A 248353-nucleotide genomic window follows, 5' to 3' on the forward strand; every position below is an offset into this window, starting at 1 on the left:
ACTTATCCTCGTCATTCTTAAAATGATACAAAGTGAAAAATTATTTTTGTGCTCTTCCATTGATCAGTGTAAGAAGAGCAGGGATAAATGCACATCAGGCGTACAATGAATAGCTCTCACTGAAACCATTGTAACCTGTGTTTTGTGACCCTGGTAGGCAGGAGTGGACTTGATGGCCTGTCCATATGGACATTTCCATGTTGTTCTCCACTCATTGCATTTCAGTAAGTGGTCGAAGTACTGTATTGGTTTGGCTTTTTGTGTTTCTCGATTGGGCCAAAAAGTAACTGTCAGAGGCCATTTGAAGGATGACTGTTTTGGGTGCTAACAGGTATGCCTTTCATTTGTGGAATTCCACTACTTTTTTTTCAGAACAAAAACATTGTTTCTTTACTTGTGAATTTTGTTTTGTCTCATCGCACGTTTAATGGCTCCTGTAATATCTTAATCACATATGGTCATAGTAAATCCTGATGTATATCTTACATTCATGTGTTTTTTAAGCATTAAGCTTTTTTTCCCCCTGAGTAAAATGTCCAATAAGCTTGAAAACTGATATTAAGGAATCAACTTCCATTGCCTTGATTATAACTGACATTATCATGTTCAACATGCACCTCATGATTTCTAGTGTGTAGCTTTGGGTCTGATGTGAAGTAGCAGAGGAGAGAGAAATTAGTTAAATTAAAATCAAATGGTGTAAAAGAAGCATAAAAATCCTGCTTGAATAATTCATATGAAAAACATTTTTATGTGAACTTGACTGCCAATGTATAGAACTTACAGACGAGAGAGAATTGTAAACTGATGATAAAGCATACAGAATAGCATGTTGCTTCACTCAGTGAATTTGAAATATTTTAAAGGTTTTTATGAAAGGCAACTGTTTAAGATCAGTCACTTTTCCTTTCAGAGAGCTAGTTACCTACTTTTCCTCATTTTCCTTCTTACCTTTACTTGCTTTGTCATTTTACTAACTTGAATTTTATCCTTTTCTCACAAAATTGCCTGCGTTGAGAAGGACGTAAGCGTAAAAAGCATAAAAAGCATTTTAAGAAACCCTTTAAAAGTCATGATCACTCAAAAGGTGGGTACAATGTAGCCTTCTACATTGCATATTTTATTTGCTATTTGGTTTTTAATAGCAAATGGGAAAAACACAGACTTCCAGGGCCAAATTCTTTTTCTCTGTTGTATAGCTGGAGTAATGCTATTGATTTCAATTTAGTGAAAATTTAGATTAACAGGCTGTATATCAGAATTTGGCCCATCCTCTGAATCTAAAACTTCAGTTAGCTTGGAATTTACTGCTGGAAAAAAAAGGCACAAGATTTTAAAACAAGGATTTTTTTCTTTGTGTGTATCAAACTATTTTCATAACGTGAAAGTAGTTATGGTTGTATACCAAGAGGCTTGTGATTCCCATATGATGTTGATGACACAACAGGAAAGCATTGTTTTTCTCAACTCCTCTTTTGTTAGTGTTTGTTATAAATAAATAATATGCTAAAATCCAAACAGAGTTATTGTAAGTAGGTAAGCTATCACAAAGTTTATAGAGGGCAAAATTCACATACTGTGATGTTAAAGTAAATGTCAGTGCTGAGACTTTTTCTTTCTTTCTTATGGATTGATTGTACATAAGGCAATAAGTATGGAGATTTTCAAAGGCATGGAGGACAGACAATTTCCCAACTCCTCTTGAAAGTGAGTGGGAGTTGGGAGTCTGTTTCCCATTTGTTCCTTTAGAAAAATCTCACCCATTGTCTCCTTAGTTTCAGATGGATTTATCTGAGGTGGAGGGGCAACTGGAAGGTACCTTCTTGGGTATTTTAGATTAGTGAATAGGATTATTTTTCATACCTGCGTGGTCTAGGTGGAAATGTGCAATATATAAATAAGATGGAAAAATGAATGATGTATGATTGTCATACAGCTTTTGTTTGCATACATTTCTGCTGATTTCTGCTCAAAGTTGCTGATGATGGGTTTGTTTATTTGAGATGACATGCTTTCCCTTGAGTGAGCAGTGCCTTCACGCACCTTGAATAGCAAGGCAAATGTGCACCTTTCCATTTTTGGACAAAATGCTGCTGAACCTTGATGTGTGAAGTTTTTTTTGAGTTGCAGATATCGTCACTCTTCTCTTGAAGTGAGCTATACAGTGTATGTATACTTGTGTCATATGGTTGATGTTTGTATGTGTACAATTCATAATCACTGTATATTCTATATTTAAGGGCAAATTAGTTAGAAAATAGTTGTCTGCAGGATTAAGCATTCAAATATTACATGAGGTTATATATGCAACCTTAAGTGTAGACTTTAGCCTGTCACTTGTACATGGGCGTGTCAGTATTTGATTTTTAAAAAATAATTTCTACAGGTGATATCCATGTTGGTTTTTGAGCATTTTCCCCTCCAATTTTTATCTGTTTAAATTTTCACAGTTGTGGGGAATTGGGAGGGGGGGGGTGTCCAGCAGTGTGGGAGAGCAAACAGTTGTTATTTAATGACAGTAGATGTTTAGATTTAGAAAATTAAAGCATTATGACTATTAAAACACAAATTGTCAACATCACATGTCAAAATACACAAAGTAACACAGGAGGCCATGTCTCATAGAATTCATCATTGAGGAGAGAAACACATTGACTGTGTAGCTGAGTCAGCTCTGTACACATGCATTGCAGCCTTGTTTGCTTAAACCACTACTTGTAAATGGCTTTAAAAGTCTTACTTGGAAGATAGACACTTATGTGTGCCAGTTGAACCCTATAACTTGATCAAATCAAAACCTTTTTTCCCAAGTACACACTCAAAAATACTTTCCCTCGCTGAGGAGTACTACTCTGCCAAATCGTACCTTTCTGCTCTTATGTATACCGGTGCTGGCGCTGTTAGGCTGTTTTAAAGTGTTGTTTTATTATAGGTAAAGCTTGTTCTTTCAATTTCTTATTCAAAATTGGGTTTGTTCAAACTAGAAAAAAAACTTTGGGCAGAGATTGGGTATGAAAACCTTCAGCCTGAAAGATGTAAGTTGGTGTGTTAGAAACAGCTGACTTACAGTGGAAATACGTAGCTGTAGTTCAGATTGTGTGTTGCTAGTTCTTTTTTGTTACTCTTCATGAACTAAAAACACACATTCTGAACATCAGTATAGGTAGAATTCTAATGATCTACAGAGAATTCAGCTTCTTTATATAAAAAGATGAACAGAGAGGTAGGGTTGGAAAAGGGTGGGAGAACTTGTCCACTTGCAAGGGATAAACTAAAGCTGCTGCTTTGCCGTGTCAAGGTCTGCTGCAATTCTTCGTATATAGATTGTCAACCAGCATAACTCTGTGTATCTTCAATATCTGTAATTCAAACAAGTTTTTTAATCAATTCTTTTGCAATTTTCCCATTTAAGCTTTTATTTTTAGTTACTTTTTCTGAGTTGCAATGGGCCATACACAATTTAGATTTAAATTTAAATGGCAATTTAAAACTTAAATGGCAATACTTAATGTAAATAAGTGTGTGAATTGTTGAAATGTGGTGAACGAAACATTGTATATTTTGTTTAGCAAAACATAATGAATACAATGAATGCTGATTTAAAAAAAAAAACCTTTTTTTTAGATAAGCCAAAGAAGAGAAAAAGGATACGTTCTTGGAGAAGCTGGCAACTCAAGTTATAAAAAATTTACAAGTCAAAATCACAGGCATTCATGTTAAATATGAGGATGATGTAAGTGCCCTAAACCTTTTTGCTTTCTCTTAAACCAAACTGCAACTGAGGTATCTCTCATTGTGACAATAGGCTATTTTTCTATTTGCACTATGTACTCCAATTTGAAGTAAATTAGAGTCTTCAGTCATCTTGAAAAAGCTTTTCATGTGTTTAATAAAAGCAAAAAAAAGAGAGACTTCCAGTATGACTGAAAACTTTAATACATTGTGATATACAGCTGGACTTGGCCCTCCAGTTTGGACAGTTGGCTGCTTTTCATGTATTTTTACATGCAATTGAAGCTGCTGATTGTTCAGTGTATTATGTCAGGAGCAGAATAGTAGGCATTCATTCTAAAAAAAGAAAAATTCACAAAGTTTTTAAGGCGTCTTTATACTGCTTAGATCAATAATGGAGGATTTTAATGTTAAAAACTTGACCTTTTTAGATATTTCTTTTTGGAAAAGAGAGGTTAGGAACTAACTGTGAAAGATACACACATGAAAAGAGGAAAAAGTTGTATTCAAGCTTAGAACAATGTCATCTCATCTCAAAATAGCTTCATTTCAGGACCTTTTTGAAGGTGAAACTTCAAAGAAGGCTTTAAAAAGCAGAATGGTGTAACTAAGACAGCTATTGGTTGGAGACAGTCTCCATGTGGTTTGTATGGAAAAGGGGGTATGGGGCGTGGGGTGAAGGATAACCGGTTGGACCTTACCAACTGAAAGAGAGCTTTTCCACTCAGTATTAGAGGCAAAAAGAGGCTAGAAATAGTCTTTCTAAACTAGTGGTTCTCAACCTTTCTAGACTACTGTACCCCTTTCAGGAGTCTGATTTGTCTTGCGTACCCCATGTTTCACCTCACTTAAAAAATACTTGCTTACAAAATCAGACTAAAAATACAAAAGTGTCACAGCACACTATTACTGAAAATGGCTTACTTTCTCATTTTTACCACATAATTATAACATAAATCAATTGGAATATAAATATTGTACTTAGATTTCAGTGTATAGTATATAGAGCAGTATGAAATTTTAGTTTGTACTGACTTCGCTCGTGCCTTTTATGTAGCCTGTTGTGAAAGTAGTCAAATATCTAGATGACTTGATATACTCTCTGGCTAGGGGTATGTGTACCCTGGTTGAGAACCACTGCTCTGAACTTGAATGAAGGGACAGATTCTAGGAGACCTTCCTAGAAGTTCCTGCATTGTATCAGATTTATCATGGGCATAGCTAGTTACAGTGACTTGTATGTTAGATTGAAGATTTAAATTTCAAGGCTACAAAATGGAGTCACTGTTTTAGGATGTGTAATGAGATGATAGGGGTTTGGTTTACTGCATAAAATAATACAATATTTAAATAAAATTTCCTTTTTGTCCTTTTCTGTTTGTAGATCACAGATCCCCTTCGGCCACTTTCTTTGGGAATGACGTTGAGTGAACTTAGTTTATTGGTAATGTTTTTTTTTAGCTCTGTTTAATTTAATTTAGTTTATGTTGAATAACACAATTACTGGATTTAGAACATGATACAGACTTGCTGAACAGTTTTAGAAACAGAATACTTGGATCAATTTACTTAAAAAGCTGTGTAGTTAGTTCAAAGTCAAACAAAAACACCATCTCTACAAATGTTATTCATGTTTTTGTGGTCAAACATGGACTGACAGCTTGAGGGGAAGATCTGTCTGGCCCAGGTTCTGTCATTTGACCTCATGCTTTAGATCATCTGTATAACTGGATAGAAGGAAGAGTTTACTGCTGATTTTGCAGGAATCTCTCCTAGGTAAAATAGGAGAAACAATTCCATGTTGGAGTGAGTATATTGAACACTTTTTTCTTAGGTCGGCTACTAGGTGCAAGGAATCCGTAGAAAACAAAAGTTCAGTCAGTGCTAGTTAACTGGAAAACATCTGCAGAAGAGGAAAAAATGTAAATGGATATTTTTGTTTAATACTGAACTTCAAAGGATGCACAGAAGTAGCACTGGAAAAATGCAAAAAGAAATTTAACTTTCTTTTTATCGCTGATCTGTTGGAAAGGATTAGTATTTTGGTATTAGATGAAAAATCTAGAACAGTATGCTGTGAATTCTGTAGAGGTGGAAGCTGGGATTGTCAAAAGCACAAGTTGGCATTGGCCACAATGAGAGCAAAGTGAGGTCAGCACTGAGGGCTTTTGCAATCCCCATTCTTAATCTTTGTATTCATGTTACTTAGACATAGGTCCCGAGGATATAATTGGCAATGTTGATTCTGGAGTGTACCGCGTGGTGTTCCTTATGTATGTGAAACTTGACATTTTTGTTTGAGGTGGCCTCTACATACTCTCATTTGTGGGAAGCACCTTCTCTTCTGCTGCAACTGAGTTGATGGAAACAGGTGATCCTTTGGATCACATGACTTGTGCCAAAGGGCATTCAGTTTTCTGAACTGAGATTACTGAAGTGTCATGTGGTTTGGATCACTCCAGCCTTTGCCTTCCTTTTGTGTGGTTAGCTGATGTAAGGCCTAGAATGACTTACCCCCTGCTGGGGTTAGGGTCGTTGGGACATTATTGATCCACAAATATCCCGGGTTTTATTGTTGCTCTGTAATATGGGTAAGTAAGGTTTTTTGCTTTTTTAGAAAGTTTGTTGTACACCTATTTTTAAACAAATACTGGACCTCTGTTCCTTGTGTATGAAAATGTCTTGGCCAACCAAGCCTCCGAAGATCTGGGTAGGAAGAGCAGAGTTCAGTTATGTTTGTCTTGCTCCTAAATGTTGTTGGGCCAGCATACATACTGGTTTGTTATATCTGTGGAAAGCCTATTCCTAGATCACTGCTTGGGTACATAGAACCATCCATTCCCTATTGCTGTGCCTTCGTCCGTGAAAAAGGCCTTAGAGCCTGTTGACTGTATCTGGCATAGGATTGGTTGTGTGGCCCTCTGAAACCAGAGAGACACTACTCTCCCATCAACGTTCGGTAAATCAGGATAAGTTAGGTACTGAAGAAACCAGTGCTAGGTCATGGGCAACACCTGGCTCTGAGAACTGGGAGCTGTGTGTCAGTTTCCATCAATAAATCCTTAATTTTATATATTTAACTCTGTTGTCTAAACTTGATGAACTTTGTAACTTGACACACACAAGTGTAGCCTTACGTGAACATATACCGTTCAACCCTTAAAAATGTATAACCCCCTAAAATGACATCTATTTAAACATCCATAATTATAGAGAAACTGGTTATAAACTTCTTGGGTTATGTAAGTTTTAAAATCCTTTTATGATAAAATGTATCAACAGGTTTTTTTGAAAGAAAGTTATGTCTGAGGGGCTCTTGAGCCTTGTAAATGGAACAGAGTTGAAACATGAAATACATCAACATAAGTGGTCAAACGTTCAAAACCAGCCAACAAAATTTGTTTGCAAAATTTGACCACAGGATATATATGCAGTTTTGAGAACTGGCTATTTTGATTTACTTTGTTTAAATATATGTTAGCATTGTAAATTCTGAAATTCTCAGTACACCACCAGGTTAGAAAGGATTAAATAGCCCCCTTGAAATGAATGTGTTATAATGAATTAAAGATGACTTTATGGAGAATCATTTCTAATATTTTTCATCTTCTAGACAACCAATGAAAACTGGACACCTTCCATTTTAAATGAAGCTGCAAAAATCATATATAAGGTAATATGTCAAAGTTCATTATTACTTAGATCAGGAGTGAAAATTGGACCAAAAATATCCACTGATGAACTGAATTCAGTAGTCCATAAGAGGGTGGGTGGGGGAACATACTGGCTTAATGAACCAAAATAGGGAAATAATGGTGCTGTAACTTGTTTTTTTTTATTGCTTTGTAGCTCTTCATTCACTATACCTTTAGTTGTTTTTCCTTTTTATACCTACTGAGAAGTAAAACCATGATTTCTGGTTAAATACAAAGCATTTGTTTTCAACTCTGGGTAAATGAGATCCTCACACTAAGCACAAACAGCAATCTTCATTAAATGAAGTACAAAATATTGTTAACCTCATGTACCTTCCAGTTTCTTACTCAAGGAGTCAAACATTGACATAAGAAAAAAATTTAACCAGACACAACTTGCATTCATTCTTTTACCCAACAAATAGACTTCAAGTACAGAAGTAGGAAGAGAAAGCAAGTTTTTTGAGCAATGCATTTAAATCATACTTGATGAAAAGAAATTACCATCAAAATGAGGGTCTTCACTTAATATGAAAGCTTATTTCATTAATACAGAAGTCATATTCATTATTTTTATAAATTGTAGAATCATTGAGATTTCTTTACTTTGCAGCTCCTGCGTCTTGATTGCCTCAGTGCCTACTGGAATGTGGACAGCGAGATGTATTATCATGGCTCCCGCGAACAAATACTGGTAATTTAGAAGGATACATACAGTAAATGGTTATATGATATAAATATCATATTACTAGGATAAGCTCATAGAGGGAGATTTCAAATGGAAAAACAGAAATTAGGTGCCTAACTACCATTTCTGATTGTAAAAATCTCCCTTGTAGTGCGTGTGTATCATGAAGTAAATTTTTAGGCAAAACTAGCTTAGCTGGGTGACTTTTATTTTTATTCCCCCACCCCACCTGCCTTCAATCATCTGCTAATAGTATAATGAATTTAGGAATGGTGCCTATTAAGTTACTAGTTGTTCTGTTGAATATTGAGTGTTATCCTATTTATTTATGGAATTATAAATATTAGCAAGTACTGTGACTGTAGAATTCACAATTCTGGACCATTCATTGTAACTTCTTATCTATTATATGATTGTTTATACTGTTTAAAAATTGATTGTGGGTTACCTAATTTTTTTCTCATCTAGTAACTTAACTTGCGCTTTGTGTTGGTTTCTCCATTCATAGTATTTTCAATTTTATTATGGTAAGACCTTAAATCTCAATCAGGGATCAGGATTTTATTGTACTACGCTCTCATCACAGCGTAAGCTAGCCTGTAAAGAGTGGTGGGAAGGAGATGAGTGTTGAAGTCGTGTCAAGGATCATATGACTAAACAAGGCCTACTAATGGGAATAAGAGCAGACTGTGGTGAGCAGATCATAGTGGGAACTCCTAGAAGCAGTAGACCTGGGAGATCAGAAGAAGATTGCAGGGAGAAGAGACCTGGGAGTCAGCTCCCCATCAAGAGTAGGAGGGCAGCCAGGAGGGTTGGGAGTGTAGAAGAGGCCTTGGGAAGAAGCAGGGCAGGTTAAGGCTATGCAGGCAGACAGTTTTGTTGTTTAGGGTTACCGTAGCAAAAGGTGGATATGGGTTCCCCTGTGCTGCTATGTTGGAAAGGATGCAGGGTCCTCTGCTGCTAGAGAGGATGGAGAGACTTATGCTGCCACCTAGTGAGGTGATACGGTAACACCTGTGAAAAGAGGACCATGAAGACACTGGTTAGAGCCCGGAGGAAGGGGACTGCTGAGAGTGTATTCTGAAAGACAAGCCAGACTCTTGAGGAGAAAGGGCTATGCCCAGCGAGACTGGGACAGCAGATTGGTTTCTTTGCACTTGGGCTTTACCCTGGAAGGGGTGAGTTTTTTGTGTCTTGGCCAGAGGGCAGAGACACCTCCAGCAACCTTTGAAAGCCAGGAGAACAGTTGATAGGGAAACTGAGGCGGTGGATGGGACCAAAGCCAAATCAGGAAGGTTCCATCTACATTACCTTACAGACAAGTAAGAAAGATACTCCTTGCCCCAGGGATCTTACAGTTCAGGTCTTGGACATGATGTGACATATAAACAAAACCAAATGAGGGAGGTGGGACTGTGAACTAACAAAATTAGATTGAGTATTAAAATGGAAGCCTATGTTTGCAGCTTGACTAACCACTGCCAGATAGAAGTGACTTGTAGCCATCACAGTAGAGGTAGTTTTAGAAGGGGAATTTAAAGGATGATAAGGTGGTGGTTTACAGATTTTGTTGGAGTTTTTTCCCAGTTGTAGGGATCATCATTAACAAAAAGATGGAGAGACTTGAGGGAAAAGCAGACAACTGGGTGGATGAGGCTGCCATTGTTGGCAGGGTAAAGATAAAGATCAACATCTTGGGAAGCTGGTATATATGAAAGATGGGGCTAAACAACAAAGAGCTTTAAAGTCAAAAAGAAGGAGCTTATGTTAGATATGGTGGTGGATGAGGAAGACCCAGTGGAGTGATGTGAGTCGACAGTTGGTATTACAAGACAGGAAGATGATCATAGCAACAGTATTTTGTATGCATTTGAGGAAAGGTATATAGCCGACATCAGGGCTTGGGAGGAGGAAATTACAGTAGTCGAGGTAACTGATGAGGGCCTGAAAGAGAGCCATGGACAGACAGACAAAAGGCTGAATCTCTGAAGTGGTATATGGATAAAAGGGCAAGACTTGAACATGGCTTGAATGTATGGGCTAAGAGAGAAGGCCAGATCTAAGTTTGTCTGGTGGTCTGGTTTTAATTCCTTTAAGTTACTATTTAAATAAGCAATACATCATAGAATAATGCAATTTTTATATACACAATTGTATCTGTATTAACTGGCAAAAAAAAGACTTACTGTGTTCTGTAACAGTTTCCCCTTTATTTCTTTGTAATATAAATACATTATCCCTTGGTAAGATTAACTCAGGCAAAAGGAGGAGTTGTTAACATAATGCAATAAAATATGAATCTAGTTGTGATAGTTTAATTGAAATAGAAACATAAATTGTCTATCATGCACAGTTATTTTCTGCTGTATTCATAATGTAGTATTGTCTCTTACAAAGCTGATGGTTAACTAGCTTCATTCATTTGAAGATTACATTTCTTCAGAACCAGTTGATAGATTTAAGAAATCCCATAGACTCTTCCAGGTTTTGAATCACAGTTAATTTGGGTTTTTGTAATAATTGTGACTATGGACAAATGTAAGCCTTTTTTTTCTGTGCACTTTCTAAAGACCTCTGATTTGCCAAATCACTATTTACCAGTAAGCAGATTACATCATATGGCTGTTTCAATAATGTGATTAAATGGGTTGCCTCATTTTTAAGTAATGACTAACAGATGGTACTTTGAGATTTGTTATTTAACTGAAGTAGTGCGTTGTTCAATATCTTGCAGTTTTATGGTCTTTTTTTGAAGTATGCTTTCAAAAGTACCATAAAGTAGTTGTACTTTGCTTTGAAAGATTTTGAAAACACATTGTCCACTGTCTGTCTAATTTTTTTTAAATTGAAATATTTTTCACTGATGTGATTTGACTAAAAGTCAAAACCTGTGTAAACGATTTATCTCTCTGTGCAGTTCATGAATGAGTATGATCCGTTCAGATAGATTCTTTCAATGTGAAGCTTATACATTTAGCTAACTGATGGCTTAAGAAATAGGTACTCAGAATACTCAACTTTCAAAAGCTTGATTGCATGCAAAAACATCGCAGGGTGGTGTGTGCATGGATACTAGCAGGAGTTGAATATAAATGGATGTTTCAAAAGGAGAGGTGGAGTATTACAATGGTGAGTGTGGCCGAACAAGCCTGTATGGCCAATCCTGTAGCTCCTTACTTAAGAAAGCTTTGCTTGTGTGCTTTTGCCTATGAACAATATGTGCTGGCAGGCAACATACTCCACATAGAGCCTGCAGGCAAGTTCTAGCTTGGCTCTTCAGTGTATCAGAACAGTAGCATAAGCACTGAATGTGCTCATTTGGGTTTTATCTAAGCACTTGATGACTGTCACATGAATATGGGTGACAAAATATAATGTAATTGAGGGTTTGATAGAACAAAAGATATTCTCTGGAGCTGGTCGGAAAACCTTTGTCAAGTGTTCAGTTAGAAAGTGCTATTTTGATTAAACCAAAATTTTACATAAAATCATATTTGTCTGGCTAAATTTCATATAGAAAAATGGAAAAACATTTGGAAAATGCCCCATTTTGATGTTTTCAGAATAAATTTCTGTTTTTCATTTTAAAATGACTTTTTTCAAAATCTATTTTCGTATAAAAAGGGTCAAATTTAAAACAAAATATTTCAGATTCATCAAAATGAAATATTTTGATTGTCTCAAAACAAATTTTTAAAATTTTGTTTTTGGAAAATTTCAAAGTTTTGACTTTTTGTCCTGATTAAGGGTGGGTGAAAAAAAATCACGTTTTCATGAGATGAAAAATCCAATTTCCTACCAGTGCTAGTTATTTACAAGTCCACTTAGCCAGTTGTTTGTTGTCCCATTGACCCCTTTTGTATCTAAGCGTACATAGTAAATATGCTTTTCCAATAGTAATTAATATTATATGCTAGGGCATAGAATCCACAAATTGCATTATCAGGAAATAGTTTTATTGCTGCACACATGGATTTTATAATGGGATGATTTGTGCATGGATTTTAACAGAAGAGATGTTGGAGGGTGGCTTCCAAAAATAAGTAACTGAGGTAGTCTATGTAATTAGGTTCACATATTAAAAAGGCGGGTTTAATTCTTGTGGGAATTGTTAAGTGGATATAGAAAAGTAGATCTGAAGAGCATGATAAAACTGAAAGAACGAGGTAAGCTGACTTCGGAGGAAATAAAAAATAAGGTGAAGGAAGAGTAGGAAACAATGGGGGCATTGAACTGCAAAAAAAAGATGTCAGGGGAGTGGACTTCGTATGATGTCATCCTCCCCACCTACTGCAACTCCTGTGATCATTACAGAATAGAAAACTGAACTGCCACAATATGAATAAACTTTCAAGATTAGATTAAGACCTCATTGCAGCATGAGATCTTTTGCATCTTTGCTAGGATAGAGACTGCTTACATATTGATCAGTCACAATCTCCCCAGATAATGGCAATTTCTCTACTTCGTTCTGTTTGGGAACCTCCTGTTGGCTTTCTTAATTGTTTCAAGGAGCAGAAATCCAATGCATGAAAGAGGGATGATTTATCTTGATGTGGGCGAGACGCTAGGTGACATTATTTTGTGCCTCACTGTTGGTTTCCCCAGAACTTATTCGGCAAGGTCATGTAAAAAGCTGTATTATATCACAGAAGACTTAGTACAACTTCCTTCACATGGGGAAGAAGCCAGGCCTTGGGGATTTCTGTCTAGGAAACTGATGTAGCAAGAACCTATTCTTCACTGGAATGTGTTCACACTCTGCTGACAAGTAGTTAATAGAATAATACTCCCCTGCTGCCTGCCCTCCTCCTCCAAATTCACCTGATACCAAATCCTTGCTTTAGTCAAAACCCAGCAATTGAAGCTTACATGCCTTGGCCATCATCTTTTTGATAGACTCAGTGCAGAAATATACCACCCTGTAAGTCTTAAGCTTTAAACAGTGTGTAATCATTTACTGGCATAATTTTCTCTTTTGCTTTAAACAGGTTATGAGTAACATTGTTAATTCTGTAGTTAGGGCAGCTAAATTTTTGGCATCTGCCTATCACCTAAATTGGCACATCATTTTGTTTTATTCCTTCATAGCATAGTTGAGACAAACTGTTTGTGTAACTAGTTTGGTTGTTCATCTTTCCTCCCATCTGTTTGTGTACTACGGCATCCCAGAGTATGTTGCTCTATGTGCTGCTGATGCTAGTTGGGACAGACTGAAAATATCCTGGACATACCGTATGGAATAAAGATAATCTTTACTGAATTAAATTAAACCTTATTGAATTAGGTTTAATACCTTTGGGGTCCATTGTTTTAAAAATGCAGTTGTTTGTGTGGATGTAAGATCATATGTAGCTTCTAGGGACATGACTAATGTGAATGTTTAGAACCCCAAAGAACTGTTTGGGACAATATGTGTGAAGTGAGTTTCCTAGGAAGTACTTGGAGGTACTTCGGAAGCTATACCCTGGGTGATACCCATTATCTGCTATTTATCTATTCCTGGAAACTCCAAGTCAGTGATCTCTGAACTGCATGAAAGATGTACTAAACTTCTCATGAGGGTGCATGATATGAGCAGAAGCTGAGCTGAACTTGAAACCACAATGAAACCCCTTAGGTGGGGTTTTGAAGGACTGCTCCTGCCAGAGCCCATGTTAGGGTTGAGGGGATCTCTGTTAAACTTATTAGCATGCAGGTAGATTATTTTTATTTGTTTTAATGCGTTTTCTCTATAGTTCTTTCGTTTTAAGAATGAAATTGGTTTGCATAGGAAGCGTTGTGTGGTATCTTATACTGTTGTCAATCACTCTGTTGTTAGTCTCTGAAGAGAAGGCAAGTGAAGCTTGCTTCAGGCAGCCTGTCTTTTGCTGGGAATAACACAGTGAAGGCAGGGAACTGTAAATCATGGAGATATGCTGCTCAAAAGTGAGAGAGATATGGGTCTCCACCCAAGGAAGACAACAGCTATGGAGCTTGGAAGCCTGAGAGTGGGTGTCCTTGTTGCACCACTTTGGGGAAATACAGGTGCAATTGCCCTGAACTGTGACACAACTCATTGAGCATGACCTCCAGGTGCATTCTCCCTTGCTGAAGCACTGAGCTGTCCAGATCTCCAGAATGGACTAATAGAGAAAAGATTAGGCAACTTGGTAAGTGTGGATGTAAAAACATAGCTGTGTGCACAAACTGGAGCATGGTGCTTGTAGCCACTAAAGGTAACAAGCCCTCTAACTGGTTACAAATACAAGGAAAAGTGTGTGCAGGACTCCCTGGCCTTTGTGTTAGGGACCTCACGATTCTGTGGTTGCAAAGTGGTCTGAAGGAAATGCAGAACAACATCAGAGCTCTCCATTTTTAGAGTAGAAATTTCTAGCTTTTATGTGAATGATGAAAAACTGAAAAATGTGAATCAATGCAGAGATGTCTTCCCAAACTTGCAGATGAGCTGAACCTGTAATTAAGAAGCATGAACTATCATATTAATTTTAGTCTCTGAAGTATATTATGATTACACTGATTTTACATGTCAAAATCGATGATTTTAGCAGAAACATCTAGCTAACAGGCTTACTTATCTACCATTACTGGAACGAATGGGAAAAACTAAGGGTGAGTGGTTTCTGTGAAGTCGCTGGGGTGGGGAATTATTCACCTAGGCAACTCTTATGCTACCCACCAGTGTTGTCACCTCAGACTCCTGCCCCTAAAGGAGAAAGTAAAGAGTAACACAACACTGCTTAAGCAAAATTAGTGCTCAAAGACTAAAGCTTCCGCTGCTTTTTGTGTGCAAAATAACTCAATGGGGCCTCCCTTCCTGCACCTCTCTAACTTTCATTTAGGCATTTTTTCTTTTAGCTTGCTTGTTGCTGCTATTCATTTTCCATTAATACTACAATATTAAAGGTGATGGAGAGAGAGAGAGAGGCACTTAAAGAACAGAACGATCTTTCAGCTGATGAAAATTTAAGGCTAAATTACTAAGCAAAGGACTCTTTTTCTGTCCAATTTTTAAAAAATCAATATTAATATAAGTTAAGCTTTGCAAAAAATGGAACAGTATATCAGGATTTTTAAACAGAGACAGATTAAAATACAAACTAAACAGAAATATCAAATTAAGCGTGTAAAATCAGTTTCCAATGAATGTGCTGGGTTTTTTAAGGTTTTTTTTTGCAATCCTTTTATTCAGTAAAACATATAGATCTGTGAAATTTGTAACAAGCTGTGTCACTCTTGAATTGGGCTGGTGAGACAGAAGTGGCTTCATCAGGCACCTGACTAGACATCTTACGCGTACATCATGATTGTGCTGCATGTTATTCAGAGAAAAACATCTAATTTACATAACTTTTAGTAAACCCTGTTTCCCAGAACACTAGTTCTTCCTTCTAAACAGGATGTTTGGGTCTTAATTTTAAGCTTTATTTTCAAGAGGTCACCTTGATAAATGGCTAATTAATCTGCTTTGTGTTAGTGACAATAAATTGTGTAATCCTAAGCAATCTGTCATTTTTAGAGCAACAGGCTTGGTGTTTCTAAGTAACAGAAGTATAAGGTTGTTTGCGAGATTGGTTATTGCATATTAACTATACCTATTTGAAAGTTAGCTTTCATTAACATAGTCCAGCAGACAGGATATATGACGAAATACAAATATTGAGTAGAAAGCTACCACATATTAAATTACAAATTAGCTTTTCAGAGGAAGCTGGGGAAGGGAACGTTTTGAAGAAATTTGTTGACAAAATCTCCTGTTAGTAAAAACATAATTTTTTTAAATATCTGGTTATCTTTCAATAAGGAAACACTTAGGTAAACTTGTAACATCAGGTAGGCAAGCATCAATGCATTTTTGTCTGAATTGTAGTTCGTTCTTAAATAGAGGATATTTGGGACTAAATATGGTTGTAGTTTGTTACTCAGATTATATTTGAATATGCTTCAAATGACTAATTTTCTTTTTTTGGAGTGATATAAAATACAGGTTCCAAAAACAAATTGCTACAGCTGTACTTGATTTTGCCTTTTTGTGATATTTTTAATGTAAAATCTTTAGTGAAAAACAATATAATGGAGTTTTCATACATATACTATTTACTTAAGGTATTTGAATTGTAAGAATATGATCAGGGTAGACATGAAAATCTTCTCTCTTCAGAATAAACATGAAAACAAGAAATAGAGTCCTCAGTAGCTACTGAAATGTTCATGCGGGGAGATTGAGAGACCCTCAAAGATGACAATTGTACACAATATAAGGTCCAAAAGCATCTGATCTGCTTAGTGAAAAGCTTGTCTCCTTCATCTTCCACTTGCGGAACCTACTCACAACGATATTTAGAAAGGAGAATTCTTTGCGGCAAAGGGGTAGAATCATAGAATCATAGAGTTGGAAGGGATCTCAGGAGGTCATCTAGTCCAACCTCCTGCTCAAAGCAGGACTAACCTCAGCTATATCATCCCAGCTAGGGTTTTGTCAAGACGCAGCTTAAAAACCTCTAAAGATGGAGATTCCACCACCTCCCTAGGTAACCCATTCCAGTGCTTCACCACCCTCCCAGTGAAAAACTTTTTCCAAATATCCAATCTAGACCTCCCCCACTGCAACTTGAGACCGTTGCTCCTAGTTCTGCCATCTACTACCATTGAGAACAGCCTAGTTCCATCCTCTCTGCAACCCCCTTTCAGGTAGTTAAAGGCTGCTGTCAAATCTCCCCTCATTCTTCTCTTTTGCAGACTAAACAAGCCTAGTTTCCTCAGCCTCTCCTCATAAGCCTTGTGCTCCAGCCCCCTAATCATTTTAGTTGCCCTCCGCTGGACTCTCTCCAACTTGTCCACATCCTTTTTGTAGTGGGGGGCCCAAAACTGGACACAATACTCCAAATGCGGCCTCACCAATGCTGAATAGAGGGGAATAATCACTTCCCGTGACCTGCTGGCAATGCTTCTACGAATGCAGCCCAATATGCTATTAGCCTTCTTGGCAACCAGGGCACGCTGCTGACTCACATACAGCTTCTTATCCACTGTTACCCCCAGGTCCTTTTCTGCAGAACTGCTGCCTAGCTCATCAGTCCTCAGTCTATAGCTGTGCATGGGATTCTTCCATCCAAAAGTGCAGGACTCTGCACTTGTCCTTGTTGAACCTTATCAGATTTCTTTTATCCCAATTCTCCAGTTTGTCTAGGTCCCTCTGTATCCTATCTCTACCTTCCAGGGTATTCACCACTACCCCAACTTAGTGTCATCTGCAAACTTGCAATCCGCCCCATCCTCCAAATCATTAATGAAAGGAAGTCATGATTTTAGCTCTGTTATCCTTGACCTACTGTGGTTTAAGAGTGTATGGAGAGGCACTCTGTTCTCAAACCTCTTTCTCACTCTGACAGGTGCTGCCTAGGACTGGACTTCATATCTCTTGAGATATTTCTGGGCTGTGTGGCACACTTCTGTATACCATTTTTAAAGTGAACAGGTGGTGACGGAGTTCTGTTACTATCTGTTGGAAATACCTTATGTATAGATAGCACTTACAGTCTTAACTTGAAGTGCATATAGTCGTACTGCCTGGGATTATTAGTGTAGTTTTGGTGGTGCTGGATAGATCAGGTATTCGGCTCACAATAGAGCAGTTGTGTTAGAGGATCATTTCTTAGTTTTTCTTAGCGCTTGCTGGTTTTTTTTATTTTGTTTTTACCCTTTGATACTTTGGGGCTAGCCAGGGACCAGTTATCCACAGGATATAAGTGGGGGGAATTGGTTAATAGTTCCTATGCTGAATATTGTATATGCTTTTCTGAAACCATGCTGCATCTGCGTACACATAGAAGCATATTTGATTCTGCAAAGACTCATGAAATTGCAGTGCGCATAATGGCACTTGTTTGGCATAAGAAATGTGTTACAGTCAGGTTGCATATCAGATGGTGCCCAAGTTATATGAGCATTTTAAACAAAAAAGAAAAATCTAAAGCTTCTCTGTGTCTTCTCTCCAATGTTTGGCTGTGATAGTCTTGGAACTGAGAGAAGCTCAATTGAATTAAAAGTTAAACCCTGGTTTAGGTAGAGAAAAACATAAACAGAAAGCTTGGTTGGAGAGCAGCAGTGTAAGAGGTAATGAGTTCTAAATAAACTGCTGCATTAAACTTCCTCCCATCTGATCTGCAAAATGACAGTGTGTGAACTTGAAACACAGGCTCAGTTTGACTTGATTAACAGCTCACTATGAACTTTCTACACCATCATATTCAATACAACCAACGCCTCATGAAGTTAAATTGTTTCCATTGGCAGGATCAGCTAAAAAGAGGAGTTCCTTCTAGCAAGAATCAACCTCAAAACTACCAGTATAGTAAGTATGGTGAAGAGTGTATTCATATACAGCAACTGTGAGTAGTTAGCCGAGCTTAGGGGTTTTTAAAATAAACGTTGGAAGTCAATTTTTGTGATAAATTAAAATCTTCTCTTAAATGAGACTTGTGATAATGCTCATGATTGTGGAGGGAGAAGAAGATAGGTTGTGCCATATTTTGTTTCTTTGCCATATACAGAGAAATTACAAGTTTTATCAGTAGGCATCATCTCATTCTCTTCCACTTCCCCCACTTTTTTGACATTTGCTGTTACAGATATTGTTTACCCTATTTTCATAAGTGACTCAGAGCTACTGTAAAGGCAGCCTGATATCACATCATGGGCCATGGGAAACCTGAAAAATTAGATGCTGAATACAAGTCTCTTCCTTCAAAAATAATAAAGCTTAATTCAAAAGATTGGAAAAAACAGAGGAAATGGTTCTTGTTAAGTCTTGAAACAGCTTCCACCAACTTCTTTGGTCCTCCATGGACCAGCAAAAACGGGAAAGTCAGGATTTGATATTCCTGAAATTTAAACAAAACATAAACCTTTAAAATAAATGCATACTTTGTCTATATGTTACGATGAAGCAAAAAGAGGCACAAATGCCAATCTTCCTCCTTGAAGAGTAAGCTTTATTAAAGCCAGTTTTCTTTTAAATGTATGCAATTATTAGTAGAGCTTTATAATCTGAGTAATTAGACATGGATTTAGGAAATATGTCATTTAAGCATAGACTCCTGCTTTGTGTAAAATGTTAATGCTGAGATAACAAGGTAATGGATGTCTAAAAATATTAGAAAGAGGGATAAGAACTAGGTCAGGTTGAGAACTTGCTGCTAGCATATCTCTTTTTGAAGAGATTCAGAGCCAGATTAGCTGTGTTGTGGATGTTGTAATCACAGTACACTTTTCAGTCTTAAAGAATAAAAATAAAATGAAATAAAAACCCCTGAAATGTGTGTAACAAGCTGACTTAGTCAGAGGTCCTCAGAGTGAGGCTTTACAAAGGCTCTGCAAATTAACCAATAACCCCTTTTTTCATGTGTCTGATACTAACGTAGTAAATGGTGTATTGTATTGTGGGCCCTTGTGCTGAATCTCTCAGTGTTCTTTAAGGAGATCATAAAGAGCATTGTGGGCTTCTGATAACTTAAATAACTTGATAAACCCATTACAAAGAGTACTGAGAAGTGAATCCATCTTTGTTCTCGCCTCTTGCACCCCAAATTTACTTAGCTGGATTTAAAAACACTTGTTCATCTACAGGAGTGTATTCCTTAATTGTGAAATGGTCACTTTTCCTTCTAAAGTCCAGTCTGTCTTGTGAAAACAAGTTAGATTGAGTATTTTTTTGGTCCCTTTCTCCAGACATGCTCTAGAGTTTCCTTCTTGGTAGCCAAAGTAGTCATCTTTTTCTTTGTGAACTCCTCATATAGTTGATTTGTCTATCACAGAAGCATCTGCCATAACATGCAGCTTTAATGCTTATAGTTTTCTAATGTTCTAATGTAGAACAGTTCCAGAGGGGTAGCCGTGTTAGTCTGTATACAGCAAAAACAACGAGAGTTCTGTGGCACTTTAAAGACTAACAAATTTAGTTTTTGTAGGCATAGGTAGAATGATACAGTAAATAGGAAACATAGATATACAAGTGCATAGAGAACAATGGGGGAGGTGGATGAAAGCCGGGTACTTGAAGGCTAATGACAGTCATTGAGTAGGAGGGCTCCTACTCCGACGAAGTGAGCTGAGTCTCACGAAAGCTTACGCCTACAAAAATTAAATTTGTTAGTCTTTAAAGTGCTACAGAACTCTCGTTGTTTTTAATGTTCTAACGATCATTGTGTTGTAATGATAGTGATAGTTTTAAAGGGGCACAGTCAACTTAAATAATATTTATCTGAAATGTTGACCTATTAGTGTTACAGGTAATGCAAGATTAACAATTTGTGAAATGTTTAACTAAGCTGAGCATCACCTGTTACAACTTGCGCTCTTGCCATTTTGGCATAAATATTAGGTTGATGATTTTCTATAGATAGAAAACTTAATAATTGATTTAGATTCAAATTGTGATTCTTAAATAGACCTACTATATTGTATTGTGTCCTGTTGATTACATGATATCAAGAGATGCTTCAGATCACCACCAGTGGCAGAATTTGTTTTGTAGCAGTTTTCTTCACTACGTTTTACTGATTTTGTGCCAGTCAGAACCATAGTGTTATACATGTTTTGTATCTTGAAGTTTTTAGGCCGGTATCAGCCTCTGCAAAACTCTATATCAACCCACATGCAGAAACTGAGCTGAAAACTCCAAAGCTTGACTGGAATATAGAAGTACAGAACATTGCCATTGAACTCACTAAATCACAGGTAAGTTGGCTATCTTTATTCTGTGTTTTAAAGATTGACATTGCTTACAGATATTTAACCAAACAGGTTTGTTAGTTATATTTGCACGTATGTCTAAACTACCTAGTGGTAACCCTGGGTAAATGTTGGCTTCTTTTTGTCTGTCTGTGTTGTAACAGACATTGCATGGTGCTAGATCATGACACTTGTACCCAGTGCTATCTGTGGGCTGACTATAGGAGAGATCCAGCTGATCTATGTTTAACACTTGTACATTGGCATATTTCCCATATATTTAGGGTGTCTTTCCTGCAGGGCTACTATATTTTTTGCCTTTGCCCCACCTTAACATGAATTTAGCACATTGAATCAGGCTTATGCATGTTGAGCATTTTGCTCATATTTTTGATAAGGCAAGCAAACAACTTTTTCAATCCAAGTCACTGTGTCTCCTAGTTTTTCTTTCTGATTCTTGCCATTGTCAGATACAGGCTTTTGTTTAGTATATGCAGAGTTTATGCTCATTTATAACTTGATCTTAGTCTAATTGAATGTTCTTGGTGCTAACGTTATACCACGCATCCGCATGTGCCTATAAACCTTAAATTTTCCATAATTTTAAATATTAATTTCTGGTAAATAATCAAAGCTGTGATCACCTATATAAAGGCATATGGTGGTGTTCAGTGGTCACATAGGACCTAGTTTCTGCATCAGTGATAATTCTAATAATAGCATGGTATTTGTCAAATGAGACTAGAGCACCATGTGATTGGCCTAATGCTATCTACATAAGTAGGAATGGCTGTATGCAGTTAACAGGGTGCCATGTTTTAGAAGTATCACATGTGGTTAGTAGGGTCAGGAAATAACCACAAAGAGCCATACACAGTCGTATTTAAAGTTAGAACTAAATAGCAGTCAATTTTTTTTTTTTTTGGTTCTCCGAATATTATGTAGAAATATAAGCACCTCACTAGGAAGAAGCTTATTACAGTATAAAATAGACTAGGACAATAATGTTCTGCAAGTTTAAGATGTATATGTAAGAGAACTTGAAGAAACTTACAAAGTTTAAGCAAATAGAATGGGCACCTGAATAAAAATACTGCAAAGATGTAACATTTGGGAGGCGGGCAATTTATTTTAAAGAGGCCAAGATGTATTTGAAATAATGCATGTAAATTAAAGAGAAGTTGAGGTAAATGAATAACAGAGAAATTGTAAATGCTGTTCACTGAAACAGTTGCATATGAGGCTTTTGAAGCATTTCCATGGAACATTAAATACAAGATGAATAGTGTAGAGAATAGATAGTACCTCATGTTTTGGAAGTTGGGCTTGATAACATGGGATACTTCACAGCCAGGACTTTGGGGTCGTTGCGTGACTGCACTGCAACAAATTGAAAACTGTAAAAGATTTTCAGTTGCATAGTCTTAGAACTTGGTCAAACTTTTGTGTTCAGACTGAGGTTTTTCAGGCCTGGTCTAGTCCAAGGGTGCAATCTTGTGGCATACAGGCTGTATTACAGAAAGGCCACAGGGAAATCCAGTAAATCTGTCTGTGGGTTCCAGTAAAACAACTGAGATGCATAGGATAGGGCATTGTAGGGAACACACAGAGTGGAAGTGAGGGAAGTGAAACCCATTTGAGAAGCTCCACCGCAGGGAATCAAGCACACTAACAGAAATACAAATTGTATTTTTTGATTGTGATTTAGGCAACCAACAGTTTATACCATATCACTGCTCTGGAGCAACGCACATGCATGCAGCTCAGTACTTTGTTACCCTCAGAGCATGTATTTCTATATATTTCAGGAAAGATTGCAGACAATTAAATAGCTCTAAATGTAACCTGATCATTGCATGTAATTAAACTATGCAAACCTCTGGTGGTAAGAAATAATGTTTTGTTTCATGTGTGTAGTACCTCAGTATGATTGACCTTCTGGAGTCTGTAGATTACATGGTTCGAAATGTACCATACAGAAAATACAGACCAGATGTACCTCTACATAAAAATGCCAAACAGTGGTAAGTTGCATATTGCCTTACAGAACTGCATTAAATTCTCAGGCTTTGTATTGCATATCCTGCAACTCCTGGATCACTATGTAATAAATGCCAAAAGCTTTCTTATGGGCTGTGATCACTGTTCGTGCTTTCTTTTCAGGATAGGACTATTTGTTAGCCTCTTGATTTTACTTGGTTGTTAATATGCTTTAAAAGTAGATGAGATGGTCTAAATACTACTTGTCCAATGTTAAGTCCTCACTTCTAAAGTAATGCTAATAAGGAAAACTGTATTTTAACAAGTAGGGAGACAAGGGGGTGAGCTAATGTTTTTTATTGGATCAACTTCTGTTGGTGGGAGAGACAAGCTTTTGAGCTCTTTTTCAGGACTGGGAAAGGTACTTGGAGCATCACAGCTAAATGCGAGATGGAACAGATTGTTTAGCATAAGTAGGTAGCGCATTCAAGGTAGGGTGGTCATTGGTCACATAAGGCCTCCTCCTCCCCTCCGCCCTCCCAAAAAAAATCCCAAACTAAATAAATGCCAAATTTAATTCTGGAAGTAATGGGGTGTATTCAGAGGAATTAAATACCTATCTTTTGTACATCACTTACTATTTGTTTATTAATGAAAAATGGGTTCCTAAGACTTATATTTCAGTCCTTCCTAAAGTTGTGTAGGTGAATAAACTTACCAATTCTTTTCTGTAGAACTTCTTTTGAGCTACTGGCAAAAATATTGATATTCTGAGTTTCAAATGTCTACTCTCAAGGAGAAATGATTAATTAGCCAACTCCGTGTTCTAACTGGAAGCTAAACAGAAAAATGTGGCAACTTGCTATAGCAACTTGAGGTTTTACTTAGAATATTTAATAGGTGAGCTCTTTCACATTGTAAAGGAAGAGACAGAAACAATTGATATAGAATGTCATAGCCAGTAGCTTTCTGCAAGCTTTTTAAAATGGGTATACTAGCGCATTTCAGTCAAAACATCCAAAATGTTGTTCCAGCCCTTTTTCTTTTGAGCAGAGTGCCTATTTTGCCAAGTTTTGTGTTGCTGTAGTCAAAAGGGTTAATTTTCAGTTGGTCTTGGATGAGATGGCTGAACATGAATAATTTGTGGTCTGATTTGTTGTTGGAACATAGATCTAGGTCAGTAGGAGGTCTGTTCTTTTTTCATCCAACTTAATGTTACGCTGTGTAACACCAGCTTCAGTTTTACCCTATTCAGAGTGAAAATATAGTTAAAAGCCTATAGCCTAGTAGCTAAAGATGGTGAGCACCTTGAGGTGAATCGAGGTGCTGGTGTGCAATACTTGTGAAAATCAGGTCATTGGTTTCATATTTAATTTCTTAAATGAAGCTACCTGCTGGAACAACTAATCTTCTAGTGTAACTAGAAGGGTTACAATTTGTTCAGATACTACGAACAAAATAATCAAATCTTGATTTACTGTTTTTTCTTCACAATTTAATTTTAAGTTGTAAATCATAAAATGTGACCAGAAATAATTAATACAAATGAAATTCCTTACAGGTGGAAATATGCAACTAACAGCATTCTTGAAGTTCATATCAGAAGATGCACTCGCATGTGGTTATGGAGTAACGTAAAACACCATAGGCAGCTTTTGAAGAGTTACAAAAATGTGTACAAGAACAAATTAACACAGAGCAAAGTATCAGAAGAAGCACAACGACAAATTCAGGTACTTGCTGTTAATATAGTGGTATATTTGACAGTGGAGTACATATCTTCACTATTGAATATTTTAGTCTATTTTTTTGTAACATCCCTCTGGTCAACCAGGATGTTAAATTAATTTCTTTCTTACTGAAAAACCTTGCTTAATATTCATACTTGACTAAAACTAAGGAAAAATCTGGAGTGTAGTGTTCTTTTACTTCTGCAATGTTTTTAAAATCAAGTATCAAGTATGTTTTGAAATAACAACCAACTTTTTATCTAGAGAGAGCGGGGGGGCCTGTTTCTTCAATATAAAATGTATGTAATGAAATGAAAAGTCAGGAATGGTAAATGTGTTTGTTAAAGCAATATGTATGAAAATGAAACATAACTTTCACAATTTGGTGTTCAACTAGCATATTAGTCATTTGGATAATGTCATAAATATTTCAGAAATAGAGCTTAAAACCCTGCGGTAGGTTGAAGTTCTAATTGCTGTTAATTTTTTTTGCCACTGCAATTCTTGACTTGCAGAAAATCAGAAAGTTTAGCTTTTTCTTTTCCCAAATACGTTTTAACTAAGATAATCAATTCTTTAAACTTAATAAGATAAAGATGAAGGCTGGCTGTTTTCCATACTGCACTTTAGAGCTTCCTTATGGGGGTACTTCATTTTTCAGCTCCAAAGCATCAGAAAACCTACATATTATTGTTAGTGTATGGACACTATTAAAAAGAATTTGTGAATTTCAGTTACGTTCAATTTCCTGAATTATAAATGAAATGCACTCCCAACCTTTATTGAACTGGAACACTGGTTTATTAAATACTCTGTCTTAAGCCAGCTTTTACCTCCAGTGACCTATTGCAGAATGATGAATTCTAAAAGGCAGAGGCTAGAAAGGAGACTTAAATGGATTTGTTGAATGGATTACTTCAACAAATTTTTGTTTTGTTTTAAAGAGTCCATAAGTTAATTCATCTTACACTAAAACAGGATATTTTTGTTTAACAGGATCTAGAAAGAGCACTGGATGTTTTCAACATCATTTTAGCAAGACAGCAAGCACAAGTTGAGGTAACAAAATAAATAAAAAAACAGTTTCTAATGTTTAATAGCAGGTTTTATGTATATGAAGTTAATTGCATGGCTTTTGGAGATTTTCTAACCTTCAGGACAGAGTTTACAATGTTTCACTGTTGTAATTTTACCTACATTATAGAATCATTCTTGCTTTTGCTGGAATGCTTCCTATGTTATGTTTTCACAGGTTGTTGTTCAGTCTTAAATGTTTATCAAGCACTGAGACGTCTAATGCTTTGGCTGGGATGGTGTCCCATAGCATGATATACCTTACTGTCATTTTATCCTGATAATACACCTAAATATGCCCCTTCCTTTATTCCATTGCAGAACTACTTATATTCTTGCATGACTTCCTAAATACTTGATCTCTATCCTTGATGTGTCATACTCCCCAAATATGTGACTGTTAGGTCTCTTTTCTTTATCACCCAGCCAAGTTTATGCCTATTGAGGCAGAGACGGAAGCAATGAGAGAGACACCAGAGTATGATTAAGTGCAGAGATCACAACAAGGAATCACTACCTGCGTTACAGTACAGAGTTTAACTGGACACCACTGACCCTGGGTTCTACAAACCTGAGGATATATATGTGGGCAGTGCCCTCTGTATCTCTACTGACCTGTCCAGAGACCCTGGCATGAAGCCAGAGTCTAAGCCTATTCCTTTCATCCATGCCCAGATGTAGGAGAGGAGAGATGAGGAGAATCCCATGCTCTGCAAGACCTAGAGGCATACCTCCTTATTGTGCCAATGTCAGGCTTGGGACCCATGCTCAAGCAGCCCATTGGGTTAGAGGGTACTCGAATCATGCCCTGTCTCAACCCACCCATGTCCTTGGAAACCATCTCAGGGGATGGCAGCTATTGGCTTACATCTGCTCTCACCCTGCTGAGCAGCTAGAGAGGAATCTGTATGAGGTTGACCATTTGACACCCTATCAGATAGATGTACCACGTCCTCTCTAAACAGTTCAGGAGTGGTATACTTAGGGCCAGAAGTTATCCCCTTCTTTTTTCTCCCCGCTTTAATTTTTTGTAGCTCTAACTTGATTTGTTTGCAGTTAGATTGGAATCTCTTTGGAGCAAGGAATTACAAGTAGATACAAGGGTCCAACACAGAATAAATGTCACATTAGACAGTGGAGCATTTTTGCCCCTTTAAAACATGGAGGCTCATGTAATAAACGCTTCCACCTTATGTTGTGACTTTGATCTCTTTCATTACTGAAAATGCCTGTACATCATTTGATATATCTGTTGTTTAATTTCTGGGAAAACGAAAGTTAATACAAAATGGCTCTAACATTTATGTTGATTTAACTAATGATCTTTGGTTTGTAGGTTATAAGATCAGGGCAAAAATTGCTGAGGAAGAAATCTGCTGATGGAGAGAAGAAAGGTGGAGGATGGTTTAGTAGTTTCTGGGGTAAGAAGGAATCTAGGAAAAAGGAAGATGAAGAATCATCAGTTCCTGAAAGTAGGTTTGAATTTAAATAGGTCATTTTCACATGGAGCTTAACAAATAGTTCTAATTTTTAATTCACTTGTGGATAGGGGACTGTCTGTCCAGCCTGGCTGTAAAAGGAGCGGGGGGGAAAAGGTAGAGGTGTGGAGTGCACTGTATTCTTGTGTTTAATTTTGAATCTCTGCTATTATATAACTGAATAGATGGTAGTAATTAAGTGAAAAGACAGTAATAAAATAAATCAGCAGATAAGCTATGGCCTATTGCAAATGATGTATGAAAATATTAGAATTGCATTGTAAAGAAAAATACTGAGTTTCTTATGATGATTGTAAAAGACAAGTATTAACTAGCAACTTCCTCTAGTGACAGTTAGCTGTTTGGGCCGGGAATTCTTAGGGTATTGCATGGTGCCTAGCACAATGGGGTCTGGATCATACCTGGGGCATCTCTGTGTCACTGTGATGCAAGTAACTTGTGTGTGCTTACACTATGCAGGTGTATATATAACTTACTAGCCTGTGGTGGGGGAGTATGAGTCACACTGCATAATTTAAAATCTTTTTGAGAAATACTTTGTAGCGGAAACTACATTGAGTGCCCTGGCAGCATGTGGTGTTAAGATACATCAATTTAATTAATTTTTTTTCCTGCACCGGTTATGGCAACTGATCTGAATTTGATTATTTTTTTTTAGCCATTGATGACATCATGACCCCAGATGAAAAGGCTAAGCTCTTTACTGCTATTGGATATAGTGACAGCTCTCATGATTTGACTTTACCTAAAAAGGTACACTGAACATTTTTATGAGGGAAGAACAAAATCTTTGTTTTCCTAGTATACATCAATAACACAGGAATGATGTTAGGAATGACTATATTTTGAGTGCTGGTCATTCAATGATACTGATCTACCAAAGTATATATTCATTGTGAGTTCATATTCACAATCTGTAGACTAAAAGATCATTATATTGGGCTGTATAAACATCTGGGCTTGTTGAGATTTTTGGTGTCCAACAGTTAAATGCATCCAGACAGATCACTCGTTTGATGTTACTATAAAAGTGTCTTAATGAAATCATTCATGTGTGATCTTATTTCCCAAAATAATGTGCAAATGGAGCAGAAGGAGCTAAAAGAGAAACTGCTGCTTGAAAGAGGAAAAATAAAAAGTTTGCTGCAAATGGGAAAAACAAAACAAACTCAAACAAACAAAACACCAACTAAAAATAGTTTGACCTCTTCAGTGTCTGTATTTCTTGCTGAGTGTTTGAAGGGAAAAACTTAAATAGAAGTTTAAACTTAGGATCTTAACATCAGTGCCGTTCGATGGTATTTAAATAAAACAATTATGTGTTTAGGTCAAATGTTAGTATTGTATTGTTGACTCATTGGGTCAGTGGTTAACCAATATTCAGGGCCTTGCAGGGTTGTTCCTGTTAGGATGAGACATTGATTATTTGAGTCAGGTATATTCACTATGTAAGTTTGTTGGGTTATAAAAAAGAAATATGCACAAGGTGCCATTTCCCTGAACACAATAGAAACAAACAGCAGCAGGCAGTTGAATTGCTCAGAATTCCTCAGGTCTGCCATTCCAGCAAGTTACGTGCATTGGAAGCTCACAACTCTTAGGAAGTTCCTTAAGAAGATTTTATTAGATGGCTTGTAGAATACAAATAGGGACCAAGGCTTGAAGAATAGGAGGTTACTTTTCAGTAACTGGAGGTTCTTTGAGATGTGTGGTCTCTATCTGAATTCCAAACCCACTCTCCTACCCCTCTGCTGAGAATCTGATAGGTCTGTGGTGGAGAAGGAACTGGAGATGTGACTGGTCCGCCCTGCCTTTTATCGCCTCAGGTGAAACCATGAGGCAGTACAAAGGCGCAGACACCACTACTTTGAAAAGCTCCAGCTCCAGGCGCATGGAGCATGCGCATTATCCTTAGTGGAATACAGATAGGGACAACACATCACAAAGAACTTGCAGTTACTGGAAAGTAACCTCCCCTTCTGTAGAAAAGTTTTCCACACAGTGGGGGAAAAGCATTTATTATTTAATCCTTGGTGATACTATATTCTGCCAGTATACTCGTACTTGGTGTTCATTGCTACCCTCTTACATTTCTCTCTCCACTGGTAGTCATGGTCCTTAGGTTAGGACTGCTGGTCATGTACTCACAAAAGCTTACTGATTATATGACTGTTTCTTTTCTGTCTTTGTATGGGAAGGAATGTTCCCATCCTCCTTTTCTTTTCTTAATTCAAATAAAGAGAAATTATTTCCTGTTGTTCTCAAAAAGGAAAAGTATGCTCTGATTTTCTGTGGACGCACTCAAACATAGGTCCCAGGATAGTAATCCAGTAACTTTCATTTACATAATTTTTCTTGCTGCTGAGGCTGACATACATATATGTAAATTATTTAAATCATTAAGCAAAATTAATGACCACACCTAGTAATTATATCTTTTGAGTTCAGTTAGCCATGGGATTATGAATTGCTCGTTTACATTGGATTTCCAGGAAAGTAGTGTGTCGACATCTCAAATAAAAATAATTACTGTTAGATGGAATTGATGTCTGTTCTGTCAAAGACAGGAAATAATCTCAGTAATTTATTTTTACTTGGAGAGAGGGGATGATGATTGAACTCAGTGGACTCGAACACAGGTTTCTTGCAGAGGTAACCAGGCAGTACGTTGGGCCACTGGATAGGCTTCACTAAAACTATATAAAACAGTGGGATATGTGGTAAATATAAGAAACTAGAAATTATCATGAAACATTTGTGCAAAGACTTTTAATCTCAATTTCTTTATCTCCTCAACTAGTATGTTGCTCACGTAATGACACTGAAGCTGGTAAGCACTTCTCTTACAATTAAAGAAGACAAGGATTTACCAGAGACGCTTAAAGTGCAGATAATTGATCTAAGCACGAAAATATCTCACAGACCAGGAGCACAAGCACTTAAGTAATTATATGTTTACTTTTTCATATTTATGCAATCAGTGATCAATTATATTTTCAGTGAGCTAATTTCCACTTCGCTTATCCTTTTAAACAGGGATTCTTGGACAAAGCAGTATATTTTATATGACCCTCTTTACTATGTTTTCCCAGGTTTTTTACATCTTAAAATTTTTTGTAGGTAAATTGAGGTTATAAGTATTGATTTAAAAAACTAAAGTTGAAGAAGTGAGCTGCGCTGGCCTGCCTGCCTAATAAAGACTCTTTTGGAGCCCTGCTTCATTCAGTGTTTAACATATATTTACCTTTTAGTTAAGCTAGCCATTCATACATGTGTAGCTTGTCTTCAAACCACATTTTGTTAAAAAGTGCTAAAAGTAATACCAAGACTGGCTTCACAGTCAATGCCAGATTAATTGGCCAGAGTGTCCCCTCTTTCCTCCCCCCAGCTAAGTTGGTTATCTTTGTTACCTTCAGCTAAATAAGTGACTAATACTGCTTTTGCACATATTCCTGTTTCACCTGAAAATCTCAAAGCACTTCACAAAGGAGATTAAGGATTAGCCCCATTTAAAGAGTGGTTGTATAATAAAATACAGAGTTTTGAAATAATAGGTATAATGGACAACGTGGCCTGTGTCCAGTATATAGGTCTGTTCTCAAATCAGAGTTCATTTCCCAGCTCTGCACAAACTTCCTGTGGAATTTCCACCAAGGAACTTACTTACTCACTCCCTTAGGTGCTGCATCTAGAAAATGGATCTGTGCATGCTTTTTCTAATTCAAGTTAGCATATTGGTGGTGAGAGCAGGAGAAGTAATTTTAACAGATGCTGGTTTTTTTCCACTTTTATGCAGAAGGCGGTATCACAGAATACCTGTTTTAAATATTCTGGTGTAATGTGGTTTCACTGGGCAGATTGAGGGACACATAACTAGGACTTGGCCCAAAAATAAAAAAGGAGACATTGGAAAATATAGTTGTCAATGAGGCTTATTCCCAAAAATGTGAAAGTGATTATTTTACTAATAAAATTTCATAAAAGAAAAGATGGATCTAATCTACTTTATAATAGGCCCATGATTATAGCCTTAGTTATGACACTTATATCTCCTTTCCTTTAAAAAGGAAAAAAAAAAAAAAAATCACATCTCTATGGACCTGGGCCTAAAACTGACTTCCCTGCTCATAAGTCTTCACCACTAAAACTGAATGAAGATCTTAATAGTCAGTTGTAGAAAACTATGTATTTTTTTCTAAGGTGCAACCAATCAACATAATCTCACATTCAGATATCTGGTTCCTGCTTCCACTGAAGTAAATAATAAAGAACTACCATGGATATCAAAGGGAGCAAGACTGGTTCCATAACTTGCAATCAAATCTGTAGGAATGGGTTCCAAACGGGCTGTCCTACATCATTAATAACTTTTTTCAAATATAGCACAAGTGTACTGTCTCTGCATAAGAGAATTAGTTACAGAGAATGTGATCCTGAATTTAAATGAAATTAAGTTTAGTTTAGCTGGTAAGGACATTAAAATTGCAGGGCTTAACTTAGTCTCCTGTTGAATTCTTCTCTCTGTGTAGCCTGTGCTGTCATTTAAACTGTTTAGCTTCATTTAACATAAGGTATTTCTTTCACACCTTTTTATATGCAAGAATCACCTAAAATCCTTTGGCATTAAGTTAGTCCTATGAATTTAGGATACTTCTTAAGAGAGTTCTGGCTAATGACTAGGTGCCCCCTGTCTCGTGTTCACTTATGTCTTGCCTAAAACACTGTGATTTTCCCGTTTCGATGTTGGTGCAAAGTGGAGTTGCAGCTTGTATTCCATTTATACATTGACATAATATACTCTTGAATATTCAATGAAAATTGCTTTAAAACATTTCTTGTCTTCATTTACAGAGTGGAAGCAAAGCTTGAGCACTGGTATGTAACTGGATTGAAACAACAAAACATTGTACCTTCTCTTGTGGCTTCCATAGGCGATACCAAATCATCTTTACTTAAAATAGCATTTGAGACAAATCCAGAGGATAGTACTGCTGACCAGAGTCTTATAGTTGAATCACAGCCTGTGGAAATCACATATGATGCTGTGAGTAATATTCAAATTAGAAATGTATGGGAACACCTTTTGTTCTCTCTCAACTTCATTGTCTTTGCATCTCCTTTCAAAGGCTATACCAAAATAGTTATTCATCTTTTCTTTAATTTTTTGCCATCTCAGTTTAATATTTAAGATATATTTAATTTATCTTTTGGAAGTGATGCACTGTGTATTGGATGATTATGTATAAACTGATATTATTTGTTTTTAAAGAAAACAATAAATTCAATGGTGGAATTCTTCCAGACAAGTAAAGGAATGGATCTGGAACGACTAACATCAGCCACATTGACAAAGTTGGAAGAAATTAAAGAAAGAACTGCTACAGGTAAATAGATACAAGTAACTACTGTTGATAAGTGAACCCTTAAATATTAGTAGAGAGTCTGGAGGCCTTAGTTTTTGTTACTAAACGTATTAGTTTTGGTATTGCAGTTTAAATAAATATCACACCATGGGATCTCTGAATCAAAATTGCTATGAGTTCTGTTTCTCTTGAGTCAACACAGAGATAAGTGATAAACCTCCAAAAAGAATGCTTTCTAACAATACATTGAAAAGTTGTCTTAAAAACTCATAAGATATTAGTATACAGAGAAGTTAACCAAAAAGATGTCTGTATTAAAGATTGATCACATTTAATGTGTAACTGCTTAAAATGAAAATGAATGACTTTTACCTTGGTATAGTATAGTTTGTTCCATGTCCCATACCTAATGGTTACAGATGTGAATATATTTTTTGTCTTTTAATCTATCCTTTTCCTTATTTAAGGACTAGCTCATATTATTGAAACACGGAAAGTCCTTGACTTGAGGATTAATCTGAAACCATCCTATCTTGTGGTTCCACAGACGGGTTTTCACCATGAAAAGTCAGACCTCCTTATTTTGGACTTCGGTACCTTTCAGGTATGCAATTGGTTTCCTCTAGTTTCACTTGAGTTCAAAAAAGAGGAAAATACTACAATTATTTTTTTGTTCCCAGAAGATGATTTTCTGTTGAATAAGACTGCCAGCCCTTTACATATCATTTCACTATAGTTACTGGTGTGGAGGATCGTTTTAAGACTGACAACAGTGCTGATCTGTGGTCGGAAAGAAGACAACTGTTTATAAACCCATTAGTATCATTTGCATAATGAACCTCAGTCATAAACACATGAATAAGAATGATCTAGAAAAACTATATTGCACTCTTTGTGAAATGTGGTTCCATATATCAAACGAGTTAAATTGTAAGAGCTATGTGATTTTTAGAGCCATATCTTTCACTTGTTCGTAAAGCACTGTGTGCCTACATTTTTCAGTTAAGTAGTCTTCCTTTTATTTAACCAATAAGAAGACTTAAGAAAAGTTACTGAGCTACTTGGAGCTGTGAAAGTTGATGCTATGGTGTTGCTGAAAAGCTGAAACTTGAAATCCCATATAAGTTGACTAATATATTTTCATAGACATGACGTGATTTATTTTACAAAAATCAAAATAAACCTTAGTAAACTTGCTCTATTTTCAGTTATATCTTACCTTTCATTCTGTTGTGCATCTGAAGCTGGTAAAATATCTGCTCCTTTGGAAGCTTTTCATTAAGGATAATGGTGCTGACATGATTTCTTAGATACCTCTTCTGATGTAGTCAAACCGAAAATTACAGACTGTAAAAATCTAGTTATTTTGCCTGTACTGAAATTAATAAAATTGTGTGTGTATAAATTCTGTGCTTTTAGTAGATGTACTTTTATTTCTTTCAACTGCTTGTTATCTGTTCCACCAGTTGAGCAGCATAAATCAAGGTGGTCATCAAGCTTCCAGTTTTTCATCCTTGGAAGAGATTATGGACAAAGCTTATGACACGTTTGATGTAGAAATAAAAAATGTACAACTTCTCTTTGGCAAAAGAGGTATTAAAACATAATCATTACCTAATCAAAGAACAATAAAAATGTTTAAATGTATATTAATAAATGGTGGTTTGTTCTTAAAGTAATAGTTAAATGTCATGTAAAGAAAGCACAAATTAAAACTGTGTAAAACTCCCATTACTTTGAATATTCCAACATCTTGAGTAAAATGACCATTTGTTCTCTGGAAATCTGTATTATTGCGGTACTCCTGCAAGTGTTAGCAAGTAAGTTAGGGTTTGGTAATTTACTATTACTCACCTATTGATAGGCTCATGATTTTGTTTTGTTTATTTGAATTAATAGTCAGCTCTGAGTAGCGACAAATATATATATGATTGTCTCTTATGATGATTTTCTTGTGGGGACACTTAGGTTAGGAAAAATGTTGTGAGGGAAAAGAAGAAATCTGACATAATGATAATGGCTGAGTCCATATCTCTCACTTCTGGGTTTCAAGGTTATAAGTGAAAATACTTTTTGGTGTTGGTCCATGCTAGATGCTGATAAAGCATGGTATTAGGAGTGGTGGTTTTCTGACCTGTGGAAGTCCATGCAATATCTTGCCGATATGAATCTAGGTTTCTGCAGTTCATTATATGGGCTGGGGTTTTTTTTTTACAGTAATTTTTACGTGTTTTTTCTGGATTATTTTTATATTGTCTCTTCATTACAAATTGAAGCTTGTTGGAGTTTAATTTTTAAATTGGATAAACACTTCTTCAGGTGAAGACTGGAAGAAGGCTCGATTTCAGCATCCGTCAGCTTTGCACATATTACAGCCTATGGATATTCATGTGCAATTAGCAAAATCAATGGTGGAGAAAGACATCAGAATGGCTAAGTAATGTATCAACACAATTAATTTTTGCTTAGTTATTTGTGCTTACTGGAAAAGAGCATTGTTATTGAAGCCCAATGGGACGAGATGAGTTTGAAGGTAGTTATATACCTGGTCTTAAGTTTCTCCTTATTATAGGCAAAGTCAATAGCTACACCTATAGTTTAGGCTGCCCAACAATTTACATGTTGCTTGTAACTTTGCCAAACTTGAATCATTTGGACTGAAACTTTCCATATTGAGTATTGGCTGCAGGCTAAGATTTTTGTAAAGTTTCTGCTAAAACAATCCAGCCTTTGTGAGAATCAGATGAAGGAAAAATGCCTTGTTTTGCCTCTATTAAATTGCTAAAGTGTCTCCATGCTTTTGAGCAAGAATCCATTCTCATGTCAGGGATGTGCTTTTTGCCCACATTTGGCTAGAGTTGTGAGCCTCTGAAAAATGGCATGTGGATACTTGTTAGCATTTGGCAGCTAAATTCTCAGAAGATTCCATCTGAATTGACTATGCTCCGTGTTCACACAGCTCCTAGTTGCCGACTGGTTTGCAGTAACCTATCCTTCTCAAAATGATTGCACATGTACATTCCAGTCTTGATGTGGGCACTGTCCTGAGCATAGTTGGAAATTTTCCACTCAGAGGTAGCCTTTCGGAAAGCTCAACCACACTTTGCTGTTGCACACCGCTGTGTGTAGTTATAAAGGGAAGAGCCTCTCCCAGCTTCCCTCAATTCTTTCTTACTGCCTGTGATGGTAGTTGGCATCTGTTGGTCTTGCTTTAACAAGTGCTTTCAGCTTGTTTTTTCTTGTATATAGTTGGTTATTAGGGTTAGTTAGTGTTTGTCGAGTTAGTTTAGTGTCTGTTAGTTTTTTCTTGGTTCCCCAAGTTTGGGGTTGCATTATTGATACTAAGGAATGTCTTGATCACTGGGCTTCAAGCCCCGCTTTTTTACAATGCCATGATTTTGTGATTGGGTACGAGACTTCTGGGACATACGGCTTCTTGCACATATGTAGGGTGGTGCGCCAGATTGCATCTCAGTGTTCTACAAGGTTGGCTGGCGTCAGTGTTTTTATTGAGCTACTGCCATCTGAACACTGTGTTCAGGGGGCCCCTTAGATTTCAGACTCTCTAGACTGGACTGTTGGGCAAACCCTGACAATGTTTGTGTAGAAGTTCATTTGTCCCCCTCAGCCATTACTCATGCTACTAACAGATGCATCTGTTTTAGGTTGGGGAGCTCATCTGGGTTCCCTTCAATTGCGGGGATTATGGTCTGCAAAGGACCTGATTCAGCAGGTAAAAGGAAGTTGAGAACTAACTGGCGGGTGTATCAGGTTTTCTTACCCAGTTTCAGGGAAAAGGCTTGCTCACTATCATAGACAGCGGCAATGTTCTATCTCAGCAAGCAAGGAAGTGCCCACTCATTCCTGCTCTGCCAACAGGCAGTTTCAGTGGGATTTTTTGTATTACCAACTCGATGTATCTCAAAGCCGCTTAGCTTCCGGGAGTGCAGAATGAGCTGGCAGATGGCCTAAGCAGGACATTTACAAGTCGTCATGAGTTGTCTCTTCATCCAGATGGAGCCAGGTCCATTTTTCCAGCCCTGCGGGGCTCCACGGATAAACCTATTTGCAATGAGATAAAACGGGAAATGCCAACAGTTCTGTTACCTGCAGGGTCACTGTCTGAGTTTCCTAATGGACACTTTCCTGTTGCCTGGAGAAACGATCTATTGGATGCTTTCCCACCAATTCCACTCCTTCACAGGGTGCTGCTAAAAAATCAGACTGAACCATGCCCAAATCATTCTTATTGCCCCAACATGAGCAAGGCAGCACTGATTGTCCGCTGTCCTGTCCCTTTTGCTGAAAAAGCTGATACTGCTTCCATTGGACCCTGATATAATTTCTCAAGACCATGGTTGTCAGCTCCACCCAAACCTACAGGGCAATCTTATGTGAAGTGTTTTTGTTCAGAGTTTCGTGCTGCAAATAATTCCTCCACATTTCTATCTAAAAGCACAAACTACACTGCTGTTCACTGAACAAAAACTTTCAAACATTGTGGCAGTTGCATATGTTTTAAATAAAGTAGCCCCAGGTGGGTTGTCCCCACATCTTAACTTAAGATGTATGTAGAGGCAGTATGTCCGGCTTGTGCGGCAAGGATCACCTTATGTTGTTCTCCAGCCATCAGGATGGGTAGCACAAAGAGTGAGCTGGGAGGAGGAGGGAGTTATGACTAGCCCTCTGGGCTTCAAGCAGGAAGGGGAAATGGGCTATCTGTGAAGTTCAGTGGGGGGGAAGAAATCTCCATTTAGCTTGGGTTTTTAATGTAGTTCCACTAATAGGAAGTTTTTGCTATGACTGTGTTAAGTATAGGTACTAGCAGCCCTGAACAAAGATGTCGGTATCGTCAGCTTCTTTGCTCCAGCAGTTAACCACATGTTAGAATTAAAAATTAGTAAACATCTTAGTATGTGCTGAAAAGCTGGCTTGCATGTAACTTCATCCCAATATTACACAGTGTGTAATATTCACATTGCCTTTTTTTTTCTTCTCTCCCCCCAGGTTTAAAGTTTCAGGAGGACTTCCCCTGGTGCATGTGAGACTTTCTGACCAAAAGATCAAGGGCATTTTTGATCTGATTGATAGCATTTCATTTCCTCAGACATCAACCATGTCAGTTCCAAGCACAAAGGTAAACTGAGTAGAATGATGGTAAAGTTAAACTAAAACATGATAATATAACTTCATAAAATCCTTTTAGTGAGCACTAAAATGTCAGTGCATTCATTTGTTTAGTATTTACAGAACACAGATATTGGTAGCTAAAAGAAGGGTACAGGATACCTGAAGAAAAATACAGTAAAATGTTGATGAGTTGCTGTAAATTATGATGAAGGTAGTCTTCAAAGTCTACCTGAACATACCCAGCTAGCCTTATTTGAATAGAAATGTATTATAATACCTTGATTTAAAAGCCCAAATTAAAATTTGGGTAGTGTCCACAAATGTTTTGGGGGAAGCAAGATGTATTTTCATGAGAATATAAATAAGCATGCTGAAGTAAAAAAAAAAAAAAGTTAAAATAGTAGATCAGTTTCTGTGCTTGGCAATATTTTTCTAGGTACCTGCTATCCCCCTGATTACCAATGTAAGAAAAGGGTTACTTGATACATCAATATTGCTGGAAGGAGTAGAGTCAGGTAAGAAAATATTTATACTAATTTCTAAAACTAAAAGTCTGTAATCTATTTAGCAACAACTGTGCTAGGTGTTTCTGATTGTGAAATGAATGTTCAGTGGACAATAGATACCTATGGATACCTATGAATTGCAAAATTTAAGGAGGTCTTGCAGATCATGCTGATATTATCTTAAGACACTAAGCTTGCTTTTTAAAAATAAAACATTAATTAGTTTCTTTGGTTTAGAAGATAGCTTTCACAATGTAAATTAATGTATGGAAGGCTTTCCTAATCTGAGATTATAGTCATTGAGTGGGATGTTAACTTGTGGTGTTTGGACCCTGACTGTCATAATCACTTTGCACTCATAATTACCATGTTTAGAAACTTGTAGGAGGTAATATATGAAGAGGTGTCAAACAGTCTAGGTAAATACAGAATTGATAATGACAAACAAATCAGTATGTCACGGTACTAGCCATTGCAAAGAACATTTGCTTGTTTTTATATTTGGCTGTCAGTTCCACAGACAGCATAAAAATCTTACATGTCCTTATTTCTTAGAATCTGATGAATATTTTGATGCCGAAAATGGTTTTTCAGTAACTGAGAAGGCTCTACTTCAAGGACATGAACTAAGAAACAGAACAGAGGCTATTAATGAGGAGTTCACCGACCTTCAACTGAAGTTTGAAATTAAAGAGGCATGTGTTTTTTCTTTAAATTGCATTAGTCCCACTTAGTCTGAAGGACCTTTGTAAAGCAATTATTATATGATCCATTATATGTCCAAGTGCACTCCCACTGGCCTAATGAACAACACAACATTAGTCAAGTGTAACTGCAGAAAATAATACATTTACTTTAGTACCATAATCCATCAGGCTTCCAAAGGGAACCATATGCAGTAACTTGATAGTGATGCCACATATGTAGGAGGAAGTTGAAACAGCAGGAGGGTCGTTAACCAAGAACCAACTCTAGGAGTTTGCTTCTGCTTTGTAACAGCAAAATTCTACTGAAAATATTTTTGTTCACCAAAAAATTAGATATTAGATTCCATTGCGTGCCCTTTCCATTATGCTTCAGGTAGTTCAGATCTTAACAGGCCTCCTTCCTTTTCAGACTCTTGTGCAAGAGTGCTATTTGTTAAGGAATATAAAGCAGTAAAGGTAGCAGCAGTTTCACTTTCCTCTTCCTGATTAAAAGAAAATGGAACATCAGATATGAAAAAAGATGATTTGATACCAGTCTGTTACTGATACTTGTGTAATTTTTACTCGTGTAGGTGGTTTTAGAACTTACAAAGCAACAGAAAATAGAGGAAACAATACTTGTATTTAATGTAATGCAGCTTGGAACAGAAGCTACAGTCAGAACATATGACTTAACAGCTGTATCTTACTTAAAGAAAATCAGTTTGGATTACCACAAAATTCAAGGTAACAAAAATAATGAAACAAAATGGAGGATAAGAGTAATAGTGTCTCTGCTTAGTAGACTTCATAGTTAAACCTTTTTGTACCAGGGCTTCGATTGCTTACCCTAACCTTTGAGAGAAAACTGATATAATATGACAGATAGGTTTGATATTTAGAATGAGCCCCTTCTCTTTTGAGGCTGCAGTTGTGAGGGCCCATATAGTTGTGTGCAGTTCTCCACATGGAACTTTTGTGCAGGCACAGTTGACATCCACCTGGTTTTCCGTGCTTATCTAGTAAATGAGTAATTAAATATCTCAGTTGTAGCTGCAAAATGGTGGAAGTCAAGGTTTAAAAATCTGGTACTTAAGCTTTGACACACATGCAAATTTTTAGGAGGATAATTAGCACTTAGAAAATCAAATCACTTTTTTTAGTAACATGTGACAATGTATCTGTTGTAGAGTGGGAAGGGGATTTATTTAAATTTATTCCAAAGAAACTCCTATTTATTGTTTATCTTACTGACAGTTCATGGAAAACCAAATGCAAGGACGGAATCATTGATACAGGATAATTCATGAGACTATCTCAGGAATTATGATTTCTTATATTTACTCTCAGTGGTTCTTTTACATACCTTAGGGAACACCATGATTGAGGCCAAGTAAAATAATCACAATTATTAACCATGGCTATTTTATTATTAAGGAAAGGAAAAGAAAACTTTCAACAAAACAGACCAGTGACAGAACACAACTGATAACTGTTTTGGTTAATCTAGGTACACAAGTGCACAGTTCAAGCTCTGTAAGAAGAACTTCCTAATACTTGTTAGTTAATTTTGGTGTACACAGTAAATGTTGTCCATGTTGCTGTCTTGACTACCTTGTGAATAAAGGATTCAGTACTGAGACATTTAAGCAGAACCTATTCCATTTGTTAATACTTTTTTTTTTTTCTTTTCTTTTTTTTTTTTTGACAGAATGCTTTGTAAAAGATTTTTCAGGGGCACATGTGAACGCTCATCACCCAGAACACATGCACTTCTAATGCAAAGGCATCTACCTTTCTTACGTGCTTTTCTAAAAATTACAGCCATTTACACTTTTTAATATTCTCATTCTTTAATATAAGTATTTTAAATATGGCAAAATAATAGGTACAAACCTGTGTAACGACCCACTATTGACTTGTCATTGCCTACCTAAATGCTCAACTACGGAGGTATACGTAGATTCTAGGTTATTGGTTCAATGCTTTTGGCAGAATCACATTTTAAATTGTTAAATAGAAAATTATGTCTGAGGAGAAGGGTTTCATAAAATCACTTCACTACTTACTTCAATATTGTGAAAGCTAACTTCTCAATATGCTCTCATTTGGTATGTTACAGGTAAAAAACAACCGCTTCACTTAATTAGCTCTTCAGATAGACCTGGATTAGACCTTTTGAAAGTGGAATATATCAAGGTACATGCTTACTATTGATTAAAATGATCTGTGAAGTGGATCTGATAACAAGTTAAAAATTTAGTATCTACACAAAACGTAAATGAGTGCAGTCTATACAATGCAATGGGTCGTTCAGTTTGTCTATCTTGAGCCTTTTATAACTTTTTTTTCCCTTTCAGGCTGATAAAAATGGTCCAAAATTTCAGTCAAGTTTTGACAACACTGAACAAACACTTCAGGTAAGTGAGTTTTTAAAAAAAGTGTCTAGTATTAGCCTCTTCACTTGGCAAGTCAAAGCTGAGACTCACTGAAGAGTGGCATGTTAGCCTGACTTCCCTAGCTAAAGTGGTATGTTCTCAATTCGAGTTAGGTAAATTAAGATAAAAATCCTAGTAACGACAGGGCAACTTGTAGTTTCAGCAGGTCAAGTTGAAGTCTAGGTTCCTCCATTGTCTTATCTTGACCTACAAACTGTTGTGAAAACTACCAGTTGCTTGGTCTTCACTAGGGTTTTGCTTCAATCTAGCTGACTCGAGATAACACACCCTTCCTCCTTCTTTACCCGCCTGTGGAAACAAGGCTTTGGAGTCCAGATTGCCGCCATACCACTCCAACCCTGCCTCTGACACATCCCTATGCTTAGGGGTTCATAGGAGACGGCAATAGTAGTAGCCCCAACTTAGGAAAATTCTCAGCTGCCCATGTAGGGCAGTTTTCGTGTCCCTATGTGCCACTCTGGCAGTGCAAAGAGGCCCAGCTCTCCCAGAAGCTGCTAAGTTGGGTATGGATCAGAAGTCTCATCCATTCCCTGCCAGTGAAGTGAAATATGTGCTTAAAAGTCTTACTTAAGGCACCAGTTTTTTTAAATGACTAGATAACTGTAACATTTGTCAAATAGAGAGCTCTATATTGATGCTAATTTTTACTCCATAATACAAGAACAAGGAGGTATTAAAATATAAAGGAACAAATCTAATTTTGTGAAAAGGAAATGAACAGCGTACACGTGACTTGTGGTACTCGCAATATACTTTGGTGAAATGTCAGAAGAGATTAAAACAACCTTAGAGGGGGAAAAAACAATCTCCAGTAACTGTGCCTGAGATTAAAAACTACAAAGCTGTCAGTTTTCTTACCTTGGGCATATTACCATTTCATGTCAGGTAGGAACTTGTTCCCTGATGTAAGCTGTGACTGATGAAAGGAGTGCATTGAGGATGAAAGCATCTTCTTTTGAAGCATTTGTCAGTTACTGTCAAACTGAAAATTTGGTTTAGATGGTTTACTAGAGTGCTTTAAATTGAGTCTGTGAATTCTGTTTGTTCCCAATTTAGATTTTTTAATACTTTTGTGAATCCTTCCATATATTTAGTTGAATTCTTGGGTACATATTTAGTGTTAAATCTTTACATTCCTTAATGTAAAACTGTGAAAATTTGTTTAAAAAAAAAAAAGGTGATAGAACTAAACTTAGGCACACTGTTGCATGGCTATATTTGCATAATTTTCATGAAAATGAAGAGTTATTGCTGATGGTTCACAGATGAATTAATCAAGCTGTGGCCTAATTAAACCACATCTCTTGCATCTTGTCTGCCTTTTTGCATTTCTGGGGCAACTATAGTGTGGTGTATGACTGGCTGATACATCTAGCATAGCACAGGTTTTTGGTAACAATCAGCTGAAATGTGTTTGAAAGCTTTATTTTGTCCAGCTGAGAACAGACCATTTAATAATGCAAGTGTTCCTCTGAAGAACTTTCTGGGAAGGTATTTTCTGCATCTTCTGGTAATTAATATTATGCATTTTTCCCAGCAGACTTAAGTTTTCAGTGTAGCAAAGGTTTTTTTTTGCATCAATTAAAGAGAACCAGAAAACACAAGCTTAAAAAACAGTGCAGGAGAAACTACTCAAAGGATATGCTGGAATCAACTAAGAAAAACCCCCCTCACAAATAGTCGAGTGTTTGATGTCTTTTTTGTTTAGTTGCATGTCATTTTGTTCTTGTATGATGGGAAGATGAAGCCAGATACTTATTGGTGATTACATATTTGTGTCATGTTCTTGTATTGTCACCCTGTAAACCTAAATCCCAATCCATTCAGCATCTCTATTCATGGAAGTGATCCACACAATAAATGAAAATGTTACCTGCAGTTTACTTTTTGTGATTAGGATTATTTTGTTTTAAACAGGTGGCCTTTTCATCATTAAATCTTCTGCTACATACACAGGCCCTTCTCTCTACTATCAATTTTCTAACAGCCGTTATTCCATCCAGCAGTCAAAGTACTAGTGATACAGGACATGCACAAACACAAGGAGAAAAGCAGCAAAAAGATACTAGTGTGAGGAAAGGTACAGTGAATGTTTTTGGCAACCCTAATGTTATTCAGCATGTCATTTTGGGTTGAAAGGGATAGATTTAAATTGTTAGATACTAAGTAATTTAGTTTTAAAAATCACTGCAATATTTGGTGTGAAGAAACAAGAAATGGTAGGCCAGTTCTTACTAATTGTTTCTCTGATGGCCAACTCAGGGGTGTTGCTTCCATTGTTTAGTCACAGGAGTTCTTTTACATAGCTTAGGAGACACCATCATCAGGATCAAGCAAAATAATGACAGTTATTAACTATGGCTATTTTGTTACTGAAGTAAGGAAAAGAAAACATTAAACAAAACAAATGACTAAGTACAACTGATAAACTGATTACTTCCATTACAATTTCTGCTGTATGTCTCTCCGTGGAGAGATTTTAACAGAGATGAGACCTCTGTCAGAACACCTCTGAGGTGTGCTTTCCTCTTGGTAAGTTAAATCTGAAGTATATTTTTCCTAAAGTTATTGTGAATCCATTCTTTAGTATATCCTTAGATAAATCAGAATGTTCATAGATGGGCAAAAGATGGAGTAATTGTAAGACAGTTGTGACAGAGGCAGCACTCTGTACCAGCTTCCCAAGAGCTATGAAATGCATGTGGGCCAAGAAATGGACCACTGTGGCAGAAGAGCAGTTTAAAGCTTAACTGATCTGTTTATGGGTGATAGGTTTGCGTCTTCTGCAGCGAAAGTTACTGCATAGACAGTTAACCAACTATGAGCATTTAAACTTCAGTGTTGAGATTACTTTTAGCAGTGAAAAAGCTGCTGGTTAATATAAATGTCAGTCAGCACTTTTATTGATCAACACACATATTTAGTCTCAAATTTTAAGAAAATAATCCTTTCTTATCCAAGCAATAAAATTAATCATGAAAGTAAGGCCACCTATACATAGTAGATGTGAATTGATAAATTACTGATGGGCTTTTGTAACTAGAAAATATTTATGAATCGCTATAACAACTCTGACTTTATAATTGACATTTTATATACAAATTACTTTAAACATTGACTGCATTTAAGCCTAATGTAGCCATGCTCGATTTCTCTAAAATGATATCCACAACAGGGAGCAAAAGTGGGTGTGCTACTTTAAACAGGGCTCCAGGCAACTGCTGGCATTTAAAACATGTCATATAGACTAGATCTGAGCAGGTTATGCTGCTTAAAATGCTATTGGTTATGTGGAACCCTGTCAAGATTAGCACTTCCATTGATGGTATAAACAATGATGATGAATCAGAGGCAGTGATGGTAGGAGTTCTTAAATTAAAAAAAAAAAAAAAAAAAAAAGATTAGTTTAGATACTCCCTTTGTCTGCTTGACAGGGGCCAAAGGGCTTCAAAATACATTTTAAAAAAACTGGATTATGATATTCTTTGTTATTTTTACTTAGTAGTGACCAAAATTACCAAGGATAAGGATGTTGTTGACTTCAAGCTGTTTGCCAAGTTGGATGCCTTCTGTTTAAATGTGTGTGATGAAAAGAACAACATTGCTGAAATCAAAATACAAGGTAATGGTGCTTGAGTAAAGACAGTGACTGCTAGACTTGTTAGTATATTAGTGGTCGTTTCTTGTATTGCTTTTTATGTGGTTATTAAGTATATCTTACTATGAAGGTGTGAACTTTCGTTCTTTCACTTTTTTGGGATCCATTTCTGGTGCTCCAAGTATATGTATACTGAAGCCATCTGGTGCCCCAAGTTTTAATATTTTTAATAATCACACATGATGTAAAATGTTTCCACTTTGTAACACGTAAATAAAGAAAATTTAACATACATTATCTGTGATGTAACTTTAAAACTTAATTAACTGAAAAATAATACCCAGCTTTTAAAAAGCATTTTTTATCCATAGATTTCAAAGCACTTTACAAAAGAGGTCAGCATCATGATTCCCATTTAAAGATGGGGAAACTCAGGTACAGGGCAGGCAATGACTTGCTTGAAGTGACCCATACGGATTAGAACAAAGGCCTCCTGAGTCCCAGTCTGTTCCTATATTCTCTAGACTACACTGCATCCAAACACATATAGGAAAAGACATGGGGAAGCAGTTCCATTAAACATAGCTATGGGTGGATTGTGGTGTTAAGTCAGAATGGAGTTGATACTTCTTTTGATTATAGAAACCATTGTCCATAGACTTTCTGGGGAAGCTTGAGGATGAAACTAGAAACTCTATAACTTGCTGTTACACTTGTAGTTAAACTTCATGGTACAATCTGCATTTGCATGGACATAACTGAAGGCAAGCAGCATGGGATCTGATTCCGAAGAGCAAAGAATACGTCTGTATCTTCTGCTGCACTGCTTACCTGGATAAAGCACTTTTTTGTTTGATTGGAGGTGACAATAGCAAGACAAGATGAAAAATACATACTTGTTTTTCTTCAGCATCATTACCTGCAATCAACAGAGGAATAAAAAAAGACTAATGGCATACATTGTTTTAAAAATATTAATTTCTTCAGAGCTGTCAGCGAAATTGATGTACTGTCTATCCTATATAAAACTACTAGACAAATATTTCTGAAACAAATAATGCTATTAGGTAATTTGGAATAGCATTTACCTCTCATTCCTTTGCAGGTCTCGATTCATCGCTTTTCCTTCAGCCAAGTCAGACTGTGCTCTTTGTCCGTCTTAAAGACATAATTGTTACAGACGTCGATTCAAGGACTATTCATAAAAAGGTATAATTCATGATAAAAGGATCTTCCTGTTTTACTTGATCCTTGGTTACTTTTATGTATGTAGACCAAATGTGACAGAATAATTCACCCCAATATCTTTAAATGTTTGATTTGCTAAGTTCTAACAAAATATGATGTTAGACACACAAAATGGATGAGGTAATACCTTTTATTGGACCAACTTTTACAAGATATTACCTCACTCACCTTCTCTGTCTAATATCCTGGGACCAGTAAGGCTACAGCAATGTTTCATACAAGGTATGATGTAAAATTTCTAGCGGGACCTGTGAAATGTGAAAACACTGATATTACATTTTTTTCAAATGTGTATTTAGTTCAGTGTGGTAGCACTCTGTCTGCTTCAAGCAAGCTTTAAATGCAGATCTGCAGGTGGTATTGATCTTGAATCAGAGAAACCTCAATTTGGCACAATAGCAGTTACAGTTCATGAGTCCTGAGTACCAGAATAGGCAGGGAATCTTGCAGGCTTCAATAAAAGTGAAATTGCAGAGTTATGTTTGGGCAATTGGTTAATGTCCTGTCTTCCTGGCTCAGAACACTGAGTTTCACAAGAAGTAAGTAAACTTGAAAACTTATTTAAAGTTTAAATACCTCCCCTATGCTAAGCTTATGGGAAGCTTTCACAAATCAACAGATAGATTTAAGACTAGTAGTTGGGAGATTTTTATGAAATATGGATAACTGTATGTTTCCTCAGTCTTGCTACCAGTTTCCTTCTTGCTGGACATAATAATTATAGTTATTTCTCCTACCATGGCAATAGCCATAATTTTTACATTTCAGATCATTACGCTGAATTGATTACTGTTTGTACTCCATTAAATAAAAAGAAATAAGCATTTAAATAAGTGATATTAAGTTTATTCTAAATATTTTACCTACAAGATGGAAAAGGACATGAAAACCCAGCAACATTGTAACTTGCAACTTCTCAAGGAAGATCATATTTCTTTCTTATTAGTGTTGTTAGTACAATAATCTGTATTGCTTTGTTCTATAAACGAAGAACATGTTGCAATATCAATATTATTGAAGATCTGAAACTTCAAATACATAAGTCAAGAAGTTCACACTAATAGCTCCCAGTAGCCTTATTTGTCTTACTGCATATGGAGTTACATTAAGACATTTAAAGTTGTGTTTAAAACAGTTAATGTGGAATAATAAATATTCTAATTGTTTGTCTCTAAACACTGAACTGCAGTGCTATGTTGTCATAGTTAATTGCATTTCCCCCTTGGGGAAAAAAAAAAAAGATAAAGGGGAGGAAAAAACTGACCAGATGCTTTATTTGATGAAGGATAGTCAAATATATATTCTGATTTTCACTCTGTGACTGCACATAGATCATTTTATAATTAGACTTGCTTTTAATTTGTATGCTTTAAAGAGTAAACATTACAAGCATCACTGCTCTGAGTTTGACAGGAGTGTGGGGCCTTTTAATGCCTTCTAATAGTTCTGGAGACTCAGAGGACTGTGAAAAAACAAACAAACAAACAAAATGATCACAATGCAAAACAAATCCTAGAGGATCACATTTTGTCTGCAGGTATCAGGCACAAAATATCTATGCTGCATGCAGGGATAAATGAGGAAAATGGTGTATTGGGCACAGACTGTATGTTATCATAACTTACTGATATTTAACCAGTTACTCTTGGACGTACACTGCAAATCAATTTCTTGTTGATGTTCATGCCAAGATTGAAGTTTGAATGTAGAAAAATTACTGGAGTATTGGAGTGCTGTGTGAACATCTGACAGTTAGATGAAAAATATTTTAGTGATCATACATCTGAAATGCCTTAAAGGAGTTCTTAACAAATTTCAGTACAGTTAAAATAAATCTCTGCTTTAAGTATGGGAAATTTTAGATGTAATTTTTTTGTATCTGTATACTGGATTTTGTGTAATTTAAAGGGTCCTTAATTTTAGCTGGAGCATGGAATATTTAAATAGATTTTGTGAATGAAGATTCCTAGCTTGGCTTGACTTCAATATTAAATGAGTTATAGACTATTGCATGCATGTACTGCATTAGAGACTATCACTGAAGAAGCTGAATTGCCTCCAGGTGGGCTTAAAATAACAATTATTTTGTGGCTATGAAGATAAATTAGCAGATGGATTTAATATTCAAAAATGGATGTGCACATTTTTTTAACTTAAAGTAAAACCTTTTGAGTACCCATTTCTGACTAATAAATATGCTTTGTCTGCTGTTGACATCTTTAGTGTCCTTCTACACCAATTTAGAAACCTCCTGAAGGGCACTGATGTGAAAAGTAGATTAAAATTTTGTTTTGCGCTGACTTGAGAAACGGGAATAGTGATGTGAGGATCCTGTACCTATGTCTTCTCCAGGCTGTCTCTATAGTAGGAGACGAAGTCTTCAGTTTCAACTTGGAACTGTATCCAGATGCTACTGAAGGAGAAGCCTACAGTGATATGTCCAAAGTGGATGGTATTGTCTCTCTGAAAGTGGGCTGCATTCAGATAGTTTATCTTCATAAATTCCTCATGTCACTTCTGGTAAGATCGCTGATTGTATTGAATTATCAGTTCACTGTTGTTTGAGTACCTCCTCAGTATGAAAGCCACTAATAGCTTGAAGTTGCCATTACAAAAAAGGACAGATTTACTGTTTTTAAATACATACTAGAAGGACAAAGGTTGGATAAAGCATTAATTTGTATTATAAATTCTTCATTTTAATTTCTGTTGGATTTAAAAAGCTGATGTTTATGTACAAGTGCTTGAAACTCCTTTTACAAAAAAAAAAAAATCTGGTGGCAATCAGAATTCAAGCAGTGTATTTTTCCTCTCTGAGCATCGCACACAATGACTTACATTCAGCATGCAAAACCCGACATTATTACACATTCTCTTCTCTTGCAGTTTATTAGTTCTCACATAATGTACAGCCCATGAGACTTTTCTTTTTGCTTTTCTGCTCTTCATAAAATTGATGAGGGTTAAATGTTTTTATCTAGTTTACAGGATTCAAACTATCTTTCATTAAGTGGCATATATGTACAAAGCTGAAGTCATTAGGACCTCTGTTCTCCATGTTTCACAACTGTTTCCGGAAAAATTATTTTTGTTAAATGCAGTTAATGAATATTGTTTATTTTAGCCACTTCTTGGGTTTCTTTAGCTGATTTCTGAGCAAAAGAGTAATGTTGCTGTGCCCTGAGGTTAATGAGTTTTGATTCTTTTCATGAAGGCTGGCTATTTGTTGACGTAAGAGTGAATCATGGTAAAGAATTAGATTTGTTACATTTGGATAAATAGCAGAGCTAGGTCCCCATGACTCACTGGTGAACATTGTTTAAATGCCTGCTTAGGCAGGACAAGCTGCTTACAGCACCATTATCGAATGAGTGTTCTAGAGTGTCCAGACGCCCAACTGTCTTATGCTCTGTAGAATGCGCTGTCTTAGAGATCTCTGGGGAAAGTTGATATTCCAAATGTTCTTTTCTGCTTTAACTAATGCACAGCATGAATTTTTTTATGTATTCTTTTTACAAGAATTTTACTAGTTAATTTGTGGTACTAATAATTCTGAATGTCCCAAGAAAATGGGAACAAATTCTTTTAGGAATAATAGAAATCACTGTACCTTGGTTCTGGGCAGAGATGTTCAAAGCTGAATGTTCAGTTTACATTAAAATGATCTGACTGCCTAATTTACGTTAAAACTGAGAATTGCGTGTCCAAATCACTTAAGTACCTGTGAAAATCTGAGTCCTAAAATACATTCATAGTTTAAAGAAAAATAACTACATTTAAAAAAAAAATGGTGGAATATTGATATGGACCTGCTTAAGGTGAAAACATTTAATTTTTTTGTCTCTGGAAATGAGGAAATAACAATTCTGATGAAGAGAGTAGTGACATATCAGTTAAACGTGTCCAGCGCAATATGATTGCTGAATCATCTTCTAGCATATGCATATGTCATCCTTCAGTATAACCTTAAGAAACAAATGTGCATTCTCACGCTGTGGATCACAGGCTTGGTTAAATCTAAAATTATTAGAATTGCCAGTCTTTTTTTTTTTTTTTTTTTTACTACACCTTTCCGGAAGACTCTGAAGAACCCTTCGTTTACTAAATTTTTAAAAACATAATAGAGGAAAGAGCATAAAACTTAATATTTTAAAAATTAGTTTTCAGTTTCACAAACTTGATTCTATTGTTGCCTGTCTGTTTTTCAATTTTTCAGTAGTAATTGTTGACCATATACCTACGCATTGATTTCTTGTGGTGAAAGGCACATAGCGTGGCTTGTCTTCTCACAATAAGGCTAGGAGTTGCTAGTGAATATGTAGACTATTTTGTGCCGGGCTTGACCTTTTTTCTCCTAGAATCATAGAATCATAGAATCATAGAATATTAGAGTTGGAAGGGACCTCAGGAGGTCATCTAGTCCAACCCCCTGCTCAAAGCAGGACTAACCTCTGAGCTTAAAAACCTCTAAGGATGGAGATTCCACCACCTCCCTAGGTAACCCATTCCAGTGCTTCACCACCCTCCTAGTAAAAAACTTTTTCCTAATGTCCAACCTAGACCTCCCTCCCTGCAACTTGAGACCGTTGCTCCTTGTTCTGTCATCTGCCACCACCGAGAACAGCCTAGCCCCATCCTCCCTAGAACCCCCTTTCAGGTAGTTAAAGGCCGCTATCAAATCCCCCCTCACTCTTCTCTTTTGCAGACTAAACAAGCCCAGTTCCCTCAGCCTCTCCTCATAAGTCCTGTGCTCCAGCCCCTAATTTTGGACACAATATTCTAAATGCAATGCCGAATAGAGGGGAATAATCACTTCCCGTGACCTGCTAGCAATGCCCCTCCTAATTATGCCATTGGCCTTCTGACAACCAGGGCACACTGCTGACTCATATCCAGCTTTTTATCCACTGTTACCCCCAGGTCCTTTTCTAGCTCGTCGGTCCCCAGTCTATAGCTGTGCATGGGATTCTTTCTTCCTGGAGGACTCTGCACTTTTCTTTGTTGAACCTCATTAGATTTCTTTTGGCCCAATCCTCCAGTTTGTTTAGGTCACTCTGCTTATCTACCACTCCCCCCAGCTTAGCAAACTTGCTGAGCAATCTACCCCATCCTCCAGATCATTAATAAAGATGTTGAACAAAACCGGCCCCAGGACCGACCCCTGGGGAACTCTGTTGTGGACATGGAGCCATTGATTATCTTGAGCCCTATGCTCTAGCCAGTTCACTATCCATTTTATGTTCCAACCCCTCTTTAAGCTAAGAATACTGTGAAAATATCCAAACTTGTTCACTGGAACTTGACCAGGCACACACAGGCCACTAACTTAAATTGATAATGTCCCAGAAAGCCATCCATTGAGGGACTGGCATCCTAGAAGCCTCCTTTCTAATATTCAGAGCTCTCTGGATTTGTCCATGGAGAGGAGACCTATCCTACAAACTCAGACACTTATTGTCTCTTTTCAAGGGATCTAAACTCTTTGCATGGGTTCTGGACCTAACCCTCAAAATGTCAGAGAAAGCCTAAAACAATTTTTTTCCTATTGCAATTTGTGCTTCCACAATAACCAGGAGACTTCACTCCCATGCTTCTAATATCACTAAATTGAGTAAGATCCTCTGACACTCATTTATTATCCATACAACTCTTAAACTTCATCTGACTGTACCAAGAGAGTAAGAAGTCCCACTCTCTTTTTACCCACCTGTCAAGAAGTCACCAAACTGAACAGCCTTTTTGTAAGGAATGGATGAAGCGGGTGGAGATGAGTATAAAAAAATGCTTAATTCTGATTGGTACCTACCTCCCTGATTGACAGATAACTGGATATATCTCATCTTGCAACCTATGTTATCTTGTCATGGAAAAAAGTTATCAGAGAAAAAACTTGCTTTTAACCACTAGTTTTACAATAGGAGAGCAATTAAGTTGTATTTTTTCTTTTCACTCCCCCCACCCCATATTTGTTACAGAACTTTCTGAACAACTTTCAAACAGCAAAGGAGGCACTGAGTGCTGCTACAGTTCAAGCTGCAGAAAAGGCTGCAACCAGTGTGAAAGATCTAGCTCAGAGGAGTTTTCGCCTTTTAATGGATGTTCATCTGAAAGCGCCAGTTATAATCATACCTCAGTCTTCGATGTCCTATAATGCCATCTTAGTAGATCTTGGTTTGATCAGGGTACAAAACAAATTTAGCCTGGTATCTGCTGAAGGCTGCTTACTTCCTCCAGTCATTGATAAAATGGATGTTCAGCTGACAAAGCTTAAGCTGTCTAGGTACTATAGTTTATTTTACCATCTTAAACTTGAACTGATAATTCAACAGTTAATTATTAGTAATTTACCTGCTACGAAGTTATTTAACAAAACTCCTCTGTAGTTTAGAATTCCATGTGATAGAACAAAATATTACTATTTCAATATTGCTTAAATTAGTTAATGAATGTAAGGTAAAGAGGTGGTGGTAATTTTTCCTATTTTAAAGATAAATAAAGCTGTAAATCATTAAATAGTGAGTTGAATGAGAATGAAAGGCAGCATCATCTTAAAGTGTTCTATTTATGAAAATGTAGACACGTTTCAAGAATGTTTTTGTATTTGAGCTGTAAGGTGGTTTTTTGAAATGTCAGAACATATAGTTTGTTTTATATGTTTGTTTGCTTCTTTCCTAGGACAATTGTACAGCCTGGTTTTTCACAGCCTGACATTCAGATACTTCATCCTATTAATTTGAATCTGTCTGTGAATCGAAATCTAGCTGCAACTTGGTATCGCAGTATTCCTGTGTTGGAAATCAAAGGGCATCTTGACACAATGAATGTAAGTGTGTGTGTATATATATATATATTTTTAAAGCTGCTTTTTGCTTGTGTTGTGTTGGTAGTGTGAACCTTTACATTGTTAACACTTCCATAAATATTCTCTATTTAAAAAAAAATTTTTTTAAGTTTGTCTATACAAGTTTTTTATGACCAAGAAGAGATTCATCATGTTATGCTAGCTTTAGTTAGAATTAAAAAAAAAAAAACTCTTTAAAAATATAGAACTAAAATGCTGTTTTTAAACTATTAAAGAAAATACACTGTAATCAATAACATATATACATTTATATACAAGCAAAATCAGATGAGCTTAAATCCCATAGCCATCTTTTAGAAAGAAAATGATGTAAATAAGACTGAATCCCACTCTAGGTAGTCAGGTTACTTTTCACAGTTCTAAAAGTCATTACCCAGTAACTTGTTTGTTTTTTTTGTTGTTGTTTTATTTTTCTTGGACGTTAACGTCCAGAACTGCATTTATGAGAGCCATCTTGTTGTGATGTTTGATTCTTTTTGACTGGTGCTGCTGAATGAGACATGATAAATAAACTATAATATATTCCTGCCATAAAGAGCTGCATTGCTGAGATAGTTGAACAGTAGCAGGCACAGATATATACTTTATTCTTTGAAAACATTAAGCTGTTGCTTTACAGATTATTGTAAGTCAAGAGGATTTGAATGTTCTGCTTAAAGTACTGACAGAAAACCTTGGTGAAGCAGATGAAATGTTAAGTAAAGCAAAACCAATAGCGCAGGAGGAAGGTAAGAGAATTTCTGATCCACAATCTTTCTTGTCTTATTTATGTATTCATACTGTTCATACTTAAACATATATTTGTAAGTAAAAATGTTGGAAGTAAAAATCAGATACGTACTTAACTAAAAATCCATGTGGAGTTAGCCAATATTGTCATTGTGACAGCATTTGTAATCAGAAATATTTCTTTCTTTCACTCATTACTGAAAGGCTCGGTTGAAAGAAGTTTTGTACATTTTCCTTAACAAATTACTCAGGCTAATTACAACATTCTTAAAATAAGCAAATATATAAAATAAGTAGAATGTGTTTCTTATGGTAAATGAATTATAGTAACACTTCTTTGAATGAAAGTAACAAATCATTGTAAATGGCAGGAAAAATTAAAGGATCTGAAATACCTGTGTCAACACAGAATGAGAGTTCTTCAGGAGAAAGCTTACCTGGTACAGCAAAAGTAGCATTACATGAAGATGTAACCAACATGCTCCTTAATTTTGAAATCAAAGAGGTACATATTTAACTGTACAATATCTTGTATGTGGCTGATGGAATGGACCAGATTTTGTATCCCGCTGTGGCTCCTTTAGGACAGAGTAACCATAAAGCCAGTTCAGGAGGATACTCAGATTGACCTTGGTTAAGGATATCATTGGTGGGATTTTACAGGTGTAGTGGCTTGGCTAAGTGGAATAGGGAGAACATTGCATGCTTAGAGAGAAGTATGAGAAAAGCATAGATACAGGCATGTTTGAGGTAAATAAGCAAGGTGTCAAGGCTGACATTGCTGATAGAGTAGAGTTCTGGAGGCTATAATTACCTGCTATAACCAGTGAACTACTCTATTGGAATACAGCTTTAATTTTTTTCCTCACTAGGTTGTAGTAACCTTAATGAGACAGGTGCAGAAGGAGGGACATCCCTTACATATCCTAACTGTGCTGCAGCTTGGAACTGAAACCAGAATTGGAAACCATATGACTGCAACAGCATATCTGAAAAAAATTACTTTGAAGTGCCTTGAATTTACTGGTATGTTCTTTATAACTTAGCGTATAGTACACAAACAAACACCACAACAATAAGGTTGCACAGTTAAAAATTTTAGAAATGAATTTCTACAGCAACATTAACTCCATGACATAGCCCTTATGTAACATTGCTGCAGTAAGTCAGACATTAATGGTCTAAGGGTTTATTCTTGATGTAAAAGTTAACTTGAGTTAATACACTTCAATTAGTTCAAATGGTGTCACTCCTCTCCAGTGAGAGCATCCACCCTGCAAAACAATACTTGAGAAATACAGAGTGATGAGATTAGCAGATGATGAGTTTTAACTCATGTTGCTGCATCCCCACTGCATTACTAGCTTGAATGTCAGTAGTACTGGAGCTTCAACCGTTTCTGTGGGGCCAGGTAGCTTGAGCTTAAAGCACCACTTATTTTGAACTAGATTGTTTTGCGTAAGTCAGGAGTCTGGTTAAGAGCAAAATTCTGGTGATAGCTTGTGGGAACAACACAACAAAGACAAACTGTCAATTGAATTGTGCAACATTAATATTATATAGTAATAATTATTTGATAGCATACCTTTCCAAAAAGCAAGTGCTAAGAAATTATTTTTCAGTAAAAGTTTGAAAGTTTAATTTTAATTGTATGACTTCATATCCAGCTAAAACACTACTTGTTAAGAGAGATATGTTCAGAAGAAAACTCCGGTATCTTCGGTTGCATCTCTTAAATGAGGAAAAATCCATGAATAAACTTGAGCCCCAAGGGAAGACCTTTTTTTTTTTTCCTAACGGAGTGTCTACACTGAATAAAATGCCCACCCGACTGATGTCCCTCGTTCCCTCTCTCCCTCAGAGCTCACTATGCTGTTTGTGCTGGTCTCTGCATTCACACTGACTAGCCTTAATTCGAATTAGAAAGCAGTGCAATGTGGATAGCTATCCCACAGTGCAACTAGCCACCATGGCTGTTGGGACGAGTGTCTTCGTCCCAGGATGCAACGCTGCTTCCCCACCTTTCCTCCCCACCCCCAAACAAACAGGAAAAGAATTTTTGCGCCAATTTTTTACTCCCTGCGATCGCCATTGCTGCAGAGACATGGAGCCAGCTCAACTCTGCACTATAATAGTGAATGTGACAAATACATCGTGGCTTGTCGTGGAGTACTTTAGAAAAAGAGCAAGAAGGCGAAGCAGATAAAACACCTATGTCACAGAGGCTCTGCTACACGCCATGGAGCAGAACAATTCACGATTGTTGCAGGCTGTAACGTGTCATCTGCAGTCCGTGGAGCGCAGGTTCTGGTGCAGGGAAACAAGCACAGACTGGTGGGATCACATTGTTATGCAGCTGTGGGATGATGATCAGTGGCTGCAAAACTTTCGTATGCAAAAGGCAACTTTCCTCGAACTGTGCTTGGAGCTGGTACCTTCCCTGAAGCGCGTGAACACTTGCTTGAGACAAGCTATGGAGAAGAGAGTCAACATCGCTCTCTGGAAGCTGGCAACCCCCGACTGTTACCGCTCAGTTGGGAATCAGTTTGGAGTCGGTAAATCTACGGCGGGCATAGCCGTGAATCAAGTGTGCGGTGCCATAAATAGACTTCTGCTATGAAGGCTAGTGACTTTGGGAAATGTGCAGGACATAGTGGAGGGGTTTGCCATGATGGGCTTCCCAAACTGCGGGAGGGTGAGGTGTGGGGGAGGCATTGGTGGGACGCACATTCCCATCTTAGTGCCTGCACACCTGGCGACTGAGTACATAAACTGCAAGGGGTACTTTTCCATGGTCCTGCAGGGGCTTGTGGATCATAGAGGTTGTTTCACCAACATCTATGTGGGGTGGTCTTGGAAGGTGCATGACTCTCGTGTATTTCTAAGATGCAGGTGGGCACTTTCTTCCCCGACCAAAAAATTCACATTGGGGGTGTGGAAATGCCTATAGTGATCCTGGGAGATCCTGCTTACCCCTTGCTCCCTTGGCTAATGAAACCATACACTGGTCAGCTTGACAGTGACAAGGAGTGTTTTAATAAGAGGTTAAGCAGTTGCAGAATGGTTGTAGAATGTGCCTTTGGGCGTTTAAAGGGCAGATGGAAGAGTCTCCTCACTAGGCTGGACATGAGTGAGAAGCGAAGGGTGAGCGGTTCCCCCTGGGTTGGGCTGTGGAGGCAGAAAGACTGGCCGCCAATTGTGAGCAGCCAGATGCCAGCACTATGCTGAGAGCTAACTGCGGAGCGCTTTGCATTAGGGAAGCTTTGAAAACCAGGTTCTGCAATGAGATGCAGGACTGATTTCTGTTCCTGTATGTTGTTTGCCTTTGATGATCCCCCACCCACCCCCCTTTGATATCCGAGCCTGACAAATCCCTTCCGAACAACATATGATTTAATAAAAAAACGTTTTGGAATGATGCAAAATTTTATTTTTTAACATTCAAGTCATGGGGGAACGGGGGGAGGGTTCATTCACTGTCTCCAGGGTAGGGTGGTAGCTTGCTTGCCAGCAGTCAGCGTGGCCACCACAGCTTTCTGCTCACCTCCATCGGGGTGGAGGAGAGCACGTACTGCATCCTGGACAATCTTCTTCCAGACCTATTGGGGACGGGGGACGGGGAGGGCGGCATAGCTCTTGGTTGTGAAGCATTATGGAGGGGCTGCAGTGGGACTCTGTCCTGTGTCCGCTCCTCCTGAAGCTCCAAAAGATGCCACAGCATGTCTGCCTGGTCCTGCAGGAGTCACAGCATCTCCTGCATGGTACTGCGATCATGCTCCTGCATTTGTATGTGACTCTCCGTGACCCTGTCCATGTTATGGGGCAAGGTCAGCCCCCTCGCTCTTTGCTGTGTGTCTGCAGCTGCTGAGGCATTCATGAGCTCTGCAAACATGTCGTCTCTGCTTTTTCCCCCCCCCTTTTTATAATCTGAAACCATCTGTTTGCAGCATTTCTTAAGGGTGGGTCCACTGCTGAGGTGTCTACAGAATGAAAGAAAAATAACAAGGTAGCCACAGTTAGCATAGTGAAGAAAACGATACAAATGTAACTATTTAGATAATGATCCCATGATACAATGTAGCATTTCCTCTCTGCTTGTTTTTTAAATCCTTATAGAGAGAAGGAACTGCGGATGGCTGGGGTGGGGGGGTTCTCTGTTTATATTAAAAACCCTTACGGAAAGGAACTATGGACGGCGTGGGGGAGGGGGAGGGGGGGAATATGCTTAAAACACATGAAGCCATGATGCTGGCTACCTTGATTGCAGAGAAGAATCCTACCGTGGAGGGAGGCATGAGGCAGCCCTCCCCTGAAAAGTTTTTCAAGGGTTAACAGATTACATACAATAAATTTTCCATGTGGTATCAACTGATGATAAACGTAGCATTTCTCATCACATAAAAAAAACCTGATCCCTGGGTAACCACTCAGTACAGTCAACGAAATGCCTGAGATCCCCTTTGTGCCCCCTCCCCCCCCACCCAATGTACAATGACAGAAATGCTAATAAGCAAGAAACAAAAAGTGTGAAGTGAGTGTGGACAGTAATGAAGTAGTGATTCTGAAAATGATGCCAGAATGGTGTAAAAGTAGCAATGGGAAGATGCACATTTTTCCAATCTGAAAACGTTTTCATGATTGAACATAATATAAAAATGACTAAGACTATTACTTTGATCAAATTAAATACAATTTTGTTTTCATTAGTTACCTTTTGATCTGTGGCCTTTAAACTGAAAACTACTACTTTCAATTATTTTCATTATGACATATTACTTGTTCATGTTCAGTAGCTGAGTCAATTAACAGTTATTTGCCCTTCTGTCTGCAGACTCAAAAGGAGATCCTCTTCATATTATTAATTCTTCAGAGGAGACTGGTGAACACCTTCTGAAACTGGAATGCATAAAGGTTTTAGTATTTTTATTTAACCCTCTGGATTATTTTAATTAGTTTTAGAGCCCTGATACTGCATTAAACTTCAAACGCCAGCCGAAGTATTTGTAGGATTGGGGTTCAAATTACCAAAATCCTGTGTCAGTTGTCAATTTTCAATAAATTGCAGAGCAGAGTCTAGCCATTGCCTCAATTTTGGGGTGCCTAGATGCACTCTCAAGGTGCATACCTTCTATTTGGCACCCTCCTTGTCCAGGCGCCTAGCCCTCTGGGTGCTGAACACTGACTCTTCACACCCTCTAGTGGTTGACTACCCCCTCTCCCAAAACTCCACCCAACTTTATGAAACTTCTGTCTTAAAATGTAATTCTTAGGTGTATACAGCTGTTGTGAAGCAGTTTACACACACACAGTTTGTACAGTCCAGCATCCTTATACTCTTAATCATGTAAAGCACAGGAGAATACAGATCATGTAAAACAATAAAACATCCTCAATGCAATGTCCTTCACTAGCTCACCCTGTCCTTGGGGCAGAGATCATCTGTGTTCTGTCAGGCAGGATCTTCCATGATTTTGCCTACTCTGGCCCTGCCGCAGCCTCTCATCTTAACCTGATGCAAAGTGGCTCTCTCTCCATGAGCGTTCTCCCCAGTTCCTCCTCATGAGTTCCTTTATAGTTTCCTGCTGGGGTCACCTGCTTCTTTCGTTTTCCTCCTAATAAGTTGGCACTTGCAAACTCCTCTTCCTTCAGACAAGAGGAGGAGGCGTCTTCTGCCAGTTAGCGCAAACCCATTGTCTCAAGGTATTTTATTTCAAAGAGTTGTTCCTTGAGTGCTGTAGTTTCTGGCCTGGCAGAGATGTGATATAACCTTGTTAACTGGTGGCTTTTCATGACACAAAAATTTCATGATGCAATTTCATAAAACCATCCCCAATTCTTCGTACATGGAACAGCGCTCTTTGCAAGGAAGCTCGGTGGAAGTGAATGGAACGTTTGCTCATAACTATTGGAATGACAGGTGTCCCTTTAATAGTGGTACTGGCTCAGTAGGGTTCACAGTTCATGGAGAATGACTCTGAACAAGGCAGCCTCTGAGGGGAGTGAGCTATGAATGTGGACTTAGTCAACAAGGGAAAACCTACAATGCAGAATATCCTTCAGAAGTTACATGGTTATTAAGGAGAAAGTCCAGGATACCATCTCATTCAGTGGTCCTTAAAACTAGTGCGTTCCTTTCTCTCAGTGCATTTCTCTGTCTGTCTCTTTAATCTGGAAGTACATAATTTTAACCTGCAAGAGAGAGACGATAACAAGCTTATCATGATATTTTCACAATAGCATCAGTGTGGTTTGTAGATGTACTTTAGTTCAATGGATTTGAAGGCAAGAAGGGCCATTATAATGGCTTATTCTAGCCTCCTAATTAAGACAAGACAGGCTGTAGAATTTCACCCGGTAAATTTGCTCATAGAACCCAGTAACTTAGGCTGGCAAAGGAGGTATTGTTTAGAAAGACATCCAGTCTTAATTTTAAGGTCTCTAAATGATGGAGAATTGATTTACATCCCTTGGTAATCTGTTCCAATGGTTAATTATTCTCTCGGTTAAAAATTAGCATTTAATTTGCAGTTTTAACTTTTTACTTTATCTATTAAAATACAGAGATTGTTACTGTGTGCTTCAATCTTGACTCTCTTCATAGGCTGATGCAGATGGACCAGACTTTACCACTACTTACAAAAGTACCAAGCAAGCTGTCAATGTAAGTGTAAGAACATGTACTTCAGTGAGCTTCATAGATGAGATCTTACATTAATATGTAACTATTTTGAAAGATTAACTAAACTATCTTTTTTAAAAATAGTGCACTTGGATTTAAGGTATAACTTAAAAAACGAAATGTCTAGAATTGATGTTTCATTTTAAATTGGAAACTGATGAATTTTTAATCTGTTCTTACCTGAGTGACATCACACCTGTCTCTCACAATAGTTATTGTGGGATGTGACATGCTACAAGTGAGAAGTATTGTATGCTGGAACAGTAAACTTGTTAATATATCAAGTGAGAAGATCTTTGTGGTAGAAAAATGAAAGTTCTTAGAACTAGAGTGGGGAGGAACAGTTCTGATGTGCAAATGCTCTGGACGGGGTGGCTTTTAAATCATGACCTGAGCCAAGCAGGCTCTAGCACTGTACTATCCCAAGTAGAATACAGGAGAGTGTCTGTAGAGAGAGAGGCCACTCCTTGATCATAGGAAGAGTCTCATCTGCTTCTTCACAATGTTTTCTTGGTGGATAGACTGCTGCCTGGGTGGGCTAGCTGCGTTCTATTTTTCTTGCCCCTTTTCGGTATCCTTTTGATGCAAGCAAGCAAGCCTTGTACACAACCCAGATCACATGGATTACTATAGTGAGCAGCTCTAGTGTGGGAGACGACTTGCTTCTTCTCAGGGGCAACTCAGGTTTTGAACCTCATTAAGTAATGAAATATGCACTTCAGAGATGGGGATGGGGGGTAGAGATCAGAAGGACCATGGTTGTCAATTTTGGGCAAATAGTTATATTATTAATACAGTACAAGGAAATACTATGCTATCTGACATTTTGTCATGTTTTAACAGTATAGATTTCAGTGGCAACCACTGAAGCTCGCTCTCTATTATGGATGCATTGCTTGAAGTCTTTTATTATCCCAGAATTTCACCTAGATGTAGTAGATACTCTAGACCAGTGTTTCTCAATTAAATTTGGTCACGGAACCCTTTTGTACTTGATAAATAATTGTGGATCCCCCCAAACTCTTAACAGTATTTTTACATATGCGGCCAAAAAAAATGTCGAAATAAGAAAATTATATACAAACAAGTAGGTCAGCATTTCGATACCCTCCACCAAAAAATCCGGGACATCTTCCCTTTTTCGGTGGCGCGGAGAACAGCTGCTCGTGGAACCCTAACAGTGTTCCCGCGGAACCCCCGGGTTCCGCAGAACACCGATTGAGAAACACTGCTCTAGACAGAAACATCTGCGTGTCCTTGTTTGTAATGTTTGCTGATCCTGAGCTGTGACATGGAGAAGGATGAAGCAGTATAAAGTCATATTAACACTGTTCATTATATTCACCTAGGTAGCATTAGTTAAAAATTCAGATCAAATAGAAGATCTTATGTTTGGCACAGAATGTAGTATAATGTCCTCTGTAGGGTCGTCTTGAATCATTCTAAGCTTTCATGTGACAGTGTTTTCACTCCTTTCTTTTGTATGCAATGCTATGTTGGGCTACATGAACAGAGAGTAATTAATTTTTCTAAATTTCTGTCTCTGTCTTTCTCATCATGTCAGGTGTCCTTTTCATCTTTGGATCTTGTACTCCACACAGAAGCCTTACTTTCCATCATGAACTTTGTCACATTCAGTCTTCCATCAAGTGGCCTTACCAGCTCTGATAAGGGATTTGATCCAAAACCTCAAAGAGGGGAACAAATGAGCACAGTTCTCAAAGCAGGTATCGTGATATTGGAAATTCCACATATTCTATTAGTGGTTCAATAGCATCCAGCTTCTGTTAATTAATATTGTTTGCAAACAACACAAAACTCTATGGCAGTTCATCTGGCAACATGTTAGTTGCACACCTGATTGTACATGGAAAAAGACAATAGTAAATCACAATACTAAATATGTGTTTTAACAAAAATCACATTAGCTGAGTTTCTAAGGCTAACTAAATCTTTTTTGTTTGTTTTTGGTTATTGCTAAACATGTTACACAAATACTAGTTGCATTGTTATTTTCCCAAATAGTGAATTCATTTTTATAGAAAATTATCTTGACTGGTTAATTTGCTTGACATTCACATCCAGCAAAAGTCTGAAATAAACAAATCTTGCTTTATCAATGGGTAAGGTATTTCATTAGAATGCATTAGTGAGGTTAGGTATGATCATTTCACACTCCAACTTCTCCCCCATTATATCTGGATAACTTTCATCAGCTGAATTAATTAAAACTGGTTACATGATAAACAGATTTCTTTATTTTTCCTCATAGGTAAACTAGTATCCTAATTGAATACTAACAGTGGTTGTGAAAAATGGATAGGGAGATTATAGTAAAAGATGACTTGTTAGGTATACCCCTCCATTGCATTTTTTCAAACACATAGCAATAAAGTGTTGGTAGCTTTTGACATCTGATTGAAAGTGATAGCATGGCAGTCTTGCCTTTTCAACTTAACTTCTATAAAATTTATTGGAGCTACAGAAGAATTGTCAGATATCCTCACTTGTCAAAATTCACCACGTTACAGTAGCCTGTAGTGTTTGTGCCACAGCCCTCTTGCTGCCTAACATGACAGTTCCAAACGAATGCTTGCATCTATTGAAATGGCCAAACTTCATTGTGTATTTGCCAACTTTCCCACTATAGAGAAACACAGGACATTTTGTGTAAGCTGCCCTTTATAAATTATCTGTATTGTGCTTGTATCTGTAAGGGCTGTCTGTAACTTTGTGACAGGGCATTAAAGAGAGTTTTGTTAGAAGACATCATGTTGGCCTTTAGGGGAGCCATGCTGAGATTGCTCAGTTTAGGTGAAACTGCAAAGAATGGGATAGGCAAACCCCCAAGTACAGGTGGCTATTTTTACAAGTTAGACATAGCGAGCTAGCAACAAGCAGCGTCTAATCACCTTACTGGTTATCCAGAAGCCAAAACCACAGTTCCCTTAAAGCCATCCAGCCCTCTGGCTTCTACCCAGACAGCCAAGTCAAATATGTTGGAAATTACTGAAAATCTTTGTACATGATATGTAAAAAAGTTCTACCAATACCAGAGGATTTGGACACATTATGAACCAGGTCAATGAATATTTCAGATCTTACCCAAATACTTGCTTAAAGGCAATGCTTATTAACTAAACTAATATTTATTTAAAAAAAAAAAGAGAGAGAGTATTGGTTAAAAGATCACTCTACACATAGGTGAGACTAAAAGTCCATAGGTCAGTTTCACAGTAGAGATGTTAAACTGATTTGCAAAGTTCTTTTAGGATCAGGTTTGTAGCAGTGGTGAAATAAACTGCTAATTTGCAGAAGTCTCTGGAAATTACGGTGTGGGGTCATCAGTCCTTGTTTAGAGCTTGGTTAGAACTCCAATCCAGAAAAATGAAGCAGGAAATGAAGATCAAATAGGCCGTGTGCAGAGTTCGTTCAGATTCTCCCATGAGAATTAATGGGGTGATCCACAGCATTCCTGGATATCTTAGTCTTGCGACTTGAATTCCCCTTGATAAAATCCAAGCAGATGCAAGATAAAAAGGATCAGGTCCCTAGCATATTTTATAGACGCTTGGCAGGCTATTGATTCCTCTTGATTGCTCTTGACAAAAGGTAACACATAATAGGTGCATAATAGGTAATCACATGTCTTTGAAGTAAAACTTATTTTCTACGCACACATCGGTAATTATCCCTTAAACAGTTAATAGTTTACTTAAACCTCGAAGAGAAATATTGACAATGATATTATGACACCCAGGGCTCATCTATGTTAATGTTCCATTTTGATATCTGAATCAATAGAACAATTGTAATAGACGGGAAAAACAGTTTATCTATCAAGATATATGTAAGCACAGACAAATAGAGACCTAACAATATACACTTGCATTTCAAAGCTCTAGCTTAAAAGACATGGCTTTTACGTATTTATAAGGAATGGCCCTAATTACCATTTGTAACTTCTGAACGTCCTAAAAGGTTGATTTCGAGTTATTTCAGCCTGCTTGTTGTTAACCCTTTCTGGCCATTTAAGGATTGTCTAGTTGTTGGGATTTTTTTGGTTTCTTTTTTTTTTTAGGGTTAATTTGAAGTCTGATGGTCTTGAGCTTAAATTGGCTGACTGTCCCAGTTGGCCTTGGCCTGTGTCTTAGGAGCTATTTTTCTCCCTACGCCTGAAGGGTTCCCTTCATGTCCAGGAGAGACGGTGCTGACAGTGATTTCTCACTACACTGTGAAGTGTAGTTTTCTTTCCTGAATATGTAAAGTATGAACTAGAAACTGTGTTTGGGATTATACTATTCTCAGAAAAATTTTCAAATGAGACATAAATATGGAAAAGGTAACCATGTTCTGTTGTGAAGTGATTGCTGTGTGCCTATGTTTTGATTGGCTGCTGTTCTTGTCCCAGAACAATATCAGTCTTCAACACAACATAATCAAATTTTGCTACAGCTTTGATCAAATAGATTGATTTCCAGGTGTTGCAATAGATAGGTAACTTTTGAACACTGTGTTTATATATAAACCTTAATTACTATAAGATTTGCATCTGTTCTATTACTGGGATGAATGTGCCTTCTTCTGACCATAGTTCTTTCTGCTATAAAGTATCTAGTGGTGTAGCCCATGATGATGATGATGATGATGTATATGACCTGAAACTCGCTGTGAAGTTGAATGCATTCAATGTTTTTGTCTGTGATCAGAAATGTAACATTGCAGACATTAGAATACAAGGTAAGTTATCAGTTAAGTATTTTGACTAGTAGAGTTTAAAGAGATGCATCCTGGCTTCCCCCCCCCTAAATTTGTACTAGAAGTTGTACATCAATTTTTCAGTAGCATTTATTTAAATTTTTAACAGGTGATGTGACAGCAACTGAGCATTAATCTGAGATTTTATAATAGCCAAGATATATGTGTGACGGAGGAAAATATATTTGGCGAAGATGCACAAATACTTAGTTTCTAATGGGGTGAATTAAAAAAACTTGAGTTACTAACTCACTAGACATACTATTAACTTGAAATTCTCTAGTAGTTTGGCACTCAACAATGCTAATAACTGGTACTCAACCCTGTATTTTCAGAGTAAATTAGAAATGATTTTGTCTCTTCGTCACTTCTCTGAGAATATGTGGTATAGGGCATAAAGTAAATTGTTGGATCAGAAATTCCTAAGGTTGAACGGCTTGTACCATTTTCGTTAAATTCCAAATAGAATGTATATCTTTGTTAATGTATTTATTTGAAGGTCCTATTGTATCAGAAATCCTTACTGTGTTTTATACCTGTTGTTACAATGAACTAAACTTGTATTTTTTCATAGGAATGGATGCTTCTGTTTCTATGAAAACTAAAAAGATAAAGGTTTTTTCCAGACTTGAGGACATCATAATCACAAATGTTGATCCAAGCACAATTCATAAAAAGGTGACTTGTGCAATGTAGATAAGATTATAAAAATGACGATTTCTTAAAAAATATATGACTAGATGAGCATAATGAATTGCTTAATACATTTTAGTGAGGTATGTATGTGGAAGACAAATGTGTTTGCTTAAAAAATTGTCCAGTTAAAAAACTTAGGGTAAGTAATAAAAAACTACATTTAAACCAGGGAAGGAAAATATTTTCTCTTGACTATTTCATGATTTGCTTAGGCTAATCTTCTGATATGCCGTTTGGTAAAATCACTAAAATCTCCAGTAAGCCAGAAATAGGCAAATGAGATGACAGAATTGAATGGATTCACTCAAACTGGTGTACCCAATGTATGCTGTATTAAACATGGAATCATAGAAATGTAGGACTAGATGGAACCTTGATAGGTCATGTAGTGCAGTCCCCTTCACTGATGCTGGGCTAAGTATTTTCTAGACCACCCTAACAGGTGTTTGTCTAACCTGTTCTTAAAACCTCTAGTGATGGAGATTGCACAACCCCCCTTTGTAATTTGTTTCAGTGCTTTAACTACCTTTTAAGTTAGGAAATTTTTCCTAATGTCTAACCTAAATCTCCCTCGCTGCAAATTAAGCCCATTACTTCTTGTCCTGTCCTTAGTGGTTAAGCAGAACAATTTATCACCCTCCTCTTTGTAACAATCTTTTATGTACTTGAAGACTGTTATCATATTCCCCCTTAATCTTCTCTTCTCCAGACTAAACAAACCAATTTTTTCAATTTTTCCTTGTAGGTCATGTTTTCTAGATCTTTATTCATTTTTGTTGCTTTTCTCTGGAGTTTCTCTAATTTGTCCACATCTTAACTGAATTGTGGTGCCCGGAACTGGACACAGTGCTCCAGTTGAGGCCTTATCAGTGCTGAGAAGACTGGAAGAATCACTTCTCATGTCTCGCTTACAACTCTTTCTAATACATCCCAGAATGATGTTTACTATTTTTTGACAGTATTTCACTGCTGACTTATATTTAGTTTGTGATCCACTATAACTCCCAGATCCTTTTTTGTAGTACTCCTTCCTAGGCAGTCATTTCCCATTTTGTATTTGTGCAGTTGATTATTCCTTCCTAAAAGCATTGTACTTTGCATATGTCTTTATTGAATTCCATCCTATTGATTTCAGACCATTTCCCCAATTTTAAATCATTTTCAATTCTCCTGTCTTCAAAATTGCTTGCAACACCTCCTAGCTTGTTGTTGTCCGCGAACTTTAAGTACACTCTCTATGCCATTTTCCAATATGAAGATATTGAATAGAACTGGACACAAGACAGATACCTATGGGACCCCATTTGATATGTCTCTCCAGCTTGATACTCAACCATTGATCACTACTCTCGGAGTATGGTTTTCCAACCAGTTGTGCACTCAACCTTACAGTAGGTTTGTCTAGGTGATATTTCCTTGGTTTGTTTATGCAAAGGTCATGTGAGACAGTATTAAAAGGCTCACTAACATTGAGATATATCACATCTGTTGGTTTTTCCCAATCCACAAAGCTTGTTACCTGTCAAAGAAGGATTTGGTTTGACCTGAAAATCCATGTTGACTGTTACACATCACCTTATTATCGTCTAAGTGCTTACAAAATGATTGTTTGCTCCATTATCTATCTTGGCAATGAAGTTACACTGCATGGTCTGTAATTCCCTGGGTTGTCTTTATTCTCCATTTTATAGATAAGTATTATATTTGCCCTTTTCCAGTCTCCTGGGATATCTCTTGTCCTCCATAAGTTCTCAGAGATAATCACTAATGGCTCAAAGACCTGTTTAGTGAGTTCCTTACGTATTCTAAGTTGTTTCATCAGGTTCTGCTGATTTGAGGACATCTTACTTGTCTAAGTAATTCCTAACTTGTTCTTTTCCAGTTCAAGCCTCAGATCCTATCCCATTTACATTGATGTTGACCACGCTAATAGTCAGACCACTGCTATTTTTGTTGGTGAAAACTGAAACAAAAAAGGCATTTAACACTGCATTTTCTGTTATCTTCCCCTCCTCATTAAATAATGGGCCCACCCTGACCTTAGTTTTCCTCTTGTTTCTAACATATTGGTAAAAGTTTCTTGTTACCATTTTTCTTTCTTTGTGCCTCGGGCTAATTTTGACCCTACATGCTTATGTGTATTTGTTATATTACTCCTTTGTAATTTGAAGTAGTTTCCACTTCTTGTATGTCTTTCTTGAATTTCAGGTCATTGAAGATCTCCTGGTCAAGCCAGGGTGGTCTCTTATCTTCTCATCTTTCCTCAGCATTGGGATGGTTTGCACTTGTCCCCTTAATAATGTCTCTTTAAAAAACTGCCAACACTCCTGAACTCTGTTTTATCCCTTAGACTTGTTTCCCATGGAATCTTACCTACAAATTCTATGAGTTTGCTACAGTCTGCTTTGTTGAAGTCCATTGTTTTAATTCTACTGTTTGCCCTCCTACCATTAGTTAGAATCATGAACTGTCATTTCATGATCACTTTCACCCAAACATCCTTCCACCTTCAAATTTTCAACCAGTTCATCCCTGTTTGTCAGAATCAAATCTAGAATAGGCTCTCCTCTAGTTGCTTCCTTCACCTTCTGCAACTTTTGTTGTCTTGAATGCATTCCAAAAACTTGTTGGATGATCTGTGCCCTGCTGTATTATTTTCCCAATAGATGTCTGGGTAGTTGAAGTCTTCCATCATCACCAAGTCACATATATTGCTTGTTAATCCACTTGTGGCTACATCCGAATTGTTTTAGACAGCTTGTGTTATGTTCTTAGGCTTTGACAGAATTAACTGAAGGTTACTACAGTATGCTAAAGTACATATATATATAATAAAATAGCTTACTTTAATTCTTCTAGGCTGTCTCCATAGTGGGAGATGAAGTGTTTCGGTTCAAAATGGTCCTTTACCCAAATGCTACTGCAGGAGAAGAATACAATGATATGTCCAAGGTGGATGGGAAAATGTGTCTAAAAGTGGGCTGCATTAAGATAATTTATCTCCATAAATTCTTCATGTCACTTCTGGTAAGATATTGTTATTAACATGTACAATTTGGTACTTTTAGTTTCAGTTAATAGTTTCTCACTGCCCAAAAATGCATGACAGAAACATGTTTTATACAGTGTTATAGCCGTGGTGGTTCTAGGATATTAGACAAAGTGGGTAAGGTAATATATTTTATTGGACCAATGTCTTGGTCTTGGTCTAATAAAATATTTTACCTCACCCACTTTGTGTCTAAGATAGACATATGTAAGACAAATTCTTTACCGTGAAGGCATGATGTTTAGAAGTTGCACCACCTGATGAGAAGTTGATAAATATGGAGGGGAATGATGAAGACTAAGAATGATATGGTGACTTAGTTTTGGTATGTGCAAATAGTTGAGTGTGAGTGTAAACCCTTCAGATGTAGATACCTAATCAGTGAAAAGTACTACTAGAAGTAAATGTACACATAGTGCATCCTGCTTTAGATGGATGTTCCAAGAAGTGTTGAATTCAACACTGAGTACCCATGAGTTAGAATCTTAGCTAGGAGATGATCATATAAGTGAGGCAGATAGATCGTCAGAATTGTGAACTCCGACTTGACTATATTTTAGCAAGGACCAGGGCCAACGAAAGGGCAAAGGGGGCCACAGTCAGCCCCAGCCAACACCCTCTGCCTCAGCAGCCCGCTGAGTGCCTTGAGCTTGTCAGCTGGTAGCCATGCCCCAGTCACCCACCCAACATCCTGGTGTGCTTCACAGGCACCCCGAGCCCAGGAATGAGCGAAGTGCTCTGGGCAGAGGCAGGTACTCCGGCCAGGCCCGGCCATTGCATTTAACAGTCCTGATCCCAGCATTGTCCAGGTGAAAACAGAGCAGCATTGATGAGCCCTGGTCCCTGGGGAGGGGGGGGGGTGCATGGAGCTGATACTCCAGAGGGCCTGATTGCCACGGCAGCTTCAAGTGGGAATGGTTGCCAACCTTCCAACTGCCCTCGGGGCTGGCCCCTTTTCCTTGCCCTCTGTCTAGCAGCTCCACTTTGCCCTCTACCACCCAACAGGTCACTAGGTACTTCTGGCTCTGGGCAAGGGCCATCGCTAGCTGCCATTCCATTGCTGTCCCCTTCGCAACACACTCCCATGCCCACCCCCCAAACTCCGCCCATGGCTGCGCCAGCGGATCACCCAGGACTGTGTCATGGCCCACTTTTGGGCCTCAGCCCACAGTTAGGGAACGCTGATGTAAACTACTTATTTTTGTGCTACACAAGATAATGCTGTTTTCCAACAGAACTTCCTGAATAATTTCCAAGCAGCAAAGGAAGCCCTAAGTGCGGCTACAGTCCAGGCTGCAGAAATGGCTGCTTCCAGCATGAAAGATTTTGCTGAGAAGAGCTTTCGTCTTTCAATGGATATCAACTTGAAAGCTCCAGTTGTGGTCATCCCCGAGTCTTCAGTCTCCCATAATGCTTTGGTAGCAGATCTTGGTTTAATCAGAGTTCAGAACGAATTTAAATTGGACTTTACAAATAAATCTTCTCTTCCTCCAGTCATTGATGACATGGATGTGCAGCTAACTCATTTGAAGCTATCAAGGTATAAACTACTGAGTTTCCATTGATACTGAATGTTTATAATTGGTTCTGGAAAACAATTTAAGTGCCAACAGTGCTCTGCATGGAGTTAGAAGATAAGGCCCGTGCCTTGAAAAATGTAATACCTAAACAGGTATTGTACAAATGATGGTGTTGGGGGGAGTGGCGAATATGCAACAGAAAGCAGTGGTTGATTGAGTGAAGAGACTCAATATGTGACTTGTTAAATTTGCTTTTTGTAAACAAACAAAAACAAAGACCCCCAAAAACATATTTAAAAAAAAAAGAAAAAATCCCTTTTAAAAAATTCCTGTTCTATTTAATGCTGTCTTTTTAGAAGACAGGAGTAGGATTCCAAGGCTTTCTGGAGGGAGAAAACTGTAGAAAATCAATTAAGCTCTTTTAAAAAAAATATTTAGCTTGGGCTCTTTGGAATTGAGACACACACTACAAAAGGCCTTGTGGCTAATTCGTAAACTTGAAAAATAAAATCAAGGCATTTTTCACTACCAGAATACAGATATACACTCACACACAGACTCACATCAACTATAGCATTTTATATATATGTATATTTTTATTTTTTGTGTCAGAAATGTAAAATCAGTAGAAATAAATTAATACATGGTTGTTGAGTAAACACTCCTGTTACGTAGAGTGCTAGAAATGAATGTATTACATACACTAGCCAAGAATATACGATTGTTGGCCTTGCCACCGTGGGTTTTGCTGACAGCCAGTGTTCACCTACAGTTATTGCACAGTGGTACCTGTGGTACTGCACTAGCGTGTACTTTACATAGAAAAGAAGTGCACAACTGCAGAGATTGTGTGATATCTATGGAAATGTTTCCTTGCTAGTAGCAATGTAATGGCGTGGCGCCCCCTTCTCATGAGTGCCCCCTTCTGGTCGGGTGCATCTGCATTTATCTCCGTTTATGGTGACCCCTTGTGGCAGATTTTCTGGCTGTTGTCTTCTAGTTGGGTGTGTCTGAAGTCTTTAAACAGTCCTGGCCCTGGTAGCAAGCTGTACCCCCACAGCTTCGTCCCTGGAGGCAATAGTTTCACACTCTCTGGGCCCTTCTGGCCCTAGCTCTCCTGCTGGACCAATAAGTACTTCAAATCCAGTTCTGGGGGTGTATCACTGTCCAGTTGTAGGCCACTTCCCCAGTGGTCTATTGGGGAAAACCAGGCCCGTCCACTACTCCAGGTCCCTGCCCAGGGACCCTAAGAATAGCAGCCATGTACTACCATGTCCCTTGAACGAAACTGTTTTCACCTCAGGGCCCTTTTGTGTTCATGTCCAGCAGCCAGCTAGGAGCCAGAATACATAAACTAAAACATGGAAGATATGGTTCTGAGTGTTAGATTTGAATGGATTTTATGGCTGCAGTCTCATGAAAAGGCTGAAGGACAATGCTCCAAGCTGTGATATTCGAGTATGACTTCTGTACAGAAAATCTGGGTTTTCACCTGCTCCATTCTCTTCTAATTTCCCAACTACTTACAAAGAAGTAGGGGCAGAACTGTACGTCAACAGAGATTCAGTAGACGTTACTTTAAGCTTTTTCTGTATGTTTTCAGGAGTATTATACCCACTGCTTCTCAACCAGATGTTGAAATTTTGCAGCCAGTAAATCTGGTTTTGTCAGTTCAGAGAAATTTATCAGCAGCTTGGTATCATGATATTCCAGCAATTGGGATCAAAGGAGACTTAAAACCTATGCAGGTAATGTCACAGCAAACTAGTTGTTGCATTTTAAGAATAGATTTTTGTAATGGTTAGGCAGAGCTTATAAACTTGTTTTGTAGCGCTTTAGGTTCTTGATACTTACAGAATACTGGCTTATTCAGTAAAAGAGTGTTGCTTGGCTGTCTCCCAGTCATGTACAGCTCCAGCCTGACTGTGATCTTGATGTGTGGTTGTGGTGCCTGGTGTTCTATAGCTTTGCTGTAGTTTAGAAGCCTAATACTTAGTGATCTGGATGCATGATACAGTAAGCAAAATAAAATGAAACCTGTATTTAAGATCAGCTGATACTGGCAGAGCTCAGATATCATAGTCTTGTGGGCAATATTGATCTGCGTGAGTTTTCCTTTACTAAGCAGCCACTTAACACAAGCAGACCAAACCTAGCTGCTTTATCATAGCAAGAAAGAAAACTGCTCTGCTAGAATCCAGAAGCTAGGCTGCAGGCTTTGAAGCTCAGCTTAGTTTGACTGCCCTGTACTATGCAGTTTTTTGAGTGAATGTTAAGCCTTTAACACTTTTTACTGTGTAAACAGGCATCATCAGACCTCAACTCTATCCTCTCACTTTCTCTCCGCCTCGTTTCACAGTATAGCAAGCATTCCACTTGAATGGCCTCAAGAGTCCCAATTTTAGCCAGGAAACAGAGAAGGGGTTGTCTGTACCAGTAAGGAACGGGGAATTGATACCTGAGGCCTTTTTGGTGAATGCCACCACAGGATTTTTCTTGTATTAGATTGATCTTTCTGGGATTTGAGATGTCTGTCCAATGGCCAGAATCTATCACTGGTGTGGCACAAGGTGGGATATATAGTACCAAAGGAGGCCCAGCGTAATTACTCAAATTTTGTAAAACCTAAATGTGTTAAAAGCACAAATTTCTAGAGACTTTAGGGATAGTCCTGTGAATGTATATTGCTGTTTCACACTTGTAAATGTCATGAATAATTATATATTGATATAAACTGACATTCTATTTTGCATTAGGATTCCTTAATGTTAAATAAAAGTTTACTCTTTGCTTAATAGTTTAACACTTCCTAGACTTAATGTTGCCTGCTTTGTCTTTTCACTGGCAAAGCAATTCCATTCCTTATGGAATTAACTTGCTCTTTTATTTAAATTGTTAAGCTATGTGGGGCCAGCAAACACTTGAAAGTGATTGATTAGGCTCTTTTTGTTTAACTTGTGTAATAAAAAGAAGCAAATATGGTATCTGATAAAAAAGGAAAAATATTCTTAATCTTTTATAATTTTTAGACTGTTTCAGCCAGGGTTATTATTTTTTCAACCAAATTGCAAACATGTTTACAAAGGAAACATCCTTTAATTAGATATGGCAATGTTGGTAGGAATCAGTTTAAAAAAAAAATCTTGGATAACATCGAATTAATTGGGTGGAAGAGTTTAGGTTGGCTAAATTGGGTATGACGTGGTAATGTTACTACTAATAAATAGGCGAGTTTTCAGTATGTGTTGAGTAATGTCTTCACTGAAAACAGTTGTGTTTGACAATTTATAGATTGCTCTCAGTGAAGATGACCTAACTGTCATCATGAAAATTTTGCTAGACAACCTTGGAGAGGCTTCTTCCCAGTCAAGTGCTACACAACAGACTCTTCAAGAAGCTCAGAAAACAAAAAAGGAAAAAGGTCAAAATGATTCTGACCTCCATGAAGGTACAATTGTAATCCAAAATTTGGATTCAGAAAATTAGATTTCAGAAAAAGAAGGGACAGCCTGCACAAACCTTAAACCATAAAACCAAGTAGATTCAAAGATGTACTTAAATGTGCGTGCGTTAGTATTTAAATGAAATATATGAGCACAAAGAGTCGAAGGTGTGAACAAGATCCTCTCACTGTCCACATGAAACAGCCTTAAAGTAGGTTTAGGTATACAGAGGTCTCAGCTTGCTCAGTATCACTGCAAACACACCTTTAAAAATCCTTTTAACCTTATATTATGGATACAGAAAAAAAGGAAAATCAGTTACAATATTTGAAATGTGAAGTATTAAGTAAGGGTTTCATTTTACTACCTTCTGTTGTTTCCTTTCACCAGAGAGAGTTTTTAGAAGGAAAACCCTCCTCTTTTGACGCTCTGTGACCATGTATACACTACCACTTATGTCAGCAAAACTTACGTCAATTAGGGGTGTCAGAAAAACACTCCCATGAGCTACATATATTTCATCCGCATAAGTGGCAGTGTGCATAGTGCTGTGTTGGCGGGAGAGCTTCCGCTGCTCGCTGAGGTGGTTTTCTTATGTCAAAGGGAGAACTCTCTCCCGTTGGCACAGAGCAGCTACACAAGATATCTTACAGTGGCGCAACTGCATCAGTACAGCTATGTTGCTGTAAGCTTGCTAGTAGTAGTAGACATGGCCTTAAATGGTACTCCAGATGGTAATAGCTGGCCTGTTGGGGAAAAGAGAAGAGGTTAGTAGAGATGGGCTGGAGCTGATGTTGCTGTTAAAATCTTACCACATTTTCTAGAAGACAAAATAAGGCGTGCGCACACAAAAGAGAAGCGAAAACAACAGCAAAGAGCGAAAAATTAAGCTTCTGGCTCAAGGAATTAACTCAGTTGTTGCAACCTTGCTGCCGAAGAGACATACGCACAACAATCTTAACAGCCATTCTGAGCACTGGAAAACTTGTGCCAGCATCTGACTGTTTAGAGCATTGCTTTTAATTGACTCTTCCTGGTCATAGGGTAACAGCAGTGTGGCAAAATACACAGTCTTGGCTGGCTCTGACAGACGATAATTACACAGTGGGAGAAAGGAGAAGGATAAGAAAGAGAAGAAATAAGGTGGGGCAGGAAAAGGACACATGGCAGAGAGAGAGACAGGCAAAGTCCCACAACCAGTAGGTGTATGTATGGGATTCAGCTGGTCTGATAGAGGTGGCGATGTTGTATGGGTGTCTCTCTCTCTGGCCTCATCTGGTCTGGACATCTCTCAGAAAAACACTCTGAGTCCCAGAAAATGATGAAAGTGGCCACCATGATGGTGTAGCTTGCTCCAGTAGCCATTATCTTTGCCAAATCTCTTTTTTTTAAAAAAGACCCCAGAAGGGAATGATGGGTGGAATAGCCCATCTTCTCATTTTGTCTACCAGTTAGGCCTAGGTTCTGACAAACCAGTTTTGATTCACTGATTTTTTTCAGTCTCACATTGTCTTGTTTACCAGGCAGGACCTTAACATAATCTTTACATTGTATCTGTTGGCCTTTTTGTTTGGACTAATTCAGTCTTAGCCTTCTGAACTTGAAAGATACTATTAAAACATCTTGGGACATACCTGAATAGATCTCTTGGTTTGTAAAAGCAAAATTAAGTTGCTGTAAGTGTATGAAATTTTCTTTCAACTTGCAGCTCCTGTTGTCACTTCAGGACCAATAGATGTTTCTACTTCACAGCCTTCTGTGGAATATTATGCAACTCTTAAATTTGACTTCAATTTTGAGTCACTTTCAATAGTTCTGTACAAAAGTGACCACAATCAGGTATGTAGGGGTACCTTATGAAAGCTGGGGGGGAAGAATGTCTTTTTTTTTTTTTGGTCAACGGAACATGTCAGTAAAACTCAAGGTAGGAAAAGAAAAACATTCTCCATTCCTGTTAACTTCGTATGACACCTTTGCTGCAGTACAGCTTATGATTTTACACTCAATTATTTATAAACTAGTTGGGAAAAAATGGTATGTACGTTTCCATTTTAACAAATACTACTAAGAATATGTTAAACTAGTGCATGTGAAAAATTGCATATTCGCTAATTTGAAACAAGATGATTTCAGTTCATACTGGGCATTATTATGTAAAATGGAAACTGAATTATTGTGCTAAAAAGGGCAATTCATTTAAAAACATTGCAGTGTTTAGACAAATGAGATGTAAAAGTCAGGCTAGTCCTGGAAAATGTGAAGTTTTGTGGGTGATTATAAGGCAAATGCTGAATCTGCTGTTACTGGCCCCTGGGGATGCCGTTAACAATTGACACACGAGAAGGTTTATTTTAAAATTAAACAAAAACTTTTACAAATGTCTGTCTTAAACATCAGACCTAATCAAAAATGTTTTTTCCCAGGTTATGACCTTGTAATTATTCTATTGCTCTGGATTTGTAGACACTGACACACACACACACAGCATAATGTGGCTAAATGCAATGCCCCCACCTTAATTTAAAACTATTATCCAATTGGAGTAACTGCCCCAAACTAATCTGCAGCATTGTTTAGATGCAGATAACATCAATAACCCAAGTAGACTGTAAATCTGAGGGTAATTGTGAAGCCATCCCTCTCTGACACCCCCAGGTATGTCCAAGGACTCCGACTAGAATCCAGAGTCGTAACTTGCTCCCTTTCTTTACACTAGAGGTTGGAGAGAGAAGCTGACAGAAACCACAAGCTGAGAGATGTAGATGCAGGCCCCTTCACTATGTAGATTGTATCTAGGACCAATGCCTAAGCAGGCTACTGGGCTACAGAAACCTCTGCCAAGCCCTTTCTAACCCACCATCTGCACTGGAATCTTCCAACATTTGGGACAGCCGTGATTTAAAACCCCCAAACCAGACCACCTAGATGCTAATGAAGCAAATATTTATCCTACTACAAGAATGATATACAGCTGGCATTCTGTACTTGGTCAGTTAGGATGTAGACTGGCTTTGTGACAGCAAAACATATAAACTTTGGAACAACTTTGGTTCCATTGGTCAGTGATCTCTAGATATAAATCATATGTGCCTGTAGAGGTGGTATTAGATCTGTCAGATGCTTTTGATATTGTTGATCATCAGATGGTGTTAACTCATCTATGGATTATGGTAGTGAGGAAGGCTGTTCTTAAGTTGGTTTCTTTTCTCCCCTTGGCAGTTGTGGGCAACTGCTGTTCTTGGCAGTGAGGTTTTTGTAGGATGTCATTCAGTCATAACTGATAGTGTGTGTGCACGCATGCACATGTGTGCAGCTAAGCAGTTTAGTAAAGAGGCTTGTTTTCAGTCTGCTAATGACACAAAACCGTGTCTCTATGACACACATGACTCAGATGATGCAGTTCAGCACCTTGGCCTTAGTTGCTGTCATCCATGCTCCAATCTCATCTAAACTAAGCGTAACTTACTATTCTCATATCTAAATCATGAGGTACGTTCAGTCTAAGCAGAAATACACTTACATTTAATCTTCTATTCCCGATTTTTCCATTCCCCATAATTACTATTTCCCACTGTTTTTTAGCAGTCCCTGCTTTCACTGCATAGTGACAGTTTACGCCTTGGTGAATTCAGACTACATCTCATGGCATCATCAGGGAAGATGTTTTCAGATGGTTCAATGGATATTAATGTTAAACTCAAGACGTGTACCCTGGATGATCTCAGAGAAGGAATTCAGAAAGTAACAACAAGGTTAGTTGAATGCATCACAATTGAAGAGCTGCACTGAAAGAGTTATCACTTGTAAATTACTTTTGAGCGGGATCTTGGGGTTAGCTGCTTTACTGGAATTTTATAAACAAACATTAGGTATAATTTGTCTGTTTTATATATTTTATGCTAAACCACAGAATAATAGTATGGACAAATGTCAAACTACAGCTGCTTATACCAGACACAGAAAAAGAAGTAAATTGGAGGCCTGAGTCTCTGGAACTTCATTAAGCTTGGATTTGCTGAATTGAGTTTAATTGAGTTGAGTTGAGGTTGTTTTGTGTACTAAAAGATTTCACTCAGATTTGCCTGTCATACTATATCAGTTTTTGAAATGTTGTAGTCATAAAATACACTAGACTTAACTTCTATTACTGTAAAACAGAATTCATACTTGTGCCTGGTTTCTTTACTTATAGAACACAAAAGGAATTAATTACTTTTGCGTTGGATGTATTGGGATAAGTGACTTTGAGGTGAAAGAACGCATTCCATTCCCAGTCACCGTCTCTATCCAAATTCTTCTAATGCTGTAAAAGTTAATTAAAATAATGCTTTTTATATTTATTATTTTCCAGAATGATTGACAAGAAATATGACAAAACAGATGATGTTATGATCGATATAAATTACAAGCAAGATGCAAATGGGATTGAAGTAGTTGCTATCCTTGACAAGCTGTATGTGTGCACTAGTGTGGAGTTTCTGCTAACAGTGGCAGACTTCTTCATTAAATCCATGCCAACGGCTTCGACTGAGAGGTCTACTCAGGTGCAGTTAAAGCATACCACTGGAAAGCCCAAACATGAAAAAGGTTTGCAAAAATGTATCTAGCTTTTTGAAGAGTCTCTAAAGGAAAGAAAACATCCAGAATCACATAACTTGCTGATCATCTTCTAAGATGCGTGAAACAGTATATCAAAGGGCACTGTTAAGTCCCCCAAAATAAAGATATATATTGTCAGTTAAGGTGCCAGAGATCAGACTGAACTGAACAGTAATCTTATTCCTCTAACACATGCTGTCTTACAACACCTCGGTATGTTCTCTAGAGGTCTTAGAAGGCTGGGATCAATTTCTGCAGTAACACAAAAAGTATTTTTCCCTGTCATAGTAAATTTTGTAAAGATAACTTGCATACTCATTTTTTTCCCCTCTTAGCAGTTGCTGTATATCTGCAGGCACTGAAAAAAAACATTTAAACATTAAAAGGAAGCACACTTCAATACCAAATGCTATATAGACCATTAGTCTAAGCACAGGTCTCTGCTTTTAAGAAAGCAAGAAAGTGAACACAGAAATGGCACACTTGAAATGCAGGTTACGAAGAGCATTTGACTCTTGCATATGTGCTCTCGGAGTGTAAAATTCCTCCTTGGCTAAAGAAGACTTGAGAACAACATTGAGTTCCTAACTGAAAATTTTGGGGGAATTTTTAGTTAAAAATCCAAAACCTACCTACTTTCCCCTCCCTGCTGCAATTTTAAGGCTCCAACACTACAATACGATTAAACAAACCGAAAAAAGAGGCAGTTTGTTTTTCAGAACATGTGTGGCCACACCAGCTTCAAATTACTTGTGATAGGATAAGGTGGCGTGTTTGTTTTTTAAATTTGTTTTGTGTTTTTACTCCTACTGGTCTAATACGATGAATAATTTCATTCTGTTCATAGGCCTGGGGTAAGGAGTTCAGGCTGTATTTTGACTAATTCAAGAATTGAGTGTTGAAGCTTTTCATTTAAAGCAATGATTTGCTTTTCTTTTACTTATGGTATCACAAGGCAACTGTTTCCCATGTCTTTGGATTCTCCACCTACAACACATGGAACTCCCTAACTTCAGTATAACCTCTTGTAGGGAGCATACTGGAGAATTTTGTGTTAGGTAAAGAGACCTGTTTCTGAGACATTTACTTATAAAGACTTGGAAATAAGAGGTTGAGTAATTTTTAATGTTAGCAACTACAAGCAGATGTTAAATAACAACTTTTCAGTGAGGTCTTTTTTTGTTTGTTTTTGTTGTGGTTTTTTTGCGTAAGTGATCACTTCAAAGCTGTGGTATACCCTGGCTTCCATTGTTTTTGGAACAAGCCTTTTCACGTACAGCTCCTTTTTCTAGCTGCTGTAGACGTACCGTTTATACGACAACATCTAGTAAATAACTGTGATAAAACAGTCACAGCAAAACATGTCATAATTTCAGGAAAATCTTCATGAAGTCCTTTTTTGGATCAGAAACTAGGAACCAAGTTATTTTGGATTATTTCTACTGTCTAAAATTACAATCCTTCTTAATCCACCATAAATTAATTATTGGATAGTATTTCTGATGATGGGGTAACATATGATAGTCTCATGTAGTTTAAGATCTAATGTAAGTATGTCTCTCAATATTACTTTCTTATTGCACAGAAGGTTCCTTATGGCAAAACATGACAGTAAAAGCAGTGATCATGGACCCAGAAATTGTATTTGTTGCCAATTTGACCAAGGCTGATGCTCCAGCATTAAAAGCTTCATTCCAGTGTGATTTCTCTTTGTCATCTGGCAAACTTGCACAAAGGATGACAGCTCAAGTGAAGGATTTAAAAGTGCTGGCCTGTGCTTTCCTCAGAGAAAAGCAGGACAAGAATATAACCACAGTAAGAAAACTATTAGCGTGCTTCACACATAAGGAAACTAGTGCAAAAACAATATAGCCTTTAATCAGTTGCACACCCTTCTCAAAAAAAAAAAAAAAAAAAAAAAAAAAAAAAAGGCTCTTTTCTAGGGGAACATGAAGAGATGCGTAAAGGATGAGGTGGGGGACAGGACAACTTTACTGTGCCCTGAAATGATAGCTGATTTGGGCTGTTTTGGCCAGAGGGGAGGGAGCAAGTTCCACAAGTGATGTGATGCTGTGATATTCTGCTTATCTTAAATCCAAGCAGTTGCAGCTTGAGCACCTCTGCTGATACTAGTTGTGTCAGTATTGCATGTGAAGAGAGGCCACATACAATAAAAACATTTAAGCTAGTATAGGTGGTGGTTCTGATTTTTACAAATATATACTGTTAACCCCCATTTCCTTAGCCCCCTTTCATTCCATTTGCTCACAGGCCAACATATGCTCCGTAAGTACCCCTCCAGTTGCTTCTTCCCTTCCTTCCCCATCCCCAAGAAAAAGGGAAGGTTCTACTTCAGTGGGACCCAGACTTCGAATAGAAATATTACAGAAAAAATTATAACAATATGGAGCATAAGCACATTCAGAGAAAGATTTCTTCTTAGAGAAGCTGATTATATAGTGAAACGTTCCAGAGGGGTAGCCGTGTTAGTCTGCATACAGCAAAAACAACGAGAGTCCTATAGCACCTTACCGACTAACAAATTCCTGTGGGCATAAGCTTTTGTGGGCTGCATCTGACGAAGTGGGCTGCAGCCCATGAAAACTTATACCCGCAGGAATTTGTTAGTCTTTAAGGTGCTAGAGGACTCTGGTTGTTTTTGATTATATAGTGATTTTTATTTAAAAAACTTGAGAAAGCTTGTGAGCTAAGGCTTGGGCAAAAAGCAGAAACTGATAACAAGCATATTGTAGATTGGAAACTAAAGTTACTAAAGATGAGTTAAAAATAGTTAATAGAAAACTATTAACTTCATATTATGGGTTAGATTTGAGTCTATAGGGTCAGCCCTGTGTATGGGCAACTGAAAACTGCATTACTATAGAAGTAGCACTGTGGAAGTCACTGGGCTCCTCTCATCTGCTGACAGTGTGGGGAGTAACTTGTTTAATCTCTCTTCAGGGAGTAGCTTACTCACCACTTGAATCTGGCCAGTTCTGTCCACTCCCTGCCCTTCAGTCCTCTTGCGTACAGGAAAGTATCTGGTGCACAACTGCTCTAGCTCCTGTCTCCATGCTGGCATCCCATGTTCGGATCGCTCCTGTGTAACCATATAAAACCAATATGGGAGGACTGTATTTCCCTGAAACAGCTACATAGCCCTGTGCTTCTTGCCAAGTGTTAAGTCTCCTTTGGTTACTAATTAGAAAGAGGTGGGGAAAATATTTTTAAAAAGTGGAAGCTTTGAATTAATTTATTTTATAACCGTAAATTCAAATTCTCCCCTCAGGTGTTACAGCCATGTTCTTTGGTTGTGGAAAATATGGTGCATGTTTCAGGAATACAAAGTATGGCAGTGACAATAGAAGAACTTATTGTAAAGGTTAGTAACATTGTTAAAAAGTTGACTTAGAAAAAACAGAAAAACAGACAAAAATTGTAACATGTTTTTTTCCTTTTATTGCTATCCAAAATTTCCGATTTAGATGACCAAAATTCTATGTGTAATTTTGGTGTTGATATCAGAACATTTTTGGTAATATCACTATCTATAAGCACTGATAGTTCAGAGATATTTTAAAATACAGTGTATTAAATTATTAATTCGTATCAATATATACACACTCACGTAGTAACCATAAAATTCCAAGTTTGAAATCTAGTTGATTAAAAAAAAAAAAAAAGGATAGTATCCTTGCTCCTGAGTTTCCAGACAGTCTTTTTGGTTTCACAATTGCTTTTTTCCTATTTTTTTAAAACAAATTTTCCCCTATTGCTGAGTGCAAGACCTATACCTGTAACTAAGTTTGTTGCTTTAAATTTATGCTCAGTTACTTCAATGCAAATGGCATAACTTGATAATTCTTAGAATGAAGCACTAATAACAATGGCAAAATACTGTTCACTTAATGGCTTAATCAGTAATTTAAGGATAGCTACAATAAGAATCTTCACTTGACATTACTAACTTTTCATTTTTCTATCATGTGTGTTCTTCTAATCACAGAAGGGAAACTGGTACATATGGTATATTACAGTAAATCTGATTTCACCTCTCGTCACAAGTATTGACAATAAAAATGTTGATGACTTGCCTGTTAAATTAATTTTGGGTCGAAATTCTGCAGAGTACGTACCCGTACTACACAATAGGTTTAGCTTTTTAAATAAACATTTTGTTTTTAACATAAATATTGACACTTTGACAAGGAATTGGGTAGTATTTTAGTATTTACTGAATTTATATTCACTGAATATATCAGAATGGGGGGTGTGTGTGTGGGGTGTGTGCGTGCGTGCGCTCTCTCTCTCTCTCTGTGCACAACAGTAAAAAAGTTAGGACTGTGTGAGTTAGAGTACCAAGAATACTATTACAACTCTGAGAACATGTGGAAAACCAGTGAGTTTTTTAGGAAATATAATAGATGGGAGACGCTTGTGCATGATGGCTGGTTTTTTTCTCTGAATTTAAGTTGTTACTTGTTAGTAAACAGGTACATGCCTTCTCTATGTGTTGGTGGATAACCTAGAACAGGTACCACATTTTTAGGATATATCTGCAGTGACCAATTATTTTCTATCTGGCTTACATGTAAAATAAAATAAAATAAAAAGAATTAAACTACAAATGAGATTCTTTATTCTTAAAGATTTCACCAATCATTTTGAATACTGTGATGACTATAATGGCTGCCATAAAACCAAAGGCAAAGGAAGAGGATTCCGAAGGGACAACTAGTGATTCTGGAAACTTGTGGGATGTGAAACCCATTAACCAGTGCAATGCTTGGTTCCTTGGTGTTGACGTAGCCACAGAAGCAACTGAAACTTATACAGACAGTGAGCATGCTCTGAAAAATGAGAATTTTGATGTAGCTATGAAATCAGTTCAAATCACCTTGGAGTGTGGTCTGGGACATCGCACTGTTCCTTTATTATTAATAGAATCAGCATTTTCAGGAACACTTAAAAATTGGTCTTCCCTGATGGGTGCCACTGCTGACATGACGTTGGAGGTAAGAAGGGTCAATTCATGCTTCCAAATTAAAATTTACAGGCAGAAAAATGTTGAAGTGCTACAAGACAATTGTTGCTTGATTTATTTGTAGTAGTGTTTAAAGTCCTCAATAACTATTGGGTTAGCATTGTAGTAAATGTAGTGTTGTAAAAATGCATACATAATCATAGTCAATACTCGCAAGAAGTGAGTCACATTAGATACAATATAATCAGTATAAGAACTGATAACAGAGAGGGAAGGGGAGGCAGACAAGATAAACTATTATAATGTAATATGGTTTCATAGTCTAGCAGTGTGTGTAGAATTTGTTGGTTCCAAAAATGTAAACAATTATATAAAAAATGGCCATCAAACAACGATCCTCTCCCTCTTTACTTCAACATTTTTGCATATCCCTTGGGGTCTTGGTGACCTTCCAACCCCATCCCTCTTAATGTGTATGGAAAAGGAGATCTTGGAGGTGTGCATGGTGTTCATGCTTCATGTATTTCTTAGGTGGTTTCCCTCTTTTCCATATAGGCTCTGTTTACACTGTGATTCCCAGCTCATGTAGACGTAGTAGCTCTAGTTCTCATTGAACTAGTATGTTGAAACTGGTAGTGTAGCTACGGCAGCAACAGCATAGGCTAGCCACCCGGAGCACCAACCTGTCTGAACTCGATGGGTGCATACTTTGGGCAGCTAGTCCATGCTGATACTGCCTGTGCTACTGCGGCTCTATTGCTATTTTTATCACGCTAGCTCAGTGAGAGCTAGAGCGAGTATATCTACACAGGCTAGGAATCACACCCTTAGCTTGGAGTGTACATGTAGCCACAGACTATCAAAAGCTACTGCATCTATCTCATGGTTAGCAAGTTCAAAAAATATTATCTATACCCACAGCTCCTTTTGATGAATTCTCCCCAGTTGGAGGGTGTCAAGTGTCACTTGGGGTTGGAAGGTCACCAAGACCCCAAGGGTCATCCCATGCTCTCTGCTGCTATCTAAGTGGCGGGAGTGGGTCTCTGCAGATGGGGAAGGTGAGAAAATCCATTATGTTAATGGACATAGGTTAATGAGCTGTACACTAGATATTCCTGTGGTTCAGGATTGTGAATATGCTGGCAGGGGTCTTTCTATTATCTAACCGTCTAATCCCTTTCCTCACACATCCCCTGCCCTGTGATCAATTCCCAGCCCCACCTAACAGCTCACAGAATCCAGAATTGCTCACAATATTGAGACTTCTGGGTCTCCAGGTGCTGTGGGAGGGGACAGTGGTTGCATTAATGAAACAGGAATTGACTAATAGACTAACTCCAATTACCAGAAGGTTCAGGCAAAGTCAGATTTAGAGCTAGTTTCAATTTCTAAATGCTAGATTCAGAAAGAAGTTTAATGCTATGAAAGGTAAGGAAACAAAGTTTGATGTGCAGTATGTTAGGCCTGTTTTTTAATAAAAGATATTAGTTAAACTTATTAAAAAGTCTGCATTTTTATAATAGTTCATATTGAACCCAATAAAAGAACCATTATATGAAATTTTGAGTTGGAAGAAATGCATATGCTTTCATAACATGGTAATTCGATAACTAGTGCAAGGACTGATCTAAAAATGTGCTTTGTTTTCAGATCTAATTTTAATTTTCTTTCAGGTTCATTATTACAATGAAACTTACGCAGTGTGGGAGCCTCTTATTGAACGAATTGATGGAGGAAGGAAACAATGGAATTTAAAGCTTGAAGTATGGAAACGTAACAGAAAATACATGAAATATTTATTGTGAATATATGGCTTTTTTAATGTGTTGATGCATTAAGATATTGACCCATGACCTTCCAAATGCTGTTGACTGAGGATATGTTGAGTATGTCTGCACTGCAATTAAAAATCTAGGGCTGGCCCATGCCAGCTGACTTCAGCTCGCAGGGATCAGGCTGTGGGGCTGTTGAATTGCAATGTAGACTTCGGGGCTGGAGCAGGAGCCCGGGCTCTAGGACACTATGAGGTGGGAGGAACAAAACAGCGCCTGCAAGCCTGAGTCAACTGGCATGGGCTAGCCATGGTTGTCTAATTGCAGTGTAGGCATACCTGGAGAGTCCTGTGAGGGTTGAAAATGTTGAATATCATTTGTGGAATTCTTAAGGAGGCTGCCTTCAAAATAAGTATAATGGCCTCTTACTTGTATATAATACTAAATGTGTCTTACTGACAAGAGAGGCAACAGAAGCTTTCAGGAGAACTTTCCAAGATAATAGTTACTGCTAACTAGCAATTAAAAACATCATGTGGAAAGGGTGAGTTGTAATTACCCATACTCCTTATAGATGCTGTTAGGTCTAGCTGGAAAAACATCTGCTGCCTTTGTGGACATTGCGGTGAGCCTAAGTCTACTGCTCTTTTAAACAACAGCCCAGTACTTTAAAGAGCTCTCACCTGATACTGGTTTTCGATTCCAATGAATCTTTGTTCCCCATAGACAGATTGTATCCCACTTTTTAAATAATGTTTGCACTCAGAAATGCTGAATAAAATTGATGTTTTAGTTCTTGAAAAAAATTAGATGTAAAAAAAAAATCATTTGACATGTGATGATGTGACTATGAGATATAATATTTACAGCCTCTTCCAGTTTCTGATGGTTTTTGGGAGCCTGGGTATTTAAGTTAAAAAAAATAATAATAATAATGTAAAAGCATAACAAAGAACTAGTCAAAACTAAAAGAAGTAGTAATAAAAACTGAAGGAGGCTAAAATAATGAGAAAAAATATTAATATCATCCAACAGTCAGGATACTAAAAACCACTTTAGGACAAAAAATGTGAGGAGATCTCTGGAGGAGAACTCTCCCCTAGTCTGAGCCAGACCGAATGCAGCAGAAAAGCACCTCAGGGGGGCTTAACTCCTCCTACTGCTAACAAGACCCTGGAGCCCAAGAAGGCATCTTGAAAAGGGAAAGGCCCAGCTGATAATGAAATGACAGAGGTGATGAGAGGACCTAAGTGCTGATGTAGACATCTTGGAAATTAATGCAATTATCACTTGAGATGTGAGAGCCTGAATATTGATAGTAATGTAAACACTCAGCCTTGCCTGTATTAACAGCTAAAACGCATTGAAATATTATCCAGAATGAAAGCAATAGAATCCACCAAATGTCCCTGTCTTGATATTAAATAAATAAATAAAATGGGGAACTTGGTTAGTCCTCATTGTCACCTTGCACCAGTATTGTCCAGATGGCTCATTAATTCATAATAAGCAATTAGTCATTCAGCACCAGATGAATAAATGTGCAGCAGGGTATGTGTTATGAAAGTGCAGAAAACGGTACTATGTTTGACTTTTAGTGTTGGTGGGTATGAAGTAAGTTATATGTACAAGATCAAATAAAAGGAATTTGCTAATCATTTCTCAAAAATATAACTACACATTTGTGAAGGTATGGTTTTAAGAGAAAATTGCAAACTTGCATAGACTACTTAATTCTGGAGAAAAGGTTTGCGTTCATATTTATTAAATTGGCAATAAGCATGTTTGATGCTGTTTTTTTCTTTTAGATGAAGACTAACCCTGCCCAAGATAAAAGTTTGATACCTGGTGATGATTTTGTTGTTCTTCCTGAAGCACAAACTGCAGTTAATATCTCTTCAAAGGGTACAATGAATATAACAATATCCAAATGTTGTCTTGCTGTTTTCAGTAATTTAGCCAAGGTAATTTTAATAAATACAGGACCTGTAGTGAATTAATTGTTTGTAGTGAATAAATTGTTTGTGGCCAGTCCTGAATTCTTCTTAGTAGTGCTCTGCTCTGCCAGTCAGAATCCACTCACTCATTTTCTTTCTCTGGCAGAACGGTGGTGGGATGAGTTCTTTCTTTTGCTATACAGTTGATCCTTCTAGCTATTAAAGAGTGAATTTGACTTGTTCAGAAAGAAGCCCGCTGTTCCCTTGACTTCAAGAGGGAGAAAATGTGGGAGGGAAATGATTGAGTGGGAGTCTTACAACTTAATCTGGATTGGTACAAGATACTATATTTGTAAAAAGAAGCAGTCCTTTCCCATGGTATATGGTTAACTTGGTCCCTGGTCTCTGGATAATAAGGTTGCCTTTCAATAGGCATACTGTGAAAAAAAATTACTTGGCCTTTAAATTTAATGGGGGCAAGCCTCTGCAGCCCTCCAGCATGCCAAAGTTCTATGATATTTTCCTCTCTTTCTCTTGAGGAGATAGGACGTGTTTGTAGGACATGTCCCCAAAGATGTTCTGTTGTATGGATATGGCTCACTGGTTATTCACTAAATAAATATAAATTGGGTTTATCTATGTAGGATGTAATTATATCAGGCTTACTATTGATAAATTAATATATAATTATTGTAGAAGTTATTGTAATGTGGGTGGAATTTACATTTTAACACAGTGAAAATGACTTGCATATTAATTTATATATCTTAATATATATTATATATATAATTTATAATTAATAATTCCAGATTCCTTCAAGATACTGAAAATTGCTTTTCTACAATCATGCTCAAAGCACATGCTTTGTAATACACAGTATATACTATTGGTTCTGTAAAGATCATAGTATTGTGTGTGAATGTTTTTGAGTTAGCTGGATAAGATGTTTTATTCTGTTATGACTACTATCCTTTAAAAATCTTATTTTGGTGCTTTCTTACAGGCATTTTCAGAAGGGACTGCCTCCACATTTGACTATTCTTTAAAAGATAGGGCTCCTTTTACAGTGAAGAATGCGCTGGGTGTCCCGCTCAAAGTGCATCCTAGCCTCAATCTTCGAGTGGTTGGTTCAACCTTGAAAGAAGATACTCATGATGTAGAAATTGGTCAGAACTTGGAACTGGAATATTCAGTTTTGGAACCTCTGCATCGAGGAAAGCTGTCTGCGTTGTACCGTCAAGAGAGTTGCCTCTTTGTGTTGAGCTTAGGTAGTGTGCAAGGGAGGACTGTTTGTAGCATTGTGCTTGGTGAAGAGATGCAGGGGGAGTTCCTAGAGTAATCCATGGGCCAAATGCCGTGTGGTCCAACTGAATTTCCTTGTTCATCTTGAAGACAACTGCTAGCCACCAGTTGCCAAGTGTCTTTACTCTTGCCCCTGTTGGATGTTTTCTTGAGCCAGGGTTGCCACTCCATAGTGAATTTCTCATAAAACAGACCTGGGTGCTGGGAAAAGAGGAATGGGAAAAATTCAAGTCCTGTTTCCTTTACTTCCCCAATAATAGAACTAAAGGCTGGTAAGAAGCACAGGCAGGTGAAGTATCTTGTCACTCCATAGGAGGACTAGGAGAGCTTGTGAGCAGGTGCAACTGCATTTCAGCTGGTTTGCTGACCTACCCAATGGTGCTCCCCCTGTTACTACTCGGTTTATATACCCAGAATCAAGCTCTTTGGGGATAGGCAGGAGTTCCCAAACGGGCAGCTGTGCTGGTCAATTCCTTGGAGGGAGTAGGATAATGCAGCTTCTATTACACTGACATTCCCTTATCTCCTCCTTACTAAGAATCTTGAGTTGCTTCTGGGTGAAAGATATCAATTCATTCACCTAATAAATAGGTGAGGGTGCCTCATTAGCTATATCCATTATGTAACAAGGATCTGTTGTAGAGGCTAGTGTATCATACCTGGTTTTCCCAGCCATTATTGACTTAAAACTTACTTTCAATTTTCCCTTCTGATTAACCATTTTTTAGTTACTGTGGCCCTGTGGGTTAATTTATTAAGTGGCTGGTGCTTGCTTGCTTGCTTGCTTTAAAATGGTAATGATTTGTTTTGTAAGTTTCCAGATTCACATAGCAGTGTTTGTTTTATAAAACAGCGCCTCTAGGATATACGGAAGTGGCAAACATCCCCATAGCAAAACCAGGCAGACGATTGCACAGCGTACGAAGTCCTCTTGTCGACCACTCGGACTCTGTTCTGGTACAGATAGATGCAACAGAAGGGAATAAAGTTATTACCATACGGTCTCCTCTGCAGGTAAAAACGATAATAAAAAACATAAAGTTAATTAAGCCCAAGGCCACTGCTTAGAGTTTGATTACTTCTGGGGAGTAACTTTGGCTCCCTTTAATACTTTTTGAGATTATTTTTCAGCAAAAGGCAAACGTAAACATATAAAGTAAAAGCAATTACTTAATAAATTTAAGTAATATTGCTTTACATTTATATTTTTGGTTGCAATTTTAAATGTGTGACAGGATTTGAATGGAGAAGTATGCATATGTTGGTATAAAAATCTGTTTTATGTTAAATAGCCTAGAATGGGTAGAAGTGTTATCTTGGTTACTTATCCCTTTATAGGTGTTAATTTTAAAATTATGGCTTAAATTGGCTCTACTGCAGCTCTAAGCTATATGTTTAGAACATGTAATTTGTACTGCAAGATGCAGTGTTTTCTTCCAAGGAAGTAATGTTAATTACATAGCTGGGAAGTAGCATAATTGTGGTGTTATTATTTTGATGTTTCATGTTGCTTCTTTTTGTTTATGTATGTATTAGTTACTTTCTGAGGGCAAATATTTGTAAGTTTTAGTTTGCAAAGGAGCATTTTGATTAGATTGTTACTAATTTTTATACATTATGTATAGTTCATATTTTCATTTTGAAATTTGTAAAATATATTTAATGAGATGTATAAATTTTTATCATAGATCAAGAATCATTTCTCTGTCCCGTTTACAGTCTACAAATTTGTTAGAGATGTTAGACTGATGGAGTCAATAGGAGTAGCTAAGCCTGAAGAGGAATTCCATGTTCCTTTGGATTCATACAGGTACAAACTTCTTCTGTTATGCAGAATCTTACAGTGTGTGATGTGAAATTACCATTATTTGAATCAAAATATTTTTTCCCAACTCAGTCCTTTAGTCTTAACAGGTACTCCTCATACTCATTTTGTACTGGGCTTTTGTCCTGGTCGAATTGGCAAAAGCACTATTCAATTATTTAAAAAAATAAACATCATTTGGCAACCAGGTGCATTAAAAAAGCCCCCAAAATAGTAGTAATGAAGGACAAATGTTCCTTCAAAATGGTTGCAATTACTAAAGTTGTGCAGTTACTTGCATTGCATGTACACAGCCATGGCTATAGTCATATTTTGTGCACAGTTACCCCCATTTACTTGCATGATCATAATTGCATTTGCAAATCTAACATTTATATAAATCGGGTCTGAAATAACTTGCGGTGAGTGGAGGTTTTTTAAGATCCAGGGACAAAGTCACTCAGTTATCTTTGGTAGGGATAGTGTAGCAATATTCCAGAGAAAAATTTGAATCTCATTGCAGGTAGAAAACTAAAATAACCTGAACATATAAATTCAAACTGCATATGTAGATGCTTAAATAACACATGAACCATTCAAGTATTTTTACATGCTTTTATTGGAACTCTGGCTTTTTCTGTTCTGTTTTTTTTAATAGTTATCTTTATCTCCATTGTTTCCTTCTTTGCCTCATTTTAACTCCTTTTTTCATTTATAGTGTATCTTATTTACAATGTGTTTATATTTACTTCTTGATGTTTATCATGAATTTCAGTGGACTTCAGGGAATATAGAAGCTTCTGTACACTTGTATGTTAGTGGATTTCTGGCCTAAACCAGATGTGATATTAAAACTGTGAGCCTTACTTGAGCAGAAATTTCAAAAGGCATCAGATGAAATGGGAGGTGCAGAAATGTTATGAGTCTCCATATGTCACAGTTCATTTAACCTCCCGTCATCATATGTCTGATGAAATACTCTTCAAGATGAATGATGTATCTAAAGAATCATAGGCTAAACCAGAATTAAACAATGGAAACAACTAAAGAATCAGACCTAATTAGAAATAAACTGCATTTAATGTCTCATGAGGGTTCAGTTTAACCAATCAGTCTCTGTTTACTTTACAGATAATTCAGAATTCATAGACTCTAAGGCCAAAAGGGACCATAGTGATCATATAATCTTACCTCCTGTATAACACAGGCATAGAACTTCCTCAAAATAAATGCTAGAGCATATCTTTAAAAAAACAAAAAACAAAAAACAAAACAAAACAAAAACCAAACCCCTCCAATCTTGATTTTAAAATTGTCAGTAATGGAAAATCCAGTATGAGCCTTGGTAAAATGTTCCAGTGGCTAATTACTCTAACCGTTAAAAATGTACCTCTTATTTTTGGTCTGAATTTGTCTAGCTTCAACTTCTAGCCCGGGAATTATATTACTCCTGTTTCTGCTAGATTGAAGAACCTAGTATTAAATATTTGTTCCCCAAGTAGGTACTTACAGAGTGTATATCAAGCCACTCCATAACATTCTCTTTTATCTAAGTAGATTGAGCTCCTTGAGTCTATCATTTATAAGGCATATTTTCTAATCCTTTAATCATCTCATGGTTCTTCTCTGAACCCTCCCCAATTTATCAACATCCTTCTTGAATTATGAACACCAGAGCTGGACACAGCAGTGGACACACCAGTGTCAAATATAGAAGTAAAATAACCTCTCTCCTCATACTCAAGTTTATTAATCCCAGGATTACATTCTTTCTTTTGCCTACAGCGTCACACTGGGAGCTCCCGTTAAGCTGATTATCCACTACAACAGCGAAATCTTTTTCAGAGTCACTGCTTTCCAGAATAGTTTTCCCCATTCTGCACGTATAACCTGTGTTGTTTGTTTCCCAGATGTGTACATTTACATTTAGCTGTATTAAAATGCATATTATTTGCGTGCATCCAGTTTACCAAACAATCTAGATTGTCTGAATAAGTGTCCTGTCCTCTTCAATATTTACCACTCCCCCAATTTTTGTGTCATCTACAAATTGTCTCAGTGATGATTTTGTTTCCCTCCAGGTGCTTGATAAAAATGTTCAATAGTGTAGGGCCAAGAACCTATCCCTGGGGGCCCCACTGGTCACAGACGTGCTTGATGATGACTTCCCATTTAGTTACATTTTGAGACCCATCAGTTAGTCAGTTCCTAATCTGTTTAATATGTGCTGTGTTATTTTATAACGTTCTGGTTTTGTAATCAAAATGTCATGTGGTACTTACAGAAATCTAAGTATATTATGTCAGCATGATTACCTTAATCAACCAAACTTGTAAGTTTGATTAGTCTGACAGGATCTATTTTCCATAAACCCATGCTGATCTGCATTAATTAAATTATCCTTCAGTTCTTCATTAATGGCTCCGTATCAGCTGCTATCCTGCCCAGGATCGATGTCAGACTGAAAGGCATCTAATTACCCATTTCATCCCATTTGCCCTTGGAAAAAGTTGGCAGAACATTAGCTTTCTTCTAATCCTCTGAAACTTCCCCATTGTTCCAAGACTTGTTAAAAATCTAGCAATCTCCTCACCCAGCTCTATTAAAACTGTTGTGTGCAATTAATTGGATCAGCTGATTTAAAAATGTGTAACTTCATTAGCTGCTGTTTAACATCCTCCAGAGGTACTAGAGGCATGGAAAGAGGTTATATCATCTGTTTTGTTCCCAGATATAGAACAGATATATTTATTGAACTCTTCTACTTTTTCTGCATTATTATTGATGATTGTACCATTTTCATCTAATAATGGACCCATACCATTAAGATTAGGATTCTTGTTGTTCCTAATGTATTTTAAAAACTCCTTATTGTACTGAACTCTGCTGGCCATAGATTTTTTCCTTGTGTCTATTTCCTTGGCTTCCCTTATCAATTTTCTACAGTTCCTAGCTTCTGGTTTGTATTTGTTATTATCTGTTTCCCCTTTCTTCCATTTGTTGTATGTTATTTTTTTATTTTTTACAGCTGCCTTTCCATGCCCACTAAATCAGTTCAGTTTTTTAACCACGATGGCCTTCTTTCTCACTTGTGGGATTGTGTCTTTTTGGACGTCCAGTAAGCTGTTCTTAAATGATTTTCAATTATCATTCACATTTTTCATTAAATTGTTCCTCTCAGCTGATTTGGCTTATAATTGTTTTCAGCTTTGTGAAAGTGGCCCTATTAAAGCCCCAAATATACATATTACTGGGCTTTATTCTGCTTGCACATTATAAGTGTGATCATGTGATGATCACTTGTACCTAAGCTATCATTAATTTTTAGTTCTGTGGTCTTTATCTGTTAGGACAAGAAATATAGAATTCTCCTGTGTTGGCTGCAACATTTGTTTCATCCAGGTTACAAACACTAAAGGATTAACCAACTTGTTATTAGTACTCCTTGTAGCATTAATAAGATTGCCTATGCATTTCCAGGAACATGGTTGATTATGTTACACTTCGGTAATCAGAGTGCGTTACTTTTCATCACATAAAGAGTTGGTCAGTTTGGGATTTCAAAGCTTTTTTAGTTACCCATTGTGATTAGGTTATTCTATTAAACTTTAGACTAAAATGAAATGTGTTGTCTATACGTGTGTGTTTGTGAAGGCTCTATTGGTTGTTTTTGTTTGTTTCCCCTCCATGTAGGTGTCATCTGTTTATTCAACCAACAGGAATCTTAGAAGGTCAGTTTAAAGAGTCCACAACTTACATTGCCTGGAGAGAAGAGCTTCATAGGAGCAGTGAAGTGAGATGTATATTACAGTGCCCATCTACCGAAGTAAACTTCTTGCCTTTAATAGTCACCACGACTGCTGTACCTGATCAACTAAACTTTATCGAAACGCACGGGGAGGACTGGGATCCAGCCTACATTATCCATCTTTACCCAACGCTCACTTTGAGGAATCTTCTACCGTACTCCGTGAGATACTTACTTGAGGTATGGAATTTAAGCAATAATGTGACTTTCAAAAATAAAGTTGAGGAAAGAGTTGAATGATTTCCATCTGTAACAGAAGATATTAACTTGTACATTCTGTTTGATGGACCTCAGGGCTTGTGAATGCAGGGACACTCAGGAAAGTTAATTCATATTAACTAAAGATGTGAATTTAAAGTGGATTGGCTAAACCACATTAAACCTCTGTGTGGGTGAATTAAAGTGAATTTGTAGTGAAATAAACTAAATCGAATTAAGGCTACTTTAATTCTGAATGGGAGCATCCACAGAGGGGTTTAATGCAGTGTAACTAATCCACTTTAAATTACACCTTTAATTGATCCAGATTAATTTTTCTGTGTCCGCATGCAGCCCAAGTCATAAATCTTACTCATGTTGTGCTGTATCCACTGTTAGTATTCATTAAACTGAAATAATTGTTTTTCTTCTATCCAAGTAATAGGAAGAATTTCATCTGTTTGCCATCCAGCTGTTAAATCTATTGAGACCTGAATTGCCAAACAGTTTGGCTCAGTTATCAGGATACCCTGCCTGTGACATGGCCCTGTAACTTAGAATTTCTTCAGACTCCTTCAGTATGGGGAGGCCATAGGCTTGTTTGCGGCACAGCCAAATTCAACTTTGCAAATAGTGCAGCTAGTAAATAGATTAGAAGTTGTGAGGCATGGACAGTTCATTGCCAAAATACTACAAAAATGAAGGCAAAAGCAGAGGTGGTGGATCTCTAATTGTCCTCCGTTGGCTTTCCAGGATCTAGAACTTGATAATGCTTTTCGTGTCTTGAAGAGAATGTCTTTTCCCTCCTTTGTTCCCCAAACTATTAAGCCTCATACTGTATTTCCCTGTCTTGATCTGCCTGAAGTGACTTGGTATAGAAAGGTTGGAATTAACAGAGAGAAGGGAATGGTAGCTGAACTGGTTTAAAAAAAAACAAAAAACCAAAACCATCACCACCCTGTTATTTAGAAACAAATAGCTTTCAATTTGTGAATCTAGACAGTATGTTCTAGTAGTTGGAGAAAACTTCATGGTTAACTCTCAGATCTTCCATGAGTTTTATGGGTAACTTGAGGCAAGTTCATTTAGCTACTGTGCTACCTGTAAAATACCTCTTTATCTGTAAAATAATTTTTAGAAAGGGATTGAATAAAAAACCCTTTTGTTGAGAGTTCTGTCTGTTTTAGGTATTTAAGCCAGATTAAATTTGTGATTTTCATCCCCTCTCCCCGCTTCTCCCCAGTCATTCCATCCTGAAGGCTGAAACATGGAGTTTGGACTTTAGACAAATATAGCTATTTAGAGAATGTTTGAAATAATAATATGATTGATTCATCACTATACTGTAATGTATTGGTTTGTCCCTGAATTATTGAGGCTGCCTGTGTACAGCTGGCAACCATGTTGTGCTATGTGTGTCTGTGGTCAAAGATATCCCTGAATGGAAACTCTCTTAGATCCAGTGAACAGATGAGACTTAAAAAGTAGAATTTAAGCCATTACACCCTTTTTGTAGTAACCACTGTTCAATACTGTATAATTTTTACCAGTAAGCCTCTTAAAATTGTTTGTTTTTATTTTAGGGGACAGCAGAAACTCATGAGTTGCTAGAAGGGAGTGCGGCTGATGTTCTTCACTCAAGAATCAGTGGGGAAATAATGGAGTTAGTCCTGATAAAATATCAGGGTAAAAACTGGAATGGGCATTTCAGAGTCCATGATGGGCTGCCAGAATTTTTTCCTGTGTGTTTTACCTCCAACTCCACAGATATGATGACAATAGATGTCTATGTACATGTTAGACGAGTTGGTAGCCGTATGATCCTGTCTGTGTTTAGTCCTTATTGGATAATCAATAAGACTTCCCGGGTTCTCCAGTATCGTGCTGAAGATATGCATGTGAAACACCCAGCAGATTACAGGGATACTGTCTTGTTTTCCTTTAAGAAAAGGAACATTTTTAGTAAAAACAAGGTATGCTATCTAATTTATTTTAAAATATCCTCAAATAAATAAAATAACACTGTTCATGCTTGGTCTTGAAATACCCTGCTTCAGTATCAATACTTGCTTTTAAAAAATCTACCAATGTAATATCAGTATTTTTGTTTTTTATTTCAATTTACGTCTCCTGGTTTGGGAAGAAAAATTAACACTAGTTTGTTTCCCTCTTGCGTCTTCCACTTCCCAAAGTCTTGGGGAAATAAGGGAGCAACTTGTGCAAGCGTTGCAACATTAGTTGATCCTGAACTGATACAATCTGGAGTGCAACTTTAAAAAAAAGGAAGTAAAAAATGTTGATAAACTTGAAGCAGTGCTAATCTTGTATTTACAAAATCATAATGAATAGAGTAGAAATTTTGGGGGGAACACTGTGTCTTATTGTGCGGGTTAGATGCTTTTATTTCTTTGTGGCTGCTTAGTTTCTTCTCATGTTGATTAGATTTGGAAAGGAGTACGTTAAGTGGGAGGGAGGGCAAGTTGCTTGTTTTTGATTTTCAAGGCTATCGTTTCTATTACAGTTGTTTAGAGTTATAGAGTTATTGTCAATTTAACAGACATTTGCTAGGCAAAGGGGGTTGAGTGATGAGCATTCCATTAGTTCCCTGCCTACACTACCTTAAGGGTACATTATATTGGATACATTAGTTGTGATTTTTTAAGAATAGGTGTTTCTGTGATAAAATAAACGAAAACATTTCTTAACATAACTCTCTATATTTTTAGATTATATAGGCCTTTAGACCTATTTTCTACTGCAGTGTACTTCTTTGCCAGAGCCCAAATACTTCTCTCCTACTGTTTCCTAACATCTTCGTTAAGCTGTCAGCAATAATAAGCATATAAGGTTTTTTTTAAATTTATTTAAAATGTTTTTTTCTTCTGTAGATCCAGTTATGTATTTCAACTAGTTCATGGTCCACTAGCTTCTCCCTTGATACTGTAGGAAGTTACGGATGTGTAAAGTGTCCAGCTAATGATAGGGACTATCTGGTAAGGCTTACTTTTCTGTATTTGTTTACTAACTTTTTTCTGAAGCTTAATAATAGTAGTAAAATATAATCCAACTTGATCTTTCATCTGCATTTCTTGGGTGTGTTGGTTGGTAGAAATGCTAGTGTGATTATGTTATCGTTTAGTTGGATGTTTGGTGGCCAGTAGTTATACCACATGGGGATTCAGGCCCAGTAGGTGAAAATACATGTTTGGATGCCCTTTCAGAGATGCACATACCATCTCAGATAATTTAGTACACCGATGGTCAAATTGCAAATACTTGATTTAGGCACTTGCACAGTGCCTATACTACAGGGGATCCTGGTTCATGACTGAGACTTCCAGGTGCTACAAATAATAAATACACAAATAATATGCATGCAGTTAAGTTTTTGTGCCAGTCTTTGAAAAATTAGATTGACTCTATATAGTGGCTATTTTAAAAAAAATTTCAAATAACTAAATAATATTACCTTGTTGTTTGCAGATATTGAAATAACTATCCTAGGGTCAAAATAGAAATATTTATAGAGAGATCACAAACATTTCCTTTTAAAGATAAAACTTTATTTTTCCCATCAAACCCAGACCACTCATCACTTTTTTAAAATAACCCTTCAGAACCTACACCCCGTACCTGGTTAAAGGCCAGATTGTTCTCTGGTTATTTTCTGTTTTTTTCTTTCTTGTGTTGTTCATCCAGGCTAAGTCCAAACCCTGGCACGTCTCTCCCAATAGCGTTTCTAAAATCTGACCTTTTTTCCCCCCTTTCTCTCACGTTTATCAAGCCTTCTTTCTCATGTCTTTATTCCAATAATCTTCTCCTATGTGGCTTTCACTTCTCCAATTGAATACAGAATACCACTGCTAAAATAATTTGCATCTCTTCTGTTGGCGATAGCAAACACTTTTTTGGGGATACAGAATGTCTGTTCTTTGGAGTTTGCGTAGTCCCTGGCACAGGTCCTGCTACTGTTGAGGCCTTGGGTACTACTGTTAAGCACAGGATAATGAATTAAATATGCAGAAGGAATAACGTTATGGGATTACAAGTAGTTCACCTGTCCAGTTGTTTTACTCGTGTTAAGCAGATGAAAATACCATTGAGAAATAGGCTTAGTTTAACCAAGTTATTTTCATTCAACAGGTTGGAGTTAGCATCAAAATGAGCAGTTTTAATCTCACCAGGATAGTTACCTTAACTCCATTCTACACCGTAGCAAACAATTCTTCCCTGGAGCTGGAAGTTGGAGAAATGTCTGATGGCTCTTTGTCAGCTCGTAACTGGAATTATTTCTCATCTTCAGAGGTTTTTCTTTGATTTTCTTTGTTTTTCTTGCTTTAGAAGTTTCTAAGGCAGATGAATGATTCTATATAAGGTGAAATATTTAGAAATAAATGCTCCTGTTTTTGTTAATCAGGCTGAGGTTTTGTCAAATTAATCAAGAAAGTTCAGTAGCCAGTCTAATGTGAGGTTCTTAGATCATCATAGAAAGAGAGACAGTATAAGTGTATATTGCTGAATGTCAGGGGTAAGGAGGGAGAGTATCTGAAAGACTAGTCCATATTTGTCATTAGCTAATATTTATAACAATATTGCTGAATTCTCCGCTGTTACATGTGTCCCTTGTTTGATTTTTTTTTTATCCAGTGTCTTCCATTTTGGCCTGAAAATTTGTCTGGTAAATTATGTGTTAGAGTGGTGGGTCATGAAAATGCATCTAAACCATTCTTCTGTAACGTACAGGACAACGGTACCTTGTTAAGTCTGGAAGAACTGGTGAGTCTTTCACTTTTACATTTTAAATAATTATATTTTCTATAATTCTATTACGTTTGTGGTGTTAAGCAATTTAGTGTAATTCCTTAGGGCTCATAAAGTTAGTCAGTCCCCTGCATTGAAGGCTGGCAGATAGATTTAAGGTACCTATTGAAAAGTCAGGGTGACTGTAGCAGGGTATGCAAACGAGTTTGTAATTTTAAAAATCCTTTTTCTTACATGTATGAAATTAGATGAAATTGATTTCTTCACAAGTTTATAAGGTACTGCACAGCTGTATTGATCTATCAATAGAATGGCGTTCTGCAGGTTGTTTACTTTATCTGCAGCAAGGTTTGTTGTGGTTTGTGGCCACCATGAAAAGAAGGGAAGATCACATCTGGATCTCAAATTCTTAAGATATTACATTACACCCTAAAGATATGTGTTGTAGCATTCTTGACCAGCAAATACATACAGGACAGTTATTAGTGTGGTCTAAAAATGGTTTCATTTTTAAAGTGATAAAATTTTGGAATTATTTGTATGTGTGTTATATGCCACCCTTAAATTCTAAGCAAAGAAGTGTTGCATGCTCAAACTAGTCATTCAAAACACAATTACTTAAAATATAATCTAAACCAAACACTGAATGGTTGAACAGATTTTTAGACATGTCATTCAACTGATTGTTGGGCATTGACTTGGATTACAGATTGTTGGGGAGAAACCACAAGTCACTAAGTGTATTGAGGCGCTTTCTGACTATTTTAAAAAAAAGATGTAACACAGGATATGTAAGAGTGTGATGTTTTTGACTCCCCATTTTTGTATATTGACCCAGGGGTGCAGGAACAATTCATATAGTGTGGGTGCTGAAACCAAACTGTAAACCCTGCATATGATGGAAACCACTTCAAGCCAGGAGGTTTGGCAGTACCCCCAGTTCCAGCACTCATGCCCTGATGTGCGACTTAATCTAAACTGTTGGGCTGTGCCATTCTTTGCAAATACCGAAGGCAGTTTGGATTTGTCTCAGGGATCTGGGGTTAGGCCACATCCCTTCTTTTCATCATCCTCTGTCTGTACAGTTCAAATAGAATGCAGATTTAGTACTTCCACCTTAATTTTATGTCATAAATTTGAAGTTAAATTGTCAAACAACAGAGTGTAAATCCTCCAGTCCCTTCTATTTCCAGTCTGCTTAGGAGAATAGGGCCACCAGCAGAATTCCTCTCTGATGACAGGGGGACTCTACTCTAACCACTCTACTCACAGAACAATAAAGTAAGCCTACAGTAATGAGGTGTATCGTCTGTGTGGGAGAATCCTCTCTGAAGCTACATATAGCGAGGGTTGCTACAACTGTTCTCAGTCCCCTAACCCTCATGTGACTAGGGAGAGCGGCTTTGAATTGGAAGACATATTGGACCCTCTGTTCTTCCCTCTGTGAGACAAGATTCCTGTAGAAAGCCTTCCCAGAAGGCAGGGAAGGCTTTCTCAGGCTTGATTGCTTGGGAGACTGATCCTTTTACATACCCAGGAAAGGGCTTCCTTACTCCTCAGAAGACATTGACCATCCAAAGGCAAAAGTGCTGATTCCACAACAAGCCTTAAAGCTTGTGAAACACCTGTGTAACCTGTGTAACTTAATCTCCATTTTAGAGGATTTTTTTCTCTTTGAATTAACTATTAAAGTTTTCTTTAGAATTAGTTTAACATTGCCATTTTTTATATGGGGAATGCTAACTTAAGCAATAAATATGAAGATTTGGATACATGTTTAAAATACTGAAGATGTTTGAGGTGAATATTTCAGCTAATAAAATGAAACAAATAATCTTAAAAGCTATTTCAAAGACTTAACCAAAAATCAGTCACAACCTACACTAAGATTACATTTGTAACTACCATATAATGGGTTAATAAATAGTTTAATGATTGGTTAATTATTTTTACAATTTGTTAGAATTCAATAGATCATTAGGTTGCTTATGACTATCCACACTACATACTATATGCATCTGTAACCTGCTTACAAAATCTTAATTTATGACATTTATAAATGGTTTATAAAGGGTACACCTTAATGCAAAGTGACTCAGTTAATTTTCAGTAACTACAATTCATATTTTATATTTAATAAACTATATACAGTGCAAGTCTTTATCTTCAACAGAATGGAGGCATACTGGTAAATGTGAACATTTCTGAACATTCTACAATCATAAACTTCTCAGATTACCATGAGGGAGCTGCTCCAGCTCTTATCATTAACCATACTCAATGGGACACCCTTAAATATAAACAGAGGTATGTAAAAGTAAGAAGTCTGCCATCTATATTTTCCAACTTTCATCCGTTTTTTACTGTTGAAGGAGAGGAACCTAAATTCTCATGTGCTTTCTTGAATGCAGTATAATGAGGATAAGAAATGTGTATTTTCTGGTGATGTTCCCAAGCTTCATTTTAAACTTGGCTTATGACATGCATTTCAGTGGTTTATTTACCTGCTTATTTTTATTTCAGTGGGTTACAGGCGGAGATGGAGTTAAAACCAAAGGAGGTGCGACTGTTTGCCTGGGCAGATCCAACTGGAATGAGAAAATTAACTTGGACGTATGCACAAAATGTTGGTGAACATGATCTGCTTAAGGTACATTTAAAAAACAGCCGAACCAGGTGGGGTAGGGGGAAGGTGGGAACCAAAGTAGAATCATGAGTTCACTGAGAGATTGGAGATATTGCCTAGTCTTTGGATATTTTTATTTTAAAATGTGATAGCTCTTGTTAGGTCATGTTTTTTGTTTCTGTACATAGGTAACATTTTGTGTAGTTGCTGTTTCTACTTGAGAGTATGTTGAAAAATATTGTAAGCTGTCTTGTGTAAATAGGGCAAAACACAGACTTGATGATAAGTATCCCAATCTCCTTTACCTGAAACAAACATTAGTCAGCCTAATAAGCAAGCTGTGTGTAAATGAGGAGTAAAAAAGGCAGAGTATTATTGCTGCTGGGACTAGAAATCTGTATTTGCTGATAACCTCTAAAAAGAGGAGACAATGAAAGAGGAAGTGGTGCAGCAAGTGAAGATGGTTAATCACACTCGTTATTCCTGTTTGGACTGCGGTAGGTGAATGCAGCACTTCCTGCAGTAATTTTTCAGAATATTAAATGTGTTTTTTCCTGGTTAGGGGAAATCACAACCCTGACTTCTTTCCCCTCACTAAGAGGAAACACTTCCATTGAGTAGGGTACTGCATTGCAGCAGTTACTCTCTGTGAGCTACTTTAGTGTACAGCAGCATGTATAACGTTCAGATAGGAAAGAAAAACGATTTAGGGTTGAGAATAGAAAGACAATGCTGAGACAGAAAACAGGAAGAAAGGGGAACAAAACTAAGGTGAAGACATAAACCTAGGAAAAGATCAAGCAAATCCATCCTGCCAGAAACAGCGCTTCATGTAGCCAGAAAAAGCTGATGGACAATTTTGCATGGGCAAAGGATTAGGTCACGTAGTCTAGGACAGGAAAATAGAAAATAACTGGAAATTTACAGGCAGAGGAGTAAAGGAGCATTTTTTATTGCAATGCTCGCAGGTGGAATTTATTTTTCATAGCTGAATTTTAGTAATGGTGATGGTAGGATTATTTTGTTTTGTTTTTGTTTTAAATTGAAGCACCTCACAATGTAAACATCTTTACGTATGGGAAAATTGCTACATTTTTTGTAACTTCTGACCTATTGAAACCTGTTCTAATGTATGTTAAGACGCATCTTCTCACCATACGGTTAGCATTGCATTAATTAAATTATATTAGCATTACATTAATACTCACCTGTGAAGTTACATTTCAAAAGACTCTTGCAACTGTCTCAGTTCTCCTTCATTCACAATTGTGTTCACTCTGAAAGAATTCTGAATGATAAGGGGACGCTATACCTTTTAAACATTTTTGTCTCTTTAATATTGTGATTACTATACTAAGGTGCTGTGTAATAGGGGGTTAATTTTTCTGAATGCTGTCTTTGTACTGCTACGGTCTTCCATTCGTGAGATTACCTTTTGCTTCTTTTTAAAAATGTGGATATATTATTTAGCATCTTAATGACCCGCAAGACCCTAAACACAAAAAACAAACAAATGTAGGGATTGTATAGGCAGGCCTTGGAGACAGAAGACACCATCCAACTGATACCTTACAACAAATTAAAGGCAATAATAAGGCACCTCATAAATTCTAATCTTTCTTTTTAATTTGGACTGTTGATGTATTTTGCTTGCTACTTGCTTTATTTTAAATTCAATTAAAGTACCTTTCTTTTTTCCAACTCAGGATGAATGTGGTCAGTTTGCTTATAATTCAAATACTCAGATACATTGGGTGTCCTTTCTGGATGGACGCCAGAGAGTACTGCTTTTTACAGATGACGTTGCATTAGTTTCCAAAGCACGGCAAGCAGAGGAGATGGAGCAACCTGATCAAGAAATAAACTTGTCACTTCATAGTCTTGGACTTTCTCTGGTCAACAATGAGAATAAACAAGAAATCTCTTACATAGGGATTACTAGGTATTGCAGATGAAAAGCAAGTTTGACTTTAAGTGGACCAAGGAGTAGTTTAGAGATATACTTGAATGAACTTGAAAACTGTCATTTTGAGGTGGATTATGCTGTTTGAATTGGACTTTTTTTTAGCACTATATGCTGAACTTTTAGAATTATATTTTGTCTGCTATTGTAGAGCTAGCAAGGGGAATGTAGGTTTTAAATGCCTGTCTTGTTACATTTCCCTAATTAACTTGACTTTCATTTGTGGACTCCAAGTTCTATTATTCCATTTGAGTACAGTAGAGTTATTGTAAAAACAATGAGAGTTCTGTAGCACTTCAAAGACTAACACATTTAATTTCAGCAGGCATAAGCTTTTGTGAGCTTCAGCTCACTTCCTCAGATGCAGTTGGTAGAAATGATACAGCAAATAGGTAACACATATAGTAGGCAACATTTACATATCCAAGGGCATAGATAACAATGGGGTAGGTGGATAAAAGCTGGGTACTTGAGTCCTAATGACAACCATTGAGTAGGAGGTGAGAATGGGTGATCAGAGCAAATTACTTCTTGTAGTGAGAGAGCCATTCCAAATCCCTGTTTAAACCCAGTTTGAATGTGTCAAGTTTGCAGATAACTTCTTACTCAGCAGTTTCTCTTTCAAGTCTGTTTTTGAAGTTTTTTTGGAGAAGTGCAGCAATTTTCAGGTCAGCGACAGAGTGCCCTGGGAGATTGAAGTGTTCTCCGACTGGTTTATGGATGTTATTTTTTATGTCTGATTTGTGTCCATTTATCCTTTTGCGTAGTGATAGTTCAGTTTGGCCAATGTACATGGCAGAGGGGCATTGCTGGCACATGATGGCATATATAACATTAGTGGATGTGCAGGTGAATGAGCCCCTTATGGTGTGATTGATGTGGTTAGGACCAGTGATGCTGTCACTAGGGTCGATGTGTGGGCAGAGCTGGCAATCGGGGTTTGTTGCAGGGATAGGTTCCTGGATTGGACTTTTTGTAGGGTGTATGGTTGCTGGTGAGTATTTGCTTCAGGTTGGGGGGCTGTCTGTAAGCCAGGATGGGTCTGCTGCCCACTGCCTAAGCGAGAGACTGATCATCTGCTAGGATAGGTTGTAGATCTTTAATAATGTGTTGGAGAGATTTTAGCTGGGGACTGTAGGTGATGACCAGTGGTCTGTTGTTTTCTTTGTTGGGTCTGTCCAACAAACGATGTCAGAGTTGTTATTGAGGCTGTGGATGGCGTGTGAAGAAGTGAAGAAACAAATTGACAGAGCCAGACGGGTATCCAGAAGTCACCTACTACAAGACAGAAGTGAGCTGAAGCTCACGAAAGCTTATGCCTGCTGAAATTAAATTAGTTAGTCTTTAAAGTGCTACAGAACTCTCGTTGTTTTTGCTGTATACAGACTAACACGGCTACTCCTCTGGAACTCTTCTAGAATTATTGTGTGACTTTTAAAGTACTCTGCCTTGTGATACACAACACAAGGTAAATTTTGAGTTGGTTTGTCAATGTGCATTTTAGTAACTTACTTTTACAATAGCAAATTAAATTTAGGCTGAAGTCACTCGTATATGCATGATTATAAACAATCAGTTCTTCTAATTCCTATTAATAATTCAGAAATAATTTTACTGTTAACTTGATTGTTTGTATTAAATCATATCCTATAAATCATATAAAAAAATTTGCCAAGATAGATGCACAGAAATAACAACAAAAGGACACCAGTAATTTGGGTCATATCTTCACTTTGTTGTGAAAGCAGTTGTAGAAATCTGTTTTCAAGAAAAGTCCATTTCATTTCTAAGTTTTATTTCCCCTTTCATCAGTCATTGACTTGGCAGACATAGAAGAAGAATTAAAATTTTGATATTAAATGAATGGAAATAAACATCAGAAACATGGGGATGAGACTTTGTGTGGTTCATAAACATTAGAATATTTGATGTACTCTACTCCAATGCATTTTTATTCAGAAATATTAATTACATTAATGTACTTATCTTGCAGTTCTGGTGTTGTCTGGGAATTGAAACCAAAGCAGAGATGGAAGCCATTTAATCAGAAGCAAATAAACCTGTTGGAACATGCCTATCAAAAATTCCTTTCTACAGGTGCCATGGAGGATCCACGCTGGGTTAAAATAGACAACAACTTTGAGGTATGCTTGTGGTTGTTCAATGTTAAATCAGTAATTTGATAGCAAAATTTGTATAATAATTTTCACCATATTGCTACCAGTAATAAACATACCAGTAACATATTTAGACAACATGTAAAAGTCTTCACTTGGGAAATGCCTTCTCAATGTATACAGTTGTACATTTAAGTGTGTTACAGATCCTCTCTAATCAGACATTTGTCAGATAGCCATAATAAACATGTTGATATTGATCTGACAGACACTGAAATTTCAACTATATAGTAGTTATATATTGTTTAGGATGCATCCAGTAAGACTAAACCATTGCAGAACTTGCAGGATATTTGTTTATGAAACCTTGTTGTGGTCACTGGATTCCCTCTATTTTAGGGCAGAGATGAATATAAAAGTTGACTAGTACATTACCACCTCTTAGTTAAAAATATGAGCTGTTTGATTTTGTGCAGTCTTCATCCTCAAAGAGATGCACAGATAAAAATTGAGGACACAGCATTATAGCTGTTAATGCATAGTGGTCTGAGGATAAAAATAGAATTACCCATTTTTACATTGTTGATTCAGAAAAAAATCTTCAGATTTTCAGGTATTATAACACCTCTCACTTGTGATTTAGATGTTTCTAAAGAACCAGTCATTTGTAGAACACTTAGATTCCAAGCATATTGGAATCGTTGAAACAATCTCTTAAAGTACTTAATAAGGCTAAGTAAAATAGAGACAAAACTCTTATGGATATACAGTATTATACACAATCTGACCTTTTCTTCTATTTTGTATCCAAAAAGATAATCTTTTATACGACCATAAATTATGTAGGATTTAAGTTTTTGTGGCACTTTGATTATTATTCTGTTTGAAACAAAGGACCCATGGGACAAATTTTTTGAGATTCAGCATTTTTGAGTTAAAATAATGGAGTGATGCAGGTTTTTTTAACTAATCACTGATCATTTCTTCAGACTATCACCCTACTTACATAAATGTGGCACACAAATTCAGTGCTGGAAAAATATTTCCATTTGCATGCATATATATTTAGTTCTGTTGACTAAAATGTTAATGATAGCTTAAATTGGGATAAGATTGTTCATAACTTCTCCATTCAACAGACTGAAGATGTGCAGCAAACTTAACAAAGTAAAATATGTTTTTTCTTTCCTCCTTTATAAGAAAAGGAAAAACGTAGTGTTGGCTTTTGCATGTCCAGATCAATAACCCTTCTATTATGCAACAATTAGAGAGCTCTGGAAATTCAATTTTTTTTTAATGCTAGTGTACTTTCTTTTAACTGATAAACATTCATTCATGTCTGGTGCGATCTATGAGCAATAACAGTAGTCAGATGGAACTAAATTGTATAATGTGTTTCTAGGTGAATTTTTGTAAGATGCCAATGAAAATGCACCTCCCAATCAAATGCAATATTCGACGAAACTTCCTATCAGGCATTCAGATTGAGTTCAAACAGTCTCCTCACCAAAGAAGCTTACGGGCACAGCTGAATTGGCTTCAGGTATCATTTTTCATTATTCACTGTAGACTGAACAGGAATTGCTTGTAAGAGTTGATATCAGCTCCACAGCAGGTGAGATCATCTGAAGCTGACAGTCCTCCTGTGGTAAAATAAGAAGGGGTATTTGTGGTGAGTAATCCTTTGATCTGGAACTCGCTATTAGCTTCACTTCACCAGGGTATGGATTAGATGACCTTAAAGACATGCTACAAGACTTTACTGTATCTGAGAATTTCACAGGCAGTGTGCTGCTGAGGAATCTGTAGGGTATAAAGAAGAGTGGGAGACATTATAATTGAGGCCATGATGGAAATCTTTTATTTTAAAAATAAATGTATTTACAATGTTTTTAACCCTTGTTTCCAGATTTGAGTTGTGTTAGTGTCTTTTGCATTTCGTTACGAGATGTCTCTTGTTCTCTGTCTAACGGTTCAGAGTCCACTCCTACAAGAATTACCTGCTGGCGTTTACTACTGTGAGCAGTCACAATCGAAATTATTCTTGGTAGTAATTGTTAGAAGGTTTGGACTCTTCAGTGTATTTGAAATCTCAAGAAATACTTGTGCAGTCAGAACATTTCCATTGTAAAACTTCTTCAGCGTCTAGATCTCACCTTTGCCACTCCCCATAATTACATACCCCTTCATTCACTGCCTTGAATTCAGCACCAAAGGTAAATATTTGGCAGTGCTCTTAAAGTAGAAATACGGCTATTAAATTACACCTTCTAGATTTTGATTACATACAAGCTTCGCAGATTCTAGTGTTCTAGAGTCAAAAGAAGAAAGGGAGAATATTTGTTAAAAGTCTTCTCTGAAGGGTAGATAATAATTTCCTAAAGAATGAGAAATAGGAGTTTGTGAAGGAAGAAAACGTGTGGTATTTAGGTGTTAATACTTCTGCAGAGAACCTCTCTTTAAATAACTAGCTGTGTTTCTCATAACTTCCTGCTTTTTCCAAATCCTGGGACAGTAGCTGCTGTTGGACTCAAGGCCATAGATAAAAGTACTTTTATATTCAGTTTCTTTTTATTTGCATAATTATATAAAAACCTCACAAATGTAAAAAGTTGAGTCCATTTGTGGTGTGAAATTTTAATAAAGCGGTTGAATAGTGTTTCTTATCTGTCAGCCCATCTCAATTAACTTCTTATTCGTTACATCACTTGGGTCATTTATAGCTTTGTGTTGGCATCAGCAGTTAGTGCTTGGAGGAGTAATACAATATGGTACCAGGTGTTCATTGTATGCCATGTTTAGTTAGAATCTCAAATCATAATATAAGGTGCATGTACTGGAATGGGACATGACTAGGCTGTTGAAAATAGAGTTTACGGAGACCACTTTATTTTATTTGAGCCAAATCCTGTAACACTTTTTTTTAAAAATCCTTCTGAAATAAATGGGAGTTGATTTTAGTGGGAGGCTTGCTTTTAAGTAATGGCTGCAAAATATGGCCCTTCACTAGTTAAAAAAATAAAACACCAACAAACAACTTGAGTGCTTTTAATAGTATCTAAACCCCTGCCTGTGCTGATATTTGAAAGCTTATTTGCACACTTCTAATCACAACTGTTGTTCTGATGGTCCTAACTGTTCTTGATAATCAGGTGCTGACGAGTCCAGATATTAATTTAAACAGAAAATAGGATTAAAAATGAGTACTTTTATTCCAAAACATCATCTTAATACCTAAATTGCCTAAGCCACCTGATGCTAAGCAATCTTTTATAAATCTTATTCTCACTAAAATACTGCTTATCTGGTATGACTCTGTTTCAGATTGATGACCAGTTACCTGGTCCAATGTTCCCAGTTGTGTTTCACCCTGTAGCCCCTCCAAAGTCAATAGCTTTGGATTCTGGTAAGTAAATGCGAGAGTTAACTAAAAATTAGCGAGCTGTGACATTAAATATTTTGATTTCACTGCAGAATGGAATCCATTATAAAACTAATTACTTCGTACATCCTTTTTAATTAGAGCCAAAACCATTCATAGATGTCAGCATCATCACTAGATTCAATGAGTACAGTAAAGTACTGCAGTTCAAGTAAGTAAAAGCATGTTATACCTTGCTTTAGAAATGTAATTCCTGTAGAGCTAATACTTTGAGCTTGTACTTTTGTATGCTACAATGCAATCAGAGTACCAGGTTTTCCAACCCAAGTATTTATCAAGTCTCAATATCATTGGTATCCTTCCAACATAAGTCAGCTTGATTAGATATTTAAACATTTTCAGAGAGTATTTGTGTTGTAAATGCAGGTTTTTTCCCCAGAAGCTGACAAATCCTGATCTCACATGGTCAGAATGAAGGTTGGGGGTCTGAAGACAATTATCCCATGGCCTTCACTACTATATCAGAATTTATTTCATATTATTAATGTATTATGCCTTTTGTGTTGAATTGCAGCTTAGTATTAATAGCAGATCTCTTCAGATGTTTTTCTGTTAGGCCCCTCCAAATATAAATTAGATGCTTTTAATACTCTACCAAAGCATTAAAATACAATGTAATAAGAACTTGAATACTTAGTACCCAGCATATGGTGGTTAATTTAAATCTGTATCTACAATGTCATCTGTGGTGATGTGTAAGAAAAAAAGTTGGTAACCATATTTTTCCTTTAATTTTTTCTTAGATATTTTATGGTTCTTATCCAGGAGATGGCATTGAAATTGGATCAAGGATTTCTAGGAGCACTTATTGGGCTTTTCACGCCATCTACAGATCCAGAAGCTGAAAGGCAAAGGGTAACGTGTGTTTAGGAAAAAAGTACTTACTTTGCTAAAACAGGTTTTATTTATTATCATGTGAATTAAATATTTTGAAAATCAAATTTAAAAAAAACGGAGAGCATCTTCCAGTCTGTAAGATGACTAGCACTGGAATGCTGAAACAATTGGGGAAAAATGTATATTCTCAAACTGAGGTATAGAGTTGGGTCCTCTGTTAGTTGGGGAGGGCTGAGTGGGGGTGGTTCCTAGCATTAGTAACTTGCCAGTGTTTGGGTAACTGGTATTCATAAAAATTATTAAAACGCTTGTTTGCACAGTCCATAATCAACTTGTGGATCTCATGACTGCAAGGTGTTGGGGCCAAGATTGAAGTAGGATGCATAAAATAATTGTATAGGGCTAATGAAAAATGCACAGTTAAGTTACATATAGTGTGTCTTCAATTGAACCTGTTAATAGTTCACATGTTAATTGACTGTCAGATTGCTGTAAAGTATGCATACTCATTCCACATCTGCTGCTAGAGAGCAGCAAGTGCTACTTGTGCAGTGTAAGACAGTACGTTTTTTGTCATCTATACATCTTCAGAAAGGAAAAGATCCCACATAATTTGTGTGAAAGGGTAGTTCCTGCACACTTAAAATGAAACTTTCAAGCCCATAAAGTTTCTTATTTCCAGATGGAACTGAAGGCCCTGTCTAATTGAGGAAAGAAGCTTAAGGTGAACAAAGACTTCACGGCAATCATAAGTGTTTATAATGTATATTCAGCGCTCCATCTCGAAGTAATACAAAAACTAAAGAATGGCAGAAAAATGTTGAGTGAGATGGAATAAATGTGAGAAGCTACATTTGTCATCAAAACAGGAAAATTTACCCATCAAAGGAAAAACTGAATAATAGGTTATCTAAATGGTGTTGGTTGGATAAGGAAAGAATGAGCATAGTTACCACAATTTGGTGTATGATGGATAATTAATGTACTGTACTTGTAGATTTGGAGGACATCTCTGCTACAGCTGTCTAAGCAGATGTGTAATCATTTTGCTTTTATCTTTTTTGATCTCATAGCTATTTTTTTTCCATTTTGAAGTCAGGAAACCAGAGTTTTGATTTAAAATTTTCTCTTTTACAAATAGACAAAGTTAATTCAGCAAGATGTAGATGCTCTTAACGCTGAACTGATGGAATCTTCCTTAACTGACATGTCAACCCTAAGCTTCTTTGAGCACTTCCATATTTCTCCAATTAAGGTATGTTGTAGAGGAAAATACTTTGGAGAAGCAAGAACCTAAAATAGTATTCTCTTAATTTCTCTGTCATGTTTAACTATTATTCTATATTCATAATGGTCAGATTAAGTAAATATTTTCTAGGCTTTCATTTTCAGTAATATGGTCCTGCAGGAATCCGTGACTTGTCAGAGTTTCGATACCTGGTGGAAATGTTTCTCAGTTAAGCTAGAAATCATCAACAAATATTTGTGTTATGTTCCATCTGCACTTAGTAACAATGGCTGTCTAAACAAAAAGATATAATGGGTGTCATATGGATGTTAAAACTAGGAAGAAAATAAAAATACTGACATATATAATGGGGGAAATGTTTGTCTAACGGCTGTGAACTATATCTGAATAAAAAGTACTAATCTTTAGTGATATTTCATGTCCTCTCATTTATTTCTCTTGTTTACCTTTTTATTTTAGTCACTGTAAGGGAAGAAAGATCACTAATGATTGTAGTCTAGTTCTGCATTCACCTGTAGTATTTTTCCTTTGCAGTAACGAGTTAATTGGTTACAGAAACCACAATTTTTGTAAAAAATTACATTTTTGGTCTTCACAGTATTTCAACCTCAAGTATTCAAAAATCATGACTCAGGCCCTCTAAAATATAAATGGCTTAAAAATTGTTACATTGAAAAATAATAAATGATCTTTGTTTCTTCTTATTGGGCCTTGTTTCTGAATCTTTAGGTTGTATTCGAGTCACATTCTAAGCGTTTCTCCACAATCATGAGGACTATAAACTCTTCTTAGTTGTCTTCTCCCCCAGATTAAATTAGTGATTCTAACAATCGCAAAGCTTCAGGTCAAAGTTAAGAAAAATACTAAATATCATGAGGCTAACAATAAAATGGTGGAAATTCCCTATACTGTAACTGATTCTTTAGATCCAGTTATGGAATTTGGTCATATACCGGTTGAATTTCATTGGAGGTGGCTGTGCCTTTTGGTCTTTCGGAGTTCTATCTTAAGGGTCTTGAGCTGCTTTTTTGGACAAGAAGGGCTGTTTTTTCTTTCCACCAACTAGCTTGGGAGGTTCCAATATTTTAAAAAAACTGGATTGTAGCAAGGGTCAGAAATTGAGTAAGGTGGGCGGTGGGGGGGGGGAAAACAATAAATAAAACTTAGGCAAAGAGAGAGACTGAGAAACTCCAAAATTAGGTTGATGTTGTAAGTTGTTTCTCAACATATTTGAAGTGATGAATATGGATAAAGGAGGCTCATAAGAGTTGCTCCTTGCTAGGGTAGAGAAATTCTGAAGAGTCCCGCTAGATGCTAAGCAGGTAGCTGCCTGAAGAGACTCAGAACTTAGCTCACGTAATGCCAGCACTGTGAAATGTGTAGTTCCAGAGAAGAATGCTGGGAAAAAAAGATGCTAGCTAAATTCAGGATAGTTAAAATACAAGTCTTCCTTGCCCATACTAAATTTCCATCAGGACCCAAATAAGTCACTTATCTTCCACATTATTTTCTGTCAGTGAATGTGATTAATGTAAGCATGACTTATGAATAAACTTTGGCGCTATTCTTATAATTTTATAAACATAGGATTTCATTTGTGTTTATTGTGCTTTGTGCACATGAGTGAATAAAAGAGCTCTTAAAGGAACTTGATCACTATTTCTTTAAGTGCATTGCAGGTATAGCTGTTTAAGTAGTGCACTTTTAAAAACCAAGTAAATAATTTACAAACATCATTGCTGGATTTCATACGTCTGTTGATTTCACTCTTTACAAATATTTTTGTCTTGTAGTTGCATTTGAGTCTGTCTTTGGGTTCAGGTGGAGAAGACTCAGATAAGGACAAAAAAGAAATGATCGCTATCCATTCGGTCAACTTGCTGTTGAAAAGTATTGGGGCTACTCTGACTGATGTGGATGATCTTATATTTAAGTAAGCTGATAGTTCTGTCTAATACCTTTTGACTGTTAAATTTGTAAATAGCATTAGTGAATTCTTGTAGGTATTTCACTTCTTCAGTCAGTAAATGATTGGTCTGTTTTAACTATTTAGAATTAATGTAATTGCCTTGTAATTGCATACGCTGATGTGCATATGAAGTGTGTGTGGGGGAGAGGGGTGTCTAAAAGTGGACCTGAGCTCCTCAGAGGAAGAAGATGAAGGGTATCCAATTGTTCTAAACCCTGGCACTGCATCTGTTGGTGGCCTTAGCTCCCTACTAATGTATAAAGTAGTGCTGTAGCTGCACTATTGAATAATGCACAATAGACAACTTAGGTTAGTTAAATAATTTTGTAAATGTAAATACTCTGATGCTAATCTCTAGCTATGAAGTCCATACTATGTATATTTTTTCAGCTGTTAAACCTTGCTATTTGTTTGTCTTTCAGGCTTGCTTTTTTTGAAATTAAGTATCAGTTTTACAGGAGAGAGAAGCTAATGTGGAGAGTTGTTACACATTATAGTGAACAAGTAAGTTTATCCAATGAATTCTACTTTTTAAATATATTTTTGGGATAAATATACCTGCCAGGAATGTGAAGCTTTTGTGAAATAGTTTATTTGTGTATAAACTGTTAGTTTTACAAATCCATTGTAATTTTGTGGCAAAGCAATAAACCTGAATACCATTACTTCAAATGGGTTTCAGTTGCAAAAGTTTCTGCTTTTACTTTGGCCCACCTGTGTCAACTACAGTACCAGGCTCATCATCCACCGTGACGTTCTAATGGAGCTACTTGTCTACATGCAGCATCTTTTCCCATAGCCAGACCCATTCATAATCCCTCAAGCAGAACATAATTACTCCCGTGCCTATGTAGTAGTGCCTTTATCCTGGTATATTGCCTTACGTAGTACTTCTGCTGAAACACTGTTTTAACACCATCTTACTTGTGCTTGAAAGATTTAAAAAGGTTATATGTTATGTGTTAAATCTGTATGTTACATAGATTTTAATTCTAACTTGGGTAGTACATTAAACAAGAGCTGATACGTGTACTATGTCCACTTTTGCTCTTCATTTAGTTCTTGAAGCAGATGTATGTTCTTCTGCTGGGTTTAGATGTCCTGGGAAATCCATTTGGCTTAATCAGAGGTTTGTCTGAAGGTGTTGAAGCTTTCTTCTATGAGCCTTTTCAGGTATGATTTCTTCTTTTAGGTCACTGTATTAGTCAATTAGCTATAAATTGATAAAATATGTTTGAACCCTGATGAAGAATTGGGAAATCATGACACTTGATACCCAAAGAAATCTCTTGTTAAAGGGTATGTCTGCACTGTAATAGAAGACCGATGGCATGGCTGCGGTTGGCCCAGGTTAGCTGACTTGGCCTCCCGGGGCTTGGGGGCTAAAAAACTGTAGTTTAGATGTTTGGGTTTGGGCTGAAGCTCAGGTTCTCAGACCCAGCAAGGGGAAAAGGTCTAGAGCCTGGATTCCAGGCTGAACTCAAACATCTGCACTGCTATTTTTAGCCCTGAAGCAGGAGCCCTGTGAGCCTGCATCTGCTGAACTGGGCTCTGAGACTCAGTGCCATGGGTTTGTCATAGTGTAGATATAACCTAAATAAACAGGTTTTGTCCAATGCACAGCAATTGCCATTTGATTCTTGAAGAGTTGTAGGATAAAGAGAGAGAGAGAGAGAGAGAGTGTGTGTGTGTATTTTAATTTATAGTAAATTTTATGTTTAGGGAGCTGTTCAAGGACCTGAAGAATTTGCAGAGGGCTTTGTGATTGGTGTAAGGAGTCTTCTTGGGCACACAGTGGGTATGTATCAGGTACCTTTATCATCACAGTTATGCCAAAAGTACTTGGGTTGACCTAGTTCTTGTACTGTATGACCACATGTCTTCGTAGAGCTTTTGCTATTTTTGTTTTGCTGAGAAGCATTTTCAAAACATTGATATGGGAATCATGGCAGAAATTGTGATAGAAAAGAACTGACTGAAGAGATCTCTGAGCTATTAGCAATTACTTTGAGAATTCATAGGGGATGGGAGACATCACACGGGACTGGAAAAGGGCAAATATAGTACCTATCTATGGAAAAAATAAAAAGGAATAAGGGCAACCCATGGAATTATAGACCAGTCAGCTTAATTTTGGAACCTGGAAAGATAATGGAGCAAATAAACAGCCAATTAGTTTGTAATCACCTGGAAGATAATAAGATAAGTAGCGGTCAACATAGATTTGTCAAGAACAAATCATGTCAAACCAACCTAATAGCCTTCTTTGACAGGGTAACAAGCCTTGTGGATAGGGGAGAAGCAGTAGATGTATATCTTGACTTCAGTGAGGCTTTTAATACTCTCTCACATGACTTTCTCATAAACAAACTAGGGCAGTATAGTCTAGATGAACCTACTATAAGGTGGGTGCACAACTGGTTGGAAAACTGTACTGCAAAGTAGTTATCAGTGGTTCACAGTCAGTCTGGAAGAGCACATCGAGTGGGGTCCACAGGGATCTGCCCTGCTTCTGCTTTTATTCAATATCCTCATAAATGATTTGGAAAGTGGCATAGAAAGTACACTTTTATAAAGTTTGCATAAGAAACCAAGCGGGGTGGGATTTCAAGTGCTTTGGAGCGCAGGATTAGAATTCAAAATGATCTTGACAAACTAGGGAAATGGTCTGAAATAAAAAGGATGAAATTCAATGAGGACAAATGAAGAGTACTATGCTTAGGAAGGAATAATCAACTGCACAAATACAAAATGGGAAATGACTGTCTATGAAGGAGTACTGCAGAAAAGGATCTGAGGATTCTAGTGGATCACAAACTAAATATGAGTCAGAAATGGAATACTGTTGCAAAAAAAAAAAGCGAACATCGTTCTGGGATGTATCAGCAGGACTGTTGTAAGTAAGACACAAGAAGTAATTCTTCCACTTTACTTAGCACTGATAAGGCCTCAGTGGTAGTATTGTGTCCAGTTCTGGGCCCCACACTTGGGAAATGATGTAGACAAATTAGAGGAAGTCCAGAGGAGAGCAACAAAAATCATACAAGGTCTAGAAAACATGACCTCTGAGGAAAGACTGAAAAAATTAGGTTTGTTTAGTCTGAAGAAGAGAAAACTGATGAGGGACATAAGTCTTCAAGTACCTTCAGGAGAAAAGATTCCCCATTGAAGGCCTCTAAGAAGAGGCAGAAGGTTGTTATAAAGAGGGGGATAAATTGTTCTCATTAGTCACAGAGGACAGGACATGAAGTAATGGACTTAAACTGTAGCACGGGAGATTTAGGCTAGTCATCATGAAAAACTTCCTAACTGTAAGGGTGATTAAGCAATTAAACAAATTATATAGAGAGGTGGTGGAATCTCTGTCACTGGGGTTTTTAGGAAAGGTCAGACAAACACCTGTTAGCGATAATCTTGGTAGTACTTAGTCCTGCTTCAGTGCAGTAGACTGGACTAGCTGACCTATCAAGGTTCTTTCCAGTCCTGCAGTTCTATGGCTCTGTGATAGGTGTTTGTAAAGTTGGCCAATCAGTCTTCAAGAGCGTTGTTCGTTTCCAAATTATTAACAGCAAATGTAATTAACTGAGAGTTCCTAGATTTCAGCATTGTAGAGAATCGCAACTAATTTATGAAAATGTAGAATGCACTGTGTCAGTGTTGAGATGATAAACCAGTGATAAGTATTAGACTTCCAAGACATTTTTTTGGAGCTCATGAAGAGTGTATCCAAAACCAACCATTGTTCTAGCTAATTTGTTAAAGAATAGATATTAAATACTGGAGCAGTGTAGTGGTCCCTCACTCTCAAATGGTGAAGGAGGCCAGTCCGCCTGTCTGCGTCAAGTATAAGCACTCAAGCTCAGATCCTGCTGGCGGGGCTGAGCAGTAAGCAGTCTATAGCTTGTAGTCTTCTAGCAGGGGCAAACAACCATTAACACTCTGAAGGTTCAGCCCCCGTGGGCAGGGCAGAACAGTAAACAATCTTTAGCTAGTGTCTCCTTGCTAAGACTGCTGACAATCAAGAGTCTAGGGCTCTGACCCACTAGGCAGGGCAGAGTTCAAGCGGTTATTAGTCCACAGCCTCCTGGCTGGAGCAGACAGCAATTAACAGTCTGTAAGGAAAGCTCTGACCTCTGGGTAGGACAGAGCAGGGAGGAGTCTTTAGCCTCAGCCTCCGTGCTAAGGCAGACAGTAAACACAGTCTGGGGCCCACAGTCTCCCGGCTGGGACAAACCACAAGGAATGCACAGGCCTTCTGGCCTAGGGGTGAACAGGATGCCACCCCGGGGTGGGGCTGGCAGCAGAGGGTAGGGGGACCTGGGCCTACCCTGCTCCACCGGGTCCCAGCCCAGGGCCCTAACAGTGGTGAATGGTTCCACCACTGGGTCAGAGAGGATCCCACCGAAACATGTTGACTTGTACTCCGGCAACAAAACCAGACTAAAATCTGGTTTCCCTGGGCTACTTCCTATCACAGTCTGGGTGGTGGGTTCCGTAGACCAAGGGTCCTCTGTTTCCTCAGGGTACACTGCAGACAGAAGTCCTAGCAACTCCTCTCCAAGGTCAATCTCCTTCAGAGGCAGGGTGCTGCACAGCACAGGTTGAGCTCCAGAATTCTGCAGCGGGCTGGAGACGTCTGTCTTCCTTGGTTCCCGCTCAACAGAACTGCAGGGCCCTCCCTTTATACTTTCTGCCCTGAATCTTCCAGTGAGGGTGGCGGGGCGTGCAGGGCCGTATTATCCATTAGGCACAATAGGCACAGTGCCTAGGGCCTATGAAACTTTCAGGGCCTACGGAAAAAAATGTTAGATATAATTTTTTATTTTTATTTAAAAAACTATTTATTAATAGCTTAAAATCAAATTAGTTATTTCGGTCAGGGGGCCTACGAAGGCAAGTGTGCCTAGGGCCTACGAAGGTCTTAAAACGGCCCTGGGGGCGTTTGGCTCTGACCACTAGGGGGACTGTTGTGGTTCCTCTCTCTCAAGTCTGGAGGGAGGCTACTCCACCTCCCTACAAGCTGTTACTAGAAAAATTCTGGCAACAGAGGATCGAACCTGACTATGTGCTAAAAACGTTCCAAGGCATGCCATGTTAATATGAAATATTTCTTTTGCTGTAATAAGTTTCATGCCTATACACTGAAGCCTGTTGCTTGAAAGGTAATGTGATATTCTATGCTTCTAATCTGATTATTTTACTAAATGATCTTATTGATAACTTTAACACAGAAAGATTTCTCTGAATTGCATGCTCTTTAAATTGTATATTGTGGTTTGTTCATTATTAATATTATGAAGGAACTGTGTGACTTCATCTCTCCTTGGCTGACAGGAGGAGCAGCTGGGGTGGTATCTCGGATCACTGGTTCAGTTGGAAAAGGCTTGGCTGCTATAACTATGGACAAAGAATACCAGCAAAAACGGAGAGAGGAGATGGGCCGTCAGCCTAAAGACTTTGGTGATAGTTTGGCCAAAGGAGGAAAAGGCTTTTTACGGGTATGAAATTCAAACGAATACTATGGTAACTGTTGGGTCTGTGCAAGAAAATAATGTGTTACATGTATGAAACAGCTGAATGGCATCCTCCATATTCAGTTATTGAACTAATAAAAGAAGTGGAATCTGAAGAAGAAAAAAAATGAAGGTCCATGTACATAGCATGAAATATTAGATATTCTCCTAAGGTGATTCATTTCTTATTTCTTCTAAAATCTACCTGGGAATGTCATAAAAAAATTAAATTTTTTAAAATATCTGAAAAGGAAGTGTATGTAAACAAATTGCTTCATCATTTCTGAACTGTAATGTGCTTAGATTCTGAATTGTGTTCTGTTCATGATGATGCAAGTATTTTGAAAAAAAGACACCTAATATTATAGATATGTGATGTGTGGAAGAAGGGGGGAGAACTGAGAGTTAAAATCCAATAGTTATAGCTGATCATAAGTTAGGTGAAATTCTAGGTAACAATAGTATTGTGCTATAAAACCTAAGTATTACTGCTTATTATTATTACTTCTGTAGATCTAACACAAATATGCCAAAGTCTTCCGAAAGAATATGAATTGTAGTAGATAGATAGTTTTAAAGCTCATATCAAGAGTATTTTAAAAAAATCTATCTCGATGGGGAACTGTAAAAGAACCATGTTGTTTCTATATTATATAGATAATAGAGAGCTATATTAGGAACAGAGAAGGAAGGAGGCTACCACACCTTTCATTATTTCACTTCCCAATAGCAGTAAGGATAAAGGAGAAAAGGGAAGGACAGTCTCAGACCCCTTCCCACCACTTAACTCCCACTCCCCCTGGCTAGCAAATTCAATGTGACCAGAAACTTATTGGTTTTTATATATTGATCTCTGCAGTCACTAATTCTTCTCTGAGTGATTGTCTCTATGTGTAGTGCCCTTCAGGTTGCACATGCTCACTGTGCCCCTGGGATCAGAGATTTTTCCCTAACTGTGTCCCTCACTACACACGTGCCCTTCAATATCCTCATGCTCTGCATGAAGGAAATAAAGGGACTTGCTTGACTGCCATAATTTTACTTCCTCGTTATTGCTTATAGTCTAGGATAGAGCATCAGTTTTGTGCTGACTTATTCAGCTTTCTTCTTTAAAGATTTTAACATTTTCTGTAGTTAGTATTTTTTTTCATATAGTTAGGATAGTTTTAGGGATTTCATTCCCTAATTTTGGCACCCCTCTTCTGGGGCAGGAAGGTATTTCTCTTCATCCCCTCTCTTCTGTTCCCTCAACCCTAGTTCTCCAATGGTTGAGGAACATCTCTGGCTTTTTTACATCAGGTGCCACAAACCCTTCTTGGTCATGGATTACTACTTTTTTGTTTTTTGAACTGAATAAGAAATATGCATATCTATAAATCAGATCCAGGAAAAATGTTAATTTTCTAACTTTTGAATCCTGGCTCTCATTAGATATACTTTTAAGCAGCATCCTTCTGCCTATAAAAAGCAGACGCTGCTTTCATGTGTCCAAAAGGCTTCAGGATTGGCTAAGCCCTTAGGGCATACTCACAAGAATCTGTGTGTATAGTAGTGCGCACACAGCGGTAGTTCAGGTTTCCCACCTTTATTAATGTCTTGGCTTTTACAGCTTACTTTGGGGGTACCAGTGGCAAAATCTTTACCTCTTTGGTCTCCCTTCAGGGACCAAAATTTCTAGGATCCTCTCTTGAACCTCAGTAATTTTTGATTGGACATGAGATACTGATTAATAGCTTTTATTTATTTAAAAAGCAATCTGAAAAAACAAATTCCACCATGTAGAGTTAACACCCATACGATTCATCAGCAGAGTTGGAACCTTAAAGTTTAGATTTACAGCACAGACTCTCCCACTTCAATTAGTGGAGTAACTGATAGTAGTAGTAGATCATCGTCCTCATGGGTGGACCCAGCAGAAGGGAGGAAGGGACAGTTTGTCAGTAGTCTTCACAGATAATTGTTGACAACAAAGTGGTGAGACTCATTAATCTTGAGTTCTGTTGTAGGTTCTGGAGTGGAGTATTTCTCTACTGGTCACAGATCATCTCCTCCAGTTTTTCTGTTTATCCAATCTCTTTCCCAATCTCCTATGTTCCCCCAGCTTCTTGTTTGAGTTTTACCATTGGGGCTCCTTGTTCCAGTCCGGGCTACATGTCAGAGTCCTACTTTCCCTACATCCTGGCTCCCTGGCTCTTCCTTCCTCCTCATCTTGGGCTCCTTGTCCAAACAGCCTTCTCCTTCCCTTCCCCAATTTGGTTCTTGTCTTCTCCACATTCAGGACTGAGGCTGCTTATTCTGTGTGGGTACCAGCAGGGGGAGCATTGGAAGCACAGCAGAGACTCTCTCGTCTCTCAGTTCCTGTGCCAAACCACAGGTGCTCCTGGCAGTTGGGAGGAGCAATTCCAGTGGAGATGCTGCTCTTTTCCTTGCATCCCTGGACTAGAACATATTCAGTGGCTCTATAAGGATATTCTTGCCCAGTCTGCGTGGAATATAAGAACTGTCAGGAGATGGAGCATGGTAAGTACAGATGGACTCTTAAGAGAATTTAGCTGCCAGATTATTTAAAAAAAAAAAACTCTAATGAGCATGTGTGGACTGAGATTTTCGGGAACGTAATACTTTGGCCAAATTTTGGCTGTTTCTCAGAGAAACCACAAAGGGGGCAGATGGCCAACTCCAGGGCATGACCCACGTGCCAAGTTTCAAGTCTCTGCTTATAAAGGGGTTCATTTGCTTCAGGAGCACCTGCTTGTGGCCAGGTATGGCAGCAGTCTCCCCGTAGGGTACCCTTTGCCAGTAGTCATTCTGTCATTGCGGTGGTCTCTCTTCCTATAGCTTGGCCCTCTGGCCAGGTTATGCTTTAATCCAACCCTTCCAGGATAACAGAGTCCAACCCAGCAATAGTCCTTACAGTGGCCTTCCATCTGTCTCTGGGCTCTGCGGTCCTTACACCTCTTACCTCAAGGGGTTTCACCCCACCTACTTCGGTGGCTGGTATGGAAACCCAGGCCCATCCTCTACTCTCATTTCCAGCCCAGGGCCTTGTAGCTGGCAGCCAAGGTCTACTCCCTCAGATTCCTTGCTGCCTCCCTGCACCACATCCTACCTCTTCTATCCCTCAGAGAGTGATTACAGACTGTCTCACTGCAGCCCCTTTCTGTTGCAAACTTCCTGGCTTTATAATGGCCACACAGCCCTCTGCAGCTGGGCTTCAGTGCCAGTTCAGCTTTTTGCTCTCTTTCTTACAGGTGCTGCTAGGTATGTTATTGCCCTCTCAAGCACACATTAACCTCTTCAGGGTCTCTGTGGGGTACATACCCCCTCACTGCTCCAAAGCATGGAGATCCTATTAAAGCTTCTAAATTAAAAAGTTATAAGAATATCTTTTAACATGGGCAAAAATATTTTCCCCTAGTCTTGTTTTCAGAAGCAACTGAAACATTTTTGCTGAAACTTTCCCCCAAAATTGATTGAGAGTCAGAGATCTAGCATGTAAAACTTCATCCCAAATGATTCAAGTTCTGGCCCAGTTAGAAGAACTGAAAACAGTATCATAATAGGAAGTGTTGGGGCAACCTTAAGTACAGACAGTTCTATCATCTCCACCTCTAATTCATATGTAAATAAGTTACTAGTTACATTCAGTTTTGGAAGAACTCATTCCCCAGGTGAACAGTTGAAGAAGGCTGTGTCCGTCCTTATTGCCTGTGACAGAAACAACTACAAGATGCAGTAAAGGGGCCCATGTGCAAATTAAGATCACTGGACATGTGGTTCTTCAGAGAAGAAAAGCAAGCTTCTAATCTGAAATTTGCAGTAACATGCAACAAACTGTGCCTGTGCATGTGCATATTAATCTTATAAGGGTTTGATGAGCATGCAACAAATAAACACAAAATAAACATGTTACCTAGGTGAGGTTTCTCTGAAATGGATGTTGTTAAGTGCCCATGTGATCCATTTTATCTGAAGGGAGGAATTCTTCTTAGGAGATGAAAGGCCATGTTTATGTCCAGTGACTGTTGTTTATGTGGGTTTTGATTCCTACCTAACATCTTTATGCTATAATTGTTAAGTGAAATGCAAATTAAGCACATTAGGAACGCCTGGTAATTGATATTCAAAAGAAAAAAACATTTTACTCTCCCATACTTGCTCAGGAGCATACTTCGAGTGAGATGTTTTTTCTAATCTTGTTGACTGACAAATTCATAAAAGCCTGTTTGCTATTTTTGTATTTCACTGCTAATCTCAAGCATTAGTCTGTTCAGTACTGCTGTGGTTGGGGTACTGCCTAATTTGTTCCTTTAACTCTTTTGTTTACTTTATGAAACTATTCAGCATATTGGAGACCTCATTCCCCAAAGGCTTTACTGCACTTCTAATGTTACTGAAAGCAATCACTGAAGACTAGTCAGAATGTACTGTTGCAGTACTTGTTGAAATAGGGCTTACATATATGGAGACTTAGTGTGTCGCGAGTCATGAATCTGCTGCGTACCAACTGGCTGTATGGATTCTGTTACCATGAACTAAAAATTCTCCATGACAAAGCACACTAGAAGTTCCCAAGTGAACTTTGGTGTACAGAACTTCCAAGCGCAGTAACAGAGTCCACAAAGCCAGCTAGTGCTTGGGAGGCTAGTATGCTGCAGCACCCGGTTTCTCTGTAGAGAAGCCCTTACAACATGTATTCTAGAACATAGGCTTAGCCCTGGTCTACAGTACACAGTTAGGTCGACACAAGGCAGCTTTATGTCGACCTAACTATGTCAGAGTACACACTGTATAACCTTGCTCCCGCCAATGTAAGTGCCCTCTTATACCAACATAACAACTCCACCTCTGTGAGAGGTGTAGGGCTTATGTCGATGTAGTTAGGGTGATGCAGTCTTAACATAGACACTGTGTCCCTTACATCAGGTGTTGGCTGTCTTGTCAATTTCACGTGAAATCAAGTAACTTTTGCCTGCATGGGTTTACCGAGATCCCCTGAGTCAGGTACCTGTGTAATCATTCACCCAAGAGTGAGTGTAAGGTTTCTGCCTGCTGTTCACTGGTCATCATAATCGTTGCGAAATGTACGTACAATGATAGTTCAGGAGTTGTGTCCTTACTAAAAACTAACAGGTTCTGTTCAGGCAGAGGAGAATAAACATTTCTTTCTCTGGCAGGTCATTATGTACTGTTCCAGTGTAAGGCAATTTGCATTACAGAGCACTACATTCCTTCTGTCAGTAGTGTGCGTCCTCACCAGGAGTGCTTCCACTGTCTGAAGAGGGGCAGTGTGGGGGGCTCTGTGGAAGCAGCCGGCAGAAACCTTACATTCAGTCTTCGGTGAATGATTACGTATGTACCTGACACGGGATCTGTGTAAACTCCTGGATACGCCCTCTGCTAGTTGGCCCCAATGGGTCTGTGGGCCACATCATATGACATAGGCTATGGAACAGCCACGAAATAGTAACTTTTCAATCACTTTGCACTACCAGTCAGGATTCTAACTGGTTACGTGGTAGGGATGGTTTCGGTGTCCAGTTTACCGGTTCCCTGAGCCTTCGAATCATTCCAAAGATGTTTTCTTTTATGTTGATCATGTCAACAAGAATTCAGAATAAACAAAAATAAACCAGGAAAAACCCTATTTGAATGCTTTGCCTAAATGTTAATTTTAGAACATCAGGAGAGACAACTAGTGGCTGAATCAGGTTTCAGCATTTTTAACTTTCAAGTGTTAACTTAAACTGTCATTTTTCTCTTAGGGTATTGTTGGCGGTGTGACTGGAATAATCACTAAACCCGTAGAAGGTAGGCAAAAATGATTAGTAAACGTAAAGCCCATTTTTCAGAAGGTTTAACACATTGTACTACATATAATTTACTTTCTATTGAGAAATATTGACTTAACCATGATAGTACTTATTTAGGTATGAGCTAAATTATTTTCATGTTTCTGAACAAAAGTGACATTTTTTAAGTAAAACCATGTCATTTGTGAAAAACAAGTTTTGGTTTCATATATTTTACAGTTGTTACTAAAGCATCTGGTGCAAATTCATGTGCAGACTTTGACACCCTAGTTCACATATCATGTGCAGCTGCGTATAAATAATTTTCAAATGAAAACTTTCTCTGAACTGTCATATTTACAGCTTGCATACAAATTTTAGATATTTTTGCTATTGCACACTTTTTCAAAAGACTTTCCTCTGTGTCAGCAAATTAACCGTATAAAGCTAGGACTGATTAAAGGAGATAAAAGGCTTAGGTAAATATCTCTACCTGTAAAGAAGTGGAGAAATGGACCTTTATGTATTGAGATATTTCACCCCATATGTGGCTCATGTGCGCCTGTGTGTGCATTCATGCAGTTGTATGTTGAATAATAGCACAGGTAGTATTTTTGTTGATGTTGTTAAAGTGATAGGATAAAGAATAATTAGAGTGGCAGCCACACTAGACATAGCATATGTTTTAACCACTCCGTCTATTTCTGCGTTTTTTCATTGGGATGCTTAATTGGCTTGTGCTTAAACCCGACAGGTAGTTTTTTGTTTTAAGCCTGCTTCACTCTGTCAGTATGATGTATGGTTAGAAGAGGAAAGGAGATAAGAAATAGGTGTAATTACTTCTTTTAAAATCAGGCATTTAGATAAAGAACCAAAACACACAGTTGCATGATCCCAACCCCTTATATGTTGACAAAACCATCTAAATATTAGTCAGTTAACTGCATTAAATTTTAATATATCAGCAACCTGCAAAAATCAGGTAATGGAATAGTTCTTCTCTTCTGATCAATGATTCTGTAAAAATGGTATAAAAAACTACACACCATGTGATCAGAACACAAGCTTAGTTTTTTCTTACTCATGCATCATCAGTGCAAATGGTTTTGCAAGCCAAATTGTAACCTTAATTACATCTGTGTATATTCATAGTCTTCAAATTTTGCTCTTAATTAGACCTATGGAGGAACCCCATTGTCTTCAATGGGAGTGAACTGGTGTAACTGGCTCTGATAATTATAATTTTAATAAACAATTCTGATAATGTAGAAGAACGAAGAGAGTCCAGTTCACCCTCTCAGCTGTGTTGGTTCTGAAGGGCTAATGAGATATCAAGTGAACAGCTGAAAGACTGGGAGGGTTCTGTACAGTAAAAAACGTGTCATTAATACATTGTAATTTTTCTGAGTTGAATTGCACATAAACAACTACTTTGAGATGTTTCAGGTATAGAATTGTTCTAATTAAAGTTGTTGAAGTCTTCATAAAGCAGTAGGTGGATTCACTTTGGTATTGGGATCGTCTGCAAGGATAAGTAACTAATACTGTATTTTCTTTTTTGAAGGGGCTAAAAAGGAAGGTGCAGCTGGATTCTTTAAAGGGGTTGGAAAAGGGCTTGTAGGTGTTGTGGCCCGCCCGACAGGTGGCATCATAGATATGGCGAGCAGTACCTTCCAGGGAATCCAGAGGTAAAATGGTGGGCAGAAGTTAGCGATTGTCTGTTTACCAAATGGTCTCAAATATGTGGAGTGTGTGATTGGAGATACAGTGGTAACATATGTTTGCATGCCATTTGGTGTGATTAAAGCAGAAGATACATCAGGAGTACTGAGAGTACATGCTGTTGCTCTGTTAGGTGCCAGGTGAAGGAAGAATGCCACAACAACCCGAGACAGGCACTGTTACAGTCTGACTTAATGTATTTTAGTGTCATATGGAGATTATAAATCAGCTGCATGCAAAAATTAAAATAAAATGAAAGTAATATATTATGGAATACCAACTGAAAGTCCATACAATAATGTAAAAACTAAATAAAAACATAGAAAACTTAGTAATTAAAAACGTGGTTTTTCAGCTTCTGAATGCCCATAGCCATCTCTCACTTTACCCTGCCATAGTACCTAGACCACTGGCACTGTCAGTGGACTTGTGATTCTAAGTCTTTTATGCACTTTTGAAAATGCAGCTCTCATTCTGCAAGCTGTAAAAGAGTCAATAATTATTTGGAGTTGGGAAGAAACTTCTCCCGTAGGTATGTTGTTTGATAATTGTCTGATTGATGAATTATGGCAATGTTATAGATTGCCCTGAGACATGAAGTATTTGGATAATTCATGGCTAGCTAGCAAGTATGAGCAGGATCTCTCAAGGTTGGAGGGGATGAATTTTAAATAAATTATTTAAAAATCTGTGCTAACTAAACTAGTAATAGAATAAAAAAGAATGCAAGTAACAAAAAGAATTGTGGTGCAAACTAAAATCTGTAGTAGTTCTGAATACATTGAAATTGTTGGCCTCTGACAGGGCGGCAGAATCAACTGAAGAAGTGTCTAGTCTCCGTCCTCCACGTCTCATTCATGAAGATGGCATTATCCGGCCGTATAACAGGGATGAAGCTGAGGGTTATGATTTATTTCAGGTATGAGTTACATTATTAACTTAAATAGAGCCTAAATTTTCTAACCTTTGGGGAGTTTAATACTATGCATTATAAAAATGCTTCTTTGGAGAGAGGACATGGTTTTTTATTTCAATTTATAAAATATGCCTATATATTACCATCCAATGGAAGCTTTTGTCACAATATAGAATGAACCTATGTGCTATACAGAGTAAATCAAATACATTACTGCATAACCTTTCTATGTTCTGGTGCATATTGTGTTTATCAATTGCTCATCTCTTCATTTCGTATTAAATGTTTCACTATGACCCTTGTTTAGAAAAAGGGGGATGAAGATATTGTAGCATTTGTGGAACAATCTATGGCTGAAAATTTTTGAATTTAATCCTGTTATTGATAGTTAGAAACCACAGAAGAGGCAGGTACTGCAAGGATAGTGTGAATCAGGACATGTTTTGAATCATCCCATTTCATGATTTGATATACTTAAACAATGCCATTAATAGTGCTTTTTAATACTGCTATTGATTGTATCAACATCTGAAGGAAGAAACTATTGAGAACTAACATGTGGGTCAGCATTAACACTTGCTTCTCTTTTGATGTGGATCCATAAACAAATACACATTTACTAAATTGTTTACTTTTCCCATGTTTTCAGTCTGTGTACGCACACTGTTAATGGTAATATGCTAAAAGCTACAAAATGCATATGATGGTCTACTCTGGTTCATTCCCTGTAAGGTATTCGACATTAGTGGTATAATGGCAATGAATGCTATTTCTCATATACTGGGAAGCTTTAATCCAGTTAATTTTGAGGAAATGAAACAAGATAGGAAACAGGAAGAGCACTTTATGAATATACTAGTTTTAATATATAATTTTTCTGAAGTATTGGTGCTGATGATGATAATACTGGAACAAAATAACCGATTCCAAATGTTTACTTCTAAGTTAAAACTGAAACTTGCATCTTAATAAGTGATAATTGCATTTATCTCCTGTAGATGTCAGCTACCGTTTATGATCCCTTTATGGGTTTCTGATGTTGTGCTTTCTCTCTCTCTCTCTCTCTCTGTCTCTCTTTCCTCGTGCATACGCAGCAAGAACTGGAATAATGGAGTAAACATTTTTCATACCTTTTCCTGATTTCCTTCATGGTCTTTTATCTGCCTTTCAGAATTTAGATTAAGGGCATGATTCCATAAAAAAACCCAAATATTCTTTGACTTCTATTAGAACCTTTATGTAGCAGTTAAATGGCAGTTTAAATTACTCAATTCATAGTAAGAGCAAAAGTAAGACTTGATGAGTAAGGAAGATCATAGACACAAATATGGAAATAATTTCCTCTTGCCTTTTTTTTAATGATGTTGGACCTTACTTCTGAGGTCAGAACGGCGAAGTAGTCGCTAAAGAAATATTCATGGTACTGTAGATGATAAAATGCTCATTGACTAGTCAGCATTCTCTGGAGGGTGTTTATATAGTGATCTTGTTTAAAAATGCAAAGAAAGAAAGTAAGCATGGCTACTATAATTGAATAAAAGATTTGCTCCTGTCTATGAAAATGCTTTTGCAATTTTACAAGTAAGTTATGTAAATAAAATGCTTCCATTCATGGTTTAAATAAGCAGCTTTAGGGCCTGCCTTTGACACTTCTGCCAACTTTTTTAAAGTGAGTGAAGCCACAAGTCTCTGCTTGATGTGTGAAATTTCATGTTAGGGAAACCAATAATTAATCCTACTAGCAACAAAACATCAGTTCTATGTTTTATGCATATACACTGTTAATGGATAATTTAACTTGCTTCAAACATTTGTCTTAAACATTATATATAAGATTAGGATCAGTACGCAACACTTTTTTGGCGCGGGGCGGGGGGTTATTGTAATGATTTGAGTGCATCTCTATGTGGTAGTATAAACTTTTTTCAATTTCCCTCTCAGAAATTCTTAATATTAGATAGTTGCAATCTTTTATAAACAACACTGTCTTAAACTTAGTGCAAAAGCAACAATTTTTTAAATTCAGCTGTTTGTCATACTGTATTAAATAAACATAGAAATATGTTGGTTCTAGGTGTGTGTTTTTCACTCTGTTGCTTAAATATACTTTTCAATGATATGGTAGACTTCGTGGTCTGTTATGTGAGGAAAATGCTTTTGATACATGAAAAGGAAAGATGTTGCACAATTAACACTGGAAATTGGCTCTATGCATATACGGAGCCTCTAAGATTTGTATGTTCAACCTAATTTTTGTGGATTAGAGGTCAATAATATTATTAAAAATAAATATTCCTGTATGTAGTTTTCCATATTGAATTTTCTTTCTGTTGAAAGCTAGAAAATGCTAAGTTAACTATAAAACAGCTCCCTCCTCTCTCAATGCAGTTGCTATACATTTGAGATTATAGAAATTAGGGTCGTGGTGTAGCACAGCATACATGAGCTGTTTTAATATTCAAACAAAGACAGACGGAGACTTCAGGGAAAATAGGACATTGAATTTTAGCCATAAAACTAAATCACCCTTCTCTCATAAAAATCTCACGTTTGTCAAAATACTGCATAATAACTCAGTCTGAGTCCTAATTTTGAAATTTCTTGAGCTAAATTAGTCAGAACCTTACAGTTAGTGAAACAAAGCTGTTTTATTTCCATTAATCCTCATGTTTCTTTCTTCTGGATTGCCAGAAGCCTACAAAGCCTAACAAAAGGACTATTTTTAGTTGTAAACAAGTTGTTGTATAGTGTAAACTTGTCTGTCTTTGTTCCTTTCATTCTGTTGCATTTGGTAGCTTCACAATACTCACTATCTCAGTCTTGCGACGTTGACACGTTAAACTTTCCTTCTCTCTGCCACTGTCATTGATGCTGCCATGAAATCCTGCTGCCACTTTACCTGCACAGCATTTCCAGTGTGCTTTCTTTCTGCTTCTAAAATCCTTGCTCATATCATGTCTGAAGCACTGACCTACCTCATCTCGTTGAGTAATTCAACTAAAGTTCTGCAGTGAAAACCTAGATCTACATTTCATTTGCCCTCTGCAACAAATTTAGTAGTCGCATCTTCACTTGATTGGACCCTCTCAACTTTTCTCTCTCCCCTTCTCCCTCCCCTGTGTATCCACTGCCTTCCTCAGCCCTTTCATTCTTCCTAATGTGAATGCCTAGCTACTAATTCATTTTTCCCATTTATTTCCATTTCTTCTTCCATACAGCTTCCTGTGTCTGGAACTCACTTCCTTACCAAGTCCACCATCTCCTGCTTAAAGTCCCTGCTTAAAATGTGTGTCTTCAATGAAGCCTATACAATTTAATTAATCTATAATTAAATATAAGTTTCTAAAATAAATAAGGCAAAAGCTTGGAACCTTGGGAAAGAATGCCTTACTCTGTCAGACTGCCAGGGGATGGCGTTTCGTTGTGTTTTAAAGCTGAATTATGAATGAAAAGTACTTGATGTAGTTGGGTGCCGCAAACTGGTGTCCCAGAAGAACTTTGCCTGTCAGGAAGTAACAATGCTTCTTGGACTGTAACCTCCGTTACACCCTATAAATACATTATCCATAGCTGACCAACTCTGCTGGTCAGTGCAGAGTGGTGGAAAAGCCCCATTTAGTCACCAGCAAGTCTTAACTTGTGCCATTAGTTAACTTGGCTTGCTATGGTCCAGAATGTAAAAACTGCAGTTGTGACTAACTGCTGCATTGTGACACAAGGGGGAGTTGTTTTGTTATGTTCCCAACAATTTCTGCAAATCCACAGAGAAGTCAGTTGCAGTCTAATCCATATGCAGTGAGAACAGTGGCTTTGTTTTATTTGCCTATAAAGACTTATAATGGTGCTTTATAAAGAAAGTAGAGAAAAGAAAGAATGTGCTAACTTTTCATTAAAGATACCTAATAAATAGGTAATACTTTATGCAATTATAGGAACATAAAACAATTTGCATGAGATGGTGACCTCTACTGGAGCATGTGCATTGCTCCTCTCTATTATTAATTTAGTCAATGTCCAATCCAGCTCTGCATGCATCTGGTGACAATTATTCCCCAACTCCTCTTGGCAACAGATCCAGCTCTTTATTTTATTTCTTGTAAAATTATTTCATGTCTCTTTTTGTATCTTTTAGTATTTTTATCAAATCATTATCAGAGGTTCTAGAAACTGCTTGTTTATCAAAACCCGTATATCAGAAATGCATCTTGTAATTGTTAAGTCAAAAAACATTGCTGACAAACTGAACAATCAGTTGCATTTTGAAATCACAGTAAATGTAAAATTTCCATGAAAATAGGTTTTCATATTTAGAACAAAATGCCAAGTAGAGGTGGTCAATTGTTTGTTACTGCAGTTGTCCAAACAGCTAACTTGGTATTTCAGTATGGCAGGCTGAAGTCAATTATTATCAGATTATCACTGGGGACATAGGAGTTTCAAAATTTCACGTAGCCGCTTTTCAACTAACCCACTTTCTACTCTAAAAGCTAAACCTGGAGTTATTCAGTCTTCCAAATTATGTATTGTAAGAGAATAGGAAATGACTGGCTGTCCATAAACAGTTATTGAAAGAGCAGTAAATTGGACATGCAGGTAAGGTATCCGAGACTTCCCCTCTGCCCCTCCTTCCCAAAAAAGATGTCCCCTTAGAAAAGTGTAGCTCTTGAGAATGAAACGCTGCATTCTCAGACCTTCCAGCTACATTTGTTTGTTTGTTTATAGTGGTGTAATTGAAATAGTTACAAGTAACAGGAAGTGGCATTGACTTAAATTGATAGATGGTGTTTTTATTTTGAAAATACTTGTCATCTCTATTTTTAACTGGCTTTAATTTTTCTAAGGACAGCTAAGCTAGTAAAACAGCAGCAAGATAACCAGCTAGCCTACAGCACATAAAAGTGGAAATTAAAATGTTTGTTTAATGCTGAGCCTGTTTACACATTTTAAGTTTGTTTTAAGAAGGAAATTTAAGAGGATTCTCATATCACAGACTGAAATATGAGCTATATTTAAAATTTTAAATATATTGTAAAGTGAAGAAAACTCTTCCCAAAGATATTTGTTTCTTCAAAAATGACTTCAGTTGTTCAGCGAAAGAAGAAACAAGGAAGGTCATCTTTAGGAGCAGGTTTCCATTTCCAGTGTGAAGTGTGGTATCTTTCACAATCAGCTGTTGAATATTAGGATTTGGACTGTAGATTACAATTTAGTTATCTTTGGAATGAAGCTGGCACAAAGATTTTTGCACAGCAAAACAGTGATGTTTCAGATGTATAGGAAGGTCCATTAGGTACATTGAGGATTATATTTTTTATAATACATATAGTGACTTAATTCTTCAACTTCTTAGAGGGATGTGAAGAATTTTCTTGGATCAATATTGGAATGTCAAGCTCCTGCTCACAAATTTCTTTGATTTGGCGTTGCATATTTTAGCATATCAGAGGAAGTCTGTTTTGAAAGTGTCTGATAACATAAACCTACAATAGCTTAGAAACATATTTGTAATGATTTGTCATGACTGGAAGAAATGGTTATTGGATTAGAAAAGATTTATTGGTGTGTGTTGTTATTGAAGCCCACTCAAAAGGTGCTCAGAGTCTAAATCACTTTAAACTCTGGAATGTTAATCCATTTTTTTAAACTGAGTTTAAAGATTGTGTATATTACAATGTATAATGATGTTTTCAGCTATTTGGAAATAGTTTTTAAATGTGTGAAAATGAAGTGCAAACCTAAATAAGTGTTGAAGCCTGCTTTAATGGACTTTCTATGGATGTGAACCATGGTCACCCTGAGACCTTCCCAGGCATTGTACATGAGCTAAACAGCAAGTGTAGCCTACAGAGTAGGAGAGAGAGAAAATCAAAGTTAAGCTTAACTTTTATTGTTATTGATGGATATAAATTAATATATCGAGTATTTGTTTAAGAAGTATAGGGAATTGAAAATTTAGCTTAAAAAGAGGATAACTAAAGAAAAATGGACTCAAATTCTTTCACCCTTTTTCTCATTGAATGTTACTCAGATTCATGAGTAGTCCACTGACTTGTGGGATAACTCGCAAAATATGCTACTAAATGTAAATAAGAGTATTGGAATTTGGTTCAAAGAAAATTAAGTAACATGGGTAGCAATGAGAATTTAAAAGTATTCATGTTAATCAGTTATATAACTTAAGTAAGGCTTGGATTATCTTGAAAGCAGAAGAACTTCAGGGCATCCAGTTATAGATGCTAGTTGACAGCTTATCCAAGGTACATCTGTTTTGCATCCTTCTAAGGTAAAGATGTATGGTTTTCATCACTCCTTTTCATAAAATAAATGATTCACGGTTCATTCCTCATGATGTACTATGTTTATAATGGATATAGTCTACATTTAAATATTAGTGACTGAGACTCTCAAATGCCACATATTTGAAGTGTACATAATCATAAAGCAGTCTGCAGTCCATGTCCTCAGCCCCCATATTTACATTCCTTTTTAGCCCTAGCAAATCACCTCCCCTGCCCTTAATAAGTTGCCTTACAGTTGAGCAACTTTAAGTGTATTTCCCCACAACATACAGCCTGTAAACAGGAAACAAGTTAATACAAGAGAAGGACTTGGATTCTAAATTACTACAGGTTTACTTCATAAGGTAAGAATCAAGTTCTCTAAGGTGTGCAAGTTTGTCTACATATGATTGTGAAGTTACAACTGTATGTTCAGTATGATTTCATTTCTTGAAATACATTATTTGTTTCACAGTTTTCATTTCATAACTTAATGTCATTTGGTCTCTTTGTTTTCTCCAGCTGCCGTTGTGTTGGCATATTCCCATCAGTCTCACTGTCTCCATATTAGTGTGTGTTCCATGTGTGTAAATTTGTGGAGGGAACCACTTGTTTTTTTGGTGTTCAGGAAATGTCAGTACCTGGCATTTTTCTGTGATGTATCACGAAGATAGAGGTTGAATATTAGTGACTGAATCTCTCAAATGCTACATATTTGAAGTGTACATTAGTATAAATCAGTCTACAGACCATGTCCTCAGTCCCCATGCAGTATTTACATTCTTGAAAAGTCACGTTGCAGTTAAACAGCAGATAAATCATGGGAAGCCTGCAGAAAAAGCTCTTCTAATTCTAAGAACTTGGTTTAACAAAATAAAATCCATAAAAACTAGCTGGAAATTAAAACAATTTTTAAAACATAACTCATTACCCACTTATATAAGTCTTAAAGTAAGAGTGCTCAGAAACATACCTGAGATGTTGGATTTAATATGCATTTTCCTTAATCTTCTTTCTCAGCCTACATGTTCCATAAATACTTGTATCTAACATTTCACTTGCTAATATTTTGTAATGAAAGGCCTGATCCTGAGAGGTGCTAGGTATGTGTGCAATCTGATAGTTTCTTGTGCAGAACACCTCTCTCTCTCTCTGGATCTACTCTGAGTTGTACATTTAAAACTAGGCATATATTTTAAACATAACATATCACAGAATTCTCACTCTTGTGTTCGTGTCCAGTGTGAGGTTTGGCAGAAGGAGATGGCTTCTAGACCCTCAGTGGCAGAGAAAGAATGACAGTTGAAAAATCAGTAGGAATGTTCCACCTGGTTTATGAGTGGTTGGAGACTTGAGCAGATCTCAGTTTTGGGTGAGACTCCCATGAGATGGTAACTTCAAAGAACCAGAATGATTAGATAAATTTTTGAGCTGGAAATAATTAATCCAATATAAATTGAGTATTTGAAGTTTGTTCCTAGAATCATAGAAATGTACGGCTGTAAGGGGCCTCAAGAAGTCAAGTCCAGTCCCCTCTGCTGAGGCAGGATCAAGTAAACCTGGACTATCCCTGATAGGTGTTTGTCCAATCTGCTCTTAATAACTTTCAGTAATGGAGATTCTACAGCCTACCTTGAAAGCCTATTCTAGTGCTTTACTACCTTGATAGTGGAACATTTTTTTCTAATATCTAACCTAAATCTCCCTTGCTGTAAATTAAGCCCGTAACTTCTCGTCCTATCTTTAGTATACGTGGAGAAAAATTGATCAAGTCCTCTTTGTAAGAGACCTTCACTTATTTGAGGGCTGTTATCAGGTCCTCCCTCAGTCTTCTTTTCTTAAGACTAAATGTGACCAGTTTAAATCTTGTTTTCCTTTTTCAGAACTCGCATATCGGGAAGCTGGAAGGCGAAATTTATCGATATCACTGTGCGCTTCTGGGAGGCAAGAAGACAAACCTTGTTGTTACCAATAGGTATTACTGTCTGCAAAACCTAATGTCTCTTCCAAAGCTGCTTTTTGAAGTGTTCTATATTCTTAGGGATCTCGCTCTTTCTTAGTGTGATAAATAAAAATCAATTATTCTTTATCCTACAGAAAAGTTACATTTCACTTCTGTGAACTTTCCTGTCTTTTGTTTCCTGATATTTCGGACTTCTTTAATTTTGTTCCTTTGACAATTAAAAAGGGACCCAAATCTCAATTGATATTAACGTACCTGCTTGAGAATACATCTTAATCAGTGTCCTTGTGGTTTGTGACATTTTCCATGCAGCTGTACTTAACTAGGAGACATGCAATACATGCAAATGAAAATTCATGAAGAGCAGTTAATCTCTTTCATGTGTTCGATAAATGGACTCCAGCACGCTGGATTTGGTTTCCTCAAATGATTGTTTTGCCACTGAGTAATAAATCTTTTACTCAAGTAAGTAGACTAGGTTATATTGAAACTAAAATTCCTAACCCGTTGCAACAAAGAAACTCTAATTATTTATGAAAATCCAGAATGGATTTCAACTTTATTTCATACATAAAATTACCCATTTACTGTATACATCTACTTTTCCCTGCACGCTCCAACCACCCCATCAACATTAATGTGGGGCACCTGTGACTTTTTTGTACAAACATGAGAAGAAATATAACTAGCTAGGGAACACTGAGAACATCACTTATTAGGTCACTGTCTAATCTGTCTTAGACACAAACAGTTGAGAGGTTTGAGGGTTTTTAAAAGTGCTTAAACAGAAGCAAAGAGCGTATGAAATGTGGTCTTACTCACCTAAGAAACAGAATGAGTGACTGGTTTCAGACCTTGCTGGTAATATGAGGTAGGTTCACCCAATACGAGACCCACATGAAAATTCTTCTTAGTTAACTTTGATAACCAGTCCACCTTGAAATTCACAATGCAATAGAAAAAGCCTGTTGAAATTACTATTTAAGTCTTAACAGTGGTAAAAGGTTAAGGGCTTGTCTTCACTGCAGCGTGAGCTCGAGATATAACTCAAATATAAGTCCTAACCTGATTCCTGTCACCACACACAAATCTCTAGCTAGAGTTAAGTGTTTAAACTCAATTAAACTTAACTTAAAGTTAAGTTTAAACTCAAGCTAGCTGGCCTGTTGGGGATATGGGTTGAAATTTGAGTGCTGTTGATGCTCCAGCTAATAATGCAGCAGGGATACAGCTATGGTTTGGGTTAGCACAACTCATCAGATAGCTCTATGTAGCTCATGAGTTTTTTTCACAGTGTGGTTGTTCTTGAGTGGAGTAACTTGAGTTAGTTATTGCAATGATGATACGCTCTGAATTTTCATCCTGGGTGAAAAGGTGGTTTTAGTCACTCTTTGTCTGGGGTTTATTTATTTATTCCCCCCCCCCCCCCCCCAACATGTTTGTTTATGCATATTGGGCTAAAACATTAGCAATTTCTGAGTGTTTCTGATATTCAGTCATAGTACCACACCCACAGTCCTTAAGTAACATAGTTCCAGACCCAAGGGTCTGTCATAAATATTAGGCCAAGTCAAAATTAGCCTTGTTTTCTTCTGATAAAGTCCTGGTCCAAGGAGGAGGTTAAATATTTCACAATGTTTTTGTCTTTTGGGTAGGAGGCTGATGTGTGTAAAGGACGTGGAGATCCTAGGCCATGTAACAGACTGGGATTATTTATTTGAAGATTTCACACGTCCTCCTTCTGTTGAAACAAATGTACTAAATATCACTGTTAAGGTAAAAAAAAAATGTTTATGCCTTTAGAGCGCAGATCTATTCTGAAAAGTGACTTAGATTTTCAAAATGTCAAAATGTCATTGTGGAGTTCTGTGTGTCAGTGATTTCAATGAGTGGTGTTTCCTAACATCCTAAAAGTGAAATTGCATCTCTCCTTCCCCATCTTCAATTAGTAAAGGTTTTGCAGGCAAAATTATGCCCTCCACTAACATTGCAACCCCATGATGTAAACATAAGCTTTCTGTGAAACCTCTCCAGCCTCACTGCCTTCAATAAACATGTACAATTGTAATTGACTGAAACTTTTTAATAATCTTAGTTTATAAATGTCTGGCACAGAAAAAGTATATTTTAATAAAGCTCAAATCTGTATTTTTATAACATTGCCCAAAAGCTGACCTTTTTGCTGAGATGGTATACTGAAAATTTTTATTTTTATTTTTTTACACATCGCATGGCATCTGTGTAGCATAGCACAGACCTATATTGACATATCAATGTCCAATGAGGACTATTCATCCACTTGGAAAATTCTAGAACCTAGTGTAAAGTTAGGAATCCTGGATTAGAAGAAGCAACCTTAACAGGCTTTCCATTTGTTCTTGTATTGTTACTGTAAGTCAGCCTGTTGACTCTCAAAATCTCTGCATTTCCAGGCTTCTAGATGCATCAAAAACTACCGTAATTCAGGCTGCTCATGCTGCATGTGTAATTTTCATGAAACTTTTGTGCCTTGTTATACTCTTTAAAATACCCTCATTGTATAAAAAGCATGTTTGTCAAGAAATTGGATCGTAACATCATTCTATTTGAATTGCATCCTTGTGTAATTTAGCACTTCGTTGTCATTTCTGAGTAGAGCTAATTTTACTGTCAGCTTATGCCCAAAGATTTTGTGTGCAATTTAGAGAAATGGACAGAGTTTTTAATTTTTCACTGGTGATGAGTTATCAAGTAGTCTTGTTGTATGATACTTATCCATAGAAATTCACTTATTAAAATGTGTTATTTCAGATATGTAAACATGTCTCTAAACATAAGTACTTTGATAATAAATTAGGATAATTGTGGGATGAAATAATTTATTTATAACATGGTCTGGATCTGTACAAAAAGAAAAGCAGATATAATTTAAAAGATGACATTTAAGCACTCAGAATTGGATTGTGAATTTTTTTCCTGAGTCTTTTAGCTTTATTTTTATTCCTCTTTGTAACAGGATCAAGGGCTGTTAACGTTCCAAAAAAAGAACAATGCAGCTCATGAACGTCTGAAGAAAATTCAACTGAAGGATGAAACTACAGCAAAGGTAACTTTTTTGTTTTATATCTCATGCCATTCTGGGTAAACCAAAAACTACTGTAATTCAGCCAAATGGGGGAGGGGGCTGCTTTAAAGGATTAAAGTGAGCCTGCCCTGATTACTGGTTATTCGATACTGTGATGGTTTAGTGCTGCACTGGACCCAGATACATGCACGTTTTTAAGATGTCCGCCTTTGTGTACAGTATCAATCCTGACAGAGATGGTCTTTGCAAATTTCCCCTTTGGTGATATGCTGCTGAGCTCGGGGAATCTTGTGAAAGACAAGGCTGTGCTTGGGGAGGCCTCACAAGTGCTTCTGTAAAGTGCTGAAAGGTAGTAGGTATGGTTCAAGGAACAATCCCAACTACATCAGTTCCCTCCTTTCACAAAGCAGGAGTGCATGTAAGGACCTTCTCTCTGCTCAGAACTACTTATCAGATATTGAGCAAAAATTCACTTAATTTCTGGTGTTTTGTTGTATTACAACTAAGATTGAAGTGCTAGATAACTTCTTTGTTTTGGACACTTCAGTCGTGGGCTCCAGGAACTCAGATAACAATGGCCCTTTAAGTATTCATCCGTTCTCCATATTGCAAGAGGTCAATCCACATTCCTGTTGTCTCTTCTGCCTTGGAGTTGATGCCTGTTCTATTGATTGGCTATATTGATTATTTGAGAATCCCCAATAAATGAACTAGACTTCTGACGTTTGATGGGTTCTAGTCCCAGAATCAGGTACGGTAGTATTAGAATTACTGTTTGGTTGAGGAACTCTGTTGTGAACAGTTGCAATGTTTGCACTTAGGAACAACTTTTGAAATTTTCAATAATTTTATTAACACTTTTAGTAAAAGCACAAATGTTTCCATCTAAACAAGAACGTAGCAGTCAATCAATATTAATTTGACTTCCAGCGTCATGTCATATGCTCATACTCACACAATTCTTGTGGCGACCTAGAGGTGAGAAGGCAGGTGGTGGTCCACGAGAGTCCCATTCTGTCTCTGGCGTGCAAAACAAGTCCAGTGGTTGAGATCTCATTGGCCTAGATGGTGGTTGAGACTATTGTAGGGTTTGATGACTGTCGTGAATGTTCATAAGAGTGTTCTGCCTCCTTTGCCCATAACTAACTTCCTCATCTTAGTAATGTTGGGAGTATTGTTATTCTGCTGGTTAGTATATTAATTATGTCAAACTTCTTAGCATATATACGTCAGTTGGTTACTATGGCAATCTTGCAAATATACATCTGTTGGTGTTCCCATCCTAAAGTATCCAAAAGGGGTATGAACAGATTTGTTGCTGTTACATGTCAGCATTTTATGCAAGATTTCAGCAGAACTACATATTGTAAAAAAAGCAAAATAATGTATTTTGTGAGTCTGGGTAACTGCTGGTCAATTTAATTTCGCTAAGACTTATAGGCCCAACTTCCTTATGTTAACTGTGTAAGCTTAATATCTTGCAGGCTTGGGCCTGCAGGTTCCTTGCATTACTGATGGATACTATACCTTATCTCTGTATTCAAGTGGACTTAAAATATATAATGTATCCCATAGATTACAGAAGTAGCCTATTCCCTAGACTGATCCATAGAGCCTTCACCTCAAGCCCTTAATTGATAAACATTGCAGGCTTTTTGCTGTCCTCTTCAACCCATTTTACAGGCTGGAAAAAAATTGCCTTCCCTTATTACAGGTTTTAGATTGTCTTCAAATTTTGTGGAACCTAAATCTTTGTGGTTGGTCTTGGCTCACATTAAAAGTTTGCATTCAGATGTTGAGGGGTATAGAGAGGGAGATGACATACACACAAGCCAGTGTTACGCTATCATTTTACATATACTAAATGAGTACACTGTTTCTAAAAAGAAGGAGACACGTTAGTTTGAATCCAGGATAATGGAAATTAATGCATCATCTTAGCTTTAAAAGCTCCTTGTTCTATTCTTTTCATTAAATACGATACTTTCTCCTTTGGTATCCTTGTTTTGTTACATTTATTTTAAGAAAATAATCTATTACTATTTTGTGAATACCATTTGATACTTAGTCATTAGAAAATGTTTACATTTTAATAATGGAAGAGTGTTAATGTACTGAGTGTTGGCTATACATCCAATTTATAGATGGCCAAAATTTTCCAACTTGGGTTACTAGTTTAATTAGATAGCTAAGTGACGTGATTTTCAAAGCTGAGCACTGACTTGAATAGAAATTTTACATGCTCTGCAGTTGTGAAAATGGAATTAGTTGTTGAATCAGTGTCCTAAGTGTGTGCCTAACTTTTTAAGCATGTGAGAAGTCATATACCTATTTTAAGAATGTAAATAGTCCCAGTGACCTCAGTGGGGTTATTTACTTGCTGAAGATTAGGCACGTGCTTAGGAGTTTTGCTCAATCAGTGCCTAGGTTCCTAATTTTAGGCACACGAGTTTGAAAGTTTTGGCCAGTTTGCTCACCTCTACACTAGTGTTGATTGCTTTCAGACAGTGAGTGTCAGCATTTTAGTCTCTCATGATGTTTCTTGTTTGCAGAACTAAAATAAATTTAGAAACTACTACACCTGTTTTTAAAACTGCCATAAATCAATAAATTGCAACTGATATTTTGGTGGGGATAGTTAGATAAACATTGCCTTTATTATTGCTTTACAGAGAATTTGTCGTGCTGTTGATGAAGCCCAAGCAGCAAGACAGCAGCAAAAATTGGTGAAGAAAGCTTCACTGAAACTAATCAAGCCACAACCACCACCTTAATGACACCAAGGTTTGCATTTGGTTAAACCTGTGGTGTGTGATCTTATTCCTGAAGATTTACCAGAAGCAATTTGGATACAGTGTGCAGAAGAGAATAAAATACACAGATGGTCTTCCTGCAAGGTGTAGGTGTAGCTCCTTCACTATCTAGACTACCTTTGATTTTTAAAAGCTAAGTTCCTTGGCAACTGTGGCATAAAGTCAGCTGATAGATTCTAACATTCCCTACAGCATATATGCATTTTGACTATTCAGCAGGAAACAAATTCAATAAGTTAAAATTTCCTTTAGAAAAGATATACTTCTATCGATTTTCCTCACATTTTTTTCCCGACATTAAGAAAAATATTCATCAATTAGTATTTTTTCACAGACTTGGATTGCTACTTGCATGAAATTGTACCTAATTTGCACTATAATGTAATGGTTTACAAATGAATTAGCAATAAATAATAATTCTAACTTTTGAAAACTAAAATCCATATATATCTAATTGACGCTTATTAGCAATATGTCTAATATGTTAGGAGATATTCCTTATGTTTAAAAATGTTCTTGTGGTGTGTACTTGAAAGAAATCATACAAGGCTGTTTATATTCCGTGGTACAAGAAAATATTGTACGTTAGAGTAATGTAAAGAAGAATGTAGGTATCTATAAAACACATTATTTCTTCTCTGTGAAAACATTCACTTTAGAAATAATAACCAATTTGCATATTATTAAAAATGAAAGGGATCTAAATCACTTTAAAAATTGACAACTTAGGTTCTCCTAAAATGGCAAGCACTTTGATATCTTAATATGTATTAATAATAAGGATTTAGTAGTAGACTGCACATTAATATTGGCTGTAGCTGAAAACTTAAATAGTTAGTGGGAAGGTTTCTCTGTGAAGAAAATACAAATGGCTTTTATACAACAAAATATATGCAGTTGGTAAAAAATTCGAATATTAATTTGTTGTCTATATTTCAGTGTATAACTGATACTTGCCATTGATTTAAGTTAAATTATGAACAGCTGAAAGTGGTATTCTTATTGGCTTGTACTATTGCTTGTCTTGAATACTATTTTTAGGTGCCAATTCAACAAGAAACATAAGCTCATGACTAATCTTTAAGTGTCTGTATAGTCTCATTGACTTCATTGAGATAAGCATGTGCCTAACTTAAACTGTGGGTTAAGCACCTTTCTGAATCAGGGCCTATATGAGCAAATACTGTTTAGCTTGAGTAATCAGTAAACTGAGAGTTATCACTGTCAAATGTTAGGCTTTCAAATGAGAGAATATTTTCTCTAAACCAACCACTTGTAAATTTTTGCATTTTTTATTTCATACCTCAACTAGAGAATAATATATGCAAGTTTATATATGCAAGTGTAAAGACTGCCAGTATGAACTCAGTATGGTAAAAATGGCAACAGTGTATATAGATTCTTTCTCTGTCAATATTTGAGATTCACTTCCACTGAAGATCATCAAAGATAGAGAAGGGCCCAAATTTCAGATCTGTACCAGAATCTAAACTTTGCCAGATTTCAGGGGTATAGAATTCTGGTATTCTGGCATGGGTCCATATCTAATTAAGTGGTATGCTTTTTCTGCCTTACCAAAGGAGAGAAATTAAAGATAATGAAAATGTGCTGCCAAATATGAAGCGTCTAGGGAAAGCTTGCACCTGTGCTTCATTTACTGCTACTATGTAAATTTGTAATTTTGAACACCACACAGTACAGTAGGAAAAAAACATCTTAATTCATTAACTGTGAGGTCTTAGATGCAAGTTGGCTAGAGAAGTTCTAAATGTGTAGTCTGATTCCAATGTTTAAACAGGACATTGAACTGATAGAATGAGTTGTTTGGTATATTCTGTACATTCAACTACTGTGTTTAAAATATGGATAAAATAAAATCTTTTATATGCAATTCATAGTTTGTCTCAAAAATCATGGTATGAGTCTCAAATGATGAATGAGGTTTTATTTTCTAAATGAAATTCATAAACATTCTTAAAATATGTATGTAACATCGTGGTGGGTACAAATGGAAAAAAAGTACTCATATACACTCAAACTGTAAACTTACATACAGCACAAGAGTTCTTGCTGCTTCATTGTTTACTGCACTGGCTTTCCTGAGCTCATTGTTTGGCCTCTGAAGAGCAAATCCTGATAGAAATCAGAAATTTCACTCCTCACACAAACAACCTCAACAGCTTCTCTTTAAGAAATACCTATACTGGACATTTATAAAGTGTCTACCTGGGGTTCTGTGCACACCTTCACAAAGCACTGAGATATAGGTCCAGGCAGAGGGACCTGCAGATGCACTGATGTGGGACATTTATATCAACTACATCCTCACACTCTCCTCCTGGTTGAATACTGCTTACCAATCTCCCACACGTGGAATACGTAGTGACCAGAACTTGAAGAAGAAATGTAGGTTACTTATCTATAAGTGAAGGTTCTTTGAGGTATGGGAGTCCCTATCTGTACTCCACACTCACCCTCCTTCCCCTCTGCTGTGGATATTATCTGATTCATGGTAAGAAGAGAAATTGGAGTGGCTTCTACTTAAGTCCTTTGGTTCAGAGCAGGATGAGAACAACTGCATAGGCACAGACCAGTGAACACTGCTTGTTACAAATCTCCACTCAGGTGCATGCTGCACATGTGTCCCCATGGGGAATACAGATGAGGACCACACATCTTGAAGAGCCTCTAGTTACAGGTAAGTAACCTCCATTTAAGGTTACATAAACTAAGTAAGGTAAGGAAATACACAGTTAAAAAATCAAAAGAATCTTAATTCTACTCTATAGGGACACCACATGGGGAAAAGCAAAGAAAAATCTCAAGTATCATTAAAAATCAATTGAATCTAATTTGGGTCTCTAAACACTACTATTCACTGACCATAACAGCCTGGTTACTTAGTGGTGTCACTATGAAGCAAATTTAGTTTGTTGGGATTGTCTTAAGGTTGTTACCTGTTTTTTCCCACCTTTAATTACTGATATGTACTCAAACTTCATCTTACACTTTTTTAAGACTTGCCCCCATGTTTTAAAAATTCCTCACATGAACACTAATCAAATGAAAATTGGATGCCACCAGTCAGTATTCTTAATGATGCAAAGATAAGTAGTATCAACCTTAACAAAATATTTCCACTGCTGAGGGATGTTTTGTGGTGCTCCAGAGCCAGGGCAAAGCAGCCGAAGCATACTGGCAATCTTGCCCTGAATTTGCAATTAATTTACAGGCTGAATTAAAGGGATAGTGAGAGATTGTGGAAGGACGAGTGAGGGTAATAAACCCAGGTCTTGAGTTCCAATATGTCTACAGTTTTAGGCTTCCCCACATATCCATACTTCAGTTCCCCTGGCACTGCTGCCTCTGTGCCAAGCTTTTGAGCTCTGGTACCCAAATCAATTATCTTTAAAAAGCAATGGCATTGAGCTAAATCTACCAGTGAGAACTTTTGAAACGTGCCCAGTCTGGCTTATACCACTGACTCATTACAACCAATAGAATTGTTGCATGCTAATATGCTGTAGAGGATGAGTGGGGAGTTAACTCTGATGTCAATGACTCCTGTCCACACTTTAAAAGTTATCTGAGCTGTTGCAGCCTCTCTTGTAGCCTATACAATCAGAAAACAATAAGATACAATGGTTAATATCTTAGTTTAATTACAATCTGAGTGTTGTTCAACTTGTGTGGACCATATTTCTGTTGTATATTGGAATGATATATCCAAGTTACAAAGATTTTTTGAGGGGTGGTGGTGGAGCTTCATTATGCATTTTTATATGTAGGGTTCTTCTAGAATGGGCCACAAAGTGTCCAACTTTTCTTTAATGGTAGCTTGTGCCAGAATTACTAAACAATCTTGATGTAACCCATTAAAAAGAAAAGTTAAGAAACAGGCCGCTGCTAGGAATAAATGTCAAGAGACTCAATATCTCCTCCTCCTTGCTTGTCACTTCTCTGTTTAGGATCAACGATTTTTACAGTCTTCTTTTAAAACTCAGGATCACACGCCAGCCCGTTGGGCAGATTGATCTCTCTGAGGTTCACTGATACCCAATCCATGTACCAACTCTTTAGTCGTCCATCCAAAATCATTGCAACAGCCATCCTACCAATGTAACTCTCCGATCTCTGTTGCATATGCCCATGCCACAACTTAGCCTTCCTCATCTTGTTTTTAATTGGAGCAATCAGCATTAGGCCCCTTACAACTTTGTTTCGTTTCCTATCATGGAGTGTCCAACCATTTGTCTATCTCAAGATCTTCATTTCTGTGGAGAGCATACTGACTTCTCTTTTAGCACCTGGCCAGGTCCCTGTTCTGGGCATTAAGATGTGTCTGAGTACAGTTGCGTACATTCTGCCTTTTGGCTTCAAAGCGAACGGGGGGCCAGCTCCCACTATTTGCACCAAGCAGCTTTAGTACGATGCTGGGCATCACTCGGAAGAGCACAATGGTTGGCAGCCATTGATCCTCAGTATTTAAATTCTTTCACTCTTCTAAATTCTTTGCATGCGATATCCTTGGTGGTGAACAAAATAGATACAGCCTTAATTTTAGAGGATTTTGCAAAAAAATAGAAAATACTACATTAATTTTCTGATTTTACGGCTAGGATTTTTAAAGTTTAACACGTAACTAACTATATAACATAAGAAACTTGCTAAATAAACTAAGATGCTGCTGTTGGTCATTGCATCAACATGTACCATTGCATTATGCTATGTTGTGAAATGGTGCCCTAAATAGTTGTTTCAGTTGTTGCCCACAAGATGGGGGAATGACTTAATCTTTATATTTTGCTGCTGCTTTTTAAATTTTTTTTCCATATATCCACATTCTTGAAAGGAATTAGTCAATGGAAGATCTTTAATGCAGGACATAAGCTGTATATCAAAGGATGTTATAAAGTTTGCCAGTTGTAAACAAAACCCCCATGATATATCGGGGAACTACTGAAAAATACAGTATAAAGATCACTCTTGCGCTAATTCTTGCTGTGGCTGTAGTGCAAAATGAATTGCTGCCCAATTTACAAATGCACAACATACCTGTAGGGATATTAGTTTTGTGGTTCAAGTAAAACCTTTGTGTATATCAACTCAGCATACTCATCTCCCGGCTAATACTGAAATGCAGATGTTTGTGTGTAGATGGTTGTATAAGACAGAGTATCTGGTCAAGTCTGTACTCTTTTTTTCTTTGTATATAATAACAGGCACAGAGGGAACTGAGAATATTTGAGATCCTTCCCAGCTCATTCCCTATTTAAGCCTTCCCAAAACTCTTCATAGGATTATTTTCTTTTTCCTCACAGTATGCAGCTGAAATCCTAATTTTTATTTTTCAGGGGAATAGAAGAGCTTGTCCTCTGTAGGAATGGCATGGTGTCACAGGGGCCCTGCTCTGCCCCGTCTTCCTACCCACAGAAACTGCACAGAGTCCTCCAAGTGTGCTCTCGGTCAGGCTTTATTTCCTGTTCCCTTCACCAATATCACCACACCCCTTCTTTCCCTCCCCCCCGTGCTCCCACCTATTTACAGTGCGAGCCAAGCTTTAGGCCCTCTCAGCAGGACGTGAGGGGAACAGACGTCTCCCTAGTCTGAGCCATCTTTGTGACTAGCCCACCTCATCTCCTTCGCCTCGGCTCCCTCTCCCCCGGCCCTGTTCCTCCCTTTTCTCCTCTTCTCTCCTCTTGCACCTCCTTTTTGTACTTCTTATCAGCTTTGGGTTGACGGGCCATTGAGTTCATTAACCTCAATCAGCTTCCCCTGGGTTACTAATAAGCTTCTAAGTGATCAGAGTGCAGGCTCACCCACTCACGCCTGCACTGTGTTACACAGGGTCTAAACATTGTGTAACAGAATGACATGTCTGACACACGAGACCATTGGGGAAAACGCTATCTGTTTTAGAAAGATGAATGAGTGAAAGATTTTTGAATTGTTGCTGTTCTGGGTGGGCTCATGTTGGCCAATTTCTATATTTTATCGCTATAAAAATTAGGTGAGGTTTGCTGATGTAAAAAAACCCTGAAGCACTAACAGTGGGTCATAGCTGCCACTTTCTTGCTGTAGGGACACTGAGGAAAATGCACTTTAAAGAAAGATTTTCTTCATTATCAGCTGGCCATCATCATCTTCAGACTGGTGAGCTTGAGGAAGCTTCTAAAAAAAATGCAGTGTCTGTTTTAACTGCACGAGGGTCCCCTCGTGGTACTGAACTTTCCGAATCTTGGTTATGGATAAAAAAGCCAGTCACTTCTGGATTCTAACTTCAGGAGTTTTATGGAGGCCTAGATGTGGGAAGTCTTTAATTGTGTGTGTATAACTGCATAGAAACAATAGGCACACATGCATGCACTTGTGTATTTATTATGTTATAAAATACCTTAGAAGCAAATGTGATGTTTTAAAATGAATTAAAGGGTGAAGTTCTGTACTGCACTGCTTAGGGAACCAGCACAGAACTTGCAGTCTGGGGTAGCGTGAGGTTTAGTGGTGCTAAAGTTTTTTTAAGCCACCCTTATGCCTTTGTGGCTCTGCTGTACTGTGGGCATTGGAGTGAGCCCTGGCTTAATTTAGGCTGACCTGAGGAGTTGTCTGAGTTACAACAGCCGGTGTCTGCTTCTTCTGGGTGACAGGGCTGCCCAGAAACTCTACAGTGCTCCTATGTATCTCACTTTTGGCACAGCCTTACCATCCTTAGCCTCACCCCTACTATGCACCCTATGCCCACGGCTTGTGAGAGGGTCCTTTGAGGACAGCTGGTTGCTGTCTTCCTCAGTTCTTGCACCAGGGAAATTCTGTACTGTTTGGATGCAGAGCTTATACAACTTCTTTTATGCCAGTCCAACTTTTTTACCCAACATAGAGCGGTCAGAAGGGTGGTGAGAATCTCATCCAACATGTTGTTAGAAATGGTCATAAAAGGGGAGAAAAATTTTGCAAAAAAATTTTTCGTTTCCCAGCTGACTCTTTTGCAGAGTTAAGAATGGGACCATTTTACTTTTTTAAATCAATTTTGCATTTTGGGGGTTTTCCCCTTTCTCTCATTTTTTCTATATTTTTTCCCCTTTTTTGCCACCTAGTGCATGAAAATGAATGATATCCAGGCTATTTTTTTCAAATTTTCATTTTTTATTTTGCTTCAACTTTTAAAAACTTCTCCAGCTTCATAATAGTTAGAAGGTTGGGGACAAGGAAAGAAAAAGTAAGCGGGAAGAAAACTCTAGACATTGACTGATTTACATTCACTGGCAAAAAAGAAAAGAATAATATGGAAAGAAAAGGTAAGAAAAATACGTTCCCTCCTGCGCTTTTTCCTCTTTTTTCCCCACGTTGGAAAAGTGAGGTTGGTTGGTTGTAATGGAGTAGTGCAAATAAATAACATTTTCTCTTTTGAATAATAATAAAAATTTATTAATCACACTTTTACAAGGGGGAAAAAATAAAATAGAGATTTTTTTTGTTCCTTTCCATGTACATTTTCTCTCATTTATCTCCAAATTTTTCTTGCAGGGAAAAGGGGAAAAGAGAGAAGGGAATTTTAAAATTTTGAAATGAAAAATTTAGGGGGGAAAGACTTTTGTCATTGAAAATGAGTTTTGTTTTGTTTTTTTTCACAAAAAAATGTTTGATTAAATTGTTTTTGATGGACTTCTCCTAAAAAATTGTGAACCATCTTTATTGAGTATCCTTGTGCCTTACACGTAAACAGACCGGGGACGGATGTGGGGAGCCAAATGTAACTCAGTGGGAAGGAATTGAGGGTAACCAGGGCAGTCTAAGGGAGAGTGCGGTTGCTAGGCAGCAGGCAGCCTGGCTATCATTGGAGTGAACCTGGGAAAAGAGCTCCATTAGTTCCCCATGCCCACAGCTGTCCTGCTCTGGCTTTTCCCCTCCCTGGCCTCCTGCTCCTCCTCGGTTCCTGTGGGCCCTCTTCCAGATACATGCATTAGACCCTTCCTTCCCCTGCCTGTGAGGGGGCCGCGCTGCTGCCTCCCACCCTCTGAGCTGCTCCCGAGGTCTGAGAACTGTCATGGGAGGCAGAGGCTGGTGGCTCAACACTAACTCCTTGCACCGAGGCCGCTACCCTTCCCCTCTCAAAATACAGTCCGGTCTGGGCCTCCTGCAGCTGACCCAAATGAGAAGAGAAGGCAAAAGCGATTGGCAGCTCACCCCTTCCATGCTGTGCAGCGGGTCTGGGGAGCCAGAAGGTACGTCTGCATCTCTTCCTCAGAGTCTACAGACCGGTTCTTCTCTGCCGGAAGCCCCTCGAGCCGGGTGGCCAAATGGCAGCCCGTGAGCGAGCCGCATGCAGCTCTTTCACAGTTCAAGTGCCGCTCATGGAGCCCCCTATGTCCTCCCCCCCCCCACATTCTCCACCTACCAGACTGGGCTGGGCAGCTAGTGGCTTCTGCCCTGTGGTGAGCGGGGGAGGGGAGGAGGGGGGCTAGAAGCTTCTGCCCCGCGGAGAGGGGGATCTCCTGCCCCATGGGAGCTGCCTGCCGGGACTTCTGCCCCACTCCCGCTGAAGCCCCGGCAGGCGCACCCCACAGTGCTGACGCCCTGAGCCCTGGCAGGCATGCTCTGGATGGCAGAAGCCCTGAGCCCCACCACCCCACTGCAGGGCTGAAGCAGGCGCGCCCCAGCTCTTGAACTTCTGACGCTTGTTGTATGCGACTGTGAGGGTCAGTAAGTTTGGCCACCCCTGTCCTAGACCCTGTTCCCTTTATCTCCCTTCATAGCCCCCTTCCTCCGGAAGCCTGGGCTTTAAAGGCTTCCCTATTCACGCAGTGTTGCCCTCAGCTGCCTCTGGAGACAGTAACTGTGGGTGGGAACAGTGTCATGATATGCTTTTGTCAGGAGCTTCTCCCATTTCCTTCTAGTCACCTCGGTGGCACTCTCAAGACTCACTTGAAGGAGGATAGCATAGAGTGGATGAAGAAAAGGGACAATTAAAAGGTATGGAGAAGAAAAGAAACCCAACTCCCACCCCCAACCCCAATAAAACGGTGACACTGTATTCTGTCTGCATTAGGCACTTCTTTCTTATCCATGCAGTTACAGCTTTTAAACCTCCAATACAACCAAATTATCATTAATGCTAACACTTTTAGCCTGAGATTTATTCAAAGAAACTCTCTTGGATTAATGAAACCACTCGAATTTCTGTAATGGAAATCAATGCATTCAGGAATTCTTTTTTTAAAAAAGGGGGGGGGGAGGGGAGACTTCCTTAGTTGGTGTGGGCAAATAGCGCGTGTGTATATGCACTCCATGCTTAATGTGGTGATTTCAGGATTAAATACAGTAACAATAGAAATGAACTAGTTCATCCTTTGCTTAACTGGATGGAAATACCTACTCTTTATTCCAAATTTTGTTGCAAACTATTGAATATAAAAATAAATTCAGTGGAATAGTGCCTTGGGGGATGCTCACACTGCAACTATGAATATTGTGCCTATAGTGTGGAGAAACACAGAACTTTATCTCTAAAGCTGACCTATGGATATTTAGTTGAATACTAATTTGGCTGAATTATTAAATACTATTTAGCTGACTATGGTACAGTGCCATCATACTGAAGGTGTCCCTGAGTAACAATTACAGACTCCTTCACTGGACTACATCTCCTGTGATGGACCATGATCTCTCCTTCTTTGTGTGGGGAGGAGGTACATGGTGGAAGATGAAGACCTCCTGGAAAGCCTGGCTCTTAAAGAATAATGGGAGCATGAGGCTGTGCAAACTACAACTCCCTGGCAGTGGCATTTCAGAATTGAATTGAAAGGTTTTGGCTTTCATCTGACAACCTACAATTGTTTGGTTCCCCGTATTCAGTTTAAAAAAAAAAAAAAAAAAAAAAAAAAGATCAATGCAAAGCAGACATTTCCTGTGAAAAGTTTATTTTACCAAAAACCAAACGTTTGTTAAAAAAACAGTTTTGATGTAAAATTTTCAACCAGCTCTAGACAAGACTGGTTACAAGCCCAAACCATACTGTGGGATTTGAACTTCCAGTCAGTGGGAGGATGAGTACGTTACCAAGGAACTATAGTGTTGTGTTAATTTTTCTTTCATGCTTGCCCATGGTTCCCCTCATGTCATTTTCCCTCCAAAATCCTTCAAGGATATCTGATGACCTTACAGAAAACACCCTCCTCATTTCATTCTGGGCCTCTATAGCTTTATATGTGGTCATCAGATATAAAAAATTGACACAAGTTTGAAGAAAACAGTTTTTATCTGACGCAAGATGTGCTTTTGTAGTGAAATTTAAACATGAATTAGGCTAATTAATTTCTCTCTCAGACTGCTGCAATTTTGAAATACTGCATTAACATAGGATAATCCATTATGGGTAATTTAGTAGATTGTTTCAATGTTTGTATCATAGCACTTGATTATGAAGATAATAAAAATGATGTTTATTTCCTATCATATTTTTCATGAGTTTTGTACCCAAAGTTATTAAGATAACTGGTGACATCCTAGTTTCTCCCCAAAATAAAGTAATGATACTCATTTTGGATTAATGGCTAGTTTCTATTTGAACAACAAAAATAGAGCTAAAAGAACCTGAAGAATGGCAAAAGTAGAAGTTGCTGTCCTCTGATTCATCTATGGCTTATGAATAAATAAATAATACTTTGCTTTGAAGAAGCTGTTCTGAGTCGCTGCATTTTCCTAATGGTCACAGCTCCCAAAGGAAGTCTCTGGCAGACATCCAACCCAGCTGGGGCTGTTGAAGAAATATAGCCGGTAAACAGGGGTGTTGTAGCCAGGAGACACAGTCTAAAAGTGCAGTGAATCACAGGAATCTTCTCTGACAGAAGAGCAGGTTCTGGGCCTATTGTTTGGAAAAGGTGGCCATGGGGAGACAGAGAGGACAAAGATGCAGATAATCCAAAACTATAACACTAGGTATGTACAGGATTTGGCTAAAATTCCTTGGTATTTGGAAGCTATTTAAAATAATGAGTGACCTTAGTGATTTGGATAATTGAGGTCATATTAACATACTAATGGATAAACTTTAAAACAAAAACAAAACAAAAAAAAACTAACCCTAAAATTGTGAAGGTGGGGGAAAAAAAATCACTTTTATAATAGACCCTAAAGTATGAAGTGGAAGGTATGTGATGCATATCCTTTGGAGAGGGAAGGAATAGCCAGAACAGGAATGGTAGAGCTAAATTTTCCCAAGAGAATTTGTGGAGTAGCGCAGGTGATGTGTGTATGTATAATAGTTTGGATAGGCAAATCCATCTTCAGGAACACTTGTGCAGACCATAGGGTTGTCATGCCAGTGCCTGCACAGTCCCTGGGGCAGATGAGCAGTCTCACCAGGTGCTGTGGGTGAATCAGTAAAGCACTTGAACCACCAGATGAACGGAGTGGAGGTGCAGCAGAGAGTGTGCAATTTTAGTAGAAAGGCTGTTGGTGGGCAATCCGTCAGTCCACCACCAGATAGGTGAGTGTGTGACCTTTTTTAAAAAGGCTTACGGCAGGTGCGTAAGGCAGGCAACAAGTAGATAGCTAAGCCCATGGTTCTACATTGAAAAAAATCCCTCCAGCACCAGTAAGATACATTTTGTTTTAGTCCCCTGTGATGTGGAATGCTCCCCACACTGGCCCTGCAAGAGCTGAGTTAGGCCAGGTGTGTCCAATTAGCTAATTAGGCTGCAAACAGGCGGGAGCTTTGGCCTGGAGGCAGCTGATTAGAGAGAAGCTCACCTCTGAGGGAAAGGCAAGACTTCTACAAAAGATAGGAAACTGGACGGAGAGGGGGCTGCACGGAAGGAGTCTTCTGTCATTTCCTGGCAGAAGGGAAGTGTGTTTGGGGGCTGCAGCAATGAGTTGCTTAAAGTTACTCCCTAGGAGGAGGGAGTGAAGGGGCTAGCAAACCTAGAGGAATAGGGAAGGCCAGGAGATATGGAAGCAGCTCAGGGAAAGGCACCAGGGTGCAGGCAATGGGCTTGGCTGTGATGTAGCGGGGTCCCTGAGCTGGAACCTGGAGTAAAGGGTGGGCCTGGGTTTCCTTGCCAGTCACTGCGGGAGCGTCACTGTGAGGCAGTGACCAGAAGACAGCCTGAGACTGCTTGATACACACTTCCCAGAAGGGGAAACCACAGTATTGACATGGCTGCAGGGCTGAGTCATGAAGAGGATGCTGAGGTTCCTGGAAGGAGAGAAGGGCTGCTGAGGAGAAAATGATAGGGTGTAATGGCTAGAAGGGGCGTCGGCTTGACTGAGCCCATCCACAGAAGAACCAGGAGACAATGCCGTCCAGCAGTGAGTAGCGCAACCCCCTCACATTCACTTGCCTGCCTGTGTGTGATAACCTGAACAGGATTTAAGACCCCAAAATAGTGACAGCTGGCAAAAACAAAAAGAAGTAAAAGGTTTTAAGGGTCAATTCTGATAATATCACAAGCACATCTAGATGTAGAGATGAGAACTGTTATCTAATCAGGAATTAACTATGCTTTCCCAGGAACTTTTTGTATGAAGACCTCTTAACATTTTAAATTATAAATATGCAGGAGAGACGGTGTGAGACCACAGCCTGTCTCAGAACTGAGGCCAGTTGAATTCCTAGTGCTCCGGTCAGGAGACATTCCTTGCATTTTCAGCAGAACCTGAAATAGATTTCAGTAAATATGAAATGCAAAGCAATACAGACTAGAATGAGGACAGTGGTCTGTAATGCAGTTAAGTGTTTCCAAGCCCAGTTTGTCTTATTAAAAAGAGCCTTTTCTAAGCACCCAGAAGGAGATCATAGAATAAGTAGATGCAGAATATATTACACAAACTATTCCACTAGGCACATTCTATTACAGATGAGGGGCTTGGAAATGGTCTTCCAGGTCAATGCACTTCCACCTGAGAGAAACTGTTTTATAATTAAAATTGTGTCAGCATGTCCATTACAAACCTCTGTGTTTAAAATTCACTCTAGAACTAAACTTGGCCTAACAGTTCTCTGTCAAGGAGCAACCTGTCCTTTCAGATTTAAACACAAAATTCCAGTGTAGACATTCTGATGTTAGACCAGAGTCATGCCAGATTAGAAGTTTGTAGTAAAGCTGAATCATGAAAATTTACACGTACACTGTACTGCTTAGAGCAGGTTGATCAGATACATGAGGGATGAAGATGCTAAATATGTACTACTGTGCATCTCTATATTGGCACTGCTAGAAAATTCAAAAGGCAGGTGAGAAGCAGACATGGGTTAGAAACATCAAAACTTAAATATTTTTGTGACTTTTATGTTCCAACCATCTCTCGCTAGCTAAGCAGCATAGGGCTGAATCAGTATTTATAGATGAGACCTCCCTCAGCCAAAATGTTGTAGGTGGTGGTATTGGAAATTCAAAGATAATACTTATAATTTGAAGTGAGTACTCCCCCAGAATGGTGAGAGAGGGAAGTAGGTTTCTTCAGGACATGGAAAAATTGAGTCGATAGCCATTATTGTCATTTAAAAATCTCTTAGCACTTTTTGAAACAGAAATTTTAATGGAGAAATGGTGTAACTTAAGAGTAATAATTACAACCTTGTCCTGACCAAATATTAACACAGGTAACTGAATCCTAAACTATATGCTTCAATTCACCCTGCTGTTTTAGTTGGATTAAGCTCTTTGCTTGCTGTCCAAAAGACTTTGCAGTTTTTCTCTGCATTGCCACAGTTGCTCCATTTCACCATGGAGGCATTCACAACTCACTGAAAGTAAGGATGGCCTCGTGGTGAGAACATCAGCCTTGTTCAATTTCCTGTTCTGCCACAGACTTTGTGTGACCTTGGGCAAGGTGCTTTTGAAAATTTCACTGTTGGTCTATCTGTGCCTCAGCTCTCCATCTGTAAAATGGGGTTGATAGCACTTCCCCACTTACCACTTGTATTACGAGGATAAATACATTAAACATTGTGAGAGTCTCAAATACTAGGGTAATGGGAGCTGTATCAGTACTTAAAATAACTAGATAGTCTCACTTTAAGTGATTCCTTATATATAGTTAGTCCTTTGGTGTGTGACACATTTGGTGGTCCTTTGAGTTGAAAGGAACTCTATGAATGAAAATACAATAATCAACCTTTAAAGTATATATCCGTTTTGGCTGATGTCTCTAGATTACATACATATTCCATAAACCTTGTCCACCACTCCGTGCCCCCTGTCTTTCAATTCTTCATTAATTCTATGAGATCTGCTCAAGAAAACTTTGACTAAACATTTTTTTTTGTGTGCAGAATTTGGTGTTAGGTAGAAATTGAAATGTTCTGGGGGATTGAATCATTTGAATTAAATTCCACCAGAAACCTGCCTGGTTTCTGGCCAGCTCACCAGTTTTCTAGGTTCCTCAAGTTTCTTGAATGCCCATCTGATGGGTTGTCACTGCTCTGGGCAGCTTAGTGAGCCTCAGAAATGTTCACAAACAAATTTTGGAATGTTTGGCTTTCTTCCTACTTTAACATGAAATCAAATCTTGAAATCCCCCATGAAACAGAATTACTGTGTTCCACCTAGCTCTAATACTTTATTTAAACTTTTTGAAGCAAACACAAAGTTTATTTTCATTGTAAATAATCCTACATGGTTTGAAGCTGAAACAAATTCAGACTAAGTATTGTCCTATAATTTATGTTGCCATCAACACCCACCCTTCATTGAGTCCAGCATTATATCAGGGACCTAATCTCTGTATTTAATCTAAAAATTAGTTTGCACAGAATGCCTTTTTCTAATTTGAAAAGCAGTCAGGAATTACGCCTTTACCTAAAACGTACAGAATAAATCCATCTGGCTGTTAATGACACTATCATATGGGGAACATGAGATAATACTGACAATTGTTTTCAACATATCTGTATTGCAGAGATGTTGGAGTTATGTTTCTCCTATGTCTAGTGAGTGTTGATGCATTTTGAGTTGGGAATCCATATATCTGTAGGGACTTCAAAATATGAAAACTTTATTTTCTTCTAAGGGAAATGTTTCTGTAACAGATGAGGAATTAAGCAGAGGTCTAATCTATCGTCATTTCAAATGGCTAGACACGCTGGTTGAGAACAGATGAACTGCTTATCTTAGAAATTTGCTAAAGTACTTTAGAAGGATTGTAAATATAATGATTGAATATTCTGAGATGTTGAGTATTTGCTAAATTCAAAAGGCATTTATTTATTTTGAATGTGTGTTCTGAAAGGCCAGATCTAAGCAGGAAGTAAATTCCATACAAAGTTGAAAAATTGCTTTAAACATTGAAAAGCAGAAATGTCCAGATCAGGATTTGTGCTTAGAAATACTGTCTGCTGTAACTACTGTCACAGTAATGCACCAACGTTAAGTGTTGCCTGCCAACGGCCATCATCAGGGATCCAACCTATTGCTTAAAGTCACAGTAGATATGGGTCTGACACCAAAAGTTTTCAAATTTAAGTGTGGTCCTAGGCAATTATTGCAGATGCACTATCAAAGAAGTGGCTAGTGCTCTGATTTTATGCACAGAACACACAAAGCCATCACTTGTAGCTGGGAAATAAGTCCTAGAATTTGTCTGATGAAAGGAAATGTACAGGACTGAAGCATCTGTGTGCTTGAGTCATCAAGGTGGCTGAAAGCTCAATAGTCTGAACAGCCCGTTAAAATTTTGGAACTTAATGAAAGACCCTCCATTATAAAGCTCTCTACCTTTGACACTTCAGTATCCATCTCAATTTTCTCTTTCTTTACAGAGAGACAGTGATTAAAGATTCATTCTAAACATAAAACAAGTGATCAATGGCAGTTGGCAGTTGCATTGTTTGTTTCTCCGCACGGCATGCAGTGCATGTGAGGAGCAGCAATGCTTGAACAATGAGGGCTGGGTTAAGTTCTGGTTTAGCTTTTGCTCATACTGTACACACAGTGCATATTTTTATTTTTCGTATTGGCTTCACAGGGATGAGAGTTTGGAGTCTCACAAGACAGCTGGCCTTGACAGTTCCAGAAAAGTTGTGATGCAAGAGCAAAACCAAACTTTTAATTCAGTGAATTTGTTTAAAACACAACAAACTGGCTGTATTTTAATCAGATTAGTCATTAGCAGTATTACCAAGCCAAGCATTTGGAAACCATGAGTCAGGCCCCCCAAAATCAATGAGATTGGTTTAAAAGTCATGAGATTAAAATAATAATATTTTGACAGTTCTATTTGCCTTCTAGTCTGAGCCTTTTAGGTTTTGCTTTTCCAAGCTTTTCTCTGTAACCATGAAGGTTACAGGCTTACTTTTTTCTTTAGCAGAAAGCTGAGATTCTCACCTCACGAATCCAAGAACTGGGATTTGATGAAAAACACAAAGTTTTGCAAGACCAATTATAAATTCATGAAAATTGACAACTCTGTATTTTTGTTGGGGTCTGGAGGGAAAATGAGCACTTCTCTACAATCCAGTGATGTGGTGACCACATGTATTTTAAGTGTCTAAACTGGTATGGAGTCCTTTTGATGTGCCACTGAAGATTTAGACCTTCATTTTAACATTAAATTTCAGCCTTTCTAGTGAATAGGGAACTGGTCTGGGAGTAAGAAGACCTGGATTCTTTCTCTTGCCCTGACACTGGTTTACTGGGACATAGCCTCAGGTGCGAGAAATCAGCATAGCTTCTTCAACTTAAGTTGGGCATTGTTCATTTATCTCAGCGGAGGATCTGGTCCATATCAAGGCTGTAGAGTAGACATGTAACATCTCTATACCTCAGTATCCATGAAAATGAGTTTTTCATACTTTTATTCCTTTGAGCAGCCTTTTCAGGTGAGCAGCATGTTCCGTATTATTGTCATAAAAATATGATTTGGCAGGCGAGAAGGTGAACTGTGACCTGCAAGACTAAATGCCCACATGCAGGCTGACACACTATCACTGCTGTATTATATTTTACCAGGATAAAATACTTTAAAACAAGTTTTTCTGGTGTTAAACATGAGTTTTCCTATAAATTCACACGTGTAAGACACTAGTGTTCAGTTCTAGTTCTTGAACAAGCTAATCTCCTATATTTTCTGCCACCAGATGCACATTTTCTCTGCTCCCAGCCCTTCTGGTAAAGGAAGAAATAGAAATTCCTGATATACATGAGGTATGGAAGTGCTAAATGTTGTTGTTGTTGTTGTAATAATATGTGTACACCTGCTGGGCTTTGATTGAAATCCTGGCTGTTTCTACAACACTCATTCCCTGCAGGATTTTCCCTCCTCCCAGCTAAAATATAAGGATTTGCATAAATTCTTTCACCAAAGAGTCTCAGTATGTGACCATTGTTCTTTGGGTGAAGTTGGCTGGATGGTTACCATCTTGGTAACTTGCTGAGTGTTAGTCAAACTATTACTGTGCAAGCTGAAGTTCTTTCTTTTCCCCTAGTGGATAATATCAGTGCTGTCAGTTGTTTTAACAATAAATGCATACCAAAATGTTTTCATACTCTTACTACTTACAAGAATGAAGCATCCACTAAAAGGGTGAATGGATGTTGTGATATGTATTTGCAATCCACAATAATACTGTATCCAAAGCAAGGTAGACAAACTTTAACCTGCCTATTTTAAGGATCCTGTACTAGAATTAGAGTGTGAGAGTGAGAGAAATCTCCAGCATTGATATACAGTAGAATCTCAGAGTTACAAACACCTTGGGAATGGAAGTTGTTTGTAACTCTGATATGTTCGTAACTCTGAACAAAATGTTATGGTTGTTCTTTCAAAAGTTTACAACTGAACCTTGATTTAATACAGCTTTGAAACTTTATTATGCAGAATAAAAATGCTGCTTTCCCTTTTTTTAGTAGTTTACGTTTAATATAGTACTATACTGTATCTGCTTTTTTTTGTAAGGGGAGGGTCTCTGTTGCTGCCTGATTGTGTACTTCTGGTTCCAAATGAGTTGTGTGGTTGACCTGTCAGTTTGTAACTCTGATGTTCATATCTCTGAGGTTCTACTGTATCACATTTTCCATTAAATAAATGTGAAAATCTTGTCAGTCTGGGAAAATCCGCCATCAAGAATTGAGACATACTGTACATATCACAACTTGAAGTAGGTGAGCATTCTATGAGGTATTATGATAATTCAGGATCTTTGTTCGAAGACAGGAGGGTAATGTGCAAACAGAATAAAGTCCAGATCAGAAATACATGTACTAGCTGCTTTAAAGAGGTCAATCTCACAAATCTGCAAACAGTCATAAGCCAAATCAGCCAGAAGAATTTAATCAGAAAAATGTGAATAGCAGTTGGGTGTTATTTAAGAAAACTTTACTAGCTGACCAAAAAGTCACAATCCCACAGTTGAAGAAGGCCATATTGATTAAAAAATTGACCTGGTTTAGGGGAAGTTAAGGCAGCTATAAAATAATAATAATTGGTAAATTGGCACAAGCAGACAATGTGCTTTTAGAATGGCTAACTGTAAATATCTAGTAACAAAGAATGTTACTTATGGGATGGGGGACTCTATTGTGGGAAGTAGTGGCTTTAAAAAGATATGGGGGTTGCGGTGGATAATCAGCTCAACATGAACTACCAGTGTGATGGTGTGGTCCAAAGTCCTAATGCAATTCTTAGATACATGAATAGGGGAATCTTGAGTAGGAGTAGAGAGATTCTTTTACCTCTGTATTTTGGTGTAACCCCTGCTGAAATACTGTGCCCAGTTCTGACATTCATGTTCAAGAAGGATGCTGATAAATTGGAATGGGTTCAGAGGAGAGCCATCAGAATGACTAAAGGATTAGAAAACATACCTTATACTGGTGATAAAGTGAAAGAGCTCAATCTATTTAATTTAACAAAGAGAAGGTTAAGGGTGACTTGATTACAGTTTATTAAGTACCTACATATTCGACAAAGACTCTTCAATCTGACAATAGGTAAAACACAATCCAGTGGCTGGAAGTTGAAGCTAGACAAATTCGGACCGAAAATAAGGGGTAATTTTCTTTTAGCAGTGAGGGTAATTAACCATCGGAACAATTTATCAAAGGCCATGGTGGATTACCCATCACTGACCATTTTAAAATCAAGATTGGTTTTTTTTTTTTCTAAAAGATCTCCTCTAGGAATTATTTGGGGGAAGTTCTATGGCCCATGTTATATGGGAAGTCAGACTAGATGATGACAATGGTCCTTCTGGCCTTGGAATCTATGAATCATAACAAATGTCCCCACTTTCTGTAACAAGCTTGAGATTAAAAATTCAGGTAAAGGACACTTGGGTAAATTATGAAGCATATTGTCATATCCCCCAGCCACTTCTAGTAGGTGAACAACTTTGTGTTGGGAGATGTCTTTGATGTTTTGTTGCTATCACTCTTTTTTCAAAATTTTTTTCCTATAGTGACTTGTTTGTAGCCTGTCTTGGAAAAGAGCCATACTAAACATTTTCATCATAACCCAAGTGTACCAGTTTCTTGAAACTTCTTAGGATTATTGTATTTTTAAAGTATTCAATTTGCTTTCAGGTGCCAAGTCTTCTTTTTACTTCTTTGCAAAAAGAAAATGGAACACATTTAAATGTCACTCTTCACTTGACTTTTTGAAACCCGTTTTGTTGCTATTCACCAGCACAGTAAATAATCTCTGCAGTTTGCTGTCCTGTATTACTGTCAGGGAGAGGGATGCCCGATGTAAGCTTTCAATTGGAGGAATACAACTAAGCTCCTTATGTGAATTTACCTTAGGGAAGAGACTGCTTATATTTATTTATTTTTAAATTTGCCGTTAGTGAACTTACGGCTTGAGAAATATGATGATAGCGTGGCAGTTCTAGAGCTGCCAGCCCTGTTTATCCAGAGACAATAGCTTAACAGACAAAGCCTCGCATCAGAAATCCCTAGCTCTCGGAACCCACACGTAAAGCTGAGCATGGTCAATTGAGCCCTTCATCCTACCAAGGCAGAAAAAATAAACTGAATACTGCTCACTTAGTGAGGGTCTTCAGATGTCATCTGCTTTTTGTGCACTTCAAAGACTGGTGGTTTGTATGGCCACGTTTGCCAGGGTGCCCTTGGCCTTACTCTTGTTGCAATTGTTGAGAGTGAAATAGTTGTGTGCTTTATAAGGACTCTTTTAGAAAATAAGCAAACAAATATAAAACTAAACGACTATGTCACACTAAATTACTGTAACTTTGCTAAATTTATTAAAATGAAATACAATAATTAAATCCAGGTTGCAACTGCAATTACAGCAACAAATTCACAGTGGCATTGAGTTGGATTGCCAACTGATAGTCATCAGATGAATGCAGCAGACAATCAGCTGCTGAGATCAATGTAATAAATGGTCAATCCTTGCATATACTAACCCGGGAAGCTTAAGGAGACGTGATTTCTTTCTCAGCTCTGCAAGAACTCCTTTAAAATACCATTCAGTGAGCTACGCGGCTATCTCCCCTCACAGTGAATGCCTCTGCTTTTAATATAGCACTGATCACTGACTCGTGATTCCCTTTATGAGTGGTTTAATGATGATGTTTCTAAGGACCCACAAGGTATACAATGTGTTCTATGGTACAACCTGCTTAGAATCTGGGCTAATAAATAATGAATGGTGTTTTCCTAATATCAATTTATGTGCCACATACAGATAGTTAAAAGACATACACATTCACACCTTAAAAGTGTTAGAAAAATAAATAATAATTTTTGAGGGCATCCCCAAGACAATATCAAAATAAGGAAACACACACACACAATCTCTCCAGCTTGCTGGGTCTATGGAACATCAGAGGCAGGATCTGCAGGTCAGGGGATCTTGACCTTAAAACTCAAAGTAAACATGGAAGATGTCATTTTTCCCTCTGGTCACCAGAAAATGGAAACGAGGTTGATGCCCCTACTTTCCCTGGGTTAGTCCTAAGTAAAGAGGAAATCAAGATGATCACAGACCCTGCCAATCTGTACAGCTATGCCCCGAGGAAGCTGGTTGGCCAGTGTGAGGCGCTATCTCTGAGAGGGTCTTTGGTTATTTGGTCTCCTCTTTACTTAGTACTGGTCGAGGGAAAGTAAGGGCATCAACATTTTTTGGTCTTCTGGTGGCCAGAGGGAAAGATGACAACTTCCATGTTTTAAGATGGCAATTCTAGCTGGTTTCATCCAATGGCATCTTCGCAGAGGTCTTCTGTGCTCTTCAAAAGTCTTGCACTTCAACAGTGTGATCTAATCTGGGGCAGAGGTAAGCCAGCTTGACTTTTGGTTAGTTTGGCAAGATCCCACTCCTTTCAGCTGACAGTTCTTTCCCAATATCCTAGACCTCAAGCATGTGCTCACTCCAAAAATACCAAAACCCTGGGATCAACAGGAGGTGATCCCAAAGAAGCCACTTCAACCTTCTCTTTTAGAGTTAAGAGTTAATGGATGTAGCTGGCTTCAATCCATAGAGGCCTTGTCTCCTTCATGGACATGACTTATGGCCCAAAGAAAGCTGTCATTGGTTCTCGCCCACTGGCACATTTCACTCTCTCAGCATGTCTTATATACTCGGAGGGCCTCCTTGCCACACTAAGGAATTAGGGAACTGACAGTTTGTGGCTTAGCGGGGGTGAAAGGTTGCCTTGCTTTGATGATGTCTAAAGGCATGGCTGCTTTTAAGCTTCTGTTAATATAAATCTCTTTGAAGCAAATTAAAGTTTATACATGCTATGCCATGCTCATGTAGGCCTCTGTCCCCCACAGTATCCTGATACTGTAAGATGTAATGCAGATTTCATTAATCAAATACAAGTGAGCAGAGTGATTTTTTTCCCCATATTATTTCTAGTCCTCTGTAACTGCTTTGTTTCTAACTGCCACTATATACCATTATAACACCGACTAGAAAGAATGAGAAATGCTATTTGTGGGGGGGAAATTACCTGTATTTTTGTCAAATATTCCAGTCCTTGGAGGTCTGCAATACAGAAACAATAGCCAAAAGGTATTAATATACATTCATCACTGTCTCAGCTTAGTACAGGTGGAATTGAAATCAGGGATGAGCTGTTGAAGTAACTCTAAAAACAAACATGCTACTTAACAACACAAGTGCCTTTTATCAGATTTTTAGCTGATCCTTAAAATTGTTCACAGGAAGGGAAGTTTGTGATTTTCCTTTAGTAAATTACAGGGGGAAAAGTTCCTACATTTCATTGAGTAGATCTGAACTGTTGGTACCAGGGACAAAAGAATGGGTGCCTACCAATAAGGGATATGTAGGGCCAGCGTGCTAGTTATCTACCTCTTGACGCCTGAAATGAAATCCAGTCTTTAGACTCAAGTGCAAATGAATGCTGCAGTCTTAGCTTAGTTTCCCACATGTCCACATCATCAACGCACCCCTTGTCACGTGGGTGTAATGGACAATGCTGTGACTGTAGGATCTCTGACTGAACCAATTTATCATCATTCCAGTAGTTGTGTATGGTCACTGTGTATGTTGTGTAGTCCAGCCATGGGTATTCAGGCACCAGCCAGCAAGCTCCCTTCTCTGCCGTGTGCTCCCCAGAATGAGGAATGAAACTGGTCTACACTCTAATCCCCAGAAGCGACAAGAGATCATAAGGAAACTTGCGTTGCCTTTGTCCTCAGCCTGGATAAACTAATATCTTTTATAATCATTACATTTGGAAGGGGAAAAAAAGAATAGCTGGGGAAAATACATCTGAGCTCATCTATAAGCACGTTATTTTGGGGGCTGGGTATAACCTTGTTGAAGATGGTAAGCGTAACAGCTGCCCTTCATTCAAGATAAATGTAATAAGCAATAAAGCCTCTTTATTGAATAGATAATTGAAACAATAGGAGTCACTGCTTGAAACCCAGGCCGCTGCGAGGAGTATTAAGGAAATTGAGCTACTGGGGGAGTGGGTGGGCATTAACTAGGGGCTGAGTGCAAAGGCAGTGTGCTGGGTATTATTGGAGGGGGCTGTGTGTGAGAGAGAAGCAGCAGAAAACACTGCAGAAGCAGACAGAGAAGGCAGCAAGGAAGCCCCAGAGAAGCTCTTGTAGCATGTCCCTGAGGGAGAGCTTAGCAGGCTGGCTAGAAAGAGGCTTGCAACTGTGAGAAAATAAATTGTCTCCTGTTGCTTGATTCCTACATGTTCAGCAAAACAGGACTTTAAGTACATTCTTAGTAAATAAACAGAATGCTATCAAAGAAACACCCGATTCCATCATTTTCTCCTCCTAATGCAAATGACTTGCAAGATCCCAAACGTTCGCTAAAAGCTCCGGTCAAAATCAGAAAGATAAAGGGATTCAGGCTGTCAAAGAAGGACTGAATTCCTTTTAGAAGAGAAGATTGAGAGAAACTCTCTAAGGCCTAAAAATGAGAGCTAATAGGCACAGTAAGGTTGTCAAACCAATGACAAAATGTAAGAAGCAGTAGTCTAAGCCTGATGAGGGAGGAAACCTGGTCTGTGGCTTGCAGTGTGAGGACAGAGTTCTGTTCCTACCTCTCCTGTTGGCTTCCTGTGTGAACATAGACAAGTCCCTGACTGTTTCTTGGCCTCAGTTTATCTGAGTAAAAATTAACAATGAAATGGGCATATAGTATTTGCTATTTCCCAGCTGTACTGAGGCAAAATTCATAAATAATTCATACAAACACAAGGTTATGAATACTGTTAGCTCATGTGTTGTTAGTTACTGTGAAACCTCATTGCTGTAATAGCAATACATGTGGAGAAGTATTAGCCTAGAAATCATCTCATAAGGGTCCTAAAGACGCTCAGTTTCACATAGGAAGGGGAAGATGCCTGTTGTACAGGAACTTGATATCACTCTGCAATGCGCAAGTGGGATTTATTCTTCAAGACTGCTCATTATATCTGAAATACTGTCATGGGATGACTCCCGTTCTTTAAAGTTAATCATCCTTTTAATTCTATTATCCTTTTTCCTTGGGTTAGATTTTTACAAAGATATTTTGGGAGTGACCCTGGGACTCCTTTCACAGGCAAAATTCTCATTAAAACGAATAGGAGTTTTGCTTGTGATAGGACTGCAGGATTTAACTTAAGAATTGACCTCCTGGTACATTAAAACTGTTCCCATCAAGCAATATGTCATCTAAGTTCTAAGGATTTCTATTTCATTAAATCAACAACTCTATACCACAAGCAATTGCTTTTTTTAAAAGTAAATGAGTATAGGCTAAGACCCTCACCAAAGCTTAGAAGAAAACTTAGATCCCTACTTGGCTAATGGATCCAGAAGAGAAGTTTCAGTCCTAATACCTTTGAACTTTGGCTTGGATTCCAATTTTATTCCAGATCTGAGTTTTGTGGCTCAAGCCCATCTCTAATATTAACAATGATAATGTAAAGGACCTATCACGTTTTGAGCCAGTGGAGAGCGTATAAACCCGAATATGATAGAGATGCTGAGGGTGACCGTGCTGATACAGAAGATATACTGAACAGGAATATTGTGCTAGTTTTGTGTTCTCTTAAATCAAGAAAAACTTTTTATTTCAGATGGGAAAGGACAAAAATTGGTAGAGGGAGGAACTATATTTCTTGTTTCTAGAACTGGTTGGGAATTTTCCAAAGAAGTTTTTTAGCTGGAAAATGCAATTTTGTCAAAACCTAAACTACAGGCAAGAAAGAGTCAGTTTTGATTCCTGAATCTCCTGATTGGAACAGTTTTGAGATTTTTGAAATGGGACATTTTGACTTTTTTTTTAAACTAAGTTTTTTGTTTTTTGTTAGTTTGAAACAACTTGTTTTGAAATGGTAATTAAGTAAGATCAAAAACCAAAATGAAATGTTTTGATTAAACTGGTCCAAACTTTTCTGGGATTGGTTCATCAGATTTTTGGAGATTTCAACCCTGTCCCAATTGGGGATGAGGAAAATAATTAAAAATCTCTAAGCAGAAAACCATTTCCCAGTCAGCTTCTACAAGTTTCTACAAGCAGATTACTTACAATGGGATGAGTAATGCACACAGCTGGTTGGGAGAAGTACATGAGTCCTTTTAAAAACAAGAAATAAAAATGAAGTATTCTTAAAATGCCTTGTTGGTATGTAAATGCTCACTAAGGGCCTGATCATGGAGGTGTTTTCTCAACATAAGTAGTCCACTGAATGAGTACGCACTATGCTAGGTGGTAATGAAGTGCAAAATTAGGTAAGTACTGTATTTAACAGTATGGAAATGTGAAGATGCAATTAGCAGGCATTTCTTATTACTGTCCCTAAAATAGTCAGTTCTGTTCTGAGATACCATTGCTGAGGGATCTATCTATCTGGGTCTGGCACTTATGCTGTAACCCATTGATTTTGTTATTCTCACTCTTCCCCTTACCTGTAATGGTTTTCTCATATCCTTCTACAGACTATGGGGGAAAACTAGCTGGAGTAGAGGCTGAATTATGGACAATAATAAATAACAAAGTAGATACCTGGAGTAAAATCCGATCTAATTAAGCTAGACTGTATGTGGTTTTCAGTTCCACCTCTGCTGACACCGTACTCCTCTGAGCAAGAAGTCCTGGTTGGCTTTTCTTCTGGAAAGGTTTTTAACAAATGCAATATTTTGCATGTCAGAGGAACTTTAAAACATGTATTTGTACTCAGACCAGTTATGGTTTTATGCAGAATACCCAGGAGCCTTTCCAGTATGGTGTGACTGTTGTATGTTTAACTTGGAAAGGGAGACAATACATTTACCGATAACCATATACGTCATACAGTAATTAAAAATCTGGGGTCAAAATACTTCAACTTTCAAATCATTTTGTAATCATTGGTCCTCAGTTTGGGGCTTAGTTTAGGGATTGCTATATTCTGAATTTTCAAATGCAATAAATTAAACATCCGCTACACTGTTTAGAAAACAAAACTGATAAGATGCAAACTTCCATTAAATAATGCCCACGGCAGATTTAACTGCCTTTGGCTTTGCCTCTGGCTTTGAGACTGTCCAATTGTTGACACCCAATGAGTGCACATCTCCAAAGCCTCTAGAAAATCAATACTCCACAATCCATATACAACCAATTTGAGCATATTGGATAAAATAGGTTACCGAACTTTCTTATGAGAGCCCCAAATGGTGAATGTATCTAATCACACTGAAATGGAATTCCCAGCCAAGCAGAGTGAGGCGCTGCTGTTGAGTTACTGTTGTTGAGTTGCACAGTTTTTTCCTGCTAGCCAATTCCTTGCAGTCTGATTGGGGTCTCTCAGTTGCATAAATTGTTATATGGTTATTTCTGAATTAATCTGTAGTAATTTAGCAGGCATGAATGCCAGTCATAATTCAGGAGGATGATCTTCATTACTGTACCGTCGCTTCTGAATAACCATACTTGGAGTATAAAGATATTTTGATTCTGGCTTGTGTAATCCTTCTGCTGTAAGTTGCTCCTGTACTCGGATTTTCAGAGCTGATTACATTCAGTTGAAACCTAAATACTACAACACCTTAGAGAGAAGGGAGGGAGGATGGGACACTCAAAGCAAAGAAAATGGGCTTCTAGCCACAGGTGAAAAAACTCCTCCGTAAAGGACTTTGCTTTTTCTTCCCATTCCTCTCCCTCCCCAAACCTCCCCCATATCCACATTGCCCACATCTCTAGAATAACCGTCACTTACTTGTACTTTCAACTCCTGTTGTAAAACATGCACACACATCCGTTCTGGGGACAAGAACTTTGATACCCTGTAGAGAGGGAAGAGGTCAGACAGTAGAGAAGGAGGAATGGGACTGGGTAGCCTAATTGTGTTTTCCTCCTCTTTTTAACTTACATCTTTCTAAGAGACCTGTGAAAAATGTTATGTGACGCATTCACTACTTGGAAGGATGAAATAAAAGATGAAAAAGGCATTGAAAAAACCCTAATTTCCTAACCTGGGCTGCTGTGTTGGATTATGACACGCTATACTGAGTTACAGCACACTTCTGACATGTCTGTAAATCATAAAGATTGAAGAGTGCTTTGCTTGAAACTCATTCTTTCAGACCCTGATGCATCAGCAGTTGCTAAGTGAGCTTCCAAAGTGACATTTTGTTTTGAATTTTATATTTTATGATTACGTCGTAAATCTCTCCCCTCCCCGCAACCTCTTTTATTCTTTGTATAAAATTTGGCTCGTTTTTACAAGTGGCCATAATGAAACTCATTAGTATTGGTAAGACTCAGCTGCTGCAGGCTTCCTTAGAGAAAAGCCATACTAACGCTGGCTACGGTTCCAGCGGCATGTGCTCTTCATTAATGCAAGGTCAGTCCACTTCCTTCTCTCGTTTCTCCCTATGGCAATGCCTCCCCCAGTAGGTTATCTTGGGCTAAAAAAAAAGTTCTCCGACTTTTCATTTGTCTTGATGTGCTGTGGTGTTATCAAATTAAAGAATGCTGTCTCCGAAATTATAGCTACCAGTTGCCATCTAGTGTAGTTTCTTTTTAAATAAGAGCCTCTCCACTTAAAGCACACCAGCAAAAGGATAACATCCCACCTTTCCCAATAAAGACATAGGAAATAAATGGGCTTTGCAGAGTGGCCTGAAGGCTAACGAAGTTGTGTTCCATTGGATCGAGATAAGGAGACTGAATGGCAAATTTAAAAGTCTCTTTGCTGAAAATGCCATGCCACCAGCCAGCTCTCTCTCTTCCAAGACAGGGCTTGTAGCTCAAGCCCATCGTCTGCTCACAGCTGTGGCAGTGTCACATAGGCAGAGAGTCAGACATGGGGACAGCGCTGACCCATATCATTCAGTGCTTTCTAGGTTTAACAGCACATAAGCTAATAAGTAAGCAGTATAGAGACAGACCTTGAGCCACAGGTGTGATGTGCTCTGCTTGAAGCTCCACTAAGCAAGCAAACAGCTGCATTGTACATTAATCCAATTTTCCAAATGGTCTTGGGATGGAAGCAGAGTAATCTCAATGGGACTACAGCATGGGCTGCATTTGAAAGAAAAGGCTGCACCACTCCCAATAAGCAGAGGTGAAAAAGTAGTGTTGGCCTCAGCAGCTGGCCTCCAGTAGCAGCCGGGCATTTCACATTATTTCACCTGTGTGATCAATGGAGGGTGCATTTTCCTAATCAAAGAGACTGGTAGAAACACCACAAGTTGCTTTCTCCACCCTACAAGCTGTACATCAGTCTTACCTGGCTAAAGCCTCAGTCTGTTGGCCCTCTTTCAGTTCATTTCAGCCAGATATTGAGTGAGACTCTCAACCATTCTAGTTTGGCCAGGAGAGATGCAAGCAGAGCTGGGTGCCACCAACACCAGTGCTCACAATTCCTTATCCTGCTGACTTCCTTGTATATGGGTGTAACAGGAGGGGGGACCAAGACATGCTTCTGCAATACCCCACTTGAGAGAGCCATTGAGGCAGAAGAGCAATTTCCAATTCATGACTGCACTGGCACATCTCAGGAAGAAGGGATTGGAGTCACTCATGCAACTCTATTTCTCTTGTAATGGATTAATGGCTTGCTACCAATGTGGGCATGATCAGTGGGATCAAAGGCAGCTGACGCACCTAGAAGAATCTGCCTGAACATGTGAGGTGAAAACCTGGCTCCTATTAAATTCAGTGGCAAAATTTCCTAGATTTGAATGGAGACAGGATGTCACCCATGCTTTTCACCTGCATGATGATTACCTATTCCTTACATTCCTTCTGTACATTGGCCACTGTCAGAAGACAGGATATTGGGCTAGATGGATCATCGGTCCAACCCAGTATGGCCGTTCTTACACGCTAGGAGATCTTTGACCATTCCAGTTAGCACAGCTTCTGTACTGTACCCAAGCCTGAAACTAAATTAACTGAGGTCAAAGAGATGATACTTGGACTGTCTTCACCCCAGATATTAACATAGATACTTAGCCTCAGTCTTTACAAAAACTTTAGCCAAAAATGGGAGTTTTGTCATCATTTGCGATAATCCATCTCAAGAGATGACAAAGCAACTGGCTGCTTATCTTCCCAGAATATAATGTAAAGCTAAGGTTGGAAATGATGGTGACGTGATTAACTGTTTGCACCATCTTTGCATTTCTGAGTGCCTTGGTTGGACTGGACAGACTTAATAGGAGGGGACTGCTTCCACTGGAGTTAACGTTTTGAATGAAACTACTGAAACAAATTTTTCTTGAAACTCCCGGAACTTTAATGCCTTGTTCAGGCATTGTTTTCTTGACAGGCTAATAGCCGCTCCACTGCTTGAGCTCCTAGAGGACAACATTTGTTTCATACCTTGAGGGTATGCAGTCCCAGGTCAGCAGATGGCCCTATGATTATTATTTCCAACCTGTCTTACCTGACCATTCCTTCCCTATATGAACAGCTGTTTCATTCACTTCAGCGCAACCCAGCCGGATAGGCTATTTTTCTTCTGCCCTTTCCTTTGCACATAACATAAATCTTTTTTTCTTTTTGACCTGGCCTGCAGTTCCATCCACCTGTGCATGCCTTGAGCAATATATAACTCTTGCCAGCTTTGCTTGCCTTTACAAGCTACGGCTTTTTAAACTACACTTTTTTTCAGTACTGCTGAATAAGCGCATTAGTTGTGTCCACTTTATGTTTTTCAGTTTTAATATGGTTTCAGAATTCCAGATCCTTAGTTGTTATCAATTGACTAGAATGGTGCTGCACTCAAGGTAGGAAATGCTGGGATTAAGGTTGCTTGTGCATGATTAAACTGGCCCTCGTGTGTTTGTTTAATTACATGATCCCATACTATTTTTCCACAGGGCCCCTGCCTCATTCAGTGTGCAGGATAGATAGTGCTCACTGAATAAGCAGCCCTTCAATGTTGTGTTTTATCATTATTAAATATGTAGTCCATACACTGCACACTATTCAAACCCTGCTCTGAATCCTGACTTATTTCCTCATCGGCTTTTTTATGGTGCTTTTCAATTGTATCATCAGCGTCCTTCACAGATATTAATCTATCTTCACAACACCTCTGTGAGATAAGGTGGTATTTCTCACATTTTACAGATGAGAAACTGAGACACAGACACTAATGTCAAAAGCATACACTAGTCATGGGTGCCCAATTTGAGACACATAGGAGCTAATATTCCAGAGTATTTAACATTATATAGTGCTTTATAATGTTCAAAGCACAGCACCTGTTGCAGCTGCAAGTGCTCAGAACTTCTTCAAATCTGACCCTAAGTGTCTCAAGTCAGTCACCCATAAAATGAGGAACACGCATGTTAGTGACCACCCGTGAAAAGTTCAAGTGACTTGCCAGCATCCCATAGGAACTTAGTTGCAGAGGCAGGGATAGAATCCAGTTCTCCAGGGCTGCATTCAAATGCTTCAACTATGAGACCCTCCTTTCTCTTCCTGTAATCCCCTGCTTCATTCACAACACACAATCAAACTTCTGTAACAAATGAGACAAAGGTCCTACAGATAACAGCCTCCTTCACTATACAAACCTCATTGATTCCCTGAGCACTGCCTATCATCCGTACTGAATGCAGCAGAGGTCCTGTGGAAAAAATGTGATCACCTAATTAAAGATTGTCTCACAATGCATATTCACGATGGGGCTGAATTAAGGTTGCACAGGCATTTCCTAACTTTTGAGTGTTTGACTTTGCATTCCTAATGTTCTTTTAATGTAGTTTTTAATATGTAATTCCCTGTGTTTTTATAAATGCAAATTGAAAACAAAAATTCTGTCATGTCTAACCTGTTGTTTCACCTATGATTCATCAGCAGGGTTATAACCTTTAGGTATTGAGCTAACTGATAGCAGTAGTATGTCGCCATCTACGTGGGCCAGCCAGTAATGGCAGATGAGGCACACTTTTTGCTGTGGCTTTCACTATTATTCGCTGCAGAAGAGGATGCTGAGACTCAGAATTCTTGAATTCAATACCTGTCTTCTGGCACCTCCAGCTTAACTTGACCACTTCTGTGCTGCTGCCTCCAGTCTTCGCTCGGCCCAGTGCCAGTCTCTCTTCCCCCGATCCTCCCTTCGAGGGCCTACTTCTCACCCATCTACCTTCCAGTCAGCCTATTTCTTCTTCTCTTCTTCCTCCTCAGTGACTGAGCAGCAGCAGGGGGAGAACTGAGAATGCAGGAGAGAGACGCCTACTCTTCATTCCCGTGTCTGTCATCACAGCGGCGCCTGGCAGGGAAAGTCCTGTTTAGCCCCCTACAGCCTTTGGTGCATGCTCACTCTTGGTTGTCATGTAGGAATTGGGTGGGATCGTGGGAGAATTTAGCTGTTAAACACTCCCCTGAGCTTGTGTAGACTGCTTTTGATCGGAGGCTTATAACGTGGCCAATTTTTGTGAATTTTCACAAGGACAGAAAGAGAGAGAGAGATCTCTGACTGCAAGGCAACCCCCCCTACCAAACTCCAAGTCCCTGCTTCAGAGCATGAAAGCTTTAGAACCTGTCAATGACACAATTGTATGAATATAATATGCGCAAAACCGTTTTTTTTTCCATTACCTTGTTCTCTGCTTAACTGTTTTTGCTGAAGTTCACAATAAAATCCAGCCTGAAGCTGACAACCAGCATGGGACATTTCAACCTGCATGGTTTGCAAAAGGTATACGCAACTGAAAACAGCATCTTCTAGTGTTTGGCAACCTTAACTATAGGCAATATTATCTGAGCAGCCTATGATAATGCCTATTCCATTAACTTCTTGCTGTCACTTTCTTAAGTCTTTGCAGAATCCTTCCTGACATCCTCATGTATGTGTTGAATAGAACAAGTGACTAAGACAGAAGGTCCTGAGATAATCCACCTGGGAGAGAGCACACTCAGCCATGATAGATTCACTGATCTCGTGTGCTCCCCAGATACTCATGGTGATATCATTGCTGTCAGATATTGCCTTGATCTTCTGGATTATTTTCGGTTGTGAACTCTCTTACCAAGTGTGTGGGGATTTTTTTGGTCCATCTTAAATTCTTTGCTTTAGAACCAGGCTTCTGCCTTTATCCACTTCCAAACTCTGCAGCAATTGCTTTTATGTAACTTGAAATGCAAATAAGGATATATTTGATACAAACTAATCCTAAAACTGTCTGATGAAGTGTTATAAGCTTATTTCTTCTGAGAGTTTAGTGGAGTCCCACATTAAATATCAGGCTGTACTGCTCTACTTTTGCTGCACATATAATAAGGAAAAATAATTACCAACCATGCTAATAAAAACCTGTAACAGACCAGCTTTTGATTTTGATCCCTGACTTGTTTCAGCATCTCCAATGATTTGGATAGCACCAGACATGCTACCATACTGACCCTAATTTTGTACCTTTGGTAAAAGTATGTGTGCACATAAAACCCCCTGAAATTCAAAATAACTGATAACCTTGAGACCTAAAAGACAGGATGGGAAACAAAAGCTTTCCAGAAAGGTCTCAGAGGAGCAGTCAGCATAATCTAATACATGTGTGTGTGTGTGTGTGTGTGTGCGTGTGTGTGTGTGTGTGTGTACACATACATACACACACACACACACACACACACACACACATATATATATATATATATATTAAAAATTCTGTCCACATCTCTGGTTCTCTTACATTTAGAGACGTGAGTATGAAATAAGGAGGTAGCCCTGACTCTGAAACATTATTTTTGAAATCTGTGTGTTTCTCTCCACTACAAGTTTTATAGATGATTTAAATATGATAATTAAAAATGTTGCTGAAGTGTTGCATAGCAAATTGAGAGGTAAAAGAAAATATAAATTTGTGTCTCAGGCTCCAAGGGACAAATTCAACAGTCTTACGATGTGTATAACTCGTTGGAGGAGACAGAGGTAAAGCTAGAAAATTAATTATACACAATATGAACAAGATAGTTGATTGATAAGTTGAATTTTGGAGAGGCATGGACAAATTATGAGAGTGAAATCTGTTTGCAGAAAAGGGTCAGTAACCCTGCATAGCCCCCAAAGATGAAACATCCAGGATGTGTTGGGTTTATTTTATCAGTAATGTTATCTGGTCACGTAGCGTAGTCTCCTCTTCTCTCTGAAGCCATGTGAATAGAAAGAAAATAACTGCCAGTATTCTTCAAGTAATGACCTGGATTTAAATATGAACCCCAGAATGGGCAACACGGAGTTAATGAGCTATTGTGAGCTCTTTGAGCCCAACTCACTACATCTGTGAGAGATGTCAGACTTGGCGGAGTTTAAAAAATGGAAGCACTGCACAGTTGGTGGTAGACCAGAGCGGAGAATAGATCTCCAGTTCTCAGCTCCTGGAGCAAGGGCTGGTTGCAGGTAAGAGCTCCTTGGACAACTGCTGCCTGATGGCCTTACCCTGCGGGACGGGAGGGCCTTATGTTGATCAAACTTTAATGGGACTTTTCCAGATTAGCCTGTGAGCCTAGTTGGGGCCACAGCTTTACAGAAGCCCTCTGAAGAAAGAGACCCTTCCCGTACCCATGGGACAATTCATTTGCGTTGATTTCTTTTTGTGTTAGTTGACAACCCTGGAAGGGGTGGACAGTCCGGGGGTCAGATGGAGGACTGAGTTTCTTATAAGTGGACTGGTGAGGTGGAACACCCAAATGTCGCAGAACAGAGGCTGGGTGAGTGCAAAGGCCTGGCCTGGCCTGGCGCCTAAGGTGCTCTGGAGAAGGAAGATGGTGACACTTGTAACAACATGGGCCATGTCCTGTATACTCTAATACTCTACATATGCAAATCTCCCCCCATCCTCTAGAGAAGATTTGTATGCAGAAGGCAAGCATGATTTAGACTTGTGGAAATAAGTTATTTAAGTTTTTCTTTTGGTCTTTGAGTACCTTTTCCCCCTGTGCTACCTTGTTAAAGGACAAACTCTTCTATGACTAATAAAGTAGGACAGTCATAAACAATTCCCCAGGATGTTTTAAATTGGCAGATCCTGAAATTTTGGACTATGCCTGTTGTTTTAGGGGGAAAGTGAAATAACTCAAAATGTTTTCACTGCCGCTTGAAAGCCTATTTTCAGCCTACTGAAAAACTGAACTGCAACCTCCCATATTGAACCATGAGTATTGGGTGACGACACTCAGGAGATTGAGATTTTACTAGACTTTTAGAAAAATTTCACAGATTGCTTTCAATTGTCCAAGAGAGAACTCAGAATGAGAAGCAAACAGTTTTCTAAACAGATTACATACAGATTTGGCATGCTATGGGCCATAACCTGCAGTCCTTATTCAGCTAGTTCTGGTTCAAGTCTAAGACTGGGAGTCCAGAGATAAGGGTTTCATTATAAACTCTACCACTGACTTGCTGTATGACCTTGGGCAAGTCACAGTTTCTGTGCTGCAAAGTGAATATTTTGCTGATCCTTGGTTTTCCTTCCTATTGAATTTTACTGCATTCGATAGCTTTATGTGAGGATTCCCTTAAAGCCTGGCTACTGTGTAGTCCAATTTCCACCCCAAGGCCTGAAGGAGTTAAGATGGCTGGATAGGCCAATTAACTGCTTAGGTTGCTGCACTTGGCGGAGGGGCCAGGGAACAATGAGAACTAATTAAAGAAGCTCAGCTGGACAGGAACAGGAGGGGCCTGTATAAAGCCCAGTAGCTGAGAACAGAAGGAGGCTGCAATCGCTCTGAGGGTTAGAGAAGGCATAAGGATGACCATACTGGGTCAGATTTTAATGGCCCATCCAGCTCAGTATCCTGTCTTCCAACTGTGGCCAATGCCAGGTGCTTCAGAGGAAATGAATAGAACAGATCATCATCAAGTGATCCATCCCATCGGTCATTCCCAGCCTCAGGCAAAGAGCAATCCCTGCCTATCCTGGCTGATAGCCACTGAGGGACCTATCCTCCATAAACTTATCTAGTTCTCTTTTTGAATCCTCTTGGACTTCACAACATCCTTTGGCAAGGTTCGACAGGTTGACTGTGTGTTGTGTGAAGAAATACTTACTTTTGTTCATTTTAAACTTGCTGCCTATTTAATTTCATTCGGTGACCTCTAGTTTTTGTGTTATAAGAAGGAATAAAAAAACAGTTCCTTATTTACTTTCACCACACCACTCGTGATTTTATAAATTTCTATCATATCCCCCCTTAGATGTCTTTTTTCCAAGCTGAAAAATTCCAGTCTTATTAATCTTTCCTTGTATGGAAGCCTTTCCATATCTCTAATTATTTTTGTTGCCCTTTTCTGTACTTTTCCCAATTCCAATACATCTTTTTTGAGATGGGATGACCAGTTCTGCACGCAGTATTCAAGATGTGGGCATACTATGGAATTATGAAGAGGCAATACAATATTTCTGTCTTATTATCTGTCTCTTTCCTAATGATTCCCAACATTCTGTTAGCATTTTTGACTGCTGCTGCACATTGAGCAGATGTTTTCTGAGAACTATCCACAATGACTCCAAGATCTCTTTCTTGAGTTCTAAGAGCTAATTTAGACCCCATCATTTTATATGTATAGTTGGCATTATGTTTTCCAATGTGCGTTACTTTGCATTTATCAACATTGAATTTCATCTGCCATTTTGTTGCCCAATCACCCAGTTTTGTAAGATCCCTTTGTAGCTCTTCTCAGCCTGCTTTAGACTGAACTATCTTGAGTAGTTTTGTATCATCTGCAAATTTTGCCACCTCACTGTTTACTCCTTTTTCCAGATGATTTATGAATATGTTGAACAGTACTAGTCCCAATACAGACCCCTCAAGGACACCATTATTTACCTCTCTGCATTCTGAAAACTGACCATTTATTCCTACCCTTTTTTCCCTATCTTATAACCCGTTACTGATCCAGGAGGGGACCTTCCTTCTTATCCTGTGACTGCTTAATTTGCTTAAGAGACTTTGGTGAGGGACCTTGTCAAGGGCTTTCTGAAAATCTAAGTACACTATATCCACTGGATCACCCTTGTCCACATGCATGTTGACCACCTCAAATAATTCTAGTAGATGGGTGAGGCATGATTTCCCTTTACAAAACCCATGTTGACTCTTGCCAACAAATCATATTCATATATGTGTCTGATAAGTCTGTTCTTTACTATAGTTTCAACCAATTTGCCTGGTACTGAAGTTAGGTTTATCAGCCTGTAATCACCAGGATCACCTCTGGAGCCTTTTTAAAAAATTGGCGCCACATTAGCTAATCTAGTACAGAAGCTGATTTAAATGATAGGTTATATAGCACAGTTAATAGTTCTGCAATTTCACATTTGAGTTCCTTCTGAACTCTAGTCCCAGTGACTTATTACTGTTGGATTATTTGTTCCATTATCTTTGAATTTATCCATCCTTCTGATACCACTGAAGGTAGTGGGTTCTTGGTATAGCTCTAAAAATGCTTTTGATATTTACTTGTATCCTCTTTATTCCTCCCATATTCTTTTATAGCTATGCTACAACAACACATGGTCTTATTTTTAATATCTATTTAACCTCTTGGATTCTGCAGGATGGCCAACATCCATTTATAATGGGACATATACTGGGAAATTTCATCACAAACATTACTAAAGAGAAAATAAATATGCACACCAAGGAAACACACTTTGTGGGCCCCTCGCATTCTGTCATGTCTTCATGTGGCTTAAGGACATGAAAGTGAGAATTGGTTTGAAACTCATCCCTGTTCTCACCCAATGCTATCTCAGTAATATTCACCACACTCTAGAACAGTGGTTCTCAACTCATATAGATATTTGCCTACTTTTAAAACAGTCTACATAAAAAGCACTAGTGAAGTCAGTACAGACTAAAATTTCATACAGGCCACGACTTGTTTATACTGCTCTGTGTACTATACACTGAAATGTAAGTACAATATTGATATTCCAATTTATTTATTTTATAATTATATGGTAAAAATGAGAAAGTAAGCAATTTTTCAGTAATAGTGTGCGATGACATGTTTGTATTTTCATGTCTGATTTTGTAAGCAAGTAGTTTTAAGTAAGGTGAAACTTTGGGGTATGCAAGACAAATAAGACTCCTGAAAGCGGTACAGTGGTCTGGAAAGGTTGAGAACAACTACTCTAGAAGATCTGACCTACATGCAGAGTTAACAAGAACTGTGGAATTTGATGTAAATTCAATACACATAATGTTTTTGTTTATCCATTGATCTGGATTGCTTATCAAAAATAATTGTACCTCCAATAAAAATGCTTGCTAATGATTCTTACCTGATTATTACAAATAGTTTGTCATCTTTTATAAATACAGCAGTGACAGCCTAAGCCAAGAGTCACTTTACATAACTTCACTTATACAGTAAAATGAAAAATGCAGATTAGAGATTGACATTGCATTGGAGAAAAACCTTGAAAAGTCTCTGTTGCAATGCCTTTCTCATGGCATCTAGGACTCTTGAAATTAAAACTGCAACTGTCCTAACATTCATGGAATTGTCTGTTGTCCCACACACTTATTATTGGACACTAAACAGCATCCCAAAGTATCTAAAGGTCAACATGTTATCACATAATGAAGTTATGTGGCTATGCAGTGACAAACTTCATGATGCAGTGGTTTTATTGTAGAAGGCACAGCTGAAAGCTGGCAAACATAAAGTGAGGATGGGGGAAAAGGTTAAAAACAGAATGTCAGCCTGACATTTCAATAGAAATTGATTGCTTTTAGTAGATTTAAACTATTTTAAACTTATTTTTCTTGTGTCTCTGTATTATATTAACACACAAGCATGAAATGATGTAATAAAAATTAATAATGAAAACATTAACAGGATGTGACTAAGAAAAACTTAAACTCAGGATTTTATTGAAGTTTCAGATACTTTGAGCTACTTTTAATGAATATTAATGGGAAAGAGACATACAGTTATAAAACCAGGAAACCAAACTTTAGAAAGATAAGAATTTTTAACAATCTAAGTTATTAAAAATAATTGATGCTAATGTAATAACACATGTTCCAAGTCTTTAAGAGAGAAAAATTCTTTTTGAATTCAAGGTCAGGGTAGTTACCCTCTTAAATGCCAGCTCAGCCACTGTTGCACTATTTCTAGCTTTCATTAAGCACTGAAAATGTATTTTAGGAAGCTTTCCATTTCGTTAATTTAGTCCTGTTAACAGGGAGCAAAAGTTAAAAGGGGCATGTACTAGCTGAACTGCTATTTGAACTCAGTAATGCTAACCTGAACAACATGGAACAAACAAGCTACTGGGAATAATGAATTACCCCATGTATGTGTAATATCATTAAATTAGAATAGAAATGTTAGACAAAGACTGGAAATAAAATACAACATCTGTCTAAACTCTGTTACCTTAATAACCGCCACCAATATAAGAGAAGCCCTTTTACTTGGGTTTGCACGAAGCATTAGAATTGTAAGCTGACAGAATTCTTACCCACAGTATCCTACACAGGTGTTTAGTCCAAACTTATCCTCTTTCTGGATTTTCTCTACTGGTGTCTCAAATAATACAGCTATTTAATTTTTAGCCTTAACTTCCTCTATAATCTTAGCTGTTCTTAGAGTTTCTCTGCAGAAACTGCTATCTTGGACCCAATTCCTTCCACCCATTGAAACACCCTGTGACAGAGTACACTCACCTGTTGTCAGTGTCTCCTGTTGGCTGGGTGTGATGCTGCAACCTTTTTTGGTTCTGGGGCCTCCGGTAGGTCATTGCCCTCGCTGGGCAGGTCTTCAGTAGCTCAGCCCTCTGGCCAAGCTGTGATGAACCCCTTCTGGGAAAAAAGTTCAACAGATGGTTAGCACTCAACAAAATCTTCAGCCCTGTCTCTGGGCCTGGTCAGTTTTCACCAGGGTCTTCACTGGCTTGTGGGGGGAACCCAGGCCTGGTCACTCTTCCTGGTCCCAAGGCAGGGATCCGATGAACAGCAGTCACGTACTGCTCCCTTTAATTCCTTCACTTAGCTGCTACTGTTTTCCCTGGGTTTCTATCCCCTGGCTCTTTCCTTTCAGCCATTACTTTAGGGTTACAGTTCTCCTCTCTCTTTGCAGAGAACAAAATGCAACTTCTGGTTATCTCTCAGGCTCCTGTGGCCAGGCTGGAGCACCCTTCCTTGCCACTCAGGTCCCGGCCAAGGGACCTGACCTGCTCAAACCTTGCAGTTCCTTTTGTCTGAGCCTGCTGTGCTCTGATTGGCTGCTTCCCTGCAGCCTTTCTAAGCAGGACTGGAGGACCGACCTTCACTGCTCCTCTCCTGGGGCAAGATGTGGTAGGACAATGAGTCCTCCAGTGCGGGGCCCTCAAAGAGGCTGATACATCCCGTCACACACCCCTACCATCTCATATGCAGGGTAGAGTTAATATGCAGCTCCTGCTGCAATGGATCAGTTAACATTTCTCCGCAGGGTTCCAACTTAGGGTAGGTCAATGGAGGAACCCAGTTCTCCTGTTACATGTACATATAAATAAAGAAGTCTTTGCACCTTTTTGTGTTCCACCTCAAAACCTCTTGATGCCTTTATAAACCTCTCTACTTTAATAGTTTCTGTGTAAAACCATTCTGGCTGGGGGTCATGTAATGTGAACTTAATTAGAAGGGGTGTGTGTTATGGTTTTGTTGATGATGGAACAGTGTGTGCCTTGTAGATCGAGTTTCATAACAGAATGTTTCATAACAGAAGTCACCTCACTAGACCCGCTTTCCCGCCCATCAGTCCAACTCTCCACTGTTTCATCATGTGAAACTGCAAGAAGGGCACCTCAGACCACTAGTGTTTGACAGATCATGGCATGAGAACAGCTGCTATATAACAGAGTATCAAATAATTTTCTCAACTTAGCTCCGTTCTACTGTTTACAGAATATCTGAATCTGATTTCTTCTAAATCTTTCAAATTTGCTTAACACCTTTTTGTAAAGTTTTTTTTTCTATGTGGGTTTATTATAAAAATTCTCTGTATACATTTGATACACAAATATCAAGATATGTTTGTTAGCTTGATTGATGCCAGGGTATTTGTTCACTGATTGGGTACATATAGCTCAAACATCAGGGGAAAGTGAAAAGAAAAATGCAACATGGAGTCTCCCAGAGGTATATCTGATAAAATAGATTAATGATTTCTAATATTCCCTATTTCAAAATCATCACACCAAGAAAATACATACAGTTGTCAGATCTATGAACTGTGTGAGTTTACATTTGAAATCTCACACTGAACGTAGTATGTTGTTATGATGTGAAAAATTTCTGACTGCACTATAATTCAGCAATGTTTAACTGCATGAGTGCCTGGGCTCTAACAGGGGGATTAGAGAACCTTATATTTTATGTTAAGCAGTGTTCCACATAATAAAATGTACCAAATTGCATTGCAATTTTCTATTATTGCTATAATTGTTGACACACAGTTATGGAAAGAACAAGTGTAGTGCTAGCTATGAAGGGTTCAATTGTCTTTGTACCTGGGCTTTGCAAGTTGATTTGGGAGCCCTTTTCCTTTGGTTGCATTCCATCCCATGTAACATACGTTACCAATTGCAATGTCTAAGTATGTAATCTTACAATTCACTGTTAATGAACAGCTGTGCAAGTAAAAATTTTTCTTGAATATTCAACTCACATACAAAAGGGTGAGGTGGAAGGAAATTCATGGAACTGCAGGAGTACATATATGCATAATAAGGAATTAATTCAAAATATACAAAACATCTGCAGCCAAAATATTCTGTCTGTTTGTAAGCTGTACATCACACATCTAAAATGCTTTCAAGCATACTGGATAGATGTTTGGGGTTCTTTTTGTTGGAGTTGTTTCCTTTTCTAGATCAATTAGAATGGTAGAGCAGCCATCTGAAGGGGGACTCCGTGAAGGAGTGCTGGTCCCCAGTGGAATCATAACTCTACCCACTGAAGCCCAGGAAAAGGTGGTTATATTGATGACTAATGAAAAAAGCTGTGATGTCATCGTGAAGCAAGGACAGAAGATAGCAGACCTCTTTGAGTCCGAAATTATTGTAAGACCCCAAGGTGAGACCAGAGGTCTTCCAGTAGATCCTGCAAGGTTTGACTTCGGAGACTCGCCATTGTCTGAAGAGTGGAAGGATCGCCTAAGGAGGAAGCTTTGTGAAAAGATCCAGGGTATTCTCATTAGATGAGTGCGATGTCGGATGCTGCTGGAGTGAATAGTGCGGAAGTAATACACCTAACTCACAGACTTGTGGCAGCCATAGTAGGTTTCCTTAGACCCTTTGGGGAGAACTCACGTGGAAGGTACAATCTGGAGCATGATTTGCCGGGACGACAAATTCTTGGCTGGGGGGGAGGATGTAAGCAAAGTCTGAGTGTCTGTGTAAAGGGGGCACTTTATTTGCATGGGCTTTGTGTCTGCATGAGTACAATTAAGTATTTAGCATAATTCACCTAGGTGCTGAGCATAATGGGAAATGGTTAGCAGGGTTGGTTTTGGGCTACAAACCACTTTTGTGTTAACTGTTGAAGTAATAAAATGTTGTCCTTCAATTGTATGAACAGATGTCAGCAAAACTGTGCTTAGTCTGTTATGATAGAATACTTCACCCTAAACTAAACAGAACTCCACAAGGGTGGCAGACAGATGTTTCAGCCTGAAAACGGGAGAAGTCTCCTATTGGGATTGCATGGGCCCTGGGAAAGGGCTGCCCTCCAGGCATGGAGTGATTCTCTTCTCCCATTGTTAAAAGATAGAATTAATGACTCCTCTTGGAGTCTTTTGTTTCTTGAAAGCAGAGACATTATCTCTGTGTCAGCAGAACGTTTACCCATGAGCTGAAATCACTAAGAGCTGAAATTACTAAAGAGCTGAACCAGTAGAGGATCTGGGAAACCTTGCCTGACAACTAACAGAGCTGAGTGAGCAACAGGCATCTCTGGTGGGAGACTGGCACAGTCGGTGCCAGCCTGGTGTGGTCAGTGGTCAGCAGAGAGGTTGGCACAGTCGGTGCCAGCCTGGTCAGGTTGGCAGAGGGGTTGGCACAGTTGGTGCCAGCCTGGTGCAGTCAGTGGGAGCCAGGCATTGTCTGTGGGAGACAGGCGCTGTCGGTGCCAGCGGTCGGGGACTCAGCGAGGCCCGAAGGCGGCAGGAGACAGCAGCAGAGGGGCCCTGGTCAAGCCTGTGTCGGACAGCGGGTGGAGCCACACCCAAGTGGTGGACATTGCAACTACGACGGTCGGTACAGGGGAAAGAAGGAAGGGAGAGGCGAAGGACACGCTTCATACTCTGGGATGGGTTTGGCTCATTAAGTTCATGAATGCTGTTTGCACTATTTCCCCAAACCAGTGCTGTGTTACTTCTTTTTTGCTATTAAAAGGTTTCTTTCTACACTCAGACTCTGTGTGCGTGAGAGGGGGGAGTATTGCCCTCTGGGGGCGCCCAGGGGATAGTGTGTGATTTCCCAGGTGACTGGGTGGGGGCTCAATCAAGTTTGGTGTTGTATCATTGACAGGGACCCCTAGACATAGAACCCGGCCCTTGCTGCTGCCGACTAGGTCTGGCAGAAGAGCAAGTCGACCCACTAGCAGCAATATATCACCCTTCACCCTGACCAGCCTTAACTGTTCCTTGAACACTAATGTTCGCTGAACACTAATGTGGCTGAATACTAAACTTACAACTCAGAAGTCTCTCCAGATGAACAATGCTGTCCGTGCCCTTGCAGTTTTGTCTCTGTATATAGATTTGAGACTTGAAAATAATCATGTCTTCAGCCATCACGGAGCATGTTCTGCAGCCAGAATTCATAATTCCATAATTCTTCTTTAAAGTGCACTTCAAGAAAAATTACACTCGCTGTCTATTTTTCAGAAAATTCAGGACAGCAGTTTGATTTCTCAATGCTGTGGAATCTAACACTGAAAAGAAAAACACTTGTTTGATTCAGTGTAATTAATTATTGATTGTTGTAAATGTTTTACTTATTTAGTATTGAACTTTGGCAGTGCTGGTGAGGAAAATGAATACAGCATGTTTAGGCCAAATTCTGAGAACACCTGCGACTCCCGTGAACCTGCAGTTTGGAGAATAGCATGTTTTACAACATATATTTTGCTGAGAACTGGCAAGCGAGCATGGTGCTGTCATGAGTGAAGCCTAGCTGGTAGCCGCAGCATTCTTGGAAATCTAAATGAGATGACTGCAATATTACAGAGGTGATTCACCTTTCCCAGAGAGAAGAAAGAACCAGGCATATTCTTTACACAAGCCCTGCCTCAGTCTGACAACCCTTAATATTTTATCAAAAACTCCATTGCAACTGTCATCTGCCCTTAGGTGTTTGCCTTTTTCCATCTAGCTACCAAAGTGTCCCTGTACAGACATAACCTACCTACTTGCCAGTGAGCCCTCTAGCTGGTTCATTTAGCAAACTCACCAACAGATACATTTTTGTGACATCATAACCCTATTCCTCAGCCTGAACAGCAGTGATGTAAGCAGTAGATAGCATCCCTAAATGAATCCAATGAGAAGAAGAGCAGAGTGAATAGAAAGGAGACTGTAGTTAGATAGAAATGGCCCACTTGTGCATGGAATTTTACATCTACAGAACTGAAGCATTGTCTCAAACTTTGGCCCACTGTGGTGATGAGAATTGGCACCTGCTAATGAGAGTAGAAGAAAACAGAGAGACAATTTAAGACCTTTCACTTTGCAATATAGTATCTCTATGCCCACAGCTTCGGGGGGAAGTTGCCACATTTCAAACCCACAATTCATTTTTACTAAGCTCTTCTGAGGCTTGCAAGTTGCTAAAGGTTTTTGTTGTCACTGTTGAAGAGGAGCTTATTTGCCATGTTGCTCTGTTCGAACTCTTATGCCTTCATTTAAAATACACCATGATTGACCTGAAATTCTTAGTTCTACACCTTGATTCTGGGTAACTGAAAGAGCAATTAGAATGAGTTCTTCAGTTTATTTTCCTATTCCACATGCATCTGGTTTTATGAGCTTGTGATGGTGTAGCCACCCCACTCAAGGCAGAGTAGATTAAATTACATCAATTGACCTCATATGCTGCACCTGGAGGTCAGCCAGGGATCAATAAAGCCTAATGGAAAATGAAGGTCATCTGAGAAGGAGTAGGTTGAGCCTGTCTAAAGGGATGAAGTGAAGAACAGAAGGGGGCTGAGAGGCAGTAGTCTGTAGTTACTCTATGGAAGAAGGAACAGTTGTTTGGGGCTATCATGTCTGGCAAGAAAACAGAGCACCGAAGTAATCTATAGTTATTCCCTAGAAGGAAGGAGTTTGGTCTAGTAAAGCCAGAGGTGTGGGCCTAAAAGCTAGAGAAGGGAATTTGGAAGAAGTCCAGAGAAATAGTGATAATGGTTGGGAGCGAGCAGACCATAACTACTGGACATAGGGTCACTGGGCCGAAACCGGGAGTCGGGGGTGAGCATGGCTTCCCCTACTAGATGCTGGGAAAGTGACACAGGCCCTGGCCTTTAACCAGAAGACTGTCTGGAATGGCGTGTGGACAGCAGATCCAGTGGGACTTAGTCCTCCTCTTCCTGGGTATCCACCTAGCGACGTGGTAGGAGGACTGAGTCACGAAGAGGGAGCACTCTGTGTCCTGGAGAGCGAGGGATGGGGCCTGGTGTAAGCCACCATTGGAAGGGCAGCATCTGATCTGAAAGGAGCTAATCCCCAGATGCAACCGCAAGGAGGCACCCAGCAGTGGGTGAACCCCATTGCAGAGCTCTACTGCATTCTCAGTAAATTTGAATAGTTATACAAGCTTCACCAGATTTACACTTGCTGAGACTCTGTTCTGTTAGCTTCACAGTATCCAAGCGGGAAGACACGTGTGAGTGTTCTTTTGGAGTATAGCATGGGCAATTTATATCGTAGCTGAGCATGGATCATTGTGTGTCTTGTAAAAGTATGTGTTGTGTTTGCCACTATTTGTTTCATCAGCCACACAACAATTTTCAGTGGCTGACTTATAGATGTTATGCATGAATGTGCATCCATAGATGTGGAGGTTGGATCAAAGCCCCGTGTGTAGCCATGGCACCTTAGGGTGCAATATCATAAGATGTCACAAGCTGATCACTGTCAATGGTAATGTGATCAGTGCATGGATGGGAGGCCTACAAGGAAAGATCAAAGTGCTGAAGGAGTTGGAGCTGGTAATTCTACAGATGGCACTCTTCCCTTCGAATCAGTATTTAACCAAAGCACTAGCAAGCTTTTAAAGGGGTACCTCTTATATGATGCCACTCTACCGATAATAATGATGCTGCTTCTGGAATTCCATCATTTGGATGAGTGGTAAAATTCAGGTGTAGACCATGTAGTCCTTGAAGATCCTAGTACACTCTTGGAAAATATGTATTTTTAATTGAGTATCCCTGGCCAAATACCAATTTAAGTAACTTATGTTATGCCTTGAGTTCATTTCCTGTTCTAAATTGTAGTGCAGTGTTTTTCTGCACTGATAAACTGTTGAAGGCTTCCACCCCAGAAGTGCTGGCATTGCAGGAGGTGTGTGAATTGATTCCTGTATGTACGTATTAATCACACTGGAAACTATTTATAAAAAGTACTACATACATTTTCACAAAAGATTGTATTTAACTGTCATTATACATCTCTTCCCTTATGTATGTCCCATATTCATGGTACACTTTTCCTGATGTAAGATTCCTAATCTTTATTGTGACTTTCCTGTTGCTCAATCTGGTCAAATGAGTCCTTTGAATGAAGTGAGAACAAGGAGCCAAAAGAATGGCCTTCAGCTTCTAGAATCATTAATACAGGCAGTCTAACAAATGGGAGACAAGGAACAGTGACCAACTGGTCACAGGGCAGGGAATCTGCCCTGGAGCATGATAGACACACAGTGTTCAGCCTGTAAGCTGGATGGGCACAAATGCCATAATGATTTCTTAGCATGGCCCTGGCTGTGGTCTCTCTTATCAGCCTGCTGAGCAAGCCTGGCCAGCCTTCTTCAGATTCACAGTTAAGATTTATTCCTGAAGCCTGACCTACATGAGCATGTGTCTAAATGTGCGAAAGCTGTTATTTGATGGCAAGCAATGAAAGGTCATAGAAAAAACAGGCAAAGCATTTAAATCAAAATGATGAAGCTGGGTAATTTCATTAGGACCAGTTGTATTTACTGGAAGTCACAGATGGTGCGGTTTAGCTTATGGCCAATTTGTTAAGACAAAATAAGTATAAAGAAATAAATATTCCAAGTGAGAGGTGGTTAAAAATTAAATAGGCACCAGATGGCTCAAGATTGTCCTTCATACACATTTGGTAAAAGAAGACATGAACAATGGAAAGGCATTTCTGAATGGTACAGTTACAGTGTGGGTAGGCCTTTATCAATGTTAGGCTTAAAAAGAGAGCAATTAAGCCACCTTCACTTTGTACAAAGAGATATCCCAGCAAAATTCCCTGCTTAAATTTTGTATTAATTTCTACTGTGCGTGTGGATTTGATTGAAAATAAAAGGTTAGTGAGAAGTTTATGAATGTCAGTGGTGACTAACAATTACCATTAAAGAAAGCTGAGTATTTATTTGGATCAGGAAGAAAACCCTTACAACAAGAACTATAGTAGATGCGGGTGTGTGTACATACACCCATATTGGGCGCATATGCATAACCCCATTGAGTGAGTGTGTGTGTGTATACAGACAGAGTGATGAAGGAACCAGTCTACTATCAATGCTATTTCATACATTGTTTTCAAGGAATTTTAACAATTGTGTATAGATCGGTAATTATAGATAACAACAGGATTGTTTAAGGACAAAGAGGAACAATAGTCTCTTGATTAAGGCACTGGACTGGATCTCAAGAGATGTGGACTAACTTTTTGTCTCTGCTACAGACTCAGTGCAATTTTGAGGGCAAATCACTTTCCTCCTCTGCCTTATTTTTCCATTTCTAGAATGGGGATAATATTTCCTTATCCTGACTTTTTGCTGGTCAATGAGACTGACCTCCTTTGTTAAGGGCTTTGAGATCTACTGATGAGCTATATAAGAGCTGGAATTATAATAATGATGACTGTGAGCTCTTTGGGGGCAGGGACTCTCTCTTACTATGTTTGTGAAATGCCTAGCACAACTGGACTGATGACAATTGGGGTCTCCAAGCGTGAGTGTAATCAAATAAATAGCAGATGTTCTTAAAAAAGTCAACCACATTTTTGTATAACAGTTTTCTCATGGACCATTTCCTTTGATAGTTATATTCATACTCATAACATCCCCACGGAAACAGCAGTTTCTTGTGCAGATACATGAATCCCCTAATATCATTTTATCTTTTCATCTGTATCTTAGTGCAGTTTTGAGTAGGAACAAAGGAAGGGCAACCCAGCACCATGTGACCAGCAAGTTCTCCAGACTTTCCATGCAGTGCCTTTAGCATAGGAGGCATTGATCAGAGACACTGAATATTGAGAGGTACAAGTAAAATAGTGCACAGACAAAATCTCTTTTAACGCAAACTGGGTGCACAATGCAAGTTTCCCTTTGCAATAAAAAAACCCAAACCTTAAAACATCTAGCTAGCAGCCTTGGATGAGGATGTTCACTAATTAATGAGCAACACACAGGAGCTTTCACAATTTCTATTGCATCTTACATTCTATGGGGTATGAAAATTATAGATTAAAAGTATTGTGTGCTTTGCAATGAAAAGCATCTATGCATGAAATGATGTCTGCAATCATGATGGAAAAGTGAGACCATCCACCAATGGTTGAGTCCAGATGACTCCAGATGTGAAAGTAACAGTTTTTAAGTATTCTAAACTAACACTCATTCGATGAGTCAAATGGGAAGAATCCAGCAATGGTTTTCCAGGTGCCGAGATAACAGTAGGACACAAGCAACAGACACAGAGAGCCCTTGCCAGTGAAGGTGGATTTAGTGTCTTAGCTGCCATGCTTGCTCCTATGAGCAAAAAGAGTTTTACAATTCTGGCTTTGTCTGGCAAGAGACCATCTAAGTGAGTGTAGCTGGGAAAATAAAAAAGTTTTAAAAAACAAATCCCCCAAACCTAAGTGGCTCTAGATTGGAAATTGTACAGATATTTTGTGCTATTTATCCATTTGGGGTTTTTTTTTGAGGGGTGGGGGGGATGTGCGGGACTTTCACTTTTATCTGAAAACTACTGCACCCAACAGCTGATCCAGGGGTAGTCCATAATTTGCTGCCTTTGGCACACTAGTAAAATTTCACAGTTCAGGCACTTCATATTTTGTTACTTCTCACACTTTTTTTCTGCCTTAAGGGGACCACTTCTGCCTGTAAGTTTAAACCAGCTCTGACTTCACTACAGGCAGGCATAACTGTGGACTCTCAAGCAGGTACATAGTCAAAACCTGAGTCTCTGTCTGTACTAGACAAATACCCCTTGCTGACAATGGTTGCAGCCGAACTAGTTCTACACATGGTTTAGCTGCATATGTACAGAAATGCAAACTGTCTTCAGCTCTATTAATAACTATAGGACTAAGATTTAATAGTGGCTACTGAACCAGTGCTAGCTGAACAGAGCTCGTCCTTGCCTACTTTTTACAGCTAACCATGTTCAACACTTGTGCAGCTTTGTCAGCAAGGCATCGTTAGTATAGTGTACACAGAGCCATAAAGCAAAGAGCTTTTGAGAAAAAGGTCCATGGATGACTAATAGCAATGTGCTTTGATGCTTAGTAGATGGTTACACAGATACTGGAGCTCTCAAACATGTGCCACAGCCTTTAAAAATGTGTGATTAAAAACCCTGCAGTAGAGAGATAGCATAGAGTATCTTGCTGGAAGCTTCAGATGCCATTGGGGATTCAACTCCTTAACATGGAACCAATTTCATGACTCAGCATTTCAGAGCTCAGTAATTTACAGATACAAATACACTGAGGTTAAACTGAACGACGTATCCCATAAATCAACAAGGGACAACAGAGCCATCGGGCCACAGATTTAAATATTCTGCTGTATGTTCTTAAATGAGATCTGTTTTCTACATCTATTTTCTAACACTGCTTTTTCTAATGGAAGTATAATTTAAATGGGATATGAGTTTAGCCTTTGCATTCAGACCCTAAAAGAAACGGTATTTCTAGCCTTTCACCATCTCCTTATTGGAAAGTGTCATGGGTTCAGCTGAACCACAAGAGTATCTCCTGAAGCAAGCTCCCTTGAATTTTACAGCACTTAAACTGAGGTCCAAACTCAGTGTGGTGACCTGAGCTTTCAATTCCACAAGGTAAACAACTCAGCCTTCTTTAACTCAGTCAAAAAGGTGCAGTCAAACTTAGGCCTGTGGCTGGGAAAGCCTTCCCCATCCCAACCCAGAACTGAACCTATGCAGAAGCAGCCAGCCCTGTGCATCTTATACGTTGGGCCCTGACTGCCTTCTGTTTGCTCCAGACCCTTCCAGCGGAGGGAGGACCACCTCTCATTGGTTTTGCCTGCTGTTGATCCTGGGTGGCCTGCATAGGCAGCTCTCACAGGTGTAAACTTGCTTTCCCCCCACTCCTCCCCCAAAAGGACACCTTCTTTGGGAAAGCTGCGCCAAGGCAGCAGAGCCTCCAGGAGGGGGCCAACAAACACCTTGTAAACCCCGTCACACACTGTTTTGATGGCTTATGAAAGGAGAGTTTAGCAAATTAGCTATTTTATATTTTCCTAGATGAAGTTTGCCATTAGCATAAATTTCTCCATCAGGATCTGTTCTTTTTGTGTAGCTTTCCATTGCAGATTCTGAGCTCTGGTACCTGTTGGTTGCCACTGATCTGGCAATATAAACAAGAGCTCATCCATACAAAACCAGAGTAGGTCAGACAAAATGAACATTTTGAATACATTGTTAACACTATCCTCATTTAACACAAATCACCTTATCCTTTGTAGGTGTGCTCAATTGTTGGTAGCTGCATTGTTCACTGCAAGCTTGAAGAGGAATATTGTATCAAACTGTTGTTTCAGGGTACCTTGAAACTATGTTGTATGGAGGTCCATAGCATGTCAGTTTATTGTCAAGGGAACAAATCTGTTGTTGAAACTGCAGCCATCTGAAATCATCTGGTTGCATTTATCACTCACAAGTGCTTACAGGCAGCATGCTGTGGGCGAGTCATGGCTGTTACGGCAAGAGGAAGGTTCAGAAGTGTGATTCAGGAGCTCATTGCATGTAAGTTACCTGAGGTATCTTCATTATTGGAGATCTAATTTATTTGTGTAACTTGGAAACAATAGAGGACTTGGCATGAGTCTGCTTTAGTTGCTGTTCTCTAAGACTCTTTCTGTTAAAGTCTTTTCTTGGGCATGGTCTACTTTGGCATGTAACTGTCCTTAACAATTTTCAAGTATTTTCCTTTCTAAAGAGTTGATCATTTTTGGAACCTTGAGTTTGTCAATACAGAAAAATGTTTAAAAAAAAAAAAATCAAACAAACAAACCACTTTAGATGCCAGCTTTGCTTCGAGATTTTTCTTTTGCTCATTTGTCAAAGTTTTCAGCAAACAAAGAGTTTAGAGAAGGGAATCGGGGGTAAAGTGCTACCTTTAATAAGCATTTCTGCAATGTTGGTATGTTTTAAATCTTCTCAGCAATTTCACAATGTAATATTATTGCTATGGTCTACTGCTTTAAGACTTTGGGCTGGTGCGGACTGGCAGGGTTGTCTATGAAGCTAAACCTATATCTATAACTTATTTTGTACTAATTGATCTTGGATTTTCACCAGTCGTATGTGCCTAGCCCATGTTGTTAAATCACACTTATCCTGACTATTTAAAAAAAGTCCACATATTGATTTACACGTTTTAAATTGTAATTTAAAACTCTTAACTCTAGAAAGAAGAGAAAAAAGCTCACCACCTCCAAGTCTGGCCCAAAGCTTTCCTCTTATGACCCTGAATTCACTAATAATTATACTGCTTAAAAGTGTAACAGTGTAGATGAGGATACCCATGCTTAGGTTGAAAACTTATCATGGGAATGACTTACATTAATGAAAACCCTGAATTGCAGCCACCTCTTGGGAGCAGCTCTTTGAGAGTGCAAATTTACACTGCTTAACAAGTTAGTGCAAGAAGTGAATACCTTATCCCTGTAGAACTAGAGTGAGAATTTTAGATAGGCAGCTCATGCCCACCTTTCATCTGCACAAAAGGAAAGGTGCCAAATGCCATACATTCCCTTGCTGTGCTATCAACCCATCTTTGAAAGGGTGAGGGTTTGGCAGGGAAGAGCCAATGAAGAAGGGGAATGTTGGAAAGGGCCCTGTTTCCTATATGGTTAGTCAGGGAGTGAGTGAAACCTTTGTATCTTGCGATTTCCCAACTGTTCCCCTGCATGACAGCCATCCTTTCTAGACTGTATGAGGGGAAATGCTCTCTTACAGCTCTAGTCGTGAGATACAGAAGCTTCCCCTGTGAGTTTTTCTATGAGATGGGATGATCTGGTCCATAATCAGTAACTATACAGACAGAAGGGATCATAAACGAACATGTACGTGGCAAAGACTACAGTCCGTATTGAGTAATTAAGAGCAATGGAAACACTATTAATTGACAAATAATACTTGTACAGCAATTTACATCTTCAGAGCATCCCTAATTAATCTGTAGATATTAACTAAGTAATCCCTAAGCAGTTTGTTTAGAAATTCTTTCACATCAGGCGCTAATTTAGGTGAGGCCTAACCCTGCTGGGGTTTTGATTCTGATCTCTCAATGGTGTAACTCTGGAACAACTACAGTGAAGTCAGTGTAAAATTGCTGTAAGGAATATCAGAAATGGCTGCCAGAAATGCCCCGGTAAAGCATGAAAACGCTGGGAACTAATCAATCAAAGCTGATATTATTTGAGCAAGGGCTTGTCGTCTTATTGGTATATTTGTTACAGTCTGCCATACTGTATTTCGAGGGTTTTCTAGCAGGAAAACAAGAAGGAAGAAGAGACACAAAAATGTAAGCAGCAAACATATTTACAGCTCATAACCAAGCAACAGTTGATGCAGTCAGGGTAACCCTAAACTTTGTCAGTGATAGAGAAGCAACTAAGTTTTCAGGTAATGCGTTCCAGTAGGGGTTTTTTGGAAAATATCCTCTAAACAGCTATTTTTGTCGCAAATATTTGGTCCAAGGATTTCAGGGATAAAGATGACAAATCTTGGTCACAATTATAGGCCTAAACATATCCAGCCTCTGGGAAGTTAGGCTGTATTTATAGCATAAAACTGTAAGGAGCAGAAGAATATTGTAACGCGAGGGTAGCATAAGTGGCAAGACTAGGCCTGAGTTAGCATAAGTAATAATAGCTAGGCCCAAAATGACCTAGACATAACCTCGGGAGTAAAGTAGGACTAAAAGTAGGCTAACCACAGAACCAGTTTAAACCAGTTTAAACCAGCTAAGGGCTAGCTATAGCAATAAACAACTAACATCAGCTTATTGGGGTGGTCCCTAGCTAACTGCCAATAAACTAATAGAAAACAAGTATTAAGGCCAATCCCTAAGTGGATTGAGATGCACGTCACCTATTGTTAGGTGAAGCTTATTGCAGGGTTTAGGAGGAAAGGGGTATATTAGGAACCCCCGGGCACCGCCCTGTCGAGGCTCTCCGTGAATCCGTTGAGGCGCTAGCGGATGCTCTGGGCAGGTTGGTTCCCTGGTTGTAACTCACTTCATAGGATGAAGAATGGGCCTGATTCCCAATTGTTAATAGGGTAAGCGCCTCATTCCCAATTGTTAACAGCTTGCAGTAGTTTAAGATTTGTAACTCTCATAGCTTAAAGTGCTGCTTGAATAAACTGCTTGTGTGGTCACTTCCTCATCTGGCTGCTCTTTTCTCACTACCGAAATCTAAAAATACGAACCCTCCATCTCGGCGGAGCACAAAAACCTTCTATTGATGTGTCCAAAACTTGGCCTCAGCGCACAACTTGAGTGGCTGGCACTGGACCTGGTGAAATCCACTTGGGGGATGTGTGCAGGAGGGAAAGAATCCTATTCCACTTGGTTATGGAGAGCCAGCAACTGCTTCATGATTCCTGCTGTAGCTTCAGAGATGTGGTTATGCCCATGACCACTGTGCAACTCCTCCATGAAACCGTGAATCCTTCATCTCATTCCTAAGTCTTTCCCCCACTAACTGTCTGTGCAAAGGTGGGGGAGGGTGGTGGCTTTGGCTGTATATAGTGGGGACTCTGCTATTATGGTTGGCTGTTGGAGCATGAGACAGTTTTGAGGCACAAGGGGACTGAAGTGTAACAAAGCTTTATGGTGAAACACACAGCAACTAGTTCAAATATCTAGTGATAATTCACAATAGCATCTTTTCCCATATTTTTTCTTATTTACTTACTGTTACATTTAAAATCTCAGTCTAAGCAGAATATTACTAGTTCTCAAAACTGCCATACAATTTTATTTGCAATTCCATTGATGGAGAGAAATCTGTTAATTGTTGCAAAATTATAAAAGTCCTTAAATTACAGTTTCTTAACCAGTTGAAGCACCTGGGCTTGGTAAGACTATGGGAAGTAAGCTGTTAAATGCTGATAGTGGTCATGAAACTGATATTTTATTTAGATGTCCTTGCAGCATACAGCTATCTGAAATCATGTTTATAGTCTGCATGCAATAGAAATATAAGCAATGGTGTATATTTTGGCAGGTAATGTTGAGATTTAGTTGTAGTAATTCAGAGTGTTGCTTCAGGGCTTCTGTTTTGCTTTGGGCATAAAGCTGTATTATAAATTATAGCACACAAAGCTGAATCTGACCTACCAGTTGGTGCATAATAAACTTTCTTAACTCTGAATATTAACTACATATTGTGGCCTAAAGGTTTTTTGCTCTCTAATTGTAGCACTGAATTATACAAGAATCTTTTCTCTTGGGTGAAACATATACATAATTTCTCAGTCATAATACTATACAGAAAGGAACAGTTACAATAGATAACAGTGGGAGAATATATTAATCTTAAATATTTATTGTATTGAGATTAAAATAAGTTTTGAATATTGCTAAGTACATGAGGCAATTTTTTGAAACTTCTTGGTGTGTTTTTGTTTTGTTTAAGAGTCAGGACCTGAATGAACCATTTGAACACTCAGAGAACATTAGCAGTGATGATTATGAACAGAGAAAATGTCCTGATTATAATTGTACAGTATTTCAGGTTGTGTCAGAACCTGTTTTATGAATTAGTATTTTAATAGATTCTAACTTGGCTTTAAAACTTTGCCTTGGGCTGAACTATACGATAAACTATTTCAGCCCTGGTGAAAATAGTTTTTTAATTAAAAAAAAAAAAATCTAGTTAAACTATTTTGGAATTTCATTTCAAGTGAAAAGCTTTTTGGTATATACCAGTAGTACATATTAACATAGCTGGTAACATATTATTTCACCAGTAAAACAAGAAGAATATGTAGCTTCCATGTGATGCTGAAGACAGAGAATGTTTCTTCAGGTGATGGCCCCTTTGTGTGTTACACTTTGGGAATGCATGCTCTCCATGGGTCTGAAGACCCATGGAAGATTCTTGCTAGCAGTGTCCTTTGGTCCATGCCTGTGCCCTTCTCTTCCTCGTGCTTTGAACCAAGGTCATCATGGTCGGTGTGGACCAATTGCCTCTCTGGTTCCTTTCTACCTCCCATGGTCTGGGACGGAAACTTTTCATTGTCTGCAGCATTAGTTAGCTTTTTTTTTGTCTGTTATCTGTATATAGTTTTTAGATCATAGGTTTAAATAAATATAATTTTTAGTAGTCAGGGTCTGGTGTCTCCGCTAACCTGAGCACCTCCCCTTTATGCAGTGATCAATATGCCCCAAATCCCATGATTAAAGAACTGCGTATTCTGACCGTGGGCCTTCCTGGTCAACAGTGACCATAGGCTTTGAAAATTCCCAATTGATTGTGCTATGAGGCCCCAGCCTGGCCCTGGCCCATCAGCCTCCTCTCACCTCATACACCAGGCAGAGGTACCGAGAAGCACAGTAACTCGAGTGACCTCCACCTCCAGGGCTGGTAGGAATAGAGCAAAGGACTCCTTCAAACAGGAGCATGAGGAAGTAGGAAACACTCTCAAAAAATGAGAGAGATCCTCCTCCATGTCCTCAGTCAAGAACAGGACCGCTTCTCCAACACCCTCCAAACTGGGTCAGATGCTGTGCCCTGCATCAGGAGAGTTAGGAGCTCACACGGACCACACTACTGTTTTTCTAGCTCCAAAGGGCAAAAGTACCTTGCCAGGAAAAGAAAGCAGTCTGTCCTACTCCCTTGTGTCATGGGATAGATACACTGCCCAGAGGACATTGCCATCTATGTTGCTGGAATTCCTGATCCTGTCAAAACTGACTCTGACACCTCCCTTCCCCCCACCTCATTGTGTGAGAGCCCACACCATCAAATCAGGGCATGCAGGAGAGGTAAAGTCACTCACCGGTACCATCTACCAATAAGGCCCCCACACTACAGCACCACCTGTGGAATCTGAAGCCATCACCTCATCAGATAAGTCAGATATTAGTGGGAGAGAGTCACTATTCCCACTGAGATGAAGTCCTGACAGAGGAAGAGTCTTGTGGGCACTGTCCCAATCTCATAAGAAAGACTACGCACCTTGGATTCATGGGGACCCTTCCAATTACTGTTTGATCCCTCACATTGGCCTTACTGGGATCCATACATGCCAGATGCTGAGTCTATATAATCCCATTGGAATCAAGCCATCCATCCCCTTGCAGAGAAGACCTTCAATTATTTCATAAAAGTCAAATCCATGGTGGAGGATCTGTCCTTTGAGGGAAACAATTTGTTTAGTGAAAAAGACAGATGTCATTAGATTCCTTAAAGGACTGAAGGACAGCCTTTTGTTCACTAGGCATCTGTACTTCAGCACCAAGGAGGAAACATTACAAATCTCAGCCCTACAACAGCGACCAGCCCCTCAGTGCATTTATTATTAAAAAGGTTACGAGCCACCCAGGGAATGTCAGAGAGTGCAGCATAGCAAACGTAATGTTGCCGTGTTGTCCTCATTCCAAAACTCAGACTCCCCACAGGCAACACTTTGAAGGGACTTTCAAGAGCTGCAAATCAATCCTTTTACTACATCTACCTGTTCAGGACTCTAATACCCAATCTGGTGGCTGCCTAGTTTGCTTTTCTGAGGCTTGGCATCTTATAACCATGGACAAAAGGGTTCTTGAAATCATCACCACTGGTTATGCGGAAGAGTTCCTCTTTCTTCCCCCTTCATCTCCAAGACTCTGTCACGAAAGGATGCTCTGGCATAAAGTAGATTATCTACTCCATCTGGGATCAATAGAACCACTTATCTCCTCAGCCCAGGGGAAAAATATTTAATTTGAAATACTTCCTCGTTCCCAAGAAGAAGGGAGGATGGAGGCCCGTTCTTAATGTCAGAAAGTCGAACAATGTCACCTGCTCCATGAGGTTCAAGAGGATCACCCTGACCTCCATAATGCCCTCACTGAACAAGGGTGATTGGTTCACTGCTCTCCATTTAAAGGACACTTATTTCCACAGACTTCCATCATGTACACAGGAAGTCCCTGAGAGTTACCATGGGCCCAGAGCACCACCAAGACAAAATTATGCTTATGCGTACATCTCTCTCTTTTTTCCCCCAGGTCTGCATGCTTGTAGCCTCAGCCACTCCTGTTCTCCAGGATCTTCCCACCAATCTCTCTTCTGCCCAGAGGGTGGGAGAAGTGGAGGTCCCCACTGCTTCTAGACACATTAAAGATGTATCCTGGTTAGTGAGGTCAGGATTGTTTCTAAACATCTGCTAAGCAGTTTGGATAATTAATGTCCAGCACATGGGTAGACTTGGAAGGATTAGATTTTTACTGATAAATGTTGGTAAACATTGATTTCATTGTACACACACCATGAAAAAATACTTCAATCAATAATCAAAATTTACAGATAGGTGAAGTAAGAAAAATGCTGCTTGAAAACTCGTTGGAATTTTATTTAGGGATAATTACTTTATATGTTTTGACATGTGGTGTTGACAACTTCTTTTAGTGGTTTATACAGCTTTAACTTTTTGAATCTTAATGTCTACTGTCATTAAATAATTGTCTGATTCCCCCATAATTTCCTGCAAGTGGGGAAATTTAAATTGATAAACAACTAACAAACAATTAAAAATAAACATTGATATTATCTTTCAATTTAAAAAAAAAAAAAACTCTGCCAAGCCTACATCTGAATACTCTCAAACAATTCAGCTGATACTATTTGAAATTCATTTTTGCATGTAATGTGGCTGCCCACCAAAGCGACCAGGAGAATAACAAATTGTGCACTTCCAATCCAATTTTCTGAGGAACTCTAAAATTAATTGAAATTTTAGATGTGAGAATATTTTCATGAATATCCAGAAGTTGTCAGAATACTTGTGAATAACAGATATGGCCTTGTGAGTCATAACAAACTAAACTTTAGTTTGTGGAAAACATTCTTGAATCAGCTTTTAACTATATGCCTGGTCTTTTTTACCATACTTTTCCCTTTCCTTAATTTCTTGCAATATTTTTGTCAGGAAATATAACCTGTTGCAATATTATGGTCTTGTTTTCAGTAGTGCCCTGGTGAGAAGCATATGACAAGCAGCAGTACACCCAGTCATTTTCAGGCACATACTTCAACCATCATAAATATTTAAAACACAACTATTAATCAAAACAGCTGTATACATGCTTCAAGTGATCAGCCACTAATGACTTAAGAACTCTGAATTTAAATTGGCTTTTGTATTCTTTTCCCTTCCCTCCCCTTTTTGCAGAAGGGACAATCACAGGCTTATCACAGGCTAACTGTTATCTTCTAAGATTCCTCCTAGCAGCACACAAGTTGTCATCTTGATGTTTCAAACTTAGGGAGTTGCACTTATTTGCAGGCCTTATGGATGTTGGAATTTTTCAAGTTGATACTGGACTCTGAGCATTAGAATTATGAACTATGGTCTTCCAGCCACAGGGAGGTTGTGTGTGAGGATCCATGGGTCTTGAACTAAGATTCACCGGTCTTGGAGGTGAGTCCATGGGTCCCCAGGCAATCTTTGCATCTCATCTGCCATTTGGCAGCTTGCTAGTAATTAGTAGGCTGAATGGCCAATGGAAAACTGGTCCCACCAGAGGCACTGTCCACAGGTGTCAAGATTGGAGGAGCACCCAGTCCCACTGATGGGTCCAGCTGTACAATTTAAGCCAGAAGGAGGCAGAGGAAGTCTGCACATCAGGTGAATTCCTGGTTGGCTGCTACATCAGACACTGTCTTTTTGTTAGGCTCTTGGTTCCTGCTTCTCTGACCTGTTCCTGGTTCCTGCCTTGTTCCTGATCCCTGCCCCTGGTCTCCAACTCCAGCTTTGATCCTAGGCTCAACTCTCTCTTGCTCACTCCCCTACTCTGGCTCTGACCCTTGGCTCAACTTCTGACTCTGGCCATGAGGGCTGACCGTGCCAACCTAGTCACAACTCTATGAGAAGTCTTTGTTGTGCATACAGAGCCATGGGGAATAGAAAAAGATATGTGTAGAATAAATTTCACCATAATGTTTGCAAAACATTCATTTCTTGATTCTCTACAGAAACTAGAACAAAGTCACCGTCACCAGATCGATCTTTCTGGATTCATTGAGCAGTCAGTGTAGACCTGCTCAATCGATCAGGAAATCGACTGTTTAAAACCACCCCCTCAAGTAGCGTAGCGCTGCGTCAATGGGAATGCAGTTCCCGTTGGAGCAGTGCAGTGAAGACGGCGCACAGAAGGGAAGCACAGCAGTCGATGGGAGTTACGCAAGCTACTCTGCGTGGTTTGCGTAACTCCCGTCAACTTCCGCCGAACCTCCAGGTAAGTGCAGACTAGGGTAAATCAAATTCTTTTGGGGAGGTAGTAATGCAGAGTCCAGCTGTCCATTCACTGAGTTTTAAAAGTCTCCTCTGAAACACCTACACACAGTAAACTCTGTAACTTGTTTTCTTTACCTTCGAGAAAATGAAAAGCTTTCAGTTCTGCTGGGAATATCAGCTTGCAGTTCCAGATATTTCAAACCTGAAGCTTTGACCTGTACTAAATTTCAGATGAACTTCTGCAATGGGAACAACATAAAGCTGGTAGTGATTTCTCATTTTGACCTCTTCCTGTCTGTCAGGAGAGCTGGTTGGTTGGTTCTTTTACTAAAATTTACTTGTGTGTTGGCAATTTCATGGTGTAGGAAAATGACAAGTGATATTATATATCTATGTACACATGATCCAGGCTTCATTTGCTCTTATGTGTCTCTTAAAATATAATTGTAAAGCTTCTAAAAGTGGGGCTGTTTACCCCATGCTTGCGTTGGAATAGATTTTGAGTTAGGTCAAATCCTGAGGGAAAGAGGGGGAGGCTATCCCAATGTTGCACAGAATGTTGTGTAATGTGTTGCCCAGAATGTTGTTGTTAACCAGTGATTTATGTGCCGAGGTGCCTATATCCTTGAAAAGCCCCAATGAGCTGCTGTGGAAGATGGGTTACTGTATTTATAAAAAAATGTCAAGGTACATGTTTTATCCCAGTTGTGGGAGCTTATTGCTGAAACAGTTCTCCCAGGGAGGGAGCAAAACTTGCAATTTTGATCTGTCAGAGGGACATGAAAAGAAGTATTGTTGAGGTTGGTTGAAGGAAGTCAGTCACCCGGCTGTACAAATATGTTAGTTTAGATCACTTGTGAACACTTTGGATAAATCATTGGTTTTGGAATGGAATGAAATAGAATCTTTTTTTGTGTGTGTGACTAAATGCACCCTGAAAATAGGTCCCAGTCTACAGAAAGGGAGAAAAAAATGAAATGAGAATACATTAAAGAGCCAAAAAACACACCAGCAAGTGAGAACAGCAGAGGGATATTGGGGCTGTGGGTAACAATTTGCACAGACTTCAAAACCAATCTGAAACCTTTGCAAGTTTGGGTTCATAACATTCTTGAAAATCCAGCCAAGTTAAGAAAAATCTAGTTTGTAAAGCCGTAAGACTCAATCCTGCAAGATCAATGGGGGGAACACTGCACATAATTAGGTTTATAATTCCTATCACAGTGTTTTAAGGAGCCCTCCAAGTTCCCCAGCAATCTCTCCTGAAGGAAGATAGATGTTATAGACCAAAGGCCATGGCTTCACTTATCCAGAATCCCAGGTATCTCTGCTAGCTATTCTTACTGGACATGTGCTCCAAATTAGGCTTGCTCACTCACTCCTATCTGTGATCATGACTTGGCTCTGTGTTTTGGACTAGGAAAACTGTTCGGCTTTGTGCATCTTCTGGTGGAAGTTTTGCCAAACAGCAAAACATCCCCAGGTCACTGATGAAATTGTGACACCTCCAGCCATGTGATGGGAGTTGTGAAGAACATAAGAGCGGCCATACTGGGTCAGACCAATGGCCCATCTAGCCCATTAGCCTGTCTTCCGACAGTGGCCAATGCCAGGTGCTTCAGAAGGAATGAAGAGAACAGGCAATCATCAAGTGATCCATCCTCTGTTGCCCATTTCCAGCTTCTGGCAAACAAAGGCTAGCAACATGCATGATTTTGCATCCCTGTCCATCCTGTCTAGTAGCCATTGATTGACCTATTCTCCAGGAACTTATCTAGTTCTTTTCTGAACCCTGTTATAGTCTGAGCCTTCACAACATCCTCTGGTAAAGAGTTCCACAGGTTAACTGTGAGTTCTGAAGAAACAGTCCTGTAAGTGAGCCTGGACAAATAAAATTAACTTGAAATTTCTAGATCAAGAGGCTTTGGAGACAAATTTTTGCAGTGGTTGAATTTCACCCATTTTAAAATCTGTTAACTTCAAAGCATCTGGATCAATTAGCCTGAAATGTGTTAATTGCCCCTGGGCCCCACCCACAAATCCTCTTGTGAATGAAGAACTCACAATGGACATTTGAGGGAATGTTTAAGAGGTCATAAACATAATTATAATAGAAAGTTTCACACAGTAGCAACTATAGAAGCTATTGTCTCTTCACATTTAAAAGACCAGCAGGCTTTTAAAATTTGAGTTAGAACAACTGGGAGAAATTTAAGTGACGATATTGATTAATGATCTGTTCAGTTATGGAATTGTTACTAAGGGATTTCTTAAGTTTCAACATACGCATACATATATGTTTGCATAATATGTATATAAAATTAGTTGTTTAGAGGATGGTGTAGCAATTCGATACTGAGCCAGATGGAGCTGCAGAGCTAATGAAGTGTCAGACATATCAGATGATTTGTAATTTGTCCATCTGCAGAGAAGAAGTACTTGAGCCTACTTTTCAGCTAGACTTATTTTCTCTATTGGCAAAAATAGAAAGCATTAGCTGGCATCAGGTTGGGAGTTTCTGTATATTCATGCTATCATAAATTCTCTTCAATAACTGTTATACAGTTTTAAACTTTTAAGTTTATTTCTATATAGGCCAAAACAAAAGAAGCTTGTTAGGGACCTGGAACTATGTATTATGTGTGCATTGCACCTAGCATATTATGACCACTACTGTAATAAAAACAAATCATGTCTGTATTGTGCATGCATGGTCTGTGATATTATGGGGAGGCACCAGTTGGCGATATTACAGATAACCTCACTAGTTCTGTTCAGACATACATTGAGAATGGGAACAAATGCTTCAATGGTGATTGGGGGCAATTAAATCTACCTATTTATAGTTGGATTTTCACAGCTTTTCATATTCTCTTTCACATTTGTGACAGTCATTTTACTGCACGCTGTCTTGGTTCAGTTTATCCCATTTTTGCCACCTGTTTTCCTTTTTTGTTCTTTGGTTTGTTGCCTGCCTGCTTGTATGTGTAACAACGCCGTCTGGCTGGGTCGTTGATCACAGGACCTCTGAATCTAAAAGCACTAGTTTCAGCTGCTTGAGCTGAAGGAGCAGCTCTGTTCCCTCATTGTCAGTAGCAGATTAATAAACTTCTATACGTGGCCTAGCCCCACAAAGGAGACAGAGTCCTACCCTGCTAGTGTGGGTTACACATAGGTACTTTCATGCAACAGCCACAAAAATTTAGTCTTTGAGTTTCTTTCCCCCTGTACCCTGCTTTCTCTTTAGACATGGGATTGGGCCATTTCATGTTTCCTAGCTGTGTCTACTGCTGTATTTAAATCAAGCTAGGGAGCAATTAAAGCGTGCCTTTTCTTTTAAGTACATGTAAAATGAATGCCATATATATTTCTCCAAAGAATGTTTAGTAAAATCTACTCTGGACAAATCTAAGGTTTTAACATGGCAGCTATTCACTTGGCCCCAATCCTGCCATAGGATGAGTATCTTGTGAGAGGTGCTGATCTGCCTCAACACTCTCTCTCCCTCTCTCTCTCTCTCTCTCTCTCTCTCTCTGAAACTGACATGTCTTGATGATGCTCAGCAACCTACCGGACTGGCCACTTAAAGGGAAGAATATTCTGGTCATCTATAATATGATCTCTGCTTTTAAAGAGTAAGGATGACACTTACTCTTTCCAAACTGCATTTTATACCTACCTTTTTGCACCCTCTGGTAACATGCTAATACACAGAATGGCACTTGGAGATATTTTTTTGTCATGGACTTCCTATAATGCTTCGTGAAATCCATGCAATAAATACAGACCATGCAATTGTGTTTGTAGCAGCCCCTAGACATTTTTGAGACAGATATAAAATTTTTGGTAATTGCCATTTGAGAGTGATTAAAATGAGACTAAGTGATCCTGAAATGAATGGGACTCTTCAAAACCATTGACTGGACATGAGGTATTCAAACAGTTAATCTTAAAGCCAGTGTGATTGTATAGTACCCCTCACAATGGGGCCTGATGGCATTTATGGCTTTTGACTATTACCACCATACAAATGACAGTGATGGTCGTTCATTTCTTTTTCTTAGTAGGGGTGCCGGCACTGGCTTTATATATTTGTGTAAGAGTCAGTATCTGGCACCCTCAGGCTGATTTAATCAAGTCTGCTCATGGAATGAAAGGCTAATCAGCATAAGTCAGAATGATAAAATCAGACCCTGTATTTATTTATATACAGAAATAATGAAGCATTAGGGAAAGACACTTCCAATATTTTTTTTTCAGTAAAATGTACTTATTCAACTTTTCTTAAACAAAATTTCTTCCACTTAAAATCGCTGTTTCCAAAGAATAGTCTTTTCAAATAGTTATGCAAGGTAACTTTAAAGACAATATGATTACAAACTATAGCATAAGGTAGCATAAAATATAGGAACCAAAAAAGTAATCCAGTAAAGCCATGCAAATGCTTTGCAAAAACCAAGTCCAGGAAATCACCTCATATTCCCTCCTCCCAGCACCTCCTGAGCAGTTTCATGTACCTCTCATTCATAAAACTTTGTGTTCTTAGAGATAAAATATGCATTTATTTCCATATAATCTTCATTCTCTTCTTTATTATTTATATTCCAGTAGTATCTAAACATTGCACTCCTGGTGAGAGACAGTCCTTTGCCCCCAAAGAGCTTGTAGTCTAAATAGTCAAGATGGGTGAAAGGGGAAATAGAGAAGTGATGTGACCAGCATGCTAGTGAGATTGCTGGGAATAGAATCCCGGTCTTCTGAGTCCAGTCCCATCAGTAGACAGCACAGCCTCAATTTTATGAGTAAGATATTCATAAGAAGCAACATGCTACTTTTTGTTTTTAAAGAAATAGAAGAGATTTTCTGTCTTTTAGGGAACAAACTCTTTGCATAAGAGAGGGCAATTTCACTTCCTTTAAAAATTTTTTTGTAGTTCTATGAGTTGAGGAACAATCTTGCAGCAAATATTCTGAGCTGATTGCTAATTTATGATGCTATGCGATGCTATTTTTATAGCATAACATTTGAACAAATATTTATAATAGTAGGACATGACAAATGACATCACTGTTTCCCAAACTGCCACTTCACATCGTTGTATGTAGTGTTATTGTTGTAGCAGTGTCGGTCCCAGGATACTAGAGACCCAAGGTGGGTGTGGTAATATCTTTTATTGGACCAACTTCTGTTTGGTGAGAGAGAGACCAGCTTTCAAGCTTACACGGTGCTCTTCCTCAGGTCAGGTCCCAGAGTTGAAGAAGAACTTTTATGTAAACTCAAAAGTTTGTCTTTCTCACCAAAGAGAAGTTGGTCCAATAAAAGGTATTACCACACCCATCGTGTGCCTCAGGTCATTGACCAGTAGGCCTCATTTGTACAAGTGTTCAGGACACAATTCATTCTTTATGCAACTTAAAATTATCAAATTTAACTTTAGGTTCTCTGCAGGCATTGTTATCCTAATATTTGGCCATTACCTTTCCTCATAGCATATGCTTCACTTACATTCTCATGTCAGGCGAAAGACTGAAATGTGCAAGTGCGACACAAAGAGGTACCCAAACATCATCCCATACAATTTTGTGACTGTGTTCAAGGAGGATGTAGGTAGGTTTTTCTAATGGGATAGAGTAGGAGATAGTTCTGGTGCTCTAGACATGTCAGAATTCAGATAATTACAATACTTTGTGTAACTTTATTTGTTAATTGCTTCTCAAGTTAAAATGATTGGCAAAGATACAAAGAGAGCTGGTAAACCCTCCAGATATAAATCCCCAAGAGTGATAATCTCTGCTAATTCTCATTCCTCCTAAGACAAAGGCCTGACTCTCAAAATTTGCATTCCAGTTTGAAGAATGCTAGGTTTACCCAGAATTAGGACTGATGGTACAGTCTCCTTGTCTGAGGATAGTGTCAGGTGTCCTCAAGAAGGTAGTGTCAGGGCTTTCCCTCAAGAAATTGACCATTAATGCTATCTTGCCAACGATAGCCTAACATTAACTTTTCTGTTGATGGGAAAGAATATGGAGAAAAGTGATGGAGAAGCAGCTATGGGAGTATTTGCAGCCTTCAGATTACCTTGACCATAGTCAGTCTGGGTTGACACCTGGCTATGTGACAGAAATTGTACTAGTAGAATTAGTGAATAATCTCCTGGTTGGGGGTGGAGATGTGTGTATGCTGTTGTTGTATTTCTCAAATGACTTGGATATAGTTGCAAATGAGGTGCTGTGAAGAAGCCTGTGATTCTTAGAGCAGTAATAGATAGAACCACTTGGTGCTGGCTTGGCTTCTTATAGTATGGCTGGGTCCAGAGTGTGATTGTGGACAATTGTTCATGTATCTCCCATGAGACACCATAGAGCTTTATCATAGGCATTTGATCTGATTTTCATATGTTGTCCCAAAAACTTCTGCTTGGGACATCTTGAGTGTCCCTGTTTGCATATCATTCAAACCGTTTGGATGTTTATGTTGCTGTACAGGGTTTGTTCAATATATATTTCTGTATTAAGCAGAATTTACTGTGTGTTCACCATGGACAAGCAGTTCAGTGAAAAAGTGTTCATTGTGATGAACTATGTTTGGAATGAACAGAGAAGCTGAGAAGAGTGTAGACATTATCAAAGCTGTTTTTTTGCTCAGATTAAATGTTAATGACCATGTTAATAAACTCATTAGAACACTAAATTGCAGGGGGGAAAAATCTTTCACTCTGAGAAGTGTCCATGTGTTGAGTCAGAAGCTGTTAGTTACTTTTAAAAAGTTCACTTTTCTCATTTGTATGACTATTTTGCACCACAATATGGTCAATTTATCAATTATAGAAATTTCCAAGTGAGATTTTTGTCACTGGATTGTAAATGTTACTAGAATTTCCTCCCATTTCACAAACCTTCACAAAAAACCCATATTTTTATAGGGAAAAGTAATTTCCTCTGCACTAATCATTCACTAATGATTAAAAAGATAAAACACGTACTTCTAATCTTCTCAAAGAGTAAAGATTAAATAAGGAATTCTAGGCTACTCAGGATATTAGCTGCATTACATGTATTCAAAAATAATAGGGACAAATTCATAAGGGAGAATAGAATCATAACAATTGGGCATTCGTTGTAGGAGGGAAAGAAATTACCTTTTCCTTTTAGATGCACAGCGTGATTTCAGACCTGTAAGCCAGGATGCTGAAATATAAATTTAGATGCATGGAACTTGACAGAGATGACAGATTTTCACATCTGGAAAACCGGATAATAACAACAATTGAGTTCATGTAGAAGGAATGAAAATTATGTTTTCAATTTTGATGCATGGCAGGAGCTCTAGATGAGCAGATACAAACTGAAGTTTGTATGAGTTGACTATTTAAAAAAAGAGTGACAGGAAAGAAATAATATTTGGGGGAAATTGCCTTTTGGTGTCTTCAGAAAGAATTCTTTTGATTTTTTTTCCCTTAGCTGCTTGTAAAGTAGATCCTATGTAGCATGGGAAGTGATTAGTTATCTCCAGCCACTCGATAAATTGCAAGGTGACTGAAATGCTAACACATCTAAGCCCAACAAGTAGCAAATTAACCAATTTGTTGTATACACTGCACATGTGCACCAGCTAATTCAAAATGTGAATGCACCAAAGAGAATGTAGGCTGCCCAAAGAAGTAAACTCTGCCCCATTTCTTTGATACAGGACTTGTTCTAACTTTGATGTTACTAAATATTTTTTCTGTTCCCTTTTAATTTGAACAATAATAGTTTATGACTTGAGTGCTACCTGTGATTTTCATTGTGTTGAGAATCACTGCACCACATATGCCCCAAATATAGGGAGTATATAGACATCAAAGGAAAACCACAGGAGGATGTGAGCAGCATCTTAGAAAAAACAAAGGGTTAGAACAAAAAAGCTGTACTAAGGATAAGCTCACTTAAAATGTCACAGACTTTGTATATTTAATACAGTAAGAGTGACATTTTTTCAGCTTAAAACATGTTAATGGGAAAAATTGCAGCCATAATAAATATTGTATGGAAAGCTGTCAAATAACATTAAAGCCTTGACAAACCAAGGAAAACAGGGAACTTCAGTTGATGCTGCCACTTTATTTTTGTACAGTCTTCTACCCTTGTTCTATATGCAGAACTCTCCGACTTCAATAGGAGTTTAGCACACAAGCTAGATGAATTCAGATGCCACCACAGTGATGCACGCGGGACTAGCCTAGCTCAGTTGCATCTTTATGGATACATAACATTCCAACACTTTTCTTTACACGCCTGCTCTGTAATTCCAGGACATGACATGATGGCAAGCAGAGACTGGAGACATTAGAAGCCCCCCCAAATTACTAATTATTAATTATTTAAAAAGTAGTTTAAAAGTGCCTAACAATTTGTAGCAAAAGTGGTTATAGATATTAACTCCGTGCTCTGGTGGGGGCAGTAACAGAGGTCAGACTTGCTACAGAAGGGCTAAACAAACAGCCATTGCAGGAGGCGACCCAGTGTGAACTGGACTAAACGACACTGTAAATCAGGCCCCCAGTGCTTTAGGCACTTAAATAATGAACTTGGGTTAGATCATTGACTATGGGCTCTAAAACAGAAGTTACTTTCAAATATAATACTGCAGTTTTAAAATAAGCTCCCTTTTAGTTAAACCAGACAGTCCCCATGTGTGTTGGTACCTGACTGGGAAGCTGGGTATTATGTGTCAGCCCAAGCATATATTCTTTCAGAGAAATTTTTATTAGCTTAAATGTATTTTACAGTCCAACATTGCACATTAGTTTGGGACAGTCTTTGAAAAGCAGCCTGCTTGAAGCCTTGAACATAACTTCCAGAACTCCAGCAAAGTAGCTAACACCAGATGTGAAATCCTCCCTGCCATTGGCCAGGTTATCCATCTTAGCTGATTCCACTGAAATGAACAGAGTGCTTATTTATAAATAGATCAAAGGTATTCTTAATTTATTTTTTTCTTTTCACTTCTTCCCAAACAAGGAAATAAACCTTTCCAGAAGTCGAAGCCCTGCTTGGCATGCCTTATACTTAAAATAATAGCAAACATATTATGCCATTTTTCATTTGAATTCTAATTCTATTTAAGGGAGCTAAAATCCTTTTCTTTTTAAAGGACTTAATGCACATGCATTTTGGAAAACTTTGGCTTTTGTTTTTGCTCCCTTTTTTCTTCAGCAAGCAGTGTTTTGCTTTGTCCCATGGACATATTAATAGCCTTTGTACTCTATCATTTTAACCTTAGAAAACTAATTAAAAATAGAAAGCATGTTTTCACAGCAATGAATTACAAAGTACAGTGGTCCACTGTTTAGGTGGAGCATGATGAAAATGAGACTCAACATCAATTTTAAGGCAGCAAGGAGAAAGTAAATAAAAGAATTAACATGTATTATTAGTGTCCTTGGTTTTTAAAAAAAAACTGCACTGTTTTTCAGCAATGGTCCAAAGTGCCAATGGTTTCAACAGTGATTCGTAAGGTATTTACTGTACAATATAGTCTTGTTTTAATGTAAGGGTGATAGGGTAATGAAGGCAGAAAGCAGGTGGGAGAGAGTCTATTTCTTTTGCTCTCATACACTCCTAGAACTCGCTCCAAAGTCAAAGAGTTGTGTACAGATATCAGGGCTGTGTCCTGAATTTTTCTTTAAAAATCTGACTATTGCCCTAAAGCCTGTTTAATGATGAAGGCCTAGATTTTTAAAGCTATTGAGGTATTGCTGCACTCAGTGTTGCAACACCTAACTGATTTAGGAGCCTAAATCTTAGTTTCAAAAGGGATTTAGGCATTTTGGAGTCTAAATTCCAAATCCCTTTTGAAAATGGGATTTTAAGTTCCTAAATCAGCTATGCATTGAGAAGCTGAGTGCAACAATGCCTTAATACCTTTAAAAATCAGGCCTAATATTCATACTATCTCCGAGCTGCTTTAATACATTTATGTTCCAAAATAATAAATGTTTAAGGACCAACTGCTTTTCTGAATTAATCAGATTCATATTTCACTGACTAGACTATTAAACTGCCATGATATGGTTCAGCCCCAGCAGCCAGATTCTCCCTGGAATTGCTGACTGAACAATTGTCACAGCACTACTCTGCATGCGTGTTAGTTAAGTTCCTTCAGTGTTTCCCCTTGAGAGGTAAGAAACTCGGCAGTGCTGTGCGCTACTTCCTCAGATATAGCCCTGAACTGTTTTACACTCTTACCACTCCCCAACCTTACTTGACACATAAAGTTACTGAAATTTCCTATCTGTGCTGTCATAGAACTCAATGCAGCTACCAGGGCTCGGTTTCAAAGTCATACTCTCTAGGTAGAGCCAGTTCGACAAAGCTGACTGCCAAGTGCTTCACTTTATGTATCATGGATCACTGTGTTGCAACTTAATTTGAAGTATTTTCCTGCCATTAAGAATACCGTCTATCCCATTGATCAGATTTCAACAGAAGCTGTGTGTACAGGCACAGAACCATATATATTTTTTTCTCTTTCTGTTGGTATACTATGTTAAAACTAAAAGTGAATGTTATAAAGGAGATTATAAAAGACCAGAAATGAGTTGGAAGCTGAAATATAAATAATTTTCTTTTATTATCAAATCTCCATTCCAAAGGGCCTATCACAATCTGTCTCGCCAAATGCTTTAGAGAGTTAAATATACAGTTACAAAGTTAAAATGAAAAAATGGATGTAGAGGGAGACAAATTAAGTATAAGCAAGGGAGAAAAGCCTTTTGATGCTGGATTTTTCAGACTCAAAACTGAGATTAATGAGGACTGAGCTTCCTTAGTCTGCTTTGGAATACTGCACATGAACTCTTTCAGAAAGTATAAGGACATACTCAATGTAACCTTCACATCTACAGTTTTTGAGTAAGCTGCATGCTAATAATGTGGAAAACTTCAAACTGTCTTCAAGTATTAAAGCATCAAGCCAAATGGAAAAGGAATGACTTATTAAGATGTTAGCACTATATAAGTAACCTTCTTGATGTGACATTTGTTTGGCAGAACAAGTGCATCCAGCAGATGTTTAGTATTTAAATCTTTGAGAGAGAGACTTTCTGTAGGAGACAAATGGAGAAAAACTTTTAAGCAGCACACAACAGGCTCCCTCCCTCCAGAAACACTAACAAACCAATATATATATCCCACATAGAGGCAGAGGATGGTTGGGTCCCTTTGGCTGAAGAGTGGAATTGAGTGCTGATTTCTGGTTTCTGCTTCTGGTTCCAATACACACTTCCTAATTGACCTTGGGAAAGTCATGTAACCTCTTTGTGCCTCAATTTCCCTACTTGCAAAATGGAATTCTGTTTTACTTCACTGGAGTGTTAAAACTTAGTTCATAGTTTTTTTATAAAGTGATTTGAGATCATCTGATGAGACGTAGTAGTGCTTGTGAGCTATTACATAGCTTTGTCTTTGCCTGAAGGGCATTCTTGTGACATCAGTAATATTTCGTGTCCTGTGGTGAAAGGAGAGAGAGTGCATAGCCTTTGCTTCTTACAAAGCAGAATAGATGACCAGAGCCCCTTTGCATCCCTAAAAATAAATAAATAAAAGTTGAAACTGTTTCGTTTGCTTTCTCAATTAGGATATGTCTCTGTTGAACAGTTCATTCCACTCTTGTTTCATTGGTTTTGTATGTCCCTTTGGGACTACTGTTGCCTGACATATCTGCATATGAAAGAACTTGAGTATGCTAGTAAAAAAATGTTTTTTTCCCCATCTTTGGATTATTCTCCACGTGTGAAGAATGCAAGCAGCAAAAACCCAAGTACTGTAGCTGTGATATTACTTTGGACCGAGCTCCATGTTGAATGACAATACTAACAGGTTGAGTCCTGATGTCTTCTGATTACTCTTCAAATGTGGCTCAATACGTTCCACTGCTATGACTCTGCTACTCTGAATGCGCACGCTGGGAGCATCTACTTTGACAATTAAAAGATCAAACTTGCCTGAGTATCCCACAGTTATTTTTGTGTTTTGTGGATATTAAATAATTTAAAAATAAAATCTTCTTTCTGCATTAGAGAGTGGATATTAGGTGGATTTTATAAGAGAGGCGAGGGAAAATCTTTCATTGTACCCCGGGCAAAACGAGTTAGCATAAAAAGACACAACAAATTTTGCCTGTATTTCAGTATGCAATATGCCTGTTTCATAGGAATTTCATATACATTTAATGTTAGGGAAGGATAGACATTTTCATATGAAAACATTTTTCTTTTCACATAGCTCAGCTAAGAATGACATCAAGAAAACATGGCACCCCAACGGGGTAGATTGGACACCTCCAGAGAGACAGTTTGAGAATGCTACCATTTATAGGCCTTGTGCTAGAGATGGTGACCGTGGGAATTCTTTTTGGGTTTTTCCTCTCTGTGTGATCTAGAAGGAGCTGCTATACTGCGGAACTGTTTGAAAAACAATTCCCAGAGAGTAGTTATCAGTGGTTCACAGTTAAGCCGGAAGGGCATATTGAATGAGGTCCCGAAGGGATCAGTTCTGGGTCTGGTTCTGTTCAATATCTTCATCAATGATTTAGATAATGGCACAGGGAGCACACTTATACAGTTTGTGGACGATACCAAGCTGGGAGAGGTTGCAAGTGCTTTGGAGGATAGGATTAAAATTCAAAATGATCTGGACAAACTGGAGGAATGGTTTGAAGTAAATAGGATGAAATTCAATAAGGACGAATGCAAAGTACTCCACTTAGGAAGGAACAATAATTTACACGCATATAAAATGGGAAATTACTTCCTAGAAAACAGTACTGCAGAAAGGGATCTGGGGGTCATACTGGATCACAAGCTAAATATGAGTCAATAGTGTAAAACTATTGCAAAAAAAGCAAACATCATTCAGGATGTATTAGTAGGCGTGTTGTAAGTAAGACACAAGAAGTAATTCTTTCTCTCTACTCCGTGCTGGTTAGGCCTCAACTGGAATGTTGTGTCCAGTTATGGGTGCCACATTTCAGGAAAGGTGAGAAAGTCCAGAGAAGAGCAACAAACATGATTAAAAGTCTAGAAAACATGACCTCTGTGGGAAGATTGAAAAAATTGGGTTTGTTCAGTCTGGGGAAGAGAAGACTGAGGGGGGCATAAGAACTTTCATGTATATAGAAGGTTGTTACAAGGAGGAGGGAGAAAAATTATTCCCCTTTACCTCTGAGGATAGGACAAGAAGCAATGGGCTTAAATTGCTGCAAGAGCAGTTTAGGTTGGACATCAGGAAAAACTTCCTAACTGTCTGGGTAGTTAAGCACTGGAATAAATTGCCTAGGGAGGTTGTGGAATCTCCATCATTGGAGATTTTAAAGAACAGTTTAGACATACTTGTCAAGGATGGTCTAGATAATGCTTGATTCTACCATAAGTGCATGGGACTGGACTAGAAGACCTTGGAAGATCCCTTCCAGGCCTACGATTCTCTGATTTCTAAAGGTATTGAGTATTCTCTCCAAAATGTCCAGCAAATGTGAAATGTAAATCCTTAAATGTATTTCAGTGAAGTTTGTTGTCAAAGTATCTGCATGTTAGTTGGTCACTTTTAAGTGGATGAATTGAAGAGTGTCAGAATCTGAAATTGTTATGAAATACACTCCTAATACTATCTCTATACTGCCTGTGACGTGGGTGTCATCTTTAACTTGGACCCCTCTCTAGGTATTCACATTCAGGCTCTGTCTAAATCTTGCAGATTCTCTCTGCGTAACATCTCTAAGGTTTAGTACACACTGACCGAGAAATTTGGTGGCAGTCGATGGGAGTTAGGCAAGCTACACAGTGTAGTTTGCGTAACTCCCGTCGACTTCCTAACTTCCCTTTAGCGCGCTGTCTCCACTGCCCTGTGCCGACAGGAAATGCATTTCCATTGACGCAGCGCTACGCCTTTTGCGGAGGTGGTTTAATTGAATTGACTTCCTGATTGATTGAGCGGGTCTTCACGGCCACTCAATCGATCCGGAGAGATCAATCTGCAAGCATCCACATAGCTAAAATTCATCCAGGCTCTCATGATCTCACATCCCAATTACTACAACATCGTTTTCTTGGGTCTTGACAAATGCTATTTTGTCCGGCTTATATCTATTCAGAATACTGCCACAAAGATCATTCTCCTAGCCTGTTCCTTTTACCAGATCAATCCTGCACTAGCTATCCCTCTTCTTTGGCATCAAACATAAACTACTCCTCTTCACTATCCCCTCCCTGCTCATTCACTATCAAAAATGCCAACTCCTGCCTTCAATCAGTCCACGATGCCAGCCTCCACTGCCCACTTGTTAAATTTTCAAACATGCACTTTTGTGTTTTCTCCCTTGCTTCCCCTCATGCTTGAGAGGAGCTCCCTGTAAACATCTGCAAAACTAATTCGTTATCCTACAACAAATCCTCCCTTAAAACCCTGCTTTTGTGAAGCCAACAGAAAACTTGACAACTGTTAGGCCACTGGTGTGCTGAGACCCACTCTCCTGCTGACCAATATTATCTCATTTGCTTGTACTTCCCCGTCTGTCTGTCTCCATCTGTTGTCTCTTGTTTATTTTTAGGGTGTAAGCTCTTTGATCCGGGTCTATATTTTGTTCTTTGCTTATACAGTGCCTAGAACAATCGGGTCCTGCCCATGACGGCTCTACTGATATAGAGACAACACAAGGCTCCTCCACACCTCAGCTCCCTTCTGCCAGCATTTGCTGCACACGTCTCTTGTAATGTTATCAGATGGTGTAAATTAAAGCAGCCCTTGCACTGTGATTTGCCCTGCCCATGATGGTTTCAGAATGGGGATAATACAACAATTTTTTGCAACATTTATACACAAACCTGTCTAGATTTGTGTGAGATGCTCCTCGCTTCCAACTGGCACTTGGCTCATAGTATCGCAGATTTCAAGAGACACTCAGATTTGAAGTTCAAAATGTTGCCTGTGTCACAGTTACTGGATCAGGACTGCGATCGGACGTGTAAAAATATTCACTCAAAACTCATGATCTCTTCATATCTGAGAAATTAGTGACTTTGTTTTAAGTCTTGTTTTGTGCTCCCTCTGCTGGTACCACGGCTCGATGGGAAATGTTTCCAAAAGCCATCCTGTTCATCAATCAGCGATGATCCTGGCATAACAGGTGATCCATTCTCTGTAGGTGGAAGCTGAAGTTGTAGTTAAAATGAAATTATGTGAACTGAAGATCCTTTTTCTAAAAAAATAATGTGAGGGGGATGGGAAGTTGGAAATTGGAGTAGCCAAATGGAAAAGGACTTCAGTACATGTAAAATGTTTGTAAGACTATTACAAATGATAGGGAAGGGGGAGGGGGGGGGGAAAATAGCAAATTATTTTAAAATTACTTGGTAGAAACACTTTTTCTGTTTCACTGTCCTGTTGGAATGTAACTTTGGTACTCCAACCTAATTTTCAACTGCTGGATGGATAATTAATCATTGGCATTAGAGAGAGGTTGACCTCAGAGAGACATACTCTGCACTTGATCCACATGCAGAGAGATTTTTAAATGTCTGGCTTGAGGATAGCCTATGGCGGAGAGAATTAAATCTAATGCAGAGCTCAGGCTCTGTGTAGAGTACTATGGCATGTCTGTGGACATTTATTATGTACAGTCCTAGTACCTTAACATTCCTCTTATTTTGCAAGGGATTTATTGCCCTGCAGGAAAAAAATCTCATCGAATAACATTGAGACTCTGCCTAAATAAATAAACCCCCTTCAGCATGACAAGTGCACTTTTTTAAGGCTCCAGAACTGAAGACACTTTCGTGCCACACTGGTATTTCTTGCCATGCAGGCATACTGCCCTTACCTGCCCTAAATACCTTTATATGTGATCTTTTGTATTTTATTTATAAGCTTCTCTGTGGCACTATGCAGGTGAGCATCTTCATGGCTGACATGATTCTTACTACATACCTGTGAGGTAGGGAAGTACTATTATTATCATCCTTATTTTACAGATAAGAAAATTTTAGGCTGAGATTTGTAATAGATTTGTAATAGAGGAATAGAGGAAATTTGTGGTAGAGCCAGAAATAATCACATTAGTTAGAATTTGTCACTCTGGATCAGAGCAATATCTTGTCTCTGACAGTGGCCCAGTTGCTTCAGAGAATGGTGCAAGAAACAGTTCAGACAGTTATGGAATAACTTGCTCATGAGGAAAGTTACTAACTGCCCATCCATTAGGTAGAGGTTGGTGTATGCCTCGAAGCATGAGGGTTTACATTCAATACAAAAGTCTTGCTCACTTTCAGTCTGGATATTCTTCATAGCCTTTCTTGAATTTTGCTAAATTCGACCTCTGTCTTATAGCAATAAGTGAATTGTGACTCATGTGGGAAAATATTTCCTTTTATCTGTTTAGAATTTGTCAAGTTTCATTTTCATTGAATATTTCCTCATTCTTCTATTTCTTGTTTTATAATAAAAGGACTGGACCTGTTTTCTCTATACCGTTCATTAATTTGTATATTTTTATTACATCCCCTTGCATTCATCTTCTCTTTCCAATCAGTTTTTACGAGTTTTCTAATCTTTGTGATCATTCTCACTGTTAGCAGAAATAGAGGAGATACAAGTGGGGAAGTCCTTGAGAACTGAGAACTAAGAACAATATTCCAGGTGAAGGCATGCCCTTGATTTATATGATGGAATTGGAATATTTTCCATGATGTTTTCAGTCGTCTTCCTATGTATATTGACTTTTAATTTTTGACCACTGCTGCAATCTGCATGGGGTCTTCATTGGGATGTCCACAGTTATACCCAGATCTTTTTCTGAGGTGAGGCTGTTAATTTAGAGCCCAGTAAGGTGCCTGAGTAATTTGAATTACTACCTCTAATATGCATTATTATACATTTGCCAGCATTGGATAGGTCCCTCTGAAGTTCCTCACACTCTTCTCCAGTCTTGACTAACCTAACTAATATTGCGTCATCTGCATATTTTCCTATTTCACTGCTTACCTTCCATTTTCCAGATCACAGATGGGTAGCCTGGGCAGAGTGAGAATATCTGAGCAGATAGGAACCCAGATTGGGGGAATAGTTACCAAGCTGATGTTGGCTCAGGTTTGTGCAATTGTAGTGATATCAGTATGGCTAAAAAGCAGGTAGAGGAGCATATCCTCAATTCCCCTCCCCTTCCATTTTGACCACTGTGTAGAAGGGCCACGCTGATCATTCAGTAATATACCTGCTATGTTTCAATTCCTATTGTCCAGGTTCAGCATTATAGCCCTGTTACCCCTGGATGCAGGCCTTCATTGACACCAGTGTTATCCAAATGGCTTTTCTCCTATTTTCTAACTAACTAGAGTTGAGAGCCCTGAGACAGCTTGTCATTGTGTTCATCAGCCATAAATATAAACATGCCACGCTCACCTTGATTTCATGGAGGACGACTGCATAAAAGCCATTCAATGAATCAAGAATCTATCAAAGCAATCCTCCAAGTTATCATGGTAGGATTTACCGTTGTGCTCATCAGGATGTTATAGTTCAGTTTTCATTATTATTTTTTCTTTGTAAACAATGATTTATGACACTACAGCACTTGTTGTATTGATACTGCTTTGTTACTTTGGAGAACATTTCTTCTAGCTTGTTTAACTCCAGACAAATCAAGATTGTACAGATAATGGAATCTGAATTGATAGAGACCTTTGAACTTACTAGCTACCATCACGACAAAGTTTGGTATGACAAATATTTAAGGTTGGCTGTGTAAAACCATGAATGATGAATGGTTAAAGCTAATAAAAGACTTGACCGGACTCACAATGAAAGCATTGACAGTGTTTCTGTCCATTTCATTGGGAGCTGGAACAGGCCCTAAAGGTATTGACTGCAGGTCAGTAGTTCTTTGTAAGCTAAATGAAGAATCCAGTTAAAATAATATCCCAGCTATACCTTGATTCAAACTCTATTCACGGTGGACCTAAAAGTATTAATTTTTGTCTGAGTAACAACTTCATGGCACGAGCTCTTTATTTTCTCCTGTCTTGTACTTCAAGCATGACCATTAGTATCGGAAGCATCCTGAATTATGCCTCCTGAAGATGAGTTATACAGTTAATACCCTTAAATATACTTAAAGCAAAAGGCACTAGTTTATAGTGGTTTATTTCCCATCAATAGCTGATAGTGCACCATTTGCACAAGTAAACATTAACGATATAAGGCTAGATGGGGTTTAATCACTGGATTAGAAATTATTCATACCATGAAAGCCCTACAAGTGCTCGGTAGTTTAAATTTCATTGAACAAGCCACACTGAGACTTAACAGCTTCCCAGCAGCTATTTAGAAGGGGGCATATCCAGGAACTACATACAGTGGTGCCCCTGGAGCCAGGGAAAGGCCATCCTTTTATACTATTGCTGCTTCCTATTTATCACACAATTCCTCTGTGTGTGTGTGTGTGTGTGTGTGTGTGTGTGTGTGTGTGTGTGTGTGTGTGTGTGTGTGTGTGTGTGTGTGTGTGTGTGTGTGTGTGTGTGTGTGAGAGAGAGAGAGAGAGAGAGAGAGAGAGAGAGAGTGATTTTGGGACTTGATGTAACAAATTCTGGTGTCAGCCGTTTAGTCCTTGACGAATTTAGTTTAGGATTATGTGCTGAGCTCTCCTGTTCTCTTAAACATTGTCTATTAATTTACTATTTTTAATTAGTTATTTATAGTTTACTTTGAAGCAAATACCTGATGGATCCTGTTGATTAGAGAGGGAGTTTAGGTTTGACACCAGTGCTGTTAGACAGCTCCCTTTGGGTTGTTTTTTTTTTAGGATTGCTCTTGAAAGGAAGACAACACTTCTGCAAAAATCTTCAGTGGCATGAATATTCCCTACACAGCTGGAGAGGAATGGCACATACCCCCTTTCCTGATGAACTCTAGGCTAGGGGTAGGATCTGGCCATGGTGAAGCCATCTCTTCAATCTTGTAGTTAGCTGTGGCACTCTGATACCTTTCCCAGACCATAGGGAAGCACTCTGTGTAGCTCCAAAGCTTCTCTCTCTCACCAACAGAATTGGTCAAATAAAAGATATTACCTCACCCACCGTGTCTCTTTAGCTGCTACCGGGTCATTTCTGAAGAAGTGGGAACCCTTTTGGGATAGATGGCCCATTGAGCACATGCAGAGCATTACTGGTGCACGTGAACCTGATTTGGATGTTCAGTGCTGGCTTATTGCTTGATATTTAACCAGGCATTAACCAGGTTTTTCACCTACAGCTACACAGGTGTGTATGATTATAGAATAAACTTGCTCTTGTCTTTCCCGCCCCCTGCCCCAAATTTCCTTTGCAGAGATGTTCTAAAAAGCTTGCGTGAGTTGTGAAAAGCTTTACGTTACTTCCTAGGAGTTGCTTGTCTCTGCAGCATTTGTGTGCTCCTTTGGTTATTTTTACTCGCAAAGAGTTTTTCTCCCCATTCTTCAGCTGCTGGACAAGATGGTGTTCATTTGGCTTCAGTTCTGACACAAGATAAATGAGCTTTGGGCCCTCAGTGATTCACTCTGGCTGCCAGAGGGTTCCAAAATAGCAAACTATTTTTCATAACCGCAATGTGATATGAAGTGAGTTGCAGCAGGTGCACTACCATGCACCACAGCCGTCTGTGGAGTGGGGAATTCATTAAGTTTCCCTGTTTGTCCAAAAAAAAAGTCACCTTTCTCAGTGACTAGTGTTTTGTCTTTGCCGGGCTAAGAGCCTCTCCTGATGCTGGATAGAGAGTTCTTTTGGGTTAGGTAGTAATGTGATTGCTGCTCCGGGAAGCGCATGTTTTAAATGATGATGTGCATTTAATTTGTCCAACTCGTGAAGACATTTTCTGATTCAGCAACATGATCTTTTTCCTTTCCTCTTCAATGTTCTTCTGCCTTCTTTTTTGCAAAGGAAAAAATAAAATGGACTTAAATTAGGTGTATCTCTCTGTTATCATTTAATTCTCTGTGTTGCAATGTCCCTTGCATTTATATATTTGCTGTAAATATAATCTTCTGTGATGTTTTAGGAAAACCTAAAGACAACATTTTAAATGATTGACAAAATGCTCTTGACATTTAGGAATCTTCTTACTTCAGTCCTCCCTATTTCCTTGTAAAGGTGGATGTTCTATGCCTCATAAATTCCATGATGTTAAATATGTTTTAGATATTTTCTTGTAAGATGCAGTATTGAATCAAAATGTACTCTCTAGTTTACCTTGTAAGTAGATACAGCTAGGTTTAGAAACGTTCTAGAGAAATCAGCTCAGAGCTGGAAAAGAGAGAGTCTTCATTTCTAATCCAGGCTTTATCACTAACTCCTTGTCCCAAGTACCATATATATTTTATCCCTCTGTTTCGCCATTCAGAACATGAGGAAGATCATGATTGTCCACCTACTCTACAGGGATGTGAAGAACAAGCACTGATGGTGCAATGACCTCTGTGCAGGCAAATGCCTACGGCTGGCTGGAACCTCATTACATTCAATGGGGCTCCACAGGAGTATGGGTCTTGCAGGATTGGGGCTTCAGTATTTAATGTCTGCACAATTGTTTGATTGCACCAAGCACTATGTAAATCCTAAAATGTGGTGATTATTTTATTCAAAATCTTTTCCGGGTGAGAGTTTGTATAGAAGAAACTTGTAGATAGATGTAAAACGTATGTGTATTTAAATCTATGAAATATAGCTGGGGGGAATATGGCATACTTAGTTAAAACTTAAATGCAGCCAAGTAGTCCATACAATTGTATGCATGTTGTGTAATGGTTATGTGGTAGTATATCATAATTGAAGGTACAAGACCCAGCCTCCTGCCTTAAAAGACATCTTAATCTAGAAACATCTTTGTTCCTTGGGGAACATGAAGTACGTGGTGTGTGAACAAATTAATGCCACTGTTTGTGTCATAAAACACAATTATGTCTGTTGCAAATTTTCATGTACCGCTGCTGATTTTCAGTTTGGCTTGTACTGCATGGCAGGGGAGAAACAAGGCTAATGAATTGCTAGAACTTAGCTAATGGAACCTTAGCCAACATAAGTTTCCACAGTATACAAACAAGGTTTGCTTTTAGACAGTCAAGCGGAGCATGAATATATTTTACATGTATTCAGGTGCAGCTTTAGTTGTTGCCTGGAGAAACAGTTGATAAGTGTAACTTTGCACAGGAAACTTGGGCAAATTGAATTGACCTTATTGGCTAGTTTTATTTTGTATCTAAAAATCCAGAGGAGGATGAAGTTGTAATAGAAAATCCATATCCAGTAAATCCGTTTAACTCATGGTGTAGCTATGAGTGAGCCTGAAATTCAGTTCTAGCTTCTCAAGAAAATGGTCTTCCCTACATTTGAAAGAACAGCTGTAGTTCAAAGCCAAGGTCCCTTCAATGTTGAGATTAGGACTTGCACATGTTCAGTTAGTTTAGTTGGATCTGGTTTCATGAACAGCATGGTCTAGTGATCAGAATCCAGATTGCCTAGCTTTGATACTGACCAACCACTCAGATCGTATGGCAATGGGCATGTGTATGAAACCCTATATACACAGACTTCCCATGTGACTTTGAACCAGTCAAGTAACCTTTTCTGGGCTGCAGTTCTGTCTTACTGGTGATACTGCTTCCTTACACTGAGAAGGGGCTCAGGTTACTTGAAAAGAAAAAGTTGGGCTTGTGCCCCATTTTGCTGCTTTCTGATATATGAAGAAGGCTTGATAAGTTTTCACTCCCCTCACCCATTTTTATTAGAAATTCAGGTCTCTTTGGTGACTAGTTCACATAACAGCAATGTAAAAGAGAAGAGACTGAAAGCTAAGCAACTGAGGAAGAATAGATTTCCCACCCCCACTCCCAATCACAATGTTTAAAACAGTTTCTTGTCGGTGTTTGACACCTGTAGGGAGGGGGTTAGAAGACATCACTCTTTTCCTTCAGTTAAGGCTTGAGAGATCACTGTAAACAATTTTGTTTTCCGTTTTATGTTGGTTAAATATCCTATGACAAAGTCTTGCAAAAGCCTGGCTTGCCTTTCATATTCTGTTTGGTGATTCTTGAGCCAGGGGACCATCACCTGAAATGATGCTATCAAGATAAAGTAGTGACATTCTGTTGTTTTGTACCATCACTAGCAATATTTGGCGAAATGCTAATGGTTGATGGGGCTGGTTGGAAAAGAGCTGAAGTTTTTTCTAGGCTGATGGTAAATCTGAACTGTTCAGTTGTCCCTGACTGTTCGTCCTCCCCCGCCACCAACTTACGCATATGCACCTTGGCCAGTTTCCAGAAGAAGGCTGTGGAGTTTTTCTGGCCAGGGCTGCACTGGGTCTCTGTGAGTGTCATGAGCCTCCCTGGCAGCAGGGTGGGTAGGGCCTGCTTTGCCTCTGCAGTCAGGTCCATATCTTCCGCCTCCAGGCCCTGCAGAGACTTCTTTATGGTACAGGTAGTCCAGCATGGAGTGTGTTGGGCGTGCGCCTTCCTCTCCCATCTCCAAGAGCTCCAATATGATGGGCAGCTCTCCTGTCTCCACGCAGGGGGTCACCCGCAAGACCTCTCTAAGCAGCCGGTCTTTTACCAGGACCTCCTCAGGACCTGGAAGCTAGTTTCAGTGACCTGCTCCGTGGCAGCCAATGTCAGGGAAGACCTCCTCACAGAGTTTCTGCTACACAACCCCCATCTCACTATGCAGTTGGCAGAGTCCCTGTTGGTGTGCCAGAGGTTAGTCCTGGTAGGTATCACCAGGATTGGAGACCGCCTGGAGGCACTGGATGGACCTTGTGGGCTCGATTGGCACATGGGACTCTCCACCCCTCTCATCCCCGTCATGTACTTCAGGAGGCAAGGGCAGCCTTGTCACTTGCCTCTCATGTTTTCCTCAGCTGGGTCCTGTGGAAGGGTGCTTCGGACCTTACTATTGGGCTTCTCCCCACCAGCTTCCCTGATCACCCCCCATGCATCATCTGAGCTGACTGTGAGACATGCAGACATCCATGCCCAAGAAACAGCTGTACTTGCTCGTGCTCACACCCTACACTTCCTCACCCTCATGTCCTGCCCCGACATCAAATGACAGGACCTCCTACCACCCAAAAGGGCAAGGAACCCCGGTGGGCTAGTCTGTATTTCACTGTCGTCCCATGGCGCATCGGGGATATTAGTTGGTGGCTCCTTCATGGATCCTGAGCATGGGTGTGTATCTGTTGCAGTTCAAGACCTCCCCTGACACCTGCTCCTTGTGTGACTAGAGGGAGATCCTGGCGCACATTTATATCGAGTGTGCCAGGTGGCATCATCTCTTCCAGCTCCCCCCGATCCTTCTCTTCTGAGTCTGGCTGCACTTCTCCCCTCACCTCCTGGTTTATGCACACCTCACCTGGGGCCTTACAAAGTCGCAAGACCTCCTCATCAACTTCCTCCTGGCACTTGCCAAGGTGGCCATCTACCATACCAGGAGGAAGAAGCTGACGGTGGGGGGCGGGTGATGTGTAGCTGTGGGGCCTCCTTCCGATCCTCCCTCAAGTCACTTCTCTGGGCAGAGTTCCATGATGACTGGCTCCCTGGATGCCTTTAAGAATGCTGTCGAGGGTTCTCTGCTCAGTGTCCCCCTCTGGATCCCTGATCTATGACCTTCACTTATGTCCCTGTTTCTCATTTGATGTCCCTTGTCATTTGATGCCTGAGTCCAGTGACTCCTCCCCTTAGGCTGGGGGGAGGGCCCTTTAGATGTGGGCCCTCCCCCCACTCATCCCCAGTGCTTCAATAGCTGCCTCTGAGAACCTGTCAAGGATCACTTTGTGCTTTAGTCAGTCATAGTGAATCATTTGCAAAGAGGGCTCTGCACGCGATTTCTCAAGGATTTTTGTCTTTGCAGTAATCCTTTGGAGACTGAAGAGTTTTCTGTCAGTTCTGTACCTTATATAGATGTCCTTTGGAAGGTTTTCAGTTGCATAATTCACAATGGCTGCTAATCAGAGACCAAAGAGGACTGGTGCAAGCATGCAGTCTTGTTTCACCCCATTGGAAATGGGGAATGGTTTAAAGAGGTCGCCATCTGAGAATACTTGGCCAGTAATATCTTTGTGAAATTGACATGTGATGTTGAGTAATTGGCTTGGGCAGTCAAACTTTTCTAGAATTTTCCAGAGGCCTTTTCTGCTTATAGTGTCAAATGCTTTCTTTAGATCATTGAAGACAGCCCATAGTTCCATGCTTTTTTCAGTTCATTTTTCCTGAATCTGTCTCAAAATGAAAATCACAACTGTGGTGCTCCAACCTGATCTAAATCCACACTGAGTCACTGGTAAAAGCTTCTCTGCTATTGTTTTGACAAGCCGATTGAGCAAAATACTACCATACTACCTATGGAGAACACGGATGTACCCCGGTAGCTGCCAGAGTCAGATTTGTTGCTTTTTATTTTTGTATAGTATAACTCTGATTGCATCTTTGAAATCCTGATGAATGTTCTCAGTTTCCCAGGTATCCTTAATAATGTCGTATAGACAGCTGATGTTTTTGAGGCCTTCAAAATTAAAGACTTCAGCTGGTGTGTTGTCTTGGACTGGAAATTTACCTGATTTTGTTTGTTTGAGAGCTTTTTGTGCTTCCTCAACAGTAGGTTTTTTGGGCAAGTTCATCTTGTATGGGGTGGTGGGTAAGTTCCTTTAGCCATCTGGGGGTTGACAGTAGAGTTTGAATAGCTCAGTCATGTGCTCCACCATATTTCAGAGATGCCTCGTTTGCCTTTGATTAAAATGGATCCATCTGAACTCTCATGGAACTGGTCCCAGTTTCAAAGGGCCATAAATGGCCTTTAAGGAGCCATAAAACAACGTTGTATTACATCATTGTAATGCACATAGGAGGCACAGGACTTGTGCACTGTGAATGAGGATTGTCTTCTATTTTTTATTTTATTTTACCCTTTTGTAATAAACTCCTGGATTTGACAATACTGCTTTTTTATTAATTGGGGATCACAGCCGTGTCACTTGTGCTTGCCCAGGTAGGTTCCAAACAGGCTGCTGTAGTCATACAGCAAGGCCTGATTGGCAAGATTGTGTCCTCTCATGCTGATATCTATTTTGCTTATGCTACTTTTGCATTTACAATCAATCAGTCAAAACAAAAAGTCCTCCTCCTTTCCTTCAAACAGAGAAATATCATTGCAAACGTAAATAATTTGTCCCTCTTCTGTCCATTCATCTAGCGCTTTCCATCCAAAGAACTCACAGCCCACTCTGTGTGTGTGCACGCATGCGTGCGTACGTACACTCTTGTAATTTCCCATGGAGAAAGGGAACAGGAATTAAAGGGAGCATCTCTCTCCCCTCCTCCTGTCTGGAAAAAGGGAGCAAGCATATGAACTCTCATCAATCACAGGTGACAGGTTTTTATCTCTATGGGCAAAACCCTTGGACTTTCAACATTTTCTACTATGCAGACATGGTAGCCAATTTCCAATTGTCTACTATTTTGTAATATACAACCAATTTTTTGCCCAAACCTGGCCATACTCAGTGCAATATGTATGTAAAGGGTAAAATTTGGCCAAAGCTTTTAGTCCACATATCTCTGATTGAGACCTCTTCATTATGACATACAATAATCTCATTTGGTGTATGCTATGGAGAGATTGCAAGGCAGGTTTCATTTAATTTTATATGTTTGGTCTTAAAACAGTAAAATTTGAAATCCTCCACGGTTACATTATAAAGCCAATCTTCCTCCACTCCATCTTCATCATATAGTGGCCTCTGCTTCCCACCTCATCCTTTGTTCATAACCTTACAGGGCAAGATTCATATTCGTAGCATTTACTATTTGGAAGGCAGAGCACACACCGTTTTCTGCATCCAGTCGTGCTCTTAGATTGCAAACAATGCCACCTGCAGCTCTAAATATTCTGCACTCTCATTATAACACCATCCTTTAAACCCAATCATTTTAGGTGTTATCAAAAGGTGTTATTACAGAGGTACCTGCTGTAGTTCATGTTGTGTCAGCACTTTCATTTTAAAGCAGGGTTATGGACAGATCATCAAAATTATTCTGGGAAGGCATTTTGATAGAGAAGATTGTTCAACTTGTGAGGGGAGTTTGATTTTACGAGGGCTCTGTCAAATGATACTAAATTTAATATTGACAGCAATGTTTTTATTTGTTTTAAATTTAAATGAGCACAGGGATTTGGGGGATTTAAGTATTTAAGCAGTCCCCTGCAGTTTTGGACATCTAAACAGACCAGAACTGTGCATCAGAATGAAAAAGTACCCTTTTGCCTCCCAACAAAGACTGGATGAAGCACTGGAGGAAATACCCTTAATGAAGCAATCTCAAATCACCGGAAGGGATAAAGTGGATCATAGAGATCTCATCTATCTCTAATTTCTGTGAACCAGAAAGTGAAAAAGGACATACACCAAAGTTAAAACAAGCAGTCTGTGTCCATTGAGCACAGTCAAATACAAGCAGTGTAGAAATAGATGTAATGGTGACAATTAAATCAGTTAAGGAAGATGGTAAGAAAACAGGTCTTTTTAATGAAATTGATTGTGCTATTGACACTGATGATTTAACAACTTTCCAGAAACTTAGTAACCAATTGGCCTTTTGCGCATGGCAATGGACAGAGATCAAGACCAATGTTTTTCGAGCGTGTACTTGCATGTGGACATACAAATTAAGCATAGGCATTCATTATGTACATGCAAGTTTGGGGCAAGGTTCTGGATGCTCAGGACTATTTGGGCACCCTTTACCCCAACTTGAGTTGGGAAATTTTTGTGCCTTAACCATGCGCATATAAAATTGCAAATGCACTTAGACATACATGCTTTTGAAAATTTGGTCAGATATCCTTGTTGATATTGTTGGATTTAATATCTGACCCTGACACTGTTGATTATAAGGTTCTGCTCACTCACCTACATCAACTGTACATTTTCAGTGGAGTCATTTTTAGAACGCATAATTCAGTGCTCTGAGAGATTCCATGAGATGTCTCATTACTGCTCAATGAGTCTGAGGCTCTGGGGTGGGAAAGAGGGGGATATGTCGGATATTAAGGGCTGATATGTCCTTGATATTCTTATGAAATCTAGGGCTATATCTCCTTTTTAACAAGTTTGTATGGGGAAAGTGTTCCTGCTTTCTCACTGTCTGGCTGTGGCAAGGACTTGATGATGACAGCTTGCTGGTTAAGGCTCAAGCCAGGTAAGAGGGAGATAATGCTCATTTGACAGAAGCCATTTCTATCCCTAAATACTTAGGAGATAGCCCACCTCACCATGATCTTTTGGTATGTGAGTACCTGGATGGATATGAAAGCACCTAAAAGGCTGTTGGTGTAAATAAATAATAGTAATAACAATAATGGTCAGGTATTTTGAGGAACTGATGGGCAGGAACCCCAAACTTTGTTAATGGTTTATCCACTAAGTGACATGCCTTGGGATCCTACGAGACCCCCCTGTTCATTATATACCTGATAGCCATGGCAAGAAATGATTTTTTTTCATACTTAACAAGCCGGGAAAATATGTCCTTTCCTCCAAGATCCATCTCTAGCTATGATCATCCATGTCTCTCACCTCCAGAATAGACCACTGCAATGCATTATTCTTGGGCCAAATTAACTTCAAATCATAACAGTCATGATAAATGATAATCCAAGGGATGATCTTAAATGGACTGCGTGCTCAACATTTTAGAGCGTCCTAGTTCCTAACTTGGAAGCTCTAAGCTGTTGAGCACCTTGTTGTAATTTGAAGTTAATTTGGATTACAGATATCAAGGCTGAATTTGTATTACAGATATCAAGGAGAGGCATTCTCTAAAAGGTTCCTCTACCATGGAATGTATTCTGGACGAATGCCCATCATAGTCAAATCTCAGCAGTTTCAGTTTGGGTTTGCATCTCTGTATGGTCTTTCTTTTCTGACTCTTGTATCTTGGCTGGCCACCCTGGCACAATCAGGGTTGGATTTCCTTATTTTACGTGGTTTCAGACAAAGTGAAGAGGAGGGTATTGTTCTAGGTTTTGAGAGACTCTCATCAGTTGTACTATGTAAAGAATACCTACATACTGCGGTGATAGGTTTGATAGGAAATATACATAATACAGTTATAAATTATGTCCTCGGATACATGAGTATCCAATCCCTTCCACTGAGGTCAATGCAAGTTGCATGCGTGTATTGGAGAGCACAATTTGGTCCTTGGTTTTCTAATCTGTAAGTGATGAGTGTTTAAATAAATGAATGGGAAGTGAGGCCTTCTTGTGGTTGTAACACAAATATGACTTGAATATAAATAAAAAACCTGGGGCCTATTGTTTAAAAATCCAGGATGTGCAAATGTTACTCAAAGAAATTTAATGCAAAAACACTAACTTTGGCACTAACTTTGCCATGGAATTGATTGCTAATCTTCATTCTGAATTTTTGTTCCTTGTGGATTTTAATAGGAAATGAGACAATGAGCTGGAGAGTAAAATAATGTCATCCTTCTGTCCTTAACTCTTGCTGTTGTACTTAAACTTCAAAATTTCATATTAAGGAGTGCAGTGAATTAGAGAGCACTGAGGGCCACTGAGAAATAACTATAAAATCCTGACAGTTCTCTTCAGTCTCAACAAATGACATTTCAAAATACGAAACTGAACAACTATTGCATAGTGGTTTTCCAGTTCTGATCTCTTCTTTCCATTCTCTTTATAGCATTTTTCCTTTAAAGGGGTTTAATGTACATTTTCTCATTATCTGACGGTAATGCAGAGGTTCAGTAAGTGTGGTACATGGTGGCCTATGGAGAGTTGGGCTGGTCAGATGATGCTGCCTGTCATTTGTTCTTTGTTTGGCTGAGGTAAAGCAGATAGAAGGGAGGAATAAGAATAGGGCAGTGAACTGGGAGGCAGGAGAGCGAGTTACATTCCCAGCTTTGCTACTGACCTGCTGTGTGACCTTGAGCAAGTCACTTCACCCTCTGGGCCTCTATTTACCGTCCCATTGTGTCTTTTCTAAACTCATTGAGAACAGACACTCATTCTGTGTATCTGGACACTGCCCGAAGCAAAGCCAACCTCCTTGCTGAGGCTCTGCTGTTGCATCCCAGGAGAAAAGCCTGTTTTTTGGTACAAAAGAGGACAAGTGAAAGTACAAGAGGAGATCAGCTGCTAATGGGAATGGGCTGGAAAAAGGAAAATATAGCCTTTCAAGAGAATTGCCTTTATGCTCACAATGATACCAAGTAATTCCAAAACAAAACCAGCTTTTTAAAGGAAGGACAGAGTTTCCCCCTGTTCCCTTCTATGTGAAACTCTCTCAACAATAGCAATAAAAATCCCCCACCAACTGGTCCTTTTAAATGTTACAGCCCGAGTCCCACATGGACACTGCCAACCTCTTTATTTGTGTTAGTATTATTATAACTGTGAGCAGCTGTAATTGAAGTTATCACAAGAATCAAACTAGGTGAACAAGTTAGCAAAACAATCCCCCCCGGCAATTCCCATTATACCTCCCATTGTCTAAGGGCCGACCGCGCACTGGGGTGATGGATGTGAGGCAGATCGGCTATCCTTTCTCACCTTGCCTCCTCAGTCTTTTACATTGTTGTTGTTGTTTTTAACCCATTATGTGGTGTTGATGTGCCTGAAATGATCACAGAGGTGTTGGAGACATATACATTATCCTGATCTTCGTTGCTAAAAGGGGTGTGTTTTTACTTCTGGGTAACCGGCGTATATGAGCTCTCCCTAAAAAAGCCCAGTGTTGACAAGGCGCTTTACTTTGACTTGATGGTCAAATGAGGCAAGGTCAGCATGATTATTGCCCCCTCCCATCCTCCCTCCATCTTTGGTGACCTCATCTAGTTTATCTCATGCTAAAATGCAAGGGCCTTGTCTTCACTGTGTGTTTTACCTGGGGATAGCTTACACATGTTAGTTACGCGGAGGTAAAAAATGCATCTTTTGTAGTAATGAAACAGGCTGTAATGAGTCTGCAACCGTAGATTATCGGCACTATATATTATCTAATCTCGAAACTAGTGCGCCTCCCTCGGTCCAGGGCTGTAGACCAGCATGTAACTCTAGCAGGATGCGTAGCTGTTCTACTTGCTGTATCAGGGAGTAGGGGACAAACTAACAATCAGATGGGAGCTGTGAAATTTCCTTCTACCCTATAGGGGATGATAGAAAGGACTTGCTGAGGTCTTCCTATGGAGTATGGTCCCTCTCTCCTCTGATAACAGGAAGGATGAGAGTTGTGGAGAATCAGGGAAGATTTCTTTGCCTCTATCCCTTTCCTTCAGCCAGGAGACTAAAGGAAAGAGGGTAGAGTCTCCTCTTCCCCATCAACAAAGGATCAAAGGCACTGGGGATGGCAGAGACCAGTGAGACCGTCCAGTCCAGGTCCTTGCACATACAGTGTTCTTCCCTACAATACGTTTCTCATAGAATCACAGGAGCTTGAGATGGCAAAAGGCCTACTGGAGATAAGAATGAGGAAAAAGGGAAAGCTCATCTCTCCAAGCATCCAGGACTATGTAAGGAGAGAGAATCCCATCTCACCCAGCTGTCAGAGGCAGGAGTTGATGATTTCATCACAGCATTGTTTGGTGTCACATTGTGATACTGCATAGTTATGTTCATGCAACATCACAATCACACTTAAATCATAATGCAAGATTGGAAGGTATTATTATTCTGTGCCTTTATGTAGTTCTAGCTGCTAAATGTTGAGTATCACTGATCTAAACAATAGCACAATTGTCTATCATGTTACATAGATTTGGCTCCCCAAAAATGTAGTTGTTTGACTGGCAGTGACTCTTCCAGAATGTCAAAGGCACATAAATGTAAACCTCAGAACACCAGGACATACCCTCTGCTATGATGCTCTGGGTTTTTGAGCATGAAAAATAATTTTTACCAGCCAACAAAGCTATAAAACATGTAAAGAAATGTTTTGCTTGATAAATGCTCAGGTAATCACGAACCCTACCCTGCAACCCTAACTCTGCCCTCTTTGGCCTTGTTTTCACTAGGAAAAAGTGTGTCTTACCACGTTAGCTAATACAACTACCTTGGTTTGCACCATTGGCCCTATCTACTCTGAGCACTGCAAAGCACATCAATTTTCAAGACAATCTGCGTAAGCATGTGGATTTTAGAGGACTTACGTAAATCATCTGTTAAACAGTAAGCGAGTCTCAACCTTAACTAGGGCAACAATACCATTAAAATAAGAAGTTGTACATAAGACTGGCCACCAACCACATTCTCTCTGTGGCTCTTCTACTAACAGGATTTTGTCTAATGCTCTTTACAATTATGATGCAAAGAAACCACATGGACACACTTCACTAACTATACTCAAATATGCAAAGCCTAGCTACATACATACTTTTGCTGTGACTGTCATGGCAGCTTCTAAAACATGGTTTCTAGGCCCGCTAGAGGACTCTCGAACTCTTCAAAGGTATACTATTCTACCCCGAGATACTACACAAAGTAAAAAGAAAAAGGCAGAGGAAGTTCAGAAGTCAATTAGATCTATTCCTGGTGTAAAATTTTGTCTTGTATTCAGTTACTAAGTCCTACTCATGCACCCGTGAAGAGAAATAAGAGCAGTTTGCTTTAGGAGGCAATATTTCAGTGTCTACCCTATTCATAAAACCCCAAATGAGGCAATTCTGTCATGGAAATATCAAAATAAATAGATCTTTTGGCTTTTGTGGTATTTTTTTCAGATACCCTCTGCTATGATGCTCTGGGTTTTTGAGCATGAAAAATAGTTTTTACCAGCCAACAAAGCTATAAAACATGTAAAGAAATGTTTTGCTTGATAAATGCATGTGAAAATGATGAATTATGCTTAGCAGAAAATCTGTGTTAGAGGATTTGGACCACATCTGCATTCTCTCTTCCTACTTTCAGACATGCTTTCAGGGTCCCCGATGTCCTTGTCTCTCTGAATTCCTCCTCCTCTCAAACAGTGAGTGTGACAAGATGTGAGCAGAATCTATAAACTCAGTAGAAGAGCTGTGCTGATGTACATTCAGTAAGAACACTCAAAGTAGAACCCACAGTTCTAATGGCAATTTGGTCTTGTCATTTTAGAGTGCTTTTTAAAGGAAAATTTTGCAAAGATGTGTTGATGCTAAAATTATTCATCCCTTTCCCCCCCACCCCCCCATACACCTTTTTCTTGAAAGTCCACTTTCCTGGTTTTGCTTTGTCTGATGGCTTTTAGCTGTATTCATGTTGGTCTAACTGCTACCAACACCGGGCTGCAGTTCTCATTTATCCCAGGATACAATCGGAGACAATTGGCTGGGTGCATGAGAAGGAGGCAGTGGGGTGTGTGTTTTGCCCTTTTAAAAAACATGTAGTATAGGCAACAGCTAGAAGCAGGGTACAAAACTGGGTGGATCATTGATGTGCTCCAGTATGGCAACCTCTACACCCTGGTTACAGCACCTCACAGCCCCTTGCTGTCTCTTTTTCCTCCTGAAAACCCCTGCTCTCCTCCCTTGCCTGGCAGCACTCGCTCTCTGGTGCTGTTCCGCTCTCCAGAAAGACACCAGTGGGAGCAGCTTCCTACCCAGCTGCCCTGTGGCATCTGTCTCCTCAGGAGCTCTCTCTGTTCTGAGGCCTCACGACTGAGTCCTCAGTCATAAGCCTTTGTTAGGTCCAGGGGCTACTTAACTAATTAACTGCCACCCAGTCACCTCGGTGATTAGCTACTCACAGGTGGGTCTGGGTTGGCTCACTCTCCTTCGGCGGAGTCTGTCACAGGTAGGCTCAGTGCTTGTCCCATTCAGGGGGCCAACACCCCTTAAAGCTCCTTACTTATCAGCCTTTCATCCCATTTCTGGTCCCCCTTTTTCATGCATTGGAAATCTTTTCATTAATTGTATCGGTTAACATGAATCTGGGTCGGAAACACATTTTACTACATTTATTTTTATGAATGGTTATTTTGTGCGATGTCATGAGCACCACAGTGAGAAGAGGAAGAAGATTTTAGGAATGCCAATATAGTTGGAGTTACCCGTATTCAGCATTAACCTAATGTGTTTGGCCTTGGTAGGGAGAACATGGATGCTTGATGCTTCCAAAGCAAGAAATAAAAACAAACCAAGAGCAGTGAAGGCTTTCTTGTCCTGTAACACAGCTTTCTTTCTCTCCTTCTCCCAGGTCTCTCTATTCTTGGTCTCTCAGAGAAATGTGCAGCAACAGCGGAGCTATTTCTAGGTGTTTTTCTGTACGTCTTATCTTGCTTAATCATTTTCTCAATTTTGCTTTTTTGCAAAGTTCTTGCTTTACTAGACATGGATTCACCTCCTGAGCTTGTGTAATTAACTACAAAAACTGGCTGTAATTTGACACACACTATCAGGGTATGTCTACATTGCAGTATAAGCCTGGGGTTTGAATTCAGTCTCAAGCCTAATCCCAATTTTGTCTACACACAAATTGCAATAACCCAGTGATTGGATGAAAGGTCCAAGTCTGAGTTAAGCCAGGATGCAGGTTTAAGCCCTATTGTTTTACAGTATGGATGCAGTCCCACTGAACTCGTGCTCTGGGAGAATGCCAAAAGTATCCCACGGGCCAAATTCCTTTGTGCTCTGGACAGCCAAGTTTTCCCATACTGCACCACAAAGAAAGGGCAAGAGTAGCCACGTTTTGGGAAGGGTCTAGGAAGTCTGGGATATGGGTGGTTGGACATGGGCCCATATAATTCTGTGTAGACACTGGAGCCCAGGTTGGGACCCAGAGTTCAACAATTCCTAATCTAGGATTACAAATGAGTATGGATGCTCAAGCGCTAGGTTAACAAACCCGGGGGCTGCTAACTCAAGTTCTCCTAATCCAGGTCTTAGATTGTAGTGTAGACATATCCTCAGTCTCATCTCTTCTTGAGTTAAAACAACCTGTCCCTCTGCCCTCAGAATTATGGGCAAAACATCTATTAATTGCACACTATTCACTCATATTGCAGCCAACTCTTTTATAGATTTGCAATTCAATAGCAGGTGGTAATGGGATGTGAGGGGCAGGATAATAAACTCATCAGAGTGTACTTTGCTGTTATAGATTTAGATGTTCCCACTTTTTCATGCTGAACATTGCTTGCCTTTCTCTGTTTCCATCAAGGTCAGTTATGTTAGTGCAATCCATTGCTAGCTGTAATGTATAGGGCCTAAAAAATAAAAATATTGTAGCCAAAAATATTGTAGCCAAAATTTTTATAAATTGGTGCCTAAAATTAAGGTCCTATCTATGTTTATGCCCTTAAATAAGTGGACTGATGTTCCAGTCTGAACTTTGGACTCAACGAAAATCAGTGGGAACTGGTTGAGTGCTCAGCAGTTTGGTAAATGAGGTCACTTATTTAAGAATGTCAAACACCACATTTAGACTCTAGCTTTGAAATTTTTGGTGCAAGTAGGTGGAAATGAAGTCCTGACATTGAAAGGCACAAAAATGGAGACAGGTTTCCTAAATTACCTTTTTTTAGGCATTTTTAAATTCATTTCCTGACAAGAAATGAATAAGATCTTCTCTCTGTAGGAAATACATTCAAATGTTGAAGTGGTAGTGTCACTTCAAATGTTTTCTATTGGGACATGCTATGTTAAAATATTCAAGTTACTTCCTTTAATTTCCACTATCTTGTTTTGGAACAGTCTGCTTTTTGCAGGGGCTTGTTTTCTTCAATAGGCTTCCTCAACAGCTTAATTCTTCATGGATGTGTGTCGTCTTAGAGTACAGGAGGTGTTTGAATGAAGGCACAGTATTGATCTAGTTTACCTCTGAATGCTCATATAACCCAATTTAGACTTAGAGCTGAATCAATAAGGGGTTGAGACAGTGGAGATCATTAAGGAAGACCCTTTCAGATGAATGTTTTTCTTCTCACTTCTTAAAAAGAAATTAGTTTCTGGTTCTAGGCAGTTGGCAAATTAGTTAGTCTCTCTCTTTCTGAGGAGCTGGGGGAGAAGGTTCAGAATAATGACTCAATAAATGAATATGTTCATTCTGACTTCATTGTGAACTCGAATGTGACATGAAGGCAAAGGGTAACAAATATTTGTTACGAGATTGCGACATGGTCCATTGGTAGGGGCACAGAAAATGGGAGGTTGTTAGACCTGGAGTCTTTCTTGCTCAGCCACTGACTTGCTTTATGGCTAAGAACAAGTCACTTAACCTGTCTGCCTCAGTTTTCTTATCATCATAATGATACCCCCATCTCCTTTGAAGTTCTTTGAAACCTCTAGATGAAAAGTGCTAAGTATCATTATATGCTGCCCAAGCATGGAATAAACCAGAAACAGCACTGGAAACCAGTGACGACATGTCCTCATGTTGTGTTTTATTGTGTTGCCCATGAGACCCCCATTCACTAAAATACTTATGCACATACTTCACTTTAAAGCATCTTTTGAACATCAGTGGCACATGAGTAACCCCATCTCTGTTAACACAACAGTTACTCATGTGCTTAGCTCGAGCCATATCCTTAAATTCTTTGCTAAACTGGGCTTATAACCCACTGAACTAAATGGCTTCGGAGGAGGTAAATGATGATTTTTATAGATCCATGTGAAAGCACCTTCTTTAGTTTTTAAAGTACTTAAAAGTACATACTTTAATGAACCATGTCAAGAATAGGACGGGTGTTCTCTATTTACCAGGTGATGAAAAGGAAATAAAATAGTTTGGGATCAGTACTGCCCAAATTCCCCCTCCCCCCCCCCCCCCCCCCAACCTCCTTTATTTAAGATGCAACAAAGCCAACAGCTATGGTATCTCTTCAGTCACTGTCAATAAACAAAGCATAGGAAATGTGTCCTAGATGTTAGGCCTCAACATTTCACTCTCTGTTAGAGTACAGACATGATCTAAAACCCTTAGACAAGATAGAATAGCTTCTCAACTGTATTAGATGGATGGTGCAAAATGAAATATTGGGGGCTTCCTGGCTGAAAATATAGTAGCCAATACTACCGAGCAGCTGCTGGAAGACTGAGTGAGAAGGTGATAAAATGTATTCTGAGTTAGCTGTAGTGTAGCATAGAAATTGACTATAAACAGGGAGGAAGGATTGAAGAACTTTCCCAGAGTGAATGATTTTGTAGATTATTGATTTGGGCAGCAGTTTATTTAAACATTAAAATTCTGAATGAAGCAAGTTACCCTGAAGAAAAATGTGTCAGGTGTAGAACTTGTTCCAGCTAACTGTTCAGCCTCTGAGGACTTTGTAAACTGTCCAGATATATTTATTAAAGACAATACTTTCTTGAGGGGAAAAGGAGATTTTCCTCCTTCCAGAGTACATTAGAGTATTTTCTGAGGTGAATGTTTGAAGTTAGTGGTTTGTTGCTACCACAGTTACAGTAACTCTGTATTGTAGTTGGTTCAACATGTTTTTTTAAATACTTTTGTTTTCAAGCCAATGGCAGCAAAGGATAACTACCAGCAATAAAAGGAAAATGGGTATCAATAGATAGCAACAGCCATATTGTGGCACTGAGAGGTATTACCAGGACAGCGTTCCAAGATGATGTGATATATGGACACTATATGAATCATTTTTATTTATATACGGCATGTCATCCAAAAATGTCAAAGCATTTTACGAAGGTGGCTAAGCAGCATCAGTCTCAGGTGTACATTATTTTTTTATGGATTAGTTGAGAATGAAGAAGTCACTAGAATCTTTAACTCTTAGTCAGAGTTGGGTTGAAGAAATAAAATCAAGTCAGTTAGTACTGGGAGGGATTCGGGGACAGCCATGTTAATATCCATTCTTTATTCCAATGAGGGTCCAATGTTGGTCCCTTCCCACAGCTAGACAAAGGGGAACCAGATCTTCCCACCTCAACTTGAGGCCAAGGAATGGAGCAGTACTCATAGGTTTTCTGTGGTTGCTGCTGCGTTATACTGGTTCATAAGCCCCCACATCCAATATTCACTTATTAGTCACTGATTTTAGCTACTGGGTGATATTCATGCTATGTGTCTGCTTTGACCCAAGTTGACCAACTATGGGCCTCTTGCTAAGACCACAGTCAAGCTATAAAATCAATGGCACTTTTGCCTCAGTAAGGACTGAAGGATTAAGCCCTGTGGCCCAGTTCCTCAAATGTATTTAGACATCTACCTCCCATCAATTTCAATGGGAGGGAGGTGCCTAAACACGTATTGAAGACCTGGGCCTATATGATTTTTTGGGGACCATCGTGTGTTTCATAGAGTATGAAAATCTAACCTGCTAACCCCTAAACTTTCAAGTATTTGCATTGTTGGATTAGCTACACAATTCCCAGGAAAGTTGATCGGGGTCTGAACCACAATTCTTTGAAAACTTGGGGGGTTAACGTTTAAAGATTCTGAAGGGACCCATCATAGTCTGAGGGTGTGTGTGTGTGAGAAGGCTAGAGAGAACTCATTGTACCCCTACAGAGTGAAATTATAAGAAGAGCTATCTTTTCCAGTGCTGTACTTTTCTAACTGAATTTCCATTGCTGCCCTTCACTAGTCTCAAACCCACAAATGGTTCTAATGTCTGCATTGTCACTGGCTGATGATGTCATTAGCTTTTTTAGTTTTTATTAAAGCAGCAAAATTTCCCTGGGTTTTCTAAAAGTTCTTCGATTTTCTCTAAAGTTGGAACTTTCTTGTTTGTTTGTTAGTTTTAGGTTTTGTTTTTTTCCTCTCAATTATGGCATTTCAGACTCAAATATTTCACTGTGCTCATTTCTGTAACTACACTTGATGCTCATTTTGTATCCAGTATCACTTCCCAGGGTCCAGTCTTATAAGTTTTTGGGGGGTTTTTTTCCTGTTGACAAACGCATATGCTTCCAAGGTACTGGTGAACAGCAAATTTTTTTTCTCCTCCAAAAGAGTCTCCCGGAAACTATGTATCAGCCAAAAGATCTCTTCATTAAACTTCAGAATCATAAAGGATAGTCATTTCATATCAACTGGAAAAAGACATTCTGAGCTGAGATTTTTGTGATAGCTCAACCTCTATATTTTAGTTGTTTAAATGGGGGACAGTATGGCCCATTGGCTTGAGAATGGAATACAGAGCCATTCATTTCCACTGTAAGTTTCCAGTTCCAATATGGCCCAAGTCAGCAATGACCAAAGCGCATCATTTGTCCACTGTATGCAAAGGCCTTCAAATGACAGTGTCCATATTCCAGAATCTGACATTTATAACTTGCACTAATTGGCAGAACACTGGCCATCTTGGTGGGGATGCCTAAAACCAAGTAAAAGGGGAGACTGAACTATCCTCTTATTCCCTGTAAATCATCTGTTCAAGTCAGCATTGAACAATGCTGACAACAGATTAGGGAGGCTTAGGCTGCCATTCCTTGCTGCATTATTCCTGGGAGGCAGTGCAGTTTAGCAGTTACAGAAAAGGATCTAGGAATAAGGATTTCTGGATTTTATTCCCTGGTCTACCTCTATCTCAATGTATGATCCTTGGGTAAGAATTTTTATCATCTGTCTGCATCAGTTCACCCATCTGTAAAATGTTCATCCATACCATCTGACAGGTGCAGCAGCTCTTAATTGTGTAATAGTTGTAAAGTTATTTTAGATAACCGATTCTGAGTGTTATTTATAAGTGCAAATTATTACTATTAGTAGAAGCCTTCTGTGTACAAGGCTATGAGTCTGGCACTTTCCATACACAATACATTAACTTAACATTAGCAAGATCTGGTCATTTTTATAAATGGCCTAAGTGAGTGATATGAGCCACTAAGGTATGCTATCAACTTTGGTACTTCTCTACTTTTTAATATTTGTATCTTTTTTTTTTTTTTATGATACCAAAAGAACTCCGATGGAGACCTAAAACTCTGACAGGTGAATTTACAGCTGCTTTGTTTCAGCATAGCAGTGAAAAACAGTTAGCCCATACACCTCCATTTTTCCCTCCCTCCTGCACTCCACATTCCCCTGGGCTTTCGCATGCACGTTCACACAATCTAGGTTGCCTCTCCCTCCTGGCCTCTGATAGATTTGGTGCCATAGAGAGCTTTTGAAAAATAAATATTTGGGATTAATGGTAATTTTTTTTCTCTTTATAGCTAAAAGTTTGTTAGCAGAGGCTAGTGCATAAAAATCTTCTCCAGCAGAGAAGCTCACAAAGAATTGTCCCGCTTAAATATGGCCACAATTTCCCATTGGTCCCAAAGACAGTGAAGCAAGAAAGATGGTGGCAACTTATTGTGTTAGGACACTCAGTCCTATTGAGAACAAGATGTCTTTCTTGGAAGCCCAGCTTACAGCAATCTGCAAACCATGGCTGTCATTTTGAAAGACGGTGGTTCTTGTCAAATTTCTATAGAAGACCATTACTCTTCAGCCTCTGCTGCAGCAGAAACTTTCAGTTTTGAAGAATAATGGGGAAAGAATTGTCATTAATCCTAAAACAAACAAACAAAAATGTAGCCCATGCATAAGATTTCAGTGAGATTAATCTATATGCTTGTTGTAGATTCTGATGTTAAAATCATGTGAGTGAAAAATAAAAGTCTGAGAATGGATGCTAAATTTCTTCAACAACCTATTTTTAATTGAACTCCAACTAATTAAGAGATTTATTTGGAACCTCAGTGCTGAAAGATTAAGTACTGTAACTTAGGGAAAGATGCACTGTGGCATTCTTGTATAAAAGGTTGAATCCCTGCTTTCAGTGCTAAACACAACTTATCCTTAATGATCAATCCTCACTTGGTGCCTCCTTAAATATTAATGTTACAGTAGAGTCTAAAGGCATCCATAGATAAGAGGAACCAGTGTGTTAGGAGCTGTATAAACATAGAAGACAGTCCCTGCCCCAAAAAGCATACAGTTCGGAAGAGAGGTGAAGTGACTTGGCCAATCACACACAGCATCTCAGTGGCTGAGGCAGGATTAGAACCCAAGGTTTCATGGCTGTAGTGCAGGGCCCCTCTACTGTGGACCGTGTGACCATCCCTTGAGTGTTTAGACTGCACATAAATTTCTTTCCAGGATATAGTTTAACAAGAAGGTTTTTCTTTTTGTGTAGTTGAAGCTTTCAGCCTGATTCTCACTTCTTAACCTGTCTTACTTTATATTTTTTCAATGGAGTCATTAATTTATACATATGTGATAGCAAAATCAGGCTTATTATTTTAAATGGGCCTCCAAGAGGGTGAAGAAATACCAAAAAATCCCCCATCTTTCTCTTTGCAGGAAGAAAGATGTAGTCTTATTAAAATCCTACAACTGAATTCACTTAAACTCCTCCATGCTAGAATATTTTGTCTGACAGGCCAATTCTAGAAAAAGTCTATTGTCTAACTAAGACATATTTTTGACAGGCTGGATTTTATTTAAGATCAGTGTGTTATACACAAGCAAATAATTTAATTTTCTTCCAGTGAAACAAAATATGCTATGGGAGGGATGGAGGGGGGAGGGGGAGATGTCACCAAAAAACATGAGCAACCCCTCCCCCCCAGAAGTTCACTGTTCAGTTGAAACAAGTTTGAGACAACAGTCATTTTGTCTGGGAAAAAATATGCTCTGGGCTGAATAGTTATACAGGTCCTCAGCCCAGGAGCACATACTTGGTTTGTATTTTACAGATTTAAAATATCATCAGTGCTACCATTTCTGTGTGAGGGGAATGTAAAACAAAGTACTAGGTTTTTCAGCCTAGAATCACTTTCCTTCTTCTAATTAAAAAAACCAAATCTTTTTCCCAATAAAAACGGTGGGAAGAAAACAACAAATGATACGGCAGTATAACATTACAAAACTCACCGTGCATTGAGATTAGATTCTGACACTCTTTCCACATTGGAAACAAATGGTTTAGTAATCTAAATTCCCAAAAGTCTCCAAGGCAGTGAGGTTTTAGCAGGAGTTGCTGTGTACGTGCAATAAGTATATACTTTCCTTAAGATACCCAGTTATTTAATAGGATGGAGATGGAATACATTGCTTGTAGTAAAGATAAAATTCTGGCTCTCTTGCCTGCACTGGGTATATTGGGGTGAGGAAGAAAAAGACCCCAGAAAGCCTTTTCATTCCCCTGCTATGTATCTATGCAGGAGCCTGGTAAGGAGACACTTGCCAAGAGTCACACATCTTGGTCGACCCATTACATTCCCGCCGCCCAGACTGAGTGTTACTCATTCAGCTGGGCTGCAGGAATGGCCTGCAATTGCTCCTAGAGGCCATGTGCTATCTGCAGGTATCCAAATTGTCCCTGCTGGAGGTAAGAGTGGGAAAGAGCAGCTGGGAGGAGCAGGGAAATGGAGACAGCAGGGATAGGTCGGGGGGGACCCAGTATATGCCCCAGGCTTTCCTAACCAGCAACCAATAACTCTCCTGTATAGACACTCCTACCCCTCCCCAACTACTTGCCCCTCTCTCCCCTCAGACACCAACTCCAGCTACCAAACAGCCCCTTCCCAACAAACCTATTTTCTCCCAAGCAACCCCACTCAGCTGTTCTCTTGTCCCCAGACTTCTATCCTTAGCCACCCCCAGAAAGTCCGGCTTCCCTTAGCTGTCACCCTCTTTCCCCCATTCACTTTCTCACTCCGACAGCCTCCAGGGCTCCCATCTTCTGATCAGACACCCTCACACATCAAACTACCCTGACTTTCTCCACACAACAGTCCTACACCCGTTAGCTCCCACACCACCTGCCATATTCTGTGCAGCTCCATATCCAACCCGCACCATTGCTTAAGGCAGGATGTATTGTCCTTGAGCTGAAATGTATCGTCTGTTATAAATTTTCCAACGTGCAAATAGTTTTGCATATTTACAAATATTTTGCATAAAACACCACAAAACTTGGCGGCTGTGAATGAAGAGCGTGCTAACGGTGCCCTAGATCTCTCCCTTCCTTTGAGCCATCTCACTCCCTCCCATTCCCTTCTTATCTTCACCCCAACAGCAGGCCTCACATTAGAATATCTAGAAATATCTATCCCAGAAACAGCATCTCCCCTCATGCTCCATTCTAATAGATGAAATCTTCTACAGTGCTAGATTTATCCCATTTTAAAAAAGCAAAAACACACACACATCCCTGCCTTAGTGTTAAGGTTACTTAAGTTAATTTCCTTTCAATGCAATCACTAAAAACCCAGGACCAACTATCCTGACCAGCCTCAACTCTTATTACTGCCACGCATTGAATGCTTCATCTCCATTGCAAATTCCCCTTCGCTGCCACCATATAACCACATATCCAATTGATTAAAATAGCATTTAAACACACAAACTCAACTCCAGCCTCAGCAAAATTGCAATCTTAAAGATGCTTTCACTCTGGAAGTGTATCTAGAATGTATTACTACCTATGAAAAGCCTTGGATTTGTGGGGATTTTGATGATGAGTAATATATTCTGAAGTGAGGTTCTTCACCCCGCACCACTAGGATGGAATCCCCTCGGCGTTAGAATGCAGGATCTATGGGAGAGAGCACAACAACATTATGTAAGTTTAGTACCTGAAATAGAGAGGACTGTATTCATTTAAAACTGCAGAGGACAGCTTGATTTGGAAGTGGGCTAGGAAATGGGGGCTACCAACTCTGTTTGTAGAAAAATAAAAGTACCATGGGCACTTTAATAATCTCATGTGAATGGAATTTAAGTTGCAGTTGATCCAAAAGTTAGTGGACACTGGATTTGCTGTTATGCTGGGGTGTTGATTCAGTACTGACTCAGCAGGAAGGTTGCCATCTACCTCACCGATTCTTTCTACAGCATCTTGCGTTTTCCTTGAAGGTCTGGGATTCAAACAGTATCCCACACCACACCACCCCAGCCCTGCCTCTCTTGTGAGATATAGCATGTTTACTGTGTTAGTTTTATTAAAAAGATTATCATGGGTGGGTAGTGCCTAAAATCAGCTCTAACTCCATAAATATTATAGCTAGCAGGGTAGCTGCCAAAAGATGTTTTCCATTTCTAAAGTTTTAAAAATTGCAACTCCTTCAATCCCGTTTTCAAGTTTAAAAAAGCGGATTTGCTCAAAACATTTTTCCTGGGGAAAAATAATGGCAAATTGAGTCACATAATATCATAACGTAAGTGTGTCATGTCATGAATTTCAACAATTATACTGTTTCAGTACATCCCTGCTATAAATGTTAAGAATAATTATTCTTTTCTGTGCTGGAGGAGAAGGCCTGACTGTCCTTGGGAAGAATCGATAAAACTAACCATGTGTTCCCAGAGACTGTGTTCTAACTCTTGGTGGATTTGAGCCATGATGATTTGAACCTAAACTTGAGGGGTGTGTTTGGAACATGGGTTAGGCCCACATAGGCAGTCCTAACTACAGCATGTAAATCTCAATCTGCATTTGAAGATTTGCAAAGATCAGTGGTTGCATCAGATTCAAATTCATAACTAATAACAGGTTGCCTGATGCAATTGGGTTTGCACTCTATTTTTCCTATATGCCCTCAGTGAAACCATAAAGATTTCTTCCCATCTTCCCCTCCCACACCAAAAAGTGATCAGATTGTGGTCTGCATCACCCAAAGGAGGAAAGGACTGGACGCTGACAGTGCTTTTTTAATCAGCCATAGGCACTCCCTCTCCTCAGGAACCCTCTCAGCCTAGAGAGTGGGAGAGTGACGTTAAGGCCTGAACCAGAATCTCCCCCAAGACGGTGCAGAATCCTAGGAATCTGAGCTAGCCGCAGACTTGAGATTTCAGTAGAGTCCTCTGCTTTAAATTGTTCCACTTAAATATCAGCTTGCGTGTTAAAATCAATCAGTATTGTCAGTATTCACTGGTAAGTACTATATAAATACATAGCACTTTGCACAGTAAAACACCCAACTTCTATTTAAATAAAAAGGGGTTTGCCTAAATGAATGGTGTTGCTTTCTTTGAGATGGAGAGATTTTACATTTTCATGGGTAAAAAGAAAATAAATACTATTATGTACTAGCTATCTGTTACATTAAAATATGATTTATTAGGACCATGGCCCTGTGTATAGCAAGTATGCAGCTGTGCAAATAGCCACATTATTTGCCCTTGTCAGGTTGCATCAGTCGAAACAAAAATTCCGCCTTCTATTCCTGAGTTACTGTGCCTGCTCTTGTGCCTTTGGATTCCTTTGTTTGTTCCCATGCTGTTGGCCATAAAAGGATGGGAGTTGGAAAAGGAAAAGAGTGGGAGCCAGCAAGAGGAAATCTTAACCAGACTGAGGAGCAGCAAGGGCAAGATCAATAGCCAACTTTTTCCAGACCTTCACTGAGGGGTGTGGGTATAATGCTGTTTCCACTGAGCTGGACTGGCTGGGTTACTGTTAGGAGACGCATGCCATTGAGCGTTCCATCAGAGAGGAGACAGTGTGACCTGACCGAACAGCAGGGACCATGGTCTTTGTAGGGAGGGTAGGCTGGAAGGTGGCTGCTATCGTGCAGCTGCAAGGGACTCCGCCAGTAGCAGCACAACTGTTTCTCAAGCAGCAGTGGAAAGGTTTCATTGTAGATCCACAGGTTTGATAGGTTGTACCCTTTCCTTCGCTCGAGAACTTGAAACCACTCCCACTTCATGGACAATTGCCAGGACAACACTGATGCCAGCCAACAGTTTTTTTGCCTCTGTTGAAGTGCTTTCCTGAATCAGGACCATAAGAGCTACTGTGGGTTCCTTCATGAAGGGAGTATCCAGCTTCAAGGCCCCATTTCAGCCAAGGATTGAGGCAAACGTTTACCCTGAAGAATGTACTGGAGCCCATTGACTTCAGAAGAACTTACGCATGGGCTGAAGTGTTTTCCTGAACAGGGATGATTTCCTGAACTGTGACCTAAATGAGAGATCTCAAAGTTAAATAAGTTCTAGTAGGACTGCTATGCACTTTGCACCTCAATACAGCTTTGAACTAAAAGCAGAGAAGTTAAGCTTTCATGAAATGAGGCTGTTCTTACTTTTTGGGGAGCTGGGGAGCAAGAAAGTAAAAGTGTGTATGTTTAACAAAAAGAACGCACATTGCATCCTTATGTTACATCTCACCACATTTTTTTTTAATGTAGGGAATTAAAAATTTCTTAGGAGGGTCACTCATGTCTATAATCTTACAAGTGAATTTAAACTTACCCAGTCAAAACCATATAGAATTAAAAACCCAGTATAAAAATCATAAATTGAATTGGCTGGCTACATCTCTCCTTCAGTATCTCAGATGTCAGTGATGATTAGGAGCTAATAAATCCTTCAGCATTATCCCAAATGTATTTCTAGTGTGGAAATATTGCTTAACAAATGAAGAGTTAGGAGTGAGCCATTATGTACATGCATAAACAACGAGAGTTCTGTGGCACTTTAAAGACTAACAAATTTAATTTCAGCAGGCATAAGCTTTCGTGAGCCTCAGCTCACTTCCTCAGATGCTGTGTGGTATCATTTCTACCTACTGCATCTGAGGAAGTGAGCTGAGGCTCACGAAAGCTTATGCCTGCTGAAATTAAATTTGTTAGTCTTTAAAGTGCCACAGAACTCTCGTTGTTTTTGCTGTATACAGATTAACGCAGCTACCTCTCTGGAACGCTTGTACGTGAATAGTGGCAAAAAGGTTTCTTTTCACTTTGTGTTCTCTGCTCCTCACTTACTGTTGCTTGGTGTATAAAAATATTTGGAATTCCATGAGTTATCCAGTGAAGTCTGTACATTTGCTTTGCTATACAACTGTATATCACAGTTTTCTGCAGCTTGGCCCATTTTCTTTTTTATTTGTGGGATATTTGTTTTACTCCTCATGTCTACTCCTTCCAGAGCTGGTTTTTGAATGATAGTTAACCCACAGTTCATGTTGTGCTGTGTTAAGGTGCTTTCATTTGTCATTAATATGGAAATCACGTGCAGCATAATTTAGTCGTGGTTTCTGTGTGCTGTAGGCAAGTTGCAGGGGACAGCCATAACTGCATATTTCAAGGTTCATCACATCGTCCTAGCAGGAGAGATGTGCGGGAAGACTGGTAAACTCAAGACCAATCACGGGGCTCTGCAATCCTCCCCTGCCCAAATTCTGCCCATTCCCCTTGCACAGTGGAACCATAGCAAAGTATTCTAGACTGCCGTGTAGGTAGGGACAGGATCTGAGATGCTGATATTAATTTAATTGGGAGTTGGCTTCTCTAAGCCTTTTCCCGGATTGGTCCAAACTCAGTAGTGAAACCATATCCAGATGTTTGGAACAATTCTTCTCAATTACACTATAAATATTTCAACTTATTGCCACCGCTAGTTTTATAAACCTATCATGCCAGTTTCACTGGCTTGGGAACCTCTGTCACAGATTTCAGACAAATACTGAATAGCAATGTGCATTGCCATTTGTTCATTATTACTTCTTGAGGTCCCTTCCAGCCCTACATTTCTAGGATGGTGTCTCCTGTAGTACAGCTATATAAATTGTAAGCAAAATGCAGAAATAATCTATCCATTTACTCCAGCTTGGACAATAAACTCCAAGCATAATATCTGTATCTACCTTAGAATACTTGTGTGAATATATCTAACCAATGCTACCAATCTGTCAACTCCTCTGCTAAAAGTGGGTGTGCTAGAGCAGACTGGGTTCTGGGCAATTACAGTACGGTGTTGTCTAACCCTCATCACAGCAAGTTTATGCAGTCTGATGACTAAAATGCTAGCAGATGTCTGGAGCCCCGTCTATCTGGCACTACTGCTATCACTACGACCATTGGTACCAAAATGGTGCTTGGCAATAGGAGGAAATTGCATACCCCAGGGAAGGCTGCATTGTCTCATTTTGACCTCCCTTACACTAGTTTTAGACCATTGTAGCTCCATGTACTGTGAATTACTCCTGACTTACACCAGTGTAAGTAATTGGAACAAGACCCTTTGATTTATTATGTTACCCATAATTGAAGGCGATAACTAGAGCTGAGCAAATAATTTATTTTTCATCAATTTTTCAAACAAAAACTGAATGTTTACATTTACAAAACAAAAATTGGAAAAAAAATTGTTTGGATCAATCAAAACATTTTGAATGTTGATTTGAATTGACATTTCCTAAGTGGACTGATTTGACCTTTTCTAAAATTGTTGTCAGGGTTTTTGGGGCAAAATCATTTGCTGGATTTGACCCAAATTCTCGAATGGTTCTGGTACCCTGAAAAATGCATATTTCGGTGAACTTACTATTGGCCAAAATCATTTTGCCCAGCTCTAGGGATAACCACAAAAAAAAAAAAAAGAACAGCAGCCGTTTCAGATTACCTCAGACCACTTCCACTGGATTGACACTAAAGTATCTGAGAGCACAATCAGACTTGGAGTATGTGAAGAATTATTTTTCAATGTTTCTTGTCATTATTGGATTTTTTATTTAATGTAAGTTACTCTAAATGCCTCTCAATGAAACAAAATAACCCCACATGATTGATTTATTTGCCAGCATTATTTTTCCTTACCTTTTTTTCAGTCTTTTTAATCTTTGCATAGACTGATTTATCTTCCCCACTTCCATTTTAATTCCTGTATCTCACGGTTGGCTACCTAAGTAAAACATTTCCCCCTTTGGGATTTCATAACTGCTTGATTCAGAATTTCACTTTTATGAAAAACCTTTAAAACATCATGGATAATCAAATGAAATGATGAAATAGTCCCCTAAGGAAAAACATACTTCAATTTGTAAAATATTCCCTCCAGATGTCTTAGAAAACGTTCCCTCTCCTCATGCGATTCCCACTAGCAGTACAGCATGCTTTTGTAGATCATTTTGCTAAGTGATCGGCATTAGAACTCTTTAGAAACTCCATAATCTTCTTTTTGGGACATTTACACACACAGATGGGGAGTGTTTTCTACACTAGGCTAAGTGCTGATACATAGAGCCACATTTGCAAAGGGCTTCTTTAGATATGCAAATCAGGTAATTTTACATGCTAATAAGCAGACCAGTACTCACTTTTTGTGACTATGAATATGGGGGTTTGTTCTTGCATATGTTGCCGGTGCAGTTAAGGTGGTCCCTTTGGAAACCTGGCCCATGGACCTTAGTTGCATGGCTGGATGTGTGAATGCAAGTGCCTTATATCTGATGTATGTGTTAGAATGTGAACAGTTTTAGTAAAGTAGCACAGTGAAATGTGAGACCAAATTAAAACCCCAGAAACAAAT

General features: G+C 38.7%; 1 protein-coding gene across 3 annotated transcripts; it reads left to right on the forward strand.

Annotated features, from left to right (window-relative positions):
• Positions 1 to 3637: 3637 nt before the first annotated feature.
• Positions 3638 to 143180, forward strand: VPS13C (vacuolar protein sorting 13 homolog C). 3 transcript variants are annotated; one of them, XM_067534730.1, is made up of 78 exons: positions 3638 to 3733; positions 5117 to 5176; positions 7346 to 7405; positions 8041 to 8121; positions 18412 to 18469; positions 20726 to 20853; positions 22765 to 22871; positions 24389 to 24560; positions 25554 to 25616; positions 26968 to 27103; positions 27789 to 27883; positions 29931 to 30073; positions 31982 to 32174; positions 32400 to 32514; positions 32961 to 33097; positions 33960 to 34086; positions 34813 to 34930; positions 37501 to 37630; positions 38060 to 38138; positions 38685 to 38824; positions 39409 to 39562; positions 40938 to 41014; positions 41176 to 41235; positions 43192 to 43354; positions 44777 to 44896; positions 45978 to 46081; positions 48473 to 48640; positions 52096 to 52400; positions 52796 to 52943; positions 53602 to 53710; positions 54083 to 54216; positions 54584 to 54737; positions 58543 to 58622; positions 60313 to 60372; positions 61955 to 62117; positions 65002 to 65130; positions 65723 to 65826; positions 68704 to 68871; positions 70129 to 70433; positions 72017 to 72161; positions 73705 to 73861; positions 75565 to 75695; positions 77439 to 77608; positions 78208 to 78443; positions 80041 to 80270; positions 81745 to 81837; positions 83105 to 83470; positions 85113 to 85202; positions 87020 to 87175; positions 88152 to 88416; positions 89304 to 89464; positions 90139 to 90260; positions 93948 to 94242; positions 95844 to 96233; positions 97149 to 97253; positions 98404 to 98565; positions 98908 to 99036; positions 101195 to 101328; positions 101545 to 101671; positions 103354 to 103589; positions 105604 to 105754; positions 107130 to 107270; positions 109052 to 109133; positions 109251 to 109320; positions 109913 to 110024; positions 111148 to 111261; positions 113049 to 113188; positions 113647 to 113728; positions 114284 to 114397; positions 114947 to 115022; positions 118559 to 118722; positions 124503 to 124548; positions 126094 to 126217; positions 127056 to 127170; positions 135329 to 135420; positions 137064 to 137184; positions 138404 to 138493; positions 141145 to 143180. In XM_067534730.1, the coding sequence occupies exons 2-78, from the start codon at positions 5150 to 5152 to the stop codon at positions 141244 to 141246; spliced, it is 10650 nt and encodes a 3549-aa protein (XP_067390831.1). In that variant the 5' UTR covers positions 3638 to 3733; positions 5117 to 5149; the 3' UTR covers positions 141247 to 143180. The 3 variants fall into 3 exon arrangements, with proteins under 3 accessions (XP_067390831.1, XP_067390833.1, XP_067390832.1); XM_067534732.1 differs by having other exon boundaries at positions 77442 to 77608; XM_067534731.1 differs by having other exon boundaries at positions 44780 to 44896.
• The last annotated feature ends 105173 nt before the right edge of the window (positions 143181 to 248353 follow it).

This window comes from Emydura macquarii, unplaced genomic scaffold (genome assembly GCF_026122565.2).
Source record: "Emydura macquarii macquarii isolate MOO-44397 ecotype Brisbane River unplaced genomic scaffold, CSIRO-AGI_Emac_v2 contig_3451, whole genome shotgun sequence".
Classification (NCBI taxonomy): domain Eukaryota; kingdom Metazoa; phylum Chordata; order Testudines; family Chelidae; genus Emydura; species Emydura macquarii.

Coding starts and splice junctions, on each gene's coding strand:
- VPS13C (XM_067534730.1), top strand. CDS start 5,150: ATGACGTTGAGTGAACTTAGTTTATTG. Junction 109,134..109,250: donor GTCAATAGCTTTGGATTCTG/GTAAGTAAATGC, acceptor CTTTTTAATTAG/AGCCAAAACCATTCATAGAT. Junction 124,549..126,093: donor AATCACTAAACCCGTAGAAG/GTAGGCAAAAAT, acceptor TCTTTTTTGAAG/GGGCTAAAAAGGAAGGTGCA.